The sequence below is a fragment of the Zeugodacus cucurbitae genome, chromosome 3 (genome assembly GCF_028554725.1).
Source record: "Zeugodacus cucurbitae isolate PBARC_wt_2022May chromosome 3, idZeuCucr1.2, whole genome shotgun sequence".
NCBI classification, from domain to species: Eukaryota; Metazoa; Arthropoda; class Insecta; order Diptera; family Tephritidae; genus Zeugodacus; species Zeugodacus cucurbitae.
The window spans coordinates 58,211,042-58,420,927 of NC_071668.1; the positions used below are offsets into that span (position 1 = coordinate 58,211,042).

Sequence of the window (209,886 nt, forward strand, 5' to 3'; positions counted from 1 at the left end):
TATCGCATACGCATGAGTCAGACTGTTGCAAGGATGCTTGCTGGTGGTGGTTCGGTGGCTGTTGTTGCTGCAATAACGGCAGCGCCACAATGCATTCAATGTCGTAATTTAGAGTGATTTACGGTTGTTGTGCGGTGATTGAACGGACAAAACGCGCTCAACTGTCGACGAATGTGGTACGCGCAATTTTGATCCTGTCGGAAGAGGATTTGTGAAATGTTCTTCAAATAATAAAAAAGATCAAATATTTAAAAAAAAAAATATTAGATTAAATAACAATTTAAAAATATTAAAAATTCCAAATAATAAATAAAAATTCAGCAAAAATGTCCATACAAGTTAGTGAACGCGTAACAGCATCGCCACCGCATTCACTTGTGGCCGTCGCCAATAGTGCGAATGCCGTTAGTCATGGCAGCGGCGGTGGCACTAAACAACAGTCCGCTACAATGGTTACTGCGAAGACACCATTCTCCATTGAACATATTTTGTGTCAAAATTTACACAACAACAACAATAATAATAATAATAGTAATAATCACAACAACAATAGCAAGTTGAAGATGGCAAATGCCAAATGTGTCAAAAATAATTGTGATAGTGACAAATTGCGGCAGCAGCAGCCGTCGCAACAACAACACCATCAGAAACACTCGCCCATACGTGCATTGGATGACGCCGAGGAATATACGCGACTTGTGGCCCAACAACGGTAAATTTCATTATAAGCAACATTGGAAAACAAAATTTTTCCGTCGGAATTTTCTTTCGGTTTGCTTTACTTCAAATTTCAATCCTTTACACTCGTCTGTTGTTATTTAAAATCACCGGCGCCGCTTTGTTTATACTGAGTGTTTTTAAAGTAGAAGTCTCCATGAAGTCAACTACAATTATTATTGCATCTAGTTTACTAATAACCCTCACCATTAGACATTTTTTTCCTAACCTACAAAGACCGATAGGATTTAACCTACAGAACCGAATTTCCGAATCATCTACGCTTTGCTACTGATTTGAAAAAATATGAAGAATTGCAGAAACGTGCCCACATTTGCAAGAGTAAGCTTAAGATAGTTCATTACTAGGTTTTCTGACCCAACTCATCCATGCTTCTTCAAAACATTTTCAATTTCTTACTGATCATTTCATACGACCTTAATAGAGAACCCATTGAACTTTTCCAGTTCTGAAAACAGAAAACGAGCTATCCAGCCAATAAAAGAAGCAATATTAAACTAAATTATGTTCTTAAAAAAAAGATCCTTCACTATGCGGAAAAGTTGTAGATCATCAAAGCTATTGTAGTTAGTGTCAGCTATAGCTAAGCAACGAGGTCGTTTCATCCCTTTGAAAATAATTGTTATAAAATGCAATTGTTCCATGATCTCGTTTATGATATTTCATAATCTTTGGTACACATTTTGGTTACACATCTCCCAGAAAACTCACCTTTCTCTCATGCTTCGTCTCGTATTTGATTCTAATTGCTTTCCCTAAATAAGAGTGTTGCCGGAACGTTTCTTACCGCTCAGCGTTAACGTCGATGTACCACCCCTAAATAAAAGCGACAACTTTACGTCAAATATCAAAATGTTTATTTGAATTTTTGTTGTAAAATTTTATTTTACAGAGAAACTTCGTTTTTCGCAGCCAACTTAACATCTTAACGCGCTGTCAAAATATAATTTTTCAACCGCTCAGCGTCGCCGTCGCGACAATCATTTGCCGCTGCCGTTTTTATTTAGGGAAGGTAGTAAGATATTTATGACTCTGAAAAATGAGATTCTCTTAATCTTTTACATAATACGAGTTCTGTTCAAAAAATAAGTTTTGCGTGTTCGACGATTTCCTACTGTCGAAAAAAATCGAACTTGGCGAGCTTTTTTTGGTCTTGGCTCTCTTGGGCTCTACCATTGGGACGATTGAACTTTGGTTTCGATGTCATAACTATATACACATGATACCAAAGTCAAATCGTTCCAATGGAAGATCCCAGGGAATCCATCTTATTTTATTACCAGATCTCGTATACCGAAGGTATTTTTAACAGAAACCGTCTTTTATAAATGTCAACAGAGAATATTTTCTATAATAATATTTGGAAATATAAAGTATCCGGAAACGGTAGTATAAATTTGTAATGGGTGTTGAAATAGTTAAAATAGAATTAATAACTAATAAATAAACTAAAAGCCGGATACTTTTTTAACAGCCCGACGGTTTGTGAGTTTGAGTTGAGAATAATTAAAAAATTAATATGGTTGATGAAAGTATTTTTTGAGGACAGTTGATATCAGTTTATTTAACTGTTCCCATATAGCCGATTCCAAGCAAAAAACTTTCGATTTGATCAGGACTATCTGAACTAATAACTGAAATATATATTTTTTCTCTTAGAAACCATATTTCCAATGGATAGTGGTTCGGCTTGTATGAAGGCGCGGCCATAAATACTTCCTGTTGAGATATCGCTATGCAATATTACCAAAAATGTAGAAAAATATTTTAAATATATAGTAAAAAAATTTGCCTCATCGGACTACAAGATCCTATAGCTCAAGTAGCATAGTAATTGCACTTATATGACTTCTCATGGTCATGATCGGAGCTTTCAAAACTTTCCGTAAGGCTTTGTAAAAATATTTAAAAAACCGAGGAAACAGCTAAATATGATTTGTCGTTATATATTTTTGGAAAGTACCGTTAAATTTTTAGGAAAACCTGGTTTACAAATAGGAAGTTTAGCGATCGGTATACATTTTGAAAAAAAAAAAATTGTGAGAGGATTTTTTTGATTTTTGGCCTATGGGCGGAACCATAGTGGAATGTCATGAAATTTTTGAAATTAAAATTAAATGAAACGCAAACGGATTGGATAAGATTTCAAACCATTTCATTTCAACTGAAAACGTTAAAACTAAATGAAAGACAGTAACTTTTTAAGTAGTGAAATGGATAGAGTTTCTCAAAACAAATTAGCTTCTAAGCAGCTTTAAAAGCTAAGAGATCTGCTCAATTGTAAGTTTCGTCAAACTGAACATTAAAAACACTTTTAATAGTGGGTATAAGTAAGCTAGGCCAAACATACCGTTGTTTGTAGCAATAATCAATACTTGATCTAACTAACAACTATGGAGCCAAACTGAATAATCTATAGGCATGAACGACACAAAGTCCGGTGGAACTTTTTTAGTAACAATGAGCAACTGTACAAAAGACTTGTGAGAAAAGTTAAATAAATAAAGAGTAACGCTGAAGAACCATAAAGTCGATGCATACACATTGATTAATGCAGAATCCTACTATTTTTTATTTAGAATCCCTACGAAGCCTTCACTATCACGAATAAGGTTAAACAATCATACTTATAAACCAGTTGAGAATTTGAAATTTATTGGTTATGATTTCAACGAAAATTGCAAAACAAAGTGGTATCTTTAATAAATTGTATATATAAATATATAATATAGGAATGTATCAGTATGTGAAGGCCAATTTGTGGCCTTCATACCTTTTTCTACTCAACAAAATAATCAATTTAAAACTAATAGTGCCACAATAATGTGCTAAACTTTGGTTCTCTCATGCTCCTCGTTACAGTTTCAAATCGAGCGAACGTGTCAATTTGTCTGGTGCTTTGACCACACCCTCTTCCATATCATCCACTTCGTCCGCCTCACTGCCATCACCAACAATACTGAGTAATACAACGCATGGCAACCAAGGCAACAGCAACACAACAGCGCCGGTGCCAACACACCAAATTAGTCCACGGAGAAGCAACTATTTACCACATGCAGCACAACAAGTGTCTGCAGCACCGCCGCCACCACCACCACCAACACTACCGCCACCTCCACCGCAACATCCACATCCAGCTTCAGTGTTGTACCCAAGTGCGGCATATAGTGACCACGGCTTCTTGCAGATGACGCTCGGCTACTTGTCACCATCATCGGGTGCCTACAAATCAGTGGACCCTTACTTCCTTTCGCAGGGTAAGTTTTCACGCCAAACACACATGCAAATAATGTAATTAACACCGCATATTGTAAATATTAGGTGTCAGTCCGAAATAGTCACCACACAAATTAGAAACACCAAACTTTTTCGGCTGTTTGTCACAACCAAATTCAATTACGAAAACTTTAATGCAAAAAAAAAATAAATAAATAAATTATATTGGCAAATATCTAAGCTGTTGTTATTTCTACCATTCCAGCAAGCCTCTTCGGTGGTGGGCACCTCTTTGGCGGCGCCGGTTGTGTGCCTGAGTTGGCTTTGGGTTTGGGGATGGGTGTGAATGCATTGCGTCACTGTCGACGCCGTAAAGCGCGTACAGTCTTCAGCGATCCACAGTTATCGGGGTTGGAAAAACGTTTCGAAGGTCAACGGTATCTCTCGACGCCGGAACGTGTGGAGTTGGCTACTGCTTTAGGGCTTAGTGAGACACAGGTGAAGACATGGTTTCAAAATCGTCGCATGAAGCATAAGAAACAGCTGAGACGGCGAGATAATACAAATGGTGAGTACCTTGAAGAAATTGTTTTTATAGAACCTTTAGATTATCACGGACAATATTAAATACGATTCCAAGATTGTAGATCTCTTTAAGACCTCATGAAATGAGAATGTTTTGTATTATCTTTGAGTGCATATTTGCGAGGAGGTACTTCAATTTCAATAGGTAATTGGACTTCCAGTTTCCTCTTCATTAGTCAGGCGGAATTGAGCTTTCATTAGGTTGTTTAGGCGCGACAATCGTTCCTTCACATTGCTACTAACTAGCCACTGTTCAAGTCTAGATTTAGACTTCAGAGGATTCTTCAATATTTGCTTGGTTTTTACCGCATCTTTCTTCATTATTATAAGGTGTTCTGTATATAGATTTGAAGCTGAAATATTGCGTTGGTTACACTAAAAGTATATCGGTAGTTCAGTATATCTTTGTCAGACTCTGTCTGTGTATAAACATTTATTATTCGAACATTCACATGGTCGAATGAGAGAATTTTAAATCTCCTCCATTCTCCCCAGTAGAGTGATGGTGTTAGTGGTTTCGAACAACAATATATATAAATAGGATGCATCCACCTAGTGCACTCGATCCGTTCGCCAGTGACCACTAAAAGTGCGTAATTGAGTTCCAATAGAAATATGGAACTCTTGGGATTGGCGGGCACCTGGTGACGCTAGCATGACTTTTCCCCAAAATTAAATATTTTCTAGAAGGTGTGGATCTATGTATTTTCATATTTTAAAAGGCATCGACTCAAATGCGGAACTTAATTGGTCTCTGTCGTCAACTAAAGGAAATATATTATGGCTATATTAAGGATGGTCGGCAGCAGCAACACGATTGCTGCGTTCTGAACCATTTTTGGCAGCTGGACCACACACGATCAAGCTGATGTTCCGGTTGGAGGAGGAAATGTAACGAGAAAGACACTGGCTACGGGTACCCGGATTGCGGCAGGCGAAAAGTCTATTGGGAGTATACAATACCAAAAGGACTATAATAAACCTACCAAGGGATAAACTCCGAGTACTGGTAGGACTCTATACAGGGCAATGTTAGTTTAAGAATCACTTACATGCAGATAGCTGCCGTCTCTGTGACACGCGGAACTCCCCTTCATCTGCCACCTTAGTGTGTAGCGCTTCGTGGAAACCGGAGTAGATTTTGGGGCTATCATTTCCTACTGAGGGCTGCTTCCAATCCCTTACTCCCAGTACTATACTTCAATTTCTCAGGGTGCTAAGACTAATAGACTTGCTATAGGTTTCATGCGAGAGCGCAATAGACCAAAGTTCGGAGTGCAAGCCTCAAATGAAATCAAATTATCTAAGGATGCTAGAAATTGAGATTACGAGACTCACGTCCCTATTTTTTTGGATTTCATTAGATAGAAAAAAATATACGTTCGTTAAGTCATATGGGAGGAAGGGTAATTACTTTAGAAATTTAACTGTACGTTTCGTTTATCCTGTCACCATACTGTACCCTATCGTTCTTGACTTAAAAGCTTTTTGCAATTTCAAACCATAAGTTCATAACTTTATACATTACAAATACAGTACATTTGCCCACAACCAACAACAACAAAAATATACCGCAAAAGCGCAAGAAAATTGTCTTGCTACTTTAGAAGAAACTTTACAAAACTTTGCTTGTCCAACAACACTGCACTTCTTTTGCCAATTAAATTGACAATATTTCAAATAATTTCATTTACGAAAACTGCATAGAAGTACGTAAAACTTTCAGTACAACTACAACAATAATGCAAAAAGAGTTTTTTCAACTTTTGTTTAAAATTCCATTTGCAGAACCCGTTGACTTTTCACGTTCGGACGGCAGTGGCAGCGGCAGCAGCAGCAGTCATAGTGCAAAGAGCGGTAATAATGCAACGTTAACAAACGGCAGTAATGGCAATGGCCACACCAACAACAACAACAATCACATGCAACAGAATAGCAGCAATGCAAATAACACTAATAATGGAGTTGAAAATCTAAATGGCGTTGAGAAGACATTTGCTGCGCAGGCTTATGCACGCGAACAACAACAGCAGCAGCAACAAAGTATACACCCACACGGACCAATACATTCAACACATTTACAATTACGTAGCAATACCAATTCGTGTGCTAATGGAAGCGACACGCATTCTCAACAACTGCTACATGGCGGACACAATGTTGCAACGCATCATCAACATTTACAAATGTTGCGCAACATTTCGGGTGGTCAATTGGATAATGCAATGGGTTTTCTACAGCACGATTACTCCACAGACGATTACTCGGATGTGGATGATGACGAGGAGGAGGAGGATGACGATGGCAGTGATGTGGATATTGTGGGCGATACGAAACTCTATCACTTGACATAGTTTGCGTAATGCAGATGCTGGTCAGAAAGGAACAGGCGTATGAGCTTGAATATCCACAGTTAGTTATTATTTGGGAAAGTTGAATATTTTGATTTCCTAAGTCGTGTAAATAATTGATGTACGAAGAACACTCTGTAAGTTTTAGAATAAAATATGTAGATAAAATAAGAATTCTAGCTCACTGGAGAAGAATTTAACGCTGACATAATGTGGCAACCATAAAAACGCAGAGAAAATGTTGCAGTGATACAAAAAAGTTAAGGCGTCTCGAGATTTTCAAACAAGCAGAGAGGGTACGACGAATAGTTAACGATCAACGATACCACTCAGTGAAGTCTTCATAGCATTTCTAATAAAAGCGACAATGACTGCATGTAATCACTAATAGGCAGTCATAGAAAGTCCGGTTGAAAACATTTACTTGACATTGCGGGATGGGTCAAGGTCAACTAGGGGGTACAAACATCTGAATATGATATGAATTATATAGTATTTTTGTACACAGTGAAGCTATTTATTAATCGTTAAATCGTTCTCATTTTATTTAGTGAAATATAACCGCAAAACGATTGCGTCGATGAGTATATGGCTTAAATGAATTGCGTAAAAGTATGAGCTTCCAACACCTGAACTTAATATATACACAAATCTAGAGATTTATAAATAATACTTAAAACAATAGACAATAATTTACATGTACTCGTATGTATATTTTTTATAATATACACTTATATTTCGTAATTTTATATAGGCTGCTTCCTATTATAAACACTACCTCAATCTGAGCTTGGCAATAAGTTGAGATAATAAGTCAAGCGGTGCTTTCTCTGCGCAACCATGCGAACAATTGGTCGGTTGGTTACTGGCAATAGCATTACCGCCCTCTGCGGATGAATATATCAACAAAGCAACGGTTTTCACTCGCTGACAACAACTACATTTGCAGCCGGGCTTTGGATCACAAGGTTTAACTGTTGTAGTAGCGACATCCCCACTAGTTACTGTACTTAACTCTCGTTCGGTTGTGGTGCTAACTGGTCGTTCAGGTTGCGGGCTACTTACAACAGGCTCTTCAGTAGATAACGCTGGTGCATTAGTGCTTCCTTCAGGTTCCTCAGTTGCTACAGTAGTTACTTCCGGCTCTTCTGGGAGTGACGTGCTCACCACCGGTTCTTTAGTTTCCTCCTCAGGTTGTGAGGTACTTACAATAGGCTCTTCAGTAGTTACCACTGGTGCATTAGTACTTCCTTGAGATTCAGGCTGAGTGGAGCTTTCACTTGGTTCCTCAGTTGCCAGAGTAGTTACTTCAGGATCTTCAGGAAGTGACGTGCTCACTTCAGGTTCCCTAGTTTCCTCCTCAGGTTGTGGGGTACTTACAATAGGCTCTTCAGTAGTTACCACTGGTGCATTAGTACTTCCTTGAGATCCAGGTTGAGTGGAGCTTTCACTTGGTTCCTCAGTTACCAGAGTAGTTACTTCAGGATCTTCTGGGAGTGACGTGCTCACCACCGGTTCTTTAGTTTCCTCCTCAGGTTGAGGGGTACTTACAATAGGCTCTTCAGTAGTTACCACTGGTGCATTAGTACTTCCTTGAGATTCAGGCTGAGTGGAGCTTTCACTTGGTTCCTCAGTTACCAGAGTAGTTACTTCAGGATCTTCTGGGAGTGACGTGCTCACCACCGGTTCTTTAGTTTCCTCCTCAGGTTGTGGGGTACTTACAATAGGCTCTTCAGTAGTTACCACTGGTGCATTAGTACTTCCTTGAGATTCAGGTTGAGTGGAGCTTTCACTTGGTTCCTCAGTTACCAGAGTAGTTACTTCAGGATCTTCTGGGAGTGACGTGCTCACCACCGGTTCTTTAGTTTCTTCCTCAGGTTGTGGGGTACTTACAATAGGCTCTTCAGTAGTTACCACTGGTGCATTAGTACTTCCTTGAGATTCAGGTTGAGTGGAGCTTTCACTTGGTTCCTCAGTTGCCAGAGTAGTTACTTCAGGATCTTCAGGAAGTGGCGTGCTCACCACCGGTTCTTTAGTTTCTTCCTCAGGTTGTGGGGTACTTACAATAGGCTCTTCAGTAGTTACCACTGGTGCATTAGTACTTCCCTGAGATTCAGGTTGAGTGGAGCTTTCACTTGGTTCCTCAGTTGCCAGAGTAGTTACTTCAGGATCTTCAGGAAGTGACGTGCTCACCACCGGTTCCTCAGTTTCCTCCTCTGGTTGTGGGGTACTTACAATAGGCTCTTCAGTAGTTACCACAGGTGCATTAGTACTTCCCTGAGATTCAAGTTGAGTGGAGCTTTCACTTGGTTCCTCAGTTGCCAGAGTAGATACTTCAGGATCTTCAGGAAGTGACGTGCTCACCACCGGTTCCTCAGTTTCCTCCTCTGGTTGTGGGGTACTTACAATAGGCTCTTCAGTAGTTACCACAGGTGCATTAGTACTTCCCTGAGATTCAAGTTGAGTGGAGCTTTCACTTGGTTCCTCAGTTGCCAGAGTAGATACTTCAGGATCTTCAGGAAGTGACGTGCTCACCACCGGTTCCTCAGTTTCCTCCTCTGGTTGTGGGGTACTTACAATAGGCTCTTCAGTAGTTACCACAGGTGCATTAGTACTTCCCTGAGATTCAGGTTGAGTGGAGCTTTCACTTGGTTCCTCAGTTGCCAGAGTAGTTACTTCAGGATCTTCAGGAAGTGACGTGCTCACCACCGGTTCCTCAGTTTCCTCCTCTGGTTGTGGGGTACTTACAATAGGCTCTTCAGTAGTTACCACTGGTGCATTAGTACTTTCTTGAGATTCAGGTTGAGTGGAGCTTTCACTTGGTTCCTCAGTTGCCAGAGTAGTTACTTCAGGATCTTCAGGAAGTGACGTGCTCACCACCGGTTCTTTAGTTTCTTCCTCAGGTTGTGGGGTACTTACAATAGGCTCTTCAGTAGTTACCACTGGTGCATTAGTACTTCCTTGAGATTCAGGTTGAGTGGAGCTTTCACTTGGTTCCTCAGTTGCCAGAGTAGTTACTTCAGGATCTTCAGGAAGTGGCGTGCTCACCACCGGTTCTTTAGTTTCTTCCTCAGGTTGTGGGGTACTTACAATAGGCTCTTCAGTAGTTACCACTGGTGCATTAGTACTTCCCTGAGATTCAGGTTGAGTGGAGCTTTCACTTGGTTCCTCAGTTGCCAGAGTAGTTACTTCAGGATCTTCAGGAAGTGACGTGCTCACCACCGGTTCCTCAGTTTCCTCCTCTGGTTGTGGGGTACTTACAATAGGCTCTTCAGTAGTTACCACAGGTGCATTAGTACTTCCCTGAGATTCAAGTTGAGTGGAGCTTTCACTTGGTTCCTCAGTTGCCAGAGTAGATACTTCAGGATCTTCAGGAAGCGACGTGCTCACCACCGGTTCTTTAGTTTCTTCCTCAGGTTGTGGGGTACTTACAATAGGCTCTTCAGTAGTTACCACTGGTGCATTAGTACTTCCTTGAGATTCAGGTTGAGTGGAGCTTTCACTTGGTTCCTCAGTTGCCAGAGTAGTTACTTCAGGATCTTCAGGAAGTGACGTGCTCACCACCGGTTCTTTAGTTTCTTCCTCAGGTTGTGGGGTACTTACAATAGGCTCTTCAGTAGTTACCAGTGGTGCATTAGTACTTCCCTGAGATTCAGGTTGAGTGGAGCTTTCACTTGGTTCCTCAGTTGCCAGAGTAGTTACTTCAGGATCTTCAGGAAGTGACGTGCTCACCACCGGTTCCTTAGTTTCCTCCTCTGGTTGTGGGGTACTTACAATAGGCTCTTCAGTAGTTACCACTGGTGCATTAGTACTTCCTTGAGATTCAGGTTGAGTGGAGCTTTCACTTGGTTCCTCAGTTGCCAGAGTAGTTACTTCAGGATCTTCAGGAAGTGACGTGCTCACCACCGGTTCTTTAGTTTCTTCCTCAGGTTGTGGGGTACTTACAATAGGCTCTTCAGTAGTTACCACTGGTGCATTAGTACTTCCTTGAGATTCAGGTTGAGTGGAGCTTTCATTTGGTTCCTCAGTTGCTACAGTAGTTACTTCAGGATCTTCTGGGAGTGACGTGCTCACTTCAGGTTCCCTAGTTTCCTCCTCCGGTTGTGGGGTACTTACAATAGGCTCTTCAGTAGTTACCACTGGTGCATTAGTACTTCCTTGAGATTCAGGTTGAGTGGAGCTTTCACTTGGTTCCTCAGTTGCCAGAGTAGTTACTTCAGGATCTTCAGGAAGTGACGTGCTCACCACCGGTTCTTTAGTTTCCTCCTCAGGTTGTGGGGTACTTACAATAGGCTCTTCAGTAGTTACCACTGGTGCATTAGTACTTCCTTGAGATTCAGGTTGAGTGGAGCTTTCACTTGGTTCCTCAGTTGCTACAGTAGTTACTTTAGGATCTTCTGGGAGTGTCGTGCTCACTTCAGGTTCCCTAGTTTCCTCCTCAGGTTGTGGGGTACTTACAATAGGCTCTTCAGTAGTTACCACTGGTGCATTAGTACTTCCTTGAGATTCAGGTTGAGTGGAGCTTTCACTTGGTTCCTCAGTTGCCGGAGTAGTTACTTCAAGATCTTCTGGGAGTGACGCGCTCACCTCTGGTTCCATCGTTTCCTCCTTAGGTTCCGGGCTACTTACAATAGGCTCATCTGTTTGCGCCACTGGTGCATTTGTAGTCCTTTCTTGTGGTGCAACGGGTTCTGGTTCATCGTGTTGCGGAGGAATTCTTGTTGGATTGGTAGATATCTCTTCGGATTTTGGGGTGCTCACCTCAGGATCGTTTGTGTAAACATCTTGTGCTGAAGTAGTGTCTTCAGGCTGTGTAGTACTTACTTTCAGACTCTCAGAGCTAGGAGTATTAACTTTGGGTTCTTCAGTATCTATCTCGGGTAAATTCGTGTTATGTTCTGGCTTGCTAGTTTCTACTTCAGGCTGAGTAGTCCATTCTACTGGAGATTGTGTTCCTTCCACTGGTATTTCAGTACTTCCTTCTGGTTTCCTTATAGGTTCTTCTGGTAGTGGTGTGCTTACCGCAGGTTCGCTAGTTTCTACCAGAGCTTCGGTTCCTTCAACTGGTACATCAGTGCTTACATCTGGTTGACGAGTTTCGACTTCAGGCTGAGTAGTCCATTCTACCGGGGCTTCTGTTCCTTCTACTGGTACTTCAGTGCTTCCTTCTGGTTGACGAGTCTCAACTTCAGACTGAGTGGTCCATTGAACTGGAGCTTCGGTTCCTTCCACTGGAACTCCAGCGCTTACTTCTGGTTGACGAGTTTCGATTTCAGGCCGTGTAGTCCATTCTACCGGAGCTTCTGTTCCTTCCACTGGTACTTCAGTGCTTACTTCCGGTTGACGAGTCTCGACTTTAGACTGAGTGGTCCATTGTACTGGAGCTTCTGTTCCTTCCACTGGTACTTCAGTGCTTCCTTCTGGTTGACGAGTCTCAACTTCAGACCGAGTGGTCCATTCTACTGGAGCTTCTGTTCCTTCCACCGCTATTTCAGTGCTTCCTTCTGGTTGACGAGTCTCGGCTTCAGATTGAGTGGTCCATTGTACTGGGGCTTCTGTTCCTTCCACTGGTACTTCAGTGCTTCCTTCTGGCTGACGAGTCTCGGCTTCAGGCTGAGTGGTCCATTCTACTGGAGCTTCTGTTCCTTCCACTGGTACTTCTGTGCTTCCTTCTGGTTGACGAGTCTCCAGTTCAGACTGAGTTATCCATTGTACTGGAGCTTCCGTTCCTTCCACTGGAACTTCAGTGCTTGCTTCTGGTTGCCTAGTTTCGACTTCAGGCTGAGTAGTCCATTGTACTGGAGCTTCTGTTCCTTCCACTGGTACTTCAGTGCTTCCTTCTGGTTGACGAGTCTCAACTTCAGACTGAGTGGTCCATTGTAATGGACCTTCTGTTCGTTCCACTGGTACTTCAGTGCTTCCTTCTGGTTGACGAGTCTCAACTTCAGACTGAGTAGCCCATTCTACTGGAGCTTCTGTTCCTTCCACTGGAACTTCAGTGCTTACTTCTGGTTGACGAGTTTCGATTTCAGGCTGAGTAGTCCATTCTACTGGAGCTTCCGTTCCTTCCACTGGAACTTCAGTGCTTCCTTCAGGTTTGCTAGTTTCAACTTCGTGCTGAGTAGTCCATTCTACCGGAGCTTCTGTTCCTTCAACTGGTATTTCAGTACTTCCTTCTGGTGGCCTAGTTTCGACTTCAGGCTGAGTAGTCCATTCTACCGGGGCTTCTGTTCCTTCCACTGGAACTTCAGTGCTTCCTTCAGGTTTGCTAGTTTCAACTTCGTGCTGAGTAGTCCATTCTACCGGAGCTTCTGTTCCTTCAACTGGTATTTCAGTACTTCCTTCTGGTGGCCTAGTTTCGACTTCAGGCTGAGTAGTCCATTGTACTGGAGCTTCTGTTCGTTCCACTGGTACTTCAGTGCTTCCTTTTGGTTGACGAGTCTCGACTTCAGACTGAGTGGTCCATTGTACTGGAGCTTCTGTTCCTTCCACTGGTACTTCAGTGCTTACTTCTGGTTTACGAGTCTCAACTTCAGACTGAGTAGTCCATTCTACTGGAGCTTCTGTTCCTTCCACTGGTAATTCAGTGCTTACTTCTGGTTGACGAGTCTCGACTTCAGACTGAGTGGTCCATTGTACTGGAGCTTCTGTTCCTTCCACTGGTACTTCAGTGCTTACTTCTGGTTGACGAGTCTCGACTTCAGACTGAGTGGTCCCTTGTACTGGAGCTTCTGTTCCTTCAACTGGTATTTCAGTACTTCCTTCTGGTGGCCTAGTTTCGACTTCAGGCTGAGTAGTCCATTGTACTGGAGCTTCTGTTCGTTCCACTGGTACTTCAGTGCTTCCTTCTGGTTGACGAGTCTCGACTTCAGACTGAGTGGTCCATTGTACTGGAGCTTCTGTTCCTTCAACTGGTACTTCAGTGCTTCCTTCTGGTTGACGAGTCCCGGCTTCAGGCTGAGTAGTCCATTCTACTGGAGCTTCTGTTCCTTCCACTGGTACTTCTGTGCTTCCTTCTGGTTGACGAGTCTCGACTTCAAACTGAGTGGTCCATTGTACTGGAGCTTCTGTTCCTTCCACTGGTACTTCAGTGCTTAGTTCTGGTTGACGAGTCTCGACTTCAGACTGAGTGGTCCATTGTACTGGAGCTTCTGTTCCTTCAACTGGTATTTCAGTACTTCCTTCTGGTGGCCTAGTTTCGACTTCAGGCTGAGTAGTCCATTGTACTGGAGCTTCTGTTCGTTCCACTGGTACTTCAGTGCTTCCTTCTGGTTGACGAGTCTCGACTTCAGACTGAGTGGTCCATTCTACTGGAGCTTCCGTTCCTACCACTGGAACTTCAGTGCTTCCTTCAGGTTTGCTAGTTTCAACTCCGTGCTGAGTAGTCCATTCTACCGGAGCTTCTGTTCCTTCAACTGGTATTTCAGTACTTCCTTCTGGTGGCCTAGTTTCGACTTCAGGCTGAGTAGTCCATTGTACTGGAGCTTCTGTTCCTTGCACTGGTACTTCTGTGCTTCCTTCTGGTTGACGAGTCTCGACTTCAGGCTGTGTAGTCCATTCTACTGGGGCTTCTGTTCCTTCCACTGGTACTTTCGTGCTTCCTTCTGGTTGACGAGTCTCGGCTTCAGGCTGAGTAGTCCATTCTACAGGGGCTTCTGTTCCATCCACTGGTACTTTCGTGCTTCCTCCTGGTTGACGAGTCTCGGCTTCAGGCTGAGTAGTCCATTCTACTGGAGCTTCTGTTCCTTCCACTGGAACTTCAGTGCTTACTTCTGGTTGACGAGTTTCGACTTCACGATGAGTAATCCGTTCCACTGGAGCTTCTGTTCCTTGCACTGGTACTTCTGTGCTTCCCTGTGGTTTCCTGGTTTCTACATCTGGTAGTGGTGTACTTAATTCAGGTTTGCTGGTTTCTACTTTTGGCTGTGTAGTTTCTTCTTCAGGTTCTTGTGTGCTCACTTCTGGTTCAATAGTCGTTTCTTGAGGTACCGGTCGACTAGGGCGAGGACGCTTTGTCGATCGACATTTATGACAAGGCTTATCAGGTTTTGGAGGTCGAGGATGCTTGTCACATGGTGTTCGTTTATCACGCTTAGATGGACGGTGTTTGTCGCATGGTGACCGTTTATCACGCTTAGGTGGGCGATGCTTGTCGCATGGGGACCGTTTATCACGCTTAGATGGGCGATGCTTGTCATGTGGTGACCGTTTATCACGCTTAGGTGGGCGATGCTTATCGCATGGTGACCGTTTATCACGCTTAGATGGACGATGCTTGTGATGTGGTGACCGTTTATCACGCTTAGATGGGCGATGCTTGTCATGGCGTGACCGTTTATCACGCTTACGATGCTTTTCACACTTTTTACATGGTGGTTCTTCATCATCTTTAGGTTCGTCATCATCTCTGGGTTCATCATCATCTCTAGGATCATCATCATCTCTATGTTCATCATCATCTCTAGGTGGTGACTGTTTCTCACGCTTACGATGCTTTTCACACTTGCTACATGGTGGTTCTTCATCGTCACTAGGTCCATGTCTACTAGGTGGATATTTTCCTTTTCCTCGCCCACCTTTTCTTGACGAATAATGTCTATGCCATAAATAAGGATAATCTCGCCAATACCATGGTCCTCTATTATACAAATAACCGCCGTGTCTACGTGGATAATCGTAGTTCCATGGAGACGGTTCAGAGCCACGTTTTGGACCGTAAATAAACTGTGAACTTTCTGTCTTAGGTTCACTAACTACATCCGGTGAGTCACCGATTTGCAAAGGGAGTTCATCAAGTGCCTTTGGAAGAATTGGCAATAGCGAAATTTTTGATCCATATGAACTTGCTGCTTCATTATTCTCTTTACGTGGCGCGTAAACACGTGTAGCGTATTCTTGCTTTGGACGGTTGCTCAAATTGATTCCATATGACCTGGAGTATCTCGAACGATGTCCTACAGATTATATAACATAAATCACATATTTTTATATATTTAGAAAACGAAAAAAGAATGATGAAATCTGCCGATCATTCGCAATCTTAACTCACCGCTGCTGGCAGCTACCAAGCCGATTAAAAATAAAGCCGTCAATAAAAACCTCATTTAACTAAATATCTGTAGTTGTTGTCGGATTGAGGGCTCGAAAACTACTTGAATTCAAGATAAAGTTTCACTAATTTATATTCCAATCAAGTAAGCTAAATTGGCGCATAATACGTTAGAGACCTAACGTGTACTTAACTCATTTATTTGCACTTAAAAAGTACGTTCGCAAAACACTTGCGTATACTGTTTAACCAACAGCGCCTGTAGTATATAGCTTATGTGATATTTGGCTATAAAGTGTTTTTGTTTAATCTCCGACTCCATAAATAGACATCACTTCTTTTCTAACACAAATACCGTTTGGTGAATTTCTTTTCTGAAATACGCAATTTCGCTTACGAAAATCGAAAACAAATGAATAAATTGCGTAAATGCTTAATAGTAAAATAAGCATAAGGTGTCGCCCTCAATTTATGCACGAGCATAATTTGTTTAAAGCTCAAAAAAGTATTGTTTTTCAACTTATGTTAGTTTTAGTAATATATACTCGTATATATACATAAATGATGAGATCGATATAGCGAATTGGGTTGAATATGAAATTACTTAGACGGTTATATCTCTCTACAGAAAATTTAAAATCTCCATGAAAAATTGTTTAAAAAAATTCATAAATCGTTCAGGGGTGTCGCAGATCTTATTTGAATTGATTGTTGAATAATACACTCCAATAAGGAACTCTATCAAACACCTAACAAAATATCGAACAACAAATCCTGGTTTAGCCATACTTTTATAAATCCATTCGTATACATTATTGATGTTCATTCTTCTCGGATCATAACATTTAATAAGGGCAATAACACGGCATAAAGGAACTTAATATTGGAGCAACAGAGCCTATTTTATTGATCGTCGGTAATCGAGCCTCTTCATGTACATATTTCTGGTGTTTTCATCTCCACATTGTAAATGTTGAATCTTAAATGAGCATCGAAGTTCAATGGGTGTTCAATGAAGCACCCAACCTATTGCACTATTTTAGTTTAACAAAGATTCATCTACCAAGCAAAGGATAGGGACAGCAAACGACGGTATATTTTTCCGCGCTCTTTTGACATTTCTCTTCAGTAAGGTTTGCCATTTCGTCATGGAAAAATAGACGATACAATAACGTGTCGAAATTATTAAAATTTACTACCGAAATTCGGAATCAGTGGCTTCAAAATTAGGAGCGCTACGTCCCATTTATGGTCGTCATAATCGTCCTATCACAACAATTGAGCGTCTAATGGAATGATTCCACAGGCACAGTACTAAATGTTCCCGTCCCAATGAGGCAAATAAGTACCCGTAGTGTCGAGATAATTGCTGCCGTTAACGCATCAATTGAGAAAGACCCAAATCAGTCTCTCACATGTCGTTCTTAAGAGTTGAGCATCTTTGTGACGGCCTTGTGACGATTGATGCAGATTTGTATCTATAATTCATCCTCAGCGATGAGTCTCATCTCTGGCTGAATTCTTCTGCTTTGTCAATAAGCTAACTATGCGTTATTGGTCAGGCAGCATCCACACAATTACGGTTTGGTGCGGTTTATGGAATATTTCCAGTGGGGCTACGTCAATATATGGTATATGCCAACAAGCCACCGACGATTGATGATATTCGTACGAATATCGAACATGAAATTGTAGCAGTCGATTTGTAGCGCTATTATTGAGAACCCCTTTAGTATATTCTCGCCATGCTATTAGGCTATTATGTTCTTTGTTTTAACAATTTTAAGACGATCCTAAGATCTGTAACCAAAAATGCCGTCTTCTTTATATGGACTCCTCATAGCAAAATATATGGCACTAAAAAATTAATGAGTTCGAAACCACTTGAGCACTGCTTCATGAATTCATACCAAGGTTTATATGAAGTCCTTAAGAAACTGTCCGAAGAGAGCTTGACTCATAAAGTTGTGCAACTCAATACAGATCAAAATCAAAATACAACTATAAGAATACCCAAAAGATGTTGTCAAAAAACATTACGTTAACCAAATAAATATTTGTAATCATACCAATCCCAAAAGAAGGAGCTAAACCGATCAAGAACACTATAGTATCATATTTGAAGAAAAGTTTCTGTTCCCTTCTACCAGATCTAACTCTTACAGCATCTACATCTTACAACATAACTTGTCGAACCAAAAAACATGTATTCCGACTGCCGTGGTTAGGTTAGCATAGGTTGTCTGTCGACGAATCTCGGCCTTTGGGAGGCACATTGTGACACCACCGGGACTAGAACACCGGGACTGGTCCTCTTTGAACCAGCCGACTGTCGCTAGTACAATAAAAACATGGGAAGATTTATTTATCAGTGGCATGACATAACGGCCTGGGCCGGGATCCCGCTACCAAAGTGTAATGTCTTTCACAATAGATCCTTGTGGTTTAAAATCAGTTTTGCATTAAACAGAATGTGCTAATCTTGCTTGTTTCTCGTAAAAAATATTTTTTCAAAATAGCGGAGATTATATGAAAAAAAAATAAGTAAATATATTTACAGTTGTTTCGAAATATATACTTTAAAGTAAATACAGTTGTTTTTATGTTCATATAATGCATATGTCTTTGCAAAATCGGTTTAGAAATACTAATAATAAATGTTATGAAAGTAAATGCACTGTTGTGCTAAAATGTAGCATAAAGTAACTCATATACTTTTTTTCAAGCCCTCAATACACAGGCTAAAAAAAGCTCCTTGAACTGATCTATGCTCGCCTTAGATGACTAACTTTGTAGAGTACTTTTAATGTTTCATTAAATTTCATCCAATAGGTCCCAAGTTATTGATCTCAAAGTGGACGTCAAAATTATTAGATTAAACAAGTACAAGGAAAGGCTAAGTTCGGCTGCAACCGAACATTTTATACTCTCGCAATTTATTGAAGAAATTTTAATAAGATAACACCCAAATTTACCTATAAATTCGGCACAAAGTTTAATAGAATAACGAAAATCGTCCTATATAGTGTATGAGGGCTGAGGTAATTCCTAAACCGATTTCATTCATTTTCACCAGCTAGGTACACTATATCCAAAACTATACACTCACTTAATTTCGCAAAGATATAGTATCTCACATATTAACCAATACATATATGTAGATTAAAGCCCACAGTATTTTTGAAAAACCTATAATTAGGTACATGGGAGCTAGGAGATGTTATTATCCGAATTTAATAATTTTTGGAACAGAGACACACTATTAGAAGAAAACAATTTCCTCTGAATTACATTAAATTATCTGAGAGATTTACCAATATTTTCGGTTAAAATTTACCCTTAGGCGCTGAGTTCAACATGTCCGATATCTAGGGTCTTGAAAAGTTATAGTCCGTTTTCGACAATTTTTTCTCAAGTGAAGCCAGAGATGATATGTACTATTTGTGTAAAGTTTTATTCCGCTGTCTTCATTGGTTCCTTATGTATACATTATAAAGTGAAGGAATCAGATGGAATTCAAAATTGAGTTATATGGGAAGTTGTCGTGGTTATGAACCGATTTCACCCACATGTGTCTTCAGGGTGTCAAGAAAGTATTATATACTGAATTTCATTGAAATCGGTCGAGTAGTTCCTGAGATATGGTTTATGACCCATAAGTGGGAGATGCCACGCCCATTTTTCATTTTGTAAAAAAATCTGAGTGCAGCTTTCTTCTGCTATTTCTTATGTAAAATTTAATGTTTCTGACGTTTCTCGTTAGTGAGTTAACCCACTTTTAGTCATTTTTAACATAACCTTTGTATGGGAGGTGGGCGTGGTTATTATCCGATTTCTTTAATTTTTGGACTGTATAAGGAAACGGCTGAAAGACACGACTGCACGAAGTTTGGTTTATATAGCTTTATTGGTTTGCGAGTTATATTTTATTTATGGCTTAGTTATGACACTTTATAAGTTTTTGGTTTTCGCCATTTTGTGAGCGTGGCAATGGTCCGATCTTGCCCATTTTCGAAAGCAACCTCCTCAGGGTGCCAAGGAATACGTTTTCCAAGTTTCGTTAAGATATCTCAATTTTACTCAAGTTATCCGTTGCACGGACAGACGGACGGACGGTCGGACAGACAGACATTCGGATTTTGACTCGTCTCGTCACCCTGATCATTTTGATATATATAAGCCTATATCTAACTCGTTTAGTTTTATGACTTACAAACAACCGTTAGGTGAACAAAACTATAATACTCTCTTTAGCAACTTTTGTTGCGAGAGTATAAAAATGTAGAAAACCCTAATGTATATCTCCCATGAACAACTATCTCAGCACTTTTAATAACCAAATATCTAGAAAACTAAATTTTTAAAATTCCCAAAAACACTAAATCCTGACCTCACAGGTAAAAAGGGGGATAACTGCTAAAAGTACAAACTAAAAACATATATTGGCATTTGGAATTATTCTTATATTTTAAAACCTAAAAATACATTGAAGTCTGTTTTACTATTATCTAACATAATTATCTACAAAAGTTGTAGATTATCTGATTAAATCTGATAACAAAAATTAAATTTCTACATGTTGTAAGTCGTCCCGCATCGTTTGGACCTTAAACATTTTTATCTAAATATAACTCTTCAATAACACACTGTACGTATGCAGACAGCGTAGTCGTGTGCCTTGTTTTCAAATACTCTATATAACACGACTTAGGTTAGTGTTATGCAATGTTTATTTAGCTTTTGTCAACTTTAGTTAATTGTTTGTTCTTCTAATAACGCCAACTATCGTCACAATGAAAGACTGAATAAATAAATAATTATTTTCTTATTTTTCTATTGCATTCAAATTATAAATCGTAGAAGAAATCATAAGTGGATATGAGAGCTATTGTGGTCGTTTTGATAGATATATATTTGATATACCTATAAATATATAGCATATCTATTAGAACTCTCAATATGCTCAAAAATCACAGGTTTTTGAGTGGCGATATATCAATACATACAAGAACAAATTGATAAATAAATTTTTAATTATTGTTATTTAAAATAATTATTTTGGAACTTTAATTATTGAATAATTTTAAAGTCGTGATATATCGAACCATCACAATCTACGCTAAGTATTGAAATTCTACCGTAATCATAATTAAATATAGACAGTTTTTGTTATGTGTGGAGAATTAACTCACAATCTCAGAGTCGTAATTTCCCGCCATTAATTGATTTTGCTATTTAGATTTCGGATTCCATGTGAGGAAGATAAGTCTTGGGTTCCACATACATACATAAATGTTGTATGCCTGTGTGACACTCCTATTAGGTTGGGCTAAACAAGAACCCAGAATATGACTGATATTTGCCAAACCACTGATTTGAACAGCACAAAATAATATTGTAAGTGATTGTTATTTTGGTTTGACTCAAACAAAAAGCATTACAATCATGTCCAAACATACTACTCAGTATACAAACTTGTTGGGTCAACAGACCCATTCTATATTGTGCCGAACTGCCTGTGCCAAAGCCTCCATATAGATGAAAAAATCAGTATTCAGGACTCAGAGAGGAAAACTTATTGAGAGAATATATGTATGCAGGTCTACAAATAAACTGATAAATGATAATAGCTTTGAAGAAAAAATCGGCTGGAAATGTTTTGTGAACATTGTACAACATATTCTTGGGAACCATATAACGGAAAAGAATTACAAACACTTAATAAATATATAACAATATTATATAAAACTTTGGTGGACTCTCATGTAGGCGAGAGATTCCATCATGACATTTCCTTAATGGAGAAGCGCAATCAAGGAAAATTGAGAGCAGAAATGCTAGAGATTATTGTTGTAGACTTAAGAAAGACAATGAAAGAAGAAAGGAATGGGCGTGGCAACACCCACTTATGGGTCAAAAACCATATCTCAGGAAGTACTCGACAGATTTCAATGAAACTCGGTATATAATATTTTCTTGACACCCTGATGACACGTGTGGAAAATGGATGAAATCGGTTCACAACCACGACAACTTCCCATATAACTCAATTTAGAATTCCATCTGATTCCTTCACTTTATAATATATGTATACATTAGGAACCAATGAAAATAGCAAAATAAAACTTTACACAAACACTGTATCTAACATGTGGCATAACTTGTGGAAAAATTGTCGAAATCGGACCATAACTTTTCAAAGCCCCGTATATCGAATATGAAGAACTCAGTGCCCCATGATAATTTTTCGCCGAAAATTTCGGTAAACCTCTCAGGTATCTTAATGTAATTCAGAGGAAATATTTTTCTTCTTGAGTCTCTGTACCAGAAACGGTTAAAATCGGGTCATAACTGGCCCTCATATACCTAATTATAGGATTTTCAAAAATACGATGGGCTCATATAATATAAATATCTTAACCAAATAAAATGAGCATATAATCTTAGATATAATGTATGTTGGTGATGAAAATGAGTGAAATGGGATCAAGAACTACCTCAGCCTATATACTATATATGATGATTTTCGTTTTTCGCCGAATATATAGGTCAAATTGTGTGTTATCGTAATAAAAATATATCAATAAATTGCGAGAGTATAAAACGTTCGGTTCGGTAGTCTTTCCTTACTTGTTTTATATGACATTTGCATATGTACATATATGAACACTAAGCTCCAAGAAACTTTCGAATATCTTGGTGAATAAAGAATTCCGTAAATCTTCTATATCAGCATCATAAAAAATAGTAACTAATATTCTCGCGTAGTTCTAAAGTATTTACATACCATTCACAGTTGAACAATGCCAGATCTACTAAATAAGGAAGGAAGTCGCTGAACTAAACAAAACAGTTTAAGGTGGTTTGGAAAAAAAATATTTATAAATCTCGAGTTAAATTTTTTATTGAAAACTATATAGAAATAATCCTCAAAATAATTACGTTGGCGGTGCGGACGCAGCAGGTGGACCGGAATTGCATTAGTTGACACAGTGGTTCTTGGTACAGCAGATGAAAGTGCAGCGGTGGAGGGTGGAAGAGAAGGAGGAGAAGTTCGATGTAAACATAGAAGAGGATGCGGACGGCCCCATGGGAAAGAACGCACCAACGACGTGCTGTTTTATCGAATGGTGATCGTCTGTCATAGGCATTTGTCCATTGGCAATGTCCAAGAATTATGTTACAAAACTACACTGAACAAAAAATAAAGCTTTTGAAACGAATTTAAAAAGTTTTGACAGCATCTCGAGAACAATCTTTCGTTTATATAATTTTTATTCCTAAGCGGTCGAAGAAAGAGATATGTTACTGTAATGATAAATATTCAGTTTATTCGATCCTAACTAGCTTTCTCTCAAAAACACATCACAGCAGGCAGATAGAACTATAGTTAAAAATTATGACTTTTTTTAACGGAGCAAGACATATATATATATTGAAATCCTTTACATTTTAATGACAACAAATTTACGGACCAGTTGTGGGTGGAGGTGGTGCAGGAGCGGCAGTTGTAGGTGCTGCACTTGTAGGTGCGGCAGTTGTAGGTGCAACAGTTGTAGGTGCAACAGTGGTAGGCGCAGCAGTTGTAGGTGCAGCAGTGGTAGGCGCAGCAGTTGTGGGTGCAACAGTAGGAGCTGCCACGGTTGGACGTGGACGGCAAGGACGAGGACGTGGACGTGGGCGTAAGCACGGTAGACCAATAAGACCAATGCGCTTTCCAAAACCTCGGGGAGATCTTCTAGGTAGTCCACGTCTGCCTGGACGCCATCCAGGTAATAGAGATCGTCCAAATACTGGCCGTAAGCCAATTTGTGGAATACCTCTAGATCTTCCAAAACCAACTAGGCTTCGTCCGCTAGATCCACGGAGTGCACGAGATTCACGAACTCCCCGACGTCCAAATCCCAGATGACCTAGAGATATTTGTATATTAAAACAGTTGAAAACTAAGAAACTGTCAACTAGCAGTATATACCTTCAGCCAGGACGATCGCGAAAGCGATAAAGAATAGTGCCGTAAACAATTTCATCTTCTCAATCCAACTAACTTTGCCAAATTGCTGACTTCATAGTGCTTCCCTTAATCTTATATAGCGCAATTTCACTTCACCAAAGTTTCCACAAGCAATTATTTGCAAAATACAAACCAAAATCAACTGAGTATACAAGATCTTATATAAGTAAATAAAAACAAATAAATACGATCTAAAAACTACCGAAATAACTTAATATACTGAGTACCCAAAGTAAATATTATATTGCACGTACGGTAGACATGATCTGAATGCAGGACTGCAAGATCAGACAATATGTAGACGAGTTAAAACAAAGATTTTAGGATCTAAAGATTAAATGAAAAAGGCAAATACGAGGAGAAGTATAAACAACGAATACTGTTATGATGAAAAAATATATGAGTACACTTTTAAGAAGTGTGACAGAATGGGAGAAACGTCACAACAAGCTAATTAGCCCCTCTATATCTCTTAGTCATCACATAATAAGAAATAACCAGTGTTTTACACTTGAGTAAATAATTGTTTGTTGACCGAACGATGTTAAAATAATAACTATTATAGAAAGCTTTCTTATATATTTAGAGAAAATATATATTTTGTTAAGTTACTGTTATTGTTTTCTTCAATATTCAATGGAGCTTTAAAGTAAGTTATAAACTTCAAACCCTCGGCGTTCGATGCTCGTTAGTTATAGAAGTAAGGGTCTTGATCTGCGAACAGTCGTGCAACGTTTTTAAATCAAGTTAAAAGGTTAAAAGGACAAGCAATCAACTTCGCTGTCCTCATGAATCAAAATGACAACTGAAACCGGTTAGCAGGTCGATCTCAACATTTCATTGAATTAGTAGTCCGTGTAGGGTATAAGGTATTATAAGCGATTTGGAGTTAGTTCTTCGCCAGAACCTAGATGTTTCAAAGTCTTCCATGTTTTCTCTAAACTAGTAGGGTCGTTTGCTTTTCAATAACATTTGACAATAGTTAATAAGACTGAAGACAACTGAAGTTGTCGTTAGCCTGGTTCTAAATATAAGCTTGCTAGCTCTGATACCAATCGTAGGGTCTAAAGATATCAAGAAAGGCAAAGGCAGTTCACAAGTTTATTTTATAGTTCCTGATCGTCAGCTTGGCAGTTTTCAGTTGCAACCTCTGAGACTCAATAACAGGTGGATCCCCATAAGCGACATTTTATATCCGAATTACCTTTCTCTCAAAGTCACATAAATAGCGAAAAGGTCGTCTCTACCATTAGAACTATAGTTATTAATTCAGTGTTTTTAGCGATGCAAGTAATATATATTGAAACTCTTTACGTTTTTATGACAACAACTTTATGGAGCAATTGTTGGCACAGGAGTAGCAGGAGCAGCTGTTACGGGAGCTGCAGTTGCTGGAGCAGCGGTTGCCGGAGCAGCAGTTGCTGGAGCAGCGGTTGCCGGAGCAGCAGTTACTGGAGCAGCGGTTGCTGGGGCAGCAGTTGCTGGGGCAGCAGTTGCTGGGGCAGCAGTTGCTGGGGCAGCGGTTGCTGGAGCAGCAGTTGCTGGAGCAGCTGTTGCTGGAGCAGCTGTTGCAGGGGCGGCAGTTGGGCGTGGTCGGCACGGACGTGGACGTGGACGTGGAGGTAAGCATGGACGACCACCATAACCAAAGCGTCCTTCAAAACCTCGTCTGCCTGGGCGTCCTCCAGGTAATTGAAATCGTCCAAATGATGGACGTCCACCAAATTGTGGAAAACCACCAGATCTGCTGAAACCACCTAGTCCTCTTCTGCCTGGTCCACCTGGTCCACGAAGTCCACGAGGTCCACCAAATCCACGAGATCCCCGTCGTCCAAATCCTCGTTGAGCTAGAGTTATTGATATATTAAAACCGCCGAAAAACTTAGTAACTGTTAACGATACATACCATCAACCAGGACGATCGCGAAAGCGATAAGGAATAATACCGTAAAGAATTTCATGTTTTCAATCAAATGATCTTTGTCAAATTGGTGGCTTTACAGTGGTTTCCTAATTCTTATATAGCACAATTTCACTTTACCAAAGTTTCAACAAGTAATTATTTGCAAAATACAAACCAAACCAACTGTGTCTACGAGGTCTTATATAAATAAATAAAAACAAATAAATACAATCTAAAAACTACCGAAATTATTTATTAAAAGTCTGCGTAAAACAATAAGTAAATATAAGATGCAAGTACAGTAGACATGTGATCTGAATGCAGTACTGCAAGATATGAGAATCTGTAAACGGAAAACCATGCGTATGTTATCAGGTCTTAGAGATAAAGGGGTTTTTAAAAGGGACGCTACAAAAGTAGACCGATAGGACCAGCAAACGACGCAATATTTTCCAAATTGGATAATATGGACTAGGACAATATGCGGTTCCAACAGGACGGCATCACAATCCACACAGCGAATGTCACAATCGATTTACTGAAAACCAAGTTTAATGAACGTGTTATCTTACAAAATGGTCCAGTCAATTGGTTGCTTCGATCGTGCGATTTGACGCTGTTAGACTATTTTCTGTGAGGCTACGTCAAGTCTATGGTTTATGCCAACAAACCAGCTTCGGTCGAATATCGAACGGCAGTATCGGCCGATTTATGCGTGAAAACCGTCGAAATTTGAGTTCAGTGTCTGGACTTCTGCAAGCGTGCCCGTGGTGGCCATGCAAAAGAAATCGAGTTCCATACATAATGACATCGAATGTACTTTCATAGGAACAAAGAATTTCATTCACCGTTTTTCTTTTATTTTTTAGGGTTCTTATTGAAAAACCATTTATTTATGTACATATATTTCTACCGTATAATGCAAAGCATAAGCATAGCCGATATTTAGATTCGATAACTCTATATCTATCTCGATTAAGATTAGCCAATAATCGTAAGAATCTTTCAAATATAAGAAAGCAAATCTATTCCATTCTTAACAACATGTTGCTAGAATAAAATAATATACTTCTTATAAGCACTACGTTAATTAAGTCCATAATTTGTTGCATATTTATAGGACTTAATATAAAAAGCTTTCGACATGCTAGTCTTTTTGTTTAGATAATATACATATGTGTAGGCTGAAGAAACAAGCTTTTTGAATAATGTTATTATCCAATAAGCTGTTAATTAGTGATACCGTTACACACCGGAAGGAGGGGTTAGCCTGGTTCTAAATAGAAGCGAGCTCTGACACACATAGTAGGGTCTAATGTTTCCAAAGAGATGGCAGAGGCAGTTCACAAGTAGCTTTTGTAGTTCCTGATATTCAGCCACTCAGTTTTAAGTATCTATATGATGATATATACGCAGAAACATCATATTACTAAATGCACGGTGGTTTATTCATTTCGGACTCAATATCTGGTTGGGGAAATAGCTTTAATTCAGCTACAAAAACTGTTTGTTAATGCATTCGGAGAAATCCTCATAGATAACAGCACCTTTTGTCAGGAAAATTGGATATATCGATCATATTAAGGCACGACCCATTCGAGATAATCTTCACATGAAAGTATACCGAGATCAACTGGCAATCTTCTGACAACGCGCTGGAAGCAAATTAGGTTGAACTGATGTAAGCGGCTTCTTCAGTGGCACCCTTCAACGGCCATGAAAGTATACTTTTTGTTGATGAAAAAACTTTTAATGATGAAGATGTTTTTAATAAGCACAGCGACAAAATCTATGCAAAAAGCTCGAACGACTCATTACCATCCAGGTGATGTAACTCTCCTCAAATGGAGACTCTGTGTGAATAAGGGGTTAAACCTGGGACAAAAGTGTATCAGCAGGATGCTTTAGAAAGCGTGGGAAAGCAGTTAAGCAATACTCACTTCGATGTAGAGAATTGGATCTTCCCGCAAGAGTACATAAGGCAAAAACCACCCAGATGGCAACGAGCTTGAAGAAAATTAAGCAAAACTAATGCGAGCGACTCCTTAAGTCGTACGCGCGTCGACGGCCACGAAAGTATCCTTTTTACAGTACAGTAGTGGCTTAAAAACAATATCCCTGGTTTCATAGCTGTAAAGTATTGGTCGTCTGGCAGTTCAAGTTCAAGAATCAATCTGTTTTTAGTGAAAGTTGGAGAACATAGTTTGTCGAATGCCCCATAGAAATTGAAGAAGTGTGGGTGGCAAAATGTGTTGATTTGAATAAAATTAACTTTAATTAATAAATAATATATGGTTTAATTTGTATGACGACCTGAACTTATAAAGAACATTTTGACTGAGTTCTTCTAAAACTAGGCTTACAGCATTTCAACGTCAATTTCTCGGTCATATAATGTTTAACTTTAAGGTTTTGAAGTCTTCCACTTTTTCTATCCTAATTACCTTTCCCTTAAATTCATATAAATAATAGGCCCTTTCATCTCCCGTTAAAACTCTTGTAAATGATTAAGCGATTTTTTTTAGCGATGCCTAGTAATATATAGTATATTGAAACCCTTTACGTTTTAATGACAAGAAATTTATGGAGCAATTGTGGGTACAGGAGTAGCTGGAGCAGCGGTTACGGGAGCAGCCGTTGCTGGAGCGGCAGTTGCTGGAGCAGCAGTTGCAGGAGCAGCAGTTGCAGGAGCAGCAGTAGCTGGGGCGGCGGTTGCTGGAGCAGCTGTCACAGGAGCCGCAGTTGCAGGAGCTGCAGTTGCAGGGGCGGCAGTTGGGCGTGGTCGGCATGGACGTGGACGTGGACGTGGAGGTAAGCATGGACGACCACCAGTGCGCCCTTCAAAACCTCGTCTTCCTGGAAATTGTCCAAAACCACCAGATCTTCTGAAACCATCTAGGCCTCTTCCGCCAGCTCCACGAAGTCCACGGGGTCCACGAGGTCCTCGGCGTCCATATCCACGTTGACCTAGTGAATTTTATATTAAAATAGCCGAAAACTTAGTAACTGCTAACTCGCGGTACATACCTTCAACCAGGACGATCGCGAAAGCGATGAGGAATAATACCGTAAAGAATTTCATGTTTCAAATCAAATGATCTTTTTCAAATTGGTGACTTTACAGTGGTTTCCTAATTCTTATATAGCGCAAATTCACTTTACCAAAGCTTCAACAAAGTAATTATTTGCAAAATACAAACCAAACCAACTGTGTCTACGAGATCTTAAATAAATAAATAAAAACAAATAAATACAATCTAAAAACTACCGAAATTATTTATTAAAGGTCTGCGTAAAACCATAAGTAAATATTAGATGCAAGCAGTAGACATGTGATCTGAATGCAGTACTGCAAGATCTGAGAATCTGCAGACTAAAAAACATGGCTTACGGTTAAGCCTTTACGTAGTTGAAAACAAAGATTATAATATTGTCAATGACATTTTAATTGAAATAAGTCTAATTTTGTTTAGATATTTCTTCATTAAAAATTGGACATTGGCCGCTTCACCAAAGACTTTAGTTTTTAGAGGTGTCCAAGCAATTCGTATTTTTATTGACAAAAAACCCTTCGTAATGTTTTGAAAATCTATACTATAAAAGTCTAAAGCTGTGCATTCGTCTCTAATAACTACTTTTCGACAGAGTATGCAATTGTTTTTTATACTTTCGTAATTTTAAAGGTTCTAAAGTGGGGAACATTTATGTATCAAAAATGTCCCAATATTTCGTACTAAAATTCGTTGGTCGAGTAGTTCTCGAGATATGGTGTTGCATCGTAATGTGTATTTAGCCTGATTCTAGATAGAATTTCGCAAGCCTTGATGTTCAACTTCTCAGTTTTTAGTATCTAGGTGATGGTATACACGCATATGCAGAAACATCCTTTAACCTTTGATGGGGAATCAAGTGGGAATGTTGAGATCACCCACTATACTGCCGAATTAAATAAGTGGATATTAATCTAACATTTAATAAAATTATAGTGATATTTGGCTCTAACGCGTCCTTGTACACGATCATTACCACTTGATTCCATCAGATCTGATCATTGAAGCCGAGAAAGCTTCATGTCTTTATTAAAAGGATACCATCACCTAGATACTAAAACTTGAGAAGTAATAAATCATGGCTTGCGAAATTCTATTTAGAATCAACTACACATTACGGTACAAAACCCTATATGTGACACCGTACGTCTCAAAATTGTTAATTTTAACTTCTCACGGGCGCAGATACCGAATACGATCACCCATGTATGATTGCAGTACATTTAAAGTTTTGTCGAATAAGTAATGCTGAATTCATTTGCGAAATTTTTTTGTACTCTCGCAACAAAAGTTTCTAAGAGAGTATTATAGTTTTGTTCACATAACGGTTGTTTGTAACACCCAAAAATAAAACAAGTTAGATATAGGGTTATATATACCTAAGTGATCAGGGTGAAGAGTGGAGTTCAAATCCGAATGTCTGTCTGTCCGTCGGGCATATTTGGATGTTATTTTTTTGGGGAAGTGGGCATGGCCCCGCCCCCAAATAAGTTTTTTGTACATATCTCGCAAATCAATAGAGCTATATTTCTCTAGCTTTCTGCAGTCGTTTTTCGACTTCTTAATACAGTCCAAAAATGAAAGAAATCAGATAATAACCACGCCCACCTCCCATACAAAGGTTAGGTTGAAAATTACTAAAAGTGGGTTAACTCACTAAACAAAAACGTCAGAAACACTAAATGTCACATAAGAAATGGCAGATGGAAGCTGCACTCAGATTTGTTTACAAAATGGAAAATGAGCGTGGCGTAGCCCACCTATGGGTCAAAAACCATATCTCAGGAACTACTCGATTTCAATGAAACTTGGTTTGTAATAGCTTCCTTACATTCCAATGATATGTTGTGAAAATATGCCAAATCGCTTCACAACCACGCCTACTTCCTATATACAAGAACTTTGAAGACGATCTGAATCGTTTACTTTATAATATATAAAGTAAGCACTAGTGAAGATATCGGAACAGAACTTTGCAAAAATACTGAATTTAAAAAGTGGCATCGCCTTTCTAAAAATCGTGGAAATTTGCCATAATTTTTCAAGACCCTATATATATGAGGACCTCAGTGGTTCTAAAAAATTTTTTAACAAAAATATAGGTAAGTCTCTCAGATATTTTGAAAAAATTCAAAGGGAATATGTTTCTTCTAATAATATGTCTCCGTGTCAAATATGAATGAAATCGGATCATACCTCCCATATATCCCTTAGAGTTTTCAAACTCAATGGATTTTATACCATATACATACATATATGCCGAATATGTGAGTCAAACCGAACTTAGCGCATCCCTACTTGTTTTAAATAAAGCTTTGTCAGCATCTGAAAATATTACACCTCTTTCAAGTTTTTAAAATTGCGAAAGTGTAAAAAATAACAATTGCAAACCCACTCCAATAGAAGTTATTACGACAAATGCACAATCTCAAAAAGCTAAAGTGTTTTGTGAAGCGAACGATGTCCTACCTCTGGGGAATATATATCTAAAAAAATTAGTCCTTTCTAAAATTAAATGTCCAAGCTTAGATAACATCACAATATTTGTATATTTGTTTTCAACTACGTAAAGGCTTAACCGTAAGCCATGTTTTTTAGTCTACAGATTCTCATATCTTGCAGTACTGCATTCAGATCACATGTCTACTGTACTTGCATCTAATATTTACTTGTGGTTTTACGCAGACCTTTAATAAATAATTTCGGTAGTTTTTATATCACATTTATTTGTTTTTATTTATTTATATAAGATCTCGTATACACAGTTGGTTTGGTTTGTATTTTGCAAATAATTACTTGTGGAAACTTTGGTAAAGTGAATTTGCGCTATATAAGAATTAGGAAACCACTGTAAAGTCACCAATTTGAAAAAGATCATTTGATTTGAAACATGAAATTCTTTACGGTATTATTCCTCATCGCTTTCGCGATCGTCCTGGTTGAAGGTATGTACCGCTAGTTAGCAGTTACTAAATTGTTCGCTTTATTTAATGTACAAATTCACTAGGTCAACGAGGATTTGGACGACGAGGACCTCGTGGACTTCGTGGACCAGGCGGAAGAGGCCTAAATGGTTTCAGAAGATCTGGTGGTTTTGCACAATTTCCAGGAAGACGAGGTTTTGAAGGGCGCACTGGTGGTCGTCCATGCTTACCTCCACGTCCACCTCCACGTCCATGCCGACCACGCCCAACAGCTGCTCCAGCAACTGCCGCTCCAGCAACCGCAGCTCCAGCAACCGCAGCTCCAGCAACCGCTGCTCCAGCAACCGCTGCTCCTGCAACCGCTGCTCCCGCAACCGCTCCTCCAGCAACCGCCGCTCCAGCAACCGCTCCTCCAGCAACCGCTGCTCCTGCAACCGCTGCTCCCGCAACCGTTGCTCCGGCTACTCCTGTACCCACAATTGCTCCATAAATTTGTTGTCATTAAAACGTAGAGTTTCAATATATGTATATTTCTTGCACCGCTATAAAAATCGCTGAATTATTTACAAGAGTTCTGGCGGGAGATGAGACCTTTCTATAATTTTTCTGACTTTAAGAAAAAGGTAATTAGGATAGAAAAGGTAGGAAGACTACAAAACATCTAAGTTCTTTTATCTTTTTGGGCCACTTAAAAAGTAAAAGTTAAATAACCAAGAAATTAACGTTGAAATGCTGTAAAACTCGTCGTTTTTAACGCAATGGTGGTGGCAGTCGTTCGCGCCCACACTCTAAGACTAGAGGTCGTAATCAAGTTTTAGCTCATTAGCAATAAAATCTAATTTCATGTTCGAATTTTCATCATTTTCTATTTTTTAAATAAACCCAGGCAAGAAACGGGAAAGCACATACATATAATGGGTGATTTTTTAAGAGCTTGATAACTTTTTTTAAAACGCATAAAATTTGCAAAATCTCATCGGTTCTTTATTTGAAACGTTAGATTGGTTCATGACATTTACTTTTTGAAGATAATTTCATTTAAATGTTGACCGCGGCTGCGTCTTAGGTGGTCCATTCGGAAAGTCCAATTTTGGGCAACTTTTTCGAGCATTTCGGCCGGAATAGCCCGAATTTCTTCGGAAATGTTGTCTTCCAAAGCTGGAATAGTTGCTGGCTTATTTCTGTAGACTTTAGACTTGACGTAGCCCCACAAAAAATAGTCTAAAGGCGTTAAATCGCATGATCTTGGTGGCCAACTTACGGGTCCATTTCTTGAGATGAATTGTTCTCCGAAGTTTTCCCTCAAAATGGCCATAGAATCGCGAGCTGTGTGGCATGTAGCGCCATCTTGTTGAAACCACATGTCAACCAAGTTCAGTTCTTCCATTTTTGGCAACAAAAAGTTTGTTAGCATCGAACGATAGCGATCGCCATTCACCGTAACGTTGCGTCCAACAGCATCTTTGAAAAAATACGGTCCAATGATTCCACCAGCGTACAAACCACACCAAACAGTGCATTTTTCGGGATGCATGGGCAGTTCTTGAACGGCTTCTGGTTGCTCTTCACCCCAAATGCGGCAATTTTGCTTATTTACGTAGCCATTCAACCAGAAATGAGCCTCATCGCTGAACAAAATTTGTCGATAAAAAAGCGGAACACCGAACACTGATTTTGGTAATAAAATTCAATGATTTGCAAGCGTTGCTCGTTAGTAAGTCTATTCATGATGAAATGTCAAAGCATACTGAGCATCTTTCTCTTTGACACCATGTCTGAAATCCCACGTGATCTGTCAAATACTAATGCATGAAAATCCTAACCTCAAAAAAATCACCCGTTATATATGTATGGGAGAGTGTGTATGTGTGCTGCTAGTATCTCATATATTAGATTGGCAAATATCTCCCTTTGGCGTTTTTGCTCTTTATTCAATGCTTTATAAAAAGTGTTACAGTGATCAGATATAGTTCACCCTTTTTCCCCACTTTTCACAAGCCTCTTTTGAGTTTACACCACCAAGGGCGTTCGCCATGGACAGGAACAGGTGGTAATCACTTGGTGCTATGTCCGGGCTATATGGTGATGCGATAAAACCTCCCATCCGAGCTCCCGTAGCTTCTGACGAGTCATTAACGAAGTGTGTGGTGTGGTCTTATCCTGGTGGAACACTACACCCTTCCTGTTAGTCAATTCTGGACGCTTCTGGCCTATCGCCTGCTTCAAGCGGTCCAGTTGGTACGCAGTAAATGGTAGAATTAAGCGTCTGGCCATATGGGAACAGCTCACAGTGGATGATTCCCTTCCAATCCCACCAAACACACAGCAAAACCTTCCTGGCAATTCCGGTTTGGCCACTGTTTGGGACGATTCACGAGCCTTCGACCCCTACCGTTTTCGCTTGATATTGTCGTATGTGATCCATTTTTCGTCGCCAGTCACCATGCACTTCAAAAATGGGTCGAGTTCGTTCCATTTCAGCAGCATATCGCAGGCGTTGATTCGGTCCAGAAGGTTTTTTTGCGTCGAATCATGCGGCACCAAAATATCAAGCTTTTTTGTGTATCCAGCATTCTGCAGATGGCTTAAAATGGTTTGGTGACTAACTCAGGAAATGGGAGGCGATGTCACAAAATGCCTCATAGACCGGCATGTTCTCGATGTTTTCCATGATTTGATCGGTATTCGTCGTCACAGGTCTTCCGCCAGTTGGCTTATTCATGGTGTCATTTCACCCGCTCTGAATCGTCGAAACCACTCCTCCGCAGTTCAAGTGATAGAGTACCATCCTCCAAAACACCATTAACCTCACGGAACGTTTCTCTAGCGGATTTGCCTTTAACGAAGGAAAACTTTAAAATAGCACGAATTTCGGTGTTAGTGAACTCCATGTTTACACGTCTATAACTGTTGAACGCATTATCCAAACTAATCATGTATAGCGCCGTAATGTGTAATTTTCTTTGATTTCTATAAAATATCTGAGAAATTTGCCGATATTTTCGGTAACAAATTGAAATCGTTTAAATGAGCGATGGCTGTCACACCTCCAACGCAGTATTTATACAGAGTTTTATTTCGATATCTTCATTGGTTCTCGATTTATATGTATATTCCAAAGTGAAGGAATGAGATTCAATTAAAAATTATGTTATATATGAAGTAGTCGTGGTTGTAAACCGATTTCTCCAATTTTCAATCAGCTTTACTGTTATCGCCATTTTCTGGACGTTGCAATGTTGCGATAGTATAAAAATGATTATAATCAATCATTATGGGAGAGGATGACACTGTTGCAATATATAATTAAACGCTTTGACTGACTACATATGAGAGACACTGGCCTTGTCAATATACCACCGATGAACCTCAATGTTACTAAAAACTGTGTGCAATAGTCACCGAGTACAGTAGTTGTCCGATTCGAAAAATACAGTTTCGAGAAAAATGCATTTTGCTTTTATATATTATACTTCGACTCTATAGCGTATTTATTCGATAGAGAAAAATTTTCATTCCATTCTTTTTCCTACCTAATTAATCAGATTTTAGGAAACTAAATCCTAAACTGCTATAACCTCTTAATAACTGCAGTGTGTTCTTTATTATTCATTTGACTACCGTTAAACCCAGTGGTTTCTTATTTGGAGATGTCTAAGAGATATAGTGGGGCTGACCGCTTGTTAAGGTGATTTCTTGCCAATTCTTCTTAACAAATGAATTCTTCGATATTATTCTTAAATGAGTACGTTCCTATCACATGTTTAGCCTATCTGGATTTACTTTTTATTTACGTATATGAAATAATTTCGGTACTTTTTAGCTTGCACTTATTTTGTTTTTGTTTTTTATAAATATATAAACAATTTTATTTAAACTTAGTATAAAAATAGAAATTCATATGAAAATGTAAATATTATGCAATTGTTTGATAAAACTTTGATGAAGTGACACTATGCTATATAAGACGTAAAAAGCCACTTTGCAATCAGCAATCTAGCAAAGTCCATTTAGTTGAGAAGATGAAATTCTTTACGGTATTATTCCTTATCGTTATCGCGGTCGCCCTGGTTAATGGTATGTTGCGTTAGTTATACATTTCGAGCATATTCCTCATTATAAAAGAATTTCAGGTCAACGTGGATTTGGACGTCGAGGATCTCGTGGACCAGGAGGAAGAGGCGTAGGAGGTTTTAGAAGATCTTTTCGTCTTCCAAGAAGTGGTGGACTCTCATCATTTGGTCGATTTCAATTACCAGGCATACGCGCAGGCGCAGGAAGACGTCAGGGTGTTCGCTCTTGCCAACCGCGACCTCAATCAAGTCCAACCACTGCATCCCCTATTGCTCCACCTACAACTGCTCCGTAAAGTATGGTTGGATTTGTCAATTTTTATAAAGCAATAGATGTATTAAAGCTATAAAAAAAACTTTTCGATTCGATTTTATCTTCAGTGTCTACTTATCTCTTTCAAACTTGCTAGCTAAAATGGAATCTTAGGCGACATCACTGCATAGGTATTAGCGTTCTTGACATCATCTTGCCAGTCAAAACAAATATCTACTTGTTTGTTTGAAGATCAAAGTTGTCTTCTTTCTACGATTTCAGAATGAAGATCACGTTCCCATTTAAGGGGCGTTAAGGTAATCATTAGGCCATCATTTTGGAGATATAGTCTTAAAGGTTGTAATAACATGTGAAAAATGTGTATTAAACTGCCCTTTCTTTTCATCTTTCGCTATTTACTTGTTCGAGTTTTGTACTAATGTTTTCGAAATGCGGTTTGATATTCCAAATATTTTCCACTATTCAACTTTGTTGAAGGTTCTGTGAGAATTTTTTTGAATGATTTTAAGTCGCCATTTATCAAGGACTAGTCTATAATGAAAAGCATCCAGTGTGGCGTTTCAAACACATTGAAGTTGCAGAGTGTACTTTTATTCAATGCTAGATTGATATCTATTTATTTAACTCGGCAACTTCAGTGAAGTGAAAAACTGAAGGCGCTCAACCTTCTCAATCGACGCCGCTGTATGGACTCTTGAAAAGCCACAGGAATAATCTGCTGCCAAATTCTGTTCAACGATGAGGCCCATTTCTGGCTCAATGGGTGTATAAACAAATAAAGTTGCCGCATTTGGGTGGAAGAGCAACCGGAAGAGATTCAAGAGTCATTTCATCAAAAAAACAACGGTTTGGTGTGGTTTGTGAGTTGGTGGAATCATCGGTCCCTATTCGAGGCCCATTTCTGGCTCAATGGGTGTATAAACAAATAAAGTTGCCGCATTTGGGTGGAAGAGCAACCTGAAGAGATTCAAGAGTCATTTCATCAAAAAACAACGGTTTGGTGTGGTTTGTGGGTCGGTGGAATCATCGGTTCCTATTCGCGATGTCGTTGAAATTTGATTTCAACAAGACGGCACCGCTTCCCACACAACGCATCAATCAATGGATTAATAGAGAGAACAGTTCCGTAAACAGAAAATTTCACGTTTTGGGCCGGTCAATTGGCCACCAAAATCCCTCTTGGGATTTATGTAAAATCTAAAGTCTATGCGTCAATTCCAATTCGATTCAGGCTTTAGAAGAAAACATCATGTCATTCACCATTTATCAGTCGAAATTTTTAAAAATGAACTAAACGGTTGGACCATCTGAGATGTAGCCGTGGACAATATTTGAAAGAGACAATCTTTAAAAAATAAATGCCAAAGAATGTTCTATCAAATCGCAATAAACATTCCGCAATATGTAAAACTGAATTTTCTGTGTTTTTATACTCTCGCAACAAAGTCGCTAAAGAGAGTATTATAGTTATTATTAAAACTAAACGAGTTAGATATAGGGTTATATATACCAAAGTGATCAGGGTGAAGAGTGGAGTTCAAATCTGAATGTCTTTGTCCATCTGTGCAAGCTGTAACTTGATGAAACTTGGCACACTCATTTCTTGGCACCATAGGAAGGTTGCTTTCGAAAATGAGCAAAATCGGACCACTGCCACGCCCACAAAATGGCGAAAACGAAAACACATAAAGTGCCATAACTAAGCCATACATAAAGCTATGGAAGTAAAATTTGGTATGAAGGATAGCACTAGGAGGGGGCATATTTGGATGTATTTGTTTTGGGGAAGTGGGCGTGGCCCCGCCCCCAAATAAGTTTTTTGTACATATCTCGCAAACCAATAGAGCTATATAAACCAAACTTTCTGCAGTCGTTTTTTTAGCCACTTCCTAATACAGTCCAAAAATGAAAGAAATCGGATAATAACCACGCCCACCTCCCATACAAAGGATAGGTTGAAAATTACTAAAAGTAGGTTAACTCACTAACGAAAAAAATCAGAAACATTAAATTTCACATAAAAAGTGGTAGGTGAAAGCTGCACTCAGATTTTTTTACAAAAAGAAAATGGGCGCGGTGTCGTCCACTTATGGGTCAAAAACCATATCTCAGGAACTACTCGACCGATTTCAATGAAGCCTGGTTTGTAATAGTTTCTTTATATCACAATGATATGTTGTGAAAATAGGCCAAATGGCTTCACAACCGCGCCTACTTCCTATATACCAGAACTTTGAAGGCTATCTGAATGCTTACTTTACAATATATAAAGTAAGCACTAGTGAAGATATCGGTGCAGAACTTTGCACAAATACTATGTTTATAGTGTGGCAGCCCCATTCTAAAAATCGCCGAAATCGGACCATAGGTTTTTATGGCCCCATATATCGAACACGAGGACCTCGGTGCTTCTAACTTAATATTATGGTTTCCAACTTTCAATGGACTTTATACAATATATATGACGAATATGTGGGTCAAATTGTGTATTATATAATATAAATAAAGTTAAATAAATAAATTGCGAGAGTATAAAATGTTCGGTTACACCCGAACTTAGCCCTTCCTTACTTGTTTCTTTAAAAAATAGAGAACCGCGAAATGGATCACCCTTGATATATCGATGATATCGCATTACAATTCCATTCGATATTAATCAGAACCTATTGGAAATTCAAGAAGGAAAGTGGAAAAAATACCCATCATAGCCTGTGGCACGCCCCTAAGGATGCGTTTTGCCTACTCTACTTACGATTACTCTGGTCAACAAACTACACCTGTATTTGATATGAAGAATTTTTAGACTATATCAACAAGGCAGACACCAAGATTATACAATCCAAAGATTCTTAAACAAATAAGTATACATCCTAGCGGGTTTCACTGACGTTGACTAATGTTATCATCTTTTAAGTAAATATCAAGATATATAAAATGTTAAATTTGCCCAACATATTACCACCGGTACCTCGCAAAGAAATATTTTGTTTCCTCTACATTGGATCACACTGAACAATGAACTAAAAAGCGAAAAAACGTTTAGTATTCGTAGATGATATTCTCTAATTATATCCACTATAGGGGAGATCAACCTTACAGTGGTTAAATACTTTTGTAATATAAATGTTAATTTCATTTCACCTTATCATTTCCTGACCATTTTTTAAACCGGATTAAGACATATTTTTTATAGAAACTCTTTCAATTTGAATTTATTTGGCTTTCAGATATTATAATATTGCTTTATAAGAACACTTCCAACCGTATTTTATGCAGTGGTTGTAGGGGCGGAAGTAGTAGGTGCAGCAGTTGTAGGTGAAGCAATAGGAGATGCAGTGGTTGGACGTGGCTGCGGTCGTGGTTGGCAAGGTCGAGCACCCTGACCTCTTCCGGGTCCTAGACGTGCTCCTGGAAATTGAGATCGACCTATTGGTAGACGTCCGCCACTTCTTGGAGGACCACCAGATCTTCTAGGACCTCCTACGCTTCTTCCACCAGGTCCTCGACGTCCAAATCCTCGTTGGCCTGAAATTTTTTTTATATATAAAAATAAGTCCGAAATCTATAACTAACGCAACATACCATTAACCAGGGCGACCGCGATAACGATAAGGAATAATACCGTAAAGAATTTCATCTTCTCAATTAAATGAACTTTGCTAAATTGCTGATTGCAAAGTGGCTTCTTAAGTCTTATATAGCATAGTGCCACTTCTACCAAGTTTCAACAAACACTTGAAGTATTTACATATTTATATTAATTTCTATTTTTAAACCAAATGCAAATACAATTTTTTTATAGAATTATATAAAAATAATATAAGTGCAATCTAAAAAGTACCGAATTTATTTCACATACGTAAACAAACAGGGTAATTTCTGACTGCAGATAGACTAGACATGCGATATGTACGTACGATCTTCCGGTCTAATAGACATAATGCGAAAACAACTTGTATTAACCAGAAGCCTTGCACAATTAAGATTTCTAGAGTAATTACACTTTTTGTATGCCGAATTGAAGATGAAGCTGTTAGTAAACAAGTAGTTCTATGACATGACTTCAAGGACCAAAGTATCAAGAATATAAAGTCAGTGAAATGTTTTTCTAGCATTTCCAAGGTCTAGGGTTCTATTATCAACGCAAACTGACCAAAATTTTCTCATTATCATTTAAAAGTACCAATGAAACCATTTGTTAAATAGAATGGGCGAAAAGTCCGCCTTAACAAGTTATCAGCCCCACTATATCCCTCGATTATCCCCAAATAAAAATGCATTGTGTTTATGGCCGTCAATTAAATGACAAGGAACATTTGTGTAAATAATGACTTTTTTTCTAAACGAAAATATAATAAATATTATTATATAATAATAAAAATTATCCAGACACAACTATATTTGGATAAGTTGTTTGTGCTGTTTCCTTCCCCAACATTAAATTAAGTTATGATGCCTTGAACTCTTGGTATGCAATTTCTAAATGAAATGAAACTCTGACGACAATTATGCAGAACTGTTACGACGGTTTTGTAAGGAGGTCGTGAATAGTCACTATAAGAGAAAGTTACTGAACAAAATGTTGCACCTTTATGATTATTAGTGCCTAGATTTTTTTCTCCGAACGGTAATGCAGATCTTTAATATTTTTCTTGACATGGCCAGTAAGAAATATAATGGTATTTTACAAATGCTTTAGATCTTGTTTCCTAATCATTATCAATTAGTTACGAAAAGTAATGAAAAGAAAATATGTTCCGTTGAGTTCAATTTTCGCTGACTCGTTCGACCATTTCGGCTGATAACTGCCGAATGACACGAGTGATGTCTGAAGCGGGATTGTCCGCATACACTTTAGACTTTACATATCCCCACAGGAAAATATGTAAATATGATCGGCGGACACGATCTTGGTGGTCAATCGACCGGCGGAAAATGTGAAATTACCTGATCAACGATGTGTAGGAAATGAATACTTTACAGAATATGAATTTTCGCTATAAAATTAATCAATTAATCAAATTGTTCAGGCGTAAGTCTCTCCATGATGAAATGCCAAACAATACTGAACAAAAACAAGTAAGGAAAGGCTAAGTTCGGGTGCAACCGAATATTTTATACTCTTGCAATTTATTGAAGAAATTTAACCAATACATATATGTGGAATAAAGCTCACCGTATTTTTGAAAAACCTATAATTAGGTATATGGGAGCTAGGAGAAGATACTTTTGGAAAACCTACAATGAGGTATATGGAAATGTCATGACCCGATTTTAATAATTTCTGGAACAGAGACACACTATTAGAATAAAACAATTTCCTCTGAATTAAATTGAGATATCTGAGAGATTTATCCATATTTTCGGTTAAAATTTATCCTTAGGCGCTGAGTTCAACATGTTCGATATCAGGGGCCTTGAAAAGTTATGGTCCATTTTCGACAATTTTTTCACAAGTGAAGCCAGAGATGATATGCACTAATTATGTAAAGTTTTATTCCGTTATCTTCATTGGTTCCTTATGTTTACATTATAAATTGAAGGAATAAGATGGATTTCAAAATTGAGTTATAAGGAAAGTAGTAGCGGCTGTGAACCGATTTCGCCCATTTTTTTCCGTGTTATCAGGGCGTCAAGAAAATATTATATACCGAATTTCATTCGAATCGGTTGAGTAGTTCCTGAGATATGGTTTTTGACCCATAAGTGGGCGATGCCACGCCCATTTTCCATTTTGTAAAAAAATCTGAGTACAGCTCCCTTCTGCTATTTCTTCTGCAAAATTTAGGGGAGGACGATTTTCGTTAGTTAGTTAACCCACTTTTAGTAATTTTCAACCTAACCTTTGTATGGGAGGTGGGCGTGGTTATTAGCCGATTTCAACTATTTTCATGGTGTGTGGTGGGGTATGTAAGAGAACCGACTGCAGAAAGTTTGGTTTATATAGCTTTATTAGTTTGCGAGTTAAATACAAATAACTGATTTATGGGCGGGGCCACGCCCACTTCCCCAAAAAAATTACATCCAAATATGCCCCCTCCTAGTGCGATCATTTATTCCAAATTTTACTTTTATAACTTCATTTATGGCTTAGTTATGACACTATATGTGTTTTTGGTTTTTGCCATTTTGTGGGCGTGGCAATTGTCCGATTCTGCCCATTTTCGATTCTGCCAAGTTTCGTCAAGATATCTTAATTTTTACTCAAGTTACAGCTTGCACAGACGGACAGACATCCGGATTTCAAATCTACTCGTCACCCTGATCACTTTGGTATATATGACTCTATATCTAACTCTTTTAGTTTAAGGTGTTACAAACAACCGTTAGGTGAACAAAACTATAATACTATCTTTAGCATCTTTTGTTGCGAGAGTATAATAACATGCCAGTTAGTGAACTATCATATATCATGAAAATGGGAACAAATTGATAATAAACACACCCACCCCATATACAATGGTTATGTTAAAAACTATTAAAACTAAACGAAAAGATTTGGGCCAAAAATCAAACCTTAGGGGCCATCCAGGGAGGGGTCAAAAGCTTTGTGACATCACATTTCAAAATTTAGGGCAATATCGTTTCCCGCTCTGCTGCGCTCCTGGGTGCTAGACGACTGGCTACTCTGTAACACGCCGATCACGTAGCAGCATAATTAAGTATCTATTTCTTGACTAGTCATTCGTTGTCTCTGTACTTTAATATTTAACTAAATGTTGATTTTATTAAAGATTATTCAATAAATATTTGAATAAATAGAATAACCTGTTTTTTTATTTTATGATAAATCCATAAAATTGGAAAATTGGTGACGTCACGTTAGGGCAGGGGGTTAGTTCAAAATGTGACAACTTGTGACAAGGAGGGCGGGAGGTGTTAAAAAGTCCTTAAATTCGTGTGACGTAATTTATGGATGGCCCCTTAGAAACCATTCAACTGATTTCAATGAAATTTGGTACATAACATTTTCATGACACTTTGATTTTATGGATAGAAACGTTTGCTTTCCAAATAACTCATTTTTGAATTCAGTCTGATGCTTTCACTTTGAAATATATAAATCGAGAACCAATGAAGATATCGGAATAACTTGTACCTTTGTACAAATACCGCATTGGTCATACCTGGATCGCCTTATCGAAATCGGACTATACATTTTCAATGTCCTTTATATCGCACATGAAGTGCACAGTGTCTGTGGATAATTTATTACCGAAAATGTGGGTACATATCTGAGATATTTTATGGAAATTCAAATCTTTAACTTTTAGTAATGTGCCTTGATGCCAAAAATAGTTAAAATCATGTCATAACTCCACCAAATACCTAATATTAGGTTTTGCAACGATACGGTAAGTTTTATACCGTTTGGTGTTATCACTTTAATTGTGATAAAAATCTTTCCAAGTTTTCTTCTATTCTAATTTCCTCTCTGTTGATCTGTTGAGATCATATACTATAACAGTTTATTTAAGAATCCAGGATATTTTTATTCAACAAATTTAAATTTAGCACAACTTCAGATTACTTCTTTATAATAAATGAAGCTCCTAGGAACAAATTTATGGAGCAATTGTCGGCTCAGCATTTGATGGGGCATCTGATGAAGCTGCGACAGTAGTAGGTGCATCAGATGAAGGCGCGATTGTAGTAGATGTAGAGGTTGAAAATACGACAGTTGTAGATGCAACAGAAGGAGCTGCAGTGGCTGGACGGGGTTGTGGGCATGGTTGGGAAGGGTGTGGACGTGGGCGTGAGGATGAGCGTGGGCGTCGAGGTAAGCGTGGGCGTGAGGGTGAACGTGGACGCCGAGGTGAACGTGGGTGACGAGGTGAACGTGGACGTCTGCCACCACCATTGCGTCTAGAAACTCATTGAAGTCTTTCAGGTTGTCCACGTCTAGCAGTGCGACTACCAGGTGAATGAAATCGTCCAATTGGCGAACGTCCACCAAGTTGTGAAATACCACCAGATCTTCGAGGACTACCTACGCTTCCTCCGCCAGGTCCTCGTCGTCCATCAACTGCACGAAGTCCACGAGGTCCACCAGATCCTCGACGTCCAGATCCACGTTGACCTGCAATATTTTTTTTTTCATATTCAAGGAACTTAGCAATATTTAACTAGCGAAACATACCATCAACCAGAATAACGGCGAAAACGATAAGGAATAACACCGTAAATAATTTCATCTTCTCAATAAAATGAACTTCTTTAAACTATAAATATTAGTCTATAGGCTAGACATAAATTCTCAAATTTGAACTTGAGATACGAACAGCAATCTATCCGCGTTAATGTAGTTTGAGTTAAATTATGCTCACTTTCAGAAAGATCAAACCAACTGCGCGGGATCTCATGAGCTATTAGAAAAATGTTACAACCGGCTTCAAGCAAGATAACAAAAAAATTCTTTGTCTCCTCCGCAGCAAACATTAGAATTTCTTAAGAAGGAATGCTTCTCATAATTATCATCGGCAGTTTGGAATCATTCAGGGCAGGCATCGAAGTGTAATAAAAAGCTTGACCAAAGCAAATTCTTACTAAGACGGTACTTCTAGACATTTGTTATAGAAATCACAGCAATCTTTATTTACAAAAATAATTAGATTACTTGTTTCCTTTAAATAGTTTTCTTAGATTTTTTTTGAATACGTAGAAAAACTTGTATAATGCTAATTCTGGTTTGAGAGAGAAATCTAATCTAACTCCATCAAGCCATTCTAAATATTTCGGAAAATATCTACATTTGTATGTGTGTTTAATTTATTTCCATCGAACTTTATTTTGTAGCATAATTGTAGGCTGTTTAAAGTAGAAAAAGTACACGCAAGAAGAAGAGTGACCCTGTTTTTAGTGGCCAATGAGACTATGATGATTTTCGTCATTATTCTTGGCGTAAATAGAGAGTGACGACACTTTTCGGCTTAAAGGACAAATTCCCTGGTTCAAAGACTAAGTTTCGAAATATATTGCTCAGGAAAAATAGTCTTGAATAGGATTGTCATGCTGTTCCCGATTAACAATCGTATATAAGCATAAAGAAGTTTGATAATTATAAGACAAAGAGACTCTACAATATGGATATATCAAGCGTGAAAGGCTAACCACAAGACGTTTGAAAGACTTATCTGTTCAAATTATTGTATAGCAAGATGCCTGAATTGTTAAAATATGAAAATATAAATGAAATCCTAAAATTTTGGTATCAAATAAAAAATTGTAAAAAAGCTTGCCGCAGCACAAAATTTTTCAATGGGTTGCCAATTATTTCAAAATATTTGAGAAAAAAAATTTATAAAAGTATAAAAAAGCAATTCAAGATTTATGGAAGAAAAAATTTGAACAAGTATTATAAAAGAAGGATTGAAGAATTTGTATTGAAAAATTCCGAATACTCAGCCATTGGTACTACATCTCCTTTAACGTCTCAAAAAAAGCTCTTGCCGTGGACAGTATAACTCATTATTGGTTCGTCTAAAATCAATCAACGAAAAATATTTCGTTAGAATATGGATAAATCTAGTTAATGAACGAAGGAAAAACGAAAATATTAAAATTTGAATTTTGAAAGCTTGGAAAAAAAATTAATTTCAAATATTTGAAAAAATATTTGTAATTAAAAACAAGTAAGGAAGGCTAAGTTCGGGTATAACCGAACATTTTATACTCTCGCAATTTATTTATTTAATTTTTTTAATATAACACACAATTTGACCCACATATTCGTCATATATATGGTATAAAGTTGGAAACCCGAATATTAGGTACATATATGGGAGTTAGGTGAAGTTATGACCCGATTTCACGTATTTTAGGCACGGAGACATTATCAAAAGAAAGATATTTCCTCAGAATTTCTTCAAAATATCTGAGCGACTTACCTATATTTTCGATTAAAAAAAAATTGAAGCACTGAGATCCTCATGTTCGATATATGGGGCCTTGAAAATTTATGATTCGAATTCGACGAATTTTAGAAGAGCGATGCCACATTATAAATGTAGTATTTTTGCAAATTTTTGTTCCGATATGTTCACTAGTGCTTACTTTATATATATATTGTAATGTAAACGGTTCAGATCGACTTCAAAGTTCTGGTATATGGGAAGTAGGCGTGGTTGTGAACCGATTTGGCCTATTTTCACAACATATAATTGGGATGCAAGGGAAACATCACAAACCGAATTTCGTTGAAATTGGTCGAGTAGTTTCGGAGAAACGGTTTTTGACCCATAAGTGGGCGGAGCCACACCCACTTAAAATTTTTTATACCAGTTTGAATGCAGCTCTTCTGTGCCTTCTTTATAAAAACTTAGTAAGGGACGGGGCCACGCCCACTTTCCCAAAAAATTACATCTAAATATGCCCCTTCCTAGAAAAATCTTTTGTCCCAAATTTCACTTCAATAGCTTAATTTATAGCTCTTAAAGTGTTTTAGGTTATCGACATTTTGTGGGCGTGGCAAGGAACACGTGTTCCAAGTTTAATTAAGATATCTCAATTTTTACTCAAGTTACAGCTTGCACGCACGGACAGACAGACATCCGGAATTGAACTTTACTCGTCACCCTGATCACTTTGTTATATATAACCTTAAATCTAACTCGTTTAGTTTTAGGACTTACAAACAACCGTTATGTGGACAAAACTATTATACTCTCTTTATCAACTTTGTTGCGAGAGTATAAAAAACTATATTCATTAACCAGATAAGGTTATTTGAAAGATGTGTGCAAAATTTGAACTTCGAATCGTGTCCAACGACTTAAAAAAATGAGTTTTGAGATAAAGGCGTTTAAAGTTGAAAATTGAAACTGACGTGGCCTTGGGCGGAGCTTACAAAGGGTCTATCTCTTAGAATTCTACACGGATCGAAAAGATATTTTTGAAGAATATTTTAATCATATTGTTCAATTTAATAAGACAACAAAAAAAATTTCAAATTTAGAAATTTTGAAACTCACCTAACCTCTTAAGGTAGGATTATCATCTCGCTTTGACAAAATAAATCCAATATTATCTATATATCGATATCTATCCGAAAAATGAAAATTATCCCATTAAGAACAAATATTTAGCACCCAAAAAATATAAAAAAAATCACAGAAAAACGCTTTCAAAAATTTTATTCAATCAACGCGAAATTTATTGTCGTGGGCGATTTTCAACACTTTCTGGACTCTCATCACTTTCACTCTCCGGCTCATCCGATTCTTCGTCTTCCGGTGACTCAACAGATTCATCATCCTCAGGTGACTCAACGGAATCATCACCGCTGCCATCAACGGATTCATCACTGTCACTGACACTGTCGTCTTGAGCTGGTTGAGCTAAAAGCGAAAATTCAATTGAATTTCATATTTTACTTAAGCTTAATATATATATTTTGCTACTTACCATTGCAGACGACGAAGACGAATCCTAAAAGGCAAAGTACCACGATAGCTTTCATTTTTAGTTTTAATATGACTGTTGGTTGTATCACTTTTGTGAAATTACTTTGAACTGTTGACGTTGGTTATGTGGTGAAACCTTTTATATCGGTTCCTTTTCATATGTATGCTTGTTTCATGAAGTGTATAATACATTTATATAAGTTAAATATTTGTCTGTTTTATAGTTGTATACATATGTTTAAGTATATACATACGCATTAGGGTGGTCATTATTTTCAAAATTTTTCGAAATGTGAAAATTTTCAACATACACTTGAATTAAAAAAAACAAATGAAAATTAATATTTTGAATAAAGAAGTATTTTTTTCATGCAATTTCCTTTTAAAACTTTTTTGTTTTCGTAAAATTTATTTTTTAATTTCAATTAATTTTTTAAACATTTTTTCTACAATCTTTTTTGCAAACATTTTTTTTTATTTGCATTTTATTGCGATTTTTGTCGCACCACCCATTTAATACATAATAAATGACAATAATAAATAATAAATATATAGTTTACATCTTGTTATAACAAGTATTGTTTAATATGTGTCAGCGTAGATGAAACAATTCTCATTGTCAATGGTATGAAAAGCGATTTAAATAAACTAAAATACAATGTGAAATGGGTTTCGCGTTTTTGTTGCTGTGGCGACTGATAACACTATGTGAATCTGTGTCGATGCAGAAAAAGGGCTGAAATTAATTTAAGAAGTTTTTGATGTATGCATTTTAGGTTTCGTGGTAAAATCCAAAATATGATTTGTTTTGATGACGTCACAAGAGCGAATGTTGTATCAATTACTGAAATATTCTGTTCATATTCAATAATATCTTAACACCTTGATGACATGGATGAAAAATGTGCGAAATCGGTTCACAGCCACACCTACTTCCCATATAACTGGATTCTCCATTCTGATTCATTCACTTTATAATATATACATTAGGATCCAATGAGGATAACGGAATAAAACTTTACAAAAATAGTTTATTTGAGCTGTGTCATCATTTGTGAAAAACTTGTCGAGTTCGGACTAGAACTTTTCAAGGTACCTGAGCAATTTTTCACCGAAAATATCGGTAAATCTCTCAGATACTTTAATTAAATTCTGAATAAATATTTTTCTTCTAATAGTGTGTCTATGTACCAAAAATGGTTCAGAATTAAAATCGGGTCAAAAATTCCCCTAGCTCCCATATACCTTATAGGTTTTTCAGGGCTTTATACCTTATAAAACGGTTAATATGTGATTTACCTTAGCATAATAAAGTGAGTGTATAGTCTTGAATAAAGTGTACCTTGGTGGTGAAAATGACAGAAATCGGTTCAGGAATTACCTCAGCCCTCATATACTATATATGACGATTTTCGTTATTCTAGTGAACTTTATGCCGAATATATGGGTCAAATTGTGTGTTATCTTGATATCAATAAATTGCGAGAGTATAAAATGTTCGGTTGCACCCGAACTTAGCCTTTCCTAACTTTTTCAGATTTCTTTTTTGCTACTGCAACTATATAAAATGATAAAGTGAGTGTGGGATCTTTGGCTGATATTTTTTCTACATTGAAAGCTTTAAATATCTTAAATAGCTCTTTTATACTATGTCTTAAAACCTTTAATGTTGTAACTCAACATTTTGAGATATACTGTGATTTTTGGCATTTTGAAATAATTTTTCAATAGTAATTGTAAAAATCTACATAATTCTTTCAATTGTGATTTCAATTAGGACACAAGACATACACTTTAAAGAATTCTAGAAAAAGCTAAATTTCTTCTAAAATCCTTTCTAAAAAAATTGAACAGTGTTCAGTATTGAAAGACCTATTTATGATAAAGCTTGATCAAGCAGATGTGATCAATATATTCGTATTATCACAACACGCTTGAGTTCATTTAATAACCCAGAGAATAAACTTTCCATTATATTTTAAAACAATGATATACCTCCGAAAGACTCACAGAGCTTTAACGATATGTCATGACTCGGCCAAAAAACAGTTTATCAACTTTTAATATGCTTCTTGAATTATGGTTCGTGAAATTTCCCATTGAAAGATGGATTACCTTAAGAAATACGTACCACCCTTTTAAGAAGATTTATATATAATCACAAATAACCATAACATTCACCTTCCGTAAAATAAGAAATATATATATGTATATTTCATTTGGCAAAAAACACTTGTCCATACAAAATTATTTGTAGTTCTAAATAATAACGAATACGTGTATAATAAATATTTTGTTTAATGTAGTATTTGTGATTCTAAGAATAACGCGATTCGTCATCTAATCTCTAAAATAAAAAAAAAAAATTGCCAAACAATATTTTTTTCATATTTTCTGATGCAATAGGTCTGTGGAATGTCGTTATTAACCTAACTAACTAATTTTAAATAATACTAGGATAGTTACAAAAGAATCCTTTTTAACGGATGCGTCGAGGTCAAATAGGGAAGATTGATAGGCTGATTGTTGATAATTCTCTTCCAAGGTTGTAGAACACTGTAACTTTTCTCAAGCAGACTTGGGTTTATTTTATTATTCTAGGAGATTTGAAGATTTATGCACATATAACAAAATAATATGTAAATATTTTAGAAATTTCGTTCTCAAGGCGAGAGCTTTATGAGGGAAGGCTAATAAGTATATCCAGGTTTCATCATAAGTGTAGTGGTGTGCGAAATAACGACGCAATGTAAGACAACACTCCTCGTTCTGAAAAAAACAAAGTGATGACAAAACGTGATACGAATAGCGGTCTCCATTCTACAGGCTATGTAAACCTTCGAGTGGATTTTATACAATGAAGTTAAATTCTATGGTACATTTTGGATATCGTATCATATTTTTCAAGTTTCACGAGTTCCCCAAGACATTCATTACTTTCAATGTAAATCTTTACAACAAAATCACATTTCTTTAATGACCCACCTGAACTGTGTACTGAAGCATGGTCCCAACAACTTCAGTCGAGAAAATTAGATTACAGAATATAATATGGAAGCAACAACGAAAGACGAGAATTATATTTTCCACCTATATAACTACTACAGAACAACTACCAACGGTAGAAAATTTAGATCACATAATATAAATATATTCAATATGGCGATTATTAATTAGATCGCCAATAGTTTGGCGATTCAAATCCCCATATGCCTCCACAGGCAATATCAAAACTTCGAGTAGGTTTGTAGTATGAGAAGACATCAAAGATAATCTAACAGCTTTTAGGGGGTGTCTCAAGGAGAGAGTTTAAATATTTCAAAATTTGAAGAAAAAAATATTTGTCTTATTAAATAGTATAACATGTTCAAAATGGTATCCAAATAATCAATAGAGATAGACCTTTTCGAAGTTCCCTCCATCAAGCCACATCAGTTGAATGTAAAACTTAAAACGAGTTTATATCAAGGCTTTTTCGATTTCTCGAAATGTTAAAAAGCGATTTCGTTATTATTTTGCACACATCATGAAATATCATGAAAAATAATAAATTTTTTCCGACCAATATATAGCGAAAATTTTACCAAAAATGTGATTCTTTTTGTTAAAAGTGTCAAAAATTCAAATTTTAATATTTTCTTTTTTCCTTTGTACATTAACTAGATTTATCCATGTACTATCGAAATATATTTGGTTTATTGATTTAGATGAGCCAATAATGGGTGATGCTGACCACGGCAAGAGCCATTTTTATACTCTGAACAGAGAGGGTATATTAAGTTTGTCACGATGTTTGTAACACCCAGAAGGAAGCGTCGGAGACCCTATAAGGTATATATATAAATGATCAGTATGTTGAGCTGAGTCGATTTAGCCATGTCCGTCTGTATATACGAACTAGTCCTTCAGTTTTTAAGATATCGTTTTGAAATTTTGCAGATGTTATTTTCTCTTCAAGAAGCTGCTCATTTGTCGGAACTGCCGATATCGGATCACTATATCATATAGCTGCCATACAAACTGAACGATCGGAATCAAGGGCTTGTATGGAAAACTTCCTCATTTTACTACATATCTTCACGAAATTTGGTGTGAGTTATTGTTCATAGAAATAATTTAATCTCCGAAAAAATTGTTCAGATCGGTCACTATAGCATATAGCTGTCATACAAACTGAACGATCGTAATCAAGGGCTTGTATGGAAAACTTCCGCATTTTACTACATATCTTCACGAAATTTCGTGTGAGTTATTGTTCATAGAAATAATTTAATCTCCGAAAAAATTTTTCAGATCGGTTCACTATAGCATATAGCTGTCATACAAACTGAACGATCGGAATCAAGGGCTTGTATGGAAAACTTCCGCATTTTACTACATATCTTCACGAAATTTGGGGTGAGTTATTGTTCATAGAAATAATTTAATCTCCGAAAAAATTTTTCAGATCGGTCACTATAGCATATAGCTGCCATACAAACCGAACGATCGGAATCAAGGGCTTGTATGGAAAACTTCCGCATTTTACTACATATCTTCACGAAAGTTGGTGTGAGCTATTGTTCATAGAAATAATTTAAGCTCCGAAAAAATTATATAGTTACTAAAAGAAATGCACCTGTGAAGGGTATATTAGCTTCAGTAAAGCCGAAGTTAACGCTTTTTCTTCTTTTAAATGTTAAGGGAGATGAGTTATCAATGGCTGAGTTTTTAAACTTTTTGAATAAAAATTTCACAAAATACTGTTTAAAAATGTATCCTTGATTTGCTGAATTATTTAAATGAAATATATGATTATACTATATATGTTAAAAAAATGGTAAAAATACGCTTGTTTTCAATATTTGAAACTCAACTAACTCCTTAGTAGATCGGCATAGTTCAATATAATATTATATAATATACATATAACTTCGAATATGTTTGCTGGAGAAGACATAAAGAATTGACTTAAAACACTCTTCTGTTCTTTATTAATTAAAATAAAAATAAACACACACCCAAAATTCTTTAAATAAAAGTAAAGAAAAAGGAAAACAACAATATTTTCACACTTCTAACTTTTAGCAAACAAATATATTTATTTACTTAGTACAGTCATCTATTTTATGAATACAGTTCTAGACAAATTTACATAATAAGAATGTTTACCAAAACTACTTTAATTGAAAACTAACCATTAGATACTATATGAGTCAATTGTAACTAAATTAAAACGCATTACATGTTTTTTTTAGTTTATTTGCCCAACAAAAATATTAGTTTTATATTATTTACAGCTGTTGAAATTAATTGACGTAAGCAAAAAATCTTCCATAGAAGTGTTTACGCTGAGCACAGAGCTTTTTTCGTATAAAAGTTTAAAACAGTCCATGACCTTAATCAAAAACTCTATGACTTCCAAAAGAACTACATATCATACCATTAAAATGAGAGCACACGCAGTTACAGCTTTGTACGCACTTATAGCTATTTCGTGTTTAGGTAAGTACAGCAAAAAAATTTAAAAATATTAGTTAAAACCTTATAATTTCCAACTAACATCATAGGCTGTTCATTTTGTGGCCTAATAACGGAACTTGGCGAACCGTTTCAACAGGCCGACGAAGGTGTCAATGAAGTGAGCGATATATTACCAAATGCAAACATAGATCCCGTCATAGATGCCATACAAGTTAATAAAAATGACGCTGAACCAGTCGATATTTCTTCAGATTTAAATCCCGTCGCGGGCATCATCAGTCCTATACCTGGTGAACTGGGTTTCTTTCATAAGTTAATCGCCATACTAACCAAACTGCTGTCATCGGTGAAACCAAACGATTGTGAAGAGCATAAAGAAGATAACGACTCAACTACCGAATCAGTGGAATCTAATGAGACAACTGATGCACTTGACAATGAAAACTCGACTGTTGTAGCTACCGAAATACCAATTGATTCCGATGCCGGTGAGTCTGCAACACAGGCTCCAGTCGAAATATCAGAATATGGTAGTTAGAAAGCTTATTTTCAGACTTGATCTTTTTCGTTAATTATAATATATGTATAATTATATAAGGAAATATGTATCTTTAATTTATAATAAATTATTAAAATTATTTAAAAATATTAAAAACGGAGTTTTATTGTAAAATATGTAAGTATAAAATTTGAAGTTGTTAGAATATGAGAGTTTTGACTGAGAATTATCATATGCAATAGTCCACAGGGAAAGTATGGTCAACCTTATACGATGATAATATGTATATATACTCATTATATATGTTTTATGTAACTTCCTACTAGTTCCTACTAGTTGATGCAGATTCTAAACTAAGATTGTTCGTTTTTATCATATCGTTGAAACCAAAAGGAGAAATGCGATATGTACATATATCTTCTCATGACTCATCTGCTTTGATTTTTCGATTGTTTGACGCTAAAATCCAGTAAGCGAGTTCAATAGTTTCTACCGTTACTAAGTCATCGTCCATTAGAAATAGCAGATGAAGCTTAGTCATTTTGTTATTCTATTTCCTTTGAAGATATTGTACCGAGCTGTTCATATTACTATCCCCCACTCATATTTTAGTTTAAAAACAGTTGAAATTACACAACAATAGACAGAGAGTGGGAGAGTCAAAAGGAAATATTCACAATCGGAATATGGGACCTAGAGGAATAGATGGATCGATTATATATTTTCCACAGAGACCAGCCCACTTCATTTAATAAAGGTGTGATACATATTAACCGATGTATGGAAGTTCGAGCAATGGATTTATTATAGGTCCTGAATAACAATATGCTAAGTGAAACATTGTAAGCAAATGTTACTGAGATATCTTCTAAAATGTTGTCTTCCTGACTTACTGGTTTTAAGGCAGCCAGAGGAATATTCTCATAGACTGTATATGCCAGTTATGAGAATTTTTAACTGATTTCAATATTTTGTCAATATCTCGATAAAAACTAAAATACAGTAAAAGCTCTTTATTCGCGGGGTATATGTTCCATAAATAAGCCGCGAATACAGAACCGTGAATACGGGATGGTAATTTATATGGGATTATTGGGGATATGTTCCTAAGTGACAAAAAAAAAACCAATAAGTATGTAAAAAAATGATTTAATTGAAGTTTTTTAACAATGGTTTGAAGTATTTTGTGATTTTATCTTGCTTAGCAGTTTTCAAAAGCTCCTTCAATTCAGACTGATACACAGCAGTCGCATTAGCAATTTGTCTCTTAAAAATTAGACTTCGTTCCATAGACGGATCAATGTTCATAAAGAAATCGAAGAGCTCATTTGCCTTTAAGAATGGCTTCACTAAGATTTTTCAAATTAAATGTCACGTTTCCAGTGCTTGTTGAAACCTTTTATTCAATAGGTCGTGTTCAGTTCCATGTGAGCCCCTTCTATATGGAAATATTACCAAAAGTTCATAAATATTGCGAAAATAGTGGAATATTTAACATTTTCTTGTAATAAGATCTACTTTACTTTTTTATTAGTCCATTTGACAAGAATATTGAATTGGATACCTATTGGAATAATTTTATTATTATGTATGTACTTATTAGATCCGCGAATAAAAAAAATTTTACTCGCGAATATAGAAATTGGGTCTCATTTTTATAATCCGCGAATAGTGAAACGCGAATAAAGGAAGCGCGAATAAGGAGCTTTTACTGTAGTTTAAAAGAGATTTTGAGGGTTTTTATTAAAAAAAAATTATTTTCAATTAAATATATATTTTTACATATAACATACAGCTAGTCAATATCAAAAATTAATAAATAATACACCCCAGTTTGGTGAATACTCTCTAGTAAAATCCGAGCTCCGCCTCTGTCTTCCTTTTAGTCCCTTTCGATTGACCAGAAACTTGAAGAAAATTTAATTGAATTATCAGACAAGAAACAAACAAGAAAAACTACAAATGTTTCTTAGTTGAAGTCACAAATACGCGCATGTTTTTGGATTGTTTCTATTTGCCAAATGAACAAGTGTATGTATACTCATAAATATTTTCTTCCTTTGTGGAAACTGCGTAAATTTTAAAATTTGGACATTTTAAACTCCAGAAGAGATGAGAAACGAACTTGGGTAGGCAGACTCCCAAAACATACATTAAAAATAAACAGTTCAACAGTATACTTTAAAAGAGCCAGCAAGCATATGGTGAATATTAAGTAATTGCGCAACATTTGTTAGCAACATGTTGCTAAAGAATATTAGAGCTTTTAGTAAGCAGCATACTTCCGTCACAGTGATGGCGGCATAAGAAAGATATTGATAACAATTAAAAATATGCGACAGGCAAATTGACGTGAATTGCACAAAAAATGTCGCCTCTATTAAGAACTTCTTCAGTTCAAGACTTTTACAGATTGTATATTAGTTTAACAAGAGATCTGTGTGTAGACACTCTTATGAATGGTGAAACTTAAAGGCATGCTTGTAAAGCTTATTATGAGTTTGTTTTTAGAAAAGAGTTGCGCTCAGTAAAAAAAATGTAAAATGTGCGTGATTTTGTCCACTTTTGGTTCAAAAACCATATCTCAGAAACTATTCAACCGATTTGAACAAAATTTAGCATATATTTTTTTGAAACTGTGATTTTACGAATAGAAGATGGCATAATCGGTAGTCAACCACTCCTACTTCCCATATAATACAATTTAAAATTTCATCTGACCATAAACTTGATATCGAACATGAAGACCTCAGTTCCAATGAATAATTTACTTACTAATTTTCTTAGTAAAAGTCTCACATATTTTAAAGAAATTCAGATGGAAATTCTAATAATGTTCTTCTGTGCCAAAAATTGGTAAAATCGGGTCATAACTTCCTCTAGCTACCTTATACTTAATATTAGGGTTTTTAAACATACGGCGAACACTATACCGTAATTATCTGTTATTATATGGAGGATGGGATCATGTGTAGAAGTTCACGCAAGTGAGGAAAGTTTTTGATTGTCACTCACTTGGGAGTGGCCAGAAACGATTCTTCTCCACATGGTTCAAGCAGCTCACCAAGCTATCTCTGGGTAGCCAACAGACATCCGTTTGAAGGCGAGCTAAAGTGAGAAGGCGAAGCCCGCTTATGCGGTTGTGCGTAGGGTTTGGGACCCACCACATAAAAACACCCCCCAATGAAAAATCTACGAAAGCCTCGGATGAGACACCCCCCTTTTGATGACGACCCCTGCAAACGTTTTAAGGATAATGATATAAGGGCATGCACCTGGAATGTCCGGACCCTTAATTGGGAAGGTGCCTCTGCCCAGCTGGTTGATGTCCTCATACGACTTAAGGCTGACATCACCGCCATCCAAGAAGTGCGATGAACGGGACAAGGACGGAAGAAGGTGGGTCCTTGTGACATCTACTACAGCGGCCATATAAAGGAGCGCAAATTTGGTGTTGGATTTGTGGTGGGAGAGAGACTCCGTCGCAGAGTCCTGGCATTCACCCCGGTGGATGAACGTCTAGCCACAATCCGCATCAAAGCGAGGTTCTTCAACATATCGCTGATTTGCGCCCACGCCCCAACGGAAGAGAAGGACGATGTGACCAAAGATGCTTTCTATGAGCGCCTAGAACGCACCTATGAGCGCTGCCCCCGCCACGATGTAAAAGTCGTGCTTGGTGATTTTAACGCCAGGGTGGGTAAAGAAGGTGTCTTTGGCACAACAGTCGGAAAATTCAGCCTCCATGACGAAACATCGCCAAACGGCCTGAGGCTGATCGACTTCGCTGGGGCCCGAAATATGGTCGTCTGTAGTACCAGATTCCAGCATAAGAAAATACATCAAGCTACTTGGCTGTCTCCTGATCGAAACACGCGGAACCAAATCGATCACGTTGTGATAGACGGAAGACATGTCTCCTGTGTTTTAGACGTGCGTACGCTCCGAGGACCAAATATAGACTCGGACCATTATCTGGTCGCAGCGAAGATACGCACCCGCCTCTGTGCAGCAAAGAATGCCCGTCAACAAACACAAGGAAGGTTCGACGTCGAAAAGCTGCAATCGCAACAGACAGCCACGAAATACTCTACTCGACTTGCACTCCTGCTCTCTGAGAGCACTCATCAGCATCTCGGTATAAGGGAACTGTGGAACGGCATCTCAAACTCACTGCGTACCGCTGCAGCCGAAACAATTGGTTTTCGGCAACGACAAAAAACAAGCTGGTACGATGAGGAGTGCCGTCTCGCAGCGGAGAGAAAACAGACTGCCTACCTCGCAACATTGCAAACGACCACAACACGTGCGGGATGGGATAGATACCGAGAGCTGAAGAGGGAAGCGAGACGCATTTGCAGACAAAAAAAGAAAGAGGCCGAAATGCGTGAATACCAAGAGCTTGAGAAGCTGGCAGACAGAGGGAATGCTCGAAAATTTTATGAAAAAATGAAGCGACTTAACGAAGGTTTCAAGACCGGAGCATCCTCATGTAGAGACCAAGGTGGTAATCTGGTAACCGATGTCCAGGGCATACTGGGATTATGGAGGGAACACTTCTCCGACCTGCTGAATGGCAGTGAGAGTACAACACCAGGAGATGGCGAACCCGATCCCCCAATCGATGACGATGGAACAGATGTTCCATTACCCGACCATGAAGAAATTCGAATAGCAATTACCCGCTTGAAGAACAACAAAGCAGCGGGGGCCGATAGATTACCGGCAGAACTATTCAAATACGGCGGCGAAGAACTGATAAGGTGCATGCATCAGCTTCTTTGCAGAATATGGTCGGAAGAAAGCATGCCTGACGATTGGAATCTCAGTGTGCTCTGCCCAATCCATAAAAAGGGAGATCCCACAAACTGCGCCAATTACCGTGGGATCAGCCTCCTAAATATCGCATACAAGGTTCTATCGAGCGTATTGTGTGAAAGACTAAAGCCCACTGTCAACAAACTGATTGGACCTTATCAGTGTGGCTTTAGACCTGGAAAATCGACAACTGACCAGATATTCACCATGCGCCAAATCTTGGAAAAGACCCGAGAAAAGAGGATCGACACACACCACCTTTTTGTCGATTTTAAAGCTGCTTTCGACAGCACGAAAAGGAGTTGCCTTTACGCCGCGATGTCTGAATTTGGTATCCCCGCAAAACTAATACGGCTGTGTAAATTGACGTTGAGCAACACCAAAAGCTCCGTCATGATTGGGAAGGACCTCTCCGAGCCGTTCGATACCAAACGAGGTTTCAGACAAGGTGACTCACTATCGTGCGACTTCTTTAACCTGATGCTGGAAAAAATTATAAGAGCTGCAGAGCTAAACCGAGAAGGTACAATCTTCTACAAGAGTGTACAGCTCCTGGCGTACGCCGATGATATTGATATCATCGGAAGCAACAACCGCGCCGTTTGTTCTGCTTTTTCCCGCATGGATAAGGAGGCGAAGCGAATGGGTCTGGAGGTGAATGAGGACAAGACGAAATATCTCCTGTCATCAAACAAACAGTCGGCGCATTCGCGTCTTGGCTCCCACGTCACTGTTGACAGTCATAACTTTGAGGTCGTAGATAATTTCGTATACCTGGGAACCAGCATCAACAACACGAACAATGTCAGCCTCGAAATCCAGCGCAGAATAACTCTTGCCAACAGGTGCTACTTTGGACTGAGTAGGCAATTGAACAGTAAAGTCCTCTCTCGACGAACCAAAATCAAGCTCTACAAGTCGCTTATCATTCCCGTCCTGCTTTACGGTGCAGAAGCTTGGACGATGTCAACATCAGATGAGACGACACTAGGAGTTTTCGAGAGGAAAATTTTGCGCAAGATTTATGGTCCTCAGAACATTGGCAACGGCGAATACCGTAGACGATGGAACGATGAGCTGTACGTGTTATACGACGACATTGACATAGTTCAGCGAATAAAAAGACAGCGGCTACGCTGGCTAGGTCATGTTGTCCGAATGGACGAAAACACTCCAGCCCTGAAAGTGTTCGATGCAGTACCCGCCGGAGGAAGCCGAGGAAGGGGAAGGCCTCCACTCCGTTGGAGGGACCAGGTGGAGAGCGACCTGGTTACACTTGGGATCTCCAACTGGCGCCGAACTGCGAAGGAGAGAGACAGGTGGCGCACTATCGTCGATTCGGCTATAACCGGCTAAACGGTTGCAACGCCAATCACATACATACATATGAGATATCTTAGCAAAATTTAGTGAACGTAAAAGTTTGGTGGTAAAAATAGTTAAAATCAATCCAGGAATGACCTCAGCCCTCATATACTATATATAATTAATTTCGTTATTCTAGTGGACTTTATGCCGTGGATTTGTATGTTAACTTAATGACAGTAAATAAATAAATTGCGAGAGTATATAGTGCTCGGTTACAGCGGAACTTTTACCGGATTTTTTGCATATATCTATCAAGTAAAGCATCATCAGTGAAAGAACAGTTCAGGTTGTTGATGGCGCTAATGAAAGGCTACTAATTTATCGCAGCATGTTTTCCAAGAGTTGCAACTTATCTCAGTGAACGTACAGTATTGTCTTGTGACCTTGTTTTTGGGTTCAATCCCAATCCCAAATATGCGTGATCGGCCTGTACGTGAACGGATGATATGACAAAGAACTCTTAATGTGTCTGTTTTGAATTATCTATTGATATGATCTAAACGAGCTGGTGAATTGAAAAATTAGGTAATTAATACTAAATGCATCCATGTACTATGGGGTTTGTTGGTTCGTTAACGTTACGATTTAATTAGGAAATGGAAAAAGTAAGTGTAATGTGAGTGGAGAGTGAAATGTCCATTTTCGGAGTCGGAACTACGGAACCGAAACGAACCCGAATTTTTAAAAGACCGCCAGCTCTTTCATGACAGAATTACCAAATTTATTTTTTGGTTGGTAAATGGTATTTTTTAAATGGTAATTTTCGAATGTCAAAATGCAAAGGTTAGGTGAAATGTCATAAATGTTGGAACCCAAATAATATAATATATAAGTAGAAACCAATTGTAAAATCGGATTAATAGAAATATACAAAGATAAATTAACTCGAATCTGTTTTAAAAATAAAAAACTATTTGGGTTATAGTTTGTGAAATAGGTCGCTATAAAGGGAACAAAATATTTATTTTACTTAAAGCTAAACTAAAAATATTAATCAGAAACAAAAATAAAACACTCTTAGTATAAAAAATACTACTTTATTGAAAAAATCACAGAAGTATCATACTTTCATCATTATTTCTACATTATTACCCGTCAGTCGTATTGTACTAAGCATAATGCCACTCGAAACAGTTTCCTTATCGCCCATATATGTAGGTCCACATCTGTAGTAATTTTCTTCGTTATATTGATACTGCTAACTTTTAATTAACTTGTGTGCTATTCAGTATGTTTAGTAAACCTTTCACTGCTGACGTACTATTGACTTGAGTCACACTTTCTTGTTCTAATGTAATATTTTGGTCCTCAGTAAACTGCCGAAGTGTAGTAGCTTCCACACTTTTTGCGAAAACTACCGCATTGTTTTGTGATAGAACTGTTGGCAGCATATCTTCATGAAATACAGACAACGGCGTCGGTATGAGATAATGATTGGACACTAAAGGTATAAAGAATAAATTATGTTTTCTACTTTTCGCACAAATTTTAACTTACACTCACAAAGTATTACAATTGCCCAACAAACGAGAAATATAATGCCAAGCTTCAGACCTCGGCTCCAATATGGACACGCTGATTTTTGCATATTCCACTGTTAAAGTCAGTCGTTGAGTGCGTTGCAGATATTGGCTGAAGCACATCAAATACTGATCGGAAAATATGCAGCCATATGTAGAGTTACTTATAAATATATATTTGTAGACTTTACTACAAGCTTTAATAAATATTTTGATAGCTGTTTGCAGAGTAACTCAAGTCCTTGAACTTTCTCAATGAAATCAGAAACACTTGTACAGTCAACGTCACCTTGAATACCTGATAAAACCGACAACCCATTGCGTTGCAATTCCGAATATAATTTCTACTGTACCAACGTTTGAAAATGATATGGAGGACAAACAAATAACATTACAATGATACAGAGGCAAGCCAAACATCACTTGGATTCATCAGGATCTTTGCTAACTAATTCCTTCGTTAATTTGGAAAGAGATTAATGATTCATCTAAGCTTTGCTGAACAGTGAATGAATTGGAAGTGATCGCTGCCTAATTTTGTAAATAAAAAAATCAACACCTTTGTAAAGAGTTTTTCAAAAGGGACTCTAAAAAAGTAGACCGATAGAGACAATAGACGCCACGCAAAATATGCCTTATTGGTCAGGCAGCAATTCACACGCCCTCCATGAGTCACCATTGCATACCGAAAAAATTACGGTTTCATTCGGTTTAGAGCCCGACGGCTTCATTGGTCCGTATTGAAGGATATAGACTTAGACAATATATGGTTCCAACAGGACTGGACCACAAAGCACACAGCGAATGTCACAATCGATTTATTGAAAACCAAGTTTGGTGCACGTATTATCTCACGAAATGGTCCAGCATCGATTGATGAACTTCGAACGTTAAATTGCAGCAGTATCGGCCGATTTATGCTTGGAAACCGTCGAAAATTGGGTTCAGCGTCTGGACTTCGCTCTAAATCTCTCTCTCGACGAACGATTTTTACCATCTACCCGATTATGATAGAAAACTAATCTTCATAACCAACTACTACCTTCACTTTGATAGCTAGAATCATAGAACTGTCATATTAAAGAAAATATCAAAGAGAAGACGCTTATTAAAACAAGTAAGGAAGTTTGAAATCCGAATATATAGGTATATGGGGGCTAGAGGAAATATTGACCTTATTTTCATTTTTGGTTTGATTAGATATAACTTTTGAATATCTGAGAGATTCACCGATATTTTCAATAAAAAATTAGCCGCAAACTTCGAGTTCCTCATGTTCGATAACTGGGGCCTTGAAAAGTATTTGCAAATTTTCGATATTTTATATATTGAACAAGTTGGACTTCAAAATAGTGATTGTGAACCTAGGTTCAAATACCCGATCGGAAAACATCACTTATAAACTGTTTCTAAGAAACGGTGATCACGTATGTATATGAAACTTTACTGACATTAAATGTATGGATAGTACTTTTACAGAAAAAGAGATTATTTTTAAGTTGTACCAAGCAGTTTTAGTATATTCAATAAAAATAGATATGTATGTAGGTTTTTTAAAAAAGAAATTTTAGACATTTTTCTATTTAAACGAATCACTTTTTAGACTATTCATCGTATTCAGAGCTATAGTAATATTCATACTCATCGCCTTCACCCGCTGCGTTATCGTTTTCAATTCCACCATCGGCATTATTTTCGTCACCATTTTCCGATGCACCTTCTTCATCGTCCTCATATTCATATTCAACTTCTTCACCTTCTCCTTCTTCACCTTGTCCTTCTTCAGCTTCACCATCTTCTTCTTCACCATATTCTAATGGTGCCTCCTCATCAACAGTGTCTTCTTCAACTTCTTCCTCGTCCTCGGCACCACCAGCCTCTAAGTCTTCGCCATTTTTAACGCCACCATTATTATTATTACCAACAGGTTTTTGCTTACCCGCACCACCCGTTTTGCCGACTTGGCCTGGTTTGCCAGCTTGACCGACTTTCCTTCTCCTCTTTAGCTTTTTACCGCCTGCAGCGACGCCAGCATTCTTTCTGCGGCGTCGACGTACGCCAGCGCCCTTACGGTTTGGCTGCTGTGGCTTAGCACCAGCATTTTGATTTCCTTTTTTCACTGGATTTTGTGGTTTTTTAACACCTCCATTCGGTCTTTGTGCTGGTTTTGGCTTTGTTGCTGGATTGACAGCAGGTTTCTTGACAGGTTGCGCTGGTTTAGCTACAACTTTCGGGGCAGCTGGTTTGCGTACTTGTCCTTGAGGTCCAACTTTTTTCTTATTACCCCCTGCAGCTGCTGGGGCGCGGGCATTCACTTTGCCAGCTTGGTTTGGACGTTTTTGTGCAGGTGCATTGTTGTTGTTTGGCTTTCTTTGCACAGCAGCGGCTATATTTAATTATTAATAGAAATTAATTTGTGTTTAATAATAAGAAAAGACAAGTCTTCCATACCATCACAGAGTAATGCGATTGCTGCTAAACCCAATAAAATTATGAAAATTCTCATTTTTTAAACGATCAGTAACTGAAATAAAAACAAACTATTCTTGTTTTATAGAAATCCCGGGGTTTTATAACAGAACTTTGACACAAATATTTGCTTTGTTAAAAAAGCAAATAGTAATGTGGTAGTTGGAATTTATAGTATGCAACAAGGAAAAAAAATAATATGATTATTGCCTGACTTGATCTTTCGTATATGATCGGTCGATCCCGGAATCTTGGAATAATCCCACCATCGGTTCTCTAACTTCAGTTCATCTGACCCTAAGACCCGTCCATATAGTATAAAATCGACTAAATCAGAGTTATATTCTACTTTGAAATCTCGAGTTTTTCGTTTTTTATACTCTCGCAACAAAGTTGCTACGAGAGTATTATAGTTTTGTCCATATAACGGTTGGTTGTAAGTCCTAAAACTAAACGAGTAAGATATAGGGTTATATATATATCAAAATGATCAGGGTGACGAGAAAAGTTCAAATCCGGATGTCTGTCTGTCCGTCCGTCTGTCCGTCCGTCCGTACAAGCTCTAACTTGAGTAAAAATTGAGATATCTTAATGAAACTTGGAACACGTGTTCCTTGGCACCATAAGAAGGTTAAGTTCGAAAATCAACGAAATCGGACCACTGCCACGCCCACAAAATGGCGAAAACCGAAAACACATAAAGTGCCATAACTAAGCTCAAAAAACTCTACGGCTCAAAAAACATATCTCAGGAACTACTCGACCGATTTCAATGAAACTTGGTTTTTAATAGTTTCTTTACATCCCAATGATACGTTGTGAAAATAGGCCAAATCGCTTCACAACCACGCCTACTTCCTATATACCAGAACTTTGAAGACGATCTGAATCGTTAACTTTACAATATATGAAGTAAGCACTAGTGAAGATATCGATGGAGAACTTTGCACAAATACTACGTTTATAGTGTGGCAGCCCCATAAAAATCACCGAAATCGGACCATAGGTTGTCAAGGCTCCATATATCGAACATGAGGACCTTGGTACTTCTAATCTAATATTAGGGTTTCCAACTTTCAATGGACTTTATACAATATATATGACGAATATGTGGGTCAAATTGTGTATTATATAATATAAATAAAGTTAATTAAATAAATTGCGAGAGTATAAAATGTTCGGTTACACCCGAACTTAGCCCTTCTTTACTTGTTACAGTTAAGATCAAACAAGGTCGGATATCCCAGGGACCATCTATTCTCTGAGCCGGAAAATTTGAAAAAATCTCATAGGATCGCTAGCGACTGAAAGTGGACGAGAAAGCAGTCAATTTAAAAAATATTTTGCAATGCTAATTGAACACGAAATACAAGCTACAAGCTTACTGCCGGGAGAACTCATTCAGTGGATTGGGAAATCTTTTATTAAGGAGTGATTTAGAATGACTTTTTATCGCGCTGAAACTTATTTGATAAACCTTGGCCTTCCTTGGCTTTAAAGCATGTCTCAGAATCTAACCATCACTTTTAAGTATTTTCTCTGAATCCCCTTCCTGATATGCCCCAATGAACATTCCTCCATCAGATTCATCAAAAAATTCACGTTTCTTCGCCAACTCGTTCAACTGAGAGACGTAGCTATTTCCTTCTTAAGTATTTAGCTCCGTTTTGACAGTCCACAGTGGTTCCGCCCTAGGCCAAAAATCAAAAAATCCATCTCATGATTTTTCGACAAAATGTATACCGATGACCTCTAAATTGTCCACACTTCCCATTTGCAAATCGGGTTTTCGTGAAAATCTAATGGTACTTTCTAAAAATAGAGTTAAATGCATGAACAACCGGATTTTTTTTAAAGCACATCAGAATTTTTTTTTTAATTTCGCAGAAATAAAGGACTTCCATTTGTTCTGGTAATTGTTCAGGTTAACGAATCAAGATTATTTTTAATGGATTTTGAAGCTAAAGGTATTTACTTTAACTTGTGAAATTAATTAAGACTAACGATATTTGTATTTTTTGTGAAATTAGTGTTTTATATCACCTATATTTTTTTGGATATTTTTTCTGCGTCTTCAATGTGTTTACATAAAGTTTTAATTGTGTTCCCCCGCGATCCCCCTTTAATTGTATTTCATATAGTATTTAGCAGAGTCTTAAGGTAATAAAAGTGTTAAAGTTGGGTGCGGAAAGTTGCGGATGTATTTGCAATCGTCAAAATAATAATGAACTTTGAATTAACTATTTTTAAGTTCAAACTCATCATAATTGGGCTAAGGAAGCTTGGAAACAAGGATAAATCGTCTTTATTTCAATCTGTGTACGGTTTACTAGAGGATACATTAAAAGTTTTTGTTCTAATTATAATGGCTGTTGAATGGCAGTGCAAAAGTGAACTGCACTAAATTGGTTGATAATTTGCTTTTTCCCTGCATTAATTTTTTATATGATATTATTCTTATAGGTGGAATATGGGGGTTGGATGAGGGAAACTATAACGGCAAATCATGTTCATCTTTTTTCACGCTTTCTTAACTTTTTTTCCTAAGCCTTACTGAAAGTTTTGACGCTCCAACCATGGCCATGAGAAGTATTTTTGCACATCATTGCCATATAATAGCAATTACTGTTCTATGGGAGCTATAGGACCTAGTAGTCCGAAGGGGCGAATTTTTTTAATATATATTTAAAATATTTTTCTAGAATTTTGGTGAAAATTTCATAGCGATATCTCAACGGGAAGTATTTACGACCGCGCCTTCATACAAGCTGAACCACTGTGCAGTCAGACGATTCGAGAATGTTTATGTTCTACTTGTATACAGGCATATACAAGCCTATTGAAGGTACTCAAGGAGAGACGCTAATCTCCTCGGAATAAATTGTAAAAAGAGGATTATATCTGCCACACGTCTTCTTCTTCACGCTCTCCTGAAAGGGAATTTAACTTGGAAGTTATCGTCGATCCTTAGGCATTGGGTTGTAATGGGCGAACTTGTTTCTCTATGAGTCATCATCTAAGATAGATTCATGTCCAAGGAGTCTGATATTCTACAGTCCGAACTATTTCAATTACAAGTAGTTATTCAGTTTGTTTTGCACTGTCAGACTATTTTTAAAAATTGGGAACCCAGTAGGTCCAAAAAACAAAAAAAAAATATTGATTAAAGTATTTCATCGAGTTTTTTGTACAAATTATAGACGGTATCGCTAAGTGTGGCAGGAATTTTGAAAAAAAAGTTTTGGGGATATCCCTTTATTGAGGAATACTTTTAAATGTGGTCGAACAATTTTATTAAAATTCAACATATAATATTTTATTTTTTCGTGCAGAACTTTTTTGGATCAAGAGAGTGTTTTTGTACTGTGTTGCATACTTTACTTAAGGAAGCATTTCGCATAATAAATATTTTCTTTATTCCAAAAATATTAGCACAGTTTGTGCAAGAAATTTGCAGTTGTGTATATACTCCGATATTTGTATAATGATAGTAAAATAAATATAACATGCCTTTGTATGTATGGATGTTCTAAGAACAATCATCTTCTTCAGAGGAATTTGCAAATGGGTAACATAACAAATGGCTTATATGAAACATAATGGTATTCGTTTATACTTTACGAACTGTTGACACATCAAACTCGCTTTTACCAAACTCTGTGCAGACTTTAAATGACATATATATATGACGTATACAATTTTATTTCAGTTAATTATAATATTTAATAATTATAGACTTTAAAAAATATGTTCTATACGCACTTAATTACCAACACACACTTATACTTTTTTATCATCGTCTTCATCATACCCCTCATAATCGCCTTCGGGAAGTTCTTCTTCACCTAAATCATCAAAATCATAGTCCTTTTCATCTGAAATCTTCCCAGTTGGCTGAGTGTCACTTGATTCATCACTAGGCTTCTGGACCTTTGCAGAACCTTCCTCTCCGACTGTTTTATTATTATTTTTGCCACTCTCATCATCAATATTTTTTTCAACGCTAGCTTCCTCAGCTCCTGATTCAGCTGGAGGTTTGTCCACCTCAGTCTTCTTGCCCTCCTCGACGTTCTGCGTACCATCATCGACGGCGTCAATGCCTTCCACGCTATCAAACTCTACACTCATATTTTTAAGCAATTCATTGAATTGTTTCTCACTCAAATCAGCTACACTCTTTCTACTGACATCACTGACATTTGTTTTACCACCGTTCTCTTCACCGTCATATAAATTTAAGCCTTTAAGGAACGCATCATTTGATGCATTATATTTCCCTACAAGCTCACTGAGATCATCATAATCAGTGATATTACCAAAAAAATCGTCATCGAGAATTAAGTCATCAAATAACTCATTATTTGAGCCTCTGGAAGTTCTATTAGTAGAAGTTTTCGGACCACGGGGTTTATTACCAATAGAATCCTTATACTCGGGCAGATCGAAAGATACGTTATTATCAGGAAGTTCATCCAAATACTGCTCATCATCGCCCAGTAGTGCATCATCAGGGGTTTCAGGAAATGATGGCCTATTCGCTCGCCTATTGCGATTTATTGCGCCAGGACCACGTCTTTTGTTGTTAGCAGGGTTCGGACGAGACTTCTTACTGCCAATCCGTGATCTTGCGGCTGCTGGACGTCGAGCATTACCGTTATTAGACGATCCGGAACCGTTGCTATAAATAATGTATTCTTACGGGTTTTATTTTTATTTTTAACTTGATAAATTTACCGTTTTTGCAATGAGCGACGATTGTTGGGTCCTGTTGCTTTCTTAAACTGTTTGCTTTTAGCGCTTTTTGGGCCAGAAAAAGCTCTTGCTGCTGCAGAATTTTGTCTTCCAGCTGCTGATTTAAAAGGACGTTTTGGCGCACTAACTGCATTGTTTGCTCTGCGCTTTTTGGGTGGAGCCGCTACAAATCTCAAAATTTTTTTAATGAATATTACACTAGGAATACATTTTGTTGCAGAGCTGTGACATACCGTTAGAAATCAGGATAATTACTGCTAAGAACAGTAGTAATGTTAGCACCCGCATTTTGTATATCTCCTCGACTGCGTAACGTTCTTTGAAGCAAACTGTCGATTATTTCGAAGTGCACGAAATTTATAGCGAAATTTGTGTGGAATTATATTAGAATATAAATCATTTGTAATTATAACAGTACAACAGCATGTTGTTATTGAAAATAGGCTTTAGCAGTACACACTTTGTAAACATTTAACCGAATTTCATTGCAAGAAGCTAAACTTCGGCTGCATAATGCAACATTTGAATAAACAACAAAACAATGGTACTCGCATTTGGGATCCAACAAATACACGTCGTCATACTCAGATTGTCTGCGGCAGCGGTACCCAACCGTTTTATAATATAGAGGAAATGGAACTCCAGAGAATATGCGTAATCTTAACGAACTCAAATTGACATGAGGTCAAATGCTCTAACAGTCAAGCTTAGAAATAACAAAGCGTGATTTAGATCCCGCCATATAAATACACAAGCTGACGGAAAATAAACCGTGAAAGAACTCAACGGGCATTGAGTTAACCTATTTTCATAATTATCAGGACCCTCGTAATCTGTTGATACATACGTTATAATTGTATATAGTTTCTTTCGCTCTGAACTTAGGGCTCTAAAGATATCTACGTACCTTTTTCAATCGTTTTAGTGTTTCTTTACCCGCTTCGTAACAGTTTAAGTTTGTCGCTGAAGGTGAATCAATATTCTTGGAAATTCTAACAGATCGATTATCTTTCTTTATTACAGTTATCTTATAGTGTTATGTATAAGGGTTATTTAAGAAGTTATTATATGTTCCAACTGTACATATCAGGGAAAGTCACACGTATTTTCAACAACTTCTTCAACCCTTCAGTGATCTATTTAAAGGCTGTGTAAGCGTCTAAATTAGAATCAATGGGAAGTAATCGAATGAGTATGACTATGGTTTAAATGTTGATTATATCATATAAAAGACTAACATCAGAGATGTTCCTACAGTTTATGACTTATGATTTGTAGACCATATTTATAGTCTGCAAATGAATATTAAACTGCTTACATTAGAAAGTTGGTCGGTGTTCTATTCCCGGAAAGCCCAGACGACTTTGTTAAATAACATTCCAGTATAGAGAAGTAGTTCTTCGAGATTTCATACATAAAAACACAATAAGTTGTTGCAAAGAGGACTACACGTTGTATTTTAGTCCAGGTTATGTTAGGTTAGTCTGGCAGGCCGCAAAGCCACGACCAGACCAGATGGAGTTCCATCACATAATCAATGATGTGTAATCATATTTTAGGATCCCCGCACATAACGCGAATTTGTGGCTCAAAAATGGGGCTCAGATGCTTTATGGTTTCACTGGGACAATGTTTTTGACATTTCCTGCAATTGTTCCTAGTCAATAGTTGGAGAAAATATTCTGAGTAGTGGAAATCGGAAAAATATTATAAGTCCCCAAAACTTCTCAACATATGCTATTGATATCTGTGTTATCTGTCTAACCCACATCAAATCTAGTTTTGATTTCATGCAAAATCCAAAGACAGTTGATTGAAAGTTTTCACCTGGAAACACAACTGACATGTAGGGCTCTCTATAGCAGGACGAGACTTATTTTAAAAGCAAGAGGTAAAGCCAGGTCTCTATTATTTCCTCAACTTTAGTCAAAATTAAAAAAAAAAAAACAAGTAAGGAAAGGCTAAGTTTGGGTGCAACCGAACATTTTAACCCAATTTTAAAATCCTATAATTAGGTAAAATTACCATGGGGCACTGAATTCTTCATATTCGATATTCGGGGCTTTGAAAAGTTATAGTCCGATTTTGACAATTTTTTCACAAGTGATGCCACAGATTATATACAGTATTTGTGTAAAGTTTTATTTCGCTATCTTCATTGGTTCTTTATGTATATTATAAAGTGAAGGAATAAGATGAGTTACATGGGAAGTTGTCGTGGTTGTGAACCTATTTCATTCATTTTCCATACGTGTAATTAGGGTGTCAAGAAAATATTATATACCGAATTTCATTCGAATTGGTCGAGTAGTTCCTGAGATATGGTTTTTGACCCATAAGTGGGCGATGCCACTCCCATTTTCCATTTTGTAGAAAAATTTGAGTGCAGCATTTCTGACGTTTTTCGTTAGTGAGATAACCCACTTTTGGTAATTTTTAACCTAACCTTTGTATGGGAGGTGGGCGTGGTTATTATCCGATTTCAACTAATTTCATGGTGTGTGGTGAGGTAGGTAAGAGAACCGACTGCAGAAAGTTTGGTATATATAGCTTTATTAGTTTGCGAGATATATACAAATAACCGATTTGGGGGCGGGGCCACACCCACTTCAAAAAAAAAAAAAATAAAACCCAATATGCCTCTTCCTAGTGCGATTCTTTGTTCCAAATTTGCTTAGTTATGACACTTTATGTGTTTTCGGTTTCCCATTTTCGAAAGCAACCCTCTCACGGTCCCAAGGATGTTCCAAGTTTCATCAAGATATCTCAATATTCAAATACGGCGGCGAAGAACTGATAAGGTGCATGCATCAGCTTCTTTGCAGAATATGGTCGGAAGAAAGCATGCCTGACGATTGGAATCTCAGTGTGCTCTGCCCAATCCATAAAAAGGGAGATCCCACAATCTGCGCCAATTACCGTGGGATCAGCCTCCTAAATATCGCATACAAGGTTCTATCGAGCGTATTGTGTGAAAGACTAAAGCCCACCGTCAACAAACTGATTGGACCTTATCAGTGTGGCTTTAGACCTTGAAAATCTACAATGGACCAGATATTCACCATGCGCCAAATCTTGGAAAAGACCCGAGAAAAGAGGATCGACACACACCACCTTTTTGTCGATTTTAAAGCTGCTTTCGACAGCACGAAAAGGTGTTGCCTTTACGCCGCGATGTCTGAATTTGGTATCCCCGCAAAACTAATACGGCTGTGTAAATTGACGTTGAGCAACACCAAAAGCTCCGTCATGATTGGGAAGGACCTCTCCGAGCCGTTCGATACCAAACGAGGTTTCAGACAAGGTGACTCACTATCGTGCGACTTCTTTAACCTGATGCTGGAAAAAATTATAAGAGCTGCAGAGCTAAACCGAGAAGGTACAATCTTCTACAAGAGTGTACAGCTCCTGGCGTACGCCGATGATATTGATATCATCGGAAGCAACAACCGCGCCGTTTGTTCTGCTTTTTCCCGCATGGATAAGGAGGCGAAGCGAATGGGTCTGGAGGTGAATGAGGACAAGACGAAATATCTCCTGTCATCAAACAAACAGTCGGCGCATTCGCGTCTTGGCTCCCACGTCACTGTTGACAGTCATAACTTCGAGGTCGTAGATAATTTCGTATACCTGGGAACCAGCATCAACAACACGAACAATGTCAGCCTCGAAATCCAGCGCAGAATAACTCTTGCCAACAGGTGCTACTTTGGACTGAGTAGGCAATTGAACAGTAAAGTCCTCTCTCGACGAACCAAAATCAAGCTCTACAAGTCGCTTATCATTCCCGTCCTGCTTTACGGTGCAGAAGCTTGGACGATGTCAACATCAGATGAGACGACACTAGGAGTTTTCGAGAGGAAAATTTTGCGCAAGATTTATGGTCCTCAGAACATTGGCAACGGCGAATACCGCAGACGATGGAACGATGAGCTGTACGAGTTATACGACGACATTGACATAGTTCAGCGAATAAAAAGACAGCGGCTACGCTGGCTAGGTCATGTTGTCCGAATGGACGAAAACACTCCAGCCCTGAAAGTGTTCGATGCAGTACCCGCCGGAGGAAGCCGAGGAAGGGGAAGGCCTCCACTCCGTTGGAGGGACCAGGTGGAGAGCGACCTGGTTACACTTGGGATCTCCAACTGGCGCCGAACTGCGAAGGAGAGAGACAGGTGGCGCACTATCGTCGATTCGGCTATAACCGGCTAAACGGTTGCAACGCCAATCACATACATACATCTCAATTTTTACTCAAGTTATCCGTTGCACGGACGGACGGACGGACAGACAGACATTCAGATTTTGACTCGTCTCGTCACCCTGATCATTTTGATATACATAACCCTATATCTAACTCGTTTAGTTTTATGACTTACAAACAACCGTTATGTGAACGAAACTATAATACTCTCTTAGCAACTTTGGTTGCGAGAGTATAAACATTATTTTAATGTAGATAAATGGTCAAAATATATCGATTACTCAGGAAATCTACAATACCGAGGTTGTTTTTGATATGTGGTTTTAAAGTAAATAAAAATGCTTTTAATTTAATGTTATGGTCAAGGACTTAGCTTTATTATAAAGATATAGATGCCCATTATGTTTTAAAAATGATTTAGAGGAAATAATCGCCACGGAAGGGCTCAATTTTCTCGCAAAATTGTGGACGTATGTTCCAGAGTAAGTCTCGTTACAATTCCTTTGTACGTTAATGGTCTGAAAGTTCATCTAGTCTAGAAATTCTCAATATAATTCGGACAAAATTAGTCGATTGTAGGTGAATAAAACTTTGAAAGTTCGGAACATTGGATCGTAAAAAGCAACATGGAGCATTAGATGCTCTTGAAATGTGTCTTTCTCCAAGAATATAATTATTAGAAATAAACAATGCATATAGTAGGACCGCGACAGTTCCAGTCGAAAAAAATTTGATTGTAATGGTCAACATCTTTGCTACGAAACTCGAAGAGAAAACAAACAAACAAACTATAGCCTTAGGAGTTTTGGTAGACTTTAAAACTTATACACTACAGCTCACTGTTGAAACTTGAAGCAGATTTCATTAGGTAATTCAGTAGAAATAAATATCAATATGCGCACCCTGTATCTAGTTGTAAAATGTCTTATCAGAAATCAAAATCGTTCAAAAAGTGCTTTACAGACCTACACATACTACATATTTATTTCTAAATATAATGTTTACTAAATTTAAGAAGCAAAGTTCTGGCAACAATCAAACAGTTACGCCCACAAAATTATATATACATATGTATGTATATGACCGTACCACTCTTGTGCCCAACACACGTCACGTAATAATCGAGTTAGCCGAGAGGACGAAGGTAGCAACCTTTAACACACCCCTCTGTCAACGAATAGCTAAATAAGGTACATATTTACATGCATGCGCCACCCTTAAAGCACCGTTAATCTAATAAATGTTTGTATAAGGAATATTATTAGAGTAGCGAATTAAAGCGTACAAGAAGTAACGGTAATTGTGGGTTGCACTTGTCTAATTATTTGCCACTTTAAAAGCGGGGCGGTGAACTCCAAATGTATTTGATGTATCTCAACTCTTAACCCTTAGCAGTTGTGAGTATGTGAATGCCATTATAATAAGGGTTGGATATTTTTTTTTTCGAAATTTTTGTATCAAAGTACAAAATTATTTATAAAGTGCCAATTGATATTTACTAAATTATATATATTATGATTTAAAATTTGAAATTTAAAAAATGCGCCTAAAAATATGTAATAGAAATCTATTTTGTAGTACACTGAGGGCGTAAGCTATTAGTAAGCACAGATCAACAAGAAAATTTATAAAATGTGATCGACAGATAATAGAATAAGTATCTTAACAGTGGAACAATATCGATGTAGACCCAGAAAAAGTTTAAACACCGCGCCAAATTCCATTCTTGCAATAAATCTGGTGGATCATGACGAGACTCATAGTTTTATATTCATAGAAGATGAATAAACCACATTTGAGATGGGACATGAGAAATAATGAATCCAATGACCAGCATTTCCTAGACTAAGGTACACCTTCGGCGAACCGAGCGAAGTGACTGGAATTGACATTAGCTGATCTAAGAACCATGTAATACAGTCCAAGCGCGTTGTCGAATCATGAGGTTCTTGGCGATCCGTTAGGAGTTTTTGGGTGTCACACAGGACAGTAGAAGATGTCTAAGTGAGACTCTCCGCAGTTGTGCAGATCTACACATTGACTTAACAGAACATAATCCAAAAAAAGTTCAATTCCAAGGCAATATTTGTAAAACAAACAAACTGATTTTGTATTTAAGGATTTCAACTCAATGGGAAACTTTTGTATGATAAACTTCTAGATGACCCCTGTCAATAAAAAGAGTAATTAAATTATACACCTTCGGCGACAATTCGACATTAGCTTAAGAATTTTGTAGAAGAGTTCAATCGCTTTGTCGAATCATGAGGGCCTTGGCGATCCGTTAGGAATATTAGGATCCCACAAAGCACAATAGAAGCTATTTAAGTGAGACTCTCTCCAGTTGCGGAGGTCTACCCCTTGACTAAACGTAGCATGATCCAAAAGAAAAGTTCGAATATCAGTCAAACTTTGCAACCAGAACAAACCGATTATGTATTTCAGGATTTCGAGTCAATGGAAAATATTTGTGTGATAAACTTCTAGATGACCCCTGTCAATAGATTAAAGAATTATTAAATTATATTTATATACAGTTAAAATAGACTTTCTGCGTTGAGCATTTATATTCTGAACTTTGTTCATAAAATATTTAAAATGAGCATAAATGACGGCTGACGTCACTTGTTATCGCAGCAGATTTCAAAAATATGAAAAAATTAAATTTATACAATAAGTTTGAACTGATTACTGGAAGCTAAAATTTATAACATTTTTTAATAAACAAAATTGCGGATTAGTGTGAGCTTCATTATTAATTAAAGCAATGAAATGTTTTAGAAGTTAAATAGGCTGGAGAATGAGTGTGGTTTCAGAAGAAGTAATACCTCGTAATTCAAGTATTTTTGTAATGGAAATTTTTGTTTAGGAATGAATTAATAGTAAAGAAATCTACTGAGTCATAATTATTATCATTTCAGTATAGAAAATACTTCTATACCACCCAGTGGATACATTTGAAAATTTTCGGAATTTTACAATAAAACACTCTCCAGATATTTAAAGATTTTTAAGTTCTTCCAAGTAAACTTTTATAAATATCAAGGAAAAGCGTGGATTTGATCTTCGTATGAAAAAGTAATAATATGAAACAATTTTTCCGTATTCCGAATACAACATTCTAAAAAGCTTGAGGTTTTTGGAAACCAATTCCTGCAAAATTGTGACTGAAAAATAAATATTACGTTACGGAATACAGAGATTATCGGAATCATATGTTTTCAACAAAAATGTGAAAATTATATGAAAATTTCCGAATGTGACACTTGAAATTTTCGGAAACCAGTTCCAATACAGTGAACAGTTTCAGTGGTTTGGAAATATTAAATATAATAACATAAGAAATAATAAGTTAGTTTTTATTAAAATAAACTTTTTCGGAGTGAAAGTTTTGGAATTTTGAAATTACAAAAATAATAAAATTGCATATTTTCGGATAAATTCAAGTAAGGTAGGGCTAAGTAGGGATGTTGGAAAACTTAATGTTAGGTATATGGGAGCTAGGTGAAGATATGACCCGATTTCACCCATTTTTGACACGGAGACTTGTTATTAAAAAAAATATTCCCTCTGAATTTCTTCAAAGTATCTGAGAGACCTACTTATATTTTAGGGAAAAAATTTATTAGAAACACTGAGGTCCTCATGTTCGATATATGGTGCCTTCAAAACTTATGGTCCGATTTCGGCGATTATTAGAAGGGCAATGCCAGACTATAAATGCAGTATTTGTGCAAAGTCCTGTTCCGATATCTTCACTAGTGTTTACTTTATATACTGTAAAGTAAACGATTCAGATTGACTCCAAAGGTATGAAGGAAGTAGGCGTGGTTTGAACCTATTTGGCCTGTTTTCGCAACATATAATTGGAATGCAAGGGAAATATTACAAACCGAATTTCATTGATATTGGTCCAGTAGTTTCGGAGATATAGTTTCTGACCCATAAGTGGGCGGAGCCACACCTACTTAAAATGTTATATACCAATTTAAGTGCAGCTCGTCTGTACCGTCTTTATAATGAAATTTAAGGTTTCTGTTGTTTTTCCTTACTGAATTAAAGCATTTTTAATAGTTTTCGACATAACCGTATGGGAGGTAGGCGTAGTTATAATCCGATTCCCTCCATTTTTGAACTGTATAAGAAAGTGCCTAAAAGAAACGACTCAACTTATTAAGGGGCGGGGATTTTTACGAAATTTTTGATTTATGATTTTAAGGATTTGATAAAAACAATTCATAAAGAAAAAACTTAAATTATTTCCAGAATTTTTTTAAATACAAAATTTACCAAATTCGCAATATTTTAAATACTGTAGATATACTCAAAATTTGTTTGAACATTGAATTCAAACCTGTTTCCTATAAATTTTAAATATAATATATAAAAAATAATAAATAAATTATAATTAAAAATTTAAATAAATTTTTTCGCAGTTTTTGGTGTTCGCAAATTACCAAAATAAAGATTTTGGAGATTTTCTGAAAGCTATTTAGATAAATTCTGGTCTCACAATGAACTATGATGAAAGTTAGCTTTTAATGCTTTGCCAAAAAATTTATCAAAATGAATTTTTTTCGGGGTCTCGGAATTCACTACATTAACGAAAATTGAGATTTTCCCAAAAATTTTGATTTATGATTTTAATGTTTTGATAAAAAAAAATTATACAGTAAAACCTGTCTAAGCTTGACACCAGCGGTTCAGCACTTTTTGTCCAAGTTACGCGAGTGTCCATGGTATGAAGAAATAATTGTTTGCACTATACTATGTTGGTACAGAACATTTTATCCAATTTGAGCGAGTGTCAAAATTATAACTTTACAGCTTTTACTGTAGTAAAAACTTAAATTATCCCCAGAATTTTCTACAAAGTACAAAATTGGCAAATTCGCAAAATTTTTAATATTGTATCCTCAAAATTTGTTTGATCAATGAATTCTTTCCTTTTTGCTAAAGGCAATATTCGAAATTTTTTGGGATCTCGTTCTTAATTTTTTCAGAGTACCAAAACTGATTTCCTGTCCTATTAGACAAACTAGTTCAAAAACTTTTTCAAAATATTATTAGGAAATCTTCCGTTATGACGCTTGTTGCCACGAGCAAGAACTCATGCTGCAAGTCTTGTGATTAATAAAATTTAAAATTCAAAAAAAAAAAATAATAATAATAATTTCAAACATACATCGCTACCACATACATAAGCTTAATATGCTAAAGTATACTAAACAAAATTTGAAAACAAGTTCATTTATAAAAAATAAAAAATAAATAAAAGCCACATGTGGCCCAATCTAATGAGCTCACAGTCAACTGACGAGAGAGGGCAAATGTGGAAAACAAGCAAACTGGAAATACAAAAATACAATTGGCTGTGTGTCTGTCTGTCTGTATGTATGTGTGTCTGTGCATGGGCATGTAGACGGGCCCCCAAAATTACTTAATGCTGAAGCCCATATAAATACTAAGTAAAACGTTAGTTACATATAGACATTCGCATGTTTGTATGTGTGTATATAGAATGTAAATAATAAAGCTAATATACACATGTATGTATATATGTATGTATGTTCAAAATGTACACATTCACCACTACTACACAAAAGCTGTTTAAAAATAATTTTATTATTGTTGCTTGGTTATCGACACGTTTTTGTAATTTTTGCTTGATTATTTTGCTCTATTCACGCAGCAAATAGCAAGAAGAAGAAGAATATGCCTTTAATATTTCTCAGTATAAGTAGTATATGACAAGTTTCAGTGAGACACACCCACAAAGTTAAATAATTTACAGTTATATACATATATGTATTTACAAATACATATATCAATATTATTACAAACTTGATTTTAACGTAACCTGCCTTCAGTTGTCGACCTTTCAGTGATAAGCGTTGGGAAATAAAATTTAGACGGAAGAATATTGAAAATATTTACTATATTCCTTTCAAAAACATGTACGTGAATATACCAATAAGTATGTACTTTAGAATGTTTATATTTAATTATTACATAGCTGGAATCAACGGGTTTATTTAAATATACACATTGTCAAAATTGTACCAAACCAATGAATCGGAATTTATGCGACAAATATTAATAGAATTTTTTTATAACTATTTACAAATCTTTTTCGATATTTCCCCTAAAAAACATCTTTACGGATGTATTATCCACGAAATATAAGAACACCACTGCCTAAGATGAGGCTCTTAACTAAACACTCTTACACAAAATTTTATTATTGCATTATAAGGTTAACCCAAAGCACCAACCATGAAGGAAGTTCTTATATGAGTCAATGTCTATTGGTTTTTAACGATAAAATCATTTGCTTTTATGCGAAGATCTCAGAACACCATTAAAAAAACAACACTTGATAGAAGGTCTCCCGGCTGTCTAAGTTATTAAGAGTAGGAGAGAGTTATTTGCATTGGTAAAGTGCTTCAGAGTATTATTACTTCCAGTTGAATATTCTTATTTCGGAAGAAAGTAGATACATATGTTATTATCGCGGAAATATTGTACCAACCGGTTGTGTATAGTAAGATCTCTTGAACTGTACAACGATCTCTTGACCTTGACCTTTACTTTAGAATTTCACTGAAGCTCAAACGTTAATAATCGATCCTGAGTGTGTAAGTTATTCCGTCAATTTACATATACGTATATATATATATATAGATATCACAATATAAAATGCGACAAAGTTTTGATTAGACATAATTTTTAATTTAGTCAAAGCCAGGATTAGACAGCACAGGTCATCGTAAACTCAACTCAGTACTTTATTTTCCCTACAGACAGTTGGTAAGTGCAGTGAATGTCCGATGACGCATCTAGGCTTTTAGGAGAGTAATTGTGAAACCACCGAGACTGAAAAGCCCTCACACAACTATGTTCTGAACCACTATGTGGCCTTGTTAAAGCTAATTAATTCACAAAGCTTTATGTCAGCACGAGACATCATCAAGAAATCCGTGATCGATACCATTGTTTTCCTATATAACGCCTGCAGTTACTTATAGGATGTACTATTCTCCTTTTTTGTAATCAAATTGTGGGTTTGTACCAAATCTGGTTAGTTTATCTGCTTCACAGTTGCCTATCTATATATATTTGCAGGTTTATCGTGACATACATAGTTCCACTAATAGCTCCAGGTATTCTTTCTCTATCTTAGAGAAAATCCAGAAATACTTTAGTAATTTCAGTGACATGATCGATTACAGTGATCTCCTCTTGAAATACACTGCAGTGATCTCTTAGTCGAAAAAGTAATATATAATTTTACTGAAAAGACACCTCCTCCTACTCGATTTTCCAATTTGGATCCGTTCGTATAGATACTTATCTCTGCTATCTCTGTGAGTCCACTTCATCCCTATCCCATTCCTCTCTAGAGGGGAAGCTAATATTGAGGGCTAAATTTAGAATTAATTCTACTGGATTACGAAAGTCCGTAATATTGAATATAATAGCAAGGGTAGTATTCTATAACATATGAGTGCATTTGTAAAAGAATGGAAGTTTTAAATATTTATCATCACAATACATAACATTTCATATGTAGAAGATACCACGAAGTACGAAATATCGTCTATTAATTCACAGAATAAGAAAAATATAGGGCATCTTCTTCTCGTCTTCTTTACTAGGAATGAAATTGTACTAAATTTATAGAATTTTGTAATTGATAAATGTTATAAAGCTGTCAAAATGAAAAGCTTTTAATTAATGTTCTTCTTGAGGTAATATGTAAATAACCTTCTCACCAAAAATGGATTAGAAACCAAGCTATTTTACGACAAATTCGGTAGAACCCCTACATTGTGGACTTTTCTCTTAAGAAAAAAGTATATTTACAAACTAAATAAAATCTTTACCATTTATCGCATAGACATTTATTTCCATGATATCTAAATTGTTATTATATTTTAATAATATATTCCGCTTCAATTAGAGCTTATCATAAGGTGGTCGAGACACAATCACTAGGAAACCACGAAACCGGTGCCACCACAAATTCACACCTATCTCTCATACTCTTCACCACTATTTTATCATGCATTTTTGTACATCGTCCCATTTGCCACGTTTTGATAAAATGGAAAACTCGTTTATCTGCTTATCATTAAAGTTAAATAAAGACTAAAGCAAAGTTCAATCATAGGCAGGAGTGTATGATGCAATTAGACCCAATAGGACTACGTTGCAATAATGGAGATGAAAAATGATTGAAACCAAAGAAACGGTAAAAATTATGTTTTTTGAAAGTTCGACTCTCTCCCGGCAGTGAGTTTAAAACAAAGATAGTACAGGATTGAACGACGTACTCTTACTATGAAGTACAACAAACTAAGTATTCAATCAAAGATGAAAATTCAGAAATATAAAATAAAACAATTTTGAGAATATTTCTAACATGACCTAGCACTTTAGAGCTACGAAGATGATCCATAATATATGTCTATGTATAAATACCTTTCAATTTGCCGTATAAGGCTTTTAGAAATTAAATTTATACTTCTTGATAAAGAACTGATTCTATAGTGTGCCAAAATTTAGTTGATTCTAAACAGTTTGGATAGCATCTGAAGATATTTTTTATCTATCTCCAAACAGGCACCCATATCTCTCAAGTATATCGCATATTTATCATGAAAGAGATGTAATCAACTTACTATGTCCTAACTTCATTGAGAATGTTGTCCACTATAGGATAGAGATGCTTTAGACAAGTTTAACTTGACAGATGTCAAGGTACTCACTTCATTGAGAGTGTTATCCACTATGGGGTAGAGAGCCTTGGGACAAGATAGATATTAATAACTCGATAGCTATCATGATCCTAAGTCCATTAAGAATGTTATCTACAGATTTTGGAGTTTAATCCTGTTTCATAATTCAACTTCCAGCTTTAGCCTGGTTTCTTATTACACATTTTTAAAAACTAACTAACTGTAACTTTCTGTAGAAAAATTGTAATTGTACTATTTCATCATCACTAGATCGAAACTAATGTTAAATTTTATTTTAATTTTAATTTTTTTTATTTTATTGAGATCCCAAAAATACTTTCAGAGGATTTAGGTCAAAAATTTTATAACAGTAATATAATTTGATGATGATCTCATTGAAATTACTGAAAAATACGCAATACATATCAAAGTAACTAGTGACAAACTAGTCCAAAACAAACTAGTTGACAAGTAATTTGATGAAAATAATTGTAAAGTACTGAAAAATATTTTATAACAAACTTTTTACACAACGCCTATCATAGTAACTAGTGACAAACTAGTCCAAAACAAACTAGTCGGCAAATAGTTTTATATAATATTTTTTTTTAATTTTCAATGAAAGTTTATTTAAATTATTGTAAAAAAAAATAAATTATTTTGTGGAAGCTATTAAAAAAAATCAAGAATGTAAATATTTACAAGAAATCAGTTTAATTTCATATTAATTGAGAATTTCTACACCAACAGGGTAGTTATTGAAGTTCAGGTTAGTACAATAAGATAACACACACTTGTATGTATGTATGTGTGTATGTATTATTATCAGTTTGTTTGTTTTTTTCTTTCATATAAAAAATTTTGTTGTCTGCGGTCGTTGGGATCACAGCATAAAGCTCAACAAGTTATCACAAACCAAAATGGAACAACAACGAAAACCGAAAACTCGCATATACGAGAACATACTTATGAATATGTGTGTGTGTGTGCACACGCCAATGTAAAATAACGACACATGTGTGTATAAACTTTATTTATATTTATACTATTTCGCTTTGACTTCTCCACACTTCGCTTTCGGCATTCAAACGTTTCAGTCTCGAAATTTAATTCGTGCCTAGTGGACACGAAATAGTAGTCGAGTGGAGTAAATAGAAGAATAGCAGAACTTGGAATTAACATACAGGCTGTTTAATATAAAAACAGTTCAATTTTTTACAAAGAGAGTTTTATTACAAATCAAAAAGTGTAAGTAAAAGAACTTTTCTGGAAAATAAAATAGTAATAACAACAAAAATAAAGTAAAAACATGAATCGGCAAATGTGTGAAAAGTATGTGCAGTTAATAATGTGAAAAAAGTACAGTGAACTCTTGCAGCAGTTGGGTGTTGCTAAGCTGTTTGTATGCCATTGAGTGTGTGTGATATTAGCTGATGCGCTAGATAGTATGCAAATGTATTATATTTGCATATTAATGATTTTTTTTTTTTCAATTATACGGCACAAAAATCTGTATGAGAAGGAAAAGTGAAAGTCATTTACATACATACTTATACATATGTATGTATGTATGTGCATTTACGGATTTGCTCATGTTATTTTTCATTTTTCTGAGCATTTTTGAGGTGCGAAGATAGAAAACTGGTATTCTAAAATTACATTAATTAAAAACTCGGAAAATTAATATGTATCTCTAAAATTTGAGAGTTTCCAAAGCTTTTATAAAATAATAAAATGAAATTTGCAGCCTTAAAGCGAATACTTAATTAATTAATTAAAAATTAAATATAAAAAAAAGATATTTTAGATTAATTATGAAAATACATAATTTAAATTGCATTTTGTTTTCAAAAAAAAAAAAAATAAAAAAAAAATATTTAAAAATTTTATTTTTAAATAAATATTTAAAAAAATAGATATAATTTAAAAAACAGTATCTAAAAACAGTAAATATAATATATATAAAATAAATTAAAAAATAAAAACTACACTATAAAAAATAAAATAAAAAAGTTATATAAAATAATAAAATATAATATATAATATATGGAAAAAAGTAATAAAAAAACAATAAAATAATAATATGTAAAAAAGCATATAAAAAATATTTCGAAAATTTTAAACATAAATTAAAAATAATTTAAAATATTAAATATTATAAAATAAAAGGGATTTCATTTAAGACTTTTGTAATATAAAAAAATTGTTTAAAACGTTTTGTAAAATTTTAGACATAAAAGAAATGTTATTAAAACAAAAAATAAATAGTTAAAATCAAAGTTGATTTAACATTATTTAAATCTAAAAAATACAAAAAAATTAGATATCGTAAAAAAGATTTTTTCATAAAATAAAATTTTAGAAAATAAAAAAATAAGATTATAAAAATAAATGAAAAATATTAAAAAAAATATAATAGTTAATATCAAAGGGAGTTAATTTAATATTTAACGAAAAAAAAATATTTTAAAGTTTTTGTAAAATTTCAAAAATAAATGAAAAATAATAAAAAAGAAATAGTTAAAATCAAAGCGAGTTAATTTATGATTTTTCAAATATAAAAAAATACAGAAAATATTTTGTAAAATTTTAAAAATAATATAAAATAAATAATATAATAAATAGTTAAAATCAAAGCTAATTTAATATTTTTTAAATTTAAAATATTTTGTTTTTTTTTATAAAATTTTGCACATAAATGAAAAATAATTTAAGAAAATTAAATAAATATACAATCGAAGAGAATTAAGGGGAACGATTTTTTTTTAATAAAAAAATATAGAAAATATATTGTAAAATTTTAAGCATAAATGGAAGATAATTAAAAAAATGAAGTAAATAGTTAAAATCAAAGAGAGTTAATTTACGATTTTTTTTTATAAAACATTTATATAAAATATTTTGTAAAATTTTAAAAATAAATGAAAAATTATAAAAAAAAATAAATAGTTAGAATCAAATGGAGTTTATATTTTTTTAAATGCAACAAAATTTTAATGTTATAAAAAAACACATAAATATAACACTTAAAACTTAAAATAAAAAATATGTATATAAAAAAAACAAATACAATAACAAAAATAAAAATAAAATAATGATATAGAAATATATAGATTTAAATTCAACAACAAAACATGATTTCAACACTATAAGAATAAAGAAAATTTAATTAAAATACGACTAAATAATAATACATAGAAAATAAAATAATATATAGATTTTTTCTACCAAAAACCAAAAAAAAACTGAAGAGAATTAAATAAAATTAATCAAAATGACATAAAAAATAGTAAAATAAATAAAATCAAATCAAAAGAAGCCCAAAAATATTAAATTAGATTAAAAAGATACAACAGTTAAAATAAACTAAAAATTTATATAAAAAACGAAGGAAAATAAAATATATACAATTTATATAAAAGAAAGCTAATAGTGATTTAATAAAACTAATTAGTGTCTTTAAATAATTAATAATTAATGAAATAATATAAATATTAAACAAAAATTTAAAATATTAATTTTTTAAGAAGAGAATTTTAAATTATAAAATAATATTTTTTTTTTATTTTTTAATTGAAATAAAACATAATTTCAATAAAAGCCAAAAACAACTAAATTAAACAGTTAAATAAACAATAGTAAAAAATAAAGAAAATAGAATATATAAAATTTGATTCAAAGAAAAGTAATAACTTAAAAAACGATATAAAATGTAATTTAGTTTTAATTCTTATAAAATTTAATTCAATAAAAATAATTATTATCATATAAATAATTAATATTTAAAAAATTAAATAATTTTTACGGAAGAGAATTTATATATATGATTAAAATTATTATAATAGATTTAAATAAAATTAATGTCAATAAGAAAGAAATTCATACATATAATTATAAAATTAATAACAAGTAATTTAAATACAAAATTATATATATAACAGATAAATATAAAGAAAAAAGTTTAATTAATATGGACAATAAAAAAAATTTTTTTTTTCACGAAGTTGAAAGCACTTTTACTGAAACATGTAAATTTATCATATAAATAGCAACAACTTGAAATAAAATTAATTAAACACGTTTAAACTTTCCCGCAAGGCACATCAGTGTCTGCTTGTTGTTGTACTATAAACAAAAATACTCTGTATACTATTTTTGTATAAGCGTGCAGTAAACGGAATTTATAACTTTGTCTACAAGCTTGAAATATGTATTTTGTTTGACCCCTAAATAACACGCAACGAATGATTTTCATACGGATATGTGATAACATTTAAACAAAATATGCTTTTCAATGTTGTTATTATTTTTTCGTGCATACGCAAAGATAACGAAGAAAATATAATAACTACAAAGTAAAAAATCAAAAATTGGCAATATCAAGTCTTATGACATACATATATAGAGTATAGTATATATGAATGTTCATATTGCTAGCATGTGAGCACACACGCCCACCTTGTCAATGACAAACGCCGCTAATGTGTTCCGTTATCAGCGGCCAAACAAGTTTTTCACATATTTTTTCTAGGTGACACATAAATTTTTGTACTCCAACTATGCCCTCTTAATGATTGTGAAATTATTTAACATAATTTTGTATGAATTGCAATTGATGTTTTTCGATTAGTTCTGGGTATTATATAATAAAATTTAAACACAATAATTTTGTTTTGTTTGAATATGAAACTGGCCTCATTTCGATTAATTAGACAATATAGTAGTTTAGTAAAAACAAATTTTAAATGGCAACTATTATTTTTTTATATATTATTTATTATTGTGTCTCAATTTGAATGAATTTGTATTTTCAAAATTTATAAGAAATAAAATAAATACATATTTATTCAAAGATCTTTATATGAATGATTTTCGATGATTATTTAGAATATATTTTTATAGATTTAATTTTTGGGTATTTTTTTCGTGTTAATTCCCATTGATTTGTATTTTTATACTCTCGCAACAAAGTTGTTTTTGTATATCAATGAAATTCGGTATATAATATTTTCTTAACACACTGATACCACGCCTACTTTCCATGAAACTCAATTTTGAATTCCATCCGATTCCTTCACTTTATAGTATACACGTATAACTCAGTGCCTTAGGGTAAATTTTCACCGAAAATATCGGTAAATCTCCCAGATATTTGAATGTTGAATTCAGAGTCTACACGCTTTTCTTCTAATAGTGTGTCTCTGTACCAAAAATTATTAAACTCGGGTCATAACTTCCACTAATTCCCATATACCTTATGGGGATTATCAAACTTCCAGTGCGTATAGTCTTGGATATAGTGTACTTTGGTGGTGAAAATGAGAGAAATCGGTTCAGGAATTACCTCAGCTCTCATATGCTATATATAATGATTTTCGTAATTCTATTAGACTTAATGCCGAATATATGGGTCGAATTGTGTTATCTTTATAAAATTACATCGATAAATTGCGAGAGTATAAATGTTCGGTTGTACCCGACCTTAGCTTTTCCATACTTGTTTATACTGTTTACTTAATTTCATGCAATTTCTTATGGTTTATTATTTGATAGTCTTTAAGTTATTTTTAATATTTAATTAATTTATTTGTTGAATTAGTTCATTTTTATTTTATAAACACATTTTTATTTAATTACCTTATTTCATATTTACGCTATTTTTATTGTTTTATTATTTTAATTGTTCTTATTATTTCAAATAATATTAATAAGAGTTAGCTTATTTGTTTATTATATTTATATTATTTTTATTGTACATATTTATTATTATTTAATGAAATTTTACTTTATTTCAGTTTCATTTTCTAAACCATGTTCTTCATTAAAAAATTTAATAACTTATTTCATGAATTTAAATTATTTTTTTTTTTATTATTTACTACATTTATTAATTATTTTTTTTTAATATTTTATCATTTTAATTTTTTTATTTATTTTCTATTTAATTTGATTAGCATTTCTTTATATTTTTTTAATTCTTATTATTTTAATTTTTATCTTTTTTTGTTATTTGATTTGTCTATATTTTTTATTTCATATTTTTTTTTTTTGGCTCTTTTTTATTTTTGTAGCTCTTAAAAATAGATAAATAAATATTTCGCTAAATCAGCCTTTATAAATATAAATAAAATGTGCAGTCTAATTTCCAACAATTAAATAAATATTTACTTTCATTTTTGTTGCAATTTTCTACAATAGGTTAATTAATTATCAAAATGGCACCACCCACCAAAGGTAAGTACAACAGAGTTAACAATTCCTTTTCGCCTAAATTGTTGCTGTTGTATGCTTTGCCTACGCCACGCTTCCCCACCTAATATCCTTTGTAAATACTTTGTATTTTGTAAAAACACATGAATATTCTTCCTATTGTAATAGCTGTATGTTATTGTTGTTTTGTGTTAAACATTTTGTTGTAGTAAATAATTTTAATATTTTTTAAAAAGCTTTTTAAAATTTTACAAAATTATTTTAAAAATTATTTGGATAATATACTAATAATAAATGATTAAAAAAAATTTTTCTTATAAATTAATTTTAAAAAAGTTTGGTATTTTTTAATTATTTTAAAAATTATTATATAATTATTAACAAATAAATTAATTAAAATCAAGAAAATTTTGATATTTTTTGTTAATAATTGTTTAATTATTATTAAAATAATAAAAAAAGGATACGAAATTAATTTAAAAAACATTAATTTATTCCAATTTGAATATTTGTTTATTAATTTTTAATGTAGCTTTGACTACCATATCCTAATATACTTATACTGTTTCACTCATTATCGCAATGCTTTGCCTGCTTAAATTTGATATTTAGCATTATTATTAATTAAAAAAAAATTCGCATATATTTTCCAAACCGAAATTTCTTGTTGCCTAGTTCTTCTTCGCTTCCTTATTCCCATAAACCCTTATTATCTCACAACACCTGTAAAATTATCAATCTTCATTTGTATCTAACTTTATGAGTTATCGTGCCTGTTAAAACGCCACAAAAAATCTTATTGCCTCTAAATTTATATCAAACACCTTCAAACCCTCCCCTCCCACAATATTGGTTCTACTGCTATTAGTAATTAATGTCTACAAAACTACATATTCTACATATTCAAAATTAAAACTATCTAAAATGTATGTAATCTATATGTGAAACCACTTACCGCACATTAGTTAATTGTTGTTGTTGCCGCTACTGATGACAAACATCTATTTGTATGTACATATGTATATGTAATATAGCTATTTTATACTCTTAAACACCTTTAAGCCACTTATTGCACTTCTATCCGCACTCTTTTATGCAAACATAAACACACTTGCCAATAAGAAAAAACACTAATTGCACTTTCACAAACACAGAGGACATGGAGACCGGTCAAGCGTTCGATTCCAATGCCATGACATTGACGCGCTTCGTGCTGCAGGAGCAACGCAAGTTCAAGAATGCGACTGGTGATCTCTCACAACTGCTCAATTGCATACAGACCGCGATTAAGGCTATCGCTTCGGCGGTACGTAAAGCGGGCATAGCCAAATTGCATGGCATTGCGGGTGATATAAATGTGCAGGGTGAGGAGGTGAAGAAGCTGGATGTGCTTTCAAATGAACTGTTTATCAATATGTTGAAGTCGTCATACACCACTGCGCTGCTGGTGTCCGAGGAGAATGAGAATGTGATTGAGGTGGAGTTGGAGCGTCAGGTATGTTGACAAAAGCAAAGAATATGTAAACAAAAATAATTATTTAAAGAAAAATAATGAATTTAATAAAAAATAATTAATTTAATTTCAACTGTTTTATACCTTCACGCAACAGGGCAAATATGTGGTTTGCTTCGATCCACTCGACGGTTCTTCCAATATCGATTGCTTGGTGTCGATCGGCTCGATCTTCGCTATCTATCGCCGTCAAACGGAAGGTGAACCCACCATACAGGATGCACTACAGCCGGGTAATCAAATTGTTGCGGCCGGTTATGCGCTATACGGTTCAGCCACCGCGATTGTGTTGAGTTTGGGCGCCGGTGTGAATGGTTTCACTTATGATCCTGCGATTGGTGAATTCATTTTGACCGATCCCAATATGCGTGTACCCGAAAAGGGGAAAATCTATTCCATTAATGAAGGTTACGCCTCCGATTGGGATGCGGGCGTATTTGGTTACATTGCCGCTAAGAAGGACCCCAGCAAGGGTAAACCATATGGTGCACGTTATGTTGGCTCCATGGTGGCCGATGTACATCGTACCATCAAATATGGTGGCATTTTCATTTATCCCGCTACAAAATCGGCACCAAGCGGCAAATTGCGTTTGATGTACGAATGCAATCCGATGGCATATTTGATGACACAAGCCGGCGGTTTGGCGAGTAACGGACGCATTGACATTTTGGATATTGTGCCACAGAAAATACACGAACGCAGTCCCATTTTCCTCGGCTCCAAGCAGGATGTAGAAGAAGCGTTGAGTTATGTGCAAGCGGAACACAAGTAATTGAAGCGCGAAAATTTTTGTACGAAATACACGCAACCGCACATATGTATATTGTATATGTGTGTATGGTTGTTCATGTGTGACTTAATACTGACTAAGAGATTGCCAATTAATTGATTTATTGTTTACTAGCATAAGGTGATGCCTGATTAAGTTTAAAATATGTGAAGAAAAAGCTAAATGATGTGAAAAACAAAATGAAAAAAATAAAACAAAAAAAAATATATATAATATAAATAAATTTAAGACTAGAATAAAAAATAAATAAAAATTATTTTATATAAAAAATCTGTTCTCATTGCATTAATTACTTCGTATTAATATGGGTACAGATTATGAATGGTTAAAGTAGAATATTAAGTAGATTGCAGTTTAACATTACCGTTAAAACCAAGTACTACTTAGCTATATTTTAAGTGAAATACCGATCGAATTACAAAAATTAACAAAAAGTTATCTCATATTGCATACTTTTAGGCGCGAGATATAGTCTCAAACCTTGAAAAATCTAGAAATGCTAAAAACAGTTAGAAATAAACGACTTTACGACAATTTCCGTCCGTTACATTCATTGAAGTGATTTTGACAGCAAAATACACTGATTTATGACGTAATTAACAAAACGAGTGGAAGTAGTAAAGCAATATGTGACACCTGTTGCACCAACCTCAAACACTAGCTCACACCTTTCACATTATTTTCAAACAAACTTTAGTGTTAAATAGCATTTTGAAAACTTATTTCACGCTATTTTAAATTTTATATAGTCCATACACAAGTACAAATGTCAAACTTAATACATATATATGTATGTACATATCACTAAAGCAAGCTTACTTGTGTTGTAAAAACTTGCACATTTAAAAACTACAGCTTATTACTAACTAATATGCATTAGCTTTGTGCTTTGGCACAAACTCAAATCCAATCGGCACTGGTCCCAATAGCATTTCACTCAAGCGTACCCAATCCGCCGAATTTGGTGAACTCATCAATGTTTCCATTTCATCGCGTCCCCGAAACTTTTGTGGCCGCTGATTGATTTGCTGTGGTGGATTTGCCAATAGCTCATACGGTATATAACGATACATGAATGATTGCCATTCAAGCAAGAAGCGACGTGTATTCTCCACACCTTTCATATCGGAACCCCAGTGCTCCAAGCCATAGTTAACGTAGTTGCGTAGGATATCAAAACGTTCGCTGGATGTGGGATTCCAAGGTTTTTGTTCTTTGATCTCCTTGAAAATCCAAGGTTTTATTAAGGCACCGCGTCCAATCATTACAGAAGAAACGTGCGGCGCTAGTTGCTAATGGAATTAAATAACAATAATTATTAATAATTGTTTATTTATAATTTATAACAACGCATACTAACCCGCTTCTCATTGTAGTCTTCAAAATTTAGTATATCACCATTGCCTATCACTGGTATATGTTTCGCTTTAGCTGCGCACTCTTCGATATACTGCCAGTTGGCGCTTCTGGTGTAACGCTGCTCACGTGAACGGCCATGCAACTATTTGGAAATATTTAAAAAAAATATGTAATGAAGGCCAATCTAATTACACTAGGATTGTAATACTAACCGTCACCGCACCAGCACCCCACTCCTCCACCAGCGGTAGCAGCTCATGCGCTACACTCTTGTCCGCATAAACACCGGTACGCATTTTCACCGTAAACGGTATTTTTGGCGACATTGTTGAGCATGAACGCACAATAGTTTCGAGTATATTTGTGCGTCGCATAAGCGCGCTACCACCGCCGTGTTGATATATCAATTCGATGGGGCAACCAATATTTAGATCAATATAGTCGACACTTGTAGTCTCTTGTAACAACTGTGCAGCTTGTGCAATTATATTCGGATTATTGCCACATATCTGTACACCGAACACATCCTCGCTTTCGTGTCGCTTCGTTAGTGCCCACTCTTGTGTGAGTCCCTTAACGAGTGGTACAGCGCATGCCATTTCGCCGCATGTTATATCCGCACCAAATTGCTTGCAAATGCGTCGAAAAGGTAAATTGCCCACGGTAGTTAATGGCGAAAGTATTAGTTTTTCGGCGAAATCTACGGGTGGCTTTTGTACTTTATCACGTCCGCCAGTTTCTGCGTCATCGACAGCGGCACCAATTGGTTTCTCAGCAGCGAGCGGATTCACTGCTTCCTCATTTACAGTAGTGCTTTCAACTTCAACGACAACCGTCTCCCCGGCAGGCTTGTCGTTGTCTTTCGCCAACTTTTTCCTCTCGTCACGCAATTTGTCTGCTTGGTTGACTAATTGTTTGCTGCGCGTGAAGTCATACTCACGCTTACGCAGACGCACCTGCAATTCTAAAAGTAAATATTTCTTTACATTAATAATACAATTTAAAATTCAAAAAACTAGTTTTATTTACCGCTTGTAATGCCATTAAAACTTGTACGCGCTTTATTTTCATCATAATCTGGCGATTTAATATTTCGTCCTTCCGCATCCAGATGCGCCTTAGCAAAACGGCATGTAACACCACGCGTACAAAAACCCAAAGCATCAAATACTGGACATTTTTCACCTAAACCTTCGGGTTTGGACGCTAAATAAGCAGTGAGATCATGCACATAACGGCAGTTTGCATGTGTGCATTTTTCCAAATCCGGCCCATTCATTAACGAATGACACAGGAATAGTGAACTGTCTTGTTTGAATACCGGGCGGTTCTATTTGGAAAATTTAACTATAGCGCTTTAAACAAAGTTATTTAGTTGTAGTACTTACTTTGTTTTGACCACGCTTTCTTTCTTTTTTATTCGTCTTTTGGTATTTCTCAGATTTTCCATTCTTTGTAGCATTTTCCTCTGGTGATTTTCTCTTATTATCCTGTTCAGCAGTATTTGCCGTTACGGCATTGTTTTTAATCTCCGGCACGAGATACCTTAAAATTTTTGTTTAATATTTATCACGTATTTACTTGAATATTACTTACTCCTCTTTTATATAGCAAATTCCAGGCTCCATTTGTTTATATTTTTTCAAGCTGTTCTAAGTATTGCAATGAAAATGCATTGAATAAGCGCGAAACACGTGCTGATAAAACTAAATGCAAAATAGTAATGCCATATTGTCAAAAATGAATAAAAATATTTTCCAAATAAAAATTATCACCTATTTGAGAAGAAGCATAGCTTTTTATGCAAAATATGTAATTAAGATTAAATTAGATTGGACACAAAATTTATATCATTTAAGCTTACAAATAATAGCTATATGAATTAATCGTTTCATTATTATATTTATTCAATGTTAACCAATATGGCAGCTCCACTTAAATTCGTTCTCATCTGTTATCAGCACATTGAACAAACAGCTGTTTTATATTTTCAATATTGCAATTTGTTACCAATTGCATGCATCCTTCGTTTCCAACCGGCAATTCATTCGTCATGAAATAAAATTACAAAATGGTACAACTATTCAAATGTTTATTAAAAGCTGAGAAAAAGGTGAGTATTTCACACAATTATATTTCTCTTTTCTCACCGAATATCCACAGGTTGTGCGCGCACACCTACGTAACGCGTTCATCGACAGCCTGCGTTTGACAGTGCGTGGTGGTCACGGTGGAAATGGTATACCGAAATATGGTGGCATTGGTGGTCAAGGTGGTTGCGTATATTTTGTAGCAAAAGATGGTGTCACGCTGCGGAATGTAGCACAGAGGTACAAAACAAAGCGTATAGCGGCTTCCAGTGGTGAGGACAGCAGTAAAGTGCGCATACTGGGACGACGTGGTTTGGACGAACGCGTCGAAGTGCCAATGGGTGTGCAAATATATGACGAACGTGGTCAGCTATTGGGTGATTTAAATGAAGATGATGCGACATGCATTGCAGCAGGCGGTGGTGCTGGCGGTTGTACGGGAAATAATTTTTTAGGTACACCAGGTGATCATCGCACAGTAAAATTGGATTTAAAATTGATTGCCGACATTGGGCTTGTGGGATTTCCTAATGCCGGTAAAAGTACGCTGCTGAAAGCCATTTCGAATGCGAATCCGAAAATCGCTTCGTATCCATGTAAGTTTAAGAGATAAATAAGTCAAGGAAATAATAACAAATAATTTAATCTCTTTATCATTTCAGTCACCACTATACGTCCACAAATCGGCACTATAGAATACCCTGATTTACGTCAAATAACTGTGGCTGATTTGCCTGGCCTAATTGAAGGTGCACATGCAAATATTGGCATGGGTCATAAATTTCTGAAACATGTCGAACGTACACGTCTATTGCTTATTATGGTAGACATATTTGGTTTCCGTTTAAGCGCACAGCATGCTAAACGCGATTGTTTGGAAAATATTTATGCGCTCAACAAAGAATTAGAACTATATGACGAGACGTTGTTGGATAAACCTTGCGTGTTATTGGTGAATAAAATGGATTTGAACGGTGCTGCCGATGTATACAAAAGCATAAAACCAACTATCAATAATTTGGAGAGTGGCTTAGAAAAATGTCCAGAGGAAATTAGACCAACAAAACTAATTAATATCGAACGTATTATACCAGTATCTGCTAAGAACGTGAAGCGTATCGATGTTGTTAAAAAGGATCTGCGAGATGTGCTTGATGGTATTGCAGAACGAAAGTACGTGCCTGACCCATTGGAATTACGTGAGCAACTAAAAATAAAAGTGGGCGAACGGGGACCTAAAATAACTTAGTTTTGTTTTTAACATATACTTAGTTTAATATATAACTGTTATATTTATTTAATAAAGTATATTGAATAAGCACATTTGCGCATTAAACAATAAAATATTAAACACGATGAATGTTATTATTATTTATTTATCTTTTTTATAATTGCACAATTAATTTAACAATTAGTCATTAACTTGCTTTCTATATCGAAATTCCCAATATAACATATCTGCGTTCATTTATTTTCTTTATTTTTCTTGTCTGGCAACATTATCTATGCTTTTCGACAATATGCCGTTAGTTGTTTTAATTCGAAATCCTTCGCTGATATTTTTAAACATAATTAATTTCACAATTAATTATTTCAATTTAATATATTCGTTTAAAACACAATATTTACCATAAAATGGATTTGGATTTGGCCACTTGCCTATTCACTGGGTTAACAACTGAATGTTTGCAGGACAAACATGCTAATTGGGAAGAGTGTCGCTTCACAACAACGAATAAGCAAAGACTTTTTGCAAAGGAAGTAATAACATTTGTGCGTTGTAAGGAATTGCGCGTACTTCCTAATCCTTTCGATATATCGGATGAGTAGTGAGTTTTGCTTTTTTATTTGCCTCTATATACATTTATTATTTGCTTATTTCCATTATACTTAGCTTTAAAAATGCTTTTCGTCTGGACAAGTGGCTGTTCCAGGATTTCTTACTCGTGCTTTGTCTCCGCACCTACTATCGTCCAGAATTAGATAATAATGTAATGCCTTTCGATTTACGTGTACTCACCATGCTTTCGTATTTGGCGCATGGCCATTTGGAAATTTTAAAACCTTTAGATGCATTTCAAGGCTATAGATCAAGTATGTTACAGCGTTGTGTTGCCGAGGTATGCCAGACAATCGTACATTTCCTTGCACCGGATTATGTTGTGTGAGTACGCTAGCAGTTAATAGTTCTTAATTTAAATTTTAAAGTTTACTTTACAGTTTCCCTTCAAATAACGATGAAACTTTGGGGATAAAACATGATTTTAATACTCAATACGGTATACCGCATGTAGTTGGTGTAATGGACTGCTTTCATGTACGTCTTTCTAAAGTAGCTGCAGCACGTGAGCAACAATTTCAATGTAGACATGGCAATTTAGCAATTAATGTACAAGTGGTAATTAAATATTGTATTTTATAAGTTACTGATAGCTATAAAATTTTAATTAACAGGTTTGTGATAACAAATATCGTTTTTTAAATGTGAACCCTCGAGCGCCTGGTAGCGCTAGTGACATATACGTTTGGAAACATAGTCCCATATATGGTATTATGAAAAATCTTTTTGTAACAGAACCTGCATGGCTAATTGGTAAATATAATCTTAAAAATCATATATATTACATGAAAGTTAAAAAAGATAAATATTTTTAGCTGATCGCGGCTACAAATTGGAAGATATACTAATTAATCCACACAGAAATCCCACAACTCATGCTGATTTTCGTTTCAATTCACTAATATCAGCAATGCTAGACGTACTAGATACAGCAGTTATAATGCTTACATCACGATTTCGGTAGGTAATATGTAATTTAAGATTTGATAAGCCACTCATAATTACTATGCATCAATAATATAGTTGCCTCAAAACGATTTTACCATATAACCATCAGACTGCTGCGAATATTGTCACTGCCTGTGTGACTTTGCATAACTATTTGCTTTCCAAAAATTCTGTCATAGATGAGCATCTCATGTCGGTGGTGCCTAAGCGTAAATCACTGCCAAATGCAAAATGTGAGGATATATGGAGCACTGGTTACCATAATCGTGAATATATCAAAAAATATCTTAATGCACGAAATTTATGATTTCAAAACTAGTGGAAGTTTGCATTTAACTATTATTTTAAGCAGCAAAGATAATATTTATGCATTTGATATATTATTTTTTTGTTTTAAATTACGGAACTATATTTATTTCGTGATTATTGCGTACTAAAACTTTTTTATTAATGTGCATTGTCTTATGTTCTCTATTTATATTTTTGCGTATGAAAATCATATTTGTGCTACATAACAATCATTTATATTCTAGCATGTAACAGCATTTAATTTTATTTTACGTTAAAGAACGTATCGTTGTGCATTTTGAAGTAACTGTATTTGTTTTGGTTTGTCAGACATGTTGAAACATGAAAAATATATTTTTATTAAACAATAATATATTTAAATGGCATTATTTTTTTGATTTCGATTCGGTGGTTAGAATCAGTTTGTTACAGAACAAAACAACGGGTAATTCAAATATATTTTAGAAGCAGAAATTTTAAATTCAAATCAATTCCATTCCACCTGATTTCAAATCCACATGTCTCCAAAATCTACAACCACATCTCATATGGTATATGTGGAGAGTTAAATATTTCAACAACTTGACGCCTGGCAACTCTACAAGAAACCAATTCGATTCCCTTTGTCAAATTTGACACTAGTCAAAAGAGAGAAGAACTTAATGGTGTTAGCTGGAAAAATTTGCACGTCTCGTGAAAAAAATTTTAAATTGCCGAAAAATAGTGGAAATTTTGTGAAATAAAAACAAATTTTATGTGCCTTTGCAAGTTAAAGTGGTTAATTTGTGTTTGCATAAGAATTTGTTTATGAAAAATGCGTTTGAAAATCAGCTTAACATGTAAAAGCTAGCAGTGGTCTCTGCTTGTATATATACAAAAAATTCCAAGTACATAAGGCGCCGTGCAAAAAAAAAACATAAAAACTGCGCGCAAGTGGGAGACAAATAGGAAGAAGCAGCACGAGCCGAATTATATACGAAAACGTGTGCCGAATACATAGCGTAAACAAGTGCTGAAAAAAAATAATAATAACAAAACAGAAAGTGCGGAGAAATAGAGCGGCAAAGAGAAAAAAAATCAACCGGCTACATTGAAAACGTGCGACGGCGGCGTTGTGAGTGTTGTGTTTTGACTTCCACAACGCCATGTCGCAAAATCAAAACAAACAACATTTACAACAACAACTTGAGCATCACCAACTACAACAACAACATCAGCAGCAGCACCACCACCATCAACAACAACAACTTTTACACCATCATCAACAGCAGCAGCAGCAACAACAACAGCAACGACAATGGCACCAGCAATATCAACAACAACAGCTACATCATCACCATCAGCAACAACAACAACAGCAGCAGGCACAATATGCTGCTGCTGCCGCAGCACATGCACATGTTGCTGCCGCCACTGGTATGAGAAGTGGTGGTGGTAATGGCATGCCTGGCATGTTTGGCAATACACTAGGTAGTAGGGGTGGTTGTTTATATGACACGAGTGGTAGCCTCGTTGTTGGCGGCGGCAGCGGTGGCAGCGGCGGCTTTGACCTTGATATGGCTGGCCATCATATAGGTAGTGCGAATGCCTCGGCAATTGCGGCCACGTCTACAACGCCAGCTGTTGGTGTAGGCATTGCAGGCGGTGGTGTGGGTTATATGCCTTCACATGTCAATGTTTCTTCTGTCGCCGGTGGCGCGTACAATGCCGGTATGTCTGGCATGTCGACTGCTAGTGAAAGTGGAAGGAGAGCAAGTGTAGGGGGTTGTGCATACACACAGGCAACGCAGTCACAGCCACAGCCGCCACAACAACCGCAACAGCAGCAACAACAACAGCACACAATTTTGCCACCGGAAAGAATAAAAATGGAGCCACTGGAGCAAATACTCATACCAACTATCGAAATGGAAGAATTGATAATAAAAAGTGAGTAAACATTGCGTATGTGTTACTTCAAATTGGTTAAACAGTGCAAGTTTGTAACTGATAGCAAGAATGCTAAAATTCTTATAAGAAAATGTGATAAAAAGTGAGTATGTAAATAGTGGGAGTGCATTTTAAACTAAAACAAACAACAATAGGATTATTTGTGTGCATATATGGGTATATATGTTTCTGTGCACATTTGTACATACATATGTACATACAAACATATGTATAAACACGCATATTAAGCAGCTAATTGCTTATTATTTGGTGTTATCATGTGTTACTTCGGTTTCTGTATTGAGAAACCATGCGTCGAGTCTGTGTTCTAAAACCAGTCAACCTTAAAATATTTATTTTAATATCTCTGAGTTTATATAGGTATTTTATTTAATATCATATAATATAAATTAAGTGGTAGTAAGTCTTGAATTTTTATGTTTCTAGTTTTGTATTAAAAGAGTTTGTGTTTAAGCTATGAATCTGAACTATTTTCTCAAATAATTTGTGAGTTCATATAGGAAAAATATTTAATTTTTTCATATTGGTTTACCTGTGCGTGCTAACATCTGTTCTGTTTGTTTTGAAAAATGCGCAAAATTTAATCATTATTTTTCAATTCATAGATTTTAAAGCTAAACAAAATTTGTTTATTAACTTTTGGTTCTTCCGGCCATCGACTATTAACACAAATAAAAACGCATTAAGAGAGTCATTACTTTTTTTTACTTGTACATTGTTATATAACACATACATATTTATGCATATTCCTATATTTGTTCTTTGGTTCAATTTTGGGAAGAATGTATCATATACCAAAAATATTATTTTATAATTTTCTATTTAAAGTGCATAATGTACACTTAGGTACTTTCATATATAAATATGTACATATGTATTACAGAAACCTGTAAATTAAATCTCGATTGCGTGCTTGTGAAAAGCACGAATATGTGCAAATTATGTGAATTGTAAACATGTAAATATAATCGCAGTAGATTGAGATGCACGTACAAACATACATATAGTAATTAACAAACTTTGAATCCAACCTTAACCCATATAATCCCAACTTTTTTCTAGAAAAATTTTGAAGGAAAGAAAGCAATTGCGGTTAGCTATGAGACACCAGTAACCAAGCGCATAAGGCCTTTTATTCCTATCTCTCGTAGTTTTTGAGAAAATAGCCGCCCCAAAAATTGGGCGCTGGCCACACCAGGGAGCACTAAAAATATACTATGTAGTTCAGTTAATGTAAGATGTGATTTCAGTTTTATGAATACCTGCCCGTTACCAAATAACTTGCAAGAAAAAAAATATTATTCTATATGGTTATAAAAATATTATTCTTATATGGTTTAAAATTCAGTTCCAGTCCTAGTGTTCCTTTGTAACTATTAAGAAATATTATAACTCAAAAGAGTGAAGATTATCACGTTCCTGAATCTATTAAAACCCAAAACATACATATTTCCCTAAAATCATCATAGGACAATTTCTTACAATTACTGTTATATTAAATACAATACTTAAATTTTAATTTAAAATGAAAATTCCAATTTATCCGCCACTAACTACAAAACCAACCCTTGCGCAACTTCGATCTGGATGTTGTAGCAGGTTAAACTCCTACTTATCCAGACTGAACCCCGACATACAAAATACATGTCCTGCATGTAATGAGTCCCCACATGATACTAACCACCTTTTTACATGCCCAAACCCTACTCAACTAGCACCCCTTTCCCTTTGGTCCAACCACATCGAAATAGCAAGTTTCCTGGGCCTCCCGTTAGATGACCTCGACGACAACTAAATTTATGCTTTCCTTTCCGGCAGGGATAAATAATCGTTACTACAACAACAACAACAAGAAAACCAAATTTTTTTTGTTTTGACTATATTCGCATAAAGAGCTTAAGGGGTTACGCCACACTCAAGACATGAAAATCGGTTGGGTTTTTAGGAATTTTTTTGATAAACCTATTCGAGGTAGGACTTTTTTACATTTAATACATATCTTTAGCTCTATAAATATTAAAAAAATATTTAAAAAATGGCGTGGATCAATTTTTTCGGAGCACTCCTTGTTGTTATTTTTCTTAAAGAGAGATAAATTTTGAACAGAGTGGCGTGGCCATTTTTTTAAACAAATTTTTACGCAATTGGATGCACTTCAAAAATTTATTTTATATTTCGAGCTAAAAATACCGTATAAATAATTGGATACAAATTATTCAATCAAAAAAATCCCACGTACTGTGGCAAATCTATTTAGGAAGATGTGTTTTATTTTTCAAGTCATTCGGTTGAATAGTTTTTGAGTTATCGTGTACACCGTGTCGAAAAATGTGGTTTTGAGAAAAACGCAAAAGAAGAAAACATGTACTCTAGTCTCTAGTCGCGCTGACTTCTAATGATCGTAACTTTCGTAATTATTGTGACATTGTTTTCATTTCAAAATACTCGTTAGAATATAGACATTGAAATTGAGCAAACAAAAATTAATTTTTTTGAAAATTTCACGGTGGCGTAAACCCTTAAGTATAATTATTGTTTTTGACCGACAGAAAGTATTCCAAAACTAATTTTGCGTAATACTGTCGCGTTTGCAGTCCGGGTCCAATGGATTTAAGAGGGTCATGTAATAGCTTGTTTTTAGTGATTTTTTAGAATTTACGAGCAGTAAATAGATAGATACTTAAGTTTTTATCATTTATTAACATATATGTAATTCGACAGTATAAACATAATATAAATTTTAGCTAGAAATATTGTGTAGAACATGAGTTGCGGCGTTCTAGTTTCCTAAATTTCAAGTTATTCGGTCAAGCAGTTTCTGATATATGACCGAGGAAAGTTTGAAAACATACAGTTTTGAGAAAAACTACCGTATTCTAGACGTTAAGAAAGCAATTTATGATAAAAAAGATTCAGTCCATCACATGGGATGACCTCCCCCTCACACACCAACCTGGCAAACCGTTTTGGCGAAAACCTTCCCCGGGTGCCAACTGGTTGTTATAAACTGGTGTAAATCTATACTAATATTATAAAGCTGAATCTCCGAAACTACTGGTTCGAATTGAATAATTCTTTTTGTGTTGAATAGTCCATTTATCGAGGAAGGCTATAGGCTATACAGCATCAATCGACCAATAGGAGCGAAGAAACAGTGGTAAATGTGTAAAAAACGGGATTTTGGCAACAATTCGATCTCAAAATGGCTACTTGAAGTTGGAAGAACGGCACATACGACACTGTAGCTTCAGTTAAACATGCAAATCTATGAAACATATATGAAATGAGCGCAATTTTCTAGAAGCACTTGACAGAACAATGAAAGATCTGTGGAATAATAATCATCGCTTTGGTGGCGTAATGATACTGTTATTGACAAACACATTCTGTTATTTCGAAATCAATCGAAGTCATCGTACTTGTGGCGGCACGCGAAAACCATATGATTGACCATGAATATGCGTGTGTTCCTGCAACAGGAAAGCACCGCAAAAGATTTGCAAAGAACTGGGCAAATTCTGGCTAATACTTCTAATGGTTTGATATCAATCCGAACATTAGCCAAATTTATCGTAACTACGATTGGTTGAGTGCACGCAGATTTTTAACTGTCAAAAATACCGATGTCGATGACTTAATCTATACGACTTAAAGTCAACTTCCGGGATATTTGTGTTCATACACATCGATCGATCATGTTGAAAATGAAGACGAAGCTGTGAATTATCCAGTGAAATTTCTAAATTCTTTGTCATTATAATGCTTTATCATTTATTATGCTTCGCAATCCTCAAGCAGCTATCGAATAATGTGATAGTTGCAAGAATTTTTTAAAGGGACTTACAAAGGGGCAGAATGCTTGATTCCACGAATTTCTTTGACTTCCAACGATTTGCCATTTCAGTTCAAACGTATTCAGTTTCCAATGAGACTTGCATTTGGGATGACAATCAACAGGTCTAAAAGACAGTCGCTGGAGGTGTGTGGCATAAATTTCATTCACGAGTTGAAAAATCATCTTCTCTGTACATTTACGCACCGGAACAGAAAACAAAAAATGTTGTTTATTAAGCTGCGTTACATTGAAAAAAAAAATTTAGAAAAATCGCAAATAAATGTTTTCCAACACTATACAAATTCAACTTTGTTTTCAAAACAAATAATTTCACGCAGTGCAACGACTGCGGAGTCAGCTAGTCGAGAATATATTTAATACAGTTACCGAAAGGTTTTGCCGCTTATTTCGGGTTTTAAAGTTTTTTTTTATTTTAGCGATTTTGTGCGACATGTCACTGATCAAATGGTACGAAAATGTGCCTCGTGGTTCTTTATTGTTATTTGTTTCATTTTGTGTTTGTTTTTTATTCCATAAAATTATTTTACTTTCTTAAAATGCCAGACAAAGTTGAATGTCGAACTACTCCTGTCGCACGACTTGGCAGGCAACGTGTTAATATTTCTTTTTCTGTTTTATAAAATAAAGAACACTTTGACACTTCTACAGTCTGTGTCGGTAGCAGGTATTGAGTAGTTTGTTTGAGATGGGATACTTTATTTTGGTTTTAGACCTTCTTCCTCATACGATATCTTATCTCGTGGTTCACGTACATGGTAGCGACTGGAGATAAGATAACGTCTTGTAGAACCGTTAGAATCATTGACAAATATCCTTCTATTACAAATTTTCAAGTATTTCAGTAATTTTTTCTAAAGAGAAGTCAATCCTTTACTTAAAACAAGACTTTTCGTACAATAATAATAAAACATTTGCTTTATAACATTTATCTATATCCAATACTCTGTGACACGAGTTTTGCGGTTAGAAACCGCAAGGTGGTTAGTTGAAATTCTCAAACCAAATATTTATAATTTTTTTAATTCAGTATTATGCTCTGAAAAAAAGCTCTTAGTCATCACTCAAAGCGTTTAAATACTGAAATTCTTTTGCAATATTTCACAGGTTTCAGTAAATTTTGCGGTTTATTAGGCAATTGTGGTTTTGTTGAGATCTTAATATACCATATGCGAGTTTTATAAATTGTGAGGTTTGTTCTATGCAGTCTATTCAGTTGCCTTGAATGTTTAAAATTTAAATTTTGGTGTTTTTAAGGGTCTATATTAAGGCTCCCATGGCGATTTTCGTTAATTTTTTTAAAAGAAAGGACTCGTTCGTATATATCGAAGTTTTTTGGATATTATAAGTTATATTTTAAATTTTTTTTTACAAAAATATTGACAAATAACGGAGTTATGTGCTGTCTTCGAAGGTGCCAAAAAAAAAGTTCTCCAACTACTGGCATGATTTCGGTGAAACAAAATTTCGGTGAAAAAAAAATTAAAGTTGAAGGTATTACCTATACAATGACCTACCTTTGATTGATAACTAAAATATGATAAATATCAAAAATTTACAACATTTCGTTGTTCTAAAAAAATGTCGTTTTTTAGGTAAAAAAAATTGTGTTTTTTAATGCCAAATTTCCAATTTTCAACAAATCAAAAAGATGGTAGGTATTTGTATAGAAAATATATTCAAGAATACTCAGTTTGAATTTGAAGTCCATCACTTTCTCGTTAAGTTATTATGCCAGCAATTTTGAAAAATGTCGTTTCGAGAAAAAAAAAAACACGTTTAAAGTTCGGATTATAGAGGTTCATACCTGAGAGCGGTATCTTACCGCTTTCACAGGCTATTTTTGAAAGTATAAACTATCGAATAAGCAAGAAAAAACTTAATTTTTGAAAGTGTCACACTGGTAAAGCCCATTAAGACTAATATTTTCGACTTTAAAGTGAGTGAGTGAGGTTAAGAACGGATTTTAAATTTAAAGAAGTGACTTGCTGTTAAGAGATATTCTAATGAACGATTATTGAGGTTAGTTTAATATAAAAAAAGTTTGAAAACAATATTGCGGATGTCAAAATTAATTTTTTTTTAGAATTTGTTGACGTTTGAAAGATATATTTGTCTTAAATATTTACTAATTATTATATTATATTACTTAAATATTTACTAAATATTTTCGAGTGTGAGCAAAACTATTAGATTGAAGCTCTATGAGTTTTTAAATATGAAGATATCCATAAATATATAGGTTGTTTGCTATCGTCGAATATGAAACAATTATTCTTCTAGAACTGTAGAGAATACAAATCGGCTATAAATGTATACTATATAAATTTACGAAGCGTCGCTTGTAGTGCGCATACAAAGTGTCTATTTAACTAGTTATCTCATTTGGTTGATGTCTAATATAAATATTTCTCCAAAGCAATCTATTTATGAAATTTTATCTCTGCACTTTTTTTGCGCTTGCGTTATCGCTAATGACATAAGCACAGTTCGAATTATAGTGTACGAATTGAGAAGCTATTATATAGAACTTTTAAAACATAAATAAACATACATAAATTTATATATATCTTATATATTTATATATATCTATATATATCTTACAAAAAATATATCATTGATTCTGCAGCAAATTGTTTCCATACTATACATATATATGATATATATATGATCAATATTATATTTTTCATAAGATATCTCTTTGCTCCATGCATGTTCCCTGAAAATTTTCATACAACGCCAGAAAAAACCAGAAAAATGTACAAAACTCTACAATGTGTATACCAGAAAAATCCACACAGTGCAATCAATGGTAGTGCAAAAAACAGCCAAATAGATAGATATTATTGCTCTATACCAAAATGGTATTCTCAACGCCAAGACCCAACCCTCGGCACAAACCAATACATTATAATTGGTCGGTGTTGTCGTTTTTCGTTCGTTCAGTATAGTCGACATTATGCCATAATACCTACACTTATACTCATACAAACAGATATACATATATATAATGCTCCATATAAAATATATCTGTGTATAGGTATTACGCAATACATATAATATAAGTGTTGTGTGCGCTTCGCTTTGGCATCTTCTTCAATTACTACATTAAAGTTTGTTCGAAAAGTTTTACTTGTTCGTTGAATTTCAATAGTCTTACTGCATATACTAGATATATGTACGTTGTTGTTGTTGTTGCGTTCTTGTTTTTTTTTTTTTTGTTTTTTTCGTACCCTCCCAATGTTCTGTATTTCTGTGTGTTTTTAGCATTCGTTTTTGGTTTCAGCTTTATTTTCAACTTGATGTTATGCTCAACCAACTCCATCTAGTATCCAAGCTACCCATCATTATTTGCGCTCTAACTTGGGTCGTGTATTTTTATTCTTCGGTTTCTCTCACAGCACCCATACAAATTTCACATGGGATTACTACTACGTCTTATTACACATAGACGCCTGTACTATACATAACACATTTATTTTGTATTTTGTTTTATATTACTGTGGTAGCAACATTTTTCCCATATACCATATCGTAATTATTCCTAATAAAGTGTAAATTGAACGTCTACCCAAATGGTAGAGACCAAAACCAAAACCAAAACCAAAAGCAAAACTGAAACGTACGAAAAGCAAATTGTAATGATTTTGCAGAAAATGCAATAAATTGTGCGAGAAAAAACGACGACGTTGAAATCAAGCAAAAGCTGTTCATAGTTTCCATAGTTTACGCTTCGAAACCAAGTGGGATTATAAGCACATTGGCGTTATGTATAGATTTAGTTATAGTTATACTATGGAGTGCAGATAGATACATTTGCTCGTAACACATCAAATACATGGAAATACAATATTCTGCAGATATTTACACGAATTGCCGTACCGTAGCTACATGAGTACGTACGCAGCTATAGCTATATTTAATGTGCCGTGTATAGAGCGTTTTACTTATAGCGACTTATACGAGACGAGTCCAAGTGCACTCAACCATCATATATGTTTGTATAATGTATATATCAAAGTACAAATATCGGTTTTTTTTCGGTTGGCTGTATGCAGACCGCTATCTATATCTGTATGGATATATATTTTTTATATCTCTGTATGTGTGCTACTTTTCAAAGTATCCACAGTTGTATGGGTACATGAGTACTAGCTGTGTATTGTATAGGTAGTTGGCTGGTTTTATAGATTGGTTAGTTGGTTGGTTCATTGTTTGGCTGTGGCTCCATTGCCTGACTGTCAGTCCGTAGTTTCAGTTTGCTAGCTGGTTTTATAAATCAGTGGCGTGCCAACGCCTCCCATTTAATGTCCACCAACATTGTGCTCCGTCACTACGTCGCAACAGCATTCTCACATTGTTTCGGCATTCGTGTTGGCGTCGTCGTCGTTGTCGTCGTCTGTAAGCTGTCGTTTCATATCATCGTACTACTATCGTTGTCGTTGTCGAGACACAGTCGTATTTTCGTATTTATCTGCCATTACAATCAACTTTCAACGACAACGTCATCGTCATCCAACCAACCAACCAACCAACCAACGAACCAACCCAACTGGATTCGCTTCAGCAAAGTATTTGATTTCTATATGTAGTTACTATATATACTACACATAGTATGTGTATACGTTCGTTACCTACCTATAAGTATATTTTTGTTTGCGCTTCTCTCTACACTGCTTCTACTTCGTATGGATGCTTGATTTGTTAGCTCTGAGCTCTGTACTCTGTGCTACAACGTGCTCTGAACTTTGTACAATGCGAACTGTCTCTATACATCTTCTACACTTTCCATAAAACATAATATAATATAGTGTAGCCGATGTTGCCCTAACCATAGTTACACTCTAGTTACATAATCATCGCTTGTAAGTATACCAACTAACTTGTCTATACTTATATATGATATAGTAGTTGTTTCTTTGTGGATCCGCCCCATATAATGCCAACATACATACTACTCTTTGCCAATTCGAAATGGTATAATAAATTATAATTATTATCATATTAAAATCGTTCTTCTTGTTTGTAATAAAATGGCAAAATTTGCACATTTCTCTCTTCCAACTGCAGCTGTCCAGCTTTTCAAGTTAACCAATGGTACAATGTACTCGTATACTGTCCGTCTGTTGCTTTTGTTCGCATAGCTATGGAGTGTTACTTGGTTAGATACATTTTATGAAATCATAACCCAACACAAATATATAGCTATTTATGTATGTACATACCATATAGATATACATATATATATTATAAGGTACAGTAATTTTCGTAAAAGATAAAAAATAAAAATCATTCTAAATTGATTACTTATTCGTTAGTCGCTCTGGAGCAATCATTTCGCTTGGCATCTACTGTACCGTACTCGTAACTCGTGCATCGTGTAGATACTACAACGTACAGTTTTTGGCGTCTTGTTTGCGCACAACGTCAGTGTCATTTAATTTTTATATATCCAGCCACCTTAAATAGCCATTCAATCGATCCAACTGTTTTCTGTATATCTACTCTCTATATATATTTGTAGTTGTTATCTCTCTCGTTATTTTGTTGTTGTTACTTTGATTTTTGTGCTGTATTATATAATTATTTTTAATTTATTTTTTGAATTATTTGTTTAGTTGTACTTGTTTTGTTAGTAGATTTTGTTTCGATTGTCTTTATTTTTCGTTTTGATTTGATTAGTTTTTACTGTGTGCGCACCGTTACGTTTTACAGCTTCAATGTGTTTTGTTTATTGTCGATAAGGTAACGCCTGTTCCACTTGTACATTTTGTACTTTTTGTGTGTATCTATCGCTCTAACGGTGTTTCCATAATATGAGCGTTGGCATACTTCGAAATCAAAATATTGTAATCCGTAGCTTTATAGAATAAATGAGAAACTTTACTTTCAGAAAGAGTAAGTTATCTAGAGAAACGGAACTATACAAAATGATTTGAGTACAACAACTAAGAAATAGCAGTTTCAAATATATTTACTGTTATTACGAACTTAAAAATATAAAAACAACGATTTATATTTATAACATTGTAACATTTTGATTATTTCTCAGTAGACCTAGTTTTAGTTGTCAGAAAACCTAAAATATTAAATGCTTCGAAGATTTTTAGTTATAAAGAAATACTTCTCACTCACAACACAACGATCTATAGATCACCCGTTCTAAGATCGTTAAGGTCTAACAGGTGAACGGAACGTATCAGGATTCATTGCTAGCCAAGAACTGTCAACTTGACAACATTTCCAGAAACTATCTGTCGACTATTTTATGTCACTGCAACAACAATAAAAATAGTCTACTCATAAAACTTTTTAAAACCCTATTGTACGTTCCCACCATAGTCGCTCCCACGGACGTAGATTTTTATTCAGTGAAGGACTGTACAGTATTCTTCAAATTTATGATCCTCAATTTTGGTAAATTGATGTTTAGACTTGTCTATCCTGCACTTCCTGATATAAAAGGTTTTGCGAAAGGGACGCTACAAAAGTAGACCGATAGGGACAGCAAACGACGCCATATTTTCCCCGTTCTTTTGACATTTCTCTTCAGTAAGGTTTGCCATTTCATTTTGGAAATATATACGAGCCAACAACGAGTCGAAATTATTAAAATTTTGGGGTCATTGGCCTCAACTTTAAGAGCGCTACGCCCATTTTATGGTCGTTATAATCGTCCTGCCTCTAGCGCATCAATTGAGGAAGACCCAAATCAGCCTCTCACACATCATTCTTAAGCGTTGGCCATCTCTGCGACGTCGTTGTGGCGAATTTTGCGAAAATATCATGGCATACATCCTTACAACATAAAATTGGCGCAAGAACTGAAGCAGCTTGACCACCAGAATCGTCGTATGTTCGTGAATTGTGCTGAGCAACAACTTGAATATGATCCGGATTTACATCGAAAAATCATGTTCAGCGATGAGGCTTTTTTCGGGCTGAATGGCTTCATCAATAATCAAAATATGCGTTATTGATCAGGCAGCAATCCACACGAACTTAATAAGTCCCCATTGCATCCAGAAAAAATACGGTTTGGTGCGGTTTATGGACCGGCTTCGTTATTGGGCCGTACTTCTTCCATGATGATCAAAATGCATGTATGTTACTGTGAGTGGGAATCGGTACCGCTCAATGATAACCGAATATTTTCGTCCCGAATTGGATGATATGGACTTGGACAATATGTGGTTCAATCGATTTATTGAAAACCAAATTTGGTGAACATGTTGTCTGACGAAATGGCCAAGTCAATTGGCCCTCTCGGTCTTATCATTATACGCCGTTAGACTATATGCGGCAACAAGCCACCGACGATTGATGAACTTCATAAAAGAAATCTCACGTTCGTATCGACAGTATCAGCCGATTTATGCTTGGAAACCGAAAATTGTGTTCAGCGTCTGGACTTCTACAAGCGTGCCCGTGGTGGCCATGCAAAAGAAATCGAGTTCCATACATAATGATGAAATCTATTGTACTTTCACTGGGATAGAAAATATCAGTGATATCGCAAAAAAAAAAAAACGTTTGTATTGATCTTATTGAAACACCCTTTACAAGTTTGAGGTCCCTACTTTTCGATTGGCTGTCTAGTGTCATACCAGAGAAAGTCAAATGGACGCCCGTTCGGTTTAATTATGATTTTAAAGGAATCGATAACAGTCCATTCCTGAGAAAATTTTCAATATCAATAGATTACCATAACCTCAAATTGCACACAAAGCATTATCAATGTCGAGCATGCTGTGTGACGTCTAACTTTTACCCTTAAATTTCAGTCCACAAATAAATCGATATTAATTTTTCTGCAAATTAGACAGACGCAAACTAAATTGTATTGCAACAATTTTTATTTATACCTGCTATTTTAGTATTTGAATGTATTTTGCTTGAAACGTCCTTACCATACATATATTAAGGGTGTTGTACGCACAAAGCTTCATTGAATTATGACATTTTGGGTTCGATATCACATTTCTTTCCAGAGCTTACAGGAAGACGGATAATCGAAATGCTTGTAAATATGAATGTATATAATATAAAAGCAGGCATTAATATATATAGTATTTCTATATTTGCTTCAATCCCTACATATTGTTACAAACAATCGTTATGTGAAAATGATTACTATGCCCTTTATGAAATACATTATCACTCCAACATATGTATATATGTATGTACATAAATATTCGATTGTATCATCTTTCAACGTTTATGACAGCTCATGAATAGATAGGGTGTGTTAGGAAATCGCAAAAGTTCCAGTTACAGTTTTTCGAAACATCATAAGTTACTTCAACAGTTTAAGGCACAGACATAATAGAGCATTTTGTAAAACCATACTTTTCAGTATAAGTGGTGTGTTCAAAAAATAACGGTAATTTTCGTTTTTTGAAAAAATGTTTATTCATTTGTTTACATTACTGTTATCATATTTAAAAGAGTATCCAATCATCGAAACACCTATTTTTGGTATAGCCTTTGGTTCTTTCGGCGATTTCTCGTACGCTTGGTCTTGGTCGACTGTCTTTTAAGGTTCTATTTATTTTTGGAAGTAGAAAAAAGTGACACGAAGCCAAGTGTGAGCTTTGAAAAAACGAGCATCGCCAAGCTCATAACAATACGTCTAACCTTAGCGGTTGCTACGGCCAAAGTAAGCAATGAATACAGCGAACAGAAATTTTTATTGTACTTTAGGGGCTTGTGTAACACAATAAGGAATTGGCAATTGGACTCTCCAAATCCATGAAATTTATTATTTATTTTTTAAACACACCACGTACTATTTTCTGTCCAAATTGTGGAACTGGAATTTTGAGAACATTTTTGACACATAAATATGTTGTATGTATATTCGAAATATTTCTCTCTCGTGTCATATACAATAATAATTTCTTATTTATACCATATGCTTATAGAAAAGCCACACGTCATCTTCATTTTCTATATCTTTTTCCTGCAATATTTTTTTGCTTGACATGAGTAATCACTTTGTTTTTCGGTTTATACGCTGGAAAGGTATCCACAGTAATGTTCAATTACCGCAGAAATTGTAAAACATGCGGTATCATTATGCTGACTAAAGCGAAATTGGATTGTGTTAGTTCATTTACTGTCTTTATAAATTACTTTTTTCAACACCAACAACAATTTGTGATATAGTTCAGTCAATAAATCGATATTTCCAATGAGATAATAGTTTCTTTCTTTGTAATGCAAACATTATTTGCTTTAGTACGACCGGGAATATGGCTGCAATAAGCTGTATGATTTTTTACTTCGTAAGATTGAATTGGAAAAATAACTGATCCTCTTAATTGTTAATGAATAATCAAAGATTATCGGAAAAAGATAAAAAAATCCTGTTTGGATATAAAAAATTATCTCAGATAACCAATAGTTTCGGATGTAATATACTACTTATGAATTAAAAACATCAGAAAAAGATAATTAAATATTCAAATTTCAAATTTATTTATCTTATTAAATAGTGCAATATGTTTAAATATTATTCAAAATTTCAAAACAATTCAAGTAAATTTCTAAAAGATATACGCTTTGGAAGTTTCGCCCATCAGGCCACATCAGTTTCAATTTAAAACTTTAAACTAAAAAAAAAACTAAAGTTACACGATATCTAGTATTTTTTTATGTTTATTAAAACTATTTTTTCTACTCAAAGTCTATCAAAAATATAAATTTTAATGAACATATTTATTTTCCTTCTTTCAATAGTAATATTTATCCATGTACTATCGAAATATTTTTGGTGTTTTGATTTTAGATGAACCAATAATTAGTTAAGTTGTTCAAGGCAAGAGCTTTTTTTTGCAACAAGTCATGGGAGATGAGGTACCAATGGCTCAGAAATGGCCAATTTTCGGAATTTTTAATTAATGATTTCACAAAATACTATTTAAATATGCATCTTCGATGTGATGAATCATTTAAATGAAATATGTGATTGTATATATTTAAAAAAAAAAAAGTAATAATACCATCATTTTCAACCTCTGAAACCCACCTATCCCTAGTTTAAGAATAAGAAATTTTGCGATCTAGTCGGCATTGCTTAATTACAACATTACAGTTTGTGTTTCCTCCTACTAAGGAGTGCTGAATTGCGCGTCCTTTTCTAATATACACGTATTTATTACATCACTTTTATACAGCTCAATGAAAATAAAATAGTGAAACTAAATTATTAGAAGATTTTCCTATATAATTTACAGTTTCTCATAATTTTAATCATCTTCTGTTTCACACCCGTGTCAGCAATCAACTTCAAATCAGAAATTATTTGGGGATGCTTCACAAATTAAACATTTTATGCGTTGAGCTGAGTGAACATTTTTTGACAGTTCCTTGACACTTGGCGTGCCAATTAAGAAAGTTCATTTAAGTAATTTTCCAGCTACTTTTTGGCGTGCATTTGATAGATACATACATATACAGTTGAACTGCCCTAACTCGAACCATTATGATCCACAAAAAAAGTTTCGAGTTGGAGAGACTCGAGTTATGGAAGGTAATTTGTATGAATGTTTACTTCTATTGCCAATTTAAGAGTTCGAGTTATAGAGAACTTCGAATTATGGAAGTTCGAGTTATGTAAGTTCAACTGTATGTATTTACTTTGGTTCGCGGCGTCTTGAATGTTAGAAAAGTCTTTGTTAACATTTATTGCAAAAGTTTGACAGTTCGTTTTATTGATTACCATAGTCTGGTCTCTACTCAAAAATTATAGTTTAAGGGTGTACATATTGCTCGTACGCTCTTATATTGCACGTAGTTCAAAAACTGAAAAATGGATTTGAATGTAAAAATAATCTGAAAACACAGTTTTTTTCATACCAATGACTGTTACTACGTTTATGCTTCATTTCTACTCGGTTATATTATACACGGGTAAGTTCAACCCACATACATAAACACTTTCACACTACGAGTTAAATGATCCACTTACTACCGAATTTTTGCGGCAAACGCCTGGTACGGCGTAGTACTACAGTAACCGGTTATTGGTTACTTTTTGGCACCGGTTTTTTGTGGCCCACCCGTGGCACTGTGGGTAGTCGGATGGTGTAGCGAAAACCGTTTTTTTTTTGCAAAAACTTCGACGAGTGGGTAGTTGGTTTTCGTAGAAAAAACCGGTTTCTTGGGTCGGTCAGTGGACGGTTTTGCTCGTGCATTTCTGCCCGAACACTTCTCAACCGATTTATGCCGCACACCCCTTATATCTGGAAAATACGAACATATTTATAATACATGGCAGCCCTCAATTTAATTCAATTCAGAATTTACCTCGAGTAGAGTATTTGCCGTATATGCTTATAGGCTTTAACCATGTAGAATATAACCGTGTAGAAATGTAGCATAAACGTAGTATGTCAGTAGGAAGCGTTGTAGAGTAAAAACATCAAAATTTTACATATATATTTCCGTTTTCGGCAAATGAGTTTATAAAATCTAGGTATATTAATATTTTATACTAAATTAGTCATCTTTCTAGAAGCATGATTGCGTAACAGTACTTGCTAGATGCCAACTGGAACACTGATGAGAAGTGAAGAAATATGATGCGAGAGTGTTGTTCTTGCGGTCTCTTGCTTTCATCATCAAAGTACTTTGCTTTTGAGAAAAAGAAAATCATCATGGAGATGTTTATATTTCCAAACAGTTTTGTTCTATGAAAATACCAAAAAACTGCTGTGATGGCTTCAATGATAACTCACTATATAACTCACAGTAGCAATAGAACAAAATCCAAATATACGTACAAGTTTCTTGCTAATCTCTGATTACAACAAAATAATATTTCTACAGCACAATTTTAGTCTCGAAACAGTTAAGGGTGTTTCCTATTTACTTCAACTTTAACAATTTACTGCTATTATTTTTATGCATCTCGCAGAAAGTAGAGAAAAGTTTTGCCAACTACCTTTAGAAAAAGCAAATTACAATCGATCTAACTATGAATCTGTGATAAAGTAAATATGTACTATATATGTATAATATATATTGATATATGTATGTATGTATTTGGGGGGTCACCAATCTTGAACTGCGTTTACACAGCTTCAATTTTTTTTTATTTTATGTTTCATTGTCTTATTCTTATTCTTCCTCGTTTTCTTAGTTTTTGTAATTTATTATACAAGTTCTGTTCTACAACTCTTTATAAATTGTTCTGGTGTGGAGGCAAAACGCTCTCTGCACTTGTTACCCGATAAGCTGCAACAAAACACAATCTATTCTTGTGTTTGCATGTATGTATGTATGTCTTCTATATGCTTCTGTGTGCGTATGTATACCTCTTCTTAATATACTACGGATAGCAACGGTCGATACTGCCCTTATAAGCCCAAACAATCTCATCCATTATCCGGATTTAAATATCCCTTTTTCCTTTGATGAGCGTATTTTTTTGTATTTGTTGGCACCCATACCGCAAAGGCCAAACCAACCAACCAATATTTGTATGTATGTATATATGTGAGTGTGTGTGTGTGTCTGTGTTGCTGTCAGCCTGCATTTGTTGTTGGTGTTTTATGCGAAATTGAAGTAACAAAATTTTGTTGATTAATGACTTCACTGCTTCTCACTCTCCTCCTCTCATTTACATGGCTTCAGCTCGTCTCGTCTCAACTCGGCTCGCCTTGACTTGACTTGCCTTCCCTTATACAACAAAACTTAGATTATATGGCAAATTTCTTGCCGCTCTCATCGTCTATGTATTATAACTCGATTATATATATATATATATGCGATAGTATATCTATTTGCTCTTTGAATTTGATTGTGAGCGTGTGTGTGTGTGTTTGTGTTTGGCTTCGGCAAGTTGTTACGAACTCACGAATGAGTCTTATGTCGAATGATTTTCCATTTTCTATGTTTCACAGCCGAACCCACAGATGATGCGTACAATAAAGTTAGTACGGTCGATGAAGCCATTGCTACAGGAAGCACAAATATGAATCCTAACGCTGGTTATATGAATTTTCCAAAGCATTTACAAGCATATCCTCAGCATCAGCATGCACATCAACAGCAACAACAATTGTTGCAACAACAGAAACAACAACAAAAATTGCAACATCAACAACAATTGCAACAACAACAACATCTTCATCAACAACAACAACAGCTGCAGCAACAGCAACAACAACTGCAGCAACAACGTGAACAACAATTGCAACAGCAGCAGCAGCAGCAAATGTTATCACACGATGCCATGGCCGAAGCCGGCTTGTTAACAGTAAAACTTGAACCGCAAATACACATTAAAGAGGAAATGCCGGAAGCGTCACAGAATAAGGTGAGCTAACCAAGCAGTTAAGTCATTAGAAAGTAAACAAATATTGCTAATATTACTTTTGTTGCTATTGTTGTTTTTTTTTTATTTTTTTTTTGTTGGGCTGCTGTATGATAATTATGGTTTCCTTCGGTAATTTAATTTTTTGTTTTATTTTAAAGCAATTTATGATTGCGTATGCTTTTTTATTAATTTTTTTTTACTGAAATGTCTTTAAATATATATATTATTATTATTTTTTACTTATTATAATATTTTTGTATATTTAATTCTATCAAATTTTGTACGAAATTATACTTTTTTTAATTTTTTTAATTATATTTTTCATATGTAAACAAGAAATGCTTTATACAAAAATTTCTAGTAATTTTAATTAAATATTCTTAACCCTTTCATGTCAAATGTTGCCTATAGGCAACATTGTACTTACCGGCTTCTAACTCTCGTTATTTAAAAATTTTTGACCAGCGGTTTTTTCAATTATGTAGACTTATGTGTTGTGCAAGCTTACAGTAACATTTTTTGTAATGAGCTGTGCACGTATTCATTCAGTAGGCCTTCTCCGCAGAGTGGAATTGTCAAAATCGGTTTCGCGAAAAAGTTATACTGAAGTGTTTATACAAAAAGTGCTCAAAAACATAAAAAAAAATTGTTTTATTTTAAAACAAAGTGAACTATATAAATAAGTAAAGATAAGAGAGTTATTTAAAAAAAAATTTCACGAGAAAAGTGTTTAGTTTTTTTATAATAATCTAATTTGTGCCTATAAGCAACATCCTGTAACTAATGAACCAGGATACATAGGACTTTGAAATTTTTATCACTTCATATTTGAGTTAAGACTAATATATATCTGTCCTAAAAAAAATGTTAGCTCCGCCCATTTTAATTCTGACATGAAAGGGTTAATCGTGTTTTCAATTCTAATTTTTTTATTCATTTATTTTTTTTAATGCTAATTCATTGCGATTTAGTTATTTTGTGTATATTCTTTTACTTACATTTTATTTCTTTAATAATTCAGGAATAATTTTTTGTACTTATATTTTGTGATTATTTGAATTAGTGTTATTTTACTGCATTTATATTGTTAATTTAATCTAATTTTGTATGCTTACAATTTTTTTTTTAGATATTTTTATTATTTATATTATCTCTTTTTTCTATTCTTAGATTTTATTTATCTCCATAAAATAAAATTCTTAATGGGTTAGTGTGAGAAGCGAAAAAATTAGATTTTCAGCATTTTTTGTTACTAATAAATTATGTTATTTTACAAAAGTAATAATATAGCATTATTTATTACACAATGTTTTGAATAGAAGTCATGAAAATTTGAAAAAAAAATATAATTTACAAAGTAATAGCTATTTGTGTTGACCCAGTTCCAAAACTAGGTTCTTGCGGTGACTATCATAAGTTCTGGGAGAGTAATCTAAAATCAATCAGAATAATCAATAAGAAAATATAATTTTATAAATATATTATCATAAGCATGATCGAAGCTTTTTTTTTTGAGAAATTAACAAAATTGACGCCTCAGGAAATGAGTTAATTGGTATTAAAAAATCGAATTTAAAGAAATGAAAGAAAAAGCTTCGGCCCAGGATGTTATTATGTATTCTAAAAGCTGTATAAATTTCATTAAAATCTCTAAAATCTACGGTTTTCGAGTTACAGTTGCCACCAGTTCAAAAAATATTGTTTTGAGAAAAACGCATTTAAAGTGTCACACTAGCGTTTTGTAGTGCCCCAGCCCTTTTGTTATTTGTCGAATAACTCGTAAAGTAATTATCGGATCAACTTTAAATTTTCGGAGAATATTTTTAAGATATTCCACTTAACGAAAATGCAAAAAAAAAAAATTGATTTCTTAATATTCCTGACTACCCCTAACCCCTTAAAGCTACTATTGTTACATATGTATATTATATTTATAAGTTTTTCTGTTTATATTAAACATTTAACATTTTTCCATACAATTTTAATTTTATTTCTAGTTTTTGTTATAATTATAGTTTTATATTTTTTTATTACATTATTGATATTCATTATTTTTGATTTTTTTTTCTTTAGTTTTGTAAATGTTTGAATTCATTTTAGTTATTGATTTATTTTTTTATTCGTTTTATGTAGTTTTTTTCTTTCTTCTTTCTAAGTGTTTAACAAATTTATAAGATTCTTCATTACTAATAACATCACATATTTTTGGATAATATTAAATTTATTATTTTTAATTATTTCTATTAAATTATTTTTTAATTATTTTATACTTTTTTTTTTAATTTTTTTACATGAACTCTATTTAATGTCTCTATTGGTTTCGATTTTTAATTTCGCTTCTTAATTTTTTTCTTTTTTTACGTCATAAATTTTTTTTATATATTTTTTTTTATATCTATCAATTATTTATATGTAAAGTATCTTTAATAGAAATATATGTATGTATGTGATTGGCGTTGCAACCGTTTAGCCGGTTATAGCCGAATCGACGATAGTGCGCCACCTCTCTCTCTCCTTCGCAGTTCGGCGCCAGTTGGAGATCCCAGGTGTAACCAGGTCGCTCTCTACCTGGTCCCTCCAACGGAGTGGAGGCCTTCCCCTTCCTCGGCTTCCTCCGGCGGGTACTGATCGAACACTTTCAGGGCTGGAGTGTTTTCGTCCATTCGGACAACATGACCTAGCCAGCGTAGCCGCTGTCTTTTTATTCGCTGAACTATGTCAATGTCCTCGTATTCGCCGTTGTCAATGTTCTGAGGACCATAAATCTTGCGCTAAATTTTCCTCTCGAAAACTCCTAGTGTCGTCTCATCTGATGTTGATATCGTCCAGGCTTCTGCACCGTAAAGCAGGACGGGAATGATAAGCGACTTGTAGAGCTTGTATTTGGTTCGTCGAGAGAGGACTTTACTGTTCAATTGCCTACTCAGTCCAAAGTAGCACCTGTTGGCAAGAGTTATTCTGCGCTGGATTTCGAGGCTGACATTGTTCGTGTTGTTGATGCTGGTTCCCAGGTATACAAAATTATCTACGACCTCGAAGTTATGACAGTGACGTGGGAGCCAAGATGCGAATGCGCCGACTGTTTGCTTGATGACAGGATATATTTCGTCTTGTCTTCATTCACCTCCAGACCCATTCGCTTCGCCTCCTTATCCATGCGGGAAAAAGCAGAACAAACGGCGCGGTTGTTGCTTCCGATGATATCAATATCATCGGCGTACGCCAGGAGCTGTACACTCTTGTAGAAGATTGTACCTTCTCTATTTAGTTCTGCAGCTCTTATAATTTTTTCTAGCATCAGGTTAAAGAAGTCGCACGATAGTGAGTCACCTTGTCTGAAACCACGTTTGGTATCGAACGGCTCGGAGAGGTCCTTCCCAATCATGACGAAGCTTTTGGTGTTGCTCAACGTCAATTTACACAGCCGTATTAGTTTTGCGGGGATACCAGATTCAGACATCGCGGCATAAAGGCAGCTCCTTTTCGTGCTGTCGAAAGCAGCTTTAAAATCGACAAAAAGATGGTGTGTGTCGATCCTCTTCTCACGGGTCTTCTCCAAGATTTGGCGCATGGTGAATATCTGGTCAGTTGTCGATTTTCCAGGTCTAAAGCCACACTGATAAGGTCCAATCAGTTTGTTGACGGTGGGCTTTAGTCTTTCACACGGTACGCTCGATAGAACCTTATAAGCGATGTTGAGGAGGCTTATCCCACGGTAATTGGCACAGATTGTGGGATCTCCCTTTTTATGGATTGGGCAGAGCACACTGAGATTCCAATCGTCAGGCATGCTTTCTGCCGACCATATTCTGCAAAGAAGGTGATGCATGCACCTTATCAGTTCTTCGCCGCCGTATTTGAATAGCTCAGCCGGTAATCTATCGGTCCCCGCTGCTTTGTTGTTCTTCAAGAAATATATACTATTTTTTATTTTATTTTATTTTATTTTTTTATTCTCATATTTCTTATTTAATCTTTATTTTTTTATTTTATACTTACTATTGCTATTTTAAGTCTATAGTAAATTAGTTTATTTAAGTTTAGTTTATGTATATTATTTTAAACATAAATTTTAATTATTCGTTTTTTACTTTCTTTATTCTTATTTTGTTAATTTTTTGTATTTTTTGTCTTTTTTATTCCTTATATATATGTACATCTTCCAATAATTTCAAATGTGCTTAATGGGGTATATTTATTAATACTTACTTTACCTTTTAATCCCTTCACTAGCCCCTCAACTTTCCACGCCGCAAAGTTCAAACGGAACGCTCCGAAACGTTGCCGATTTGTCAGCGCTGCAAACAGGTCTTCTTCAAAAAGCAAAGCTACAGCAAACATGTTTCGCAGAGTCTTTGCGAGATTGTCGAATATGACTTCAAATGTTCTATATGCCCCATGTCGTTCACATCCAGCGAGGAGCTGCAAACGCACGAGCAACTGCATCGCGAGAATATGTATTTCTGTCACAAATACTGTGGCAAATATTTTGACACAATCGAACTGTGCGAGGTGCACGAGTATATGCAGCATGAATATGTCAATTATATCTGTAATGTAAGCGCCAGTTTGTGACAAACAATATGCGAAATGCAACAAGCTAAATTGTCTTAACGTATTCTCTCTCTCTCTCTCTCTTGCTCTCACTAAATTAGGTTTGTTCGGCGGGCTTTGCTAGTCGCGATTTGCTATTCGCGCACATGCCACAACACCGTAATCAACCGCGTTATGATTGCCCGGTATGCCGTTTGTGGTTTCACACAGCCATACAATTGCATCAGCACCGTTTGCAAGCGCCATATTTTTGTGGGAAATTTTACCGACGCGCCGCTGGTGCAGGTGTGTAGACGCTTCGATGCTGTCATTTTATTTTGAAAATTAATTTTTACTGTTATTCCTTTCTTTTTTTTTTAGCACCTGGTGGCGCGCCTTATGGCCCAATGCCGCCAACACATTCGGCTAATTACAATCTACAAGACTGTTCCATGGGCATTATAGAAAGTAAATGCAATATAATATAGTCATGCCTAATAATAATAATAATAAATTGTTTTTGTTTTAGTGCCTAGCAGCAATAGCTTCTCTTCATATCTACAAAATCGCGCCTTTCACCATCAACACCCAGCGCCGCCACATCCGCCGTTACCACCACAGCAATTGCATCCACATCCACATCTAGCGCAACAACAGCACCTGCAACGTCAACAATTACATCTGCAACAACAACATCCGCAATTTCCAACACAACCGCTACATCCAGCGGCACAACAACAACAGCCAACACCCGCTCAGCCAGATTTTATGCGCCGCAACAGCATTACTGGTGCTACCGGCGCTGCCACAACAGAATTTCAAATGCCACAAATTAAAACCGAAATCAAAGTGGAGCCAGACATCTATGGCACATCAGATTATCCACTACAGACGCCCCTGCCACCACCACCTTTACCACCACCGCCGTTAAGCGCCGCACAACAACAATCTGCATTGGTCTCACCATCACGTCAACGACGCTTTGGTGATTACTCAAATGAGTCCTTTGGCGCTGGTGGTGGTGCTGGCGGCGATTCGTCGCATACATTCGGCCCACACAATAACAGTGGCGGCAGCAATAGTAACAGTAATGATTTCTCAAACAGCAACCCGTCGAGTCTGCAACGCAGCATGAGCGCCAACAACAGCAATGACATTGACATCAAGCATAAACCGACACCATTTCCTGTTGGCAATTTTCATTTTCCCACCACGCCATCAGTGTCGCGTACACGTGTGGTCGATACCGGTGAAGATGGCGCAGTTTGCTGTGTGCCGCATTGCGGCGTCACTAAACAGTCCAGTCCAACACTGCAATTCTTTACATTCCCGAAAGATGAAAAGTATTTGCATCAATGGTTGCACAATCTCAAAATGTTTCCCGAGCCCGATTCGACCTACAGCCAATATCGCATTTGTAGTTTACATTTTCCCAAACGCTGTATTAATCGCTATTCGTTGTGCTATTGGGCAGTGCCCACATTCAATTTGGGTCACGACGATGTCGCGAATTTATATCAGAATCGTGAAATCACCAACACATTTACGATTGGTGAACGCGCTCAGTGCAGCATGCCCGGCTGTCCGAGTCAGCGTGGTGAGAGTAATTGCAAATTCTACAATTTCCCCAATGACATGAAGACGCGCATTAAGTGGTGTCAGAACGCGCGCCTGCCCGTGAACAGTCGCGAACCGCGTCACTTTTGTAGTCGTCACTTTGAGGAACGCTGCTTCGGCAAGTTTCGGCTGAAGCCTTGGGCTGTGCCCACACTACATTTGGGCACACCATATGGCAGAATACACGATAATCCGGGCGTATTCTATTTGGAGGAGAAGAAATGCTGTCTGCCACATTGTAAGCGCACGCGTTCATCCGATTTCAATCTATCGTTATATCGTTTTCCACGTGATGAAGTACTGTTGCGACGTTGGTGCTATAATTTGCGGCTGGATCCGGCAATATATCGTGGCAAGAATCACAAAATTTGTAGCGCACATTTTATCAAAGAGGCGTTGGGTTTGCGCAAATTGTCGCCAGGTAAGATGAAATTTAAAGAAATTTTATATTTTGAGGTTATTGTGCAATTGTCTAATACTTATTTCACACAGGCGCAGTACCGACTCTTAATTTGGGTCACAACGACCGCTTCAATATCTACGAGAATGAGTTGCCAACACCACCGGTAGTACCGCCGTCGAAAATGTTCAATTTCCATAATGTTTCCGCGCCGCCACCAGTCTACAATAGCCACCGACATAGCATTGCGTCGAGCAGCAGTCACAGCGAACGCATGTATCCCAATCCAGTGTCGAAACTCAAATTTAGCATATCGAACATAACGGCGGGTGATGTGAGTGCCATGAGCGGTAGCGCCACACAAAATATGTTAGACTCGTTGGAAGTTTGCTTTGTGCCGAGTTGTAAGCGTAATCGCAATATAGATAATGTCACACTGCACACCATACCGCGTCGTCCAGAGCAGATGCGCAAATGGTGTCACAACCTCAAGATCGGCATCGAAACGCTACATAAAGGTGTGCGTATTTGCAGTGCACACTTCGAGCCCTATTGCATTGGCGGCTGTATGCGTCCATTTGCCGTGCCCACTCTGAATTTGGGACATGACGATCCGAATATATACCGCAATCCGGATGTCATAAAGAAACTGAATATACGCGAAACATGTTGTGTGCAAGACTGCAAACGTAATCGTGATCGTGATCATGCCAATCTACATCGTTTCCCATCGAATTTCGAATCGCTCACCAAATGGTGTGAGAATCTGTTGAAGCCGGTGCCCGATGGCACTAAACTCTTTAACGATGCCATATGTGAGGTGCATTTCGAAGACCGTTGCATACGCAATAAGCGTTTGGAGAAGTGGGCCGTGCCCACGGTGAAACTGGGACACAGCGAGGAGCCGAAACATCGTTTGCCAACGGATGAAGAGATAGCCGAACAATGGCCGAAGCCGGTCATGCCAAATAAGGGTATAGAAGAGGGTGAATGTTGTGTATCCACATGCCGACGCGATCCGAAGATTGATGATGTTAAACTCTACCGCACACCCGAAGATCCGGAGCTGCTGGCGAAATGGGCGCATAACTTGCAAACCGAAACAGAAGATCTTACCACTTTGCGCATTTGTAATCTACACTTTGAAGAGCATTGCTTTAGCAAAAAGCGTCGTCTACACTATTGGTCCTTACCCACACTCAATTTGGCTAATAATGTAGAGCAATTATACGAGAATCCCGAACCACTGGTGCCACAGGTGATCATAAAATCGGAGACGAAACGTGAACGCAGACGCATGCGCGATGCCAATGAGCCACTGAAGCCGTGGACGCCACGCTGCTGTCTACCGCACTGTCGCAAACGACGCGACACGGATCACGTGCAGCTTTTCCGTTTCCCCATACTCAATCGACCAATGTTGGCTAAGTGGTGCCACAATTTACAACTACCGCTGGTCGGTAATGGACATCGCCGTTTGTGCTCTACACATTTTGAGCCGCGCGTACTGTCGAAACGCTGTCCCATACCTATGTCAGTGCCCACATTGGATCTGAATACACCACCAGGTTATAAGATCTATATGAATCCGGCGCGTCTAAAGGCGGTCAAGTTGCAACAAGTCTGCTGCATTTCATCCTGCAGTCGTACACGCGCCGATGGCGTACAGCTCTTCCGCTTTCCGCACAGTCGCAGCGTGTTGCGCAAATGGTGTCACAATACGCGGCAGCACGCGCGCGGTGAATATCGCGTGTGTTCGCGTCACTTTGAACCGCACGCATTCGGCGCTAAGCGGTTAATGCCAGGCGCAATACCCACATTGAATTTGGATCCGGAAGTTGAGGATGTGTATGCGAATGAAGCGCAGAGTTTCGCTGAAACGCAGTGTGTGGTAAACGGTTGCGTCGCAAGCAAGGAATTAGATGGTGTGCGGCTCTTCAAGTTCCCCAGTGATGATGTCGATTTACTATGGAAGTGGTGTAACAATTTGAAAATGAACCCGTTAGACTGTCGCGGCGTGCGTATCTGTAATCGACACTTCGAAGCCGAATGTGTCGGACCGAAGATGCTCTATAAGTGGGCTGTGCCGACACTGGCTTTGGGTCATAACGATGCCGACGTCAAGTTGGTATCCGTACCGCCGCCAGAGGCGCGTTACAGCGATGTGGTTACCAAATGTTGCGTGCCCACATGCGGCAAGTCACGCAAATTTGATGACGCACAAATGAACAGCTTCCCGAAGAATTTGCGCCTATTCCGCTGCTGGAAGCACAACCTCAAATTGGACTTTTTAGACTTCAAAGATCGTGAAAAATATAAAATTTGCAGTGATCACTTCGAACCCGTTTGTCTGGGTAAATTGCGTCTCAACTATGGCGCTATACCAACACTCAATCTGGGACATGACGACACAGATGATTTATATCCTGTGGATCCCGCGCAGATACATGTGTCGCTCTTCGGCAAAATGCGCCCACGCATTGCCAGCGACAAAGATGCAGCTGAATTCGAAATGGCTGCTAGTGTTGGTAAAGATGACATCAAATGCACTTATCCCAATTGTACTGCAACGAAGTTGCTGTTAAGCGAACCCTATGACATGCCAACCGCTTTGCCGTTACATGCGCTTTGGTGCGCACAAATGAAAGTCGACGCGGAGGCGCTCAGCGAGACGCCAAAATTGTGTGGACTACATTTCATAAAGCTCTATAAAACCACTTTAGATGCAGCTAATGCGCTAGCGGAGGGCGATAACGACCTGAATGAGGCCATGATTACTTTGAACGCCACTTATGAAAAATGTTGCGTATCACCAATTGTTTGCAGCGCCCAGTGTTGCGTTGCCGGTTGTAACAGTAATCAGGTTAGCGGCAATCGTACCGCACAACGCCTCTACCTATTCCCTACTGCGGGCGGTAGAGGCCTGGAATTACTTGAGAAATGGTGCCACAATGTAGATGTTGCTGCCGTGGACCTTGTTCGCTTTACGCACAAAGTTTGCGCGCGCCATTTCGAAGCACAATGTATTGGCCCCACACAACGTTTGCGCTCATGGGCCATACCGACTTTACAGCTCAAATCCAAACCGGACCATAAGATACATGCCATACCAGAATTGGGTAGCGCGGCGCGTCCACATGAGGCGCGTTGCTGTGTTGGCACTTGTGCACGTGAACGCGGTGATTTCGAAACAATGCGTCTTTTCAGTTTCCCCATTATCGACGAAGTGCTCGAAAAGTGGTTGCACAACTTACAGTTGACACGCAGTCAGTGCGCACGTTTACGTATCTGCGAGCAACATTTCGAACCGCGTTGTATTGTGAAGACGCGCTTGTTGCGTTGGGCAGTACCAACATTGCTGTTGGAGCGCAATGCAGAGGAGCTGCTACCGAACGAACCACCTATGCATGCGGCAGTGCCTACCGCACCAATCATTGATGAAGTGGATACAATCGATGCGGCAAGTAATAACGATGGCGAAGATATTCGCGATGTTAATGATGATGAGGATGACAATGACGACGAATTGGCAGCAGTGCCTAATGTTAAGATGAAAAAGTCGCTTGGTATCGTTAAGTGTTGTGTTCCAAGCTGCAAACGCACACGTTTACAACACGGCGCGCGACTTTTCCAGTTTCCCACAAGTCATCAAATCTTACGCAAATGGTGTCACAATCTGAAAATATCAATCGAAAAGGCTACAAATCCCGCCTTACGTATTTGCAGTCTACACTTCCACAAACGTTGCATTGATGGCAAAGAGTTACGTCCCTGGGCCAAGCCGACTAATGCGCTCGGCCATAGCGGTCCAATTTATGAGAATCCTAAAAATCTACCCGGCGTCTTTTTACCCAAATGCTGTTTGGCTCACTGCCGTCAGCGGCGCACGCTGGAAAATGACTTACGTACATTTGGCTTCCCCAAAGATGAGACGCTTATGCGCAAATGGTGTGCGAATTTACGCATGGAGCCACGCGCTAATCACGCACGCATCTGCATGTCTCACTTCCCGCCCGAGGCGATGGGCAATAAGAAGTTGCGCGCCAATGCGGTGCCTACGCTAAATTTGGGCCACAACGAACCGCTGGAGTATGATAACGCACTGTTGATTGCGACAGCGATGAAAGCCAGAAATGTGAGTAGAACAAGTGGTACATGGTATTTTGAAAATTTTGAATGAAATTTCAAACCCCAGAGCATATTTCTGCCATGAGGAAGTATCTCATAAGATCCACCACTATTCAGGATAAAACAAGATTAACGTAATGTGATTGTGGAACTTAATTTTAGATTCCACACGTTCCACCATTTTATTATTTTCTTCCGTAGACGTTTACGTTTTGTTACAAAGAAAGTTTTTAGCATAGTTTATTTGTGGAACTTAAGTTCAGGTCCCACTTTATTCTCTAGCAAACACTTTTCATTTAGAATTATATTATTTAAATACACAGTACATGAAGTTTTGATCGTGTTTTCCTTAATATACACCAAACCTGAAGTTTTATCTTCTTTGTGGAACTTAAATTTATGATCCACTCTATATGCTATTAAATATATTTTATTGAGAATTTCTTTTTCTTTTTTTAAATAGCCATTGGAGGAAAAGAAAACTTTGATTTCAGAAGCCAGTGATCCTGAACAGGGAAATAACGGCGAATACGATGATATAATGGATGACGATGACAATGATGATGATGATGACTATCGCATAGATGAAGAAGATGATGAGAACGACTTCTACGCCTCCGCCGGAATGGGCAATAGTGATGAGGAGGAAGAGGAAACAGTTGAAGACTTTACGCCGAGCATTAGTGCCGCAACCGGTGACGACGATGAGCTGTTTAGTAATGCCGAAGCGCGTGATGACGACAATTTCATAGCCGATTCGGCAGATGAGGAGGATGAGGAGGGCGCAGAAGTTGATGATGAGAATGAAGAAGATGTATACGGTAATGACGATGATGATGATGAGGATGACAGTGATGAGAGCGATGAAAGTGTTGCCGAAAATGTTTACAACAATGCCGTAGAGGATGATGAGAGCGACAGCGATAGCGACCTTAACGCTGAAGACAACAACGCTGATAGCAAAGATGCCGAAGTGGATGATGATGATGTGGAAATGCTCATCGATGCCGATGATGATGATGATGATAAGAGCAGTTACAATGCTTGCGATCCACTCGATTTTGTGGAATGTGTTAATCAGAGCGATGATACGCAACAACATGAAGTGGCCATCACAACAAAAAGCGCCAAAATGCAACTTGCTAATAAAAATCTGCGCAAGCGTCCAATATCAACAACATTGACAAATTACGAAGACGACTCCAATACAAACTACAGTAATGCTGATGAAATGACACGTTTCACAGCGACCACTTCAAATTCCGCATCAGCAACCACATCGTCGGCATCAGCTTCAGCTGCCGCCGCGACCACTGCAAGGGGTGCACATCATTGTGGTGCTGAGAAAATAAGTCGTTCGGTTTTTCGGCTTTGTTGCCTCAGACATCGTAGGAAGAAGAAAGCGCCACCAGATCCACCACCTGACAAGAGAGACAAAGCGCCAACAGCATATCGGAGGTTGATGAATAGTATGGCACGCATTAGCACGCAGCGTCGACAACAGCGCGTCCGCTGTGCTGTACGCCGTTGCGGACGTGCTGCCGGCGCTGCTGTAACCTTATATCGCTTTCCATTAGTAGGCAGTCGTTACTGTCGCCGTTGGTGCGCACAGTTAAAAGTTAAAATGTCGCACACTTCACGCCTGCGTATTTGCCAGCGCCACTTTGCATACAGTTTAGTGGATCGGAGCCGTAGACGTTTACGTTTCGGCGCAATACCAACACGCAATTTACATAATACGCCGGCACAATTCAAGCGTAATCCACTCTATGGCTTAAATAAAAATACATCACAATTGACGGCAACAGCTCACCACGACGCCACCGCGCATGCAATTCAAACGACCGCAGCGCAATTGAACGTCTATACTCGTTGTTGCGTGCCACATTGCGGTAAGTCGCATCAAGTGGATGGCGTTACGCTCTTCCGCTTCCCAAAGCTGCGCTCACTCTATCTGCAATGGGCTACGAATTTGCGCTTAATGCCTACCACGCGTTTAGTGCAAGTCTACAAAGTTTGCAGCGACCACTTCGAGCGCGATTGTCTCAGTTATCAGCGTAATGACCGCGCTAAACTAAAATATGGCTCTGTGCCTACACTGAAATTGGGTCATAACGACACATTGAAAATCTACCAGCACAACACGCTCTCGCCACAAAAGCGACGCGGCGTTGGCAGACGTAAGTGGCGCCCACAAAAAGGCGTGAACGAATGCGCTGTGCACGATTGTAAGGTAGCGCAATTTCTACAAATGCAACTCTTTGCGTTGCCTGCCGCGCTGAAACTGCAAGAGCGTTGGTGTAATTACTTCAAATTAAATTTCAGCGGCGCGTCGAAAGACGCCACTGAATTCTTCGAGAATGTGCGCTTATGCGCTTTGCACTACATGGAGGGATATCAAATGGCGACCTACAGCGACGGTGCGCGCAAAAGCACATCAGCTGCTTTGGACGAACTGGAAGCGAACTATGCGCGCATCACCAGTTCAACGCGCATACAAATGCTGAAATGTTGCGTCCCCAATTGTTCGACAAAATTTACGGACAACGTGCGCTTGGCGGCATTTCCCAGCGCGGAAGAGTTGCGCGCTAAATGGCAACACAATACACAGGTGTCATTCAGTCCATCGCATCGTTATTTGTATAAAGTATGCGCATTGCATTTCGAAGAGCGTTGCTTCGCCAAAAAGCGTCTCTTTATGTGGGCCATACCGACATTGCATTTGCCGAAACCGCAAAATCAAGATCCAGCGCATAAGCTTTTTGAAAATCCCAACGTGGAAGTGGCGAGCACCGCGCAGTGCTGTATCGAAGGTTGCGCCACTAATGCGGTGAAGCAAGAGCCGGCGGCGAATGTTGACGAAACAGTGTCTAAAGCTGCTGTGCGCTTTTGGCATTTTCCACAAGATGACGCGTTACGCGACAAATGGTGTCATAATTTGGGACTCGGCGCGCAAACTAACGAGATCAGCCATACAAGTCGACGCTGGCGTATATGCAGTCGCCACTTCGAGCTATTTTGTATCGGTAAAACGTTGCGCAGCTGGGCTGTGCCTACACTGGAATTACCCAAACCGGTTAAACATGCGAAGAGCGGCAAACGCTCTACATATATTTATCAAAATCCGGACAGCGCGGCGGTCTACTATCGCTGCTGTATTAAAACATGCCATCAGCTGCGCGATCTCGATGCTGGCATACGTCTATATGCATTCCCCAAAAAGGATACAATGCTACAAAAATGGGCGCATAACATACGTATGCCCGCGGTGAAATGTCGCTACGCGCGCATCTGCACACTGCACTTTGAAGCGCAATGTTTGCGTCCGCAAATGCAATCCTGGGCGCTACCGACAATCGATTTGGGACATGACGAGGCGGATATTTTCCGCGTACCAAAGGTGAAGTTGATGGTTACGAGTGAACGCTGCTGTCTACCACACTGCAGCAAGCGACGCAGTCGTGACAATGTGCATTTGTTCGCTTTTCCGCGCGATAAACGTGTATTGGACAAATGGTGGCATAATTTAGCGATTGGTGTGCAGGACGTAAAACGTCGTCTCATATGTGAAGCGCATTTTGAGCCGCGTTGCATTAGCAAGCGGCGTCTTAAACGTTGGGCCATACCAACACTCAATTTGGGACATACAAACGAGACGCTCAAAAATCCAACGCCAGCTGAAGTGTTGGCTAATGAAGGCAATACAACAATGCGACGCTCACAAACGCCCTCGAAAATGACGCGCGCCAAGTCAGCACAACCAACAACGCCAAGCAGTTTACAGAAATGTGCAATCAGCGGTTGTGCACGCGGTACTGATAACAACGCGCTCTATCGGTTTCCCAAACCGGATTGGTTACGCAAGAAATGGTGTGATAATACGCGTTTAAACGACGAGGCCGCCAAGCTTGGTAAAATTTGCGCGCGTCACTTCGAACCACATGTTATGGGTAATCGTAAACCGCGTCCATGGGCGTTGCCAACTTTGGAATTGGGCGCTGATGAAAATGGCGCAGCATTGCCAGCCCTGCACGCAAACCCCAAACAGCTGTCGCGTTTCCATCCCGAAGAGCATGAATGGGGTGAGTTGCGCTATGTGCGCGCCAACCATTGCTCCATAATCTCTTGCATGAAATCGAAAAAAGATGGCGTTGCACTTTTCAATTATCCCACAAAGCATCACATGTTGCAGAAATGGGCTGAGAACTGTCGTCATTATCCATATCAAGCGAAACGCTATCGTTTCCAACTATGCGGCGCGCATTTCACTGCTGATTGTTTCAAACGTGAAGGTACGCGTCTACGTAAAGGCGCAGTGCCTACCTTAAATTTGGGGCATGATGATGCACAGATACACCAGAGTGAATTCGAGAGCGTAACCGGCATAAAAATCGAAACGAAAATAATGAAAAGTTGCAGCGTGCCACAATGTGGACGCACAAATCTACATGATGGCGTACGACTCTACAAGTTTCCTTACGAACGCGCTGAGACGCTGGAAAAGTGGTGCCATAATTTACGCATGAATGCGTCGGATTGTCGCAACGCGCTCATTTGTAATATGCATTTTGAGCCGCGTTGCATTGGTGGTGGACAGCGCGGTTTGCTCTGGCGCGCCATACCCACACTGCTGTTGGGACACAACGACACCGATATCCTACACAATCCAGAAACATTTGAGCGTCCTGAAAAGGTAATTAGTTGTTGCGTGCCCGATTGTATTAACACCAAACAAACAATTGGCATAACGCTGAGCGCCTTTCCAAAGCTGCGCAGCCATTTCGAGAAATGGGCGCACAACCTGCAGCTGCCGGTCAATACTGTTGTCTGGCATACATACAAAGTGTGCAGCGCGCACTTTGAGCGCTACTGCTATGAGCACGGACGCATCAAGGTGGGTGCAATGCCGACACTAAATTTGGGGCACAACAACGCCATTGATTTGTACACCGTCAGTGAAGAGACAATGAGTAATGCATTTAAGCGCAAACGCATCCCACCCAAGAACGAAGCGCCGAAAACGCCACACGAAGTGTGTTGCTATCCGGAATGTAGAGAAATGGAGTTGCGTTCGACGAATCAAGTATTTGAGTTTCCAAAATTGGTTAGCATACAACGCGCTTGGTACGAGAGTATTGGCTTAAGCAGCGAAGAGGCGCAAGTAAAAGAAGAGTGTGAGGCAATAGCAGTAGACGCACAAAATACAACGTGCGTCACTGAAATGCCCCAAGAGGACGCTACTGTTACTGATGCAATAAAAGTTACGAAAAAATTACCTAAATTATGTCCGATGCATTTCAAAATACTCTACATTGAACATGCCGCACTGCTGGATACTCTCAAGTCGGACAGTGCACCGGACACGCAGCACATGTTACAGCAGCTCGAAGAGACTTACGCAAGAGTTTGTGATATGTCATGCGTGCGTCGCATTAGCTGCGCCGTCCCCGGCTGCAATTCAAATTATCTTACCACTAAAGCGCTGAAATTCTTCAAATTCCCCGATAACGCAGAGATGCGCGCCAAATGGTGTCACAACACGCAAGTCACCATCGATGCCGATCGCTTGTACTGCTATAAAATATGTGAATTACACTTCGAAGCCATTTGCGCCTCGCAGTTGGCTAAAAAAATACAACGTTTGAAATTCTGGGCCCTACCGACGCTACAATTACCGCCACGCGCTGAAGGCGAACCCGAAATATATGCACTACCAGCGCCCGATGCGCTAGCCGAAACGAAACGCGCCTCATTGCTGCTACACACGCCACACAATAAATGTTGTATAGCCAGTTGTGTGTATGCTAAAGCGCTAACGGAGCGCGCGGTTAGCGCTGATAGTGAAATACAGTTTTTCAATTTTCCGAACGATGCGGAATTACTTTACAAATGGGTATATAACACACAAATCAGTATGGTCGCCGCAACCAATGCGCGCATATGCTCCCTACACTTTGAAAAACACTGTATTAATAAACGTTTACGTATGTATGCTGTGCCCACGCTGCTGTTGGGGCACGAGAAAACTGATATCTACAAGAATCCCTCGGATAAGCGAGTGGCGGCGGAAGCGTTGGAGAGCAAGCCACAGAAGTTGTCGAAGTATTATGAAGATAATATGGCTGATGACGTTGCAGATGCAGAAAATGACGAGTATCAGGATGAATTGTTAACGGAAGACGCGTCAGAGAAATTGAAATTTAAAAAATCTGTCATAACTAAATATGAAACTGAAGCGTTTGACGGGGGTGAGCCAGGCGCTGCGTGCAAGTCAGCCACAAGCGATGAGCAGCAGCTAGACAGTTCACTTCTAGAGCCAATGCTAATGGTGAAAACCGAATTCAAAGAGCGCAAAGAAACACCACCACCACCAACAACAAGTAAAGCGACAACACAACAAAAACCTTATCACCAACCTTTCATTATAAATATTAAACAAGAAAAAGATGTGGAAGAAAACTACACCGCTGAAGGCATCGAAAATCAAATGAAGCAGGGCTTACTCGATATGTTCAACAGTTTTGGTGAGATTGGCGGTGAGCAGGAGCCGGATGACGTTAACGAGCTGGATGACGAGAGTACGCAAATGGAACGCGACACCGCGCGTCATTGCCGCATACATGGTTGCAATAGTTATGCGCGCAATGCCGGCGTTACGCTCTTCAAATTTCCCTTTCCACTCGATCAATTCCGCAAATGGTTGCACAATACGCAATTAGAGGTGGACTATACGCGCCGTTGGCGTTATCGCATCTGTCATCGTCACTTCGAACCGATTTGTATGCAATTCCGTAAGCTACCGGCCGGCACCATGCCCACGCTGAATTTGGGTCCTAAGCGTCCAGCGCATATCTATGAAAATGAGTTCGATGTGAATAGTTTAAGCAAATATAAAATGAAAACGCAGCAACAAAACATAACAGCAACAACAACGACAAATACTAGCAATGTATTGTGTGAGTTGAATGACACTGAAGCCGACACGAATAGTTCCTTCGCCGCGCCCACACAACATGATACTGTCGATACTGGCGCTGACTACAATGAAGATTATGCCGATTTTGTCGACAACACACCGATAGATCGCGATACATCGCGTCATTGCCGCATACCCGATTGCAATAGTCATGCTAAAGACCCCGGCGTAACACTCTTCAAATTCCCCATGTCTGAGTATCTCTTTCACAAGTGGCTCTACAATACACAACTTAAGGTGGATTATACGCGTCGTTGGCGCTATCGCATCTGTCAGCGCCACTTCGAACCGATTTGTATGCAATTCCGTAAGCTACCACCCGGTACAATGCCCACACTGAATTTGGGTCCTTCGCGACCGGCGCGCATCTATGAGAATAGTTTCGATATAAATCATTTGAAAAAATTCAAAATTAAAATGCAAAACAATAAAGCAACAGCGAATACTGCGCAATCGGCCACAACAACCTCAGCCATAATGCAGTCAAGTCACATTGATTACGCTGACGACATAGAAACAAACAGTTCCTACGCCATGGATGCAAATGCCAGCAACCCCGCTCAGCTGCCGCTACTCTCATGTACCGTACGCAATTGCACGAGTAAATATCACGCGCTACACGAGGGCTTACATTTGCATAAAATGCCGACGAATATTATGTTGCGTGAGAAATGGATCTATAATTGCCGCTTCTCAGAGGAGACACTTGTCAGCATGAGTTCACGCATACGTATTTGTTCGCTCCACTTTACACCGAACTGCTACTATGGCGTTAAACGTCAATTAAAGTTCGGTTCAGTGCCCACTTTGCGTTTGGGTCACACAGATCCCAATATCTATTCGCATGGTTTTGGTAATGAAAGTGAGACCGCCCACTTGGCTATTCAACAACACAACGCCACACAGCATAATTGGCGCTCCAACCGCCTGCAATCGTTAACCGATGCCAATCAAGATATTTGCTGTCTCATCAATTGTCAGCATAGCAGGCGTGAATATACACGGCATTTCGCCTTTCCCGCTGAACGTGAGCTACTCGAACAATGGCTCAATGCACTCGGCATGGAGTTCAATAGTTCACGTCCGGATGATTATAAAATCTGTGAATGGCATTTCAAGGCGTCCGATTTCGATGGAGAAGTGCTACGCGCCTATGCGGTGCCCACACGTAATTTGAAGATAGACGATCCCAATCAATCGGATGATGAAGATGATAATGATGACGAAGATGATGAGTTGGGTTGGAATGCAAACGAAGAGCCGCTCGATGAACGGTGAGTAATGTAAAATTGTTTAAAGGCAGCGCTTGAATTAACTTGCTTATTTCACTTACTTTTATAATTTGACTAAATTTTCTATTATTATTCCCACAGCCCATCAACTTCTGCAGCAGCGGCCGCCGCAGCATCAACCACCACCCCCGATGGCTACAACAAATTAATCCCCGGCTCGCGACGTTGTTGCTTGGCTCATTGCCGCAAACAACTATTCCAAGACAATGTGCGCACCTTCAAATTCCCAACTATGCATGAACAATTCGAGAAGTGGGTGCATAATTTAGGCATCAAATACGATGGCGACGCACCTTGGCGCTATCAAATTTGTAGCGAACACTTTGAAAACCAATGCATCATACATTATGAGAACAAAGCCAAGTTGTTTAGATGGGCGGTGCCCACCTTGAATTTGGGCAAACATGCGCCAGCCATACTATTCACGAATGAGAATCCCAGAAAACTACAGCAAAAAGATGGAGACTATGAGCGCAATCCGGGCGGCTATGCGGAACAGTTAGACAATGATGAGACCATGGATACTACTAATGATGAGTTGAGTTCCACAGCACAGCATGTAGATGCGCCAAAACATAAGGCTTATCAGCAAGAAGATATGGATTTGCTAGCGCCAATTGAGCGGCCGCCACAAAAAGTGAGCGCCACAACGAAGCGCAGCCACTATGCGTACACCGCAAGCAATGAGGATGGTGATGATTACTATGATGGCGATGATGATGGCTACGATATGGGTGATGGTGAAAATTCACTTTTGAATGTCATACGCGAGGAGAAACCAAGCGCCGTGAAAGAAGGTACACCCGCTTCGTCGTTCTTCTCATTGCAACTGGTACGCGGCGGCTCAGCCAAAGTACGCGCCTGCTGTTTGCCGCATTGTGGCCGTACGCGCGAGTCCGGTGTGCGTCTGTTCCGTTTCCCCACTGAACCGGTCTTCCTGAAACGCTGGGAATACAATTTACGCGTACTCTTCAATGAGTCGCAGCGCAATACACACCTCATATGTAGCGCGCATTTCGAGCGCGGTCAGTATAATAAACGTTTAGTCGTCGATGCCATACCCACATTGAATTTGGGACACAATAGCACCGATATCTATCGTAATGGCCAATATGAAGCAACGCGTATGCATAAGCGTCCACTGATAGCATCACCACCGCGCATACCATCGGTAAGCAGCATGCCATTAAGCAGCCATAAACCACTGCACTGCAATGTGCCCGCTTGTGCTGACACTCAGAGTAAACGTCGTCTATTCCCCTTCCCCGGCAATCATGTGTTCGTGAAAATTTGGTCGGAGCGCACACAGATCGCTTACGATGCGCGTCACCATGCCGAATTGCGCGTTTGTGAGCTGCATTTTGAGAGCGATTGCTTTAGCGCGCATGGTCTGAACAATAATGCTGTGCCCACGTTGTATTTGCCTGCACCAAATGCACTGCCAACGCCTCACGCAACGATTGCACCAGCTGCACCAACAAAAGCTCTCACGCCCCTTGGCCGTCCAGCGGCTGCGCCTACTGCGATGCCAAAGCTGAGCGCTATTGCTTGTAGTGTTACCAATTGTGGCAATAGTACCGCTACACGCACGGATTTGAAAATATTCTCGAAATTCCCAGATGATTTCGAATTGTTCACCAAATGGTGTTTCAATTTGAAAATCGATCCACGCACCTACGTGGATGGCAGCTATAATGTGTGTAGCGAACATTTCGAAACTTTCTGCATTGGTGGCCATAGTTTGCGTGTCTGGGCGGTGCCTACACTGCGTTTGGGTCACAACAGCAAACTCATACACAGTGTCGAACGTCCAGCGGAGATGGAAACGAAATGTTGCTTGCCACATTGCGGACGCAAGAAGAGCAAAGATGGCGTGGAGTTCTATAGCTTCCCTAAAGGTAAGCATTATAAGAATAATTTGCTTAATTTTTTTAAGTTCTATTTACTATTATACTCTCGCAACAAAGTTGCAAATAGAGTATTATAGTTTTGTCCACATAACGGTTGTTTGTAAGTCAGGATATAGGGTTATATACTTATATTGAAATGACAGGATGACGAGACGAGTTGAAATTCGAATGTCTGTCTGTCCATTCCATCCGCCGTGTAACGAATAACTTGAGTAAAAATTAAGATATCTTGATGAAACTTGGTACACATATTCTTTGGAACTTTTGAACTGCAAATGGGCTTAATCGGACCATTGCCACGCCCCCAAAATGGCAAAACCAAAAACTTTTAAAGTGTCATAACCAAGTAATAAATAAAGTTATGCAAATAGTATGTGGTACAGAGGATCAAATTAAGGGGGGCATATTTGGATGTAATTATTTTTGAAAAGTGGGCGTGGTCCCGCCCCCTAAAAGGTTTTTTTTTGTATATATTTCGCAAACTAATTAAGCTATATAAACCAAACTTTCTGCAGTTACTTCCCTTACTTACGCCATTACACACCATAAAATTAGTCGAAATCGAATAATAACCACGCCCACATCCCATACAAAGATTATGTTGAAAATTACTAAAAGTGCGTTTACTCACTAATGAAAAATATAAGAAACACTAAATTTTACAGAAGAAATGGCAGAAAAAGGCTGCATTTAGATGAAAATAAGGATTATGGGTCAAAAACCATATCTCAAAAACTACTCGACCGATTTTAATTAAATTCGATACCTAATATTTTATTGTCATCCAGATGATAAATGGCGAAATCGGTTCACAACCACGCCTACTTTCAATATAACTCAATTTTGAATTCCATCGGATCCTTCACTTTATAATATATACATTGGGAACCAATGTTGATAGCGCAATAAAACTTTACACAAATACTGCATTTGAGCTGTGGCATCACTTGTGGAAAAATTGTCGAAATCGGACTATAACTTTTCAAGGCCCGGATATCGAACATGAAAGACTCAATGCCTAAGGTTAATTTTTCACCGAAAATTTCGGTAAATCTCTCAGCTATTCTCATTTAATTCAGAGGAATTTTTTTTTTCTAATATTGTATCTCTGTTCCAAAAATGATTAAAATCGGGTCATGGCTTCCTCTAGCTGCCATATACACATAATTATAGGTTTTTCAAAAAATACGGTGGGCTTTATGCCGCATATATGTATTGGTTAATATATGAGATATCTTAGTCAAATGTAGTGAGCGTATAGTCTTGGATATAGTGTACCTTAGTGGTGAAAATTAGTGAAATCGGTTCAGGAATTACCATAGCTCTCATATACTATATATGATAATTGTCGTTATTCTAGTGGACTTTATGTCGAATATATGGGTCAAATTGTGTGTTATCATTTTAATTTTTTTTATTAAAAACAAAATGGCACGAAAGCCCTAATCTATTCCCAATTATTATTGAATTTCTGCATTCTGTTTCATTGTAAACTAACTCTTCTTTAAATTAGCAGGTGATATCTACCGCCAATGGTGTCAAATACTGAAGATCGACGAAGGTCTCTACCGCAACAGTGATAAGAAGATCTGTAGTGCACATTTTCGCGCCGATTGCTTCAACACTAACGGTACACTGCGACTGGGCGCACGCCCAACAATGTTACTACGCAATCGCACCGCCACAGCAGCCGCACATATGCTCAAACCGCCTGCGCCGTACCGCAGCAAGTGCATCGTGCGCATCTGCCATGAAATGCAACAGCTCTACAGCTTCCCAGCGCAACGGAATCTCTGCACGAAATGGTGTCACAATCTGAAAATCGACTACTATCCGAAACTGCACGAGAATATGAATTTCAAAATCTGTCGGCGTCATTTCGAACCGAATTGTCTGCTGAGCGGCGGCAAACTGCATGCCGAAGCAGTGCCGACGGTGCAGTTGGGACATAACGATGTCAATATCTATCAGAATTTGGTGGGCATCAAGCAGCACGCCAGTACGCCCAGCTACGACGACAACAGCAGCTTACGCACAAGCGTCAGCACCGTACATACCTGGCTGATGGATGTCGATGCGGAAACGAATGCGGCCAACAATATGCCGACTGCGGTTGGTGGGCGCGATGCGGGTGCTGGTGGTAGTGGTGGTGGCGCTGTTGGCGATGCCGAGGATGACATGGTGCGCATGGAATACGAGCCACCAGTCGACTTGGAGCCCACTGTTGTCACGGAGAATATTGCCGATGATAATCTGGACTTGACCGACAGCGCCTATATGCAAATGGAGGATGACACCTACTATGCGGACTTTGAGGAGCAGCGCTTGCTGCCGCAAAGCAGCACTTTTATAGCGGCTGAGAGCGCGGAGGTGATTGACTTGGACGCTGTCGATGCTGTGCAAGAGCAATTTCCCAATTGGTCGCAAGACGATGCTGTGCTGGTGGATGATGATGACGAGGAGGAGGATGACGATGCGCTCTTGTGGCCGTTGAATTAAATATATTGAAGTTACAATTTCAAAATTAATTAAGTGTAGTTATTTAAGCGGAAAGCTGAAGAGAGCAGTAAAAAGAATATATAATGTGCAGCAAGGAAAGAAAGAGAGAAAGAGTTAACGATAGTATAAGAGTGAAAGTGAAATAAATGCTAGCGTATACATAAACATATGTAAGCAGAGAGTAAAGAGAGAAAAAGCGAGTGTGAATAAGCGTGAAGGCAGCTCGAAATAGCGCACGCAATTATGTGCATAATTATTTAATAATATACATATATACACTTTTTTTTAAATATTTTTTTTTGGTATTTTTATATACTTATATATCTAAGAAATTATTTAAATCTACAATGTAACCTTACATTTTATACTTTCATAGGTTTTTCATTACTTTTTAGTTTCATTATTTTCATTCTTTTTTAATTTTTTTAATTTCTTTTTTTTTAATATTTTTTATTTTATTTTTTTTTCATTTTTATTTTTTTTTTAATTTTTGTTATTTGCTATTATTTTTTCATCAACATGTAATTTTCTTCATTCCCAACAACTTGCGTTTTTTCACTTTCCATTGCAAAAACTTTCAACCATAACATTTTGTAAAACAAAAATATAAATATTTAAGAAAAAGTAGCTTAGGATATTCAATATTTTTTGTTTTTGGTTTAATTTAGAAATATATATTAGATATGTGGCAATAAAAATTTAAGAAATAATGAAGAAAACTGAAACTAGTGACTGCAATTTCTTTTTTAAGTTCCTCACTGCACATTGAAGTAGTTTTAAAATATCGAAAATTATGAACAGAATTTCTAACCTATGAAATAAAATTGTATATTAAACACAAACACTTACTTGTATTTAATTTTTTAAACGATATTAAATTAAGATTTTAAAAAATTTGTATGAATTTTTTTTTTATTAAAATATTAATAGATTTAAAAACTAAAGGAAATTATTTGAAAAATATGTTTTCGAAATTTGTAATTTTTTAAGGGCTTATTCCACTGTGAGCCTTAAAAATAAACAGATTTATAAATTTCCTTTTGATCTGAAATATTTGAATAATGTCTTTTCGAAATTTGTAATTTTTTAAGCGCTGACTCCACTGTAGAGCATGAAATAATAATATAATTTTTGGATATTTTTAAGGGAACTTTATTTAACAGAATGTTCATCCCCCTAGAATTTTGAACAATATTAGGACTGTTGCTCAACACACACTGTTTGTGGCTCCGGTTTTGATTGAAATAGTCGAACTTTAAGGTCTTGTCCAACATGTAAATTATGTTGAATTCATTTTTTTAAGACTACTAAATATTTTTTATACGAAATAAATTCAAAATTTTATTTTTTAAAGTTCTATAGTGGTATAACCCCTTAATACACTGATTAAATTTGAAGCGAAACCAATATATTTTTTTGTTAAATTTGCAGGAGAGTTTAATCATAGTTTTTTTAAGCAAAATTTTATATTTCAAAAATTTGTCATACCAAAATTTTTTTAAAAGTTTTCGTTTATACTACAAAAAATATTTTCATCTTTTTGAAAACGGAGTTTAAATGATTTTTCAAATAATTGTTTGATCCTCTTTTTTTTAATTTTTCCCGTATTTATATGAAGCAATTTTCTTTAATTGTATTTTTATAAAAACAAAACATTTTTGAAATAAAAAACTATCGCAGATAAAAATATTTTGTGCAAATAATTCTAATACTATATGTACAGTTGAACTTCCATAACTCGAAATTATCCATAAATCGAACTCTTGAATTGGCGATAAAACTCAAATTTCATACAAAATACCTGCCGTAACTCAGAAGTCTCTCTAAGTGGAAGTTTTTTTTTGTGGATTATGATGATTCGAGTTATGGATGTTCAAATGTATTTCAAAAATATAATATATTTCTACTAATTGTGAAGCATTTCAAATAAATTACAAGTGTTTTATTATTAATATCTAAATTTATCAAGTGTGAAAATTTTTAAGGTTATGTTTGAGAAATTATTGTTTACAACTCATTATAAATTATTATAAATTCTTTGAAATGAAATATGTGGAACATTATCAAATTTTTATTTTTTTTATTCATTATTTTTTATAAATTTTTTTCAATTCAATTTTAATTTTATTAAATATAAATTATGTTTTTTTATTTGAATTCTTAATTAGTAAAAAGTAAGCGGTAAAATTAAACAAATTATCAACCATACTGCATTAAAACTATTTAATGTACTAAGTTGTTACAAAATTTTGCACTGAAATTGCATTTCATTTTGTTAAATTAAATTAAAATCACTAGATAAATACATTTTTAACTAAACTAAGGTACTAACAAATGGTGAATCAAAACAGAATAGTTGGAAAAAATTATAGCACAAGGCAAAACAAAATTTTATTATTAAAGAAAAAGAAAAAAGGAATTCAAAAAATGTTTTAAACAAAAACAAGAACTATACTTGCGTGTCATCAACGAAACAAAAATCTAACTATAAATTAATTATTTGAAACTTACGCACTTGGCATTATAATATAAGTCAAGAAGAATTATTAAAACAAGCGAGGTAGTTAAATGACAGTTACAACAATAGCAAAAACAAGCAAAATGAAAAAAAAAAAAATAAAATTGTTTAAAAAATTAAATTAAAATAATTTAAAAAAAATAAAATTAAAAAAAATTAAATTTTGGAACTGAAAAAACTTACTGAAATTGAAAATACTAAGCGAAATATAATGAAATAAAACAATATTGAAAAAATTTGGAAATATAAAAAAATAAACTTTTATTTGGAAAGCATTAAAGTTATATGAAAATTAAAAGAAAAAAACTAAAATTATCTTATACGAAAGAGTTAGCTAAAAAACAGTGTTTTCGAAAAATATATGAACAAAAAATTATTTAATTAATAAAGAAATATGCCATAATTTTTATAAATACTAATGTAATTTAATGAATAAGTTAAAAGCCATATGCAAAAATATATACTTTTATTTCTATTATAATTTTTACAAAAATAAAAAAAATATTTTGCAATATATGTTAAAAAATTATTTTATATATATTTCTAACAAACAGTAGAAGAAAAAATAATATGAATATGCTTCCGTATTTTATAATTAAATTATACACTTATTTCACACAGAAAATAAAATAAAAAAATTAAATAAATTTTTTTGTTAACAGAAAAATAACATAAAATGCAAAGTTAAATCCACCATACTTCCTGTTGCAAATAACAATAAATAATATAATAAAAACCAATACGAATTCAATTTAAAATTGAATTTTCTTAAAATAAACTAATTTTTTTTGTACAACATATATGAAAAAATATTTAATAACAGTTAGTTGCTAAGTATACTTTTTGTAACTCTTGACATTTACTTTAGTGTTTTTTTTTAGTTTAACTCTGAAATGGTATTTGAACTATGCAAATTGATATATTTAACATATTCGCACTGTTAATTTTTTCTAGTATTAAGGTTATACTTTAAAAAATTGAAATAAAATTAAACAGTGTATAAGTAATGCATACATATGCATCAACCTACTTAATTAAGCAAATAATTTTACTTTTTGCAGTAGCTTTCCAACAAATTAGAAACGCAGATTTTTTTTTTTTAATTATAACAATTATTAATAGGAAATGGAGTTAATGGAAATTATTCATATAAAACATAATTATCTATTCAAACAATATTTAATTATTTGTGTGGACAAAATTTTTAATAATATAATGAATATATTTGTTTGTGTATCTATAAAAAAAAAATGATTACAAAAATAAGGGAAATAAAAAGCAAAAAAATATGATTAAATGAAAAAAAAATTAAATGATTTGCAAAAATATTGGCAAGTGGTGAAAACAAAATAAAAAAAAATAAATATATTTTAAAAACAATTTTTTTTTATTCAAAATTTTTCTTTATTTTCAACAATATAATATTTATTTTATAATATTATAATCACTAAAAAAAACAAAAAACGTAGTTAAGAAATACTGCTAATCAAATCAAGATCCGTGTTGAACTAATTTTTTGGCAGCATACTGTATACCTACTCAACAGACACAAATGCAGCAGACGTACATACCATACATACATAAATGTTCAACTATAAAACATAGCATTAAGTGAAGAAATGCATAAATGCAAAATATATACATACATACAAACATACATATGAATGAAGAAAAAAAAGAAATATGTAATTTGTTTTAAGAAAATGTCGCATTCATTGTGAATTCAAATAGCATATGATATATAGTATATATAAATATATATATGAATGAAAATAAACGTGTTTATAAACCACAAATGTCTTTTATTTTTAATAAGTTAGAGGATTGTTGCTGATTTGATTTAAGTTGATTTAAGCTAAAATATATATATATATATATATTTGGCGTAGGAACCGCTTTAAACGATTATAGCCGAATCCACCAGAGCGCGCCACTCGTTTCTCCTTTTTGCTTTTTGGCGCCAACTGGAAAAACGCCAAGTGAAGCCAGGTCGCTTTCCACTTGATCCTTCCATCGGAGTGGAGGTCGTGCTCGTCCACGGATTCCTCCAGCGGGTACTGCATTGAACACTTTCAGAGCTGGAGTGTTTTCATCCATTCGTACAACATGACCTAGCCAGCGTAGCCGCTGTCTTTTTATTCGCTGAACTATGTCAATGTCGTTGTATAAATCGTACAGCTCATCGTTCCATCGTCTGCGGTATTCGCCGTTGCCAATGTTTAGAGGACCATAAATCTTGCGCAAAACCTTTCTCTCGAAAACCCCAAGAGTCGTCTCATCGGATGTTGTCATCGTCCACGCTTCAGCGCCATACATCAGGATGGGAATAATGAGCGACTTATAGAGTTTGATTTTGGTTCGTCGAGAGAGGACTTAACTTTTCAATTGCCTACTCAGTCCATAGTAGCACCTGTTGGCAAAAGTGATTCTGGTTTGGATTTCTAGGCTGACATTGTTGGTGTTGTTAATCCTGGTTCCCAGGCATACGAAATTATCTACAACTTCGAAGTTATGACTGTCAACAGTGTGGGAGCCAAGACGCGAGTACCCTGACTGTTTGTTTGATGATATTTCGTCTTGTCCTCATTCACCCGATACGCTACGCTTCAATATCATCGGTATTCGCCGGCAGCGGTACATTCTTATAGAAGATTTTACCTTCTCTATTTAGCTCTGCAGCCCGTATAATTTTTTTCAGCAATAGATTGAAGAAGTCGCACGATAGTGAGTCACCCTGTCTGAAGCCTCGTTTGGTATCGAACGGCTCGGAGAGGTCCTTCCCGATCCTGACGGAGCTTTTGGTGTTGCTCAACGTCAGTTTACATAGCCGTATTAGTTTTGCTGGGATACCAAATTCAGACATCGCGGCATAAAGGCAGCTCCTTTTCGTGCTATCGAAAGCAGCTTTAAAATCGATAAAAAGATGGTGAGTATCGATTCTTCTCTCTCGGGTTTTTTCCAAGATTTGGCGCATGGTGAATATCTGGTCCATTGTAGATTTTCCAGGTCTAAAGCCAGACTGATAAGGTCCAATCAGTTTGTTGACGGTGGGCTTTAATCTTTCACACAGTACGCTCGATAAAACCTTATAAGCGATGTTGAGGAGGCTTATCCCACGGTAATAGGCACAGATTGTGGGGTCTCCCTTTTTATGGATTGGGCAGAGCACACTGAGATTCCAATTGTCAGGCATGCTTTCTTCCGACCATATTCTACAAAGAAGCTGATGCATGCACCTTATCAGTTCTTCGCCGCCGTATTTGAATAGCTCGGCCGGTAATCCATCGGCCCCCGCCGCTTTATTGTTCTTCAAGCGGGTAATTGCTATTCGAATTTCTTCATGGTCGGGTAATGGAACAACTATTCAATCGTCATCGATTGGGGCTGGGCATTCGCAGGAGAAGTGGAAAATTGTTTCCTTATTCTCTTCTAGTTCATAACCGCGGCAAATGTTATTGTAGGGCATATCCATTCTCAATGCATGTTCTCCAAATAATCAATGCCCCGTTATGGTAGCTGTAAGCCTGCAAATACTTTTCCTGGACCTATTTAATAAGGCCCTAGTTCTTGTCTTATCATATTTTGGCCATATCTGTTTAGTTCTTTTACATTTGGTTTTCCAACTGTTGTTAGCTAATTGTTCAAATTGTAAGTTGAACTCTCTCCTGATCGCTTCTAGCGGGCATGGTGGTAACTCTGCCTCGAATTAGTCCAGAAATGCTCCTGCTCCGAAAATGTTTCACTGGCCGGATACCCATATCAAGTTTAGCTGAAATTTAACTTCTAGTGAACTCAATGCCTTCTTGAAGTAATGGACTATGCTGGAATTAGTCATTGGCGACGACAATGCCAGGAGTGCCCAGTGGCTATCTATGTACATAATTTCTTTATATATCCTTTCGTAAATAGCCAATTGAGTTTCACAAGCCTAATCTAAATGGCCAACGCCACGTTATAATAGAGACCCAAGTACTTCCGTTTGGAAAATGCTAGCCGACTTCGGTAGACGGAAAGTGAGAGAAATGTTAAGATCATCGGAGTATACTTCTGTCTATTTTGGACCCGTCTGTATGATATCTTCCTCCCGTACTATGCCTCCTCTCCATTCTCGTCTAGAGCGTATCCTCACCTGGAAGTTACTCTTGAAATCTAACTTTAGGAGAATGTAGTCTGATTTATTAACCTTTACTTTGAATTGGTTCAGAATATCACTACATATGTCCAAAGATCTTCTGGTTCCAATCACCTAACTCCTTAGTTCTTATAGCAGAACATGCTGCGATTTAATGGATATAATGGTTGATGCGGGAAGCATATTAAGTACATAAGTACATCAGTCGGACATAAATTGATACCACCTGTTACTCCTGCACAGACTGGTCTTTGTATTACATTTAATTTCGAGTTTTCAAAGTTAGGTCTGATCGATCGAGAATTTTAGTCAGTACTTCTATACCACAAAAAACCACATTTTGAGCATTACGGTAGTTCTTCTATAAATCGGAAGTGCGACGGATACTATCGTAACATTGTCGGCTGTATACAGGATAGTCAACCTAAAGTCTTCAGACAAGCATAACCTAAAATTATATGATAAGTATTTTCAAACAGTTAACCCATCTCAAAATAACCAAGATGGAGCTTGTCAATCATTGAGTATACAGTGAGGGATCCCTGCCATAGCGCCTTCCTGTTTAAGTGCCTTTCCCAAATATTTCCTCTTTTAAGTGCCTTTTAATCAATGCGCTAGCATTGTCAAAAATTTATCAGTTGAAGTGGAGAAAGATTAGATTAGAAAAGCTTTAAAAGAATTCAAAATTTTATGAGATCTATTAAATGGGATTTTCATTCTATAAGAAAAAAATAATAGATCGAGGTATTTGATTAAAGTGTGGTTAGTACTCGAGACACTTAAGCGGGGATTACTATATTTCTTATATGAAGTGTTACAAACAATTGTAAAAAGCCCTTCATTATCAATCTAAAATCTCTGGAAAACTCTTAGAAACATGGATTTGTGAAATATTGAGCCTAATCATTGAAACCGTTTCGAACGAAAATATGTTTTATACAATCGAAAAATTTTACATTGATATCATTGAAACCGTATCGAAAATAAAATTTACGATCGCAGTGAACTCACTTCTTCTTCTTCTTAACTGGCGTAGAAACCGCTTACGCGGTTATAGCCGAGTCCACAACAGTGCGCCACGCATCTCTCCTTTTGGCGGTTTGGCGCCAATTGGTAATACCAAGTGAAGACAGGTCCTTCTCCACCTGGTCCTTCCACCGGAGTGGAGGTCTCCCTCTTCCTCGGCTTCCACCAGCGGGTACTGCATCGAAAACTTTCAGAGCTGGGGCACTTTCATCCATTCGAACAACATGACCCAGCCAGCGTAGCCGCTGTCTTTTTATTCGCTGGACTATGTCTATGTCGTCGAACAACACATACAGCTCATCATTCCATCTTCTGCGGTATTCGCCGTTACCAATGTTTAAGGGACCGTAAATCTTCCGCAAAACCTTTCTCTCGAAAACTCCTAGTGCCGTCTCATCGGATGTTGACACCGTCCACGCTTCTGCACCATAAAGTAGGACGGGAATGATGAGGGACTTGTAGAGTTTAGTTTTTGTTCGTCGAGAGAGGACTTTACTTTTCAATTGCCTACTCAGTCCATAGTAGCACCTGTTGGCAAGAGTAATTCTGCGTTGGATTTCAAGGCTGACATTATTATCGGTGTTAATGTTGGTTCCTAGGTATACGAAATTATCTACAACTTCAAAGTTATGACTGTCAACAGTGACGTGGGAGCCAAGACGCGAATGCGCTGACTGTTTGTTTGATGACAGGAGATATTTCGTCTTGTCCTCGTTCACCACCAGACCCATTCGCTTCGCTTCCTTATCCAGGCGGGAAAAAGCAGAACTAACGGCGCGGGTGTTGTTTCCGATGATATCAATATCATCGGCGTACGCCAGGAGCTGTACACTCTTGTAGAAGATTGTACCTTCTCTATTTAGCTCTGCAGCTCTTATAATTTTCTCCAGCATCAAGTTAAAGAAGTCGCACGATAGCGAGTCACCTTGTCTGAAACCTCGTTTGGTATCGAATGGCTCGGAGAGGTCCTTCCCGATCCTGACGGAGCTTTTGGTGTTGCTCAACGTCAACTTACACAGCCGTATTAGTTTTGCGGGGATACCAAATTCAGACATCGCGGCATAAAGGCAGCTCCTTTTCGTGCTGTCGAAAGCAGCTTTAAAGTCGACAAATAGATGGTGTGTGTCGATCCTTTTTTCACGGGTCTTCTCCAAGATTTGGCGCATGGTGAATATCTGGTCAGTTGTTGATTTTCCAGGTCTAAAGCCACACTGATAAGGTCCAATCAGTTTGTTGACGGTGGGCTTTAGTCTTTCACACAGTACGCTCGATAGAACCTTATAAGCGATGTTAAGGAGGCTTATCCCACGATAGTTGGCGCAGATTGTGGGGTCTCCCTTTTTGTGGATTGGGCAGAGTACACTGAGATTCCAATCGTCGGGCATGCTTTCTTCCGACCATATTTCGCAAAGAAGCTGATGCATGCACCTTATCAGCTCTTCGCCGCCGTATTTGAATAGCTCGGCCGGCAATCCATCGGCCCCCGCCGCCTTGTTGTTCTTCAAGCGGGTAATTGCTATTCTAATTTCTTCACGGTCGGGCAATGGAACATCTGTTCCATCGTCGTCGATTGGGGAATCGGGTTCGCCATCTCCTGGTGTTGTACTTTCACTGCCATTCAGCAGGCTGGAGAAGTGTTCCCTCCACAAACACAGTATACTCTGGTCATCAACCACTAGATCACCGCTGGGGGTCCTACAGGAGTGTGCTCCGGTCTTGAAACCTTCAGTTAGTCGCCGGATCTTTTCGTAAAATTTTCGAGCATTACCCCTGTCGGCCAGCTTGTCAAGCTCTTCATACTCACGCATTTCTGCCTCTTTCTTTCTTTTTCTGCAAATGCGTCTCGCTTCCCTCTTCAGCTCTCGGTATCTTTCCCATCCCGCTCGTGTTGCGGTCGATCGCAACATTGCGAGGTAGGCAGTCTGTTTTCTCTCCACTGCGAGACGACAATCCTCATCATACCAGCTGTTTTTTTGGCTTTTCCGAAAGCCAATGGTTTCGGTTGCAGCTGTACGTAAGGAGTTTGATATGCCGTCCCACAGCTCCCTTATACCGAGATGCTGATGAGTGCTCTCAGAGAGCAGGAGTGCAAGTCGAGTAGAAAATCGTTCGGCTGTCGGTTGTGATTGCAGCTTCTCGATGTCGAACCTTCCTTGTGTTTGTTGACGTGTGCGCTTTTCTACACAGAGGCGGGTGCGTATCTTAGCTGCTACAAGATAGTGGTCCGAAATCTATCCGTTGGTGAATGAGTTACGGAAATGTAAAAGAAATAAAAAAATTGGAAGTTTTTATGTAAATAATTACTGATGATGGACTAAATTATGTTGTATATGGGTATTATAGAGACAAGAGACAAACACATTTTAACAATTAATTTGTGGCGTTTAAATACGATATAAATTTGCCCTCCGAAATAGCGTCAGAATTTTCTTAAAGAGCCTCAGACGAATTAAATACTTTTTAGGAAGAAATTTTACAAGAGTTAAACTGTGTAGGCTCTCCAAACCAGGACCAAACTGGATGAATGAAAATGTTAATGTGTGGGTTGATAAATAATTTATTTATAGTTTGTAACAAAAAAAATTACAAAATCGTAAAACGCATATCTGAAATGATTGGTGGGGTCTTTATCTAAGTAACTTTAAGTTTACTCGATGAGGAGCTCAGTTTTAAACTTGTTCTTAAACGATGGACACAGACACTTTCTTTTATCAAATTTGTCGCATTTGTCGATGAAGGTCGATAGAACAGTTTTACGTTCTTTATGGTAAACCAGTTTATCGAAGGAATAAATGACAGCATGAAAATTTCGAATTCGGATTCGCTGCGGATTCAATGATTAGACCCATTAAATATTAAGATGATGGGATACAGAAGTAAAAGCTAAAAATAATCTGGGTGCCACGAGCTCACAAAAACAAATCATGCTACATAGGTTTCCCAGAGAGATTTGAGAATACTCAAACTATAAATAAGAAATTGTACTAGAATTTTAATCTCATTTTATTTTCCAAATCGTTTTGTGCGTATTAAAAATATATTTATATGTATGTAAAGTCTTTAACAGCTTTAGGTACGTAAACCTCAACCGTCTTATATTTTAAATGAATTCAGCTAGATCGAAAAGACGTAACCATAATACACTTAAGTTGTAATAGTTTCTTGTCAAACAGTTATCGTTTAATCGATAGAAATTTGTCGAAACTCTAGTGTAAACAATTTATATTTACAAATGTTATACTACATAACGTAAACTATTTCTAACAGCAAGATAACAATTTTTACATATGAATATACGTAGGAATAAAAAAGAATTTAAATGATCTTTAGTTGGCAAACTTTGTACGAACAAAGTGTGTACTAAAAAACTAACGTAATAACATTTTTTTTTTTTTCAATATCAATAGAAAATACTTAAACTCTAAAAAACAGGCAAACATAACCTCACAAAAGAGGCGAGACGTTAACAATGCTTACGTGCGCTTAAAAACGCAACTCATGACGATTGATCCTTTCATAAATCTCTGACGTGAGCACTTCATAGCGTCCCTTCGGCGTCTGATAGTATATGGTATCCTTTATTTTTAGCGGATCGAAACCCTCCTTTTGCAAATCTACTTTACGCAACTTAAATGTGCCAGTCATATCGATTTTGGTGAGGAAACGTAAAAATTGTGGACGCGCATAGGCAGGTAAAACTTTCGACAATTTCTCGGCAAACAGCTCCAAATCAACCTCATTGTTGGGATCGTAAATGGCAGCCATACCGGCGCGTCCCTCCGTATGTGGTATGTTCACGCCATAAACAACGGTATCCTTATAGCCTGCCACATTGCTAACCTGCGCCTCCACCTCGCTGGTCGACACATTCTCCCCCTTCCAACGGAACGTATCGCCTGTACGATCTTTAAAGAACAAATAACCGCGCTCATCGGCAACCAAAAGATCACCCGACAAGAAGGCCATATCTCCTTTGTGAAATACGTCATGTACAATTTTCTTTGCCGATGCCTTCTCATCCACATAACCGAGAAATTCACGCGCCGAATTACCCTTAACAATTTTACCAATAAACACACCCGGTTCGTTGGGCTCACACAGTTGACAGAGACCATCGGGACCACGTATTGGCTCACCACTATCGGGATCAGCGCGTAGAATTGAAATGGGATAAACTTTTGGGAGTATACGTGAGACGAAACCGATCGCACCGACTGTGCTGTCATTATTCATAATATTTGCATTGCCCTCCGTAGCGCCATAGAATTCACCCACTTTGGATATATTGAAACGTTCGACGAATTGTGGCCAAATTTGCGGACGCAAGCCATTACCGAAGATGAGACGCACTTGATGGGCGCGATCATTGGGAGATGAGGGTGTTGCGAGTATATAGCGTGCCATCTCGCCGATATATTGACCAACCTGTGGGGATGTGATGAAAATATTGAGTATAAAACAAATATGAAGACCAAGATATTTAATACAAGGCGTTGCTACTTACGGTTGCCTGAAATTTGACGCAATCAGCAAAGTAACCAGAGGCGGAGAACTTCTTACGTATCGCCACGGTGGAACCAAAGAGTACCGATTGGCCCATACTCATAATGCCACCAGCGGTGTGATAGAGTGGTAGCGGTGTATAGAAGACATCGTCTTGACGGAAACCCATGGTGTAGTTAATGCCAGCCGCGATGAAGAGGTAGCTGCAGAATATATGCGAGAAGGTTATGAGTAAAAAAAATCATAGTAACGGATGATAAACCACATACCGCGCATGTGAGATCACCGCCGCCTTAGGCAGACCAGTCGTACCAGATGTGTAGATATAAACAAGACGATCATGATGATTGGCGCGCTCTGCTGTCGCTGCTACTTTACGCTTCTCCACCGTCTCTAGCAGTGTTGTCATATCACGAGCAGTTGCAATCACATTCGCATTTGCTTGATCATTGAATTGATACAGCGTAATGTCGGCTGGTATGTCATTGTGCACATCCACCACAGCATCAACGAAACCTTCACCGAAAATCAAGGACTTACAATGCGCCACAGTAATGCTGTGCAAAAGCGATGGACCACGCTGATTGGTATTTATCAGTGGTGTGATCACACCGATTTTGGAGAGACCCAACCAGATGCCAACGAATTCAGCACGATTCTCTAACAGCAAGCCCACGACGTCACCCTTGCGAAAACCTTGTGCATGAAAGAGATTCGCAACGCGATTGGAAAATTCATCCAATTGACGGAACGTCCATTGTTGTGTCTCGCTGATTATGGCATTTTTATTCGGATTCCGTTTGACTTGCATCTGGAATATATCGGCGATTGTGAGATTTTCACGTTCATATTTTTTGGTTAAACGCAGTAGCTTGATGTAGGCCCAGAGTGCGCTGTAAGGATAACGAAGGAAATATCTTAAATAAGTTGAAATTCGAAAGTCAAGTTTTTTGTATTTCTCAAACGAACTTGAGTTTTAGAAACAGTTCAATAAACAATTGCTTAAAATATAAAAATTATTTCTTCTTTTTTTATTTTTATTTAAAATACGTTCTAGAAATTTAAAGTAAACAAAACAATGAAGTAGTAAAATTTGAAAAATCATAAATTATTTCACAAAATATTTTTGGAACTCCAAGTGCTTAGCGCAATGAATCTTTGGCGATAAGCCTTTACCGTATCGCAATTAAAATAAACTTTAATCGTTTAATCGCACACTTTATCAATCGAAGAATTGAGAACAGCACCCAAACCGAATTTTATTGTCCGATTAGTGCTAGAAAGTCATAACAACATAACCCATGCTTTACCACGAGCATTTAGTACTTGCTTTTCTGCCACTTCGTTGTTGGTACGAACATTGCACTTTGAGCCGTGTTGACCCGAGTGGATTTGGGTGCATGCTAAGTGACTTGGCAAATACATTTACTCGCCACTCATACTCGACTTTCTTATGTGATAAGATTAGCGTTAATGGTTGTAAATATTTGAGTGCAACTAAGGAAACAGTTGTAGATCACACAGGGTGGATAATGTAGTGTTTTCAAAAATTGACAAATTCTTATTATTATTTCGATTATGTGGCTGCAAGACTTCTTGACGATTTCGATCTCTATCTAATAGATTAATAGTAATATGAATCCCTAACTGTTTATGTTCCTAAGTAGGTTCTATAACTAGTGTGGAGATATCAAATCGCAGCTCCGAGTTTGACTATTGACATCATCGAGACGACAGTTAAAACCATTATCGAACTTGGTGCACAAAATTACGATTCTCCAAATCTATTTCTTCGATTTCCAACCAAAAAATTCCCGTTGATACCTCTATAGTAAAGGGTTTTTCAATAGAGACGCTAGAAAAGTAGACCGATAGGGACAGCAAGCGACGCCAAAGACATATAAGTATATATCTAACAACGACTCGAAATTATTAAAATTTACTACCAAAGTTCGAAGTAAGTGGCCTCAACTTTACGTCCAACTTATGTATGGTCGTCATTATCGTCCTGTCAGATCAACAATTGAGCATCTAGTGGAAAAACTTGAATCCACAGGCCCACTTTTTGTATTCCGTCCCAGTGAGACAAGGAAGTGTCCGTAGTGTCGAGAATATTGCTGCCACTAACGCATCAATTGAGGAAGACCCAAATCGCTTGACCACCAGAATCGTCGTATTTTCGTGATTTGGGCTGAGCAACAACTTGAAAATAATCCGGGTTTTCATCGAAAAATCATCTTCAGCTTACTTACGGCCGTACATATTCCATTATGATCAAGACCGGCACGTTACTGTGAATGGGAATCGCTACCGCTCAATGATAACCGAGTATTTTTATGGACTTGGGCAATATGTGGTTCCAACAGGACGGCGCCACAAGCCACCCAGCTAATGTCACATCGATTTATTGAAATGACCCAGTCAATTGGCCGCCTCGGTCGTTCGATTTGACACTGTTAGACTAGTTCCTGTGAGGCTACTTCAAGTTTATGGTCTATGTCAATAAGCTAGCGACGATTGATGAACTTCGTACGAATATCGAAAGTGATATTGCAGCAGTATCGGCCCAGCAGATTTATGCCGGGTTCAGTGTTTGGATTTCGGCAAGCTTGTCCGTGGTGGCCATGCAAAAGAGATCGAGTTCCATGCATAATGATATTTCATTGATATCCCATTTTTGTTTTATTAAAAAAAAAAAACTTTTGTAGCGCTCTTATTGAAAAACCCTTTATAATATACTCTTCTGCCTACGAACAAGCTCGCAAAATATCGAATATAGAAGTGAAAAATCTCTGCAGATTTGTAGTAGGTTCAGGGCAATTTGTCGACTCCTAATTGTTAATCTAGGGGGTGATCCTGTTTTCTCAAAGGACTGCCTTTTATAATCCACGTATGTTTCCCTTTGGGAAACAGCCTTATAACCTAACCTACAAAAAACGCATCATTCATATATATCAACACTTAATTTTTTCGAAACTTATAGAGTATATACGATTATAGAGTATATATTGATTGAAGGAAGGAAGGAAGGAGACGAGTATATGAGTTAGTTTTTTAGAGTCGGAAGCACATTGGACATTGTTTGACGACAGGTATATGAACCTAATATTCGTTGGAATCACGTGTACAACCTACTGGATGTCAATGCAACAATTTAATATTTTTATGAACTAACTACGAGGTACTATTGTAGTACATATATGTAAGCATAGTATATTGCTGAGTAACGGCAGTTCGAACAATTCGTATTTACTTTAGATAAGCAGTCATTCACAAGTACATTCACCTACGGCGGCACACGCACAATGTACTTACATACATATTTTTAAGTGGTTCATATGTAACGCTTTCTGATTATATCTACAATTTTACATGGGCTACTTAAGCGCCTTACAAATAAGAATGTACATATGTACATATATACATGTAAATGCACATAAATTACAAGTATGTATGCATGTATATGTATGATATAGGTCGATGACTGCCCCCCATTGAAAGTGAATGTTTAAAATAAAAATATTGTAATCGTTAATGAGTGTAGAAAATCACCAAAAAAGCTAAAAAATATAGCTAAGGTCGAATGTGAAGGAACTTGAGTTGGTATATAACCAAAAAAATTCATTTTTAATCTGATTTTTTCTAGGGAAAGAGAAGATGAAAGCTCGACTATTCAATTTTTTTACCGGGTTATTCAACTTAAGACACGCGTGGGCACAATTAACGGAATAAATACTTCGAACTGCGGAGTAATAGTTTCGACGATTCAGAGCGTGTGAAAACGACACCATGGATAAGCCAGGCGGCGGAAGATCTGTGAGGATGTATACCGATCAACTCATGGAAAACATCGAGTTAGAGCGGCTCGTGACATCGCCCAGGAGATGGGAGTTAGTTACCAAACCATTTTAAAACATCTGCAGAAGGCTGGATACACCAAAAAGTTTCATGTTTGGGTGCCGCATGGTTTGACGCAAAAAACCTTCTGGACCGAATCAACGCCTGCGATATGCTGTTGAAACGGAACGAACTCGACCCATTTTTGAAGTGGATGGTGATTGGCGACAATAAATGGATTACATTTGACAATATCAAGCGAAAACGGTCGTGGTCTAAGGCGAGTGAATCGTCCCAAACAGTGGCTTAGCCGGGATTGACGGCCAGGAAGGTTTTGCTGTTTGTTTAGTGGGATTGGAAGGGAATCATCCACTATGAGCCTACTGCGAACAACTGGAAACAGGCGATTGACCAGAACCGTCCAAAATTGGCCTACAGGAAGAGTGTAGTGTTCTATCAGGACAACGCCAGACCACACCCTTCGTTGATGACTCGTCAGAAGCTAAGGGAGCTCGGATGGGTGGTTTTATCGCATCAACTATATAGCCCGGACATAGCGCAAAGTGATTACCACCTGTTTCTGTCCATGGCGAACGCCCTTGGTGGTATAAAGCTGGATTTTTGAACTAAATTCGATCACTGTAACACTCTTTATAAAGCATTAAAGAAAGAGCAAAAAAGGCTGATTTGACTACCAAATATGAAGGTCAGATCATGCAATCACAAGAGATTGATCCGAGTTGATTGAACATAGGCGAGGTCCAAGAGTAGACCGCGTTAAGCGTGGGGACATCCACCCACTCTCAGTTCAATAATAATAAAATTGAGGATTCCTTCCAACTCTGGTTTCGTAAGGTTATTTTATACCCCAAATAATCTTAATTTTATAGTAAGCATTCAAAACTTTTCAGAACCTTTAGATGCTTTTTATACTCTCGCAACAAAAGTTGCTAAAGAGAGTATTATAGTTTTGTTCACATAACGGTTGTTCGTAACACCCAAAACTAAAAGAGTTAGATATAGAGTCATATATACCAAAGTGATCAGGGTGACGAGTAGATTTGAAATCCGGATGTCTGTCCGTCCATCCGTCTGTCCGTCTGTCCGTCTGTGCAAGCTGTAACTTGAGTAAAAATTAAGATATCTTGACGAAACTTGGCACAAAAATTCCTTGGCACCATAAGAAGATCAAGTTCGAAAATGGGCAGAATCGGACATTGCCACGCCCACAAAATGGCGAAAACATTTGGAATAAAGGATCGCACTAGGAGGGCGCATATTTGGATGTAATTTTTTAACGAAAACGTCAGAAACACTAAATTTTGCAGAAGAAATAGCAGAAGGGAGCTGTACTCAGATTTTTTTACAAAATGGAAAATGGACGTGGCATCGCCCACTTATGGGTCAAAAACCATATCTCAGAAACTACTCGACCGATTCGAATGAAATTCGGTATATAATATTTTCTTGACACCCTGATAACACGGACAAAAAATGGGCGAAATCGGTTCACAACCACGACTACTTCCCATAGAACTCCATCTGATTCCTGCACTTTATAATGTAAACATAAGGAACCAATGAAGATAACGGAATAAATCCGTTAATTGTCGAAAACGGACCATAACTTTTCAAGGCCCCAGATATCGAACATGTTGAACTCAGCGCCTAAGGATAAATTTTAACTGAAAATATGGGTAAATCTCTCAGATATCTCAATTTAATTCAGAGGAAATTGTTTTCTTCTAATAGTGTATCTCTGTTCCAAAAATTATTAAAATCGGGTCATAACATTTCCATATACCTCATTATATATCTAATTAAAGGTTTTTCAAAAATACGGTGAGCTTTATTCCGCATATATGTATTGGTTAAATTTCTTCAATAAATTGCGAGAGTATAAAATGTTCGGTTGCACCCGAACTTAGCCTTTCCTTACTTGTTTTTTTATTAATCCTTCAGTTTGCAAAACTGATGCGAAAAGAGTATCATTGGACAAGGCCTCAAGAGTTCTCAATAGTTGCATGGGAGACACTACAGTGCTACCATTGTTGATTCTATAATATATCTTCGATAGATTGCTGGAACAGTGTAAGATCTTGCAAGGTTGCGAAAGCCTTTTCAGCAAATCTAATTCAATTTGGCGACGTCTCTAGAACTGAATACATTTGTTTAGTATTTAGAACAGACTTAAACTTCAAAATACTATCATCGAGACCAGGGTTATTTTGATTGAAATAATTATGTCTTTTACTAAATAAAATAACATCGAAAAGTTGTAAGAGCACTGTAATCGATGCAAATTAAAATTTAAAATACTAAATATTCATGACAAGCTCTTTTATCATATAATATATGTATATTAGGTTCAGGGTGCTGATCACGCTTATCGTTTTGAAAATTTTCTCTATATACTACTTACTCAATCAATAAACCTAGATACTGATTATCACTGCAATAAACCACAAGTAATTGCATAATGTGCAACCCATATACATACATATAAAAAGCTAATACAATCATTTTCCTGCTTACCGGTAATGAAATAATAATAATAAAATGAAATGTTGCAATTCAGCGCAACAAGAAATCAAATCAACTACTACCGGTGGGCTGATGGTTTGATATTGTGGTTATAGAATTATATTATTATATGACTGCGTGTATTATACTCGTATATAGCCGCTATAAATGTGTTGTTGGAAATCAATATGCAAATGTGTATACTGTAAATATATATCCATTATATGCATACATATTATTTTGTATTTATACACGTGACAAATATAACTAAAGTGCACTTAAAGTCAATCATATGGAAATAAATCTTGAATTGACAATAAGCTAGCAAACCACCATTTATTTCTCTAATTACCGCAAGTGATTGTAATTAAATTGGAAAAAAATATCGAGATATTATTTGCACATATTATTGCACAGTAAGACTTCCTCATTGAAATTTTTTAATTTTTTTTAAATTCATTTCCTACTACAAAAAAGAATGGAAATATTAAAAAACACATTTTCTACTATAGTTAACATATTCTGTAGCATATACATCTTTATGTATATAGAAATTTAAAAATGCATAAAATTTAAACAAATTCTACACAAAAATCGCCTCGAAGTTTCGTTTCATCTTCGTCAAGGTTGCTGCAGCATAACAAACGGCTCACAGTCGAATTTTCATAACCGCACAGCCAATCTCCGACTTAGCCATCAACCTGGCCGGTTGGCCGACTTCAAGAAAGCGCAAAAACCAGTTTCATAAAAAGTTGTGAGCGTAGCAGAAATTTAGATCTTCGTGTAGTTTTATGGCACTGAAAACCTCCAATACTTATAATCATATGAATGTACATAAGCATGTATGACTGTGGAGTATGTTCAAAGGTCAAAACAATCTTAAGCGTAATTGGCCGATTTTTTGCTATATTCAATGCAAACTAAAGTGCAAGCAGTAATTTTAAGAAGTTGACAGAAAGCGCAAGACCATAATAAATAATATAAAAAGGCATTCTACAAAAATATATAAATGTATATATGGAATGTATTTATATAATTAAATTATCATTTTTCGGTTTATTTGGCTTCATACTATAAAAATAAATATATGCCAAAAATTTTTCAATGGAATGGTTTCAAAGATCAATAATGATACTAAATTTCGATAGTTTCCGAGCAGACCATCTGTAAATTCAGTCTCATCTACTTTGAATCTGAAAGAAGTTTAGTATATTGAACATTCCGGTATTACTATCATTCCTCGCCACTTAATACGATCTGAATCAGCTGTGAAAGCTCACTCGGTATGCCTTATAATTGAAGACGTATACGTAAGACTACTGAAGTAAGACTATAGTGCTCCATTGTGATCATTGAGGACCCCTCACATGTGAGTTGAAAGTTAAGGTTTTTTCTTAGATTAAAGTTGAGTAAATACTTTCAGATGAAATTCACTTCAAGAAAGTTAGATTAGATTAGATTAAGCCCGCTTTTCTCGATGAAAGTGCTGCCTCTTTATATTTCAACAGATGCTGGAACTCTCACTCACAATTTGAAAACTCGAGTACTGGGCAGAATAAATGCGACATTTTTTGAGAAAAGAAAACAATATTAAATACCTATGATCCAATATGACCTCTCCTATTATCACTGTATATCAATTAACCACAACACGCCAGGAAATGGACATGATGCTATATCGTTTTGGTTACAGAGCCCCCATTACCCCACTACTTTTTCTCGTAATCGCAGGTCATTCAAGGAGCCTATTGTTAGGTGCCTCCGCTTCTAGGTCACAAAATCGACATTGATTCAACAAGCAGATTCATAGTTTGTGCAGATGGCTCCTTAGTCTGCAGTGCCACTATTTGTTTTATATTGTTTTTTGGAAGCACGATCAATTGTTTAAACTTTCTGGTTATATCCCCCCAAGAGACAATTTGGAATGGCGAATGCCATGCAATTGTAGTCAGTAGCGGTTCCTACACCTCAAGATGGTACTAATCTGAAGTACAGAGCATAGATAGAACCTCTGAAGTACTATTGACATCGACGAAAAAATAGTAACTATAGCTAACATTTACTTAGAGAAGCGGCCTAGGTTTACTAAACCAACTAAATAAAACTGCAATGAAAAAATACAGGAAAATGTGGTTGTATTAAAAGGTAATGGAAAGTAGTTTCCTTTAGTATCAGATGTAGCTAACAAGTGCGACACTTTGAAAAAATATTATTATTTTTTTTTGCTTATTCGATTGTTTATAATTTCAAAAATATCCCGTCAAAGCGGTAAGGTCGTACCATGAATAGTTTTTGAAACATTAAATGTGTTTTTCTCAAAACGACAACGAGAAATTAACCAACTTGAAACTGAGTATTCCGGAATATAGTTACTATACTATACAAACGGACATTTTTTCCAGAACTAAGCCTTTTTGTTAATTTTTGATATTTTTCAAAAATCGTAGGTCGTAGGAAATATCTTCAACTTTAATAACCTTTTTGAATTTTTTTGTTTCAGTTACACCTTCGGCCGGAATCATGTCAGCAGTTGGGGAATTTTTTTCGATACCTCCCAAGACATCAAATAACTCCGTTATTTTACAATATTTTTGTAAAAAAAAATCTCAAAATATAGCTAAAAATATACCGAAACATTCAATCGAGTACTTTCTTAAAAAAATTCAGGAAAATCGCCAAATTTTTCATGGGTTACACTGGTATAACCCCTTAAGTTTCAGAAATAGTACTCTGTGATAGTAGAGTTCCGACTCTGGCTTAACCGTCATCGAAAAAATATTTTCTTAATTTTATAGCAATCCAAATCACACACAACAAATAATCATACAACAATAAGTCTGACAGAGGCTCATTCAAAAACTAACCTCAAATTTAAAATAACGCTTAATACTCCATTAAATTTATCAAAAATTTTATATATGTACATACACACACTTAAATACTTGTATAAAAATAAATAATTTAAAATGCCGATAGCGTTAATTAAGCAGCACCCAATACTTGAAGCGTATATATGCATATGTTAGTATTTAAATATTTAAATATGTATGTCTTTATTATGAATATGCATGTGCTCACGAACATAAAACCCACCAATAGTACAGAATGTACTCGTAATGACTGAAAGTGACAATAAAGTTGAAAATTAAAATGAAAACGAAAATGTTCTTCAAACGCCAAATTTGTGCGTAAAACAATTCTGTAGGTCAGTGGTGGCGTCCGGTACGTTGAACGGTAGCCAGCAAAGCTTTGTGATATTACTTCATTTTTGTTTTTGGCATTCCTTTAACACTACTTTTTGGTTTTTGTTTTTGTTTCGTTTGTTCAAATAGCAATTCTACTAAGTTTTATTTAACATTCAGTGCGATGAGAAGCTATTAGAATTTTAATTACTTGGAGTTTTATAATTATATGAATATTTTATAAGAGGCATATGAGTTCATAAATATTTAGTATTTATATATTTATACATAGTGTACATATGCTCTATATATTCACACCTAAAATACTCAATAATATTTTACAAACCAATTAGAAAATAATAAAAATAATGCAAAGTAGAAAAAAACTAATAACTAAAAATAGCAATATAAGGTGCACAAATTTGATGAAAAATTAAAAAATTAAAAAAAAAAAAACGAACAAAAAAATAAATAATAAAAATAGGAAAAGGAAAAGGAAAGTAATAAAAAAAGTTTTATTTAAAAAAAACTTATCAACATTAAAAATATAAAATAGAATATAAATTCAGAAGAAATAAAATAATATAAACTAAATTTGAAAAAACATTTAAGAAAAATTAAAAATAATTTTAAGTAAAAACGATTTGAAGAAAAATATACAGTAAAAGCTCTTTATTCGCGGGGTATATGTTCCATAAATATGCCGCGAATACAGAAACCGTGAATACGGGATGGTAATTTATATGGTATTATAGGGGATATGTTCCTAGGTGACAAAAAAAAAACAAATAGGTATGTTAAAAAAATGATTTAATTGAAGTTTTTGAACATTTCAACTAATTATCTTAAGGCTTAGGCAATGGCTTGAAGAATTTTGTAATTTTTTCTTGCTTAGCAGTTTTCAAAAGCTCCTTCAATTCAGACTGATACATAGCAGTCGCATTAGCAATTTGTCTCTTAAAAATTAGAATTCGTTCCATAGACGGATCAATGTTCATAAAGAAATCGAAGAGCTCATTTGCCTTTAAGAATGGCTTCACTAAAATTTTTCAAATTAAATATCACGTTTCCAGTGCTTGTTGAAACCTCTTCTTCAATAGGTTGTGTTCAGTACCATGTGAGCCCCTTCTATATGGAAATATTACCAAAAGTTCAAAAATATTGCGAAAATAGTGGAATATTTAACATTTTCTTGTAATAAGATCTAATATTGAATTGGATACCTATTGGAATAATTTTATTATTATGTATGTGCTTATTAGATCAGCGAATAAAAAAATTTTTAGTCGCGAATATAGAAATTGGGTCTCATTTTTTTAATCCGCGAATAGTGAAAACGCGAATAAAGGAAGCGCGAATAAGATAATAAGTATATGCAATTTGAATAAAAAAAAAATAAAATTTTATAAAAATTGCAATCTTTAAATCGATTTAATTAATTTTATTAATACAAAATTTATTTAAATACGAACTATAATATGAAAATCTGAATAACAAAGAAGTAAAAACAGAAAAACGAAATTTGGATCGATACAGATAGGTAAACAATGATATAAAATTAATTTAAAGACGAACCGAACCCATTTATAATGAAAAAAAAATTTTAAGAAAAAATAAATAAAATTATAAAACATAAAAAAGTAAAGTAACAAAAAATACTAATATGAAATAAACAATATAAAATATATTTGATAACACATCTCAAAAATTAACCGATATATATCGAATAAAGTTCACCGAAAGTTTGAAAGTCCGTATATGAGGTACATATGTATGTAGGGCCTAGAGGAAGTATTAACCCCATTTTTGGCACAGAGGCAGACTATCTTCTGTGAATTGCTTTAGAATATCTGTGAGATTTACCTATATTTTCGGTAAAAAAAATTAGTCACAAGCACTTAACTTTCAAAAAATTAATAAAAACAATAAAAAAATACGTTAAATGAAAAAATATTAAAAACAGCGCATGGAAAAAATGGAGATGAACATAAGAAGAACATAAACTAGATTTAATTATCACAAAAAATTTATTTGCCAAAATATAAAAATAAATTGAACAAGTAAGAAAGGGCTAAGTTCGGTTGTGACCGAACATTTTATACTCTCGCAATTTATTTATTTAACTTTATTTATATTAATAATATTCGTCATATATATTGTATAAAGTCCATTGAAAGTTGGAAACCCTAATATTAGGTTAGAAGCACCGAGGTCCTCATGTTCGATATATGGGGCCTTAAAAACCTATGGTCCGATTTCGGCGATTTTTAGAATGGGGCTGCCACACTATTAACATAGTATTTATGCAAAGTTCTGCATCGATATCTTCACTAGTGCTTACTTTATATATTGTAAAATAAACGATTCAGATCGTCTTCAAAGTTCTGGTATATGGGAAGTAGGTGTGGTTGTGAAGCGATTTGGCCTATTTCCACAACATATCATTGGGATGTAGTGTTTCTGACGTTTTTCGTTAGTGAGTTAACCCACTTTTAGTAATTTTCAACTTAACCTTTGTATAGGAGGTGGGCGTGGTTATTATCTGATTTCTTTCATTTTTGGAATGTATTAAGAAGTGGCTAAAAGAAACGACTGGAGAAAGTTTCGTTTATATAGCATTATTGGTTTGCGAGATATATACAAAAAAACCTATTTGAGGGCAGGACCATGCCCACTTCTTAAAAAAAATTACATCCAAATATGCCCCTTCATAGTGTGATCCATTGTTTCAAATTTTATAATTTTTCCACAGCTTTATTTATGGCTTAGTTATGACACTTTATGTGTTTTCGGTTTTCACCATTTTGTGCTCGTGGCAGTGGTCCGATTTTGCTTCGAAAGCAACCTTCCTATGGTGCCAAGAAATAAGTGTGCCAAGTTTCATCAAGATATCTTCATTTTTACTCAAGTTACAGCGTGCACAGATGGACGGACGAACGGACAGACAGAAATCCGGATTTGAACTCCACTCTTCACCCTGATTACTTTGGTATATATAACCCTATATCTAGATGATGGAGTCATATGTAGAAGTTCACGTAAGTGAGGAAAGTTTCTGACTGTCATTCACTTGGGAGTGGCCAGGAACGATTCTTTTACACGTGGCTCAAGCAGCTCACGACTTCAGGTCTTAGAACAAGTATCCTCTGGGTAACCAACAGACATCCGTTTGGAGGCGAGCTAAAGTGAGAAGGCAAAACCCGCTTATGCGGTTGTGCGTAGGGTTTGGGACCCACCACATAAAAACACCCCCCAATGAAAAGAACAAAACAGCCTCGGATGAGAGACCCCAATTTTGATTACGACCACTGCAAACGTTTAAAGGGCTATGATTTAAGGGCATGCACCTGGAATGTCCGGACCCTTAATTGGGAAGGTGCCTCTGCCCAGCTAGTTGATGTCCTCGTAAGAGTAAAGGCTGACATCACCGCAATGCAAGAAATGCGATGGACGGGACAAGGATTCGGTGTGGGATTCGTGGTGGGAAAGAGACTCCGTCGTCGAGTCCTGGCATTCACTCCGGTGGATGAACGTCTAGCCATAATCCGCATCAAAGCGAGGTTCTTCAACATATCGCTGATTTGCGCCCACGCCCCGACGGAAGAGAAGGACGAAGTGATCAAAGATACCTCCTATGAGCGCTTAGAACGTACCTATGAGCCGCTGCCCCCGCCACAGTGTCAAAATCCTGCTTGGCGATTTCAACGCTAGGATGGGTAAAGAAGGTGTATTTGGCACAACAGTCGGAAAATTCAGCCTCAATGACGAAACATCACCAAACAGTCTGAGGCTGATCGACTTCGCCGGGGCCCGAAATATGGTCGTCTGTAGTACTAGATTCCAGCATAAGAAAATCCATCAAGCTACTTGGTTGTCCCCGGATCGAAATGCGTAAGTATGAAGAGCTTGACAAGCTGGCCGACAGGGGTAATGCTCGAAAATTTTACGAAAAGATCGACTAACTGAAGGTTTCAAGACCGGAGCACACTTCTGTAGGACCCCCCGAGGTGATCTAGTTATTGACGACCAGAGTATACTGAGTTTGTGGAGGGAACACTTCCCCAGCCTGCTGAATGGCAGTGAAAGTACAACAACAGGAGATGGCGAACCCGATTCCACAATCGACGACGATGGAGCAGATGTTCCATTGCCCGACCGTGAAGAAATTCGAATAGCAATTACCCGCTTGAAGAACAATAAGGCGGCGGGGCCCGATTGATTACCGAGCTATTCAAATACGGCGGCGAAGAGCTGATAAGGTGCTTGCATCAGCTTCTTTGCAGAATATGGTCGGAAGAAAGCATGCCTGACGATTGGAATCTCAATTACCGTGGGATAAGCCTCCTCAACATGCATACAAGCTCCTGTCGAGCGTATTGTGTGAAAGATTTAAGCCCACCGTCAACAAACTAATTGGTCCTTATCAGTGTGACTTTAAACCTGGAAAATCCACCATGGACCAGATATTCACCATGCTCCAAATCTTGGAAAAGACCCGAGAGAGAAGAATCGACACTCACCACCTTTTCATGCCTTCTGCCATTGCCTTCGATAGCACGAAAAGGAGCTGCCTCTATGCTGCGATGTCTGAATTTGGTATCCCAGCAAAACTAATACGGCTATGTAAACTGACGTTGAGCAACAGCAAAAACTCCGTCATGATTGGGAAGGACCTCTCCGAGCCGTTCGATACCAAACTAGGTTTCAGACAAGGTGACTCACTATCGTACGACTTCTTTAACTTGATGTTGGAAAAAATAATACGAGCTGCAGAGCTAAATAGAGAAAGTAAAATCTTCTATAAGAGTGTACAGCTGGCGTACGCCGATGATATTGATCTCATCGAAAGCAACAACTGCGCCGTTTGTTCTGCTTTTTCCACACTTGATAAGGAAGCGAAGCGTATGGGTCTGGTGGTGAATGAGGACAAGACCAAATATCTCCTGTCATCAAACAAACAGTCAGCGCATTCGCGTCCTGGCTCCCACGTCACTGTTGACAGTCATAACTTTGAAGTTGTAGATAATTTCGTCTACCTGGAAACCAGCATTAACAGCAATAACAATGTCAGCCTGGAAATCCAACGCAGAATCACTCTTGCCAACAGGTGCTACTATGGACTAAGTAGGCAATTGAAAAGTAAAGTCCTCTCTCGACGAACAAAAACCAAACTCTACAAGTACCTCATTATTCCCGTCCTACTTTATGGTGCAGAAGCGTGGACGATGTCAACATCCGATGAGACGGCACTAGGAGTTTTCGAGAGAAAGGTTTTGCGGAAGATTTATGGTTCCTTAAACATTGGCAACGGCGAATACCGCAGACGATGGAACGATGAGCTGTACGATTTATACGACAACATTGACATAATTCAGCGAATAAAAAGACAGCGGCTACGCTGGCTAGGTCATGTTGTTCGAATGGATGAAAGTTCTCCAGCTCTGAAAGTATTCGATGCAGTACCCGCTGGTGGAAGCCGAGGAAGAGGGAGACTTCCACTCCGATGGAAGGACCAGGTGGAGAGGGACCTGGCTTCGCTTGGTATAACCAATTGGCGCCAAACTGCCAGAAGGAGGGATACGTGGTGCGCTGTTTTGGACTCGGCTATAACCGTGTAAGCGGTGTCTACGCCAGTCAAGAAGAAGAAGATATCTAACTCGTTAAATTTTGGGTGTTACAAACAACCGTTATGTGAACAAAACTATAATACTCTCTTAGCAACTTTGTGGCGAGAGTATAAAAACAAAATTAATGTTATTCTAAATGAAAAATATGTTTATTAAATGTATAAAAAATGCAAACAGAAAATATGCCAAAAAAAATTACAAAGTAAAATCAAGTGAATCAAATAATACAATTTTTTTAATATAAAAATAAATCAAGCTATTTATATGGATAAAATAATAAATAAACAAATAATCAGCAGTGCAGTATTAAAAAAAATACTATTTAATATATTAATAGATTTGTATGTTTCACATCATACACAATTACTATACACATACATCTTTTCTCTAAACAACTAATTAGTGTCGCTGTGTTGTTTGCTATTGTACGGAATATTAAACAACAAAATTGAATAAGTGCCTTGAAATGCACTAAATATATACATATGTATATGTAAATATATTTTAAGTGTACTATATAAAAATGGATATGGTGCATTAGTTCCCTTATTAAAAAACCATTCTCGCCTATAAACAATTAACAAATTCTAACGTGGCTATATGAACTACCGAAAATGGACGCCTAAACACTGGTCAATGGACGCGACAACTTCCGCACTACCCGACAAATACGATGAACAACCTCGCTAGCACAGACGCATGCGTCGTCACTATGCAAAGCAAAGTCAAGAATAATAAAAAATAAAATAAAAATAGTTACTTGTTGATTCATTAAAACAGACAGACGAGGCAAGCGCGATGGCACCCAAAGTTTGCAACGTCATTGAGCGACACGCTTTTAATACAAATGTGCTTTTGACTAACTACTAACATAGATGCACACACACACACTCTTTTATAAATATAATAGAAATATAAAAGAGGAAGTAAGTAATAGCACCAGCATGAATGAGTATGTACTAAATTGGTTTAGCCATTACTAAGCGTTGGAGACAAGCCAAACTGTTCGCTAACGACCCCTTCTTACCCACATTTTTCGTTTAAAGCTTAACCATTTTTGTGAATTTGTAAACAAATGTGTTTCAAGCTTCGATTTTACTTTTATTTTGAGCACCACTTAGGCGCAGACCAACCAACCGGCTACGTTGATTCCATTTCAATTGATTTTAAATTAATTTTTTTTATTTGTTGTTTTGCCTTTTTACTTCTTTTAATTTGTATGCAAGTTACAGCATGGTGTTGTTGGCTAGCATAGTTGTTTTTGTCCCGTTTACCTTGAACCTGAAAGGGTCATACGTGCGCTATGTTGACTTAGATAAGTGTATCTCACTTAAAAACTGCAACCAAATTTGAGTGTGTGTGTGTGTATATGTGTAGATAAGTTCAAAGTACTCGAAATGCAATTACTTTAAACCTACTTCGTAGTTTATGTTCTCTATCGGCTATTACCGTGATATTTATTTGACTAATTATTTATAAAATTGCATTTATTTATAGAACGTTAGTCAACTTAAAATTAATTGCATACTTAACTCACGACAAAACAAAAAAAAATAATTCAATTGAAATATCATTATATGTAAGTACAAAATTATACAGCTGTGAACGTAAACTAAATTTTTACCCAAAGTTTAAAATTTTTTATTGACTAAATTAAACATTTAAAAAACCACAAAAAAAACTTACTCAATTGTATTACATTTGAAAAAAATTCTAAAAAATTTAATTTTTGTTAAAGGGTGGCAACTCTCAGTTTCAATCAAATATCTCCAATAGGCATTTTCAAGTGCATTATAGTATCTTTACATATGAAAATAATCTCGTTCAATAACCTAACCAGCATCAATAATACCAACAATGTCAGCCTCGAAATCCAGCGCAGAATCACTGTTGCCAACAGGTGCTACTTTGGATTGAGTAGGCAATTGAAAAGAAAAGTCCTCTCTCGACGAACCAAAATGGAACTCTATAAGTCGCTAATTATTACCGCCCTGACCTATGGTGGCGAAGCCTGGACGATGTCAACATCAGATGAAACGACGGCTACGCTGGCTAGGTCATGTTATCCGAATGGACGAAAACACTCCAGCTTTGAAATTGTTCGATGCAGTACCCGCCGGAGGAAGCCGAGGAAGGGGAAGGCCTCGACTCCGTTGGAGGGACCAGGTGGAAAGCGACCTGGCTACACATCTCCAACTGTCACCGAACTGCGAGGGAAAGAGAGGAATGGTGCGTTATCATCGCTTCGGCTATAATCGGCTAAACGGTTTCAACGCCAATCACCAAAATTCATCGGATTTGCTTGAAACTCTCTACTCAGGGATTTTTGGGTCACTTATTGCGAATTTGTCATTACTTTTCAAAAATACAAAATGACGGGCCAGTTAGCCGGGCACATTTAAAAAATAAATTCATATTGGGCTTGGAGCTCGAGTTACCTTGTGAAATAAGAGTGACCCTCGCTTAACTTCATTATGGATATTGTAGCAGTTTAAATTCTAACTTATCCAGACTAGAACCTAGCATTTTTTATATACCCAACGAACCCAACTCATCTAACGCCCCTTTCCCTGTGGGCTGACCCCCTCGAAGCAACTCATCGGGCCTCCTGTTAGATAACGTCGATGACAACTAATGCATACATAAATATATATTTCCACTTTTATTGAAAATTAATTAGAATTTTAAGCGTAAACCATAGCACATGCTAATGAACTGTTTGAACTTTTCGATTATATAAATCAAAGCACCGATTCTTTACATAAAACGTCATGAGCAGAATACAAACACATACAATTTTGTAACAAAAAAAAATATTGTATTCTATTCTTCAATATTAACACAACGCTTCCCTATTTCACATGATCCAATTAATTTCACTAAATATTATATTTAATTTTTATATTATGTATTAAATTTTACTATTTACATGAACACACATCTTCGCAGAAAGTTGAAATTGCACAGTGCGTCACAGCCTAAGTATTTTGCATTTAGAAAACCATTTTATTACCACTATTTATTTATTATTTACTATTCTTGACTTTGACGCGTATATATGATTGTATGCATATAAAAAAACCTACTTATTATTTCATTCACATCAGTTGAGATCGCTTTTATTGTAAATGCGACTATTGTTGAATAATCAAAGCTTAACTTAACTGATCTTGCTAGGTCACACACTTACTGCAAGAACATTTACATGGGCACAGGTTGTTGACTATTAATTGACTAATTGATTAAATAACTGACAAACGCAGCGATTAGTTTGCAAATTATAATTGCATTAAATGAAATTAATTAAAATAAATAAAATAAAAAATATGTTACGAAAGAAATAAGTATAAACAATACCGTAAACAAGCAATAATTATCGTAATAATCATAATTATAAAATTAATTCCAGAAAAATGAAATATAAAATAAACTATAAATAAATAGAATAAAACTACTGTGAATAAAAAATTAATTAGACATTATTATACACACATAGAAGAAAAAAATAGATAAAGAAATTTACATTAATGTTTTATAAAAAAATAATAAAATAAAGAAGTAAACTAAAATCAAGCAGAAAAAATGTATTAATTAAAAGTAGAAACAAAATTAATTGACAATAATATAAAGTAAAAAACTGAAACAAATATGATATATAATAAAAAAAATATATAAAATAAATAAAAAATTAATGAAAAAAATAAAAAAGAGAATATACAGTGGAACTTCCATAACTCGAAGATCTATCACTCGAAGATCTCCATAACTCGAACTCTTGAATTGTTGGGATAGAGTCAAATTTCATGCAAATTTTCTTCCATAAATCGAACTTTTCGGCCGGGACGTAATACAAAATTTAAAATTTTACTCTCTAGGCAGGATTTTAAAAGAGTACAACTATATCGTACGAAGGTGAACAAAAAATATGATATTACACTTATGGATTGCATAAATCATGTAACAAAGGCTTGGGATACAGACGTCAAGAGCCAAACAATAGCAAACTGCAACAAATAAAATTACAGTATATATATTTTAACGTATGTACATAAAACTTTATGCGAAGTAAATAAATAAAACTGTGTCTAAATCTATATTTTACAGTTTTTTGAAAAATTGTATATTTTAATCAAAATTTTTATAACTTGAAGTCTCTCTAATTTGAAGTTTTTTTGTGAATTATGGTGACTGGAGTTAGAGAAGTTCCACTGTATTAAAATTTAACCAAATGAAATAAATTTAATAAAATTCAGCAAATAACATATAATAAAAACAAGTAATAAAGAAAACATAATATTAGGTTAGAAGCACCGATGTCCTCGTGTTCGATATATGGGGCCTTGACAATCTATGGTCCGATTTCTGCGATTTTTAGAATGGGACTGCCACACTATAAACATAGTATTTGTACAAAGTTCTGCACCGATATCTTCACTAGTGCTTACTTTATATATTGTAAAATAAACGATTCAGATCGTCTTCAAAGTTCTGGTATATAGGAAGTAGGCGTGGTTGTGAAGCGATTTGGCCTATTTTCACAACATATCATTGGGATGTAAGGAAACTATTACAAACCAAGTTTCATTGAAATCGGTCGAGTAGTTCCTGAGATATGGTTTTTGACCCATAAGTGGGCGACGCCACACCCATTTTCCATTTTGTAAAAAAATCTGAGTGCAGCTTCCATCTGCCATTTCCTATGCGAACTTTAGTGTTTCTGAAGTTTTTGGTTATTGAGTTAACCCACTTTTAGTAATTTTCAACCTAACCTTTGTATGGGAGGGGGCGTGGTTATTATCCGTGGTTATTATCCGATTTCTGTCATTTTTGGACTGTATAAGGAAATGGCTAAAAAAACGACTGCAGAAAGTTTGGTTTATATAGCTCTATTGGTTTGCGAGATATGTACAAAAAAATTAGTAGGGACGGGGCCACGCCCACCTCCCCAAAAAAATTACATCCAAATATGCCCCTTCATAGTGTTATCCTTCATACCAAATTTTATTTCCATAGCTTTATTTATGGCTTAGTTATGGCACTTTATGTGTTTTCGGTTTTCGCCATTTTGTGGGCGTGGCAGTGGTCCGATTTTGCTCTTAATTTTTACTCAAGTTACAGCTTGCACAAACGGACGGACGGATAGACAGACATTCGGATTTGAGCTCCACTCTTCACCCTGATCACTTTGGTATATATAACCCTATATCTAACTCGTTTAATTTTGGGTGTTACAAACAACCGTTATGTGAACAAAACTATAATACTCTCAAGCAACTTTGTTGCGAGAGTATAAAAATTAAGTTAAATAAAATAAATTAACAATAACTAATAATAAATAAAATAAAAAATTACTCTTAGATAGAAGATGGTTCGGAAATGTTCTCAGCTATGCTATCTTCAGCTGGTTAGACATAACCTAGTAATTATGAGGTCACAAAGTATTTCCAACCAAGCATAAGAAGCAGAGATTGCGGTTACTCCTGAAACAGAGTAACGCAGATCCCGATACTAGAAGATGCAGTTATGGGTAACTGTCTCGTTGGTTGATCTGTATGGAAAATGATATTTTAAAAAAGTCACATCAGTTTCTTATGGATAGTCGAGTATTTCCCATAACATAAATTGTATTTATTGATATTGATATTGTATACTGATTCATTTTTGAATGCAGATTCAACTAAACACTTTTTAAGTCTCACCTTTGCCATAGCTATTTCAACCAAATCCATCTTTATACTTAATTAAACCTCTATAGACCCATGTGGGTATATCCACGTATGTATATCCTCCTATCTTAACTTTCAAAAATAAATACCGAAAAGAAAGATACATATATCTAAATCCTAAATACAACCCATAAATACATATATACATATTTACATACTTATACATTTATGAATGAAACTTTTATATATATATATATAATTTTTTTTGAGTAGGGCACTCATCAACACATTCCTCAAATATTTTTATTACTCATGTGTGTATACTCCACTTATTCTTTGACGATGAGTACGTATGTACTCAATTGTAAATATATATGCAAGTATGACTGCTGGTATCAAAGTCCAACTTTATTTATGTACTTAAATTTTAATTTGTCATACACACAACGTCATCAAAAACTTTGCACTTGCGCGAGATAACAAAGCGAGTAATTTTTTATTTACATTAAATATACACAAATGTATTTATGTATGAATTTATTAAGTAAAGAAAATGCAAACAAAGTAATATTTATAGATAATTAAATTGTGAAGAATTCTTAAAGTGAATTTCGGGCGATAAATAAAACATATTCTTATATACACGTATATAAATACGTATATGCATTGAAGAATACTAAAGATTTGCAACGGTCATAAATATGCATGTAGTACTAAGCAAATGAAAATTCAACTTTAAGAAACCCGTTTTACTCGAGAGTCAATTTTAAGCGCAAAAATATGACGAAAATCAGGTAACAAAGTAATTATCCCAGATATATACAATCTTAATGACATTTAAACAAACCTACAGTTTTAAATATGTGAGCATGAATGTATATGCTCTAGCATACTTTAGATACTTATGTATGTATATGTATAAATACAACAATACATATTTATTATCTGTCTATATACACACCAAATGTCCACAAGACCAACATCACAAAGACTTTTTGGACTTGGTTGCAAGGTGTCAGCCATTGTGCCACTTTTAGTTGTAACCGTTAATTGCAAAATCAACAACAGCTTCCAACCAGACTAACTCATATACATAAATATGTATACATATAATATATGTACATACATTTATATAATATGTGGATCGGAGACAAGTGAATTGCGCAGTCGCACAATGTATCTAAAGTAAAGTTATTTTTTTTTTTTGGTATACTTTTCAGTTCTTTTTTACACTCGAAATTCACAGAGTTTTACCAAAAAGCGTTATTGCACTCCAGTGAGTATAAAAATATGTGTGAAAAATCTGTAAACATTTGTTGTAAGTACGCTGAGAATTCTAGCTCAAATTAAATGAATTAAAAAATTAGAAAATTTAGCCGAATAATTATATAAGTTTCTTTTAACAGATTAGTGCAATTTAATAAAAAATATTTAAACTACTTCGAATGTTTAAGATAATATAATATTTTAATGGATTGGAATTATATTTAATAGCAGCGGCGAACGCAGGGGCAAACGCAGGAGGTGTTAAAACCCCATATCCATGGTGTTATACCCCATAAACCTCATATATTATGACTTTCAGTTTTCGTTCCATGAGCAAACTGTTGTGAAATAAATTTAAATTAAAAAAAAATGAAAATTTTCAAAACAGTCATCATTTTTTAAAGATTGGAGCAACAATCCCTATATCTGTCGCTTCAAGTGAACGCTCGTTTCCCTCACTTCGCAGGCTTAAAACATATTTAAGAAATAAAACTGGACGGAATGGCTCTCTTGAATATCCATAGAGATATAAACATCTTTTATTGCATGTATGTATATGATTTTTCGCAATGCATTTGAGAACGATCTATGAACTATAAAACTAAAATGTTATAATGCAATCTTTTACAAAAGGTTATGATAAAACTGATGACTTCTACTATAATTAACCTAAAAAACACGCATGATTAAATCCTACATTACAAGTTTGTCTGGAAAAGTGAAGGAAAAGAAGTTTTATTGTGAGTGAGTTCAAGAAAATTAAGAGCTTCTTCCATAAAAATATACATATAGGCGTACGTTACGACTGCGCATTCCAACAAGTAAATTAGAGAGAACACACGAGCGACTAATTTTGGGATTCCCAGTTATAAAATTAAATAAACATAAAAATATTATATGTTTTAACAACAACAATTTTGTTATTTGTTGGTAAATATAAATATTATAAATAAATATAAAAAAAAATAAATAAAAACAAAAAGTATACGCATTTAGACATTACCACCGCTAAAAGATAAACCTGTTATGGATTTATGTACTTTATTTAAATCTCTTTGTGCTGCTGTCCATATTTTATGACTGCTAGACGCAACGCACAACTCGTTTTGTACGCCATCAAACACAGAAAATATGTGGATTTGTATATACATATGTATATACAATAAGTATATAATGATGTGTAAAAAAATAAAGTAAAAAAGTGGTAAGGTGTAGTGGTGCAACTCACGTCAAATCACGCTTCGATGTTACAGCGGCAATGTAAAACCAACGCCAGCCGACTTTCGTCACCAACACAGCAATCAGCGTGATGGCTACTGCCGGTCCAACCGTGACAATCCAATTCATTGCGAATTTTTCTTAGCAAAATTAATTTTGTTTTTTCAAAACTTTTTAAACAAAGCTAATATAGATTGCAGCAGACACTTTTCAGTATATTCGAACGCGTAATTTGTACGAAAATTCAATACTTGAAATACGCTTCTTTAATTAAATTAATTTACACCACCAGAAAATCACACATATACGGCAAAAGTTACTCGCACGAATGGGCCAGACGGACTAGTGAACACGCAAAAGTCAGCGAAAATTAATATTCACCCGCCTTTGGAATGAATGAGCGAACCGCGCACAATGGCGTAACAGCAACGACTGAAGCGCACAGTAACCAAACGCGTCCATAGTAATGTATGCGATAATACAAATTCTGACGTATTGCCTCGTTCGCATATGTTTGTCAGTAGCTCATACAAAAAAAAAATTAAATAAATGAACATAAAAAAAGAAGAAATAAACAAAAAAAAAATATGTTAAGTGAAGTGTTCCAAGAGTTGCCATACTTTTATTTACATATGTATTTGTGCTTGATCCAAAATTTCAAATGTTCCAACACGCATTCACAGCCTCTGTGGCAGGTTTCCACCCTCCGCTAGTTAACAATTTATTTCATTCAAAAAGAGTCAACGCAGTTAATCTTGGTATTGGTGTTAAGCGAGCTCTCTCTCTCTCATTTAGTTCTCAGTGATATACCTTTATCGCTCTCAATGCTAGCTCCACAAAGATCTTGTTGCGTCCAATTCTAACACATTTACATTTCCATTTGCATTTCATAAATATTTGCATTGAAATTACCAGTGGAGCAGAGTGGAGTGCTCTCTAGTATATTGAATATGTTACGCTCACAAAAATTCAACGCTCGGGGTATTCACAAGTGGTCAGACACTTTTATTACTAGTTACTAGTAAATAATGATATATAACATAAGGTTGAATATAATTTATGAAATTTGTTATTGATGACGTCACTTTAGTTATCATATAGATATTATTAATAACAACAAAGAGATGTAAGCACGGCATGTAATCAAGAATGTATTCAATACAAAAATTATAAGTCGTGGAGTGAAATTCAATACAGATGTTTTATATGCTCTCCATAGCATTTTTGAACCTTTCTAAACTACTACTTCTACTGGAGACTTTTTTACTGACTTCATCGACTATCGCTGCCGGTTGCGATCAATCTTAGTTTTCGAACCACAATAAAGTGTTTTATAATCAATCGCACATTAGCAAAGAGAAACCCTTTTTATAGAACTGATCTTATTATTGTAACGGTGATTCGAATCTATATCCGAACTAAACAGTGTTAGATTGTCAAAAGAACAACCTTTGCAATGATCCGGGAATGTAAATTCGGCTGCTATAGGAATCGTGAATTTAATAGTCATTCGAGGTTACAACTATCATTCCAACCATGCCTATTTCTCATTTAACACAATATTGAATTACATTTGATTCGTTCACTTTACTACGAGGGCTGCTATATATATTTCTGGCCTAGGCAAGACTAAGTGTTGCCGGGTGCAATCTGACATTTCCATTGGAAAGTTTGAAATTTTTTAGCATAACATCCAAAAACAGCCGTTGTGCCAGAAAACATCGGTGCCGTACGTGAACTGATAATGCAAGACCGTCATGTAACATACCTTCAAATAGAGGCATGCCTATGCATTTCTCCCACCAGCATACATTCGATATTGCATGAACACCTGGCCGTAAAAAAGGTTTGTTCTCGTTGGATCCCGCACAATTTGACAATCGCTAAAAAAAGGCTCAAAAAAAGTGCTTCGAAAATTGGTTTGAGCGCATGCAAAAGTGTATAAATCTTGATGGAGAATATTTTGAAAAACAAAAAAACCATTTTCGTTGATAAATATTTCTATTTTCATTATTAGGCCAGAAATATATATAGCAGCCCTCGTATACGTTAATCATAAACCAACGAAGATATGTTATAAAAATAAAACGTTGTACAAATACTGATTTGAGGATAAGCACGATAGTCTGTATTCTCCCAAGTTACTAAACGTGAAGACCTTAGTATCTCTGCATAATTTTTTACCGAAATTATAGGTAAATCTCCCAGATATTTTATGGAAATCAGGACATTACTACCCCTAGCCCACTTATACATTATATAAGTTTCTTCAAACATCCGATAGGCTTTATCGGTTAATATGTCACATATCTTAGCGAAATTAAGTGAATGTATAATTATGGATAAAATTTAGACTGCTGTTGGAAATTAGTGAAATCGGTTCAGGAATAACTTCAGCCCTCATATGCTGTATATAGTGATTCTCGTTATTCTACCACTCTCTTTTCCGAATATATAAGTCAAATTGTGTCAATAAATTGCGATTCCACGCACCCGAACTTAATTCTTTTTACTTGTTATACTCTCGCAACAAATGTTGCTAAGAGAGTATTATAGTTTTGTTCACATATCGGTTGGTTGTAAGTCCTAAAACTAAACGAGTTAGATATAGGGTTATATACATATATCAAAATGATCAGGGTGACGACTAAAGTTCATATCCGGATGCCTGCCTGTCCGTCCGTCCGTGCAAGCTGTAACTTGAGTAAAAATTGAGGTATCTTGATGAAACTTGGAAAACGTACTTCTTGGCACCATAAGAAGGTTAAGTTCGAAGATGGGCGTAATCGGACCACTGCCACGCTTACAAAATGGCAATAACCGAAAACATATAAAGAGCTATAACTAACCCATAAATTAGAAAGGTCATATGTGGATGAATCTTTTTTAGGGAAGTAGGCGTGGCCCCGCCCCCTACTAAGTTTTAGTACATATCTCGCAAACTACTAAAGCTATATCAAGGAAACTTTCTAGAGTCGTTTGATTTAGGTACTACCTTATACAGTCCAAAAATGGAGGAAATCGGATTATAACCACGCCCGTCTCCCATACAAAGGTTATGTTGAAAACTCCTAAAAATGCTTTAATTCAGTAAGGAAAACCACCTGGAGTCTTAAATTGCATTATAAAGATGGTACAGATGTGCTGCACTCAAAATGGTATACAAAATGTATCATATCTCCGAAACTACTCCACCAATTTCAATGAAATTCAGTTCATAATATCTTCCTAGCTTCTCAATGATATGTTGTGAAAATAGTTCAAATAGGTTCACAACCACGCCTATTTTCCATATACCAGAACTAGTGCAGACATCGGAACAGAACTTTGCAAAAAAACTGCATTCAAAGAGTGACATCTCTCTTCTAAAAATCGTCGAAATCGCTCAATAAGTTTTTAAGACCATATAAATCGAATATGAGGATCTTAGTGCTTCTTTCAGATATTTTGAACAAATTCTGAGGGAATATGTTTCTTCTAATAATATGTCTCCATGCCAAAAATTATTGAAATCGTGTCATACTTCCCCTAGCTCCCATATATTAGGGTTTTCAAGCTTACAATGGACTTGATACCATATATATGCCGAATATGTGAGTCAAATTGTGTGCTAACTTAAAAAAACTATATCAATAAATTGCGATAGTATAAAATCTTCGATTACACCCGAACTTGATTCTTTTAACTTATTTTATTCAAATAATGATTAATAAATATGATTTTAGTTATCTCAACCCCTTTTAAGGAAAACCGGAATAGAAAACAAACCGAACAGATATTTTCGAAATACTTAATAATCTATGTAACATTGTCTTGAAATGAACCATATTTACCCGTTGTCATAATAAATTCATTAGAAAGCTACATTAGAATTCAATTAGAGAACTAATTGTATTTTCTAATAATTTTATTTTTTTAACAAAAAATAGAAAAATTGAACATTATGTCGTGATTCTGGTACAAATATGTAAATAATTACCTAACCAACTACTTAAGATTGTTAAACTATAGGGTTTCCTTACCTGATTTAATATATTTATTAATAATCAGCTTCGAAAACTTCTTATCCGGATAGTTTTTTTGATAAAGCCTTTAAAAAATTTAATGCAATATTAGTTTATGGACATATCAAAAGAGGAAATATAATAACTTACCGCTCTCCACTGTTACTGCTACGGTAAATTGCAGTAATCAAGCGGAAGTACGACGAGTTAGCCGCGTTGATGTAGAAATGTCTGTATTAATGCCGATGCCAAAAAGCCGATTCTTAATCAAACCTCGTGGTCATAGCGTCAACGGTCCTATGGAACAAAATTTCAAATTTATTTGTATTGGGTAGTTACAAAAATTATAAGATAACATACCTGTTATGCTATTAGTAGAATTTAGTTGAGTGAATCGGCAACGTTGAGAAGGTGCCCACGTCCCTTAAAATGGGTAGCATGGGTGTTACCGTGCGATACTCGTTGGTTCAAATTCATTCTGCTAATTTATACAGTAATTATTTGGTTTCTCAATATGTAGCCACTTGAAACTTGAAGTAACTACCTTTCTTCTCTAATATTTTCAATATTTTTATAATAACTTTTGGTTATAAGGCCTGCAAAAATGTAATGCTCTATGAATTTGAACTTTCTTATTCTGTCAATAATTGTTGTCATATAAATCGGCTGCTTCCATTAGCGTTATGTGCCAAGCCAAGCATTCCCTTCCGAATTTATTGTTGTTTGGCATTGTAAGATCTGTAATAATCTGTTTTTATTATTCTTTATGTTTATTACTGACGTCAACGTAGTAAAGACAAGCAGACCGAAACAGCGAAAATGATACAGGGCGTATGAGTAATGATACAAATAAAGCGGTTTTCAATAAGAGCGCTACACGGTTTGAGCTATCAATGAAATTATTTATTACTGTGAAAGTATAATCGATGCAATTTTACGTTCGATATTCGCACGAAGTTTATTAATCGGCTTGTTCGCATCAACCATAGACTTGACATAGCTCCACACGAAATAGTCTAACGGCGGTCCAATTGACTGGGCCATTTCGTGAGATAACACGTTCACCAAATTTGGTTTTCAATAAATCGATTGCGACATTCGCTGTGTGGCTTGTGGCGCCGTACTGTTGGAACCACATATTGTCCAAGTCCATATCATCCAATTCGGGTCAAAAATATGCGATTATCATCGAGCGATAGCGATTCCCATTCACAGTAACGCACTGGTCTTGATCAACAGAGAATAAGTACGCCCCAATGACGTTGCCGGCCCATAAACCGCACCAAATCGTAATTTTTTCGCAATGCAATGGTGACTCATGGAGTACGTGTGGATTGCTACCTGACCAATAACGAATATTTTGCTTATTGACGAAGCCATTCAGCCATAAATGAGCCTCATCGCTACGTAGGACGTAGCGCTCTTATAGTTGAGGTCACTGACTCCGAATTTCGGTATTTCGGTAGTAAATTTTAATAATTTCGACTCGTTATTGGATCGTATATCTCATGGAGAAATGGCAAACCTTAAAAATGTGTCGTCGTTGGCTGTAGCGTTATTGAAAAATCCTTTAGTTCTAAAAAAATTTTTAAGCAATAGTTATTGTTTGTATTAAAACTTTTATATTTTTTTTATATATTTTTTTACTTTAATTTATTTTATAAATTGTATTACATTATTTATGTTATAATATTTGGTTACAATATACATTAAATATTACATATAAACACACAACGAATAGGTTGTTATAAGAAATGTTGTGTTTAAACATTCTTATATATATTTATAGAAATCATTAAGTATTCATTAATATTATTCTTATTCATACAATTAATTTTAAGTATTAATATTAACTTATTATAGTTATGTATGTCAAATAGTTTTCATATGAAACACAGTCATTTTAAACGCATAATTTTTACAAAAAGGAAAATATTAAAATGTAATGTAATTATGTAAGATAATAAACAAATATGTCATATATGTACATAAAACTAAAATTAATTCATTTTAATGTAAATATGTTAATAATTAAAATATTAACATATAGGATTGAATATACCCCACTTCTCCAGAAGAACCTTCAATTAAGGGCACCAAAAGAGCTACAGGGTTCTAAGTAGCAAAGAAGAACTGGGGTATAACTGCTATTTAGTTATCATTAGCGAGATTTCTTACAGGTATAGTTTCATGAATATATTTTTATATATATATATAATTTAAGTATATATGTATGTACATTTAAGTATAAGTATATATATAAAATAAATAAAATCTTTCTATCAACCAAACGTTTCTGCTTTTTGTTTTTGTAATTAACTGGTATTGCATTTAGTGTTCGAACGTTACCAAATTTTTTGCCAAAGCCGATGTCGATTAATCGGCCAGGTGGCAAAGTATCGGCCGATGCTGATGGTCGATATGTATCGATGCCAAGGCCGCTAAATCGGTCGAACTCTAATCGCATTATTTTTATTTTCCCATATTGTAGAACAGTTTTCAAAATGAAATTTATACAACTCATCACGAAAAAGTTGCTAATATTGCAGTAGCGAAGAAATTTCTCTACATTTTTCTTTGTGAGTAGACCCTTCGACCTTTTTAAATTTCAAACTCCAACAGCTACATGTTTGATAGTAATTGTGAGGTAAATATAAGATGAATATAAAAAAAATATAATTTACAATTAAGGGTGGTGCTTTTTTACATATAATTGGAATCGAAAAGAATGCGGGAATATGGTCACTCCATATAAATGACAACTTGGTATCTCAAAATAAGAAAAAAAAAAAAACGAATTGCGCCCTGTTGTTAACTCGGCTATAATCGCGTAAGTGGTGTCTACACCAGCAAAAAAGAAGTATTTACCTGTTTAATCAGACGATTACTAAATCGTGGAAGAAGCACAGTATATAAAAGGATAGTAAGCACAGGAAGTAGATCATTCACATTGAGTTGTGCTATTGCCACCAGAAAGCCAATGTGTTTTTGCAGAAAATTTATACCAAAAATTAGAGGGAAGAGGGAGCGAAGTAAGAGAGTTATTAAAAATAAATCAATCATGACATGTTGAGTTTGTTTATAATCAAGAGGTCTTAATCAGGCAGAAATTGAAAATTTGGTTCGGGCTGGTGTACCTGGTATTATTTGGTATTAGTTTAGTGTAAGTGTAAGTCTTTTGATTTGGAAATATCATCAGACATCGTTTTAGAATTAGCAACGAATATTCCAATGAAACAAAAAATATATGGGAGGAGTTGATCTTGCTGACATGTTGTTCGAGGTATATGCAGTCAACCACCGCTAAATTGTAGATGCGCATAGTATACTGGTATATAAATTCCATATTCATATTGCACCATTAGCAGTAGTAGAAGAAGAAAAATTAATCAAACAAAGCGTGTTGAAAAATTAAATTCCAGAGTGGACAGAACACATATTGTTGGAGACAACAGATAACTAATTGCTTCCGAACACAATGGAATTTTCCGAACTGCGTCGGGGCTATCGATGGCAAACACATAGCTTTCAAAGCCCCACCAAAATGTTGAAGCATATTTTATATTATAATTACAAAGTTAGTAAATGTGTATGCAAATAAATTTAGTGCACGTTTCATTTCAGTTGCTGTTTTTAGGGGAAAATTAATATTAATTCGCCTCGGAAAGTGGGCAGGTAAGTAAAATTGAAATTTATTAAATCGATATCAGAAAATTTAATTTTCAATTGCTACTTGATACATCATTTTGGCCACCCCGTGTCGACGTGCGCGAATTCGAGCATAAGCAACAAAAGCCAACTGTAATTGCTCAAATTAAAAAACAAGACTATTCACTGTCCACTCTACAATTCCATCTTAAGCAGTCGAAATCCCTCATGCGGACATCATTGAATTTAAATACATACGACTTTGCATTAATAGTGGTTATACTTACTTAACGTTATCTTATATATGTACCTACTCAATCTGACTTATCTGTATGTATGCAGAATGCTTCTTTAATTAAATTTTTTTTTTTTTCAATTGCTAATAATACTGATTCCATGATTGTCCTGGGCGATTTCAATCTACCGTATGTATCATGGAAATCCATTGATGATTACATTATACCAGTTTGCACTCGGAAGAAATGTTCGAGTTGGGTCTTAACCAAATTATTTTAATTCCGAACGAATTCGGTAAATTCTTAGATTTGGTCTATGTTGATAATACTTCAATATTTTCTGTTGTCCGATCTGATCCTTTAGTTTTGCCCGAGGACTCTTATCATCCTGCTTTGGAAATTAATATCGAAATCAAATCCGATCTTGTTTACAATAAACAGGGCCATTGTTTTAGTTTCAACTCAAATGCTAAAATGGCTTGTGTGAAAAAAAATCATTAAAAGATGTTAAGATTTTGAAAATGGAAAAGAAGAAGAGAAAACTTGGAGAAATCTACAACCAGGTTAATCGGGAGGATCTTGCTATATCCAACGTAGGATTTCTGGTCACCAAAAAATTAAAAAAATTTCATTGAAGTTGGATTATACTTTTATGCCGGTATTCTGCTTGTCACAATTGTCTCATGTCTCTATTTGAGACAATTGCGAATTGGTGACCCTGTTAGTCAGGATGTATCATTTTGGTATTCTGGTTGATACAGTCAGAAAAATATTCACCATCTAGTGTGGTGAAAAGAAGAGCAAGCAATCAGCTGTTTAGTTTAGCTGATTAGTGATGAGTGCATATTCACAGTGATAATTTATGAATTGATTGCACGCAATTAGATTTTTTGAAATCAAATTTCCGCAAAAAATTACTTGTAAATAATTGCATAATACAATTATTGAAAAAATATACTCAAATAGTTTATAATAAATGTGTAATATATGTATTTTATCTGAATCAATTGTTAATTAAATAAGAAAAATTTGAACAACACAATAATCGATAAATACATGTGCTCATCCTTAAATTTGAGCATAATGGAGAAGGAAAGTAAGTAATTTTAAACAATGTAAATTGTATTGTTTTATACATATGTACAATGTGTGTGTTTTTACAGATCAAAATAAAACGTTGCGCACGTCGCGGGAGCAAATTGATTGTTATTTAAATTTTGTGCGGGTTCACCCCGAGATAAAAGTGAACAAAAACGACCCATCGCGGCCAAAAAGGGTTGAAGAGCTTTGGTCGGAGGTTTCTGTCCTCCTAAATGCCCTTAAAGGTCCAACTCGGACCCCCACCAAATGGAGAGAGGTATTTTTTAATCATAGATATTAAGATATGTATGTATTTATGTACTATGTTTTATAGAATCTGAGCCATTGGAGGAACCAGATTCGGTCACGGGCCAGGAAGGCAAAGGCGCACAAGATGATAACAGGTGGCGGCCCAAGCTCAAAAATTGACCTGACCGAAACTGAGCAGCGGGCGTTGGACACATTAGGGTCATTCGCAGTTGATGGGTTGGCTGAATTACCAACCATTGGAACAGAGGTAAGAAATTCCATTTAATAGTATGCAGAATTTATAAACGTTTTTTTTGTTTTATATTTAGGAAGAAGTATTGTTGACGTGGCCAGAGACAGCCTAGAAGTGGCCATCATAGACGAGAACGCCTCGCCACCAAACAGTATTCGGTTCAAAACTTCCATCCAAACCAACTAGTTCACTTAATTTGAAAATTTCGGAATATTAAAAAAAAACGTTTGAACGAGTTACATATTATAATATTCACCCTATTATTTTATTATTAAAGGGCCTCTGAGACGTTTACGCAGACTCTGGCCCGTCAGACCCCACCTCAAAGAGCTTCTGAGACAGTGGAACAGACTCAGACACGTCGAGTTTTTGATGCCGAACGTCACGCGCAATTGATTGCGGCAGAGACTGATGAAGATTCACAAAGACGACGTCTTTTAAATGCTGAACGGCAGGCAGAAAGAAAATGTACGTTTTCAATGAGTACGTGGAAGGCACTTAATAGTGCCGCTTTTGAGTATGACCCTTTGATCGCCTATGTTAATCACCGATTGGTTATCATTGTGAGAATTGAAAAAAATGCAGATATTGTGAAGCACTGAAATGGAAAGAAGAAACTCCAGGTATGTGCTGTTCTGGTGGATAGGTTAAAATTCCATTACTTGGCGAGCCAGAGGAACCTCTTAAATCTTTACTTTTTTACAACAGTAACGAATCGCGCCGGATTTTAAGCAGGATTAGAAAGTATAATTCTTGCTTTCAGATGACGTCATTTGGTGTAGATAAGGAAGTCGTAATGCCTGGATTTTCACCCACTTTTACCATCCAAGGACAGGTATATCACAGGATTGGTTCCTTATAGACATCCGTTTGAAGGTGAGCTTAAGTGAAAAGGCCCGCTTTTGCGATTGTGCGTAGGGTTTGGGACCCACCAACCTCACCAATGAAAGACCGAACAGAGCCTCGGATGAGAAACCCCACTTTTGATGACGACCAAACGATGACGACGGCAAACGGTTTAAGGATCACGATTTGAGGGCATACCCCTGGAATATCCACAATTCAGAATATTATAAGTAAAAATAGATAAAAATACGTAATATATTTATAAAAATTAGTAAATGCCATACTAGAAGTTTAGTCAAAAAACAAAGGAGATTTATATTGCTAGGCAAGGTAGTGAAAGGTTTTCACACAGTGAGGAAGAGAATATGGAAAATGAAGTTGTGACGAGTGATGCAAACAATTTTTTTTAAGTGAGAAAATAACACAGTGGTTCGTCAAATACATTACATAGATAACAATAGCATATTAAAAAAAAAAAACTTAAAAAAAACCGAAGCAAAATATTTTGCCATAATGAACGTATACCTACCATAAAGTCTACCGCTGCCATTAGAGCCGAAGAGATACTTTCACTATTTGACCAATTCCCTAAATTGATACATGATTCGGAGACGTAATAGAATTCGAATTCAATTTCGTATGTTGAAGCTGAGTAAAGGAGACATTCATAACTGTTCCTATATACAACTTTTTTGGGAAGAGCACATTTCATAACAAATGGATGAACAAAAGAGTATAAAATAAATTGTGAAGTAAAAAGTTGAAAAAGTTTAGTTTTAGAAAGAAAGTTTAAAAGCGTTAGTGGAAGTTGTGAATGCTAAGGTGTTGACGAACGTCTTGTGAAATCATAGGACAATCAGTAATTATAAGAATAAGAAGGGAAGGAAGGGATACTCCTGCCTGCAGAAACAAGTTCAAGTACAACAACAACGAATACAGGAATTCGAGAATTATCACGGAATCCGAAAGAGACACTCTCCTCGCCTCCAGACAGGAGAGGAAAAAGAGTTCCATCGGAAGTACCAACCATAGTACACCGGTAGTGACAGCAGAACAAATAATGGGAAACAAACAAAGTTCCCTAAACCAGAGCCCAGAACCCTCCACCTCCAAAGCAACCGTGAGTACCAACCAAAGTACACAGGAAGCGAAAGGAACAACCAACAAACATCATTGAATCAAGTGAAGAAGAGCCGGTACCAAAGGACTGTCTTTATTTTAGGTAAGATAGCCAAGGACGAGGTGGCCGGCACCTCTATTAATGAAGAGGGCCTCAAACGCCAAAAAATCATAGTGGAGGAATATGAAAACTTCTTGAAAACGAAGCAATCGATTCCTCCAGCAGAAGCAGAGAGACAAAGCGGTTCACAAAAAAATGAACCGGTCACACAATGAAACGCCGGAAACTCTGCCTAAGAAACCCAGGCAAGGCGGAACAGAGCATAGTACAGCAGCAAGGCACTTCAGTGACGTGGCCAGAGACAGCCTAGAAGTGGCCATCATAGACGAGAACGCCTCGCCACCAAACAGTATTCGGTTCAAAACTTCCATCCAAACCAACTAGTTCACTTAATTTGAAAATTTCGGTATATTAAAAAAAAACGTTTGAACGAGTTACATATTATAATATTCACCCTATTATTTTATTATTAAAGGGCCTCTGAGACGTTTACGCAGACTCAGGCCCGTCAGACCACACCTCAAAGAGCTTCTGAGACAGTGGAACAGACTCAGACACGTCGAGTTTTTGATGCCGAACGTCACGCGCAATTGATTGCGGCAGAGACTGATGAAGATTCACAAAGACGACGTCTTTTAAATGCTGAACGGCAGGCAGAAAGAAAATGTACGTTTTCAATGAGTACGTGGAAGGCACTTAATAGTGCCGCTTTTGAGTATGACCCTTTGATCGCCTATGTTAATCACCGATTGGTTATCATTGTGAGAATTGAAAAAAATGCAGATATTGTGAAGCACTGAAATGGAAAGAAGAAACTCCAGGTATGTGCTGTTCTGGTGGATAGGTTAAAATTCCATTACTTGGCGAGCCAGAGAAACCTCTTAAATCTTTACTTTTTTACAACAGTAACGAATCGCGCCGGTTTTTAAGCAGGATTAGAAAGTATAATTTTTGCTTTCAGATGACGTCATTTGGTGTAGATAAGGAAGTCGTAATGCCTGGATTTTTACCCACTTTTACCATCCAAGGACAGGTATATCACAGGATTGGTTCCTTATAGACATCCGTATGAAGGTGAGCTTAAGTGAAAAGGCCCGCTTTTGCGATTGTGCGTAGGGTTTGGGACCCACCAACCTCACCAATGAAAGACCGAACAGAGCCTCGGATGAGAAACCCCACTTTTGATGACAACCAAACGATGACGACGGCAAACGTTTTAAGGATCACGATTTGAGGGCATGCACCTGGAATGTCCAGAATTCAGAATATTATAAGTAAAAATAGATAAATATACAGTAGATATCGGTTATATGACGAACCGCTTGTATGCAAATTTTGGTTATATGCAAAATTTTCATATTTCAACGCATTATAGAACGTTTTATTATATGAATTTGGTTGTTTGAATGCAAATCGTTTATAAGCAAATATCGCATTTATGCAAAAAAATTTCAGCAAAATTGAATCGTTACGTACAAATTTTAATCTGTTTTAAGCAAATTTTCCAACACTGAAACACTAAATTTATTCTATCGATTTATCGATTGTCAAACATATGATTTTGTGTTACACTTGTTACAATGTCGCGTCGTGTTGTGTTAACAGCGAAACAAAAAATTGCGGTTTTAAACGATTTAAAGACTTCCAAAGACCGAAAAACCATTGCTGCTAAATATAAAGTTAGCTTAAGCACTATATCGCGCATTCAAATCCAAGAGAACAAAATCCGCGCCATAACAAATCCCAATAGGAAACGGGATAGGAAAGGCGCACACGTGAATTTGGACAGAACCTTGTTGTCCTGGTTTAACCAAATCCGGTCCCAAAATGGAATTGTTACCGGACCTGTCTTGCTTTCTAAAGCACAGGAATTTTTATGTGCCAGACCGTAGTTGGTTGCAGCGTTGGTGCGGGCGAAATGCCCTTAACTTCTCCAAGATTTACGGAGAAGCTGGCGAAAATAACGCAACAAGTGCAGAAGTTTTCACTACTAACCGTTTGCCTCATATTATTGAAAAATTTTCGCCGGATTGTATATTTAATGCCGATGAAACCGGGCTGTACTACAAGGCGTTGCCAAATGGAAGTTACAAAGGCAAGTATGAGAATCCAAAGGGATTCAAAACTCAAAAGCAACGCCTCACATTTCTGTTTCTATGCAATGCAACCGGCACGTATAAACGTGCATATTGCATTGGAAAGTCGGCTAAACCACGGTCTTTTAAAGGAAAACAGCTACCGCTGCCATATTATAATAATAGAAGTGCTTGGATGACGAGTGTTATTTGGAAAAAGATTCTAATAGATCTCAATCAAAATCTTGAAAAAGATAACAAGCAGATATGTTTGATTGTTGATAATGCTCCTTGCCACAATACAGATGAGAAATTCTCAAACATTACGATTGAATTTTTGCCACCAAATACAACTGCCCTTATACAGCCACTTGATCAAGGTATCATCCACTCCTTTAAAATGGAATATCGACAAATACTAATAAAAAAACAAATTTGTGCGTTGGAGAAGGGCTTATCTATAGTTGAATTCCTGAAATCGCTCACTATTTTGGATGGTATCAATTATGCAAATCGCGCTTGGAACCTTGTTAAGCAGCAAACAATTAGTAATTGTTTCAAAAAGGTAAATTTCGTGTTAAAGATGGTACAAATTTAAAATAAAATTGTTCATTTCAGGCAGGCATTGACAACATTCAATTCATTACAGATGAGATTGCAGCCACAGAAGGCGAAAACTATGAATGGTGCACACTCGATAATGAATACATTCAATGCGATAATGAACTTGTCTGCTTTGGAACCATGTCGGACGAGGATATTGTTGCGGACGTATTGGCCGTCAATCAAAATTCTACTGAAGATGAGGAAGTGTTCGCGCAATCTGAGGCTTGTATTAAACACCCCTCAACGAAAAATGCCTTGCTAAGCTTAGATTCGCTGCGTGACTATTTTTGTCATAACAATATAGATCCCTTAGAGGCTTTTGAAGATATTGAAAATTTAATCCTAGAGAGTTCTGAAAAACAGAAATGCCAGAAGAAAATAACAGATTTTTTAAGTAAATCTTAACAATTTTCAAATTAAATGAATTGACTGAAGTGAAATATAATTTTTATTAAAACTGAATAAGTTTATATATTCTATTTCTTGTGTGCTATTTTTTGTTTACATCGAATTGATTGTGTATATGCATATATTTTGCATATAAGCGAATACCGCTTGTTTGCAATTACCGCCTGTATGCAAATTTTTTTTTGCATTATAACAATTGCATATAACCGATATCTACTGTACTTAATATATTTATAAAAATTAGTAAACGCCATATTAGAAGTTTAGTCAAAAAACAAAGGAGATTTATATTGCTAGCAGCGTTCCCAACCCTACTGTTTTAACAGTAGATTGGCTGTTTTCACATGAATGACCATGTTTTCTGTTTCATTCCTATTTTCTACTGTTTTTCGCGTTCAGCGTCACCTATTACACTACTATGCAAACATTTTTTGATTACCACTACGCAATAAAACGCAGTGACAAACCACTACGTAATAAAACGCATTGACACTAGGTGGCAGTATCTTCTTTATATTTTTATGCACGGGGAAATCCCTATTTATGAATAACAGCTACACTGACCGTGTAGCCTACACGCCCAGTGTTGCCATAGTGGCTACATTTGTAGCCATTTGGCTACATTTAAAATATAAGGCTACAAAGCTACACTGCTTATTAAATGGCTACTATTTCTTAAAATTTTCAAATTGACTTAATTTTTTTTTCTTCTTTGTTAAATTATCGCATCATACTACTCAATGCCACAAGAAAATATGACAATTACATTGTGATCATACCTTAATTGCATTGTATATATATGCATGGTAGGTGTAAATGTCACAAATGTAAAAGTAGGGTTGGCAAACCATCGATGGTGATAGTTTTAGTGACGAGCAACCATCGATAGTATCGATAGTGCCGTCGATGGTTTGCCAACCCTGTGACAAAGTATTTACATGCAAATGGTGGCTTGATGAAGTTTGCTTTGAGTGTTTGTTGGCTGCTGATACATTGATGATGGATAGGTAAGCTAATTTTAATGTTAATAATTATAAGAAGGAATAATTAAAAATGTTATATTTCAGATTTATAGTAAAAAAGTCACGGATTGATAAACAAAAGGAAAATGAAGAAAACTTTACTGAAGAAGACATTACTGAAGAAGAAGACCAAGGAAATAACAATGAGCCGTATGTGTTTAGAATTTTGCCATTTCCAGAATTTTATTAAAAATGTTTTGTTTATTTAGTAAAAAGAGCAAAAGAACGAGAAAGTTCAGAACTGAGTGGCTGAAAAAGTTCCCGTGGCTGGAAAACAAAAATGGTCTCGCTTTTTGCAAAGCGTGCAACAAGAACTCTTTAAATATATTGTCACATCTTAACAGACACGCCAGTTGTTCTTCTCATGTACAAAATATGGAAACCAAAAAGAGTCAATTATCGATGGAGACATTTTTGGATACCGAAAAAGAGCAGATGAGCAAAAAGGTTCAATATGCAGAATTTACACTCGTCATGTTTCTTATAACGCACAACTTGCCGTTTTTATTAATGGATGTTTTACCTGCTCTGTTAGCTGAATGTTGCCCGGACTCTGAAGTGGCCAAACGTTTGCAAATTGCCAGAACTAAAGCAACAAACATAACCAAGGAAATTGCTAGCAAAACAACATCCGAGCTTGTTTCAACGTTAAAGAACTGTAAGTTTTCAATAATCATTGACGAAACCACGGATATCTCAATTAAAAAATGTCTGGTAATGGTCGTGAGATACGTTGTGAACTTTATTGCAAAGGATCGATTTTTAGCACTTATTGAGCTACCAAAGTGTGATTCAGCTTCAGTATTTGGAGCAGTAAAAAAGTTTTTGTTAGACAACAATATTCCGCTAAAAAATATTATAGGTATGGCAACAGATGGTGCAAGTGTCATGGCCGGCCATTTATCTGGCGTAAAAGCGTTACTGGAGTCAGAAACAAATATTTTTTATTTGAAATGTACTTGCCATTCTTTGCATTTGTGTGTGAGTTATGCCACTAAAAAAATACCCGAAGATGTCAATTGGTTATGTCGAAATATATATAGCTTCTTTTCGCATAGCCCTAAACGAGTTCATGACTTTAAGGAATTTCAGGAGTATTGCTCCGTGAAACCACATAAAATATTAGGTGTTTGTCAAACACGATGGCTGTCTTTAGAGGGAGTTGTTTCCCGAATAAATGAGCAATGGGACGCCTTAAAATTCTTTTTTATTTATGCAAAATTAGAAGTCAATGCAATTCGATCAAACCAATTGGCTGAAAAAATGGAAGATAATAAAACAAAATCCTATTTCCTATTTCTTTCGTATGCGTTGCCTTTGATTAACAATTTGAACAAAGAGTTTCAGTCAGAAAAAAGTCGTCTTCCATATCTCTATTCGAGTATGAAATCATATTTCTTGTTAATTTTAAATAATTTTATTGCAAAGAACAAAGAACTTCACGTCAATATTAACTATAAAAGCACTTGTAATCATATTGAACTACCAAAAATATTTATTGGTACAAAAGCAGAAGTTCTATTAAAAAAAAAGGCAACAGCTGATGAAATAAATGAAGTGAAAGGTAACATTCTGGCATTTTACATAGAGCTTTTAGATCAAATCAAATTAAGATTTGATTTCTCCAGGAAGGATTTAGAACTTTTAAAATTAATAACACCTGAGGAGGTGATGTCAGCAAATGACAATAATATTTTAGATTTAGTTTTGGAATATGCAGACTTATTTGAATGTGAATGTGATAAAATCATTACCCAATGGACTTTATTTAAATTAAGTAATCACAATTTAAATAGTAATTTGGATATTGACTTATTTTGGGAGAAAGTCGCTTCCATGAAAGATGGACTGGGCGACTTAAAATTTCCAGATCTAAGTGGCTTTGTATTTAATTTATTGTCATTGCCTCACAGTTCTGCAGTGGCAGAGAGAAAATTCTCTTCTCTTAAATTAATTAAAACCAGCACTAGAAATAAGTTGGAAGTAAGTACTTTACATGCGATAATGACCTGTAAATAACTAACGAATAGAAATATTGTTTGGTCAGCAAAAAAAGATTTTCATTATTTTTACAACTTTGTCAATTAAACACAAGAATTGTTTTTTTTTTATTATTTTTATAATAACAACGATATATATATATATTTATAATATTTATCACCAAATGTGTTCCTTTAAGTTTAATATAATAATTTTTAAATACATAAAAAACAATGTTAACACAAAGTGGTTATTTTTTTGAGTTAAATAAAATTATATGAATAAAGAAATTCTATGAACTAACTGTCTTTTACAATTTTTAGGTGTAAAAAATGTATGGCTACATTAAGTTTCGGTTTGCTACACTTTTGGATACATAAAATATTTTGTCAGTGGCAACACTGTACACGCCTATTGTATTGCGTAGGTATTGTTTTATAGACACAAGTCACAACACCTTGAACAGTTTCTTTGAATTGCGGCGTCTATTTTGAAAAAATAGTAATTACAAAGTTTTTGATAAAATGAGTAGTGATTCATCGACTGGAAAAAGTCTTCCTAAGAAGAAAAATGTTAAATATCAACAGAAACTCGTAAGTTCGTGGTGACTGAAAATTGACTTCTCGAGTGAGCAGAAACATTTACCGATGCAACATATATACGTTGGTGGAATGGTGCCAAATTTGATCAGAAGAAAGAGAGAATTAGGAGAACTAGAGGAAGAACAGCTGAAAAATTTCTACTTAAAGTGTAAGGAGTTTTATATCGAGGCTGCAAAACAGATATTAAAAAGGTTTCCTTTTGACGACAGAGACCGTCAAGCATTAAAATGTCTGAAGATGCTAAATCCTAAAACAATTCTGGATTCTGAAATAAAAAAGAAATTCCCTTCCATTGCAGATTTACATTATTTCTTCCCAAAGATTTGTCCAAATAATATAACGGAACTGGATAGAGAATGGCGAATGTTAAGAAATGTCGATTTTTCTTTCGACCAAAACAAAACTCCCGATATTATCGACTTTTGGAAACATGTACAAGAATTAAGAAATGGAGACGAATCTCAAACATTCCCTACATTGTGTGAATTGGTAAAGAAGCTTTTGTGCCTACCACATATGAAAACCAAATTACGCAATAGAATATCGACTACAACTATTAAAGGAGTATTACATACTAAATCCGAAATAACTGATTGCTATTCATTCGAAGCCACAGAAAAGCACATGAAGAAATTCAACAAAAACATGTATGATTTTAAAAATAAAAATGAGTGTGAAAATATTGAAGATGAGGCAATTGAAAATGAAACTGAAAAATAATTTTACTTTGATTTTTGTTTTATGTTGCTGTGATTATAAATATATCAATTGATGCGAGTTCTAGTAACTAAGAAAGTTGTTTATTATTTAATTACATGAGCAAAATTATGAAATCTGCCTTTTTTTCTTTACCTACCGCTTTCTACTGTTTTTTTTTTTTAAGCGAGTTGTGGTTTTTTAGTTTTTTGAGGTTGGCAACACTGATTGCTAGGCAAGGTAGTGAAAGGTTTTCACACAGTGAGGAAGACAATATGGAAAATGAAGTTGTGACGAGTGATGCAAATGTTTTTTTAAGTGAGCAAATAACACAGTGGTTCGTCAAATACATTACATAGATAACAATAGCATATTAAAAAAAAAAACTTAAAAAACCGAAGCAAAATATTTTGCCATAATGTATACCTACCATAAAGTCTACCTCTGACATTAGAGCCGAAGAGATACTTTCACTATTTGATCAATTCCCTTAATTGATACATGATTCAGAGACGTAATAGAAACTCAATTTCGTATGTTGAAGATGAGTAAAGGAGACATTCATAACTGTTCCTATATACAACTTTTTTGGGAAGAGCACATTTCATAACAAATGGATGAACAAAAGAGTAGAAAATAAATTGTGAAGTAAAAAGTTGAAAAAGTTATAGTTTTAGAAAGAAAGTTTAAAAGCGTTGGTGGAAGTTGTGAATGCTAAGGCGTTGACGAACGTCTTGTGAAAGCATAGGACAACCAATAATTTTAAGAATACTCTGAGGTAAAATAAAGCTATATCTCCGGCTCAACCGGCGTTGCCGTACCGTTATATGTGCACGAACATGCATTAGCTATCCTGCACATTGAACGCGTATAACATAACGTTGTTTGGCTTGCACCTTCATCGTTGGAGATTTATAAAAAATAGGTAAGTTTAAATAGATAGATTTAAAGTTGAATAGATTTTAAGTTGAACAGCACTTAAAGCAATATTTGGGTTTCACAATGCAACGATATAAATGCTTTAAGCCTTTTAAAAATACAGTATACTCTCGAAAAGTAAATTCTCAGAAAGGAAAAGTTAACCACCTTTAAGATTACACATGCACCTCGAAAAAGTAAATTTTTTAATTTTTTTTAATTTACTTTTCAGAGAGTGTGATAAAAACTTCGAAACGAAGCAAGCAGCGTTTTTTACGATGTTGCAAAAACACTTACTCTCTTGTTTATCGCGTCTTTTTAGTAAATAAACTCTCCTACTTGATCCACTGGTTTGAAAATGAAAACGATGCAAATCAGGTGTCAGACTTTTTGAATTGTCGTACAAAAATGGTCAGAAAATATATTGCAAAAGAAAAAAAAAACAAAAGAATATTCAAGATTTTTTCTATTCATAGTAAATATATATGTATGTATGTAAATGTAAATATGTTTTTCATGTAAATCCATATGTTTTATTGAAGCAAATAAATGAATGAATTCTTTAAGTTTAAAAATGCATTTAATATTATAAAAACAGATAATTTATGTATATATTTGGAAAAGTAAATTATTCGAAAAAGTAAATTACCCAAAATACCAATCGATTTACTATTCGAGAGTATACTGTAGTTGAAACATTTTCAATTGATAGCAATAATTTTATTTGCAATACTTGCCGTTTACAAGTTACAAAGTTAGAACTATCAACCTAGATACAAGTGCAAGAATTATTTCACACTGTTGAAAATGTAAACAAAGAAGAGTTTTGTCAACCAGATGATTTAGATAATAATGCAATGGAAAATAATAATTTCGAAAAAAAATGAAAGCAAAGAGTTTTGTGAAAAAGTCTCTTCTCATAAAAAATTGCTTCGTGTGGTCGCATATATATTACCATCAAAATCCTGCATGGGCCAGGATCTGACTTCAGATGAGTTAAACTTGAGTTTTTAAAAAATTGCACAGGTGATCCAACATTCAGAGTTTTCGGATGTTATTCAAAAATTGCATAAAGGTACCATCCTACCCGCAAACTTGGCAAAACTTAATCCATTTTTGCATGAATACTCGGATATATCGCTTTCGTTTAAATTAATCCGAGTAGGAGGTCGCCTATTAAATGCACCTCCCCCATATGATGCCAAATATCCGCTATTACTAAATAAAAATTCGCACTTCGTTATAACATATTTACGGTACCTGCATATTCGAAATCACCACGCTGGGGCTAAAGCGTTGGTTGCGCTTCTTCGAGAACGCATATGGCTAATTAATGTCCGAGAAGCTTGCAGTAGAACCGTAAGAAACTGTATACAGTGAAATTCCCCAAGACGGACAGTCCTTATAACCGGGCAGCTCCAATAACCGGACAAATTTTGTGTACACAGGTTTTTCAATCATTTTTTCATACAAATATCATTCTAATAAACGGACGCGGACACTGTATTTCAAGCCATTTCCATGAAAAAATTTCTCATAAAGGGACAAAATTCAAAAACATCGCAAGCAAGCTTTGTTGTTCATTATAAAAATGAAATAGGGGATTCCCCTTTTAACATGTATGCACACATTCAAGCCGTGGTGCGTGTCAAGTAAAAGGTGGTTTTCTATTCAGTTTGTCAAGTAAGTTGCATGCGAGTGGTTGCGTTCAAAGTTCGTAATAATATGGCACCGAAAAAGAAGCTACTTTCTATTAAAGAGAAAATGCAAGTTATTAATGTTTTCGAAAAAGAAAAGTTATCAGTACGTGGAATTGCAAAAAGGTAAAGTATGGTGAGTCCAAAATTTAACTTGTAGGTACACGTTTCCTTTGCTTTAAATGGTTCAATATTGGCAAAACGCAAGCTGCTGAAATTAATAAAAATAAAGAAAAAATTCGTTCTAAATGGGAGTCTGGATCTAATATTCACCAAAAGCGAAGTTTCCTTAAAGAAGGCGGCTCGGAAATAGACAGGATGTGTTTTCATTGGTTCGCTAAGGCTAGAAGTCAAAAAATTCTGATTTCTGGTCCCATTTTGAAAGCAAAGGCAATGGAAATTGCAGGAAAACTGGGTGTACCTAATTTTAAAGCTTCGGATGGATGGCTAAATAAATGGCGATTAAGGCATAATGTTTCCTTCAAATGCATATCTGGTGAAGCTGCAGATGTGAATCAGGATGATGTCGAACAGTTTCAGACAAAGCTGCAAACTCTGTTGAATGGGTACAAGCCTGAAGACATTTACAACGCCGATGAGAGTGGGCTTTTCTTTCGTGCCTTACCGGACAAAACCCTCGCTTTTAAATCTGAAAAATGTATGGGAGCTAAGCTATCAAAGGAAAGACTCACAATTTTGTTCTGTGCTAATATGGCTGGAGATAAGGAGCCGCTTTTGGTTATAGGGAAAGCAGCCCGTCCTCGATCCTTGAAACATGTTCCAATTGCAAAACTTCCAGTGGATTGGAAGTCTGATAAAAAAACATGGATGACTCGAGAAGTGATGAGCGAATGGCTGCAGCAGTTCAATCGAAGAATGAAAGCCCAGAATCGAAAAATTATCTTATTTTTTAGATAACGCCGCTTCTCATCCAAAGGAATGAGACTTGACCAATATAAAAATTTGTTTCTTGCCACCAAATACAACGGCAGTTAGCCAACCCCTTGATCAAGGTATAATTCAAAATTTTAAAACTTTGTATAGAAGCTTAGTTTTAAAACACTTGATAACTAAAATTGGCGATACAAGTTCTGCCTCAGAGCTCTCAAAATCGATTAATGTACTGGAAGCTGTGTATTTTATCAAAGCATCTTGGGATAAAGTGGAAGCCACAACAATCCGTACTGCTTCCGTAAAGCAGGATTTTTGGAAACCTTAGAGCATCCTTCAGATTTTGATCCCGAAGATGACATTCCATTGGCAGTCTATGCTAGGCTTCAGGAAGGACTAGATTTGGCAAATGATTTCGAAGGTTTTCTCCAAATAGATCAAAATGTTTTCACTGAGGACAACAATATAGAAATTCAATTTGACCAACCAGATGATACTATGGACTTAAGTGATTCAGAAGATGAACCTTCAGAAGAAATAAGTGACCCCATAACATCATATGAAGAGGCTTTAAAACTTGTTGCGCGCTTGAAACAATTTGCAAAAAAATGACTATGTAGTTTTTCAGCAGGTTAAAAATATCGAGAATCACTTTGAAAATGAAAATTTCAAATCAAAGGAATCAATGTTAAAACAAACGAGCATCACACAATTTTTTTTATCAAACTAGTCGATATTGGAATGTAAAGACTTGTACAATGTATTTAATTGATATATTTATGTATGTAATACTAAAGTATTTAAATATTCTTTACTTCGAAAATTTTTTTAAATAAACTACAATGAATTTTAAATGTATAGTATATATTTTTTGACCACATCCCCTATAAGCGGACATCTCCCATAACCGGACAAAAACCCTGCGACCGTGAGTGTCCGGTTATGAGGAATTTCACTGTACATTGTTTCTATTATAAGCCGAAGTTGCAAAACCAAATAATGGGCAATTTGCCGGTCGAAAGACTTCGAGCACTACGACCCTTTCTTATATGTGGCGTAGATTTTTGTGGTGCAATATATACAACATTAAAAATACGCAGTCGACCCCCCGTCAAAACATATATTGCAGTTTTCGTTTGCTTCACTTCAAAAGCAGTACATTTAGAATTAGTTTCGGACCTATCTTCTAATTCATTTATTTTCGCCCTAAAAAGGTTCATTGGACGCCGAGGAATGCCGCAGAAAATATTCAGCGATAACGCCACCAACTTCGTCGGCGCCGACCGCAAGCTGCGCTAGCTGAAAGATACATTTCTGGCCCAGTCAGCAGAAGTGAAGGGATTCGCCGCAGAAGAAGGATTCAGCTTCACCTTTATACCACCAAGGGCGCCGCACTTCGGCGGGTTATGGGAAGCCGCGGTGAAGTCCGCCAAACACCACATCGTGCGCGTAATCGGCAACGCGCTACTTTCAACATAGGAGCTGTCAACTCTACTGGCCGAAGTGGACATCCTCAACTCCCGTCCCCTAGTACCACTGAGCCTGCGAGCACTACCCCCAGAACAGGTGTCAATGGACCCAGTTCTGGCGACAGTGGTCCAAAACATACCTGACGGGCCTTCAGGAGCGCAACAAGTGGCTGCACCCCAGACGCAATCTGCAGCCCAACGACGTCGTTCTCGTCCACGAGGACATTATTAAGAATTATGCTAACTGTGTTAGAAGTCTCTAATTAGGCTTAAATTGATGCTTAAACTGTTAACTATAAGAATCAAACAGAAGAAGTTCTGAATCAGTCAAAAATTTGCATATAGCACAACTTTTTCATGTGCGCGAGTTAAGGAACACATCGCTTACCCAAAATTCTTATCAACTAAACATATACAAATATCAAATATCAATAGTTAAACATGCTTATCACCTCAACAAACATCACTATCGGTTAGACGAACCACAGCGGCACATCGGCTAATCTTTATCAGGAAAACAATAGAAACATCCTTATCAAGAATGCAGCAGTACATCCCTATCAGCAAACCACAACTATATAAGTAGTCTTAAGTCTATTATAAGTATCGTTGTAAGAAGAGGGAGTTGTAAGAAGACGGTTCATTAATAAAAATGTTAAAATAAAATAAAAAATCATAACATTATTAACTCGCGCGCTCTACTTGCACTCATATTAAATATATTCAAAAAAACATTATCATACCTCCACTGCATTGTAAACTTGGTTTAATGAAAAATTATGTGAAAGGAATGGATAAAGAAGGTAGCTGTTTTCAACATTTAAAAGACAAATTTCCATACATTAGCGATGCGAAATTAATGGAGGGAATTTTTGTTGGACCCGAAATTCGACAAGTGATGAAAGATGAAGATTTTGAAAAAAAGCTTACTGCTAAAGAGAGAGCAGCTTGGCTTTCATTTAAAGAGTTAAATGCTAACTTTTTGGGTAACAGACGATCTGAAAATTATAAGAAATTAGTTGCCAATATGATAAAAAATTATGAACGCATGGGCTGCAAAATGTCGTTAAAAATTCACTTTCTTGACTCGCACTTAAATTTGTTTCCTACAAATTGAGGTGACATTAGCGATGAGCATGGTGAGAGATTCCATCAAGATATAAAAACCATGGAAAAAAGATAGCAAGGAAAATGGAGTCCCTCCATGCTTGCTGATTATTGCTGGGGTTTACAGAAAGAAAGTGACTGCCATTACTCTAGACAGTCGAAAAGAAAAACCTTCGAAAGTCAAACAAGTGACTAACAAGTCTTGGAACGTTAAAGTACATAAAGTTGAATTTGTAAATATCAGTAACAGATAAGAACTTGTCCAAATATATTTATCAGCTTAAAATAAGAACACAACAGAACAACATGAATGTTCTGTCGATAGTACAAATAGTTGTAAGCAAACCTAATGTCCTTTAGTCTTAGTGTTACCATCAAACGTAAAGGTGGATATACTGAACTCAATAAATAAATAAAATAATAAACCCAATATTATTATTATTTAACTGGGGGCTCAACTGGGATAGCAAATCAACTTGCTTTCAAGCCAGGCATTGAAATATAAGACTTAAAAACCCAAAATCCACGGTCTTAAAGAAAGACACATCAGGTTCCTGAAAAATTGGAACAAAAACAGAATTCTGAGGAACCACTAAAAACTGGAGCACATCAAGAACTTCCGGAAGGAAAAAATGGCAAAAATCCACTGCAGTCGTAGAAAATCAGAATCAGTTACGATGACATCAGAAATGGCACAACTACGCGCACACATCGACGCTCCAGTTACCCATACTTGACTTGACCTAGAGAGACTTGATAACTGTCACATAAAAGATCCGTTTAATGGGCCTTGCATGTATTTGATTACCGAACGCATGACTTGACTTGAAAGTCTGTTGAATTTAGAATTTCAAGTTAAGTTGACATTTCAGAGAGTGGCATCCTTGCTCTCTCCCTTTATTTTGACATTTCAGAGAGTGACAGCTCAGTTATTTCGCTCGCTTTTTTGATAGCACGCTTCACTTCATTTTCATCATTTAATTTTCTATATTTAATTTGCCATTTGATAAATAATCCGAATAAACACAATGAATGATGAAAAATTAATAGAAGAAGTGCGGGCGCGTGAAATTTTATATAACAAGGCCTGCGTAGGCTACCGAGTGCCGAGCCGGAAGAGGGACGCGTGGGTAAGCGTGGCGAAGGAGCTAGGTGCTACTGGTAAGTAATTGTTATTAACAATTTATTTATTAGATTGTAATATATTTTGTATATATATATGTGTAGATGTTAATAGTTTAAGTTGTGTTTATTTTACAGAAGAGCAGTGCTCGAAGAGGTGGCTGACTCTAAGGGAAAGATTCAGTAGGGTGGTAAGGAAAATGGAGGCACCATCAGGAAGTGGGGCGAGTAACGCCGAAACCTGGCCGTTGTTCGATAATATGAGCTTTTTAAAACTATATATACGGCCCAGACCGTAAGTTAATATTTTTTTAATATTTTATACGTATTAAATATTTATTTCCCTTTTACAGAAATCGTTGCACCACAAACATTTTAGATGATATGTTTTCGCAGGAGCTGTTGGAGCCAATTAGTTTTGAATGTTCTCAGACTAATTTATCGTCGCCTTCGGAGTTGTCGTTTTCAACTCCGATCCGGAAAAGAGTAAAGAAAACAAACAGCGATGACGACGGCTGCTTCCGGAGATATAATTTATTCCCGAACGGACAGACGGAATAAAAGTGCCAATAAATATAATAAAAATTGTACATACTGTAAAAGAAGATCGCGGTGCAACCATTCTAACTGAGAGAGGAAAAATTATCCATAAGGACAGCATTCGAAGACAGGCTACAGCATGTACAGCGGTATTGTAATATTATTTACAATTTACTCCTCTTTTGCAGATTTAGTGACTGACCTCAGTAATAGAAAATTTGTTTTGACTGAGACAGACATAGTGTATTTATTTGAAGACACACAATTTTTGTACCATGTAGCCAATTTAACGACTATACTTACACCGTACGAAAATATAATGAGAAACAGGTATAATGCAAATCCGAATGAAGAAGAGGCTATTCTTGTCAGTAAAATAGAGGCTTTAAAATCACAATTAATACACACAAACTATAGGTCACGACGTTCATTCCGCCGAATATGTCATGATTTTAATTCTCATTCCAGCACATTTGATCCATCTGACTTAACCTTTAGCATCAAAAAAACTATTTTGTCTTTTCTTAATAAGTAATATTCAGCAATTTTTAACTTTTTGTTTTTATAAATTTTAAATCTCAGCTGTTGAAATGTTTCTTTCTGTAGCTGAGCAGTTTGAGAACTGGACGCTTAAAAATCTCTTGCCTTTCTAGACTTGGCAAATTCCGCTCGTTTGTGGACTGCGCTGCACGGGCCGGTTGGGCGGGAGGAGGGTAATCGTTTGGGTTTATATTTATAAAACCGATTCAAGTTTTAGAAACTTTGAGTAAGTTACCTAAATGCAAAGGAAATTCCATTGGCGGAAAAACCGTCACAGGACCCAGAAGCGTACTTTTCACGAAAACATATTTACTCCGTTAAGGCACTAGACGTATGCGATGATAGATTACAAATAAGGCACTTGATGTTAGGCTTTTCTGGTAGCGTTCATGATGCACGTATTATTAATAACAACGAATTGTCAATTGAACAATGCAAAACATCCAACAAGGGAACCGAGATCATGAATTTGTTGCATATTTGTGCGTACTTTTGCTAAGTGGCGTTACACATTCTGGTTACGTGCATACGAAAGATTTATGGAATACTAAATCACATCCATTATAACGTGCTGCAATGAGTGTACGACGATTTTGGGAAATTAGCCGCTTCATTCGTTCTGATAATGGAAACACACGCCAGCAACGCAAACAAACTGACAAAGCAGCAGCAATATCGGACGTTTTTTTGATGCTAAACAGCTGTCTTCGTAGATTTTACGTGGCAGGAGCCAATGTCACCGTAGATGAACAATTGTATGCTTATCGTGGTGATCTATACAGGAATGGCACCGTCTGGTGAACGTGAAAGAAACTTTGGTGAAAGAATAGTCAAAGATTTATGTATCAACCTTTTTGATGGAAGTGGAAGAAATATTGTATGTGACAACTTTTTCACTAGCTACAACATGGCAAAATCTTTGATGATAGACAATAATTTATCTATATTGGGTACTTGCAACAAAAGGCGTATATTCGTGCCAGCAGCATTTGCCAACCCCAAGGAATGTGAGGCTGAGTCGTCAATGTTCTAGAAAAACAAGGCAGTTGTATTATTGTCCACTTCTCATTATACAACAGAAACGTCCGGTCCAGAGCTTTTTCAACGCGCAACGCCATCGAAGCCATGATAGGTAGGCCCATCCGAGTTGTGGATGCTGGAGCACATGAAGCGGAGGAGCGTGATAGTACGGGACGCCTAAAAGTAAAGGGGTATTGCTACATCTGCTCCAAACGACGCGCTACTCGTAAAGCATGCACATTATGCAACAAACCAGTGTGCACAGAGCATTCCAAAGACTTGCCGCAATGCGATAGATGTAATTGAATTTTAATAATTTTAAATTTTTTTTACTCCACATCTTTGCAGCACTTTTTCTCGGTATTAATGTGAAAACATCTGCTACGGAGAATTCGTTGGTTGAATGTGCACTTGTATAATACTGAGAATTCGCTTATGAATTAATGCAAAATAAGTTTTACAAAAAATCGAAAATACATTTTGTGTGACAGTCTATTTCGTGCTATGTGTGTTACAAGTTGTTTTTGAGCGTTTAAGATAAGTGTTGTTTCGAATTCATCTGTTATCAATCACAACTTTATTACAGGTGTAGTGAATATAAAATATATATAAATAATTGCATTAGATGATTAAATATGTACACAATATTTCAGATTTTCAAAATGCTGCCTTCAAAATTAAAAAGCAGGGTCTGGAGCTTCTTTATAAGAAATTCAGATGCTTCCGCCACATGCAAAATCTGCAGCAAGAAATTAAAAACATCAGGTAACACGTCGAATCTTCGCTGTCACGTTGAGAATGTACATAAAAAGGTATTACTCGATCAAGTTGATGATGCAGAATGCTCCTCCAAAACTACGTCGCACTCGGAACCAAAACAGCGAAAAATTTCTGATATAATGAACATAACACCAACCGCTGGGACGACAGCGTCAAGTGAGTTATCCGATAATAGTAGTAAGAAGACTGCATGTATTGAATCGTCTCCTAGTACATGTACTCCGTCAGTACTGCAAAATAAATCGGATCAGTTGCCAGCGCTGATCCAACCTAATGTGAAAGACTTTTTTGAGCAGGTCAAAAGTATTTCTTACCAAGATGGGTCTAAATCAAAGAAAATTACTGAAGCAATTGTGAAATATATTATAATGGACAACAAGCCATTTTCCACTGTAGAAGGAAAAGGTTTTCTGCAGATGATGAAAGAACTGGTTCCGCTTTTTAAAGTTCCAAGTAGAGAAACAATAAAATTACGAGTGGATGAAAAATATGAAGCGCTGTCTTCAATTTTCAAAGAGTATATTCGAAAGTGCGACAGCTATTGCCTAACGTATGACATATGGACGGAGACAATGAAAAATCAGTCGTTCCTTGGGGTAACAATTCATTTTTTGGACAATTTACGTTTGTTGAGTGGGACGTTAGGAGTAATCGAACTGCACGAAAGTCATACAGCAGCTTATATAGAAGGAACTATGCGTAAACTTTTCAACGAGTGGAACGTTTCCATAAATAAAGTTTCTGCTTGTGTAACTGATAATGATTCAACCATGATGAAATTAAATAGAAGCTTGTTTGGCGAAAAAAAAATAATACCCTGCTTCGCACACACGCTTAATTTAGTTGTAACGCAATCAATAGATAAGTCCACGGAAGTATCAGCTTTGACAACTAAGGTGCGCGACATTGTTAAGTTTATTAAAAGAAGTGTTAATGCCAGTGATCAATTGCGGCAGAAACAAATAGACACCGGGGCTTCTACAAGTAATACCAAGAAAATGATTCTTGACGTAAGAACGCGATGGAATTCATGTTTTTATATGTTACGAGAGATTTTTCCAGTTAGCCCCTATTTTAAGTGAAATACTGCTCACTCGCCCAGAAGCACCCTCTATGGTTAATGCCACAGAGCTGAACAAAATTAAGGAGCTGATTGAATTATTAAAGTGTTTTGAAATTGTGACCAGGGAGATTTCGGCTGATACCTACGTTACCATTAGCAAGGTTATACCTTTAGTAAGCTGTTTAACTGAAGCTCTGACAAAAATTTCTGCTCAAGATGCTATTGTAGGGGAGCTAAAAAGTGAACTGAATAAGAGATTTGACAAACTTGAATTTAATTCAGTTCTGGCGTTGGCTACTGTATTGGATCCGAAATTCAAATTACTGCATTTTAAAGATGCACTGGCTAAAAAAAAACAGTTTTGTATTTAAATAGTTTCATAAAGGATGCAAATAATAGCGTTAGTACGTCGGAATCTTCGGATGAGTTTGCAACAGAAAACCCGTTTGATATTTGGAGCCATCATAAACAGTTGGCCCACCAAAATATGAAATGTAAGTTTTCCAATTCATCTGCTATTACAACAACGGAAGTTGAAGTGCAAATGTATCTTGGATCGGCTGTTGCTTCTATCAATCAGAATCCAACAGAAATGTGGGATGATATGAAAAATGTATTCCCGGAATTGTATAAACAAGCTTCCAAATATTTATCTATTGTGGCCACTTCAGTACCTAGTGAACGACTGTTTTCTAAAGCTGGAGCAACGATCACACAGCAAAGAAATAGCTTGACAGGAAAAAGACTTTCCAAATTGCTATTTTTAAATTCTGTTTTAAATAAATAATTTGTTGTTTGTTAAAAAACTATTTATATATTTTATTTATTGAGAAAAGGTTTTAATAGGTAGCTCAAATATATATCAACTAAAGGCGTACTACTGTATTTCACTTATTTATGGTTCTGAAATAAGCCTTTTATGCTCATTTATAAAATACGTTAAAAAAGTTCAAAAATACATCGATGTTTCGATGTATCGATGTTTTAATGCCCGATGTTTTTGATTTCGATGGGTTTTGGAGAAACATCGATACATCGAACCATCGATGTTTAATTTCACGATGTTTGCATCCCTACTTATGAGCTATTTAAGCTTTTCAATCTTTCGTGTTCCAATCGACTTTTTCCATTTCTACTTCCATTTCTTTCTCCAACTGTAATTTCTGCAATTGAAAATTGTTTTCCTCTCTCTCTTTTTCAAATTCTTATTTTTTCGTTTCTAGTTCCAACTTCTTATTTCAGATTTCGAAAAGTTATGAAAATGGATTTGAACTGCTATGAGATATTTTCATATTTCTTCTTGGTGTAGATGTGTAGCAAAATTAGCTGACGGACTAACTACTTTATCTGCAGACGGATACATAATAACGGACGGACTGGGTAACGGACTCGAAGAATTTGTGTCGGGGTCTATCTTTGGGGTAATATATTCTGTATATGTATCGTCCAACGCTGACACCAACTCTGTTGATTGATAAATCGCTGACATTTACGACGTTAAATGAGTACCACTACTATTTACATATGATGATTTTCGTTATTATTGGTCTTTATGAATATATGGGTCCTTATTGTGTGTTATCTTAATAAACATGTTACAATCAAAATATTATTATTTTTTAATTTCTATTTTTTTTTTATATTTTTGTTGTCAAATCAAATAAAATTCTCTTATTATTATCTTCCTGTCAATGAAATAGTAAGAAGGAGGAGTTACTGTCAACGGGGCGAAGCCCCATTTTATGCTTTAGCCATAGGCCTGGGTGTGTCATTGATCGCGAATTTCACACACTCATTGTCCTCCTCGTGTGGAGGTGGACGTGATGGTGTGTTATAGAATTTTTTAACGCGTCATATTTCTATATGATGGTAGAGTATAAAAGCATCATCGATATTTCAAATGTATTTCAATGTCAAGTGGTCAATTGAGTGAATCCGAGTGTTCTCACGTATACTCAGAAAAAAAAACAGGAAACGATGGTGAAGACTGGAAAAATGAATGCTACTGTCATGAAAGTGGCGTTCATTGCTGCTCCGAGGAAAAAAATACAATTAATGAAATGTCTAAGCAACAACGAGTTGAGTCTGTCGTCAAAGGAGGAGGATTAAGTTGTAGAGGCTGCAGTAGAGACACAAAAAGTTTTAATAATACCAGAAAATCAGGATATATTTGACGAAATTGGAGTGGAGAAGAATTCAACAGGTAAATATTATATAATAATTATATAAAAAAGTTAATAAATATCAAATATAGAGACGTATATGGAAGCGCGCACATCTCTACCAGAGAGTGGATTAATACTATTAATATCCATCATGGATCTGATCGAACAACTTTGGGAGAAGAACATTTTTATTCACAATACTGAATGTTCTGAAGAGTATTGTATGAATTGTATCAAAGATCGCAATCTTCTTTGAAGAGACTGGTATCTTTGATGTAAAACTAGAGAAGTGTTCACACGAGGATTTTTTGAAAAGACTCCAAAAAGGCGAATACTACATGACTTTTACAAAGAGAAGTGTATCCCCACTAAAAGAAGGCAGCGACAGAACCAGAAAGTAATGTTGTCGAAAAAATATTGCTACATCGATATATCGATATAATTTTTTCAATGTATCAACACTTTTGAGCGATATTTATGGTTTCGATATATCAAGGTATCGATATAATATTACAAGTATTCTTATGATCAAAAAACTCTACATCCTTTTTTATACTAACATTTTTTAGCACTGCACAGCACTGTTTGTCAGTTATTCTATTATTTAATTATCTTTATCTTCTTCTTAGAAATTCACAGTTTCAACTGAATTCTTAATTCTGAGTTTCAAGAAGCGTCACTTATTGTTCAGACGCCAAGAAGAGTACAAGTGTTCGGAAATTAACTTCAATAAATAAGAAATTGGCTTTAACCCTCTAGTGCATATGCCTGCCTACAGACGGGGTGTTTTCAAAATCAGATATAAAATATTTCTTTTAATATTAAAATTCGGATTTTTTTTCAAAAGAACGCTTAAAGTTCAACTTACGTAATGGTTTTTTCAGATTGGCAATACTACTTCTAGTTTTGACGTACTGTCAATTTGAAGTGACAGATTAGCACTTTCCCGCCAATTTAATTATTTTTGCAATCAACACAATTTTCTGAACAACAAGAAATATAAATTCTTGTGTCGTTTCAAGTTGAAAAAAATACTTACGGGTGTGGAATTTTGTGCTCTTTATGATAGTGTTCGATTTATAATAAAAAAACTAATAGCAGGTGAGTAAATTCGAAAATATTGAACTCCGCCTTGAGGCGGACTCATGCATTGCGCTGCCTACCTTTTTCAAGTAAAATGAAATATTTGTGATACAATTGAAAATTTTTCTTATTTTATTATTGAATAATAATCAGATATGTCGCGTTATTCTAAGACCCATATGACGGATGAAGAAATTCGACAATATTTCGAAGAGTCGCAATTGGTAACTGATACTTCCGACAATGAATGCGATTTTGATAGTGACGATTCTGATATGGATCCAACCTACTCACTACCGGAAAATGATACGATCATTGATGCAATGCTAAACTCCTCAGAAATGATGCGAAACGCAATCGAATGCAGTTTGAATGTGACAGACTTTGAAGAAAATGCTGAAATAATTGAGCTGCCACCGATTCCTCCATTGCCTGTTTGTGACGTTACTTCTAGTGTATTCTTACCGTCGACAGTGACACGTTCTGTGCACAAAGCATTAGAATCGCAAGAAAAAATCGGAGTCCTACCAGCTGCAAGTGATTTGAGAAACGATATGAGTGCGATAAGATCGATTCTTTGGAAGAAGAAAAAACTTCAGCTGAGTGTTGCAGATTTGGCTTTTCAAGGCCAGGACATGCCGGATTTTTTAAAATGTTTAAAAACACCTTACGACTGCTTTGCATATTTTGTGACCGAAGACTTTCTGAAGGTAATTTCTAATATATAACAGTTTATTAAATTTTTAATAAAAATTTTGCAGGCAATAGCCTTACAGATGAACTTGTATGCCAAGCAAAAAGATATATCTTCAAAGTTTTGTATCGATCACCAAGAGCTGCGTAAGTTTTTGGGAATATTGTTGTTTACGTCTGTTTATCGCTTTCCTAACAGTCGCTCATATTGGGGACAATACGGATTAGATCCGATACGTTTATCCATGACATGCAATCGATTTGAAGAAATTAGAAACCACTTGCATTTCAATAATGATGCGTCTCGTATAGAGAAAGGTCAACCTGGTTATGACCTCTTGTATAAAATAAGGCCGCTAGTAAAACATTTCAACCAACGTTTTTCTTCAGTTCCAATGCGGCAGAGACTTTGCGTTGATGAGCAAATGTGTGCCACGAAAATGAGTGGAAACCCAGTGAGGCAATATATGCCAGCAAAACCTCACAAATGGGGAGCGAAACTATTCGTGATTTGCGATTCCTTTGGATATTCGTATTCCTTTGAAGTTTATTGTGGCGCCGGCGATAACAAAATTTTGCCAAATTGTCCAGATCTTGGTGCTGCATCCAATGTTGTAGTTAGGTTGTCACAAGTCATACCAAACAATGCCAATCATATTATTTACTTTGACAACTTTTATACCTCATTGGGATTGCTATTATATATGAGAAGTCGCGGAATTCACAGTTTAGGTACAGTGCGAGGAAATCGAGTACCAAATATAAAACTTTCCACAGACGCAGAGCTGCAATCAAAAAAAGTAGCACGTGGGTATAATGAAGAATACGTGGGAAGTGTTTTTGGAGTAGACATAAGCAGCGTTTTGTGGTACGACACAAGAGCAGTTCGTCTGTTATCCACCTACGTAGGAACAGATGCAATTGTACATAATGAAAGTTCATATTCCTTAAAGGCAAATCGTTGGGATCGAAAATTGAAACAAAATGTTGAGGTGGATTGTCCAGCTATTGTGAAAGAATACAACCAGCATATGGGTGGTGTGGATTTGGTTGACGGATTGATTGGTCGATACCACATAAAAATGAAAACCAGAAAATGGACAAATAAATTATTTTACCACATGCTGGACGTGAGTATGGTGAATGCATATTGTCTTTATAACCGACTAAATAAGGACGTCCTAAAGTGTAAACTTCCTGACTTCAGATCAGAAGTGGCAGAAACACTTTGTTTGATTGGTTCGACAAAACCTGTAAAACGTGGTCGTCCATCGTCTTTAACACCTCCACCAAAACCTAAAAAGACGTATCACCTATCAGAAAATATAAGATACGATCAAATAGGACACTGGTGTAAGTTTTTGGACCGCTCAGGCAAAAAAATGTGCAAATTTCGTGGATGCAAATCAGAAACTCAGGCATTTTGCATTAAATGTAAAATTAATTTATGCAATTCAACGGCAAAAGATTGTTTTT

At 36.2% G+C, this 209,886-nt stretch overlaps 21 protein-coding genes across 24 annotated transcripts; 12 read left to right on the top strand and 9 right to left on the bottom strand.

Moving 5' to 3' along the window:
• Nucleotides 1-309: 309 nt before the first annotated feature.
• Nucleotides 310-6,964, top strand: LOC105219271 (brain-specific homeobox protein). The gene is made up of 4 exons (XM_011195284.3): nt 310-712; nt 3,601-3,998; nt 4,223-4,525; nt 6,331-6,964. Exons 1-4 carry the CDS (start codon nt 327-329, stop codon nt 6,894-6,896), a joined length of 1,653 nt encoding a protein of 550 aa, XP_011193586.2. The 5' UTR covers nt 310-326; the 3' UTR covers nt 6,897-6,964.
• LOC105219634 (uncharacterized) lies at nt 3,442-53,583 on the top strand. The gene is made up of 3 exons (XM_054227428.1): nt 3,442-3,445; nt 53,009-53,066; nt 53,132-53,583. Exons 2-3 carry the CDS (start codon nt 53,012-53,014, stop codon nt 53,581-53,583), a joined length of 507 nt encoding a protein of 168 aa, XP_054083403.1. The 5' UTR covers nt 3,442-3,445; nt 53,009-53,011.
• Nucleotides 7,410-16,098, bottom strand: LOC105219270 (mucin-17). Its single transcript, XM_054228244.1, has 2 exons — nt 15,943-16,098; nt 7,410-15,847 (listed from the first exon to the last, which is right to left on the bottom strand). Exons 1-2 carry the CDS (start codon nt 15,995-15,997, stop codon nt 7,668-7,670), a joined length of 8,235 nt encoding a protein of 2,744 aa, XP_054084219.1. The 5' UTR covers nt 15,998-16,098; the 3' UTR covers nt 7,410-7,667.
• LOC105219269 (translation initiation factor IF-2) lies at nt 23,188-24,076 on the bottom strand. The gene is made up of 2 exons (XM_011195281.2): nt 23,918-24,076; nt 23,188-23,855 (listed from the first exon to the last, which is right to left on the bottom strand). The coding sequence occupies exons 1-2, from the start codon at nt 23,970-23,972 to the stop codon at nt 23,410-23,412; spliced, it is 501 nt and encodes a 166-aa protein (XP_011193583.2). The 5' UTR covers nt 23,973-24,076; the 3' UTR covers nt 23,188-23,409.
• Nucleotides 27,342-29,359, bottom strand: LOC128920564 (gamete and mating-type specific protein A-like). The gene is made up of 2 exons (XM_054228256.1): nt 28,887-29,359; nt 27,342-28,826 (listed from the first exon to the last, which is right to left on the bottom strand). The coding sequence occupies exons 1-2, from the start codon at nt 28,939-28,941 to the stop codon at nt 28,441-28,443; spliced, it is 441 nt and encodes a 146-aa protein (XP_054084231.1). The 5' UTR covers nt 28,942-29,359; the 3' UTR covers nt 27,342-28,440.
• Nucleotides 31,609-32,371, top strand: LOC128920563 (nematocyst expressed protein 3-like). The gene is made up of 2 exons (XM_054228255.1): nt 31,609-31,854; nt 31,917-32,371. The coding sequence occupies exons 1-2, from the start codon at nt 31,800-31,802 to the stop codon at nt 32,321-32,323; spliced, it is 462 nt and encodes a 153-aa protein (XP_054084230.1). The 5' UTR covers nt 31,609-31,799; the 3' UTR covers nt 32,324-32,371.
• Nucleotides 47,296-47,744, bottom strand: LOC105220565 (phosphatidylglycerol--prolipoprotein diacylglyceryl transferase-like). The gene is made up of 2 exons (XM_011197012.2): nt 47,584-47,744; nt 47,296-47,516 (listed from the first exon to the last, which is right to left on the bottom strand). Exons 1-2 carry the CDS (start codon nt 47,636-47,638, stop codon nt 47,332-47,334), a joined length of 240 nt encoding a protein of 79 aa, XP_011195314.1. The 5' UTR covers nt 47,639-47,744; the 3' UTR covers nt 47,296-47,331.
• Nucleotides 53,584-60,751: 7,168 nt separating the features above from the next.
• On the bottom strand, nt 60,752-61,397 carry LOC105219633 (uncharacterized). 2 transcript variants are annotated; one of them, XM_011195905.2, is made up of 2 exons: nt 61,234-61,397; nt 60,752-61,171 (listed from the first exon to the last, which is right to left on the bottom strand). In XM_011195905.2, exons 1-2 carry the CDS (start codon nt 61,316-61,318, stop codon nt 60,936-60,938), a joined length of 321 nt encoding a protein of 106 aa, XP_011194207.2. In that variant the 5' UTR covers nt 61,319-61,397; the 3' UTR covers nt 60,752-60,935. The 2 variants fall into 2 exon arrangements, with proteins under 2 accessions (XP_011194207.2, XP_011194206.2); XM_011195904.2 differs by having other exon boundaries at nt 61,228-61,396.
• Nucleotides 61,398-62,853: 1,456 nt separating this feature from the next.
• On the bottom strand, nt 62,854-64,235 carry LOC105219636 (uncharacterized). The gene is made up of 2 exons (XM_011195908.2): nt 63,702-64,235; nt 62,854-63,636 (listed from the first exon to the last, which is right to left on the bottom strand). The coding sequence occupies exons 1-2, from the start codon at nt 63,754-63,756 to the stop codon at nt 62,855-62,857; spliced, it is 837 nt and encodes a 278-aa protein (XP_011194210.2). The 5' UTR covers nt 63,757-64,235; the 3' UTR covers nt 62,854.
• Nucleotides 64,236-67,449: 3,214 nt separating this feature from the next.
• On the bottom strand, nt 67,450-68,864 carry LOC105219632 (uncharacterized). The gene is made up of 3 exons (XM_011195903.3): nt 68,705-68,864; nt 68,454-68,634; nt 67,450-68,397 (listed from the first exon to the last, which is right to left on the bottom strand). The coding sequence occupies exons 1-3, from the start codon at nt 68,757-68,759 to the stop codon at nt 67,500-67,502; spliced, it is 1,134 nt and encodes a 377-aa protein (XP_011194205.2). The 5' UTR covers nt 68,760-68,864; the 3' UTR covers nt 67,450-67,499.
• A 13,613-nt stretch (nt 68,865-82,477) lies between these two features.
• LOC105219628 (fructose-1,6-bisphosphatase 1) lies at nt 82,478-90,202 on the top strand. Of its 2 annotated transcripts, XM_011195897.3 has the most exons (4): nt 82,478-82,664; nt 87,615-87,650; nt 88,781-89,121; nt 89,237-90,202. In XM_011195897.3, the coding sequence occupies exons 2-4, from the start codon at nt 87,632-87,634 to the stop codon at nt 89,912-89,914; spliced, it is 1,038 nt and encodes a 345-aa protein (XP_011194199.2). In that variant the 5' UTR covers nt 82,478-82,664; nt 87,615-87,631; the 3' UTR covers nt 89,915-90,202. The 2 variants fall into 2 exon arrangements, with proteins under 2 accessions (XP_011194199.2, XP_011194200.1); XM_011195898.3 differs by lacking the exon at nt 87,615-87,650.
• A 418-nt stretch (nt 90,203-90,620) lies between these two features.
• Nucleotides 90,621-93,044, bottom strand: LOC105219629 (tRNA-dihydrouridine(47) synthase [NAD(P)(+)]-like). Its single transcript, XM_011195899.3, has 6 exons — nt 92,888-93,044; nt 92,680-92,836; nt 92,321-92,621; nt 91,504-92,255; nt 91,293-91,433; nt 90,621-91,224 (listed from the first exon to the last, which is right to left on the bottom strand). The coding sequence occupies exons 1-6, from the start codon at nt 92,917-92,919 to the stop codon at nt 90,799-90,801; spliced, it is 1,809 nt and encodes a 602-aa protein (XP_011194201.2). The 5' UTR covers nt 92,920-93,044; the 3' UTR covers nt 90,621-90,798.
• A 200-nt stretch (nt 93,045-93,244) lies between these two features.
• Nucleotides 93,245-94,737, top strand: LOC105219630 (GTP-binding protein 10 homolog). Its single transcript, XM_011195900.3, has 3 exons — nt 93,245-93,404; nt 93,455-93,977; nt 94,044-94,737. The coding sequence occupies exons 1-3, from the start codon at nt 93,363-93,365 to the stop codon at nt 94,628-94,630; spliced, it is 1,152 nt and encodes a 383-aa protein (XP_011194202.2). The 5' UTR covers nt 93,245-93,362; the 3' UTR covers nt 94,631-94,737.
• A 150-nt stretch (nt 94,738-94,887) lies between these two features.
• LOC105219631 (putative nuclease HARBI1) lies at nt 94,888-97,257 on the top strand. Its single transcript, XM_011195902.3, has 6 exons — nt 94,888-95,210; nt 95,276-95,545; nt 95,602-95,779; nt 95,836-95,974; nt 96,037-96,181; nt 96,245-97,257. Exons 1-6 carry the CDS (start codon nt 95,017-95,019, stop codon nt 96,474-96,476), a joined length of 1,158 nt encoding a protein of 385 aa, XP_011194204.2. The 5' UTR covers nt 94,888-95,016; the 3' UTR covers nt 96,477-97,257.
• A 4-nt stretch (nt 97,258-97,261) lies between these two features.
• On the top strand, nt 97,262-140,667 carry LOC105219627 (uncharacterized). 2 transcript variants are annotated; one of them, XM_029045200.2, is made up of 10 exons: nt 97,262-98,386; nt 115,169-115,584; nt 119,818-120,141; nt 120,240-120,423; nt 120,499-120,585; nt 120,647-122,155; nt 122,227-126,269; nt 126,726-134,512; nt 134,612-136,428; nt 137,954-140,667. In XM_029045200.2, exons 1-10 carry the CDS (start codon nt 97,603-97,605, stop codon nt 138,937-138,939), a joined length of 17,937 nt encoding a protein of 5,978 aa, XP_028901033.2. In that variant the 5' UTR covers nt 97,262-97,602; the 3' UTR covers nt 138,940-140,667. The 2 variants fall into 2 exon arrangements, with proteins under 2 accessions (XP_028901033.2, XP_011194198.3); XM_011195896.3 differs by having other exon boundaries at nt 137,957-140,667.
• Nucleotides 140,668-149,600: 8,933 nt separating this feature from the next.
• LOC105219626 (long-chain fatty acid transport protein 4) lies at nt 149,601-174,887 on the bottom strand. The gene is made up of 4 exons (XM_011195895.3): nt 174,448-174,887; nt 151,388-152,011; nt 151,120-151,321; nt 149,601-151,040 (listed from the first exon to the last, which is right to left on the bottom strand). The coding sequence occupies exons 1-4, from the start codon at nt 174,564-174,566 to the stop codon at nt 150,099-150,101; spliced, it is 1,887 nt and encodes a 628-aa protein (XP_011194197.2). The 5' UTR covers nt 174,567-174,887; the 3' UTR covers nt 149,601-150,098.
• An 8,103-nt stretch (nt 174,888-182,990) lies between these two features.
• LOC128920258 (uncharacterized) lies at nt 182,991-185,040 on the top strand. Its single transcript, XM_054227216.1, has 4 exons — nt 182,991-183,421; nt 183,489-183,682; nt 183,740-183,922; nt 183,984-185,040. Exons 1-4 carry the CDS (start codon nt 183,382-183,384, stop codon nt 184,017-184,019), a joined length of 453 nt encoding a protein of 150 aa, XP_054083191.1. The 5' UTR covers nt 182,991-183,381; the 3' UTR covers nt 184,020-185,040.
• Nucleotides 185,041-187,254: 2,214 nt separating this feature from the next.
• LOC128920256 (tigger transposable element-derived protein 6-like) lies at nt 187,255-189,243 on the top strand. The gene is made up of 2 exons (XM_054227214.1): nt 187,255-188,573; nt 188,627-189,243. Exons 1-2 carry the CDS (start codon nt 187,761-187,763, stop codon nt 189,017-189,019), a joined length of 1,206 nt encoding a protein of 401 aa, XP_054083189.1. The 5' UTR covers nt 187,255-187,760; the 3' UTR covers nt 189,020-189,243.
• Nucleotides 189,244-189,602: 359 nt separating this feature from the next.
• LOC128920255 (zinc finger protein 862-like) lies at nt 189,603-192,428 on the top strand. Its single transcript, XM_054227213.1, has 3 exons — nt 189,603-190,029; nt 190,090-190,194; nt 190,254-192,428. Exons 1-3 carry the CDS (start codon nt 189,929-189,931, stop codon nt 192,061-192,063), a joined length of 2,016 nt encoding a protein of 671 aa, XP_054083188.1. The 5' UTR covers nt 189,603-189,928; the 3' UTR covers nt 192,064-192,428.
• A 7,962-nt stretch (nt 192,429-200,390) lies between these two features.
• On the top strand, nt 200,391-201,626 carry LOC128920257 (transcription factor Adf-1-like). The gene is made up of 3 exons (XM_054227215.1): nt 200,391-200,565; nt 200,665-200,821; nt 200,880-201,626. Exons 1-3 carry the CDS (start codon nt 200,433-200,435, stop codon nt 201,085-201,087), a joined length of 498 nt encoding a protein of 165 aa, XP_054083190.1. The 5' UTR covers nt 200,391-200,432; the 3' UTR covers nt 201,088-201,626.
• Nucleotides 201,627-203,154: 1,528 nt separating this feature from the next.
• On the top strand, nt 203,155-208,638 carry LOC128920340 (zinc finger BED domain-containing protein 4-like). Its single transcript, XM_054227429.1, has 5 exons — nt 203,155-203,212; nt 203,280-204,390; nt 207,871-208,427; nt 208,479-208,557; nt 208,610-208,638. Exons 2-5 carry the CDS (start codon nt 203,289-203,291, stop codon nt 208,636-208,638), a joined length of 1,767 nt encoding a protein of 588 aa, XP_054083404.1. The 5' UTR covers nt 203,155-203,212; nt 203,280-203,288.
• The last annotated feature ends 1,248 nt before the right edge of the window (nt 208,639-209,886 follow it).

Coding starts and splice junctions, on each gene's coding strand:
- LOC128920258 (XM_054227216.1), top strand. CDS start 183,382: ATGTGCTCATCCTTAAATTTGAGCATAATGGAGAAGGAAA. Junction 183,683..183,739: donor CCCCCACCAAATGGAGAGAG/GTATTTTTTAAT, acceptor TATGTTTTATAG/AATCTGAGCCATTGGAGGAA. Junction 183,923..183,983: donor TACCAACCATTGGAACAGAG/GTAAGAAATTCC, acceptor TTTTATATTTAG/GAAGAAGTATTGTTGACGTG.
- LOC105219631 (XM_011195902.3), top strand. CDS start 95,017: ATGGATTTGGATTTGGCCACTTGCCTATTCACTGGGTTAACAACTGAA. Junction 95,780..95,835: donor TAGCAATTAATGTACAAGTG/GTAATTAAATAT, acceptor TTTAATTAACAG/GTTTGTGATAACAAATATCG. Junction 96,182..96,244: donor ATGCTTACATCACGATTTCG/GTAGGTAATATG, acceptor TCAATAATATAG/TTGCCTCAAAACGATTTTAC.
- LOC128920340 (XM_054227429.1), top strand. CDS start 203,289: ATGCTGCCTTCAAAATTAAAAAGCAGGGTCTGGAGCTTCTTTATAAGA. Junction 204,391..207,870: donor AGACACCGGGGCTTCTACAA/GTAATACCAAGA, acceptor AATAATAATCAG/ATATGTCGCGTTATTCTAAG. Junction 208,428..208,478: donor TGACCGAAGACTTTCTGAAG/GTAATTTCTAAT, acceptor AAAATTTTGCAG/GCAATAGCCTTACAGATGAA.
- LOC105219271 (XM_011195284.3), top strand. CDS start 327: ATGTCCATACAAGTTAGTGAACGCGTAACAGCATCGCCACCGCATTCA. Junction 3,999..4,222: donor CCCTTACTTCCTTTCGCAGG/GTAAGTTTTCAC, acceptor CTACCATTCCAG/CAAGCCTCTTCGGTGGTGGG. Junction 4,526..6,330: donor ACGGCGAGATAATACAAATG/GTGAGTACCTTG, acceptor TTCCATTTGCAG/AACCCGTTGACTTTTCACGT.
- LOC105219270 (XM_054228244.1), bottom strand. CDS start 15,997: ATGAGGTTTTTATTGACGGCTTTATTTTTAATCGGCTTGGTAGCTGCC. Junction 15,848..15,942: donor CTTGGTAGCTGCCAGCAGCG/GTGAGTTAAGAT, acceptor TATAATCTGTAG/GACATCGTTCGAGATACTCC.
- LOC105219634 (XM_054227428.1), top strand. CDS start 53,012: ATGAGAGCACACGCAGTTACAGCTTTGTACGCACTTATAGCTATTTCG. Junction 53,067..53,131: donor TATAGCTATTTCGTGTTTAG/GTAAGTACAGCA, acceptor CTAACATCATAG/GCTGTTCATTTTGTGGCCTA.
- LOC128920563 (XM_054228255.1), top strand. CDS start 31,800: ATGAAATTCTTTACGGTATTATTCCTCATCGCTTTCGCGATCGTCCTG. Junction 31,855..31,916: donor CGCGATCGTCCTGGTTGAAG/GTATGTACCGCT, acceptor CAAATTCACTAG/GTCAACGAGGATTTGGACGA.
- LOC128920256 (XM_054227214.1), top strand. CDS start 187,761: ATGGAATTGTTACCGGACCTGTCTTGCTTTCTAAAGCACAGGAATTTT. Junction 188,574..188,626: donor TTAGTAATTGTTTCAAAAAG/GTAAATTTCGTG, acceptor TGTTCATTTCAG/GCAGGCATTGACAACATTCA.
- LOC105219632 (XM_011195903.3), bottom strand. CDS start 68,759: ATGCGGGTGCTAACATTACTACTGTTCTTAGCAGTAATTATCCTGATT. Junction 68,635..68,704: donor AATTATCCTGATTTCTAACG/GTATGTCACAGC, acceptor TGAGATTTGTAG/CGGCTCCACCCAAAAAGCGC. Junction 68,398..68,453: donor CGTCGCTCATTGCAAAAACG/GTAAATTTATCA, acceptor CATTATTTATAG/CAACGGTTCCGGATCGTCTA.
- LOC105219629 (XM_011195899.3), bottom strand. CDS start 92,919: ATGGAGCCTGGAATTTGCTATATAAAAGAGGA. Junction 92,256..92,320: donor TTTTAATGGCATTACAAGCG/GTAAATAAAACT, acceptor ATTTACTTTTAG/AATTGCAGGTGCGTCTGCGT. Junction 91,225..91,292: donor AAGACTACAATGAGAAGCGG/GTTAGTATGCGT, acceptor TAATTCCATTAG/CAACTAGCGCCGCACGTTTC.
- LOC105219626 (XM_011195895.3), bottom strand. CDS start 174,566: ATGAATTGGATTGTCACGGTTGGACCGGCAGTAGCCATCACGCTGATT. Junction 151,322..151,387: donor GCGGTGATCTCACATGCGCG/GTATGTGGTTTA, acceptor TATATTCTGCAG/CTACCTCTTCATCGCGGCTG. Junction 151,041..151,119: donor GCGTCAAATTTCAGGCAACC/GTAAGTAGCAAC, acceptor ACATCCCCACAG/GTTGGTCAATATATCGGCGA.
- LOC105219628 (XM_011195897.3), top strand. Junction 89,122..89,236: donor AGGTGGAGTTGGAGCGTCAG/GTATGTTGACAA, acceptor TTCACGCAACAG/GGCAAATATGTGGTTTGCTT.
- LOC128920255 (XM_054227213.1), top strand. CDS start 189,929: ATGGTTTGCCAACCCTGTGACAAAGTATTTACATGCAAATGGTGGCTT. Junction 190,030..190,089: donor GATACATTGATGATGGATAG/GTAAGCTAATTT, acceptor GTTATATTTCAG/ATTTATAGTAAAAAAGTCAC. Junction 190,195..190,253: donor CAAGGAAATAACAATGAGCC/GTATGTGTTTAG, acceptor TTGTTTATTTAG/TAAAAAGAGCAAAAGAACGA.
- LOC105219269 (XM_011195281.2), bottom strand. CDS start 23,972: ATGAAATTGTTTACGGCACTATTCTTTATCGCTTTCGCGATCGTCCTG. Junction 23,856..23,917: donor CGCGATCGTCCTGGCTGAAG/GTATATACTGCT, acceptor AAATATCTCTAG/GTCATCTGGGATTTGGACGT.
- LOC105219627 (XM_029045200.2), top strand. CDS start 97,603: ATGTCGCAAAATCAAAACAAACAACATTTACAACAACAACTTGAGCAT. Junction 98,387..115,168: donor GGAAGAATTGATAATAAAAA/GTGAGTAAACAT, acceptor TATGTTTCACAG/CCGAACCCACAGATGATGCG. Junction 120,586..120,646: donor TTCCATGGGCATTATAGAAA/GTAAATGCAATA, acceptor TTTTTGTTTTAG/TGCCTAGCAGCAATAGCTTC.
- LOC105219633 (XM_011195904.2), bottom strand. CDS start 61,318: ATGCAAAAATCAGCGTGTCCATATTGGAGCCGAGGTCTGAAGCTTGGC. Junction 61,172..61,227: donor AATTGTAATACTTTGTGAGT/GTAAGTTAAAAT, acceptor TTATACCTTTAG/TGTCCAATCATTATCTCATA.
- LOC105219636 (XM_011195908.2), bottom strand. CDS start 63,756: ATGAGAATTTTCATAATTTTATTGGGTTTAGCAGCAATCGCATTACTC. Junction 63,637..63,701: donor AATCGCATTACTCTGTGATG/GTATGGAAGACT, acceptor AATTAAATATAG/CCGCTGCTGTGCAAAGAAAG.
- LOC128920564 (XM_054228256.1), bottom strand. CDS start 28,941: ATGAAATTCTTTACGGTATTATTCCTCATCGCTTTCGCGATCGTCCTG. Junction 28,827..28,886: donor CGCGATCGTCCTGGTTGAAG/GTATGTACCGCG, acceptor AAAATTCACTAG/GTCAACGTGGATATGGACGC.
- LOC105219630 (XM_011195900.3), top strand. CDS start 93,363: ATGGTACAACTATTCAAATGTTTATTAAAAGCTGAGAAAAAG. Junction 93,405..93,454: donor TATTAAAAGCTGAGAAAAAG/GTGAGTATTTCA, acceptor GAATATCCACAG/GTTGTGCGCGCACACCTACG. Junction 93,978..94,043: donor GAAAATCGCTTCGTATCCAT/GTAAGTTTAAGA, acceptor TTATCATTTCAG/TCACCACTATACGTCCACAA.
- LOC128920257 (XM_054227215.1), top strand. CDS start 200,433: ATGAATGATGAAAAATTAATAGAAGAAGTGCGGGCGCGTGAAATTTTA. Junction 200,566..200,664: donor GAAGGAGCTAGGTGCTACTG/GTAAGTAATTGT, acceptor TTTATTTTACAG/AAGAGCAGTGCTCGAAGAGG. Junction 200,822..200,879: donor CTATATATACGGCCCAGACC/GTAAGTTAATAT, acceptor TCCCTTTTACAG/AAATCGTTGCACCACAAACA.
- LOC105220565 (XM_011197012.2), bottom strand. CDS start 47,638: ATGAAAGCTATCGTGGTACTTTGCCTTTTAGGATTCGTCTTCGTCGTC. Junction 47,517..47,583: donor CGTCTTCGTCGTCTGCAATG/GTAAGTAGCAAA, acceptor TTTCGCTTTTAG/CTCAACCAGCTCAAGACGAC.